Source organism: Paroedura picta, chromosome 7 (assembly GCF_049243985.1).
Source record: "Paroedura picta isolate Pp20150507F chromosome 7, Ppicta_v3.0, whole genome shotgun sequence".
NCBI classification, from domain to species: domain Eukaryota; kingdom Metazoa; phylum Chordata; class Lepidosauria; order Squamata; family Gekkonidae; genus Paroedura; species Paroedura picta.
In genome coordinates, this window is record NC_135375.1 from 43612076 (window position 1) to 43826665 (window position 214590).

Sequence of the window (214590 nt, forward strand, 5' to 3'; positions counted from 1 at the left end):
CCTGCAGTTCTTTCGGCATTCCTTGGGCAGCGGCCAAATGATTGCTGTGCACACAGCACTCCCCGTTTCTTTGCCAGGATACGTTTAATCATTAATTCAAGAAAGCCATAAACCAAACAGCTACAGAAGCTGTTGCAAACACGCATCTGTAAAAATAACAAGCCACTTTGTGCTCCTGGCAACTATACAAAATTAGCACGGCAGCAAGCAGGAACCATAATTCCTACTTTGAATACACCCTGGGATCAGAATCTCAAATAACGTCTAAAACCATGCAGCGCAGGCTGCTTCCTATGGCTTGACCACTGGAGGAAACAGAATGTGAATGAAATAATGGTGAAGCTAACAGCACCAAAACATCGGAAGAAGTGTGTGTGCACATGAAAGCTTATATCCAGAATAAAATGTTGCTGGTCTTAAAGGTGCCACTGGAGTCACACTTTGTTCTGCTGCTTTAGATCGTGGCTACTCACCTGAGTACTAAAACAGTATAGAAAAAGAGGGCTGTTCAAATATTAAATGTTAATTTATGGTTTTATATTTAATACATTGTAAGCTGCACTGAGTCCTCAGGGAAGGGCAGCAACTGAAAAAATAAAAACAAATTCTGGGAAATAGACTGACAACCAATGCTGTGTTATATAGCAGATGGGCAGATATTAAAAAGAAATCTATTGTATTGGATTTAAAGAGTTTGCTGTATAAATTATATTGAATAATTGTGTTATGTCTCTCCCGCCCCCGCCCCCCATTAAAAATGCAGTGCTGCCATTGGGCTTGCAGGCTGATAATAGTATGGAGAGGGAGGGGTTTTGGCATGACCAATAAAGGCCATGGAGCTGGATGAGGAGGTGGGTAAACTATCTTAGAGCTGTAGCCTCAAGATCTTAGGAATAAGGGTAAAACTTCTTTCATTGTTGACTCAGGTACATGGTTTTTGCTTTTTTAGGGCAGGGAATAGGGAATGACCATTCAGGCTCTAAGCTTTCATGTGTTAAGTAAACAAAAGGGTTGTCCCCGCCCTACATTTTTGTGGGTGTTTTATTGTGTTTGCCTGCTATTCTTAAAATGTGTAGGTATGATTTATGAATTATCTTAAGATACAAGGTCAGGTTCTGGGCTTATATAAATTTACTGCCTTCTTAAGCATAAAGTTCTTAAGCTTAAGTAAATCATCTTCACATTAGTCTGGATGCTTTCCTTCCAATCAAAAATGAAAGAAACAAAAGGGTTGGGAGCGAAATACCGACTGGGCCAAATCCAATAGAGTTGGTTGTGCCCACTGAAACCAATTCCAACCACACCATCTTCCATGGTAGACTGTGGTTACTAAGGCCCATTCCACACAGGTTTATTGTAGCAGGAGTGTGGAAAATTGTAATCGCTACTAAAATGAAGTTATGCACAACGTCGTACACAATTTGCCACACTGCTGAAACTGATCAGCAAAAAGCGCTTTGTTGTAGCGCTTCCAGAGAAATCCCCAAAAGTAGATTCACCCTCTGGAAAGCGCTACACTCTTGCAACCAATCTGCAACACTAGTGAAAAAGTTCTGTGTGTTACCACAAAGTTTCAGCAAAGTCCCTCCCCCTGGCTCTCTCCTCTGATATTCCGGTGAAGCGATCACCATTTTTTTTTCTCGGAGTGAGCGGAGAGCAACGAACCGGCGAGCCTTCATTCACCCAGCGAGGCTTCTCCGGCTGCAGTCCCTCCACAGAGCTGCTTTAAAGCTGCTCTGTGGAGGGACTGCTTTAAAGCTTGCCTCTAGTCACCAAGCACAACACAGCCCTGTTTGCAAGTTCCCTTTATTTAAATCACGCCCATGCACAGGGGGGGGATTTTTTTTTCACTCGGGGGAGCATGGCAACGGTGAATCGCCAGCTCATACACCACCTGCCAGCTAGATGGGTCTCTCTGTTGCAACGAATCAACGCAGATTCGTTGGAACGTGTTTTTTTTTAAAACCTGTCTTAAAGGGAAAGGGGCTTTTCAGGAGCATGATAACGGCCGCCCATTGGCTGTTTGTTTGAGTGACAGCCAGGAGCGGGACAAAGCACAGGAAAAATCGCTTCCTGGCTAGCGATTTTTGGCGAGACCGGAAACCTGTGGGAAACGATTGCAACGCTACTGAATTCAACTACAAAGGCAGGTATGCATAACGCCGAATTCCACTATTTTAAATTTTGGAATTGCTTACTGTAAACAATTGGCCACATTGATTCTTGTGCGGAATGGGCCTAAGTATTGTTAAAAACAAACATTTCTTTGACTATAGTTCAGTCTGGTTTCTGTCTTTATAAGGGCTTCTACCCCTATTCTTCATTCCTAATTCTTTTGGTATTGCCCAGCTCATTCCACAAAGACAGCAGGTCTGAATTTACTCAGAAAAATCAGTTGCTCTCTTATATCTATTTACCTTCTTCATGCAGGAGGGCAGTCACAAAGCTATGTACCAATCCACACACTTTTAGGTTCTCGGAAGTAGACAATTCAAGTTAGTTGAAAGAGTATCCATTATTTCTTTCTGGGTCATGGAATTTAAAAGTTGTTTTTAATGTACACTGGGTTGTACCATATGTTATAAGATATCATTTCTTTTCAGTTCACTAAATGTTTGCCTTTATTCTTTTTCATCCTATCATTTCCAATGAGTATTAATCCAAGGATACTCTGGAGTGGAGACAAACTTTGGGGCTTTTTGCACGGCTTCAAAATAGCACAATGGTTGCTAATTGAAAACGCTACTGATTTGGAATAACGCACGACGTCGTAGACAATCTGCAACACTCCTGAAACCGATCAGCAAAAAGCGCTTCGTTGTAGCGCTTTCAGGGGAATCCCAAAAAGTGGATTCACCCTCCGGAAAGCGCTACACTCTTGCAAACAATCTGCAACACTAGCGATAAAGACCTGTGCGTTAACATTGTTGCAGTTTCTTCAAAGTCCCTCCTCCTGAGCCTGTCCTCCAAACTTCCGGCGAAGCGATCGCCATTTTTTTTTCTCCGAGCGAGCGGGGATAAATGCACCAGTGAGCCTCTTTCTGTTTAGAGGCTTCCCTGGCTTCAGTCCTTCACCTTTAGTCACTAAGCACAAACCACATAAAAGCCCGTTTGCTGAAATAAAGTCCCTTTATTTTTTACACATTAATTCAGCCGAAAATCGGGCCCGTGAGAGGGGGGGGGGGTTATCACTCGAGGCGGCGTGGCAACGATCATACAATCAAACGACAGCTCACATTAGGCAGCTGGATGGGTCTCTCCACTGCAACGAATCTACACAGATTCGTTACAATGGGTCTGTTTTTTTTTTAAAAAAACCTTTCTTAAAGGGAAAGGGGCTGTTTGGGAGCATGCTAACGGCTGCCCATTGGCTGCTTGACGGCCAGGGGCGGGACGAGCTTGGCAATAGCGCTTCCTTTCTAGCGATTTCTGCCGAGACCGGAAGCCTGTGGGAAACGCTAAAAAACGCAACTGATTCCACTACAAAGGCAGGTATGCATAACGACAAATTCCACTATTTTAAATGGCGATTTTTCATTCAGTGACCAATTTGCAACAAAGATCCCCGTGCGTAAAGGCCCTTTGATTTCCATGAATGGAAGGTACATCCATGTGGAACTTACTTTTTCAAGTTGTAGCTCATTGAAATGGTCCCTTGTGCCTCAAGAACAGTACTTGTGGGAGCTCCATGAACTACTGCAGGAGAAGCATGCAGAAAGTTCTCTTCTGCTGATGGAACCATTTTCAATGTATGGAAAATGTAGTCTGAATCCAAACTCTTCTGTTTGAATGATCAGATTGTTTCATTTTGGGGTTTTTTGTTTGTTTTGGTTCTAGATATCCAGTCAATACCACCAGTTTTGTATTTTCTTTTCTGTCCATCACAAACTTAACAGATCTAATGATGAATATTTTGATGTCATGTAAACCACTCCTGCCCACTCCTATTATATATGTGACTTTTCTCATGAACTTGAATATTCTATATCTATAACTAGCCTATTTATGACACCCATTAATATCAGGTAATGTATAGAATTGGAAGAGGCATTGTAAAGAGAGCTCATATATTTGTTCAGAAGCACATCACAGAAGACAACTTTTTTGCCTCACAACTTAACCACTTTAAAACAACTGCAACATATATCATCACCATTGAATTGCATCATCCACTAAAATAAGATAGAAACTTAAATGTTAGGAACGGATGGAAAATAACAATCCTGGGCAGAGACAGCAGAAATTGTATTGTTGATATATAATTTAAATAATAGGGGCCAGCATGCACCCCTGATGCTTTCCCTGCTCTAGGGAAATTATGTTGGAAAGTTATCTGTCTACTTAAAACCATAGTAGAATTGTGCTGTGAGATTAGAATGCAGAATCTCAATCAAAGCCAACAGTCTCATGTAAATAGATGTCAGGTTTAGTTTGTTCCACAATTGGGCATGGGGCTTGGTATCAAAAGCCATCTTCAAATCCATGAAGGCAGCAGTAAAGATCCCTGACTTTTGGTTGTCGATTTATTGATTAAGAGCTGTAATATCAGAAAATGATAATCTGTACTGGCCCCTTGCCTAATCTGGCTTGCTCTCTTCCCACAATTTTATTAGTCTCCAGCCAGTTCATGAGTCGGTAATAAAAAGGCAGAATGTAAAGCATTTTCAGCCACCAATAAAAGCCTTTGTCTGTAGTTGGATAGGTCCACTTTATCACCCTTCTTATAAATTGGTATTTTGATAGCATTTCTCCAAGTGAGTGGCGTAACTGCTGTTGCATTTATCTGAGTGAATACAGCTGCCAAATCTGCACCATTCTTCATTTGAGAAATTAGAAAGCTAATTTCAAATGGTTAGGTGAGGGTGTTCACTCTGGTAGTTTAGCTAGGTTCCAATTACTCTGATAATCATAGCAACTACAAGAACAAGCAAAGTGTTTCTCTCCAGGTATGTGAGGAAATATGAGATGAAAATGGGCTTCAAAGTTAACCAGCTTCCAGAATTCACTCAGATTGTTGTTATTTCTGGCAACTTTAATTGGCTTTTAATTAATTAAATAACAATAGCAATAATAAAAAAGGCCTTCCCTAGACAGCTCAGAGTGGGTGACAACAGGTTTTAAAAATAATAAATATAAATTTACATAAAAACAATAATATAGAACATTAGATAAATTTAGGTTTAAAAATGTTTTTTAAAAGCTGCTTTCCCTTTAAGTAAAATAGTTTCTGATTGTTAGACTATGTCAGAAGTTTTTTTTCTTTAGGTGGATACATTTTCAGATAGAGCCTCTTGTGGCGCAGAGTGGTAAGGCAGCGACATGCTGTCTGAATCTGTCTGCCCATGAGGTTGGGAGTTCAATCCCAGCAGCCGGCTCAAGGTTGACTCAGCCTTCCATCCTTCCGAGGTCAGTAAAATGAGTACCCAGCTTGCTGGGGGGTAAACGGTAATGACTGGGGAAGGCACTGGCAAACCACCCCGTATTGAGTCTGCCATGAAAACGCTAGAAGGTGTCACCCCAAGGGTCAGACATGACTCGGTGCTTGCACAGGGGATACCTTTACCTTTACCTTTTTATTTTCAGATAGGAAGGCCAGCAACCTTTTGGTCTTATTTTCTTGCCTGAACCATAGGCTTGGTAGAACAGCTCTGACTTACAGACCCCCCCCCCCAGAACTGTTTAAGGTCCTGGAGGGCTCTGATCTCATCAGGAAGCCTGTTCTACTAGGCTGGGTCCAAGGCCGAAAAAGCCCTGGACCTGGCTGAGACCACTTTTCCTTCTTTCTTTAGAGAGGCAAGCTTCTTCTTTGTCCTTGTATATAGCTTGTTTATAAGCTTTTTCTTCAAAAAAGAAAAGCTTATAATGTAATTGAAGAGCTAGTATGCATAGTAACAAATATTTTTTAGACACACTCAAGTTTAAACCAGCTATTTTTTGCAGGTTTCAGGGCTTAGAGCAGTAGTCCCCAACCCGTGGGCTGCGGCCTGGTGCTGGGCCGCGAAGGCCTTGGCGCCAGGCCGCGGCTCCTTCTTCCCTCCCCCCCGAAGCGAGAAGCTCGCCAGGCCGCAAGCAAAGCGGCTGCCAAAGCGGCCGATTAGCTCGCAGCCCGGCAAGCTTCTCGCTTCGGGAGGGGAGGGAAGAGAAGCTTGCTGAGCCGCAAGCTAATCGGCTGCGTTAGTGGCCAATTTGCTGGCGGCCGGGAGGGGCCGGGAGGGGGAGCTGCGGCCGCCGGCATGGCGGCGGCGCAAACGCGCATGCGCGGACTGCCGTGCAAGCGCGTTTGTGCCCCTGCCGGGCGCAAATGCACATGCGCGGCAGTCCGCGCATGCGTGCTTGTGCTGGGGCTGCCGCGCGTGTGCAGGCCCCCGGGCCGCCCTCTCCCCGGACTCCAGAGCAGCGGTCCGCACCTGGAGAAAGCTTGCGGACCGCTGGCTTAGAATATGTAGGCAACGAGTGGGAGTAAATATGCTGTAGTTTACCGTAGCTATCATGCATACAGGATCCTAGAGTAATTTCTCTCTTAAGAGCAGGATATTTATCTGAGAGCATCAAGGTTATATACAAAATATAGTTTTCAGAACTCCATTTTACTGCTCTCAATTTGTTATGGTCTTGGCAAATGGGTAAAATCAGGCAAACTTATTAATAGAAGTAAGGGTAGCTAGCAATAGTTTCCCCCCTTCAAGATAGTTTGCCAGATCAATCAAATCAGTGAAGATAAGAAAACAGTCTATAACATTTGCTCCAAAATTGTTCAATCAGGTAAACTCCCTATGCTCTCTCCTTAAGACCATATAAAACGAGCCCCCGCCAGCCGCCCTCCGCCCGCCCAAGGGCCCACCAGCAGCAGCGACGGAGGCGAGGGCACCGGCAGCAGTGCCGCCAGCGGAGGCACCGACGGAGCCGCCACTCGTGCCGGAGCTGCGAGCGGCGGCACACGCCATCAGGAAGACCTGCCATCACGGCCACAATCAGCGGTGGCGCCGGTCCAAGCCAGCAGAGCTGCGATCCGCCACGGTAGCGGCGCCGCGATTGCTGGCGGGGGCCGTGAATGGCGGCGGCGGAGGAGCCGAGCTCGGCGGAGGAAGTGGGCCCCTTCTCGGTCGCGGCAGCGCCAGAGCCGCCAGCGCCACCTGCCCCGCACACACACAGACCCGCTCCCACTCTGTGGCATCAGGTAGGCCGCGCCGACCGGGGGGGGCCCGAGCTAACGCCTAGCGCCCGCTGTATTAACACTACAGCGGGCTTATTTTCTAGTCAAACATAAAGAGTCAACCAAAACGGGATCCTAGGTTAAGTAACCCGCTTTCTGTTCTATCTTCGTCAGTGGTTTCTCTTCCAATATACTGTCATAATAGTAATCATAGTATCACATTGGCAAAATGCTCATAATCGTCTGGGGATTTCATAAAGAGCTCTGTGTTCAGCTGTTTATATGTGTGATTGATGATATCCAGTCACTATCAGTTGAATGGGAGTTTGTGACCTCCAGACCACAACCATTTATCCACATAAAAATACATTCTAACCACAGCTGGAATTAGCCATATGAGTCTCCCCCCTCCGTAATTGAGGAGCCATTTTTATAGATGCATGCCCTTTTATAAAATGCATGCACCCAGGATAGCCTTTTTGGTTGTCAAAGGGGACTTCTTCCTACCTTTTTCACCAACTGAAATTTAGACATGTAATCTGGACATAAAGCACTTCTGTGTATTGACTGTGGATGGTGTCAGTTTATACTCAAAGCTACTTTTACATACATTATTCAGTGGGGAAAAAGTAAGCATGGGCCAAACTTTGCATGGAATTTCTGGCAGCAAACGTTTGTGAAAGATAATGGCAAGAAAATTTTCAATACTTCAACGATATTGCAGCCAAATATATTAAGATCAGCTTGCAGCTATTCTGAACCATCAGAAGTGTGTCTGCACTAATGAGGTTATCATGGATCCCTCCCGGCTTCTTATGATTCTTTAGGCATAATGACTACAGAAGAGAATGGGCCTACCTACTTTTTAATCTGTAATCCCCCCAATTATTTAAGAATGCTTCTTTCCAATTATCCATTTTCCCTTTATTGGACACACTGCTGTATAGTACCATAATAGGAAGAGGCAGTAAGTTAAAGACAGAACCCATTAAGTAAATTAAATATAAATGCACCCTAAAGCTGTATAATTTTTATAAAAAGCACAGGCAGATATGGAGGCAGTTTTAGAAATGGGGTATGCCTGAGGATGCACATACATTACATTATCAGAGGTAGTGTAAACACACCTAGCTAGGCTTGGATATAATAACTGAAGATTCATATTAGAGAAAAAGTGAGGCTGTTAATATGTGGATTTCAAATGACACAGCAGGCTTATTCTACAGAGATTTATGGTTGCATCAGACAGAATCAAACTCTGAGTAGGAATTTGTATAAATTCCTTTGTGTGGCTCATCAGTTTCTTCAGCTTGTTATGCAGAAAAATACTATGCTTAGTTGCAGCTAGTGCATGCACCACGTGTACATGCAGGGGAACTGTATATGTGTGGGATTGCCACATGTCCACAGGCAGAATCCCAATACATTCCCATGTGGAAATAATTGCTATGTAGGAATTTACAGTATACACACTAGCTATTTAGAGCAGCTGAAGATACAGAGAATACTAAAGGAACAATGAGGCACTGAACTAAATTAATTAGCTGTGTGGAGAAATATGTACTTGTTCCCCCATTCACTGTGGCCTGACGTTTTTGCAAATGATACTGAGGTAGAGCAGAGGTGTAATCAGAGGAGAGAAGGTTACTCAATGAACATAATCCAGTATGCAATGGTCTGATAAACTCTTGCAAGCTTCTGATAGTTGTACACACCCATTTCTTCAGATGATTATGGAAAGGGAGTAAGTTTATGTGTTATCTGAAGGAAGGTTAGACTAGCTTCTTGGTAAACAGGGATTGAAAGCTGGTTCTTGCATACGTCAGTTCAAATGATGACCAGGTTTGCACCATCACATTTATTCTTCAGCTCATGGCTGCCCTGTATTTATGATGAACAGGCTGAAGAAAAAAAATACAAAAGCAGACCCTGTGTAAATTAGCTGCAGGGCAGCACTAGCTGTCTATTCATTTCTGTGGAATGAAGTGTATTATTATGAATATGAATACATAAAACGTGACTCGTCTGAATGACTGCACTCTACTGAGGGGAAAGGTTAGACTACATGCAGGTCTGGTTCTAGGAAATACATTGTTGACTCTGTGTCAGTGTATAGGGATGATTCAGTTCTAAACCACCCTTTTTGGGAACCACACCCTCACCCACACAGGTGGAAGCAGAAACAGATGAAAGCAAATGGTTGTGTCCCTTCATTTTGTAGATTGTCTGAGGGGGGAGGGAAACCAACACAAGAAATCTCTGAGTCAGAACTTCTCATGTGGGAAAATGTTGAACTGTGGAGAAAAACTGAGAATGCCTTTGCCATGCCACGAAACATTTCTGGTTGGCGTGACTGAACTGTTAAAAATAACAAGGATGAAATGTGATGTGTGCAGTTTTTTTTTTTAATTGTGAAGAACTGCACCACAGGCTCACCTCTCCCTCTTGTTCTTGCTTCTTCTGAAGCTCCTCAGCAGGAAAGCAGCTGTGGCCGTCTTCTTGCTCATTCCTCTATGCCTCACTGAGAATTATTGCCCAGGCTCCGCTAAACATCGATCACATGTTACTCCATCCCCTCTACTGCGAATGTATAATTCTTCTATGAAATACTGTTGTTTCCATGGTGAAGATTCTGTCGTTGCATTCACTGCTGGCGCAAATGCTAGGGATGCCAGCCTCCAGGTAGGGCCTGGAGAGCTCCTGGAATTACAGACTATAGACAGCCATTCCCCTGGAGAAAATTACTGTTCTGGAGGGTAAACTTTATGGTTTTGCATCCCAACCTGGAGCTGACAACCCTACCCCCGCATCGCCTGCTGGTGGCCAGAGGAGACCCGGCAATCCTAGTGAATGCAGAGGCATTCACACACTGACAATGGTGTATTTACATAGGAGTATTATGTGTACTTTCCACCATCAGCTGCCATTTTAAAATTATGTCTGATGAACCATATTGTCCACAGCCATTTTCCTGCAAATATGTTCCTAGCACCCTTCCCTTCCAAAGCACAGCTCAAATAATGAAATAATGGGGACCTTTCCTAAAACACTTATTCCAGAAGCTTGTTCCTGTGCATGGATTCTATGCAGGCCTGTCCTTGTCTTTGACCCAGAAATTGCAACTGGTACAAAACGCAGCTGCTATTGTCCTCACAGGTACATCTTGGAGGGCCCACAGCCATCCTATGCTGAGGCAGCTGCATTGGTTGCCAGTTGTGGCCCAGATCAGATTCAAGGTTTTGGTATTAACCTTTAAGGCCTTCCATGGCTTGGACCCTGTTTTTTTTAGAGTGTTTGTCTCTTTATATCCCCTGCAGGGTTCTTCGCTCTACAGGTGCTAATTTGCTTGTGGTCCCTTGCCCCAGGGAAGCACGCCTGGCCTCAACCTGGGGCAGGGCCTTTTTGGTCCTGGTCCCAACCTGGTTGGAATGAGCTCCTGCAAGAACTGAGGGCCCTATGCCTATGTTCTGCATGGCCTGTGAAACAGAGTTCTGCCAGGTCTTTAGTTGAGGCTGGGGTCAGGAACAACTTGGGCCCCTCCTCCGGCCAACATTGTACTATCACACAAGCCTCCAGCCTGTGGTGATTGGCTGAAGATCAGGGAGAATTGGGGACCATGCTGCTGTCCTTGTTTAAAATATTTAAGGGGTTGATTGGTTTTATTGGGGTATTTACAGTTTATATGTAAGCCACCATGAGTCCCGTCTTGGAAAGTGGCTGGATAGAAATGTAAAGAACAAACAAACACACATCCTATCTATTTTACTGTGAAACTTTTTTTTGTCATAATGGGTAAAAGCTTGCAGCCTCTCATAAGAAGAAAAGACACGGGAGGATCTAATTATTATTTTTTTACAGAGAATATAAAGATTGAATTGGACTGCTTCATTTTCATTCCTTGCTTCCCCCAGAACCTCAGTTGAAAAATCTGTGTCATCTTCTCTCTAAGGTATCAGGATAGCATCTATTTCATCCGCCTTTGTTGGCGTCACAGAAATTGGCCACAGCCTTTTTTGAACCTCTCCTATTGCTTTGTACAGATTGTCTCCCCTTGGTTTGCCTTGCAGCAGCATCTCATGAAAGCTCCACACCCTGAGCACAACTCAGCCACCACCCATGCCGATTTTCATTAAAACATCAATGCACATTTTACTATAGTCAAAAGCGGTGCTAAGGCTGAAGAAGCCATTTCCCCATCTTTTACACTTTGTCATAGCTAGCAAGTCTGTCAGATTTTCTCCCATCATCTTCTTTCAAGATGTTTATATATAGAAGAAAGGGTTCTGCTTCTTCTAAATTACCTCAATTGCCCACCAGTTCCTCACTAGTTAAGATGTTCCAGACTACCATATTTTATTTTTGTATGTACAATTAAGAAGTGATCTTTATTTTAACTGGCCCTGTTGCATGATGTTAAAAAAGGATGTCCGAATTTGAAACATGAATCAACTGTTGAATAGTGCAAGTTTACCAATAACTTTTGTCTTTTTTAAAAATAAGAAGTTGGGGGGGGGAGGGAAGGGCAAATAAAACAGGGGAAAGCAATCATGCAACTTAATGTACATGCAACTTGGTTGTCACATCAACCTGTCTTAGCGAGATGTATGAGTCATAGCAGAAAAAGAATGCAACAAACAACAGTCATTGGTTTCAGCTGATTTGTAAGCATTTGCAACAAAAGGATCCCAGAGCAAGTTATTCTCCACTGCCTTTTACTCACTCACAATGTACGGTTTGTATCTGTCAGCAGAAAGCATTATTGCTCGAACCATGCGAAGGGAAGGAAGAACCTTGTTTAACCAGTTTTTAATAGCTGTAGTTCTACCAGTCAGAAACCTGGCCAATAAGCACTTTTTCTAATGTAGTTAAAGCAGACAGCTTTGTTATCTACTTTAGATTGCAACAAATGGTTTTTGGCTTTGTGTTTTTCCTTCCACCTATGCTGCTGACTTGTTTTGTGAAGCAGACTGATGCGTGCACTGCAACAAAAAGTTCTTCAGACATTTGTATAGACATGAAGCCTTTTGTTCCTAAATTTGTCAGTTTACCCCCATGTTGAATGTACAGACGTTATTAACACTGAATCAGTTGTTTCTTTAAACCAAAAAGGCTTTGCTGTGCTGCAAGGAATGGCACCTTAAACACATCTGTGGTTTATGGTACTGTGTAAAAATTGTCTGCATTGTGTGTTCTCAGCTACCAGCTTGAAATCTTATAGTACACAGTGGCATGGCATGTTTTGACAGTTATGGGAAATCCATTAGGATGCTTGTTGTTTGCTGCCTGTTTGTTTCCCCTTCCCAGCCACTGCTTTCAGGAAGACAATATCTCTTTCGGGGTCCAAATCAAGAATAAACTGATTTATTTTTAACCATTAAATTTGATGTGCATGAAGATTTTTTAAAGCTAAATTAGTCTTGAAAATATCCTTTATCCCAAAGAGAATTCGACTGAGTTGTCTGGACATAACAGTATTTCTCAAACTGTACTTTGGGGAATTCTTGAACACTTCCAAGATTCCTCAGGGAGAAGACAAGTGACAACAGAAATTCTTTCTTTAGATCGCTTGCCCCTCGCTGCTGGAGAAAAAGAGTTGGTTTTTATACCCTGCTTTTCATTGCCCAAAGGAGTATCCAAGTGGCTCCCAATCACCTTCCCTTCCTCTCCCCACAACAGCCACTGGGGTAGGTGGGACTGAGAGAGCTCAAGCAGGACTGCTCTGTGAGAACAGCTCTTAGCAGGACCATGACTAGTCCAAGGTCACCCAGCTGGTTGCATTTGGAGAAGTGAAGAACCAACCTAGCTCTCCAGGTGAGAAGCTGCTGCTCTTAACCACTATACCAAGCTGATCTTTTCTTGCCAGCCACAGCGTCAGGGAAATGCTGGCCAGCACCTCATGTGAGCTGTATGATTTTAGAGTTTATCAAGATAAGACATTCAGAGACCCATTCCCAGATTTCCCCAGACTTTTTCTTTGTATCTAACAACTGTGCAAGAACTTGGAACCTCACTGCCCCAGTTGCCTTATCCAAGGCACAAATCCAGGGAAGATAGGGTTCAGCAGAGAAAATGCTCCCCTGTCCAGGCTCAGGAAGTGGTGGGGCAACCTGCCCTGTTTGAAACACCCGGCCTCAGCCTAGCTTAGCACCACTGGTGCAAAATAGATCCCAGTGTCTCTTCTAGACAGGCTCTTAGTGTGTGCACTTCATAAATACATCCCCACAAAATTTTGTAACTTGTAGGGGCTCTGTAAAATACATGTAGGAATTCCTCAGTGGACAAAATAATGTGGAAAAGTTCCTGGATGACAGTGAGGGGATTTCTGCACCTGTTAAAAATAGTAAAATGCTTACCTTTCATTGTTGTTATATTTCGGCCCCTCCATATGGCGTCACCAACATGCAGCATCTGGGCAGTAAATACCCGGCTACATCCTCCATTTTAAAGCACTAGTTGGTGAATGCAAAAAAGTGGATTCATCAAACTAAGTAGCACTATCTAATGGAGAGCAAGTTATGGAAGCTAAAATGTGCGAAAGGTGCCTCCCTTGTCCTGCCCTTGCTTCCACCCCCCTCTCCCAGGGACGGGAACTTAAAAAACAAAAATCTGAAATCCTGGAGCAGTGAATATGTGGACAAGGATGCAGGCGATGCAGAAAGAATTTTTTTCAAACATTGTAGCACAAAGCATGCCTCTCTAAAGCTCCCCCCCCCAACCGGGAACAAGATTAATTTTTAAAATTAACTTGTGATTCAAGAGTGGGTAGCGTTCAAAAAGTGCTATATATCTATGATTAGATGCATAAGCATAGCAATGGAGAAGTATGCATTAAAAAAATTTAGCAGGCATCAAGCATGAGGAAAGGGAATTGGCTGCCTGGCTTGATTGACATGCAGAAGAGAGTTGTGTATAAACCACATTGCTCTCTTCCGACATGTCAAGCAGGCAATGTGGAGGGTGAGAATCGCGAAAAGGTGGCAGAGAAAAGTAAGACAGGAAAAAGGTGAGAAGGGCTGGAGGGCACGGTTATATTTAATGTTACGCCATTTGGCTGGCCTAACGCTATTTTTACAGATGTGTGGAAATGCCCAGGTTTTGAAAGCAACTGATAATCAAGTGCTTTGATGTATACATGGAAACATATACCCACATAGGATTGTCTTTACTGCTCATGTTGGTTTTATTAGCTGTCTGAAGGTTGTCTTTGTTGTAAGCTGCCTTGGGTCCTTCTTGGTTGCTTGAAAGAAAGTCAGATCACCAACAAACAGTCTCATTAACTGCAGTGGGCGGAGCAGCACAATGTGTATATTCCTTTGCACACAAGAAATAGAGGTGCCTAATCTCCCCTATGAAATTAATACGAAGGCTAATGCAAGAGAAAAAGAGTTGTTATACCTCCTTCTGTACATCTATTTCCTTAAGACAGTTTGAAGTGAATAAAAAGATTGCAATATATATATATATCTGTGCTTTGTCTGTCTCGCAAGCCAAAAGAATTTGCTTCAAGGAAATGCAAATTAAGTATTTTAAAGGTAGCATATAAAATACCGATGTAACCTGAAGGAATTACCTTGTATGAATGACTTGAAATGAATTGAACCATCTCACTACTCTGATGTGTTTTTGACTCTTTAACATACATAGTGTTTGCTGAGGATGTGAGACATAGGAGCTCTTTTGGGAGCAACATCAAAGTATAATAACAATAGCCCATTGATCCCCTCCGGGCTACATCCCCCTGTACATGTGCAATCCAAAACTAGGCTTTTACACCTTATATCTCATCCTCTTATAATACTTCGTATCACTGCTTTAGTAATACCTATTAGGAGGATTAACCTTATCAGTAGCCATAATAGGAAAATAACATATTCATCAGAATACAGCAAAGTCTACTGTGAACAACAAAGAAAGCCAGGATAATTACAGTGAAAAGACCTCGATGAAACATAAAAACAAACGTTACTGTGAAACACTGCAAAATACTTGAGAATTCTCTTTAACATTCTAGGGCAGGGGGAATGAAAGAAATCGGTTAACACACACTCCCCAACTCACAGGAGGTACATTATCACACTTAATATATTCTCCTGTGAAATGTTTCCACCAGTTAATTAGACATCAAGGACACTGCGGGATAAACCTAACAGCAAGCAAATGTAATTGAAAATACAGTCATTGAAGGGCGTAGAGAAAAAAATCTCTTAGTATTTCTACATTTCTTTTATTATGTACTCAAAATGTTTCATATACCTCTCGTCCTTACAACAACTGTATAATTATTTGTCCCATATTATGGATCCATTATTGTGGATGAGAGAGGGCAGCTGGTTTTAGGTTTGCTGAAGCCCCTTTTCCTTGTGTGCTGTATTCGGCTCCACATGCCTGGGACTTGCTCCCAGGTGGGGAACTCTCAAGTGCATGCAAACCATAATATATAATTAGGCCCTTAGTCCATGGCTGGGCTGAGACTTGGGTCAGGATTTCCCAGCTCATTGTCTTGACCAGAATGCAACACTCAAAGCAAATGAAACCAATAGGCAAAAGGTTGTGTCTTTTGTATTACAAGTACAGAATATCACATAGGCAATAGCTCTTCAGTAAAGGGGTCACTTCTTCAATTGTGCCCTTTTGGTGATGTTATATGATCATAGAATCATAGAATCATAGAATCATAGAATCATAGAGTTGGAAGGGGCCATACAGGCCATCTAGTCCAACCCCCTGCTCAATGCAGGATTAGCCCTAAGCATCCTATAGCATCCAAGAAAAGTGTGTATCCAACCTTTGCTTGAAGACTGCCAGTGAGGGGAAGCTCACCACCTCCTTAGGCAGCCTATTCCACTGCTGAACTACTCTGACTGTGAAAAACGTTTTCCTGATATCTAGCCTATATCGTTGTACTTGAAGTTTAAACCCATTACTGCGTGTCCTCTCCTCTGCAGCCAGCAGAAACAGCATCCTGCCCTCCTCCAAGTGACAACCTTTCAAATACTTAAAGAGGGCTATCATATCCCCTCTCAACCTCCTTTTCTCCAGGCTGAACATTCCCAAGTCCCTCAACCTATCTTCATAGGGCTTGGTCCCTTGGCCCCAGATCATCTTCGTCGCTCTCCTCTGTACCCTTTCAATTTTATCGACGTCCTTCTTGAAGTGAGGCCTCCAGAACTGCACACAGTACTCCATGTGTGGTCTGACCAGTGCCGTATACAATGGGACTATGACATCTTGTGATTTTGATGTGATGCCTGTGTTGATACAGCCCAAAATGGCATTTGCCTTTTTTAGCGCTGCATCACACTGCCTGCTCATGTTTAGTTTACAGTCCACAAGTACCCCAAGGTCTCGTTCACACACAGTGCTACCTAGAAGTGTATCCCCCATCCAGTAGGCATGCTTTTCATTTTTCTGACCCAGATGCAGAACTTTACACTTATCTTTATTAAATTGCATCTTGTTCTCATTTGCCCATTTTTCCATTGTGTTCAGATCTCGTTGAACTCTGTCTCTATCTTCCGGAGTATTTGCCAGTCCTCCCAATTTGGTGTCATCTGCAAACTTGATGAGTAGTCCCTCCACCCCCTCATCTAGATCATTAATAAATATGTTAAAAAGTACCAGGCCGAGCACCGAACCCTGAGGTACCCCGCTACTCACCTCTCTCCAGTCTGATGAAACACCATTGACAACAACTCTTTGAGTGCGGTTCTCTAACCAATTTCCTATCCACCTAACGATCTGAAAATCCAGATTGCAGTCCTTCAACTTATCCATCAGAACATCATGGGGAACCTTGTCAAAAGCTTTACTAAAACCCAAGTAAATGACATCAACCGAATTTCCCCGATCCAGCAAACCTGTTACTTGGTCAAAAAAGGAAACTAGGTTGGTCTGGCAGGACCTGTTGGAGACAAATCCATGCTGACTTCCTTGGATCACCAAATTGTCCTCCAGATGTTTGCAGATCGCTCCCTTTAATATCTGCTCCATTATCTTCCCCACAACAGAGGTCAGACTCACTGGTCTGTAGTTTCCCGGGTCACCCTTCCTCCCTTTTTGATGTTATATTTGATGATGTTATATTAAGACTACAATTGCAACCACTGAAGAAGCAATAGAAAGAGGGACTGAATATCTGGGACACCATTCTGGTTGCAAAATTATTTAGGATTTAATAAATCTCAATAAGACACAACCTTTTGCCTATTGGTTTCGTTTGCTTTGGGTGTATTTCTACAAGAAACCAACGGTGTTTCTTCATTCAGAATGCAACACTAGCTATTTAGCAAATGCTTGGGAATCTTTAAGAAAACCAAAGGCTTGGCTTTGGAAGAACTTGGACAAATGCTGCATTTGGACAGGAAAAAGCTTGTCTGTGCCATGCGAGGTCATCTTTGTAAAGATTTATGCAACAGTCTCTCTAAAATATCTTAAGACATTGTTTTCATTTATTTACAACCTGCAGGGACATCCAATTGTCCATTGTATCCTGGTTCCTTTTAATGCTGTTTACACCAGTTTCTCTGGGAAAGAAATTTAACAGCATGTTTCCTCCCAGGTTGCAGACAGAATGAAAGATGGAGGGTCTGGGGTCTCGGTGCATTCTGGTCTTTGCAGCTCAGGCAGACAGATGTGTACATTGGGCATGGCCACGTCTCTGAGATACATGGTTTGCAGAGATATAAGCATTTTTAAAGGCCCAGATTAGGTTATATGTTGTGTATAATGCCAGTTGGTCACTCAAAGCAGCAATATATTTATATGTGACAATTATTTTGCCTGTAACTGAAAAGATAAACTCAAGCATCTCTTGCAATGTTATGAAAGATGCCAGGTCGTAACTCAGATTATAAGCAACAAGCCCATAAATACGTCTCAGAGCCACCATCCAACTGTATACATGATGCAAGGTATCCCAGCATGCTTTGCAGCACTGCAGAAATCCACAAGGCTCACCTCACTCAATTTGTAATGGCTGGCTGCTTAAATGAGAGCATGTCCTGGCTGAAAATACTGAGTATTCTGAAATTACTCTTGGTGTGAATTGTTTTGGCTCATGTGTAAAACTGTGCATAAATTACTTTGAGTCCACTACCAAAATTAGCCCGCCCTGTGTTTATCATAATGGGCTCTGTTTTGACTCAAATAAGTTCTAAAGGTTTGTTGTCCACTTATAGGTTTGAAGTTGGAACTGAATCTGCTGTGAGGTTGTTTAAAGCGGTACCGGTCTGTGGATCAGTCAGTATCGGGCTGCGGCTCCTCCTCATCCTCCTCCCTGGCTGCTGTCTTGGAGGCTGCCCTTCCACTCTGCTGCCGGCTCACTTTTGGTGCTCTCCGGTAGCCACCATGGCTGGGGCTTCTCCTTGGTGTGGCACTGCTCAGCTGCTGCTGGCAGCGCCACCCAGTGAGCGGCAGAAAGTCAGGGGTGCCAGTGGGAAAGTAAGCAGAGCAGGGGCTCAGCAGCGGCTGCGACATCCCTCAGCAAAAGACTCAGTAAAATTGTCAAGCATTGACCGGTCCCCGGTGATAAAAAGGTTGGGGACCACTGGTTTAAAGCACTGAATAAGCCTTTGGCCTTAGTATGGTCCTTTATATTCTCTCCCAAGAGCTGTCTTATATCAAAACAGTGGCCCATTTAGCCAAGTTTTGTATATCCTGACTGCAAGCATTCTCTAGAATCTTAGGCAGAGGTTTGCTATCTTTTGTATGTGAGATCTGTTCAGGTGGAAATACCAGGGATCTGGAATTAACTGAGAATCTTGATACATGCAGCACTTGTACTTTTCTTAGTGAGCCACATCACCCTCATGTTTAGAATATTTTGTGGTCATTTATGATAACTGCACCCTGTTCAGATATAATAACCAAAGTATGGTTTGTTCTTGGTTCAATTATCCTGGTCTTTAGGTCCCAAGATTCTACAAACTATGATTTGTGTTTGCCCTGCAGATTATAGTCAGGAACCAGAGTTTTAAATTCTGTTTTATAGAGTAAGTTCAGTCATTTTGAAGTGCTTGAGAGTCAGAGTGCTGTATAGTTAGGACTAGGGAGACCTGGATTCAAATAGCCAAGCAAGTCACTAAGTGACCTTATGCCAATCACATCATTTCAGTCAAACCTACCTCACAGGACTGTTGTAAAAGTAAAATGGAGGATGGGTGAACTGTATATGCCATTGTATGCTTTTTGTTGGAAAACAAGATAAAAATATGTAAGTTCATTTGCTACCTTGGATGTAACAGCCAACCATGGTTTCCTGCTAAAGAGAGGAAATAAGAACACAATGAGCGAGGGGACCATAGCAAACAAGGGTTTGCAGTTCAGTTTTACTCAGGGAAGCCTTTTCTCAATCTTGTTCTTTTGGTCCTACTGGAAAGTATCTACTTCTTTATATTTTATTATTTATGAAAGATGAATGTCTGATTTAATTATCTTATATGTTTTTATATTCAATTGTTTTATTGTTATAATCTTCCCAGAGCCTTTGGTAAAGGGCAGAATAGAAATCTAATCTGTTCCATTTAATATTTCTGGTAACGGCTTGGAGGAGGAGCTGGTCTCATGGCTTAAGTGCCACTCAGTGCTTAACACCCACTCAGGGTGGCTGTCCCGCCCCTGAGTGCCTACTCCTCCAACTGGCTTGCCTGGCTGTCCAGCAGCCAACCAATCGCCTTCCATCCCCCATCCCTTACCACTTCTTCCTCCTTCCACTTCCCTTCGAAGCTCAGAGGCTGCAGATCCCTGGTGTGTGAGAGCTGTCCGTGCCGGTGAATTCACTGCAGCCTGCTGCCTTTCCAGGTCCTGCGGGGAGGGAGAGGCCATCCACAGAGTTCTTCCACCGTCCCTGCAATCTAGCATCTGCTGTATTCCTGAATGCAATGGGCTTTGCCCCAGTAATAAATAAATAAAATATATATTCCAATATATAGTATTTTATGATAATTTTCATTTACTAAACATGGATACCAGTTCACTGGACAGGTTAAATAGGCTCCTTATTAGACTGTGAAGTCTATCACCAAGCTGAGGGGGTACCTCTTTGATGGACCTGTAGTGAGTGCTAGTCAGCCAGCTGATCAGGAGATCCCAGACACGGCGGGCCTGCTCCGAGCCCCGCACTGAAGCCGGGGACTTGGGGTGGAGGTGGACGGGCGGGGAAGGCTTGGAGTAGGGGTGACTGGGGGCACAGGTGGCTGGGTGGGGGAGGATTCAGCACGAGGATCAGAGCAGGCCCGCCATGTCCCAGATGCAGCAGGCCTGCTCCAAGCCCCGCGCTGAAGACAGGGACTTGGCGGGGAAGGGGGGCAGCCGGAGCAGCCTTCAGCGAGGGCCTCGGACTGGGCCTGGTCTGAGCCCCGCTCTTTATCTTAAAAGCAATGTTAGCGGCCATGTGAAAGTTTCTACTCCGTGCTGTGATCTTATGTGTCTTAATATGCAGTGGGAATGGGAGAGCTGAGGAAATTCTCTTTTGAAGAGAAGCTTTAAATTGGGAAGTGAAGGGTAAGATCGCATGCGTTTTCATATCAACAAAAATCAGATTGGGAACATGACTTTAGGAGAATCAGCAGGGTAGAGTAGAATGGCAGGTGGCTGGGAAGGAAAATGAACAGTCTAAGTCAACTCCAAGAATGAAACATCCCCAGCCATTAAAAGTCCATGGCTGTTATTCACTAGTGGCTGACACCAGCTCCAAAGCTTCCTTCTGCCTCCTATTTGTCTGCTTGTTTTCTTGGAAATAAAAGCTGCTGACAGACATTGAGGGAGTTTATTTATAATGTCTTTCCAGAATGCATTAGGAGGTACAGCACAGAAAGGGAAGAATGTATTCAGTGCTTCAGCACCCTCTATACCCCAAGGCAGGTTAAAAAGCCCCATGCAGATTATAAAAAGAATATATGGCAGAAAGGCATTCTAGGCCTGCACTCCTTAGGAGCTCTTTGGGCCTGAGGCCTGGGAGGGGAAAGCATTGATGATGCTTTGATGTCATCCAGAAGTGATGTCACTTCCCCCACTTGTGACACTCTAGGAATCCCCAAGTGATTTGGTCAGTTTCTAAAGTAGCAATGTCATCTCCAGGTCTCACCCTAAAGTAACATCCATATACCACATACCAACCCCTCTTTTCCTCCTGCTGTTCCCTGGACCAAGGCTGGGCAATGGAGGTTGGGGTGAGAGTTTCTCTACCCTCAGTGGGCATCTGGCACCCCTAAGTGTCAGCACAAGTGTTCTTGTGATACATCTTTAATCAGGTAGTGAGTTGGTTGTTGGTTGCTACCTGTTTGAAGATCAGTGACATGCCGACATCATGTAGGATGCTTCTTCCCTTACAGATTGACATTAAGAGCTGAAATTGAGAGTACAGAAATGTACAGGCAACTTCTTACTCATATTGACGTGACTAAACTCTAGCTTCTGCATTCACTAAACTCTATTTTTTATTTCATTTTAGAGAGCAGGGTTTAAAATTATAGCCTTTTCCATACATAGGCTAATTATTATGAAGTCCAATAATGTTCACTGAAGGAAAACCACATAGGAAAAGAACATGGGGTGGGATGGGAGTGGGGGGTGATGCTGTAACAACAGATGTCTTTCATTGCTAACTCACCATTATAAGGAGTTTGTGGCATAGCAATTTTATAGCTCAAAGACTTTAGACTTTCAGTGCTTCAGGGTGCAGCAGCATCATGACTAGACTAAAGTGTAAGCATTTTCATTTTCATTGACTGGGTTAACATCACAGTGTGATCTAAACACATTGGGGTATAACTGGAAAAATGTACATGAATTTCTGCGGGTGAAGGGGGATTCTGCAGACCTAATTTATGGTATGCAATATGGACAAGAACTTTACATTGGACCATTATGGCATCAGTCCTGCCTTAGGATTGATTTACACAAGAAAGATTTCCCACCCTACACATGGCAAACAGATTGTCTAGATTAATCATGACCACAAACCACAATTTCACACCCACAGACACCCTTAGACCATACTTGGAATGCAAACAAATGGTGGAAGGCAGTCAGGGGTTGCAGTTGTGGCAAAGAATTCAGATAATGAAATACCACATTGATAGTACACAGTGCAATCCTAATAATACTTTCCTCGGAGTAAGCCCCATTGAGCAGAGTTCAGTAGAATTCTGTGTAGACCTGACAATATCAAAATGGTTTAAAATAATGAATTGTTGTAGATGTAATTGTTAATGAATGTCTATGTACACATTTGAACTGTGTTTTGCCTGATTGCTCATGTGTTCTAGGTTCATAACAACTGTCTGTACCTCTAGAAAAGTCTTCATGGAGTTCATTATAATAGTTCAAGAAGCAATAAGTATACTGTCCATTCCTTAAATGCTGATTTAACTGCTATTACTAAAAAGTAGCTTCTAGGAGTCCTTCAGTCAGAAAGTATCATCATCATGTCTAGGAGTACTGTAGGAACAGTGAAAGCAACAGCAGCAAAACAGGCAAGACTTTGATTTTCCCCCACCTCACTCCAAACTTACTCCTCATTTTCTTGGCAGTCAATCCACAAACAATGGAATTGGTTTGGGCATGGGTCTCCCACATCTTCCATGTGCATGTTCCCAGTTGGAGGCAGTTTGTTTTCTTCCTCATGTGCCTTAAATAATGAGGATTTTCAAGGGAGGGTTCTATTGTGGTAATCTCTGGTGGCGTCACAGAAAACACCTTTATTTATTTATTTTAACAAAGAGGCCCTAAAATATCGACATATTGATATGGTGTGCGGTTAGTCAGGCTGGTTTAAGCTGGCCTAGGGTGAAGTCATTATGTTCATGCCAACAAAGAGGTGTCATGGACACAGTTCTGCTTAGGCAGCAGCACCTGTAATTCTCCTTTTCAGCCCCACCATGCTCAGGCCAGCAAGGAGGACCAGGAATATGGCAGCATTTGGCTTCTCCCTGTGCCAGCTGATGCATGGTGGAGGAGAAGAAGAAGAGTTGGTTCTTATATGCAATTGTAAATCATTGTGAGACTCCTTTGGGCAGTGAAAATTGGGGTATAAAACCAACTCCTCCTCCTCCTCCTCCTCCTCAGGCCTGTTCGGCCTCCCAGTCCACTCCTGGATAAGTGACGGCATAATCAGCCCAGTATCCAAACATAGCCACCCTCAGAAAACAAGAAAAACAGAAGACCAAGCAAACCAGGCCAGATGCCCAGATCCAGAGTGTATGAAATATGATCAGGACACTGATCCTCCTCACAATGTTTAAAGTTAGACCCACTTCTAAACTTTCTGCATTTTGAGGGACTGATCAGCATCTAATTTCATTCTAGAACTGTGTGTTAAGGGTGTGTATGCTACTTATGCTGTCCTACCACCGCAACCATTGTAGATCACCAGTATGCTGTTCTTGGGGGTCTGCTGATTCCCCAGAACAATATGAAGGGGGGGGAGTCAATAAGCTGCAGGCAGCTGCAATATATCTCTGCCCCTACTTCTGAAAGTAAGAACACTTAATAGTACTTTCATTTCCTTAATGGTGTGCTTGGATACAGGCCACTGCAAAGTTATTTGGATACAGGAAATGTAGTGTAATTGTGGAGAAATGCTTACAAAGTTACATTTATATTTATATTTATATTTATATTTATATTTATATTTATATTTATATTTATATTTATATTTATATTTATATTTATATTTATATTTATATTTATATTTATATTTATATTTATATTTATATTTATATTTATATTTATATTTATATTTATATTTATATTTATATTTATATTTATATTTATATTTATATTCTGCCGCTCTCAAATGTCTTGCGATGTTTTACACAATCCACAAGTACAATAAATCCCATAAAACCCATTAAAACACAATACACAATATCAAGATGGCGAATACATAAATACATAACCCCCTCCCCAACACATGACAAAAGAACATCACATCAGTGAATAAGGAACAGGCTGCCATTTATATTTCTTGTTTCATGCTTACAAACATATTGTATCACTGAGCACCACCACTGTATGCCGTGGCCATTTTGTAAAAGCGATTTCAAATTTTCCACCCAGCCTCTGAGAGCCTCTTTTCCCTGTTCACCTCCCCCTTTCTCTTCTTGCCTGGTCTTATGGCCTATCTATAAGAGACCCATGACCCTATTTTTGGTCCTGAAAACCAATGAATTAGGGTAAAGGTGGCAACAACGCAGTGACAAATTCTGTGATGCAACAAAGGCAGGCAGACATGGGGTAACTTAGGCCAGTAATTAATGTGCCTGTAAGTTTCATGAAGGACATTGGTTTTCTTTGTTGTGAAAAGGTTCACTTTCCAGTCAGAATGAATAACATAATCATATCTGCCCTTGGAATGTACATGCACAAAGGTAGCCAGCTTGGTGTAGTGGTTAAGAGTAGCGGTTTCTAATTTGGAGAACTGGGTGACTCCTCCACTTGCAGCCAGCTGGGTGACCTTGGGCCAGTCATAGTTCTCTCAGAGCTCTTTCAGCCTTACCCACCATACAGGGTGTCTGTTGAGGGGAGAGGAAGGATAGGCAATTGTTAGCTGCTTTGAGACTCTGGGTAGTAAAAGTACAAAAATAGCTCTCCTTCTTTACATAAAGGAAATATCAATCCATTCAAAGGAATGGAAATTTCTACTCTTTCACATAATGTGTTGGTGCTGATTTCTGAATTGTGGCGAAAATATATATGCACTGGATCCCCTGATTCTTTGGATATGTGAAATGTGAAAATATTCAAGGTTATAATTTTTGACTGCAGCAAATATAGAAATGAGTCCTTGTCAAGTTTCAAAAATGTAAATCTAGGCACCATTAAAGTATTTTTAGAATAGTTTTATTTGTTTTTTAATAAGTTTAATTTATTTTTTTTTGCTTGACAGCTCTAATTGGCATGTATTTTTAGTTCCTATTGCCAAACTAGACATTGGATCACTCCTTTACAATTAAGTGAATGAAATGCTTTGAAGATTAAAAGCACTGCACAAGTATTATGGTAATTATGTGAAATCATTAGATCAGTCATTATGGTCTGCAAAGCAATAAAGCGGCAGAAGAAACTAAGAGGTTATATGTGTAATTCTACCCAGTGTCTGGTGGTATGAAATCTACCACTGCACACTTAACCTTATGACTCACTGTGGCAAACAGTAGAATGGCCCAGAATATAGGGACATAAAATTGAGTACAGTCTCTTTCATGTTAAGCATCTTTCTTTTAAACTTCATATCATTCAAAGTCCCTGTTTGCCTTCCATATGGCTCAACACTGATATTCATCTGTTTGAAGTTCTGTTCATCACCCAAGTGCTTTGTTTCCAAGCCCACTGTGGTATATGAATATATTCTGTTTATTAAATACTTCACATGATACTTGTCTGTGGAACTCTCTTTCCAACGTAGTACACCTGCCTTTATATCTAGGGATTCTGCTGCAATGCAGACACAAAAAAGCAGTGTAGAAGGGGGTATTGAGAAAAGGAAGATGATTACATTCTCTTTTATGTTTAGACAATGATGATACATGGCTGGTTGTTCTGCACTTTTATGCTTGTTGTTTGCTCATAAATGCATCGTGGTAGTCAAATTCTTGGAAGTTCTTCTTCTTCCTTATTCAGGACTGCCCATGATGACACTAAAAAAAGAATAAAAAGAAAATGTAAAAAGAAACCATACCAAAGGGGAAATTAGCTTAAAATGCAAACTATTCTTTTCCTTTTCCTGAGCCAAAAATGATTGCAGCAAACTCAGAATGTTTCTAACCTCCCCAACAGCACTCAATTCAGAATCTGACTAGAAGCCTAAAAAATCATCTTGGGTTATCCATCCTTTGATTGCAAACTGCAAATGTATAATTTCGGGTTGGTAGTTGTGTTAGTCTGTAGTAGCAGGACCAAATTTGAGTCCAGTAGCATCACAGAATTAGTTTGTCAACATAGGTATGCTGAATTTTGGGGCAAAGACAGGGTTCCACATATTATCTTTGATGTGGTATTATTTATTTAGTTAGATTAGAAGAACATTTTTGCACAAGACACTGCAGATGTGAGGAGAAAACTGGAATCAATGGAATTACAAGTGCCTCCAAAAGGACAGAAGTCTTAGTGCAAAGCTGGGGCTGTTATGCATGTAAAGGTTTACACCTAAGTCAGGATGCTGACCCTTATAAATCGTCATTTTAAAAAAATGGTTGTGTTTTTCTGCAAGGATTATGCATTTGAAAGATGGACATATGACTGCAGATATTGTGTGTGTGTGTGTGGGGGGGGATCTCGCTGTTGCACTCATTGGAAGGCCATGGTCAACTGCAGTGTCACATGACACCACTCTGGCATGTGGTACTGGTAGGGCCTTATGGGAATTGTAGTTTATGGACACGGAGACCTCAGCAAGAAATTTCCATGGGGGCACACAGTCTTTTGAAAGCACTCAACCTTTTCCCCTCCGAGGTATGCTGTTGTTTGTAGAGAGTGGATTGAAATGCTTGCAAATGCCTCTGAGGGAATGAATAAATTAATTTCTGCTGGTGTAATGTTGTCATAGCAGAGGTGGGAGGGTCTGCACCAAACAAGGTGTGTCTCAAGCTCCCATTGGTGGATAAGGGACTAGAGGCTGTCTGTTTCCCCCATTGGCATATGGTGACACAGGGGAGGAGATAAAGAAAACGCTAGCGTTTATTCATGCAAAAACAGGTGTTTTCAAGTCTGTTGTAAAAGAAAAGTCATTTTAAAGCTAGTTTTTAATACTGCACTGAAAAGACACAGTGGCTGCTATGAGGACGGAATGCCATGCTGAATCAAAAATATTATGGTGTTTGTTCTGTAGCAAAGCCAGCTCCACATGCAGAAATTAAAAAACGTCTTTTTCTGCAGACTTTTTGTGAGGTCTCCTGCCATGCTTAATACACTCTGGTGGAAAAGGAGACTGAGAAATGAGTTTTCAGTGCTGCCTGAAGAACAGCTTTTCATCTGCTGCATGAGTGCATGGAAACCACTTTGTTTCTCCCTCTCACTAAGCTGTTATTTGCTTTTTACTGTTTTAGGAGGACAGAAGGTTATTTGGGAAATATTAATAAGGAAGGTGAATTGTCTTTACTGAGCTACCAGCAATTAATAGAAATATAGAGCAGAGAGTGTGTGTCCAAATTTTTTTGAACAGAAGGACTTAAGTATAAGAATAGCTGGAAGAGAAAGGTTCACATCCCTTTTGCAACAGGGGCCAAGCAGGAAACAAGCAGAACACGAAGGTTAAAGTGCTCTGCCCTGTTGATTGCCCTCTGCTGATTGGTACTGACTAGTTTAAACCAGAGTAGTAAAAAGTTCCAGCTCTTCAAGACTAGTTTAAAGCCCCATCTGCATTTAGTTATCATGGCATCCAGCTGTCGACAGACTTTTCTTCCTTGAGATGGCATGATAAAGTAATTTAAACCAGTGACTGGGACAAAGTCTTGAGACAGTGGATCCGATAAGTTTAATTGAACTTAAGGTTCTGTCCCCCCTCCATAATCAAGCTCCTCTCCTTGCTCCATGGAATAGCATGAAGAAAAAGGAGGGAGAGCATTGGTGTGACTGTTATGGCATCACTTCTATTCCCATGGCTGGAAGTGACATCACAGCATCTGTGATGTTCCTCCTCCCCAGAGTCTTCCCACGAAGAGCTCCCAGGAATTGCTAGCACAGGGCTGGCAATCCTAATTGCATTCTTTGTAAAGAAATAGAAGACGAAGATGAGTTGGTTTATATACCTCACTTTTCACTGCCTGAAGGAGTCTAAAAGTGGCTTACAATCACCTTCCCTTCCTCTCCCCACAGCAGACACCCTGTGAGGTAGGTGAGGTCAGGAGAGCTCTGACAGGACTGCTCAGTCAGAACAGCACTATCAAAGTCACCCAGCTGGCTGCATGTGGAGGAGCGGGGAGTCAAATCCAGCTCACCAGATTAGCAGCCCCCAGTCTTAATCACTACCTCACACTGGCTCTTTTTTTAGCCCACCCAAGGCTTATAGGGGTGACCCTGAGTTTATCTTTATGTCAAAAAGAGAAAAAATTGAATTCACTTTCTTCACATCAGACATATTTTTACACATCTCTATCATGTCTCTGAGGCGGAATGCTGTGCATAATCAAAAATACAATGATGACTTTTCCATGGCAAAACCAGCTTCACATGCAGAAATAAAAACACTAACATCTTTGGGGGCAGACTTTTTGCTGTATTTTCTGCCAGACATAATCCACTGGGCCACCTTAGAAACTAATTTGTGATTTAGGATTTGTATAACCTAACTTCCCTGCCCTCAGTGAGAACATGGCAACACTAAAAACCATCAATGACTATGGGAATCCAACCTAGATTGGAGACATCACATTGGAAAAGGAGGCAGGTAAAATCAATGTTACTGGGCTCTTTCCCCTGATCAAAAGTAACTTCTTGATCTGCTCTTAGAGCTAGCTATAAAAAAGTATAGTGATCCACATTTCCACCCCCCTACCTGAGGCTAAAAGCATCTAAGGCAGAAATTTTGATGGATATAGGGAAAACAGTTCCCCCCACCCAGTTATTGGGCTTTAGTCCATTGCTCTGGGAGATTTTTTAAAAAGCTTCAATACAGATTGAAGGAATGTGACTATAGGTCCCCAGAACTACATCTCTCCTCCTCCCCAACTCCACAAAGGGTTTAGCCTTTTCTGATAGGAAGAGTGCTCCAAACCTTTGGTCAATTTTTGTTGCCTTTCTCTGGTTGACAGCATCTTTTTTGAGATGAGTTGAGCAACTTTTAATAGCTTTAAGACTAGTTATTCAAATGATTAAGGATACCAGATCTGGGGAGAGTATTAAGAATGAAGGGCCAGAATCAAGAATTTATACAGCATGAAGTTCTAATCATACAGTGGATTGGATCTTGGGGTTCTGTTTCATTGGAAGAGGTGTTATCTTCTGATGGAAGGAACCCTTTCCTGATGTGAAAGGCTCATAGGTCAAGGGAAAGCTCCTTCTGCTGAATGAAAACCACCTATGGCTGCTAGTGGAATGAATTCATGGAATTTAATAACCCTGGAAGGTAGACAGCAAAAATAATGATGACAAATAAGTCACATCTGCACAGCAGCCACTTGCAATGTCAAACCAGAGCTGTGTTGCAGGTGTCACTAGAAGACACCAACGTGCTTCAAAGTGGGAACGGGGCCTTGCAGACTCCATCGCTTGCACTGATCCTGAAATTTCCTCTTTCAGCTACAGGGTCTTGGATCCTTGCTATGTCAAAAGGTCCTACGTAAATTCCTTGTCAGTTTGATACATCCTTGACATGGTCTTAGTTCAGAAAGCAATAACAGTTTATTTCCCAAGAATATGCACCTGGGAAATATTGCATTTATCAAAAACTAACCTGATAGTTCCACTTCTGCCCCTTGTGCCTACTGACATGCCAGCAACTCACCCATTGTGCTTTCATAGCCCACTGCTGAGACCTGACCCACAATCTGCTTTAAGATAAACTTCTATTCTTCATCTCCCATGACTACGGAAGGTTGTGTTCTCTTGGCATGTTTTGCAAGGCAAGGTCTCAGAATAACAAGGTTAAACTGACATAATGTCCAACTAGATAAATACTGGCTGGGCATCATCTGGAACAATGTGTTCAGTTTTGTTTGCCACATTTTAAGAAGGACTGGAGAGAAATCAGGGAAGAGGAGCTCTTTGACATTCACAGAGTACCCAGACTGAGCCTCCAGAAGCCTGATCTTTCCTTGGAGGCTGGCTTTGCAGCAAGCGAGTTCAGCTAGTAGCAAGGGAAGCTGAAGTCTTTATATTTTTAGATGCTTAAATAGATTCTAATTATATTGTAATGATAATCTTCATCTTTAATCCCCCCCCCCCCACTAACAGTGAGCATTTAGGATGGGAGAAAGAGATAAATGCATAAAAAATTAGCAGAAAGTTCTGAAAGTAGGGCAGGGGTGTGTTTTATCATTGAAAGAAAAGAATGAGAACTGGGAACATGATTAGAGTTTTCAAATACTTGCTGGACATCCAAAAAGTAAGTAGAAATATGCAGATGGAACTGCAAGATGTTTGTGTTAACACTGCCATAGACTGGCATAGACCTATTATGCATGCACTGCTTTCCTCCTCAGTCAATTCGCTGACCCATTTAAATCGTCCTTAAAAATGTTTTTAAAACATTCCCATTTATGCATGTGTTCGGATTATTTGTCGTTGTCGTTGTTTTTAGTGATTATGCTTTCTAAGCCATTCTGACTGCAACTGTGGGAGGGGGAACTTCCTCCACTGTGCGGCAAACTTAATCTTATCGCCACACTGGCACATGCTGCTAACGGGGCCTTTTGGGAATTGTAGTTCATGGATATGGACTTTTTTGTGGGGAAACACAGGCTTCTGAATGCCAAAACATCATCTTTCCCTCTCTGAGATATACTGTTCCTCATAGAGTGTGGGCAGGATGGACCACAACAGACCACAGGATCCCATGCGAACTTAAAGCCCCGACCATACCATCCCTTACCCCAGTGAAGGTTTTTTTAAATCACTGGCAAGGCCAAAACTGGAGCCTCTGCCCATAGCCTGAAGCAAGCTTGCTTCCTCATTCTCTTGCAATCCAGAACTGGCATTTCAGACCTCTCCACTTCGCCAACATGATAAAATTTCAAACAAGCCCCCCCCCCATGGTCACTGATCAGAGGTAGAGCTTTGTAGTCTCAGGAGCATTTGCAGAAGGCTGTGGAGAAGCAATGCCATGCATACCACAGGGTAATTTCTACTAATTTACATAGCAATACAGTTGCCAGGCAATTGACATGTTCACGTGATCACTGAGAAACACAAAGTATCAGTGTCAGGTGCTCGAACTCCCATTGGTAGATGAGCAACTGCAAGCAGAAAGGGGAGGAGACCAAAAACATGCTAGGAGTCCATCCTATAGGACAGCGATCCCCAACCTGTGGGCCGTGGACCACATGTGGTCTGTCGACTAATTGGAGGTGGGCCGTGAAGGACGCCTTCTCCCCCCCCCGGCCCTTTACTTCGTCCCCCCCGACCCTTTACAACACACTTCGGGTGTCATTGTCTCCCATCACTCCCAGATGGGACTATCTCGTTGCAGAGAAACAAGCTCAGGGTTCCCATTGATTTGTCATTGTCATGAGTTAAAATTTCCATGAAAATAAAATGTTCCTTATGTTCGTTGTTGTTGCGTGTTTGTATCTTATTTTGAAGGGATGTTTAAACATTACCATAGCGATCAGAGGGCGTTAGAGCAGTGGCTGAGAGTAGAGGAGTAAACTACCCCCCCCCCACTGGGCTTCAGTAAAATTGTCAAACGTTGAGTGGTCCCCGGTGATAAAAAGATCACTGGGGATCACTGCTATAGGATATAATGGAGGGATGGGGGTACCCTATTTGGGAGCCCCTAGATGTGGACCCCTTGGACCAATCGTTATGTAGTTTGGAGGGGAGTCAGGGAAGAGCCTCCTGGCTCTACCTCAAACCCCCACTCCCTCGGGCCCCAGGAAAGGCGGAAATGCCAAAATCCCCATTACAGAATATGGAAGAAGAAGATTGTCTGCCTGGATTGATTGACAGGCAGAAGAGAGTGGCATATAAGGTGCGTTGCTCTCTTCCACCTTTTCCAGCAGCACATGTGGAGTGTAAGAAGTGTGAAACAGCGGCAGGCAAGGCGGGACAGCAGAAAAGTTGAGGAATGGCTGGGAAGTGAGATAACATTTAGCACTTTGCCATTCAGCTGGCAAAACACTATTTTTACTGATGTGTGGAAATGTCCTCAGTTTTCACTTGGGGAATTGCTCATTTAAAAGTGCTCTGTTATGAAAACTTCATCCATATCAGAAAGGCTGTTTGCCTGTGATGGACTTTACCAAGCAATTGCTGGATTTTTTAAATTTATTCCCATTAGAGTTTTCTGATTGTTCAAAAATGGTAGAAGTGGTCTTTTAAAGGTTTACAGGGCAAGGGCATTCTGCAAAAGTAATTTCAGATAACTACAGTCTTTGTATGTATGACCTATATTACAGTTTTGTAAACCAAAATAACACAGTTATTTTGTCTAAGAATTCCCATATGGAGTCTATGAACCCAAGGCTTTATTTTAAGAAATCATTGGGAAGCATTCCAAACAAGCCATAGTTTGACTGTAAAATCCTGGCTAGTGAGAGGACTGATTACATCGTTGCCGACCGTTACTCTGTAATCACCCTATCTTAATAAAGGCCAGTAACTTCTTTCTAACAGATGTCTGTGACACAGACTTCCAATTACTTCTATGGCTAGTCTGCTTCCCTCATTTTATCTCCCCATCAAATCTATTTGTCTGAAACATCATTTTGTTTCACATGGAGCCCTTTAGTTTAGCTGACCTGGCTTTCATCAGTCATGTGTTGCTACTGGTTTTCCTACTGATGACAACCAAAACAATCTAATATGGACTTTTATCTCCTCAGTTTTTAAAAAGTTCTGACAAGGCAGCAGTCAGTCTGAATGGTTTCCTTGAAACAGTGTATTCCTAATGGGCATTTTACAACAGTAAGAAACTTGTAAAAGTGACATGGAGAGATGAGAGCAGTATATTAACAACCCTTTCAGCACTTTTTCATCTTTGTGTTTCTTTGAAGACTAAGAAGGTTGACCCTAGAGACCTATAGAGGGTTTTTGTGTGTGTCATGAGCTTTGATGAACTGTAGTCTATTTCATCAGATGTTAAGTGAATCTTTTATGGACATTAAAATCATATTGCATAATTACACTGCATCACTGAAAACAATAACAAGAATGAGTATTCAGGTTCTTCATGATTTCAGATCACAAGAAGATCCCTACTGGATCGGACCACTGGCTCATCTAGTTTATGCCTCATGGGCAAGATGTTGAAAGACCATGCCTTGACACCAGATTGACAGACAAACAACTGGCTGACTGTATGAGACTCTTGGAATAGGCCCCAGGAGTCTTCTTCCCCAGACCAGGCTGGACCACAGTGACCTCCTACCACACAGAAACACCTCCAGGGAAGGTGGTTCAGACCACATAGTGGCCCATCCCTTGGAAGCAGTGGAAAATGGTCAATCGTGAAATAGCTGACATGTTGCAATTAGAGGTAATAGAACACTTGTAAAGTACCTGGAGGAGCCCTATTGTCCTAGCACCTAAACTGGATGACAGTATGTGATTCTGCATAGATTACTGCAAGGTCAGCAAGACTGTGAAATTTGACACTCCATAACACAGGCAAATGATTGACCTGATAAGGTCTGCCTAGCACCTCAGTATGCTCAACCTCAACCTGACCAAGAAAAAATCACCATCACCACCTCACAAGGTCTATTCCAATTTTGCACACAGCCTTTTGGGCAACATGGACTGGTACCAACTTTCAAATGGCTGGTTGGCCAAGTCGTTGCCCAGTGTTCAGAGTTTTCCATGGTCTACATTACTAACATCATTGTGTGCAGCCTGGACTGGGCCACCCATTTCAAGCATCTGTGACAAGTGTTCCAGCTATGTAGGTTTTCACGAGCTCCAGTACTTAGGCTTCCTGGTAGGGGGGGGGGAGATTAATACTACTGATGCCTGACAAAATAAGTACCTTAGAGCAAAGTCCCTGGCCCATCACCTGGCCCTCTCTTCTCGACCAACTTTCCCATGACCCAGTACTCTAGAACCTGGACTTTGACTGGCCCTTCCAACTCCAAACCAATGAATGATGTACTGGATAGGGGGCAGTCCTGTCCCAGATGGTGAAGGGACAGATATATCCCATCTTATTCAGCAGCCTCAAGAGACAGCCAGTGGAGCAAAAGTAGGCCATCATCAAAAAGGAAGCCTTGGCCATCAAGTGGGTAGCTAATGGCCATATCTTGGGCTTGAGCAAGAGGTGCAGGCCTCTCTAGGGAATAAAGAGGGTGGAAACTGATAGGAAGAGGGAGGCATAAAAGGACACTCCAGTGAGCAGACTGAGGAGGAATGAGATGGAGGTCTAAGTTGTATAGAGCAGGGGTAAACCTGTGGTCCTCCAGATGTTCATGGACTACAATTTCCATGAGTCCCTGCCAGCAAGTGCTGGCAGGGGCTCATGGGAATTGTAGTCCATGAACATCTGGAGGACCACAGGTTGACTACTACTGGTATAGAGGATCATTCTGGCTGGGAGAAAGAGTGAGCCATACCCCTCCCACTGCATTCTGAGGCCTGAGGTGCATCTTTACATGAATTCGCCATGATGGCAGAAGGCGATGTGCCCCAAGGGGGTCAGGTGGGTCTTGTCAATACTGAAAATATTAATAAATATGTCCAGTCATGTATATCCTTACCTGTGTGAAGTATTTGGGAACCACTTTGCAAAACAAACCAAAACAAATCCTTATGATTTCTTTGCTACTGCACTGGTTTCAGGTTCCCAGCTCTACTGAAGGTGTTCTGGACCTTTCTTTATACTGAATGCATCATTGTTAGTTGTTAGTAGACTAAATTATAAATTCTTGGCACATATGTGTACTACAGAAATACCACTCCTTTCTGTGTTATCTAGGTAATGTGAAAAGCCTGGGACAATTCAAGAGGAATCTGGGCTGGTCTTGACAAGCAGAAAACTGTTTAGCAAATAGAAAACTGTTAACATTGAATTAGGGAAGCATCATGATGAAGGCTGCTCTTGTTCTGTGTTCCATTTTCCCTTTGTCCATAGGAAGAGGCTGTGGTCCAGTGGTAGAGCATCTTGGGATGCAGAAAGTCCCAGGTTCAATCCCAGGTAGAAGAGGATATGAAAGAATATAAAAGTTCCTGAAGAGCTGCTCCCAGTATGAGTAGACATTTCTGACTTTGCTGAACCATTGGTCTGATTTAATTTAAGGCAGCTTCATGTGTGTGTGAGGGAGTGCTGCTGCTGCTGCATCTTTTCCTGCTGAGATGATGTGAAAACCAAAGCCTTGCCTTTCATGATGTCACTTTTAGATAGGACACATTGACTGGTTTATACAGAGAGGGGCAAATTTGTCTTTTTAAAAGAGACAAAAAGTCTCTGTCAGAACTCCACAGTGTTAGGACATTAGATGCTAGTCTTCTAATCCTGGGCAGTTATTGAATGCATAGCAATAATACAGCCCAGGTCCAGCAACCCCCCCCCCCTTTAAGCAGATCTTCTCCAACTTGGCTTACAGCATGATTTTGGTGCTGAGGCAGCCTCGCTGTGGCTGACGACAGGCACATAATGGCCTTTGACATAGGACTCATTTTGTATTCTGGTTTGAGAGCAAAAGCCATGCAGAAACACTGCAGAACCTGATACTAGAAGTTTATTTTGTTTCCAGATCAGCATTGGGATGATGAAATTCTGGACCAGACAGAGAGCCATACCCCCATATTGTGACAGCAAAGCTTTTTGTACCTTGTAACACCTAAAATATTCTCATCATTAGTCAAATCATTAGTCCATCAACAATGGAGAATTCAGACAGTAGTCCCCTCCCCCCAGTTTTGCTCCCTAAAATCCCAAGCAGAGATGCTAGAGCTCACACTTGGGAAACTACATATGCTGTGCATTATATGCATCTTAAAAACCTTTAAAACCAAACATACTTAAACCAAGGAAAGCCAAGCGAAACTTCACGTACAGTAGAATAAAATATACATGCATGAAAACAATGGTTAAAAACTGTGGGAAGAGGCCAACAGACTGGGACCATTTCTCCAATCACCTGCACTAAAGCTCTGAAGACTACACTTGATTGTGTACATTTCCCATTTCTAGCCGCAGATCTGAATTTCATGCTAACTTACCCCACAGTATGACTCCTCAGTTACTGCAATTTCATATTTATGATTGAGTTACAATGCTGATTGGAATCAGCCTAAATATTTTCTTTAGGTGAGATTTATTTGCTCATCTCCTTGCTCACTGCTACAGCACCTCCCCAAGGGGTGGCATTGGCCAGAAGGAACCTCCTTCTCCCTGATTCATGGCTGGTTGATCCTGCACATTGAATAATGGACGGGAAGGCCTGTGGCATGTTTTGCAAGGAAAGAACAGCAACAGTCAACATAATCAAACTGAACGCTTCCTTTGCTTGTCAATCAGAACTATATGATACATTTGAAAATACTCTCGAAAGTAACTTAGCAAAGACAAGATTGACAATGTCTCCAATTATGTTTACTGCAAATCTGAACTGTCATTTTACTGAAAGCTATCGTGTGCCCCTTTTTGGCATGAGTTCAGCATGTGGAATAATAGGTATTCGATTAAGGAATTAAATAAATAACAGCAGACAGATCATGCTACTTGGCATGATGTTTTTTGCTTTATAAAACCATGGCATTTTTTTGAAGCTGAAGGATAATAGGACAGGGAGGGGAATTTCTGAGTGATCAGTTTGTAATTGCATTATAATGCAATCTAAGTAAAAAACAAAATAAATTATTTAAAAAGGCGGGCTGCACAGAAGGTTGTGGAGAGGCGAGAGTTATGAATAGGCCCAAAATGGTGGGTAAAGGCTAGGTGCTGTGTTTTTACAATGGCAAAATGGCAAAATTTTCTTGGTAATGCAACAATACAATATGCATGCTAAAAAAAACCCTGGAAAAGCATGCCAGATTGCAGTCTGCTCCAGAGTCACATGTGAAAAGTATGCAGCGTGTTTAGTCAAGAAAAACATCAGGAGAAAATTCATGGTATTCAAAGGGAAACTGACCTACAGAAAAAACAAGGTAAGCATTAAATGCAGAAATATCTGTACAATCCCCCACCTTATATTGGAGTAGGGTTGCCAGGTTCTCCCCCAGCCACTGGCAAGAGGTACACTTGCCAGCTCCAGGTTAGGAAACCCTTGGATATTTGGGGATGAGGCCTGGGGAGAAAAGGGACCTCAGTAGGCGCAAGGCCAAAGAGTCCACCTTCCATAGTTCCGTTGTATACGGCACTGGTCAGACCACACCTCGAGTCCTGTGTGTAGCTCTGGAGGCCTCATTTCAAGAAGGACGTAGATAAAATTGAAAGAGTGCAGAGGAGAGCGACGAGGATGATCTGGGGCCAAGGGGCCAAGCCCTATGAAGATAGGTTGAGGGACTTGGGAATGTTCAGCCTGGAGAAAAGGAGGTTGAGAGGGGACATGATAGCCCTCTTTAAGTATTTGAAAGGTTGTCACTTGGAGGAGGGCAGGATGCTGGCAGGGGCTCATGGGAATTGTAGTCCATGAACATCTGGAGGACCACAGGTTGACTACCCCTGCTCTATTGCACCATGCATTCCTAGCACTGTATTCTCTTAAATATGTGAATTGGTTTCCTGCCAAACTTCCAAATATTGCTTACAATCTGAGCCACTCAGACCTGATCTCTGAGAAAAATCTCTATGTGATGTCTATATAGTTTACAGCTCATCTTTACAGTCATTTCCTTAGTTTATGTTCACTCAATAGAAATCAGTTAAGAACTCAGACCTTTTGCCTGGCAGATCCCAAGGGTATTCCAGTGTTGGGGATCCATGCCAACATAGCAACAGTTTAGAGTGGCATAACTGCAAGGCTGGCATAATGTAATTGCTGAAGGTGCCAAAAATAGGCAGCATCAGACATGATGATGGAGAAGGAGCTCTTAATCAGAATGCTATGCTTGTTCATAAGTCAGACGCACCCATATTGACTGTGTAATGTTACGCCAGCAGATGTGATGGTGTAAGTCACAGCACTCCCAGTGAAGTTTACAGAAAAGCCAAATTGGCAATTTGTCCAATACTTTCATCCACCCCATCTTCACCATTAGAATGGGAGCCCCCCCCCTGCTTTTTCCTGTTCCCTTTTCATAGGGTTCTAACTACAGCCAAAAGGAAACATACTAGAAGATCTGTGATTTAATGGTAATTTATTAAGATATGTATTAAAAATTTTATATACTGCCTTACTCCATGTAGAGGGCCTAAGATGGCTGATAAATATTTACTACAAACATATCTACCCTATATACTCGCGTATAAGCCTAGTTTTTCAGCACCTTTTTTCACACTGAATAAGCCTTCCTTTATAACCTTATACACGGGTATAGACGGTAATTGAAATAAAAGCCTGCTCCAGCCAGCCAATTGTTGATCTGGCAGCTTGTAGGACATCAATGGTTTGACTGAGGGACTCGGATCTTTTTTTTTTCCCTATGGGGCCTTGCCAAGCATGTAAGTTATAATGGGGACAGTTACAACTGTCGCTGCCAGCTCATTTTATAGTACTGGAATAACAACTACCAAGTTCTGGAATTGGCCAGTACCTGGGGCCAGTAACAGACTTTCAGCTTAGTCTACCCCACGGAGTTGTTGTGAGGAGAAAGATGGAATATAAATGAAAAATACATAAAGTAAAAATTGAGGGTGGAGAAAATGGAAAAGTGTGGAGGAGTATTGTAAAAATTTAAATATTTAAATTTTTAAATTTTTAAATTAAAAATTTAAATATAAGGCCCTAATTTAGATTAGGAAAGCTACAGAAGCAGGGATATAGGTGGCCGGGCAAAATTTAAAGGTATATAAGAGACAGGCAATGAACTGAAAGGGGCTGGTGGTCCATTAACTGATGCCTTTTAATGGATAAAGAATAAAAGTACTTGTGTAAAGTACTTGTGTAGTTTGTTCCAGTTTTTTAGTAGGAGACTGCATCAAGATTTGAATTTAAGGACTGTTGTCTATCTGTGTTGCATCATGAATCTCTCTCACAGTGCTAGAGCACCATGAAAAATTCCCTCAATTTTGCATGACTATGAAGTCCAATTGTACTTTTGGTCTTCTCCCTTGTTGAAATCTTGTTCCTTTGTGCAGATACCACTGTGTTGATGATTTGAAACTTTGTGGATGTAGTAGCAGGAATTAGATTCTGGAGGACAGGTACACCAATGGCTACTAGCCATGGTAGTGAAAAGAAATGTGCGGCTCTAGCCGGGCACACTCAGGGGCAGTCCCGATAACTACACTCTTGACCAGTAGGCCAAGCCCAAATCACATACCAAGTAGCAGAGTCAGAGTCCAGTCTAGGTCTTAGCACTAGCTTTGGGAGACAAAGTCCAAGGGGGAGCCAAAACAGGAGTCAAGAAGCATGCCAAGGTCAGGAACCGAAGAGCTGAGTCTGAAACCAAACAATGTCCAAATAACCCAAACAGCCATAGCAGAGGTTATAAAGCTGGAAATCAGTTAGGCAGAGTTTAGCCAGAGCAAAGGCAGGTTGGAACTGAAGTCAAGGTGGGCTTGTGTGCAGGTTGTGCCCATGATGAGGACTGCCTCTGCCTTGTTTAACTGCAGCCTGGGCTAAGGAGAAGTGGCTACACCTGGGAGCTCAATTGTCGTCCATTGAAGCAGCCCCAGCTAGGCCCCATCTGGTTTGACAGTGTGCTCTGAGCTGGGCGCTCCAGTGGCGAACTATCATGTTGCCCCTTCTGCATTGTCTCCTGTTCTCTGGTGAACTGTCTGGGCTGGGGAGGGATGTTGCCTCTGGCTGAGGTGATTCTGGCGCAAAGGGCATGGTGTCCACCTGGCTGGGACATGGCTATACATCCCTGTCTGGGCTTTGCTTGTCACCGCTCTGCCCCAACTCCTCCTTATCCTCGTGCTTCGACAGGAGCGACAGCAGAGCTTCTGCTGCAGGTGCAGATGCAATGTCCGGCAATGGGGGCATGACAGAAAACTTCCATAGTCAGAAGCAACAAACAAGATTATAATTGATAGCATCCCAGATTCCTGGAAAGAGGCACATATTGCGGTTATACCTAAACTGAAGACTGAAGGTGCAAACTTTTAGGCCTATTTCTTTAGTAAATATAGATTATAAAATCTTTACTAATATACTGGCTAATCAGCTGAAAGGGATATTGGTTAAGATAATACATGAAGACCAGGCAGGTTTTCTACCCGGTAGACAAGTTAGACATAATATAAGGATAATACTAAATGTAATTTAATATTACCAACTGAGACCGGATAAACAACTGGCATTATTCTTTATTGATATGGAAAAAGCTTTTGATTCTGTTGATTGGAGTTTTTTATTTAGTTTACTTGAAAGGATAGAATGTGGTGGAACATTTATAAATTGGATAAGGGAGATTTATAAAGAACAGTGGGCAAAGGTAATAGTAAATGGTGTGTTTACAGAGAAATTTAATATTCAGAACACGGCAAGGTTGCCCACTCTCACCTTTACTTTTGATCATGGCTCTAAAAGTCTTTAATCAAGACATAAGAGAAGACAAAAATATTATAGGTCTGAAAATTAAACAACAGATCTTTAAATTGAGGGCCTAGCAGATGATTTAATATTGGTTTTGGAGGATCCTTTAGATTGTATAGATGTGGTATTAGGCAAGCTTAAAGATTTTGAAGAGGTAACTAGTTTAAAAATAAATAAAACCAAATGAAAAATAATTGTGAAAAATATGGATAAGGAGAGTCATAAAGGTTTAGAAGGGAAAACAGGATGTCAAATAGTTAAAACTTATAAATATTTACATATTAATATTGCTAGCACAAACTTGAGTTTATTCCAGGATAATTATGAGAAACTCTGGACAGAGGTCAAAAAAGATTTTAAAAAATGGGAGACTCTCAATCTATCTTTTATGGGTAGAATATCCGCCATAAAGATTAATATCTTGCCAAAAATTTTGTATTTGTTTCAGAATATTCCAATTATTAAATCGGATAAGCCATTCAGAGGTTGGCAGAAGGATTTGGCAAGTTTTGTTTGGAGAGGGAGAAAACCTAGAATAAAAATGAAAATTCTTTGTGATGCTAAAAAGAGGGGAGGACAGGCATTACCAAATTTAAGGATGTATTTTGATGCATGTAGGCTGGTTTGGATAAAGGAATGGATAATTTTAAGAGAACAGAGATTATTTACATTAGAAGGTGCAGGTTTGAGGTTTGGCTGGCATGCATATTTATGGTACGAAAAAGAGAAAGCAAATAAACAATTTTTACATCATGTTATTTGCTTTATTTAAGGTTTGGAATAAGTATAAAAGAAAATTATATTCTAAAATTCCTTTATGGTTGTCACCACAGGAAGCTCTGTTCAGAGGGCAAGCAACAACAGAAACTAAATGGTTAAATTATAAGGATATAATTGAGACTTTTACCCAAGAAGGGATAATGCAATTTAGAATTAAATCTCACGAGAAATTAGTGCAAGAATATAAATATGTAGACTGGTGGATATATAGACAGATTAAGGACAGATATGAAAGGGATAGGAAGCTATGGGAATTTGAAATAGAAAAATCACAATTAGAGTTATATTTATGTAAAGATGATAATCATTTAATCAAGAAGATTTATGAATTACGTTTATTACTGTATACGGAGGATGAGGTAGTCAAAGATTTTATGATTGTTTGGGCAAGGAATCTTGGTCATAACATTCCATTGGAAACCTGGCAAAAAATGTGGAGTAAAGATCTGAAATTTACGAATAGTTATTCGTAACTATTCGTAACGAAACTATTACAGAATGCATTATTGTTGGTACATGACTCCGCATAAATTATCAAAAATGAATAAAAGCCTATCAGACAAATGTTGGAAATGCGGGGAAGTGAGGGGGACAATGTTTCATATGTGGTGGACCTGCAAAAGAGCAAGACACTTTTGGCAGGATATCCACAAAGAAATCTCAAAAATCTTTAAGGACTCCATAGCTCTAAATCCTGAAACTTATCTTTTGGGTTTTCTGGTAAATGAAAAAGATAAAAAATATGGAGAGTTATTTAGATATTTGACAACGGCGGCAAGGATAGTCTGGGCAAAAAAATGGAAGTTAAACGAGACGCCCACCATATTTGATTGGCAGTTGAAAACATTGGAAATTGCTCAGATGGCAAAATTGACAACTTATGTCGAAGATAAACAAATAGTGGACTTTAAGACAAAATGGAAGTTATAGATAGAGTATATTAGAAAAAAGTATAGTTGTGGATTTATGACTATTGGTTATGATTTATAATTTATAAGGGGAAATGAGAATGGATTGAAATTCTGAACAGGAGAATTAATGTTTTTTTTGTATATTCTTCAACACAGTTGGAAATTATTATTTGTAAATGTAATATAACCTATTAACATGTAATTTTGGAGATGGCTAAATGTATTTTTTTGTAATGGATTATAAATAACATTTGAAATTATTAAAAAAAATAAAAGAAGCAACAAACTTCCAAATACTAGGAAGTAAAACCTGGGAAAGGTTTTTGTTTGTTTGACCTGTTGGAAGGTTCTCCATGACCACTTTTTGAAACATGAACTAGAATGACCTCTGTACTGCTCCAGCAGGGCTCTTCTTATGTAATTTTAGGGAGTTCATGAGTTCTCCTTCACCTTCATTGATTCTTCTCTGCTTAAGCCAGGCTTTCTCATAGAATCATAGAGTTGGAAGGTACCTCATGGGTCATCTAGTCCAACCCCCCTGCACTATGCAGGACACCCACAACCCTATTGCTCATCTACTGTAACCTGCCAACCCCCTTGAATCTTAACAGAATCAGCCTCTCCATCAGACGGTTATCCAGCCTCTGTTTAAAAATTTCCAAAGATGGAGAACCCACCACCTCCTGAGGAACCCTTTTCCACTGAGAAACCGTTCTAATTGTCAGGAACTTCTTCCGGATGTTTAGACAGAATTTCTTCTGAATTAACTGGATCTGGTCTGTCCCTCAGGGCAAGAGAGAACAACTCTGGTCCGTCCTCCATATGGCACCCTTTTAAATACTTGAAGATGATTATCAGATCCCCTCTCAGTTGTCTCCTCTCCAGGCTAAACAGACCAAGCTCCCCCAACCTTTCCTCATACATCTTGGTCTCCAAACCTCTCACCATCTTTGTTGCCCTCCTCTGGACACGCTCCAGTTTGTCTACATCCCTCTTCAACTGGGATGCCCAAAACTGAACACAGCACTTCAAGTGAGGCCAAACTAGAGCAGAGTAAAATAGTACCATCACCTCCCATGATCTGGACATGATACTCCATTTGATATAGCACAAATGGCTGGGAATTAATTTTTATACATTTTAAAAATGTGCTAAACATTTATCGGGTGATATGACCAAATATGGTCATTTTGACCTGCTCTCCCCTCCCCTTCCCAAATGGCCAATGGTGGGCCCGGGGGGGTGGGAAGGGGAGGGGCCCCAGGTGGGCATGTATATAGCTATGCTTCCCAACCATATTCCTCACGATCACACCACTTCTATGGTTTCTCGAAGCCTGAAGAATATTTCAAGGGTTTCTCAGTGGTGAAAAAGTAGAGAATGGTTGGCTTAAGTTGTGGAGCTTTCTGCTTCTTTTTGTGTCATTGTGGTCCCAGGCATTCGCCTGTCTGAAGGTTTGTGCTACAAGGGGGTTCAGACTCACATCTTCCGGGGTCTGAATGGCTGTTTCTGGGTTTGCGCTCCTTGGTCACTGGCAAGGTCATGGTGGTAGCTCTGCAGCTGCCAGGTTGAGTGTTGTGCATGCACTATGTAAAGTGACCTCATTGTATCATTATTTCCTAACTGCTTTCCAAGACAGTTTTCATGTGCTAAAAGTAAGAGAATGTGAAGTGGGATTTGGTGTGCAGCACAAGTCCTAAAGCAACATTTTAAAATGTGTTTTTATTTCCAAATGAGCTTTAGAGAGTGAAAGACAGGAGTGCAGCCAAAGAGGCTGCATGGATCAAATTCACATTACACAAAGAGAAAGAACTTGGCAGCAACACCAAAGAGGAAATGCAGTCTGTGTTTGCGTATTCTTTGGCTCCAATTGCTTACAGTTCACTCCTGATATTTGCATTGGCTCTTAATTATGTTAAGCAGTGTCATCTTATTACAGTTTTCAAATGTGACAAGAACCTCAAGTGAACTCGGGCAAATAAATGCATCACTTGAAATTGTGGCTAGCATTTCAGACTCTGCCATCTCTTCTTTTTTGCTAGCTGGACTAAATAGGAGTGTGGGAGTGTGGGAGGGAAAGTATGGGGACAGGAAGGATCCTGAATGAAGACTTTAGTGCTGTAAATGACAACTTTTAAAACCACCATTGTGAATAAGCCTACATAGTCCAAACTAACATCCACTTTCCAGCAAGATATGCCTGCTATTTCTCTCCAAGTCGTTCTGGAATCCAGGGAACAATCAATGAGGGGAGAACCATGCAGGGTCTTAGGCTCCATAGTATAGCCAAGGTCTTGTGGCAAACGGTAGAAGGTCACTCAGCATTCAAATTATTAACTCCAGGTTGGAAAATCCATGAAGACTGGAGGGGTGTGTGTGCCTGGGGAGGACAGAGGTCAGGAAGGAAAGGGATCTCAGTGGGGATGTGATACTACAGAATCGGAAGTTGCCATTTCTTCCAGGGGAATTGATCATTGTAGTTCAAGTGCCAGCTGTAACTCAAAGAATCCCAGGCCCCATCTGCAACCTGCTGCCCCTAGTCAATATTCGCTTTTGTGTGGAGGAGACTCTGATGTGACTCTGCCATCTTGGTAACAAGGGACAGCCCCATCCTAGACCTGCTCCCTGTGCTAGCCAATCACTTTTGTGTTCCCATATAATCTACTGAGGGTATTCACATGGCACAGTAAAACCTGTGACTCATGCTCCAGACTTACTACTATGGTTGGGATTTAAGAACATTAGGATAAGTAGAGGCCTGCAGGATCAGACCATTGGTCTGCCTCAAACAGTGGCCAGACAGTTCCTTTGCAGGTCCAACAACACAGGTCACAGAGGCCTTGTCTTGACAGTAGCATATGCACAAAGGAGCTAGGAGTCTTCGTAGACTACACATTGAACATGAGTCAACAGTGTAACTTGGTGGCTAAAAAGGTTTTGGGCTGTATCAAATGGAGTATCGTGTCCAGATCATGGGAGCACTTTACTCTGCTCTGGTTTGGCCTCACTTGGAGTACTGTGTTCAGTTTTGGGCACCCCAATTGAAGAGGGATGTAGACAAACTGGAGCGTGTCCAGAGGAGGGCAACAAAGATGGTGAGGGGTTTGGAGACCAGGACATATGAAGAAAGGCTGGGGGAGCTTGGTCTGTTTAACCTGGAGAGGAGATGACTGAAAGGGGATAACTATCTACAAGTATTTAAAAGGGTGCCATATGGAGGATGGACCAGAGTTGTTCTCTCTTGCCCTGAGGGACGGACCAGATCCAATGGAATGAAATTAATTCAGAAGAAATTCTGTCTAAACATCTGGAAGAAGTTCCTGACAATTAGAACGGTTTCTCAGTGGAAAAGGGTTCCTCGGGAGGTGGTGGGTTCTCCATCTTTGTAAATTTTTAAACAGAGGCTGTATAGCCATCTGATGGAGAGGCTGATTCTGTGAAGATTCAAGGGGTTGGCAGGTTACAGTAGATGAGCAATAGGGTTGTGGGTGTCCTGCATAGTGCAGTGGGTTGGACTAGATGACCCATGAGGTACCTTTCAACTCTATTATTCTATGATTCTAGGCCAAGGACTTTCCCTGACGTTGCATCCTGGCACTGGTATTCAGAGTTATACTACTTCTGAACATGGAGGTTGCCTTTAGTTACCATGGCTAATAGCCACTGAGAGACCTTTCCTTCATGAATCTGTCTAATCCCCATAGGCTGGAAAAATTAGCTCATTTCCCTCATTGCTTAAAGCTTTTTTCATGAATATGCTCGGTCACACTGTCCCAGGCAGACAGGAATACTGGCATTTATTTAGGAATATAGTAATGATAGTGTCTTGTCTTTTTTGGATAAGGTGCTGTTGGACAGGGAGGACTAATTTTCAATTTTGGGTATATTTCAACAAGATGCTTATGCTAATGTGTTGCAGCAACCCCATCGCCCCAAGTTTTGGGATACTTTACAGTCTAGAAAATCTATTAGGCTCTAAACTTCCATGCCTCCTTAGTTTGATGTAGGAAGGGTTGACGTTCCCTCCTGGTTATTAGCAGGGGAGGGGGTAGGGTTGCAAGATCCAGGTTGGGAAACTCTTAGAGAACTGGGATGGAACATGGGGAGGACAGAGACCTTAGCATGGTACAGTGCCACAGAATGCACCTTTCAAAGTATCAGTTTTCTCCAGGCAAATGGATCTATGTAGTCTTGAGAGATGAGCTGTAATTTCAGGGGATCCCCAGACCCCACCTTTAGGCTGGCAATCCCTAGATGCAGTAATTGTTTCCCTTAGTTCAGGACCTGAACAGATGCTCTGTGTGGATAGATTGAGGTACGTAGGGGAGGGAAAGTAGGATTATCTATGGAAAAATAAGAAGAGCTAGGTTATTTTTTTAACCTTACTTTTCTGTACCCAAAAGAGTCTCAAAGAGGCTTACAATCACCTTCCCTTCTTCTCCTGACAACACCCTGTGAGGTAGGTGAGGCGGGGAGAGCTTGACTGACACAAGGTCGCCTGGTTGGCTGCATGTGGGGGAGCAATGGGGAATCAAACCCAGTTCTTCAGATTAGAGCTCACCACTCTTGACCACTGTACCAAGCTGGCTCTCATAATGTGTGGCCTTAAAGGAGGGAGGGAAGGAAGAAGCTTGCCTGCTTGCCCAGTTGAGCATCACCTTCCCCCAGGCCTGGTTGACTTGGCTAGGTGTCACCCTTCTCAGCACTGGATTGACATGGTCCAAATGTGTTTCTGTGTGTGTGTGTGGGGGGGAGGGAATAGGTCATCACCCTCCAGAAGGATTTCCAGTGGCCATAATGGCCAATCTGCCTCTGGAACTGTTCCTTGGAGGACTTGATTATGGAACCAGTTTGAAGGGGGAAACCCTGGGCTTTGTAATACGTGGAGCTTAGTATCTCTGTAAGGCTATTGCAAAGACTTGGAAGTTTGACAGTGACATCATACATTTATAAGAATCACCTGAAACTCTATTCCAGTGACTAATGTCACTTCTGAATTTTTCCTGGAAGTGATGTACACCCCAAACTGCATAGTTTTTAAAGGTCAACAATAGAACCTTGAACTGGGCCCAGAAGAAATTTGGGAGCCCGTGTAGAAGGAACAAAACTGGAGTTATCTGATATACTGGAGATACTAACTGATGAGGTATTGACTTTCAGATGACTGTTTATATTTTTTGCAGATGGTCATACAAATGGCTGTGGTGTATATTATAGGGCTTAGGGAGTTTGCTGATCCAAGCTTTCAACAATGCTGCATTTACTTTCCTTGTTTGTCCTATAAAACTAGATAATGGGGAAACCAAATGGTGCTTTCCCCAGCCTTAAGTCAATGTTTTAGATTTAGTGTGTGTGTGTGTGGGGGATAGTCAAACAGAAGACTGTTTGTCAAACAAAGGTTAGCACTAAATTGTTGGCAGTGCTTCCACATATATAGTCTTTCATTAAAAATCTTCTGAGTAAATTCAAATAAACAGCAGTAACAACAGAGGCTATTTTTCAGAGTAGTCTTGGCAAGAGGAAGCAGCAATTTGGAGAATTTTTCCCCATTTGGTCAAAGGCAGAGCATGTAAAGTACACATCTCTTCATACCTGAATGGATAACTGTTGGCCTCTTCATTTTGTCTAGCTGTGAGTGCATGTGCTTATACCCCGTCAAAATCCCAGGTAATACAATGTCTTCTGAAAGATGGCAGCCTCACATCTCCTTAGGGCTCCTGTTTAAAAAAGTGAGAATTGTGATGGAGAAGTCACAAGCTCAAGCTCAGGAGACCACAACCATCTTGACCCTGCAGACACCTTTGGAATTTTGACACAGTGTGGTGAGGGCAGCCACAAAATGCCTGCCTCAGACGTAAAGCCAGTCACAAGATGGCTGATGCAGCAAAGAATCTTATGCTGTGGTAGCAGTTGCCTGAGCAACTTTTTAAAACTCTGCAAAACCAGTCATAACTCCAATGGTCAATCAGAAGCCTGGCTAGAAAAAAGCCTCACCCAGTCACCATCACTTTCTGAAGGCACTATCTAAAGTTGTCAGCAGGCACCTTAGTTTCCATGAGCACCACATTGGGGACCCTTTCTCTAACTGGCCAAACAGGTGCTTCAGATATCCCCTACTGCTGGCAGGGGCTCAAGGGAATTATACTCCATGGACATCTGGAGAGCCACTGTTTCACTATTTCTGCACTAGCAACATCATTCAAATTTCCATTTTTAAAAGGCCGAGTTTCCATTCATTTTCGTATTAATATCTGCTTTTCCAGACACATCCCCCAAATGTCCTGTAATTTACCACACATTTTGGAAATACCCAGTTGCAGCGATTTCACCAGTCAAGGCAGAATCTAATTCAAGGCTGCCCAATGGAGAAATGTGTGCATTCAGGTTTTTTCCCACACCCGCCATTTTAAGTTGCTTGTGCACACCCCTTCCATTATCATCCTTCTTCCCTATCCCATCCTGAAACATCAGCATTTTTTAAAGAAAAAAGGGGTTATCGTGTTACAATGCTGTTTCTAGCAATTTAAAAACAGTGGCCATCTTCCACATTGCACTGCAGCAGTATTGTGACATGATAACACACACTTTATAAAACCCAATTTCAGTATATTTGTGGGGGAAGGGGGTGAGGTGATCGAGCATGCAGAATGATAGACTTGAGGGGTGCAATGAAATGAAAGGTATTAGTAGGCACCACTTTGTGAAAAAACATTTTTGGAAAAGGGGAAGGGAGCAAAGCATCATGGGAGGCTGCCTCTGTCTGACTCAGATGTGGAAAGCAGATGGTGAATTTTAGCCTGGGAAATGAGGGGAGGAAAGCCTAAATGCAGAAAGCCTCGAGTAGACTTGCAGCATCCAAAGTGAGGTTAAAATGAGCTATGTCTCCAAATGCAGAAATGGTCTTTGGTTACCCCTGATCTAGCTGAAGCCTGGTGGAGGAAGGGTAGTTATTATTAAGGTATTGACTGCAGGATATCATGAATGGAAGGGGGTTGTGGAAATGTATTTCTCTCACTATCCCTGCAATTCTCTTCAACCTCCACCTGCTTTTGAGGGTTGTTAAATGTGTACTTTTTGCACAATTTGCATCAAAGTCTATATAGGCTCTTTGTGTGCAATTAAGAAGCCTACAAGAACCATGCTTCCTATATGACTTCCTACACAAGTTATATTGAATGCAAACAGATGAAGAGCACAATTGGTAGGTGTAATCCCTCTCCCCATGCATGCATATATAACCTGCAAATATATTGTATGAGAGTACCCAGAGAGAGCAGGTAGTGGTTAATACTCACTGAAGCAGCATTTCTTGATCTCTCAGTTAAAAAAAAATCATTTTTAGGAATCCTATAACATCCTACAACACAGTGACGTTGTTTCGAGTTATGCAGCTGGAAATGAGGTTGCAGCATTCTAGGATGCCACCAGAGTGAGGGGATGCAACAGAGGTGGGGAGAAGCATTTGGCAATTCTGTGTTGTCTGTGTTTATGACTGTAGTCCTTTTTCACTGTCGTTGTTAAATTTATTGAAAACATTTTAGTAGTACAAATGGATAGCACTTAGTTTTGATTTTGAAACTGATGAACCTAACCCCTTTTTTGCCAAAAGAACAAAAAATTGAAAAAAGAAAGGGAGGAAAGAAAGAAAAACCAGTAGTATTTGTGTAATTTTTAAAATTATTGTTCAGAAAGATAATTGGAAATGCTCCTTCTTAGGAGCAGGTCATCAAACAATGAGATGATGTGTTTTATATGCACAAGTAATATTTATAGCCAACTTATCCATTAGTACTATATGTCTGAGAAACCTCCAGGAAATGACTGCATCCAGTTTTATTCTAGTAAGCAGCCTGCCTTGCATTTTATTCCTTTATCTATACTAATCCATATGCTCCAACTGTCCTTGTTTATTAGAGACATTAATAAATTTCTCAATTTCTCAGGGGTCCCTGCCCCTGTTTTGTCATCCCTTGGAGGACTGCTTTGTTAAAATATCACTAGCATCAGATGCAATACATTTCAAGGTTCTAATCCCTGCCCAGGCTCACTAGAATCCAATCCTTGCCAAACTTGGACCATTTCCACATGAAGATAACGTTCCTGGACAGCCTTCTAATGCTGGCAGATTTTAGAGCCTCCTCTCCATGATTTTGCCTGCATCCTGAGGCTCTTTGGTAGCTGTGTTGTGGTTTGGCCATTTTTAACTTGTGGGAATCGCCAAAACTGGATTTACATCCCTAAATCATATGTCCCATTGGTGAGCAGCCAGGGATAAGACCATATGGAGGGGGAAATGCATGATAGTCTGGCCAGCTTTGTGCCACCTTCACACCTCCATCCCTTTCCTGAGTTCCTGGCCACAGCCTTCCTGGCCTTGGGCGGCAGCTCAGGCAAGTACAGTGGTGGCTCGGGCAGCGTGGCTCAGGTGACACAGCGGCAGCACCCCTGCTTAAGAAGTGCTCGGGGAGGGAGAGGGAGGGCAGGAGTCCAAGGTGAGTGTGGAAGGGAAAGGCTGATTGGCAGGCAGGCAAACCAGCAGGGTGAGGGGGGAGAAGAGGAACAGAAGGGATGGGAGTGTGATCCATGAGAAGAGGGAGGGAAGGAGGCACTTGGGTAGTGAGGCGGCTGTGGCTTGGGTGAGGAAGGTTTCTTAGGACTACTAGAGAGAACTTCAATGGCAGTTGAACTGCTGCAGGGGTAGGAACCTGCCTGCCTTGCCGGGCAGGAAATGGAGAGATAAGCAAGCAGCGAGGGCGGGACAATGCTCAAGAGACTACCACATGTTTCCCCCTCCATATGGTCTTTTCTCTGATTTCTCACTGGTGGCTGGTGCGTTTTAGGGTGGTAAATCTACTTTCCTGGATTTATCACATTGCAATTTTAAATTGGTGAAATCTAGAGCTAGTTACTGGACTGCCTTGGGGTGTTGGCAATGTCATGTGCAGGGGCAACATGTGAAGGCTGTCCAGCCACATTTTGCATGCATGGAAATAGCCCTTGTATCACTTGGGTGCTGGCAGGAGCATCCTCCTCCACATCCATAGCATCCCGAATCTCTTCTTGGGGGGAAGATGACATTCCCCCAATGTTCTCTCTCTGTTGCTTGGGGGGTGGCAGTGGATAGCTCTGTCACTCTCTTGGGTGCCATGGTAGCTGAAGAGGACAGGAGAAAGAGGCAGCATGAGACAGAAATCAGGGTCTCGGTGCCCACTGATGCCAAGAAGGGGGAGGATAATTGCCAGAAACTGGAATCTGGTGTGGTTTGGCCTGCAACTAAGGGGGCCACATCAGAAAGAGGCTATGGGGCTGATTGTAAGCCAACCCCCCACCTTTAAAACCTTGGGCAGCAGTTTGATGGCACTGATGTCTTTATTGGCAACATCTGTCCTCCCAAGCGGACAAAGTAAGAAAGGGGGTGGTGGTTATGGCTGTCCCTTGGGTTTGGAGCCGATGTAGTAGAATAGCGCCACCTTGTCCTGGATGAACAGATAAGGACTCTGTGAGACCACTCTGAAGGTGGAACTCCCCTCCCACCCAGAGGTTTTAAGTCCACCCCAATTTAATCTATGCGTAGGTGTGTAGGGGCAATGCCTAGGAGCAATTGCGTAGGAGCAATTACGTAGGAGCAATGCAAGTCTTCCTGTCTGGGAGCTCAGCAGCAGTCTCCCTTAAAGTAGATGTGCTGTAAGATGCAGGATAAAATTGGGGGAGGGGGGAATCTAAACATGGCACAAAGTAGTATAAGTGGCACACTGGGAGGCACTCACATAGATGTCTCTATTGCTCCCATGAAGGGTTTCCCACTGCCTCCCATATTCCCATTATCTTATGATGGAAGGGAGTCCTGCCACTCTCCCTGGGGATGCTCTGAATTACCGCACTTTTTTTTTTTTTGCAAAAAAAAAAATCACAATTAAGGCTGAACTGCAGCCTACACAGAGAATGAGGAGGGGAAAATAAATCCCAGAGCAAATCTCTGCTCATAGAAGTGTGGGCTTTTGGAGTACAGTCACTTTATAACATATCCCAAAATGAAGGCAAAAATAAGTCAAGGGAATGGCAACCAGGAACCAGGTAGTCTTTGAATTGATGCTCTGACCAATCAGTGACAGACTGCTTCACTATGTCAGTGTTGGAGGCACCAGGGAGGAAGTTAATCCTGCAAAATGCAGATGGTTGCATCTGCACTTAATACTGGGGTCTCTGAGGTTTCCTCAAATATACTGACTTATCACAGGGGAAAGGTAGGGTCACCACGGATCAATCACAGATGTTGCAGAAGGAAAATTTAAAGTGCTAAATATCAAAATGGAAATAGAATAATTTGTAGATAACTTTCTTTAATTTGGGGTCACAGGGCTAAAAAGCCCAGTGCAGATTCATTCCTGGTTCATGGAGATTTCTTGGGTTGAATTTCAGAAGGCTGGGGTTTGGAGAGAGGAGGGACTGCAGTGGGGCATAACATCCATATTCTAAAGTAGCGCTTTTTTCCAGGTAAATTGATAGATTATTTGTTTGTTTATTTGTTTATTTTTGAGATTTCTAACCCACCCCTCTCCAAAATAATATTTTACTCATTTCTTGTCCTCTCTCTGGTGACTCAGGGTGGGCTGCAACAATTTAATCTACATAAAAAGGATAAAATTAATATCGCCAGAAGGTTGGTTGAAGAGGTCAAGGGGATGGAACCAGTAGAGACCAGCAGCAGCAGCCAGAGGTCAAGCAATGGAAGCTGTTTTTCAGAGGGCACACTTCTTCCCTTGCCTGGCCAGCCCCGCCACTGAGCAATACTCTGTAGCCTGTAAATCAGTTGTAATTCCAGGAGATCCATTGTTACCATTGAATTCCCAGCTTGCTTGGTCAGAGACTCTCAAATAAGAACAGATGAGTCATACCATCCGAGATCCATCCATGCTGCTGCAACAACATGCCAACCAATAGATGCATGCTAGGGTTCTCTGTGGCACTGATGAAGATGCAAGGGCTGAACTCTTGGGGGCTTTCCGCACCGGGATCCTTGTAGCAAATTGTTTGCTGAACGAAAAATCGCCATTTAAAATAGTGGAATTTGTCGTTATGCATACCTGCTTTTGTAGTGGAATCCAGTTGTGTTTACATCGTTTCCCACAGGCTTCCGGTCTCGGCAAAAATCGCTAGAAAGGAAGCGCTATTGCTGAGCTCGTCCCGCCCCTGGCCGTCAAGCAGCCAATGGGCGGCCGTTAGCATGCTCCCAAACAGCCCCTTTCCCTTTAAGGAAGGTTTAAAAAAAAAAAAACACACACACACACACGTTTCAACAAATATGCGTTGCTTCGTTGCAACGGAGAGACCCATCCAGCTGGCAGGTGTGTTTGAGCTGCCGTTTCATCGTTGCCACGCTCCCCCTGAGTGAAACACCCCCCCCCTCACGGGCGCGATTTTCGGCCGAAAACAGTGTGAAAAATAAAGGGAAAATAAATCAGCAAACGGGCTTCTCTGTTGTTTGTACTTAGTGACTGTAAACAGCTCTGGGGAGGGACTGCAGCTGGGGAAGCCTCACTGGCTAAACGGAGGCTCACCGGTGCGTTGATCTCCGCTCGCTCGGAGAAAAAAGAATGGCGATCGCTTCGCCGGAAGATCAGAGGAGAGAGCTAGGGGGAGGGACTTTGTAGAAACCACAACAATGGTAACGCACAGAACTTTCCCACTAGTGTTGCAGATTGGTTGCAGGAGTGTAGCGCTTTCCGGAGGGTGAATCCACTTTTGGGGATTTCCCTGAAAGCGCTACAAGGAAGCGCTTTTTGCGGATCGGTTTCAGGCGTGTGGCAGATTGTCAATGACGTTGTGCATAATGGCAAATGAGTAGCATTTTCAATTGGCAACCATTGTGCGATTTTGAAGGAGTGCGGAAAGCCCCTTGATTTGTGGACTGGACGGCTGGTCCCATTTCCTGCTCACACTGACAAAGCCCTGCAATCAGTGGGTCCTACAAGAAAGGAGAAAGGTCGGAGGGGAAGAGCAAGGCCTGCCCACAGCAGCATCCTGTTGTTTGGGCAGGCCTAGCACGTGTCCCTGTGCACCTTTCCCAGAAGCTATTTCTAAAGACCTCTGAATAACTTTTTGCAAAAGAGGATTTCAAAATCGAGCCAACAGAATGATTTACAATGACTGGAACTTCTTCAGCTGTGGTTTATAGCATATCTTTTAGCAAGCAACAGGGAACAATTCCTGATTCCAAATGCTGGAATGTAGTGGGAACCGATGGTAAAACTGAAGAATGTTATGGCTGGAACAGCTGAGCAAAGATCCTTTCCAAGCCTGTCAGTTGTATTTATATTAAACTGAAAAATAAAAGCAGAAGGGGGTGGGGGAACAGGATGCCCAGTTCTACTTACAACCAAATGGTACAAACTTGAATAAATGTGCTCGTGCAGTTGGCTGAATGCCTTTGCAAATACGCTTACAATCTTAGGGCCAAATTTGACATTACGGTGGCCTCGAGTAGGACCTGTGGCCACTAATATCATTTTAGAGACAAGTTCAGCCATTTAAAAGTGCTGGCAGTGGGAAAAGGAGATCATGTTCTCCTCTGGGGCACCTTTTAAAGCCCTCCCATGGTAGCATCAGCACTTGAAAAGGAGAGGGAGGGGGATCCTTTGTTGCCACTGTGCCATATGACATTTTTAATTGGCTGAATTTGTCTCTAAAATGACATTGGTGGTCATGAGTAGGACCCAAGGCCACCTTAATGTCTAGTCTGGCCCTCATTTGGAACATAGGAACCATTTTGAAAGCAGTGGTTGAAATGTATACTTTATCCTGCTTCATCCCGCTACATATTTAGCCAAGCGTTGCATACTGCTGTCCTACTGACTTCCCTCTACTTCAACTGAGGAGCCTGAAGCATTACATGAAAGAGCAGTTATCCAGGGATAATAAAAGCTCTTCACTACCAGACTGGGTTTTTTTTCTCTCTGTTGGCAACAAGATAGTAAAGAGAAGGGAAGGGATGCTAGTAGGCTACACATTTGCTAGAATCATTTGCTCCTATTTGTATTACCAACCTCCTGGAGATTACCCAGAATTACAACTGATCTTCAAGTGACAGAGATCAGTTTGCCTGAAGAGAATGGTTGCACTGGGGGGTGGTCTGTCTGGTATTGTGCCTCCTCTCTCAAACTCCACCTTTCCCAGACTGCACCCCTGTTGTATCTGTGGACATTCAGAAACCACAAGCTCAGAGCAAGGACTGTAATCCTGAATTCTTGTTAGGAATTTGCCAAGTCCTGGTTTACAGCCAATCAGCAAGCAGTGTTATGGACCTATCGTTGGCCTCCATGAAGCGCCAATTTGTGGGAGTCCTGGTGGGAGTCTCAAGCATGTATATAAGTTCCCCAGTTATAATTATCTGTGTTCAGTATTTCTAGTAGAGTTGTTGGTTGTTAGAGCTGAGTGTCTGTGTCTGACTGAACCCATTGATTTAATAACCCCTAAATCTCTGGGCATTTCCCAGCTCAGGCTACAGTTTGTTCATTACAGAATCCATATTTCTTTCCCCCCCCACCCTAGACTTTGCACAGATCAGATGTATTATGGGAGTTCCCAGTCAGGAAATTCATTTCCAGACACTCAGGAGTCCAAGTTAAATATTCAGGACTGCAGCGTGTGAGGAGAAAGGGTTTTAAACTTCCCCACCATTTTCATGATGTGAAATGGCCCGGCTGAACTGTCATTTGCCCTTTTGGGAAACTTGTGTGCATTGATGTCTCCTCATATGTTTTTCATATAGGAGAAATAGTGGCTCTCAGTGGTGGTTCTGGGTTGGGAAAAAGGCATGGGAGCAAGGATGGAGGCCATTTTCCTTGCACTTTGTGTTCCCAGTCCAAATTTGGAAATGAGTCCTCAACATGGAATTCCAAGCAGAAGTCTGACCTAAATTCCATTTGATGGTCAGGTTGCTAGCCACAGGTTGGAAAATACCTGAAGATTTTGGTAGTGGAGCTTGAGGAAGGAGCGTGTTGGGGGAAGGGGGTGACTTTAATGAGGTATAATGCCATAAAGTCCACCTTCCAAAGTGGCCATTTTCTCCAGGAGGACTGATTTCTGCCACTGGAGATCAGTTGAACTAGGAGGATAGCTACAGGAACTGACTGGAGGCTGGCAACCCGATCATGGTTGACTTTGAAATCTGTAAATCAACCCTTAGGGCTGTTATGCAGAACCCCTTCCAGTACTCTTCCTGTTTTGCCAAAGAAGGAGGGTGGATATTTCCCTCCAGGTTGCTGCGGCATGTTTTTTTGAAGAAGAAAAAAAGCAAATCACAGCAGCATGCGATAACTAATCCAATGTCCGAGGGACAGCCTATCACTTTATGCTCCCTTCGGGACACTTTGCTCTGTGGGTACAAGTCTGCTGGTGGTTCCCAGCACAAAGGAAATGCAGCTGGCCTCGACCAGGACCAGGGCCTTTTCGGTCCTGGCCCTGACCTGGTGGAATGAGCTCTCAGAAGAGTTGAGGGCCCTGTCAGAGCTTACAGAGTTCTGCACGGCCTGCAAGACAGAGCTCTTCCACCAGGCATTCGGTTGAGGCCAGACGAGAGGGCCCCTCCTCAGAGTTGCCAGAACATTGCGCTAACAGCCCTCCAAGATGTTGGTGGGGGATTCATGGAGGGAGATGAGCAGTGGGGTGTCACAGGGCTCGGTACTGTGACCGGTACTTTTCAAATTTTAATCAATGACCTGGATGAGAGGATGGAGGGACTATTAATTAAATTTGCAGATGACACCATTGGTAGGAGTAGTGAATACCCCAGAAGATAGAGTTGAGAGGGGACATGACTGCTCTATTTAAGTATTTGAAAGGCGGTCAGAGGAGGGCAGGGAGCATTTCATGTTAGTAGCAGAAGATGGGACCTGCAGTAATGCATAGTTTATGTGTAGATATCGGGGGGGGGGGCAGGGGGAATCACAGTGAGAGTAGTTCAGCGGTAGAATTTACTGCCTAAGGAGGTGGTGAGCTCCCCCTCACTGGCAATCTTCAAGCAGTTGTTGGACATATATCAAGGATGCTTTAGGCTGATCCTGCACTGAGCAGGGGGTTGGACTAGATGGCCTGTGTGGCCCCTTCCAATTCTATGATTCTATGATTGTCAGGTCTTCCGTGGCAAGAGCTGGGGGATAGAGGGGTAAGACTGCCAGATTCAAGATCTCAAGTCTTGTAGATTTGGGGATGGAGCCTGGGGAGGACAGACCTCATTGGTTACATTGCCATAAAATCCCACCCCTCCCCTGAAATATCTTTTTTCTCCAAGAGAACTGATCCTTGCAGTCTGGAGATGAGCTGTAATTCCAGGGGATCCCCAGGTCCCACCTGGTGACTGGCATCCCTAATTGTGTCTGTTTCTTGTCAAAAGAGGGAGTCAATCTCTTTCTCCATATCATAGTTGAGGGGGAGGGTTGAGGGAGAACAAGTATGGACTAAAGTAAGAGAAGGGCTGGGTGGATTGTGCCACAGTGCAGATTGCCTCCCTTCAGATGCTTCCACAGCCACTTGAAAGGAAGTCTGACTATCAGTTGCAATTCAGGGAGAACTTCATGGCTCTCATTGAGGTTGATAACCCTAACATTAACCAAAACACTTCCTGAAGGCCCTACAGACAGCCTGTAATTCATTCTCATGGGAACAGTCAACTGTCCGTTGGCTGAGGGAGCAGGCTCTTAGAGCTCTAGCAAAGAAACAAAAGTTCCCCTGGAGATTCTCTTCTCAGGTGAAGAGAAGCATAGAAGAAATAGCAAATCAAGGATGTTGCAAATTTGGTATTGAATAGGTTTGGCAATTGAAAATGTCCGGTTCAGATGTGATGGTTGGTTGGATTAGCTTTTCCTGCAGCCACGGTTGCTGTTATCTTTGCTATGCCACTGGAGGGCTGTTTGATTTTTTAAAAACCCACCTAAATAACTGCTATTGCACTATTGTTGGTGTTTCTAGCCTAGTACTGCAGTCTTCAACAAGAGACTGCAGGAGGCGAGGAGTCTGAGGACCTTCCTATTTGGTGTAATGTGAGCCAGAAGTTTCCTCACAATGTTACACTGGCAGCATGTTATGTCTAGTTCATGTTGGAAGTAACATTGCAGTGTCGGAGTGATGCTGAATTGCTCCTCATTTTCTGATTACCGCCCTATTTAGAGACATCTCCAGCAGTAGAGATTGGAAATAATATTTTATTGTTTCCTATCTTTATAGTCTAATGCAACAAGCTTTAATTACGAAAAGGAAGGGAGGAAATACTTGCCTCACTTCCTGTGTTTCTGCTCAGGTGATAAGCAGGAAAATCAAGGATAGATTTAAAGTTGGACTCTCTGAAGAATATTTATAAAGGTTGCGATTTGGCTATTCTCCCATTTGTAATACATCACATTTACATTATATGGTTAACTTGAAAACACCAAATCTGTTTCATTCATTTAGTTATTCCCACCTGTTCAAGGGAAACATTTCAGCAGAAACCTAATTTGCACATCTAGATACATATATGAACCTTCTGTGAACTTAGATACCTGCCCTTCTATCTACCTTGTCCTTTTGAACCATTTGGCTGCCCAGGGCAAAAGTGCTTCTGCTGGAAGTCTGAAAGAGGGAGGATTGGGTCATTCTGTCAGAGAGCTCTCCCAAAAATGTCTGCAACTCACAGAAAACACAGAAGAGAAAGTTATAGCAGATACAAGCTGTTGGCAGAATTTAAATATGCAAAGATTAAGCTGCTTAAAAGAAAAGAGAAACAAACATTATGGGCCATTCCGCACAATGACCAATGTTGCTAAATGTTTGCAGTATGCAGTAAGTATATTAATAGTGGAATTTCATCATTCCCCATACCTTCAATTCTAGTGGAATATTGAAGTCCCAGTAGCGGTCTATTCATTCCCCACAGGTTTCCGGTCTTGTCGGAATCGCAACAAAGCGATATTTTTCCACGCTTCTTCCCACCTCTGGCTGTCAATCAAACAGAACAGCCAATGAACTGTTGTGTTCGTGCTCCCAAAAAGCCCCTTTTCCTTTAAAAACTGTTTTTTTAAAAGCCGAAAACACCAGTAGCAATGAGTATTTGTTCATTTGATGTCTCAAGACCTTTTTCGCTGGCATAGGAGCTGGTGCTTAATCGTTTAAATGCAATTTCTGGCCGAAATCACAGGCTGTGTCGAACAGGGGGCTGTTTTGTGATGGGAACTTTAAAGAAAATTGCAGAAGGGAGCTTTGTTTCACTGTTAAGAACTTTTGAATTGCTTGTGGAGGGACTTCAGCCAGAGAAGCCTCGCTTATTCGTTGATTTCGCTGGTTTAAAGGGGAAAAAATGGCGATCGCATCTCCGGGAGTTTGGGGGCAAGAGCTAAAGAGGGACATTCTTTCTACCGCTATTTTGAGAATGCACATGTCTTTCGCTGATATGTTGTGGCTTGTGCTCAGAAGTGTAGTGGTTTTTTCAGGGGGAATCCACTTTTCTGGATTTCCTCCTAAGCGCTATAAAATTCTGATTGTTGCTGGAGTTTGGCAAGAGTTTTGTGGTTTGTTTACAATGTCATGTGGAATGTTAAATTAATAGCATTTACAAAAGCTAAGACTTTGGCTACATTTAAGTAGTGCGGAATGGACCTATATATAGGGAGAGCCCTAACAGTAACTGTTCTGTTGTTCATCTTGTCTGTTCTGGAGGCAAGTACAGAAGAAGTGTGATCGAAGGAGCAGGACATAGGATGAGACTCTTTGAAAACTATCAGGAAGTTTCTATTCTAACTATGCTAAATACACACCTCCTCTACTGCCCCCTGTAGGATATGCTTAATCTTTTCTTGTAGTATACTGTCTACCAGTTAACAGCCAGCATGGTATACTAGTTAAGAGAGGCAGGCTCTAATTTGGAGAACTGGGTTTGAGTTCTATGCCAGGGCAGTCTGCATACACTGGGGGATTCCTTCCCCCGTGCATATGCGGGCAGCGGTGGAGCATGCCACCCCAGTGTAGGGACCCGGCAGCAGCCCGGCATGGCTACTGCCATGCATAATTGGTCTAACACATTTTTTCATTCAGCCATTTAATTAGTGTCAGGATCAGTCCCTGCTCTCTGCCATGATTACTGTTCAATGAACCTGTCTGACTCCATCTTGTATGCTGTGTCTGTACTGTGCCTTTGCTGGAACGTTCCCATGTAACCAAAACATCCCCATGTAACCAAAGCCCCTGCTTGTAGTTTTTCCTTTGATTCCCCATAGCTTTGATCCTTGCATTTTCACACTGCATATCCCCCCTAATGTGAAACAATGTTTCCCGGTTCCTGTAAACAGCTTATCAGCTAGCCTGAGGCGCCGGCCTGACCAAGGCCGCGCTAACTTCAACACCTTGGCAGGAAGCCTGGGATGGCACCTGGGTGAGGGGCTCCCCCCTCCCTTGGGAACGCTCAAGTTTTGGGCGGGAGAAAAGTATTGATGTGCCTGCTGTTCTTGCATCGAACAGATTTGACTACGAACGTTATAGTGATCTGATCTACTGCCAATTAAAGCTTTCTTCTTATAGAAGTTTTGTTTGTGAGTTTTGTCAGCGCTTGACAGTTAGGGGGTTGATCTTACCAGATTTTTAATGGTCTTTCTGTTTTGTGCATAGTTTTAATGCTTGTTTTTAATAGCTAGTTTTTATATTGCAACACTCTTTTAATTATAAGATGACTCTGAATAGGTAGCATAATAATATCCTAACTAACTGAATAAACAGCCTAAGTCATGACTACCTAAAATGCTTCAGGCTCAAATACAGTTTTTTTTTAAGCTTTCCATTTCCCTGCAAGGAAGGCTAAAGAAATCCTGAGTGTCTTGGCTTTCCAATGGAGACCATCTGTGGTAGCTATCAAGAGATGCATTGCTTTGTTTGTTTTAGATCCTGCCCAAATTCTGAAAGAACTACTGTGGACCTTTCTGCACAATGGTGGCTGTGCCAGGCTGCTGGCAGTGTGGTGCTGCGGAGCTTTATGCTCCACAGCTTTCTATGTCCCCATGGGGGACACATTTCAGTGCCAGATCTGCTCTGGCGCTGAAATGTGTCCCCACAGGGGACATATTTCAACAGGATACCTGATGCCCCACTAAAATGTGTCCCCCTGAGAAACACAGCAGCGGTGGATAGGTTCCATCATGCAGGAGGGGGGAGAGTTTTTTTTTTATTTTGCGGGATGGTGGGATTGTGTAGAACACAGCCCCACCTTTCTGCAAAGTAAAAGAAAATGCCCTGGTTCACTTTGTGGCACAGCAAAACGCTACGATGCTGACCAGGGCATTTTTGCCCCCTCTAGGCCACTGTAGGATCCACATAGGCATGCTATGCAACAGGCCCCATTACCCCCTGCAGTGAGCTAGGGGAACACAGATTCTTTTGTGGTCCCTTAGCCTCTGGAAAATGAGGGCCAAATCTATGGGAGCCCCGGGAGGGAGCCTGCCGAGTGACTGTATCATATGGAAGTGGGGATTAGCTCTGCTTCCATATGAGCACCCTCTCGGCCTATTTGGCCTGTGTCTCTCATCCAACCCATTCTATTTCTAAAGGCCAGTTTTCCTGAGCCAGGAGTCTAGTTTTAAATCATATTGAATGGGAGGGAGGGTGAGGCAGACAACCAGTAAGGGAACAGATATCTTCTTGACATGCATTTAGAAGAATGCACCCCTATTATACACCACGAATATCTACTTTGGTGCCATTGAGAACTTGGGGGGACTCCACTAATAATGGTCCTGGCCTGGGGAAGTTTCTTTTGCTTACCTCTGTCTGAAGCTTTAGCATATCTGTGGTTTTATTGCATAGGAGTTACATGCTTTTCTGCAACCCTGGATTTCACAAACTGAATCAGATCTCTAATCTATCAAGTCTTATAATGCACTGTTCCCAATAATTGATACTTTATGGGCTGGCAGGTCAAGATGTTTTATGATTTATGTTGCTGGCTGTGCAAATGCATCTGTGAGAGATAACAGGAAAATTCCCCTCTTCAGGTCATCTTTTTTTCTCTGGTTGCTTTTTTTTTTGCACTGCAGCATCAACTCTCAATAGCTTAATCAGTGCAAATAAATGAAACTTCTTTAGCCCCCCCCCCATCAGTTGGATTCCTGTCCTCTGATCATTATTTTAACCCTGCAAGATGCCTTTTACATTTGTTCTTTTTATTTGACTATGCTGTTGAAACGATTCCATGGAAATGGCATCAGGAGTTTTAAAACAGGCAAGCCTCCCCTGGGAACATAGAATCAAGCCTAATCCATCAGGTATGTTCTACAAAGACATTTTCATTACTTTCATTACTTCCACAAGGTAATCAGGCTTGGGCTAAAATGGACCTGGAAGGCAGGGGCACTGAATAACTGCTGAAAAGCACTTCAAGTTTGTGCCTTCATGGTTCTGTATGTACAATTATTTTTCTGTTTCAGAAAGGCTGCCCAAACTCCTCAAATCTACGGATCGCTACCCATTTGTGATGGTCCATGTGGGAACGAATGACATGTCCCTGAATACCATCGCTCCTATTAAAAAAGACTATCAAGATCTGGGGAGGAAGCTCAAGCAAATGGGGGCACAAGTGGTATTCTCTTCAATCTTGCCTGTCAAGGGAAGAGGAATGCGTCGGGAGAGGAAGATAATGGAGGTGAATCACTGGCTGCGTAGTTGGTGCCGGCAGGAGAGATTTGGTTTCTGGGACCATGGGATAGGCTTTCTTGAGGAAGGCCTACTAGCACCTGATGGACTGCACTTATCAAAACTGGGGAAGAATGTGTTTGGCAGGAACCTGGGGAGATTCATCAGGAGAGCTTTAAACTAAAGCCACTAGGGGAAGGAGACGATCAACATAGGGAGTGTATGGAAGGAAAACTATCAGAGGCAGCCCAACCGGCAAGGCCAGCTCATAGGGAACCAAAAGTAAAAGGATTCAGATGTCTTTATACTAATGCCCGAAGCATGGGCAATAAAAAGGAAGAGCTGGAACTTCTCATGCTGATGGAAAGGTATGATCTAGTAGGCATCACAGAAACTTGGTGGAATGATTCTCATGACTGGAATGTAATGGTGGATGGATATGAACTGTTCAGAAAAAACAGAATAGATCGAAGAGGTGGAGGAGTGGCACTGTATGTGAGAAAAGGGCTTACCTGTCAGGAAATTCTAGTGAAGGAGAGCATATCTACAGTGGAAAGCATCTGGGTGAAAATAAGCGAGGGGAAAACAAACAGTGTGGTGGTTGGTGTCTGCTACCGACCGCCTGACCAACGAGAGGATGTGGATGCTGCACTTTGTGAGCAGCTTGAGAAAATATCCAAACGGCAGGACCTTGTCATCATGGGTGACTTCAATTTCCCAGATGTGTGCTGGGAAACAAACTCTGCGAAGCGTCCTCAGTCATGCAAGTTTCTGACCTGCCTGGCTGACAATTTCATTTATCAAATGGTAGATGAACCCACAAGAGGTTCAGCCATACTGGACTTAATACTGACCAACAGGCAAGAGTTGGTGGATGAGGTGAAGGAGGTGGGGACCCTAGGGGGAAGTGACCATGTCCTCATAGAATTCCTTTTGAGATGGGGAGCCAAGGAAGCTTGTAGCCAGACGCGGATGTTGGATTTTCGTAGGGCAAACTTTAATAAACTCAGAGACATGATGAGTGTCATACCATGGACGAGAATGCTGGAAGGGAAGGGAGCATGTGAAGGGTGGGCGCTACTCAAACAAGAGCTATTGCATGCTCAATCAATGACTATTCCAGAAAGACGAAAACACTGCAGGAGCTCTAAGAAGCCTATTTGGATGAACAGAGAACTTCAAGAGGAACTAAGAAAGAAAAGGAAAATGTTCAGGAAATGGAGGGAAGGACAGAGCTCTAAAGAAGAGTACCTACAGGTTACTAGGCACTGTAGATCAATCATCAGAAAGGCCAAAGCTGAGAGTGAGCTAAGATTGGCCAGGGAAGCCCATTGTAACAAGAAAAGATGTTTCAGTTACGTGAGGAGCAAACGTAAAGTAAAGGAGGCAATAGGCCCGCTGTTGGGTGCGGATGGACAAACTCTAACGAAAGATGCAGAGAAAGCAGAAAGGCTTAGTGCCTATTTTACATCTGTTTTTTCCCACAGGTCTAAGTGTTTAGGCACATCTAGAGATGGCTGTAGCCAAAGGATAGTGTCTGGGTGGCAGGTTAACATGGATAGAGAGGTGGTCGAGAGGCATTTAGCTGCACTGGATGAGTTCAAATCCCCTGGTCCAGATGAAATGCACCCGAGAGTACTCAAAGAACTTTCCAGAGAACTTGCACAGCCCTTGTCCATCATCTTCGGAACCTCTTTAAGGACTGGAGATGTCCCGGAGGACTGGAAAAGAGCAAACGTTATTCCGATCTTCAAAAAAGGGAGGAAGGATGACCCGGGAAACTACAGACCAGTGAGTCTGACCTCTGTTGTGGGGAAGATAATGGAGCAGATATTAAAGGGAGCGATCTGCAAACATCTGGAGGACAATTTGGTGATCCAAGGAAGTCAGCATGGATTTGTCTCCAACAGGTCCTGCCAGACCAACCTAGTTTCCTTTTTTGACCAAGTAACAGGTTTGCTGGATCGGGGAAATTCGGTTGATGTCATTTACTTGGATTTTAGTAAAGCTTTTGACAAGGTTCCCCATGATGTTCTGATGGATAAGTTGAAGGACTGCAATCTGGATTTTCAGATCGTTAGGTGGATAGGGAATTGGTTAGAGAACCGCACTCAAAGAGTTGTTGTCAATGGTGTTTCATCAGACTGGAGAGAGGTGAGTAGCGGGGTACCTCAGGGTTCGGTGCTCGGCCCGGTACTTTTTAACATATTTATTAATGATCTAGATGAGGGGGTGGAGGGACTACTCATCAAGTTTGCAGATGACACCAAATTGGGAGGACTGGCAAATACTCCGGAAGATAGAGACAGAGTTCAACGAGATCTGAACACAATGGAAAAATGGGCAAATGAGAACAAGATGCAATTTAATAAAGATAAGTGTAAAGTTCTGCATCTGGGTCAGAAAAATGAAAAGCATGCCTACTGGATGGGGGATACGCTTCTAGGTAGCACTGTGTGTGAACGAGACCTTGGGGTACTTGTGGATTGTAAACTAAACATGAGCAGGCAGTGTGATGCAGCGGTAAAAAAGGCAAATGCCATTTTGGGCTGTATCAACAGAGGCATCACATCAAAATCACAAGATGTCATAGTCCCATTGTATACGGCACTGGTCAGACCACACCTGGAGTACTGTGTGCAGTTCTGGAGGCCTCACTTCAAGAAGGACATCAATAAAATTGAAAGGGTACAGAGGAGAGCGACGAAGATGATCTGGGGCCAAGGGACCAAGCCCTATGAAGATAGGTTGAGGGACTTGGGAATGTTCAGCCTGGAGAAAAGGAGGTTGAGAGGGGACATGATAGCGCTCTTTAAGTATTTGAAAGGTTGTCACTTGGAGGAGGGCAGGATGCTGTTTCTGCTGGCTGCAGAGGAAAGGACACGCAGTAATGGGTTTAAACTTCAAGTACAACGATATAGGCTAGATATCAGGAAAAAGTTTTTCTCAGTCAGAGTCGTTCAGCAGTGGAATAGGCTGCCTAAGGAGGTGGTGAGTGCCCCCTCACTGGAAGTCTTCAAGCAAAGGTTGGATACACACTTTTCTTGGATGCTTTAGGATGCTTAGGGCTAATCCTGCGTTGAGCAGGGGGTTGGACTAGATGGCCTGTATGGCCCCTTCCAACTCTATGATTCTATGATTCTATGATTCTATGAATTATGGGTGAACCCATGAAACTGATGGGTGTCTATGGAAAGCTCTGTGTGTCTGTTAAATGCAAAAGAAATCTCTCCCTCTCCAAATCCCCCTGGTTCAAAGAAGACCAAACCCTTTCTTTGTTTGAAGTTATCATTGGGAGAAAAGATTTGGATTCAGAGTCAGGTGCCCAAAATACATTGTCTCTAGAGCCTACTGCTCCTCTCTCCAAGAGGTTTTGGAGAGGATCAAGGGGCTCAGATTATTCCTTTGCCCCAATGTGTCCACTGAAAAGGATAAGCTGACACATTTAACTCACTTGTCCTTGATATAATTTTAAATCTCTAAATTGCCATTTAATAGATTGCCAGAGCTGGGTTGTGAAAATGGGGGGAAAAGGGCTATTCACTCCCAATAGTTCAGGCAAGATCAGATACCTATCACTAGGGTAGTCCTTTGCCTATTTGGATTGCTTAATCATCTCCCTATAACAGTGGTCTGCAACCTTTTTTAGGCTGCGGACCAGTGGGGGGAGGGTGATCCGGGCACCGCGCATGCGCAGCAGCCCATGCGCAAACATGCATGCGCGACAGATCCTACTGATGGATGGCCACCCTGACTTTCCCCCAGAAGCATTAGCCAGCTGCCTGGAAGCAGTGACGAGATGGCTCAAGCAAAGTCGTCTGAAGCTCAATCCTTCAAAGACAGAGGTCCTGTGGCTGGGTAGGAAGGGCCCATGTGACAAAGCAAGTCTGCCTGCCCTGGATGGTGTGCAGTTCTCTACAGCTCACTCCGTCAGGAATCCAGGCGTGATTCTGGAAACTTCCCTCCCAATGGAAGCCCAGATCACAAAGGTAGCGCGGCTGGCATTCTACCATCTCTGCCAAGCCAAGCTACCAAGCCATCTCCACCACTACCAACCAGCTAAGTATCCCTGGCCCTAAAGAAGTCCACCTGGTCTCGACCAGGGCCAGAACATTCTCTGTTCTGGCCCCCACTTGGTGGAACGAGCTACCGGAGGAGATCAGAGCCCTGACAGAATTTAAACAGTTCCGCAGGGCCTGCAAAAAGGAGCTCTTCCACCAGGCATTTGGTTGAGACCAGACATAACCAACAATGACTGAAGGGCCCCTGCTCCCCCCCACCCCTCCTCAGAACTCTACCAGTATACTCTGGACCTGTTTGCACTATTGCACTTTTGCATTGTTTATATTGTTTATACTGTTATATTGTTATATGGTTACAACTATTAGTTATTATTATTGTACTAGTTTCAAAGCCCATTTATAAAAATGGGCTTTGAAAGGGGAGAATGGGGAAGGGTAAAGGACACGCTCCCACCCCCCCTCCTCTCCCAGATCCCGCCCTCAAAAGCGGGTCCACGCTCCTCCCTCCCAAGGCGAGACAGAACAGCAGGGCCACTCACCGGCTTCGCATTGCTCCTGTCCTTGGAGTGAAGATGCCGCTGGCGAGGCGAGCGTGAGCCGGCCGTGAGACAGAGGCGGCGCTGGCCTGCCTCTCGGTCGCGCATGGGTATTGCGCGCCGGCGGAGGCCCCTCTCGGTGCACCGTGGGTAGTGGAGGAGGAGCGTGACCGAGGATGGCGGGCAGCAGGGAGGAGACGCGGCCCCGTAGAGGCGGCTGCTGGTCAGGCCGTTCCCCGAGGCTTTTTGTGGCTTTTGTTCGTCTGTTGGCTGGCTTGGGGGACGGCGCTGCTGCTGCTGCTGCTGCTGCTTGGGCTCGGGGGTCCGGCTGCGGGAAGGCAGCTCGGACTTCGTCGCGGGCAGCCTCTCTGCGCGCTGCGGGTGGAGGCGGAGGTCCGTGGCCGAGGAGGCCGGGCAGCACGGAGGAGACGCCGGCCAGGCCCTTCCCCAGACGCTGCCCAGCCCCTTCCCCGAGGCTTTTCCGTGGAGTTTTTTTGGCCATAGGCTGCCTTGTGGGACGCGGCGGTGTGTCCTTCGGCGGCGGGGACTCCCTCCCTGTCTTCTCGGCGGCGGCCATCTTCTTGTTGTGGCGGGGGCTCCCTCAGGCTTCGTGCCTCTCGCCGCATCAGGCCGGGAGCAACTGCGAGCCGCACTGCATGCGGCTCGCAGTTGCTGGGGCTGGGAATCAGAGGGAGCAATTGGCAGGCGCTTTGCGCCTGCCGATTAGTCCCTCCGATTGTCTGTCATGAGGAAGGGTCCAATCCGGACCCTTCCTCATCCCGGACACATCCCGCCCCAGAACCCCTTACTGTTTTATTTAGTCCGTGGCATCCGCGGCGCCACGGGTGGTGTACAGATGGTTATTCACATGTTATAGACTGTTTCATGTATTCTTCTTATATTCTTATGTTCTTATGTAAACCGCCCTGAGCCTTCAGGGAGGGCGGTATATAAATATAATAAATAAAATAAATAAAGAAAAATGAATTTTCGAATGATGCGTGGAAGATATCACCAAGACAGTGATGAAACCATTTTAGGCCATTGTCTAAAACTTTGCTTAAAGTATCATTAGACAATTGTTTTGATTTGCATGCACTGATGAGATATGATGCCAGTAGCCTGCAGTTTTCTACATTTTCCATTTCTTCCAGCTTCTAAATGTTTCTAATGTGCATGAGTATAAATTGCATTACTGTCTTGAGGTTCTAAAGGTGGGAAATTTAAAGGAAGTATTGCAATCTTCTCAGCACAAGGCATTGGTAAAATGCATGGGTGGTGGAATCTATGTATGCTAAGCACAACAATAGCTATCAAAGCATCTGAAAACTGCATATATAAGAAAAGGGATTCTTTGGAAGAAAGGCTAATCCTTTTATTTTGTCCTCTACTTCTCCAACGTCATAAAACCTGGTAATCATCCCTACATTCATTTGGATTAATCTTGCAGCTATCTGTCATAACCATATACATGTGATAGATTCATACACTCATTTCAAAAGTGACAGAGTACATTACAGGAGTGTACATGGGTATTTTAAACTGATAATAAGTACTCCTGCATATTGATTTCTGTATATCACCTCTGGTAGGAAGTTTTAGTACTCATTGTTCAAGTATATAGTGAGGTTCCACGCAGACATTCCTGGATAATAACCTATTGAGAAATAAGAGGAAGTTCAGTAATAACGCATCAATTTGAGAATCCCTCTGGCTATTTCTCTCAGTTCCGGTACATTTAATAATTACATTTAGAAGAAAAAAACCAAATAAAGGAGAAGCCCAGGGTATTATGATTGGAAACCTCCGGGTGATGGCTGGACATGTCCCTTGAATCACAACTGGTCTTCAGACAACAGAAAATGGCTTTTTTGGAAGGTAAGCTGTATGGCAGTGGTCCCCAACCTTCGGTCCGCGGCCCGGTGCTGGGCCACGAAGGCCAGAGTGCCGGGCCGCGGTTCCCTCTCCCCGCCCCCTCACAGTAAAAAACTTCTTACTGCGGGAGGGGGGGAGAGGGAATAAGGGCCGCGCCGCACATGCGCGCTGTGCAGCTGAAATCGCGCATGCGCGATTTCGGCCACGCAGCGCGCATGTGCACATGTGTGGCCCGGCCGCGCATGCGCGATGCGCTGGTGTGGCCACACATGTGCAATGCGTGGCCGTGGCCGTCGCCCTGCCGGTCCCCAGCCAAAAAAAGGTTGGGGACCACTGCTGTATGGTATGATAATCCACAGAGATCCCTCCCTAAATCCCACCCTTCCCAGGCTCCCCCCCCTAAAATCTCCAGGTATTTCCCACCTGGTAATTCTACACTATGTCCAGTTTCTTTTAACGGTCACACTATAATAAGCATGCAGTACATATTTATCCTCTTCACTAAAGATAATTTAATTTGGGAACCAAACATTAGGGCTGGCAATGAGCAGTGTTTCCTTAATTGATGGCAGTTTTAAAAACTGTACCAAAATCAAGTAAAGCACATGCCATGATTCAGCAAACATCCTAAACTGAATACTGTGACTCAGCAACTCCACACCCATACAGAATGCTTAGATTAGGTTTGTCCATAATAATTAGTTCCCTTCCCCCATTCCCAGAAGAAACCTCTGTATGGATGCTGTAATTTACAATGAAAATAATTTCACAAGGCCAAAACAAAGAGAAAGAAAAAAGCTTGAAGTGGCAAACACGTTGAGACAAAGTACTTTATCAGGAATGACTACACACAGTTTTAAAGCAAATGCATTTAATGTTTGTCTCTACAAAGCAAATGCAGATGTTCTAAATCTTAATCTACTCTAGGAAAAGGAGAAAATTGGGTTGACGTCCACTGTTAGGTGGTATTTGCCATAGAATGATCCTAACATACAAAGTGTATTTGTGTACTTTTGAGCCTCCACTTATGTGAAAGTCTAATTGCTTTTCATGGAGAAGAGAAAGGGAAGGAGAGGCATTTGTGAGACAAGCATTCAGGCCACTATTGCTTATAGCTGCATTGCAAAACCAACTTCTGCAAGAGCCTTTTAAGGCTTGCGTGTGTTCCTAACAGACAGCCAAATTCTATCCAACATTTAATTGCTGCATTACAAGGATTGCGGATGGACCATTGACAGCTTTAGGATGCAGTCCTAGGGCCACTCTGTTAACAATTTAAAACAGCAAATTAACCCCAGTAGATGAACTGGGTACCTGGCGAGACCCTGGGGTGCTGAGCGTGTACTGCTGTGTTTTTGCTGTCTGTCAATACTGCTTTTAAAGACACAGAGTTCTACCAAGACAGCTGGTAACTTCATTTGCTTCACTTCCTTTCTGGAATCCATTCCTGAGCTCTTCTTTGCTCAGTTCTAGGAACTCCGTGATGTGGCAATAGGAATTAATGCAACCAAGGTAAGCAATCATTTTGTAAAGCACCAGGAAATGTTCAACTGCAGGCACTCCTGGGGCTATGCAGGTGTATTTCAGTGCTCTTTCTCAGACTGAATGAAATATCTTGTGGGCCTTGCAGATTGACTGTTAGGGACAGCGTCTGCTCAAGTTATTCTCTGCCACACCCAGCTGCAGCTATCAGATAAATTCCTTGAAAAAAAGCAAAGCTGTAGGAGAAAATAGCTTCTCGACTGCCCTGTTTTTACAATACATTCTTCATCTAAAAAAAAAGAATAACAAGACACGGAAAAGATGGAAGACAGACTAGACCCCTCATTGTCTGAAACTTGAGCTAATCAGACTGGTATTTAACTTGCCATCTTCACTGTGTCGCTGTTGACTTCAGCTGTTGCTACCGTCAGGCCTTATGTGCGTGTGCTGTTTTGCATGACGGACCAAGGACAAAATATACTGCAGCAAACAGGAGCATAACCCAATGTCAACAACCTTTACGTGAGAGAAGGTATTTGCAGTGCTTGCAGCCCCAGCACAGCCTCCCAGCACACCTGCAGCTGCTGAGCTGATATTGTGCTCATGGCTTCATGTGTACACAGCTGGTTTTGCAATTGCCAGTAGTTTTTCTGGCCAAAGGGGGTTAGGGTCGTTGCATGTGTTAAAACCAGGCTGTGCCTGTTGCTGGGAAATTTTGCATGGAATAAATAGAAAATGTTTTTGGCTGGGGAAGACAACTCTGTACTATACTTTTCAAGGAACATTGTAAGGAAAGAAGTTTCCTTTGTTTATTGAGGGCTCTTCTAATTCAGTATTAGAACTTATACTTTTCCTTGTAACTTCAGGGTGATTTATTCTAAAATGAGGCATAAGAAGAGACCTGGTGGATAAGACCAGTAGTCTATCTAGTCTGGTGCCCTGTTTCACTAGTAGCAAAAACAGTTGCTCTGAAGATTCAGTAAACAAGGTATAGAGGTCAAGGCCTTCGCTATGTGCTGCCCCTTAGCACTGGGGTTCATGGGGTTACTGCCTCTGTATATAGAAGTTCCCTTCACTCACCATGGCTCTTAGCCATCGATGAACACAGAGGCATATCTAGGGAGTGGCAGCTGGGCCACAAACCCTAGGCACCGTATGGCAGGGTATGGGGGGAGCAATCCATGCCCTCCTGCCACTGGTGGGGGCCTGTCACAGGCAGGAGGCCCATCAATGGCTCTGGGTGCCCCCACCTGCACCACAAATGCTAGCCCTGGTGGCAGAGGATGGTGGCACCTGCCACTGTAGACAGACGATGGCAGCAAGCAGTGCCCATCTAGACACTGCCACCCTGAGGTAGGATATGGCCCTTCTCTATGACAGTGTGACCCTAGCCCCTGGTGGCTCCTCTCCTTGGTATGGCTGCAGCCCAGCTCATCACCTTCTCTGCAACTGCCCCGTTTGGGGTGAAAGGTGAGAGCATGGCCTGAGCTGTCCTTTGAACTGCTGCCACCCATGAGGAAGGGAAGATATGGCACCACAGAGATTATTTGAGAGGGGACAGGGATGCAGGTGGCACACAGGACTGTACCAGTTGTCTTTCTGCTACATAATACAATATGCTATTCAAAGACTAAAGGCAATAGAATTCCAGGGATTCTAATCATATATGATGGAGCTCAGTACACGTCAGATAAATATAAAAAGAATGCGGGAAAATATTGGTTTTAACATCATAATAGTAGTACAGTACACACAAAACAATGAGGAAGTAGGAAGGGTGGAACGATCCTTAGCGGCCTCCCAAGAGAGCTGAGAAACATGTATTTAGCACTCCTGAAATACTAGTCCACACTTCTTGCTTCGGGACACTCTCCAGAAAAAAAAGTTCACAGGAAAATTAATAAATTCCATTACCTATTGCACAGACTTAGATTAATTCTAGGGTTGCCCGAACTGAAGGAATCCCAAAACTGAGTTGAAGAGATGAAAAGATTACACAAATTTGAATTCGGTGCTAGATACAGAACAAAACCAAAACTGTATAATATCTACCAATTGAATAGTAACTTAAAATTTTAAAAGTCTGCATTCCAACCAAACTCAGCAGAAGGTTTAAAAAAATTATTCTAGAAGAATAATTAGACCATTACAAAGATTTGACTTATCATTTGATTATTTGTTCAATTTAGCTGAGAAATAACTGGATATCTGGTTCTCAGAGAGGAAGTGGCCAAAGGAAATAAATTAAGGAATTTCCAATGAGGAGGAAATTCATGTTTCTGTGCTGGAGGGCTGCTATCTTTCCTTTTCACTGCAGCACATCTTAGACTGTTTCCGCACTAGCAATATCATTAAGGTTTGCATTTTTAAAGGGTTGACTTTTTTCTGTTTCTGTACTAAAATCTGCTTCTTCAGGCTCAGTCCCGAATTGTCCCTTGAGTTGCCCTGCAGCAAAGGAATCCCCAGAAAACTGGATTTCATCTTTTCAAGCAGGGTCTAATGGAGTCTAATTTGGGGCTGCCCAATCTGGAAATGCATGCAATTAAGTTTTCCCCTGAATCCACCATTTTGAGTCATTTGGGAATGCCCTTTTTCTCATCACCATCCTCCCTCTCCTTTCCTCCCCCTCCCTCCCTTCTGAAAAAGGGGTAATTTAAAGGGGTAATTGCATTACAACACTGCTTTCAAATAAAAAAAACAGTCTTGCAGTCTTACACAGCAGTGTTATAATTCAGGGTTTAAAATATATTCAGGGCACTTGGGGGAAGGGGGGGAGACAATCAAAGGCACAGAATGGTGGGATTAAGGGGCACAATGAAAACAAAGGTGCAAGCAGGCACCATTTTGCAAAAATACCCATAGTTTTTGAAAAAGAGAAGAGAACAGAGCATGATGGGAGGCTCCCTCCATTGGAATCTGTGTGGAAAACATATTGCTCATTTCAGGCTGGGAAATAAGGGGAGGAAAGCCCAAATGTGAAAACACTAGAGTTGACAGGAACCCCAAAGTGAGGCTAAAACAAGGTATGTCTCCTAGACCAGTGATCCCCAACCACCGGGCCATGGCCCGGTGCCGGGCCACGAAGGTCCTGGCAATGGGCTGTGGCTCCCTCTCCCCCTCCCGCAGTAAGAAACTTCCCAGGCCACAAGCAAATCGGCCACAAAAGCAACCGATTAGCTTGCGGACTGGCAAGCTTCTTTTTGTGGGAGAGTGGGAGAGGGAAGCAGGTCTATGCATGCACGTTTGCACCATGCGCAGCCGCAAACGCTCATGCGTGGCAGTTTCAAGCATGCGTGGCCGCGCGATCGCCCTCCCCACCACCACCGGTCTGCAGCCTGAAAAAGGTTGCGGACCACTGTCCTAGACCATTTACGCACTGGAGGTTTCATGCTGGACTGCAGGCTGGAGTTTTAATCATGGCAGGTTGCCCCACTTCTTGCACCCACACGAGGGAGCATTTGGCCTGATGCACCTCATCCACCCCCAATTTGTGTTCCTGCATGGGAGTTGGGGCACTGAAGTTCCCAGTGCGTAAACGGTCCTAATATGGAAACTGTCTTAATGGAATTTATTTATTTTATGTACAAAATTACTGCTCTAACAAGACATGTAATGGCAGCTAACAAATGAAAACCCATATGATACCTCCCACCCTCTCAAGCAGTGGTCCCCAACCACCTGGCCGTGGCCCGGTGCCGGGATGCAAAGGCCTTGGCACTGGGCCGTGGCTCCCCCCCCCCCGCAGTGAGAAACTTCCCAGGCCGCAAGCAAATCGTCCACCAAAGCAGCCAATTAGCTTGCAACCTGACAAGCTTCTTTCTGCAGGAGGGGGGGGTGAGGGAAGCGCGGCCCCACCGGGTGCAAACACGCATGCGCGGACCTGCCGCGCATGTGCGTTTGTGCATGGCTGCCGCGCATTTGCGGCGCCCGGATCGCCCTCTCCCCCCACCGGTCTGCAACCTGAAAAAGGTTGCGGACCACTGAATATTGAAATATTCAAATAGGTAGCCGTATTGGTCTGAAGTAGCACAATAAAATCAGAGTCCAGTAGCACCTTTAAGACCAACAAAGATTTATTCAGGGCGTGAGCTCACACCCTGAATAAATCTTTGTTGGTCTTAAAGGTGCTACTGGACTCTGATTTCAATATTGAAATGAATTTATAAAATAATTAAAATACACACAAACCTATTAAATGAATACAAAAGAGTGAAAATGGGTTAGGAAGGAGGGATCATTGAGAGAATGCCCTCCTCCTGGCTTTTACTGACAGAACCCAAGCTTGTTCTGGTTGCCTAGCAACAGCCATGGAGAGCATCTCTTTCTGAAAGCTCCTGGGCAGTCTGCCACAGTAGGAAGGGGGAAATGATGGCTTTCCTTGCTGGGAAACTCCCTCAGACCAAAGCTTCCATGGAAGAGAGCCTGGGAACCAGCTCCCACCACTCAGGGTTTCCCAAGAATATCTAGACTGTCCCTCTGAGAAGTTAGTCTTTCAGCGCAGTGCTACAGCAATAACAAAATACCTTATAACCAGACTGGTAGCATCCATGCAGTTTAGCTTGTAAGGACAACATAAAGAGAAATATCCTCAAGAAATAAATTGTAATATGTGAAGCAAAAACAACTGTCTTTAAAAAGTTTTATTCTAAAAAGACAGTCCTACTTTACACAGAGAGTAACTAGAATGTGGGGTTTGCTGCAACAGGAAGTAGTTATGGCCACAGGAATAAACTGGTTCAAAATGGCATTACATAGATTCATGGAGGGTGATTCTGTCGATGACAACTAGTCATGGTGACTAAGAGGAACCTTCACATTCAGAGGCACTAAGCCTCTGAATCCCAGAGCCAGGAGGCTACATAAGGGGAAAACCTTGGCCTCTGTGCCCTGTTGTTGACCATCCAGAGGAGTTGGTTGACCACTTTGTGAGACAGAAGAAGAAAAATAAGAGTTGGTTCTTATATGCCGCTTTTCTCTACCAGAAGGATTTTCAAAGTGGCTTACAATTGCCTTCCTTTTCCTCTTCCCACAACAGATACCCTGTGAGGTAGGTGAGCTTGAGACTGGATGGACCATTTCAATGTCAGTTTCAACTGTGGTGGCAGTTAGGCAGTTACTTTCTAAGGATCTCCTAGAAAGTAATGAGCCAAGAGCTGAAGTGATCCCAGGAGGATATTAAGGAGATGTTTAATCCTCTAACGGTCATTAAGGAGACTTTGAAATCCATAAAGATAATGAAGGATTCTATTATTTAAGGAACATCACTAAGGAAGAATTTGAAAGAGTTTAAAATTAGGAACCTTGTTTGGGCATTCAAACTTATATTTGAGTTATCTTACCACATCAATTAAGGAATATTTCAACAACTAGATTTTTTATTATGCAGCAGATGGATGTAAATTTTCCTCCATTTGTTTTACTTGTTAATCATCATCATGCAGCAAAAACTCCCCATCATCTTCCAGCACTATTTTGCTGTATTTGAGCACCCCCCTCAAAGTTCAAAGTCTTTAAAAAAATAATTATCACAATCACATTATAATGCAAAACTATAACATCACAAAAGGAGATACAAAAAGGTTGGCTGAAGCAGCTTAACTCCATGCAGAATGCGGGGGAGGGGGGGGTGACTCACAAAAACAAATGGAAATCATAGCCTAATTGGTCATATGGAAATAGTCAAAATGGAAGCCATCATTGTATAGGCCAGAGTAATAGTAGGGGCTGTTTTTATACATAGCAAAACTTGATGGAAAGCAGACATAGGTTTTCTGAATGGATTCATATTGGGAGAGATGGTCCTTCATGTACGAGTGCCACACACTGGAATGGGCATCATTGGTAAAGTTGCCAACCTCCAGGTGGGGTCTGGAGATCTCCCAGAATTACAACTTCCCTCCAACTCTTTGGCATTATACTGTGATGAGGACCCTCCCTTGTTTAAACTCCCCAGGCTCTACCTCCAACCTAGTGTCGGCAACCTGATGTTGGTAAAAACCTGTACCTTCAGTTGAACTCAGAAACAAGCAGGGAACCCATGCAAACTTCTTGGAATATTTCCTGATATCCTTGTGACAGAGAAGATCCTCCTGTTTTCTCAGTGTATTCTGGCTGCATCATTGACACATGATCTCTGGCAGCAGCAGTGATGCACAATGTGCTGCAAGGATGAGGCAGAGATGACAACTGGCTGCTAAAACCTATCAACAAACAGCTGACTGCTGGAACAGATGTTACCACTGCCCAGAAATTGTTCTGATCTTCCATTTTTAATGAAACCCATTTGCGGGGCAGAGAGGTGGAATTGGGTGAGAGAGAAATCATAGAATAATGGAGGTAACTGAGGACAATACAGACATCATTAAGGACCTTTCATTTACCACACCATCAGCAAAGGGTTGGCTTCTTGTTAGACGTGGAAGGCCCGTTCTTTAACATACTGAGTCACTAATTGTCTTTAAAGTTTCATTAAAGCAGATGCGTCGCTAAAGAGCAAGTATTAGTCACATACTGATCAAGATACAACAAAATATTCTGAGCATGAACAGACCGCCTGTCTAGCATGGTAGAAAACAGTCACTAATGGAGTGACTGTATTCTTAACTGTACATATCTAATTAATACTGATAAAACTAAAAAGGCTGCCGGGAATGTGTTATGGTCATTGGATAAAAGAAACCAAGGCAAGGGCTTTGCAATAAGATAAACACCATGTCTGAGCATGAATTTGGATCTGAGCATCCTTTCTGCCCTTCTAATAGGATGTAATTGTGAACATAATCAGTATAGCAAAGAATATGTATGCATGGGGCAGACAGAGTTAATACACAGTTGTCTTGACAGTTTAAAGTCAATGTGTATGATACATATAAGCTGGCAATGTTATGCCTTGGATGAGAGAGCAACTTGAAACATTTCTCATCTTGTGTGCTATTAGGCTGTGCTGTATTTTGCTTGAGATGATCATTTAAATTGGAAAAGTTTCCTTTTCAAGAATGTGGGAAGAATTCCTGGTGGTTTGTACCCTTTGCTAAGGTTTTGCCTTGCTGTGATTTCATATCAGTAAATGGCCTGATCTTTTTGATTTTATGTTATTTACTTGTTCCAAATTAGGGGCATATTATTAAAAGATCTCAATTCTGAACTCAGTTGTGCTTACTGTGTGGTCATTGCTGGTCCTGATAGACTCCAGATAGGCCCTGCAAGGAAGGAAAGCGGTTGCAATCTTACATTTTTATTTTTGGTTCACTATAAGCAACAAAGGTCAGGACAATATACGGTTCTCCAGAATGCTTTGCGTGACAGAAATAAGTCAACTGGCAGTTGAAATCAAGGTCTCCTGGTTCTCACAGAAGTAATGCAGTCATTTGCCCAGAAGGGCAGGGCAGGATATTTGTTCCCACCTGAGCACCACTGGAACAAAGGATGGGACTGCACCTGGACCACTGGCAGATTGTTTCACCTTAATATCTATCCCTGATGCTTCTAGCAGCTTCCTTCTGTCTTTAATAACTGGCACATCAGAATCCCATTTACAGAGAGTCCTCTACACCTAGACTACTCCTCTCAACCAGAATGCTAATGAAGTCACACCCAAGGATTCACCCAAAGTCTTTCAACCACTTTGGGAGGTACTTCTAATGGCCCATTAGAATTCCTTTATCAGAATCTGGTTCATTCATTAATGAACCTCTGCTTCTTTCCTGATCACATCAAGGATTTGTTTTAGGGCTCTCTTCCCCTAGCCCCAAGGTACAAATTTGCTATAAAAAGAGCAGAGACAAGCATTCTCCATTCTCATCTTGGGCTCTACTCTTTGTGAGACCCAGATTGCTGGACTGGCTGTTTCTTCTAGAACCTTGCGTCAGTGCATCGGATGTAAACTATGCTTTTCATATGATCCAATTCTCCCTCTTTCATACCTGATCATCTCTTTATTTATGAATGATGTAGACTAGATTAAATTGCATGCATGTTGTTAAGGATCACTTTTATTTGTTTTCAATTACATTCATTTATATTATTTTTAAGAACTGTCTCTAAGATTTCTTGCCAGATACGCTGTTCATATACACAGGTGAAATCTTGCTTGTTACCACTTCTCACATTGCTTATTAGTCTCCTAGAATTGGTCAACCTCAGACAAATGCCTAGTGGAAGAGTTCCATTTTGCAGGCCCTGAGGAACTGCGATAGCTTAGGCAAGGCTCCAATCTTTTTGGGGAGCTTATTCCACCAGGTGGGATCATGACAGAGAAGGCTCTAGTCTTGGTTGAGGTCAGATGTGTTTCTTTAGGGCCAGGGACCACCAGCCAGTTGGAAGTGGCTGAGTGTAGAGCTCTTTGGGAAGGGTTCTCTCTGGTGAAGGATTCTCTCTGGGCTCAGACCGCATATGGTCTTAATGGTGATTACCAATGATAATGGTATCCTGGAAGGATACCTCTATCCTGGAGGGGCCCATCTGATCTCCCGTGCTCTGACCTCAACTGAAGACCTGGCAGAAGAGCTCCATCTTGCGTTGGCATCCTTCATAGCTGGCTTCTGATACTCTCTGTGGCTGGTCCCAGTGTGGATGGTGGCATCCTTCTTTGCTACTCTGCCTGACTGCTAGTGCCTTTGACTCTGAGGCCAGGCCCAGAGTGGCTGCTGCAGATTCACCACTGACTTGGGCTGGAGTAGCTACTCATCTGTTAAGAGCATTGTCTGTGTGTTCACAGACAACACAAATCTATTTGGGGGTGATTTAACCTTCACTATATTTTTTTAATGTTGATTTTTATGTAAACCTGGAGAATCTCCTATGTTTGCTGAAAAACTGTTTTGCTTCTCTGTAGTCCCAGTCAGCAGACTTAGGCATCCACAGATGGAAGCCACACATCCCTAAATGTATATAGATGCTCTACAGTGCTGCACCTTTTCATGTGTGCTGGTTGCCTTTAGCATCATGTACACTCTATCTCTTACAGCTGGATTTATTGTAGCTGCTTCAAGGTCAGCTGACCCCATCTGTTGCTGCCAGGAAAAGGATTGTGTATGCAGCCATTATTTTTCATCTCCCGCCACAACAGGGGCACACTGCTGGCTTGAAAAGATATAGCAGTATGGTAATTTGTCATAAAGTACTAATTGAACATAAAGCCTGCAGTTTTACATCACTTCATCTGAACATATTAAAGTATGCTATTTCTACAATGGCAATTAGGGAATACAAAATTGGAAAATAAACTGTTGATTTAGAACTGTTGCTGTCAAGCAGTAGGTTTAAGATATGGCAACAATACTTGCTGGGCTACTACAGATAAGAATTGAGGGTTTACAGTTACATGCATGTATAACAGCTATAGTCTCCCATGAACAGACATCAAAATCCCATTCACACCAAGAGGAATATTAGTGGATTTTAATATGGGGAGTAGATATGCTAAAGGATTTAAAAATATATTATTATCTTATTATGATTTCTTCATACAAAAACAGAACTAAAAAGAAAAAGAACAACTGCAAAGAATTTCCAAACAGAAAACAAAATATTGCTTTTATATTTATATTTATATTTATATTTATATTTATATTTATATTTATATTTATATTTATATTTATATTTATATTTATATTTATATTTATATTTATATTTATATTTATATTTATATTTATATTTATATTTATATTTATATTTATATTTATATTTATATTTATATTTATATTTATATATGTGTGTGTGTGTGTGTATCCCTAAACCATTTTGAAATATTCTAAAAACTAATACTCATCACTGAAAAAAATAAAACTCATACTGTATATGACACAAACATTTCTCTAAATTCATATATGTATGTAGTATGCATAAATTATACCTTTAATTATAGCAAATAGGCAAGAAAAGATCAGACACATTTCAACAACTGCTTTTATCAAAGGTTAAATCTCAAAATACAAATTCACAGGGATCAAAGATTATAGCCAGCACTTAGTGAACATAGAGGCAATTTGGATTGTACATTTTAATGAAGTAATCTTATTGCAATTCAAAAGATGGCTCCATCTATGGCAACTTAAACCTGGAGACTGGGGCCCTGGGCAGACAAGAGAGATTTTCCTACAAACCTGTGATAAAATCCAGGTTTGCAGAAACATCCGAAATCTAATAAAAATAAAAAATACATGGGTACATTAAGCTACACCCCCAAGATAAAAAGAGCACCTATAACTTTAAGAAATGGATGCTATCTGTGGATGTTACTTGGCAACCACATCAGTATTTAGTCTTTGGTTTCTATCAATAAAAGGCACAGTAAGGAGGCAATGACATTTCTAATTTTTTTTTGGGGGGGTGGCTTTGAGGGAAGACACTGAACCCCTACCATGTAACTGAGCAAGGCTCTGCCAGCACTATGCAACTTGGCCAGGGGTCTCCCAGCAGGAGACTGTCAGAAGGAAGGAAGGATAGAAAGCCCAAGACAAGGGGGCAGATAATGGAAGCAGTAAAAGGAGAGAAGCTAGGGAGGCTTACATAAGGCAAAGAGGAAATAGTGAGGGAGGAGGAAATTTAGATGCTCACCACAAGTCCTTGTGAGGCCTTCATTTGTCAGTATAGCTAATTATCAACCACCAAATCTGTGGATACTTAAATCCAGAGCCTTGAACAGACAAGACAGTTCTACAAACCTGAGAAAAACTCTAGTTTTGCATTAAAATAAACTCTAAAGACATACTTATCATACACTGGGATTTAATATCTCCATTAATAGAAGCGGCACCTGTAGCTTTTTAAAAATTAATACTCTCTGTGGCCATTGCTAGGCACCCATACAGTATTGTCAGCCTACATGTCTTGGTGTCTCCTAGCAAAAGGCAGGGATAGAAGACAGGGCCCTTTCCAGGCCCTTCTTGACGGCCAGAATGGCACAGAATGGCATTCTGGACCAGCATCTCCCCACCCTTGCCCATAATACTATGTTGTAAAGAATAAAAGCAATGTCCCAAGACAGCTCTGCCATGCTGCAGAATCACACGTTCTTACAAAAGAAAAAAAGTCCACTTCTCCCTGTAGTGCAACAGAGCCTCAGCACCCTAGCTGCCCCATGTAGGAGCACAAATCCAGGGCAGACAAGGTCCTGAGAGCCAATGCTCCCTCGTGACTCAGGGCAACAAGACCCAAGCCAGAAACCAGGCGGCAGCATTTGTGTGGTGCCTCCTGTGTGGTAATGGTCAGGGAGAGCCTGCCAAGTATATGGAAGAAGAGAAAGCTGAAGACAGGGGAACAGATAATGGTAGGTTTGCTTGTTGGTTGAATGGATAGAAGTAAGTAGGAATAGGGAAAAGGATATAGAGGTTCTCAGGGGAAAGAAACAGGAAATAGACAGGAACAGTGAGATCCTTTTTATGTGTATACGTTTATAATGCCAATTAAAAGTTTTAACCCAGCAGGAAAAAACCCTCCCAGACTATTATGCACGGGCCATAAGGCCCACACTGGCGGTGGCAGTACTTTGGTTAAAATCACCGAGAACGCATGCTGCCACCATGACTGTGGGCGCCTCCCGGCCTAGGGCTCCGGAAGACCCATGTTAAGCGAACACGGGATCTTCTGGAGCTTCCTGGGTAAGCCGGAGCTGCAGGGCCTGGCGCTGTACATAATTGGCGCCGGGCTTGTCGGGCCACCCAGCCTCGACCTGCAGCGTCTCTTAAGGGACACCGCTCACCCCTGCGGTCTCCGTGGTGGCACGGAGCTGGCAGGGGCGACCCCCTGTCGCCTCTGCTCCTCCCGGCCCCTTCCCACCTCTCCTGGCCGAGCCGCTGCACTTACCTTGGTCGGGCCTCCTAGCCCCAGCGTAAAGTGTGCATGCGCTACGCCGGGGCAACCCAGCATGCCCCGCTCCCGTGCGTTCATGGGAAACGGCGGGGCATTGTGCCCCACCGCAACGGCACGGTGCCAGCGCGCGGAATCTGGCACCGTGCATAAAGGGCTCCAGGTGCGAAAAAGACCACATACACAACATGTTGCTCACAAGATCCACAATGGAAAACATCATCTTTGTAATGAAAGAACTGTCAATGGTGTCTGGTTATTCTAGATCTAACTTTCACAAGGTTTACCCATTGTATATGTCAGAGCTATGTCTGACTATGTATGTTACAAAGTTGTTGTTGGTCTTTGACTAGGTTCAAAATTCTTCCTGATGTGCTGAAATAACATCAAAACTGGTTGCTCTTTGATATGTCCTTTCTCCTGCCTTCCATCATCTCAAAAACTGAAAACTAAGAGGCTAATATTTTAAAAATACACAAAACCCAAGATGCTAAAATGCATATTATTGTCTTGATTGTTGAAATAAAAGTGGAACGATGTGGTTCCAAAATTAGATAACACAATAAATAACTCACTCTGATACTGAATCAAATCAGCAAGCAAGGAAAGGAGGCTGTCATTGTCTTGGCTAATCCAATTGTATGTGCTTGAATGGCAGAGCTCCGACCTTCTCCTAAGGGAAGCTGTAACAATAACCTTTTGTTTCAGGAATATGAATGTGGCTTGTGAATATTATTGTCCTTTGTTTTGTTTTTTAAGCATGTTGAGCAGCACGGAATGGTGTACACTCTCTCCCAATTTGCCTTTGGGAAGATTCAGTGGCTAGGAAGTTTGCTTGTTTCTTAAATGTGTGCTAAAGTGCTGTGGTACAGAGAGCTGCAATTGATTTTGCAATATTTTGTTAGCTGTGCTCTGCCCCTAGTTACTGTCTCATTCTGTTGCTATGAAGTGCAGACATTTCTAACAATCCTTCCAAGCAAAGCTACTTCTTGAATCTTTATAGAAATGTATGGTTAGATAGAACATTAAAACAAGTATATAATTTAAATGATCTATGCACATTCTCTTTATTTGAGCACATTTTGCTAGATATTTTTAAAGCAGAGGATGAAAACGATCCACAGAATGGAGTCAGCCACAAATACGCAGGCTACAGCAAACCTGCAGAAACCTCCAGGCTGATTTGTCAAAAAGCCGTAGCCTGTAATTTGGGGCTTTAACTCTCCCCCCCCCCATGTTCATGCCCATTAAGCAACAGCTTCCCTAGGCAGTTTCAAGTTGGGAGAATTGTATATAATCTCTCCTCCTCTCACACAATAGCAACCGAGGCTGGGCCCTTGCATTGCAGATGGAATATCAAGAGTTAATGTCTAAGATAATCAAACAAAACAGGACATTTTCCAGAGAAATTAGACAAAAACAAGACAAAATGTACACACAGCTAGATTGTGCCCTAGACAAAACTTTACCCAGATGGGTTGAGTGGAGCAAAGTAAAGACATTTGAAGAACTGAAGCAATTAATCAGTTTGGAATAGTTTTATAGACAAGTTCCTAGACAGCTGAGATGGTACCTGAAAAATAAAACAATTAAAAATTTAGATGAAGCTTCTTCAGATGAAATAGAAGGAGACTTGGGAGGATTTTTTTTTCAAAAACCCTCATTAAGAAAAATAAACTTCAGGGCACCTCAGAGAAAACTGAGTCGACTAAAACCAACTTTGCGAGGAAGAACACTCCCAAGCCAAATAAAAAGAAAAGGATAGTATATTTTCACTGTCATGAGGAGGGACATATAAAATTCCATAGTCCAAAATTAGAGAAAGGAAAACAACAAACCACAGCCAAGACTGTTAATTTAGGTAAAAGGACTGAATTAGTTAAAGAACTCAAGCTAGAATTACCAGGTGGAATCAGATTAATGGTGGGAGGATCTGGGGGTGTGGCCCATAAGCTTCCCAACATGCTGACATCACACAAAAATGCCATGAACACATTGTGCCAGCTCCGCTCAACTCGCAGAGCCATTCTTTGTGACTCCACCACCCACATATTCCACAAACTGCCACACTTTTCTATATTTTATGGAGCATAATTCAACATGGGCCATTCCTGTGTCTTATGTAACTTGCAGTCATAGCTGTACATAGTGTGTCTGAGAGTAAAGTGGCTAGTGCCCAGGGAGGGAGGGTGGGAGCTGTAAGTGCAGGGCCAATCAGGGTGCGGCCAGCTTTGCTGGCTGCACCCAGATTGGCCCTATTCCACCTCGGACACCCTGGACATGTTCCACCCCCTTGGCTGTTTCACAAATATTAAGAGGAACAATGGATAAGGATGAGAGATTCCAACTAGAGTCTTCCAGATTCTAATCTGACCTTCTAACCGCTACTCAGTGCTAACTCTTACTTTGGTGGATGTCTGTTGTATATTGAAGGCCTGTGTTACTGTTGTTATTAATTGGGTTGGGGTGGGCCCAGTCTGGGATGAGGAAAGGAGCCCATTAGCCCAGGACTGACAATTGGGGGGGCAATAGGGAGGAGCTGTGCATCTCTCGATTGCCCCCCCCATTGTCAGTCCTGGGCTAAGGGCTAATGGGGAGCCGTGCACAGCACGGCTCCCGGTTGGCCCCCTGAGCCCCAGACTGCCCCAGACTGCACGGAAGAGGGCTCCATGGCCGGGGAAGGAGCTGAGGCAGCGCGTCACAGATGTGCCGCTCCAGCTCCTTCCCCTGCCGCGAAGCAAGGAGGCTGGGGGGGAAGGGGGGCGGAGTAGATGGCCCCCCTGCCACAGCCCCCTCTAGCCCGCTCCTAGTGCCCATTGCATTTAAAAGAGCAATGGGCTATATTTCTAGTTATCAACAAAAGAAGACTAGAAACTCATTACAAGCAATTGATCTTGGAAGGAGTACATTAAAATGAAATATATTTCAAACAGATGAGATTTATTTAATAATTTTAATGAAGTTGAACTGTTTTTCTGCTTATATTCAGGTTTATATTTCATACTGACATGAACTTATTTTTTCCTAAAATGGAACTTACCATCTCTCTTCTTGTGCATATCTTCATGGGATGATTAGGTAGTTCTTTATCAGACCTGCTAACTAAAATTAATTGAATCACAGCTATTGGGGTAAATTCTGAGAAAATTATATCCACATTAATTTCATTATATTAATGGGTCTCAAAATTTAATCTGTTTTCTCCAAGTTTTGTTTGAATGGGACTTTAGATCTCCTTTCTCCATTGTACTCACGTTTTTTTTCCAGTACTAAAAGAAATGGACCTTGAGATTAAAACTGGATACTAGTGAACAAGCCATATTAAGCAAATATTAACCAGTGCCTGAAATCCAGGTGTGTGAATTTAGGGAAAGATTTTGCCAGCACAATGCAGACACTATACAAAACTTAATTAATGGCTCTATAATGGTTATCCCAAAATAATGGGGAAGAGGAGGGCTGAAAAAGTTTTGATTATAGGCCTCAAAACATCTTGGAACAACTTTAATTTTTTACATGCAGAAATTTCCTTCCCTCAGGAAACTCAGCCAGAAGAAGTGAACATTGAACGGCAGTTCAATGTTCAGAAGCTGGCAGATAATTCTTTTACAGTTCTGGAGAAAAGCCTTCTGCACTAATGTCTTCATATGAAGATGCTCTTAAAAGCTTAGCTACAGGAGGAGGCTGAAAAGCTGTCAGCCTTACTACTTCCTTAGGCAATATTGCCATAGAATCACAAGTGTAAGGGCAATTACTCTTGAAGTCAGTGGAATTCAGAGTAAACTGATTGTGTCCTATGACAATTTTTTGGGCTAAAATCCAGGATTGATTATCTTCTCATGAATTTCCAATAAGGCGCTGGTCACATTATCTGTGATAATTTGATAACTGCAAGACTTTTATCTCGACATGGTTTTCCAGCTTGCCATCATGTGTTTAGTACCAAGTTGGTATCAGTTGTTTTTCAAACACTACAGATGGCACTATGGAAAATTAGATTCAGAGAGTCTTGTAATGCTACTGAAGAGCCATTGATTCCATTTCCCGGTAGAGATGGATTTATATCTAGTTTCTAACAATAGGAAAGGAGCCATTTCTGTGTCCCAAAGCCTGGGAGACAAGAAGGGCAAACAGGCATGCCATGTGGAAGAATGAAAAATAAAATAATGCTATTCTAATCTAGTTTAACAGGGTTGGGTTGGGTTGGGTTGGGTTTGGTAGTTGATTAAATTCAATACAGACCCAAAGGCAGAGCAACTAATTTACATTAGACTCTTTCCTATCAACAAAGTAACTTCATCTCCACACTCAAAGATGCCTTTTAAAATACATTTCCTTTAATCACTTCAGTTGCCTTCAAGGACAATAGAAGCTTTAAACTAATTGATTTAGGCCAGTGGGTTTACCCAGTAATTGTGTGCAAGGATGGAAGTTCTGGTGTCTACAAACTGTCTATAGTTTTTTGCTGTTTGATATACAAGGACACTTGCATAAGGAGCAGCCAAGACAGTTTTAGGGCCTCATTTTATACTTTGTTCCAATACCAATACCAGTAGTCAACATTTCAACATTGCTGGTGTAAAACAATGAGATATTTTCAGTTTCTCTATTACAAATGATTGAAATCTCTACCTATAGTTACAAGCACACAAAAATGTTTTTCAACATGCATACATCATCATACTTGGTTTTCCATATCTTTTAAAGGCTGCCATTTCTGGCATGTAGATGGGGAAGATCTTGGCATGATGATGTCAGGTCACACATCTTGATCAGCTAATAATTGGAGACATGGGAAAACAGCAGCCATGATTTCTTCAATGTGTGTAGTTTGGGCTGAGTTACTGCAATGCAAAATATATCTATTAACAATGGACATGGACCAGAGTTCCTTACTCAACCATGTACTTTCTTTTGAGTTTAGTTGCTGTATATAAATATCCAAACCAAGTATGTGACTGTATACTTTCAGTGATTTCTATCTATATTTAGACAGAGGTTTATGTTCCACTTATAACTCCCCCCCCAAAAAAAAGGAATGCTGTTGGAATTCGACCAAACTGATATTGCACACTCTGTCAGGTGTCTGGAGCTGATTACTATTTCCGTTTATTTTATTTACTTCATTTATACATGATTCTTTCTTCCTACCCAAACAGCTTACATAGCTCTCTTTTCCTCTGTTTACAGTCTTGTGAGGTAGGCTATGTGCACATGTGATGGCCCATGAATACCCAGCAAGCTTCCATGGCAGAGTAGTAATTTGAATGTGAGCCTCCAAAAGCCTAGCCAGATGTTCCAACAACTACACTTCATGCCCAATGCATATTTATCTGGGAGCAATCCCTATCAAACACAGTGGAATTTAGTTCTGAGTAGATCTGTTTAGGATTGCATTGTGTGATTCCTTCACTTATTGTTTCTGAAAATTGTTGTAATTAGTTTTCAGTGTGAATATTTGGGCTGAGATCATTCTTAAACAAGTTACCCCATGAAATATCTGGAATAATGATGTAGAAAAAAAATCCAGCTGCTTCCTATTATTAGTGTTCAATCACCCCTGAACAAAATGCCAAGTTCTCAGAGTTGAGTCATGCCACTGAAATTAGAATTAAACAAATGGTATGCTTACATAATCATTGAATGTAAAAAGGATATGACATGGAACCTTGAGAATGTGTACCATTCAGGGTTGTCTGCGAAAGCGTGCTGCCTAAGAAATGTAGGAAAATGACATGTTCCCAGGGCTGGAGTTAGAGGCAGCGACCCAAGTGACCACCTGTGGCTCTGGACTTGGGGAGTGCTGGGCTCAGACTTGCCTGAACTGCTTATCCTTGAAGTATCTATGACTCCCCCTAGCTAATTTTATCCCCACAATAAGCTATTAGGTAAGTTATGTTGTTAGGTAGTGACTGGGCAAAGGTCACCCATAAAACCAGAAGAACAGTCGTACTGGATCAAATCCAAGGTTCATCTAATCTAGCGTCCTGTTTCCCACAGTAGCCAGTCAGAAGCCAAAGGAAAGCCTGCTAACTGCATCTGCAGGCAGTAACACTCACCAGCTGACTGGTTCCCACAATATGAGAGACACTCTGCTTCTGATCTCGGAGATCCCACTCAGCTCTAATGGACAACAGAAAATGACCTCTATAAATGCATCCAATCCCTTTTTATATCCAGTAGCCACAGCTGCCTCTCATGGCAGTGACTTTTATAAATCAACTGCCCACTATATGAAATAGTATTTCCTTTCATCTATTAAGAATTTACTTTCAATCTGTTTCATATCTGAACACTTATAAATACCTTTCATGATTTTGTAGATCTTTATTATGTCACCCCTCAGTCACCTTAAAAAAAAAAAACTAAACTGAAAGTGCTTACATCTGAAAACAAGCACTCCAGCCCCATGACCATTTTGGATGTCCTTTTCTATACTGTCTCAAGATCTTTAATTTCTTATTTGAGATGTGGTAAACAGGGGAATTTCCGCACATGCAAAATGAAGCTGGATAGCCTCTGAATGCTGGTGACATATTCAGGCCCCTCCACATGATGTCACCTACATCTAGAGGCTGCCCAGCAGCTGGCTCATGATTTCACCATTTTTAACTCGCGATGCAGTAAACCCAGAAAAGTGTATTTACCACCATAAAATGTGCGAGCCTCTGGTGAGCAACCAGCGATCAATCATGGCAAAGAACATATGGAGGGGAAATGCATGAAAGACTCAGCAGATTTGTCCTGCCCTCGCTCCCACCCACCCCCCTCCATTTCGTGCCCATCGAGGGAGGCAGATTCCCCCCATGTCAGTTCAACCTCTAGTGGGTTGGGGGGGGGAAAAGAGAGGAGAAGAAGGGACAGTAGTCTGACAACTGAGAGGAGGAAGGGAAGGAGGCACTTAGTAAAAAACCACTATAGAGAGACTTAATGGAGGTTGAACTGATGGGGGGGAATCTCATCAGCGTGCCCTCTTCTGGCCAGCCGTGTTAATTTCCTCTTCTTTCCACTTCTTCCCCAGCCATAGGACCTCCATCTTCAAGGAGTTTTCTGCCAGAGCCATCCTGCCAGAGCCTCCAGGCAACTGGCTATTGAATCTAGGGGTGTGCCTGGCTGGCTGCCCATCAACATATAGAGCTGGGTGTCATCAGCATATTGGTGGCAACCCAGCCCATATCTCCTGACCTCCTGACCAGCTATGCTTTAAGGAGTCCTGGAGGCATACCATATGGACTCAGTGATTTGTTGATTTTTAATTTAGACATTAGCTCTGGAAGTTCTTCTTTGGACATCTTTATTTGACACAATTCTTCACACATCTTCTCTTTAAAATTTCTGCACAAAAAAATCTTCTGCATGGCTTCTTTCTTTTCTTTTATTTTCTTTTTCCTATTTTTTTCTATTTTTTCTATTTTTTCTTTTCTTTTCTTACATTTATATACTCCCATCCCCTAAGGCTCATGGCGGTTCACATACATTAGACTGATTATAATATATAAAGATAACAATAGTAATAACAATAAACTTGAGAATAACATTCTAACAGTGAACAATCTAACAGGCCCATGGTTGGTCAGATCTGTCACATAGGTTCAAGGGAGGGAGGATTGGGGGCCCTGTAAGTGTTGTTAGATTTTATTCTTTCATTGTGAGGAAAGATATGAATATTTGTTCAGCTTATTCATATTTTTTTTCTTTTCTCCTTCCTTTGTCCTCTAATGTTCCAACAGCTTTCTTTGATGTTCCTGTGATTTTACATAATGTTTCTGGCAGGGCAATTCTCAAATTCCATTTTTTTTCTTGCCTTACTGGTAAAAAGGTAAAGGTAAAGGTATCCCCTGTGCAAGCACCGGGTCATGTCTGACCCTTGGGGTGACGCCCTCTAGCGTTTTCATGGCAGACTCAATACGGGGTGGTTTGCCAGTGCCTTCCCCAGTCATTACCGTTTACCCCCCAGCAAGCTGGGTACTCATTTCACCGACCTCGGAAGGATGGAAGGCTGAGTCAACCTTGAGCCGGCTGCTGGGATTGAACTCCCAGCCTCACGGGCAAAGCTTTCAGACAGCTGCCTTACCACTCTGCGCCACAAGAGGCTCATATAACCACAAGATATTGTATTTATTTTGCCAGAATTTATGCACCTTCAGATCTTCCCCATTTGGCCTCTGGTTCCATTTTCTAAAGGAGATCTCCTTGCCCTCCCTAATCTCCACTGGTTAACCCTGACAGCATCTTCTTGACTGTAGCGGCCCATAGTAAAAATTATTTCTTCTAGCTGAACTTCTTTTATTATGGTTTTAAAGCATCCTAAAGGGAGCTAACTTTTGATTTTATTTGAACTAAACCTCTCATGGTTGAGAAAGTGCCCCTTTTGAAGTTAAACGTGGCTGTCTTCCAGAATCTTACTACTCACATAACATGTGTTCAGACCAATAGCTCTATGTTTACTGGTCCCAACCGGTGCAATTGCTTTTACTCACTGCACAAGGTCCTGGGTGCCAGTTACAATCAAATCCAGGTTCCCTTCCCTTCTAGTCAGCTACAAACTAACTCCATGACTAAACTGGAAATCAAATACAATTGAAAGGTTAATCTGCCATAGATTATGTCAGGCTTTCTTAGCCAGGGTTTTGTGAAACCCTGGGGTTTCTTGATGGCCCTGGAAGGGTTTCCCAAATGGGTGGAGGTTAATTAATTTAATTTTTTTAAATTTGTTAAAACATTTATTGGGTGATATGACCATATATGATCATGTTGACCCCCCCAATTGGCCAATTATGGGCCCAGAGGGGGGTGGGAAGGGGAGGGGCCCTGGGTGGGCATATACACACATATTCTGCACAATCACTTCTGATGGTTCTCACAGCCTGAAGAATGTTTCAGGTGTTTCTCAATGGTAAAAAAAAGTTGAGAAAGGCTAGATAATGTAGACATGCAATTTTCAGATATTTTGGTATCTATCAGCACAGTGGGGATCTAAATCCAGATCTCCAAAATTCTAGCCCAGGCTTTCTCAACCAGGGGTTTGGAAATCTTGGGGTTTCTTGACAGGCTTATAAGAATTTCCCAAATGTGTGGGAGTTAATTATTTTTATATACTTTTTTAATTTGTTAAACATTTATTGGGTGATAAGACCATATATGGTCATGGCGATCTGCCTCCCCCAAATGGCCAGTGATAGACCTGGAGCAGGTGGGATGCGGAGGGGCCCTGGGTGGGCATGTACACAGCTATGCTTCCCAGCCATATTCTGCAGTCATGTAACGTCTGGAGTTTCTCAAATTCTGAAGAATGTTCCAGGGGTTTATCAACAGGGAAAAAAAAAGAGAAAGCCTGTTCTAGCCCAACATTCTAACTACTATGTCTCTACAGATACTTTTGCCTACTTGTAAAATGCTACCTTTCTTAGACCAATAGGGCTTCCCATAAGTTATTCCTTATGCTCCTTAAGCATAGTTTAATACTGATGGTAATAATAGCTAGGGGGAGGAGTATCATTCCCCATGAGAAACATGATAATGAGTTTGAAAAATTCACCTTGAGTTAGGGGGAATATTGAGTGAGCAGAAATGGGCAATGGATTATCACCTTGAGGTGTTTTCTAATCAGAAATGGTTCTGTTCTCAAAATAAGCACTCTTAGGGAAGTTTTCATCCCACAAATTTTAAAAGCTTCCCCCCCTCAAGAATTCTTAGATAGAGCTAGCCAGTCATTCATGTGGCATAACGTACCCACTGACCCCAGCATGTCCCCAGTCCTGGAGTAAGCTGCAGAGAGCATGTTATTCCAATTTTGGAATGACTGCACTGGCTGCCTATTTGCTTTTGTGTACAATTCAAAGTTTGGGATGTTGACCTTTAAAGTCTTAAATGATCAGGGCAGCATCTATTGAGAGTCTGTGTCCATATGTTCCTTCACAAAATGAGCATATAAAATAATCTTTCCTAAATCAGCCTACTTTGGCCAGAACATGGTGTCCCAGGATAGAAGCCAAACATAGTTGTTTGCTGAATTTGGCAACTAGTATTCGTCATGAACTTGCAAGAAGGAAGAATAGATTTGTGATTACAGCATAGGAAAGGGTATCTGGGTTGCCTTCCTTGATGTCGAACAGATTTTGTGTCTGACTTCAGCCCTCTGTTTACACCACATTCAATTTACGTTCCCACTCAAACAAAACAAAAATAAAACATTGCTTGATTATATTTAATTTCAATGTGTCCATATTAGGGTGCTCAGCATATATAGCCATGCAATACAAAGTACTAACAGCATGGCAAAGGATTGTCCACCAATAACTGTTTCTGTTTGTTTGGAGCAATTGTCTTCTCAGGGCACCAATTTAAAAAAGAGACCTGCTAATTTCCTGAGCATTTCTTTCAGAAGTCTCTACGTCAATAGTAGAGTGAACAAAAGTATTACTTGTGCCATCTAGTGGAACAGGAAATAGATACTATTCATCAATCAGAAATCATTTCAGCCTTTGGGTTCAAACAATTAATGGTGTCTATTACAGTGAATGTTCAACATCATATGAATGTTGACATTTGTCTATGACAATGTTGCAAATCTCTGAATATATTTATATGTACACATATGGTTAGCTTTCACTGCTATGTCTTCCAGTTACTAATTTTGTAAGACTAAACCGTGACAAAGTTTGAAATCTATTGCATAGCATGGTTTGGCAATAGTCCTTTCAAAAGAAATATAGCACCTAAGCTATAAGGTACAATTTTGCCAGGTGAATTTTAAAATTACATATGGTATTTTTATAAACAGAATACATTTAAAAAAACAGGAGTGTCAAACAAGGTCCGGCTCTTATGTGGCCTGCAAGGAACTGGTGCAAGGTAGTGAACAGGAGATTAGTTCAGGAGCCACAGTTCTAGCATGATGGGACACCTTCGCTACAACAGCCAGACAGTGTGGGAGCATCTCCCTTTTGCTGCACCACTGGCTCTTCACCCATGTGGTTTTTTGGCTGCACCCTGTTCCCAGCCCATGCAGCGAGACCAACTCAGAATTTGCCATCTGCTGTCCTTATAGGATAGGACTTTATGGGCAATATTTGTTATTGTTGTTGTTATGTGCGAAGTCGTGTCCGACCCATCGCGACCCCATGGACAATGATCCTCCAGGCCTTCCTGTCCTCTACCATTCCCTGGAGTCCTTTTAAGTTTGCACCTACTGCTTCAGTGACTCCATCCATCCACCTCATTCTCTGTCGTCCCCTTCTTCTTTTGCCCTCGATCACTCCCAGCATTAGGCTCTTCTCCAGGGAGTCCTTCCTTCTCATGAGGTGGCCAAAGTATTTGAGTTTCGTCTTCAGGATCTGGCCTTCTAAAGAGCAGTCAGGGCTGATCTCCTCTAGGACTGACCGGTTTGTTCGCCTTGCAGTCCAAGGGACTCGCAAGAGTCTTCTCCAGCACCAGAGTTCAAAAGCCTCAATTCTTTGACGCTCGGCCTTCCTTATGGTCCAACTTTCGCAGCCATACATTGCAACTGGGAATACCATAGCCTTGACTAAACGCACTTTTGTTGGTAGGGTGATGTCTCTGCTTTTTAGGATGCTGTCTAGATTTGCCATAGCTTTCCTCCCTAGGAGCAAGCGTCTTTTAATTTCTTTGCTGCAGTCCCCATCTGCAGTGATCTTGGAGCCGAGGAAAATAAAATCTGTCACTATCTCCATTTCTTCCCCATCTATTTGCCAGGATGGGCAATATTAGAGTCTAATTTAGTTTGGAATTTTAGCTTAAATTAAGTTTTATATTGTATTATGTAATTTTAAATTAAAATTTAATAAAGGTTATATCTCCAGTACCTGATGTTACATTTTATGGCACACATGACCCAGCCCAACAACCGTTATGTCAAATCCTGCCCTCTTAACACATGTAGTTGACACCTCTGTTCTAAAGGACTGCAGTCTTTTGGCAAGTGGGAGAAAGAAGCACTCACAGGTAACCAGTGGGAAAAAGTGACGGTTGGTTGGCTGAGTCATGAAGCATATGTAAGGCATGTTGGACTTAAAATATTGTTATCTACAACCCTAATTCTACACTTGAGATATAAATGTATAACAATGCAGTCTTTAACTGTTACACCTCTCAAAGTGCATTGATTTGGGACTTCAATGTAAATGCAATATATAAAATATATAATAAAGGTAACTCTTAACTTATAACATACACAGTTCCTAACCTTACAATGTTATAACCCTAATTGTCCAACGAACATCACAATCCAAATCTATAAGAGCCTTTTTTTTTTTAAGAACTAGTTATCTTTTCAACTGGCTGTTGCCCTGAGAGCCCTAACTGGGTACACAGTTGGCTAAGTATTCTTATTTGTTGCCTGTTTCATGTACTCATAATAAGTAAGATGTGTTCCATGAGAAAGTACCTCTAATGGTTTGTGGTAAAACCAACATGTAGCATTCCAAAGTATCAGACAGAGCTTTCAGAATCATTTTGACAAATACTATATGGCCACTTCCAGGATTTTGTTGTTTCGGGCGGTGGGATGAATAAATGAATATTACAAAAAAAAAATCCTTGTTAGCTGCCTTGGTAGTCCTTATGAGAACAGATGAGTACACTATGAATTCTATAAAATAGGTATTATAAACATTCATTTCTGATGCTGCACTGATTGCTATCTTACACAGAAAGATCTGCTTACACGAATAGCATTCTTATATTGACAATGTAATGTCATGAAATGCATAGTCATATGTGATTGTGCCTCCCCCTTTCCCATCTCTCTTTGGTGAAAAGACATAAAGGTTAAAATTCTAAGAATGCAGCGCCCTCTAGAGTTAGTTTTGAATCCAGTTGATAATTTCACCTCAAACCTTTGTATTAATAATACATTTTACACATATAATCTAGCAATTTTTTAAAAATACCAGCTGGTCTGTAGGTTGGATCCAAACAACTTTTTCATTCATCCCATATGACTTTGTACATACAGGTACTATGATTCTCACAGCATGCTTTTTTTGGTGGCCAAAGATGACTCTGTCCTTTTTCATTGAATCCAACCCCACATGTTATTGTGCTGATTAGTTGGTGATTAGCAGCTAGTATTGACAAATTAATAAGATTAATCAATTAATAAGATTAATCGTCCCTGGCCCGAAGGAAGCGCGCCTAGCCTCGACCAGGGCCAGGGATTTTCCAGTCCTGGCCCCTACCTGGTGGAATGAGCTCCCGGGTGATCTGCGGGCCCTGAGGGATTTGTCAGCTTTCCGCAGGACCTGTAAAACGGAGCTCTTCCACCAGGTCTATGGTTGAGGCTGGGCTCAGCGAATCAGGGATATCACTCCCCCCCTAGGAGTTGGAGTGTACGCTACTCCCCTATCCTTTCCTCTTCACCTCTTTAATAATTGGGGGAGGGATGGGATTTTTGGCCGTCATGTTAGTAGATTGATGTTTTAATGGGAATTTTAATGGGGTTAGTTGTTGTGACCCACCTCAAGCCTGTCGGGAGAGGCGGGAAATAAATCTAATAATTATTATAATAATAATAATAATTATTATTATTATTATTGCATACATAAAATAATCATTAGGAAAACAGAACCACCTATATATAAAACATTTTTAAATGAATTAGAAAAACAATTATTTCTGTCAATTTGTGGCTCGGATTAAGCCGAGGCCACCACTGATACTGTGGGCGGGATGGGTGGGGAATACGCGGGAAGGGGAATTGGAGCCCAGGGTGCACATGCTGTAGGGAAGCATGGCACCCTGGGATTGGCTGAAGGGGGCAGGCACAGTCACATGCCTCATGCTCTGCCTGCCCTCTTCTAGTACTTTATGTTCAATAATTATTATTGCAATATTCAAAGAAAAATTTAATGACCTATGCAGTCCTACTCTTGTATAAGAGAGCAAAGCTGCATTGTCAATGTAAAGCTAGACTGGATTATTGAAGTTAGCCAAACAGGGAGAATGAAGGAGCTCATTAAAGAAGGCTGGAAGATTAATATGTAGGTTGAACAAAAATGGGCCCCAAAAGCAGTCCTCTATTAAGATTAAATATCTCAGTAAGCTTGCCACCATAATTGCAGTGGGTCCTGAACTGTGAGGTCTACTTAAAGCTGCTGCATGAGCTACAGCAGCCTTTTGTCAATCATGATGCGTTGCATTTTCCCTAAAATTTTGTCCTAGAGCTGATGTCAAAAGCCCTTTTCAGATAAATACATCCTATGTAAAGGGGGCCATTTGGGGGAATGACTGCATTTTTCTGTCAGGTGATATAAAACTAGCCAATGATCCAAAGTTGAACTCTTCCTCCTGAAGCTTATCTACTCCAGGCCCATAATGTTATCTGATCATTCAGGCCAATCAGTTAATGCATCTAGCAAATATGGTTTGCCCAAAAATGATAATAAGCTAATTGGACAATAGCAATTTGAGTCAAGAGTTGATTCTCCTAAAAGATCAGAACTATTATTGTGTACCTCCAGAATTTTGAATTAGCTCCAACCTTTATTCTACACACAGCTTGCATGACATCATGGCAGGAGCTGTTTTGTGATGTCCCGCACGCTCTGTTCTAGCATTTCATTTACATTTGATGGATCCTGGAATACCCACTGTTTATTCCAGATAGCTGCAATGATCCCAGAAAGTAAAAAAAAAATGGTGTAATTCAAATTTTAAGGGATCCTCTGCTTTAGCACCTCAGGATTCTATCATCTCATGTGTTTGCAGGGCTGCCCTTGAAGTTGCTTTGGAATCTTCAACTGATCTAGAATACCACAATATGACCCTTTATGCACTGGAGGTTTCATGCTGGGCTGCAGGCTGGAGTTTTAGTCATGGCAGGTTGCCCCACCTCTTCCTGCATCCACATGGGAGAGCATTTGGCCGGTGCACCTCATCCACCCCCGATTTGTGTTCTTTCATGGAAGCTGGAGCAATGAAGTTCCCAGTCTGTAAAGGGTCTATGGGTCCTCACTGAGGCCCACTGAAAACACACATATGACCTGTGCTGTCCCAATTGCACTGGTTCCAGACTGTAGACAGGATCAGGTTCAAGGTTTTGGTTCTTGTCTTTAAAGTCCTAAATGGTCTGGGACAGTTGTATCTGTAAGACCACCTCTTCCACTGTGTCCCCCAAAGATAAGGTGACCAGATTGCCCCACTTTTGGAGAGACATCTGAAGAAGAAGAAGAAGAAGAAGAGTTCGTTCTTATATGCCGCTTTTCCCTACCCGAAGGAGGCTCAAAGCGGCTTACAGTCACCTTCTCATTCCTCTCCCCACAACAGACACCCTGTGAGGTGGGTGAGGCTGAGAGAGCCCTGATATTCCTGCTCGGTCAGAACAGTTGTATCAGTGCCGTGGCGAGCCCAAGGTCACCCAGCTGGTTGCATGTGGGGGAGTGCAAAATCGAACCCGGCATGCCAGATTAGAAGTCCGCACTCCTAACCACTACACCAAACTGGCTCTGGGGGCACTTGGCAAATAGTACTTATGTTGAAATTTTAAAATATATATTACAATACTATTTTTGCATTCTATGTGTTCTATGAAACTTTTTGTTGCTCCATATAAACCAATTTTTTAATCAAGAACCCTCCCCCCCAGTCAATGGTATCCCGCTTTACCAATGTTAATGGTCACATTACCCAAAGAACATTAAGATCTAGGCCCATTCTGCACACATTGGATAATGCACTGTCAATGTGCTTTGGCAGCTGGATTTTCCTGTGCGGAACAGGTAAATCTACTTCTAAAGTGCATTGAAGGTGCATTATCCTATGTGTGCGGAATAGGCCCTAGAGAGCAAAACTTGCTCAGGATCCCCAGGCCCAAAGAATTAAATTAAGTTCCTACTATGTACACTTAAACTTTGTTTTTAATCAATATAATCTGCCCTGAGCCCTCAGGGAAAGGAAGAATACGAATATAATAAATAAAGAAGACCAAACCTGAATGTGTGAAGTGACTCAACTGAAAAGCATCTTGAGTGTGCTGCTATGAAAAATATTGTCTGTGATGGCTCATTCACAGTACCGCACGATGCTGCAGTCTATGTCTGAACCAGCCAGTGCAGAGGAAAATCTGAGAGTGATTTTCTTCAGGCTATGCGAGTGGCTGAAGTAACCTTTGATTCCAGGATCTAAGGTGCTCACTACTGGGTCATGCTGAGTCATGCTAGCCATGAAATCTATTGATCCTTCTCTATTTAATGAATAATCTGTAGAAAGTAAAGTGAAGCTACTACTGGTCACTGTTACTTTTGAGAGCGATTATGCAAGGTTTATTAGCTATGAAGTTAGTCTGTTCTCCTTTTCTTCCAAAGGAGTGTTGATTGAGTGCTATCCTGAATTATACAGAATTACGTAGAATTATACTGGTCACCAATCTGCTCTTGAGCCCAATTCAAGGTGTTGGTTTTGATTTCTAAAGCCATATGTGGTTTGGGACCAGGGTAACTGAAGGATCGTCTTTTCCCATATGTTCTGACCCAAGAATTAAGATAATAGGGAGAGGCGGTCCTGACTGTTCCACTAATCAAGATGCTTGCTTGATGGGTATACAAGAGTGCCTTTTCAGTGGCAGTCCCATGATTATGGAATAGCCTCACCTGGGAGGTGCTCCTGACCTCACTTTCAATCCTTCGGAGGCAGTTGAGGATGAATTATTTGATTAAAGCAGTCCTAAATTGTGATCTTAAATGTTTGTTTTCTATTTTTTATGTATTTGCTTTATGTATTTTATCTTTCTTGAACATGCCTTAAGCTCCATAAGGAAGAAAAGGAACTAATAAATGTTTTGAATAAATGAATAATAAATCAGAATGGCACTTAAATTACGTGAGATCTCTGAAGATTATCAATCTCCTGCTCCCGGAGGTCCTACAAGTTTGCTTCACTGCAACGAAGAAATGTCCCTCTTTTCATTCACTAAAAGAAACATTTTTCCCAACTGCTTTACTCACTGCCATCACTAGAGGACAGAAGACACTAACTAAAAATTCACTCATGTGTAGTTACTCTTACAAGCAAAGCAAATGCTAATTTCAGAAATACCAAGTTGGAATACAAAAGTAGCTTGTATTTAGCACAACAAATGTGGACAAATTAATTCCTATGTATAGGAACTGAACAAAAGCATGGAAAAACATATCCATTTAGCCCCAAGTTTAAACATTAACAGACCCTCCCTGAGCTCCCCAAGAAGTTTCAGGGGTGCAACTTACCCCCCCCCCCAGACCCCTGGAGAGGCGGGGGAAGGATTTCCAATGCAAATCAACGGCTCCATTGACTTGCATTGGCCCCGAATCTATTTGGATGCCTCCAAATCGATCCAAATCGAGTCGGATCAATCCAAATCGGTCTGATTCGGATCCAGATCGGTCCGAATCAGGTTCATCCAAACCTGAATTTAACTGAATAGGGACCCCCGTGCACAACCCTAGTCTGGACAGATGTTGATCTGTATGATTGCACTCTAAGTAGGCCTTGATTTGATTATCAAAGCTATCACCCAGCAGCATATTGGAAAAGGTGGCCCTGAAGATGTGCAGGTCTTTCTTTTTTCCGCAGTCCTACTGCAGCTGACATGGCAAACTTGTAGGGTTTTCAAAGAAGTGGTTTGCTGCTGCCTTCTTCCACGTAGCAATTCTGGTATTCCTTGGTCGTCTCCCATCCGAATACTAACCCTGCTTAGCAGCTGAGATCTGACAAGACTGGGCTAGCTTGGGCTATCTAGGTCAGAGGTCAAAAACCATGAAAAATATTATGGCTGGACCAGGGCAGAGTCTGCACTTACTTTCTTTATTCCATTGTCAATCCTGTTTAATTCAGATCGCTTTGAACTCAGATCTTTCTCTCCCCCCCCATTGAAACAGGAAAGTCTTCTGCATGTGGTTAGGGTAGTTCAGAAAGGGGGGGGGAGCCAAGCCTCTTTCTTTCTTTTCTTGAAGTGGGGGGAGAGGAGCCAGGCAGGGAGCCTCTTTCTTTTCTTGGAGGGGTGGGGGAGAGGATCAAAACAGGTAGAGGAGGGAGATAAAATTCAGGACCGACAGAAGTTGAGAGAAATTAGGGGCTTCTCCTTTAAGGCAAGCATGTCACATGACCAGGTGTAGCCTATCAGAGGTTCTCTACGACGGAGCTTTCCTTCCCAATCTGGATATTGATTAAAAGCACTCTAAGATATCGCACAATAAAGGTAGGGTCACTATGGATCAATCCTTCTTGCTGCAGAAGGAAAATTTAAATCGCCCAAAATCCAAATGGAAATCGCATTCTGTGTAGAGGGCAGGGACTGAATCGATCTGGGGTTGGAATAAAAGCTCCGTGCAGTTTACACACAGGAGTTGTGGGTGTCACTGCTTTGGAGTATTGGGGTGAAACAACTTCTTTTCTGGACAGAAGAACTTTCAACTAGAATTTACTTGCTAGAACTAGAGCTACTGTTTCTAGAGCAAACTGATCATCCACCAATTTAAGCAGCTAAATACCCTGGGTAACCTTTTCTAACAATTCATTTCTTTTTGGTGGTTTCTCTGACAAAAGCATTGGCTATCTGAAAAAGCAATTAAGAAGAGTGGATTGACTCGCTGGGTGACCTAGAAAATAATAGGCAGCTCAGGCAGCAAAAGAAAATGGAACAGACAAGCTAACAGCCCTTTTTGCCTCCAATAAGCAATGCAATAATTAACTACCTTTCTGCATCTGAACATCACACCCTCCCACACACTGCAGAGGAAGGTAAATTGGAAAGATCTTTGCCTCTGCAGGCTACTTTTTGCTTTTGTTCCAGCAGAAATTGTGTGCACCCACATTGTACTCTGTGGTAAAAGTAATTACAGGATTACTGCACTATATATTCCTGGCTATGTAACAGTAGATAGATATTTTAGGCAAAGAAGTGATAGTTCAGGCATATGTGACTGAAACACTAAAGATAGTTACACAACTGGTGACTTTTCTTTTATTGGGAAATGTCAGAGATACAACATTTGAAGAGGCACACAGGAACAACATATATGTAAATATTTACAGCCAGAACACCTTGCACATCTTGGGGGCAGTGCTGCATGAATTGTTATCTTACATCCTGTGAAAATCTGGAAATGACATAATGGTTACACTGTGATGTTCTAGGAATGCCCCAGATCTCTATACTAAGCAGATTTGGTGAATTGCCAAATGAGAGTTACAGCTCATGGCCACACTGTCACTTCTGGGTTTTCACAGAAAGTGACATTGTGATGCATGCAACGCTGTGTTTCAAGGCTTCTACTTGCCAAATGTTTCTGCTATTTGCAAGATCCAGGCTGGCAACAGTAAGACAAATCATTAACTCAACTTAAGTCTGTTGGATGATATATTAGGGCATGGGCTTGTACATGTGAAAATGAGATAAGAGGAGGAGGGAAGTGCAATCTTAGGCTGGAGACTGGGACCTTTATGTCCATTTTGGGCCCCAAAATAAACACAGTTTTCCAATAAGATGAAAAGTGTGGTGAATTGATAGAGTATTAGTGATCTGGGTGATCTTGGACACAGTTCCAGTGCTGGCACTGACCCTGAGCAGATCACAATCTCTCAGTATAACCTACTTCAGAGTAGGATAAAATATTGGCCTCAGGTCATTGGAGGAAGGATGAAATAGAAATGTTCATTCCATCCATCCATCCATCCATCCATCCAATCTCTGCTTTTCTTCTCAAAAGGGATCCAAAGTAGGTTAAATTGCAAAAATGCAATGTATACAAAGAATCAGGAGAAGAAAAGGCAGAAAAACTGTGTCTTAATGTAAGAAAGGGCTCCTTTCTCCCTTATAGTAGCAGGTCTGCATCCCAACTCCAGGCTCTGATCCTCAGACAAAGATGGGAATGCCAAGAGCACTTTGGTTTGTGACCTTTGGCTTGTACTTCTCAGCCTTTAAAGCCTTAAAAAAAGTTAACTGGAAGAAATTGACGGGGCACTATCTATCTATCCAGTCTTATGGCAATTAGATAGAGCGGTTTCTCAGTGGAACAGGCTTCCTTGGGAGGTGGTGGGTTCCAAAATCTTTGGAAATTTTTAAACAGAGGCTGGATAACGATCTGACGGAGAAGCTGATTCTGTGAAGACAAAGGGGTGACAGGTTACAGTAGAAGAGTGATAGGGATGTTAGTGTCCTGCATTGCGCAGGGGGTTGGACTAGATGACCCGAGGACCCTTCCAACTCTATTATTCTATGATTCTATGATTCTAATTACCAATTCCCCCCCCTCAACTAATAGATGAGAGTTAGAAACGCCCAATATTCCCACCTGTTACCTTGTATCGCTTTTATGCACCTTTGGCATTGGGCCACACATTATTTGACTTGCCTTTTGAAATTTAGCTATAGAACATTTTCTTCTTTCTTAAGGAGACTATTTGTCATGGGATACATTGCAGCCTACTTGGTCTCCAATGAAAAGTAGTGTTCATTGGGTCAGTGGCTTTAATGGGACTGACATGTTTCATTAACTTTGAGGTGGACTTTATTTCATGATGGAACTTTGAATTTCAAATCTATAGTTCAAGATGTACTTCCTTATCAGGCAGCACAGCCTACATTGCTGCATGTTTAGCCTTCAGAGCATTTTGCTGATAAAAAAGCATTGTTGAGCAAAACACTGAAGATACAATAAAAGCAAACCCAATTATTCTTGGTTACCGGTATCACAACAGGAAAAGGATTCCTTCTCTGCTGTGTATTCACAGATTTCTCAAAACTGAAATAGGGTTATCATTAAGAGCTACTAGCTTGATAACATTTGACTACAGAGTTTCTATTCCTCTTTAATAGAAGGAGTTAAACAGATGAATATATTATTTTGGAGACTGAAGGAAAGCCTAGGGGTCTTCAGTTTTGTAATGCTTCGTACCATCAGTCTTGATACGGTTGATAAACCAAATCCAAAGACCCACGTGTGCATGATTTATGAGATCTCAACTAGAGAAAACACTGGAGATCCACTACTGGATTTCTCATCTTTTAAATTTTCATTAACAGGACCCATGGACATGTGTGGTTCAGATCAAAACAATGGTGCTAAGAAATAGGATTTTTCTTTAAATTACTCTCTCTGTGCCATTTTCTAGATGAGACTGCCTCTACCTCAGAATTCTTGTTTGTTCCACTAGTGAAAACTTACAAGCACCTAACCAAACCAAATTTCTTCCCCCAGACCTAATAGAAGGAATGCATGAAGACATAAAGTCTCTAGATCAGAAGCCAACTCTGGAGACAGACTGTCTTGTCAAGACTCCCATGCAGGAGAATTCACAAAGGATAGATAACTTAATGTATTATCCCTGAGGAAGTAACTCTTCTTTCATCCTGACTCTGCTGACCCCTTCAGAAGTTGGGACCATTCACACTTTTCTACTTCCAGACCAAACCTAATACAAGAAGATGCATTCAAACTCTGCTGGAACACTTGTTTCTTGAGTCAAGTAGAGCTTTTATAGTCAGTGAAGACACGCAGCATGGAGCATGGAGACACCTCCAGGACTATTTAGGTCTTTATTTCTCTTCTGATCAATGATGGACTAAAATTCAAAGCTATTTTGCTGCCTTTTGGTCTTTATCCACCTCAAGTGAGTTAGTGTATTTTGGATCATCTGTGGATTTTGATTTGCTTTGGACACCTGCTTGAAACAAAGACTCATCTAATAATTCCAGAGTGGTAACAAGGTTAGTTCCCCAACTGGTGTGGAAGTTCAGGCTGGGTTGTCACCAATATGCGGGCAACACCCTCATGATGGATGACCACCCTGATTATCCCACAGAAACATTAGCCAGCTGCCTGGAAGCAGTGTCAAGGTGGCTCAAGCAGAGTCGTCCGAAGCTCAATCCTTCAAAGACGGAGGTCCTGTGGCTGGGCAGGGAGGGTCCAAGCGAGGGTGTCTGTTGCAGGGAGAATAAGGGGAGGTGATTGTAAGCTGCTTTGAGACTCCTTTGGGCAGTGAATATCAAGGTATAAAAACCAACTCTTCTTCTTCTTCTTCTTCTTCTTCACTCCAGCTTAGCATGTTTGAATTAGGTGAAAACCCGCTTCCCCTGTGATAAACAGATCTTTGAATGCTTCTTTGACTACAACAAGAAAGAATGAAGCTGGTTGCTGCACCATGACAGGGAGGGGAAAACAGTGCTTTTGCATAACACAGTAACCAGCAAGTATGTGGGTAGGGCACCACACATCTACCAATTCAGTCCTCTTGCCTGATATTAATGTGCCAAGCTGACTCCAGGTGTCATGAGAGAGGGTTGGCATTATTGCACTAGGATCAGCCTCTAATGTACTTAAGAGACTGCGACTGCATATTAACAGCCTTTCCCTTCACCTAGTCAGTGTGTAGATCATTGTGCCTAATGTTTGCAAACTTATTAGTTCCATTTTGTGTCTCAGTGCTGTGTTTGTTTACACACATTGAGACCATACACTCTAGGCTCTGCTAACATATTATGCTGTATTATGAATAATGCTATGATTAAACAAAGGTAAATTTTAACATCACATCACATAAATTTGGCTGTTGTCATTACAACACACCGTCAAAAATATTTTATTGGACGAAAGTGCCTTGCTCAAGAATGTAGTTTGTTATAATTTATTATTTTTTAAGTTTGTTATATTTTTTAAATTGTGTTTCTTAAAATCTTTAATATGTTATAAATACCTGTAAAGAAAATATAATGTTAATTTTCTTTGAGATAAAATGGTTTTATCTTTCATTGTACATTTTCACAAAACACAGGCTGGCACCAAAAAGACTAACAAAAATAATTTAACAGCTGTACAATGCACTCTGGGTTGGAAACATTCAGGCAGCAGGTTTTGGATCTAATTAGTTTCAACATAGCTGTCGTGAAACTTTGGTTACAACATAGGTACTCGCCTGAAAAAGAAAAAGAAAACCACACATTTGAAGGGTTACCCTGAATACAACAATCATGTATTGGCCATTGCTACTGCTGTAATTGAAGATTTGGCATGATAACTTTCACATAAACAACGAAGAATTGCTCTTAGTGATATTTCCTGAAGAAGGCAGCCAGTAAGTACCATGATCTAAGCTAGATATTCATAGAGGCTAGAAGCGTTGTGTTATCTACAATGTGGCTCCAAGATTCCGAGAACATAATAGATGGAAGAAGTTATCATTTGTTTTCCACTTCATATTGTCAACCACTCAACCATTTATTCAGCTGGCACTTTTTATGGTGCTATCACCCATCACTGGTCATTCTAGATCCCTTAATCCCATAGCAATTGGAAGATGTACAAGCCATGTGTTTAGGGCAAGCAAGTGGATAAAGAAAGGAAGATAAAGAAATGATGGAATTTTATGAGAAAAAGATCAGACTAAGATTTTGACTACACAACCCTTCTAAACATTGAAATGAAATTGGTGTAAACTGATGTGCAGCTGAAGAACTCCAGTTATGCTTCATAAATTCATGTTTCCAGTGACAAACAGCTTCAAGACAGGAAGTAGAATAGGAAATATCTACCAGAAAAGAGATGCTAGCATGGAAGTCAGGAATGACTTTTGCTGATTTTGTGGCAGCAGCAATTATTGTTGTACTTTTGTGTTCATCATGCTATGCATCCTGATCCTTTTTAGATGAACAGTGATTTGCATGGATACTCCCATGGAATTTATGACCCAGACACAGACAAACCTCTCGAGCAGGAATCATGCTAAAATGTAATATAGAGACTGTAAGTATTTTCCATAGATCCCACATAAAACTTTTACTTGGAAAGGCACTGGGGGGGAAATGGTCTCGCATAAAAGGTGAAGAAAGGGTAATTTTAAATATGCCTCTGTGGGACTTCAAGTATCATTGAAGGTGATAGATTTAAGGATTATAATCCTCAAACCAAAACTGTCATTAACTGTAGTTTCCACCTGAGTAAGCTGAAGGCAGAGTTTCTTCCAGATTTTCCTCTTACTCTGGGATCCCAAGCCAGTAGAGGGGGGATTAATGTTTCTTTCCTTCCAAAGGCAAGTGCCCCATGGCTTAAGATAATAGGCCATGTGATTAGGATGAAAGTGAATGATTCTGCACTAAGGGCAAAATTTATGAATGCTTCCAAATCACATTGATTGTACCAAATATCAGCATTCATAACTATTGGTTGGTTTTCACATTGCTTCAAAAGTAGGCCTATATTGATTGGATAAGAGACATAAAATTTAGATCTTGTTCTGCTAGCTGTAGACTTTTAGATTTACATTAGTTTAATCTTTACATGTACCTTTGCTTAACATTACTTCATATGATTCAAAAATTCAGTTTCATTTGGTGTATTTAGTCAACAGATTCAATTTTCAAACTGTGCTATTTAAGCAGGGTTAATTTCAGTATACTTAAAAGGCTGCTTAAGATTGCACTGTTAATCGCTACAGAAAATGTGCCCATGTAGAAAATACACAGCTTTAGCTAATGTGCAGGGATTTATATTTATTTTCTACATGACCTTTTCATCAGTGTAAACTGTTATAACTCAGTCTATCAATAGTCCTTGCAGTTCTCTTGCTATTTGCTTTTCTCATCTCTTTCAGACTTTGGTGAGACACAAAGGTGCATTCTCCATAGGCATTCTGGCAAGCCACTCAGGGGGCCTTTTTTAAAAGACCATTCCACAATTATTTTGTTTAAAGTTCTCACATTGTTCCTCTCTGCCTTTTCAACAATCATCATCAACTTGTCAACTCCTAGGGGTAGGCTGGATGTTGATAAATGTGTAATTCACTGAGACAGACATGAAACCAGCTTGGGTTATATTTAGTGTTTTCTGAAGGTATTGAAATATGTGAGCTTAGATTTCATTCACAGCTCAGCAGGACTGGTTCTAAGGCCGGTGAAAGAGGATAACTGGTACCCTCCTGTCTAATTCTGACCCTCCCACTCCCAGCCACTGACACAGTACCAGCCATATCAGCACTGCTTGTGCCAGCATTGACGTCTTTCTTTATCTATTGGAAGTGGGGCTAATGATTGCCCCATATGCAGCATTCTAAGGGCTGTTTGAGTTTCCCAGGATCTGTACAATCAATACAGATCCACTCTTGTTTTTGGTGTAGTAGTTGGTTCTCTTGAAAAGAGGAACAGTTAACTGGTTCTTGAAATATAGCAGATGTATTGAATCTGTTTAGCAGCAGGTAAATGATTTTTTAAAAAGCAATTTTCTAATTGGATCCAGAAGGAAGTAACAAAATTATATCAGTAATCATCAGTATTTTGGAAGAAATAATTTTACAACTACATTATTTCTTCTTCTAGTTTGTTTCCAGGAACAATTCAAAATGCTGGTATTGACCATTAAAGCTCTAAAGAGTTTGGGGGCAAGTATACTTAAGGGCTGTCTTCCCCAGTACAAGGCTGCCCAGTAGAAGAGATTGGAGGCCCTTCTCCAGGCAGAAATAGTTGGGGTACCATGAAGGGGTGGTGCCCTCAGGTCCCTGCACTTATTCTTTCTTGTTGCTTCTCTCTTGCCCTTCAATCTTCAGATGAGATCTGAAGTACAATCTCATCCTTTCTCTCTGTTGAATGCAGGAGCATGCCACATACTCAAGAAGTCTCCTCACACTCTTGGGAGATTTCCTTATGTCAAAAGAGTACAGGTACCAAATTGGCTGCCTCAATGGATGGTCAGGCATTCAACATGCATTTTCCCACATTGACACAGGGCCTTAACAGAAAGATCAGTTCCCCGGGCTGGAAGATCAGGGAATCTCATGTTTGATAAGTTCTACTGGGTGTGCATTGCTTGCTGCCTAGTATTAAAACAGGGATGGGAAGTAGATGAGGAAGATGTACTTTGGCTCTTGTCTGAAGGATGAAGGACAAGAACAGAGAGAAAGAGAGTGATGGGAGAAGGACCTGAGGGAGCATTGTCTACATTGACAAAGTACCATGAAGTGGCCCAGTCTTCAGGTTACCTTGTCTTTTGATGTGAGGTGGGCATCTATGGGATACAATGTCTTTTCTGTGGTTCCAGCTTTTTATGAAACTACCAAGAGATGTTCACCATGTAACCTATCGGTCATCTTTTAGGCACCTGGAATAATTGTCCTGATTGTCAGAGCTTTGGTAGCTCAGTTTTCCCTTTCCCCTTGCTTTTTCTTTTCTTTTTTTTACTTCCCTGAATTCAACAGAAATATTTGGAATTGGAACTGGGCCATTCTTCAATTACCTTGTGTGGTTTTTTTTGTCTGAAGCATTGTGTATGCAATTGCCTGGAAAATTGGTCAGAAACACTACATGAAAGCCTCTGAAAAGCATTAAATTGAAAGTATTTGGGTTGGGGCAGAAATCAGGGCTTATATATTTGTGTGCTGTAGAGAAATGGTAAGGGGTGAGGAAATCCCTGGAGTGAATTGCTGTTCTTTACCATTACTGAAAGCTTTGGCTGAAGTGGCGATTATCTCATGTCTATTAAGCTTTTGTTTCAGTTCTCCCCATGTTTTAAGTAGCTGGTAAATAGAAAGCAATGAAAATTGTGATAAGCCAAATTGTCAAAATAAGAAGGATTTTTTTTAGAAATGAGAAGTGTTATGGAGATGGGAAAGGGATACGAATATTTCCAACCTAGTGCTCTATAGCCTATACCTTTAGTTGTCATCATTCAGAATATCAACCAAGGCTTGCACTAATCTGTCATCTCTATGCTTGTATGGTTTAGAATTGTAAAATAGATCAACATAGTCACTATACAGAGACTCCTCGGAGTCCTTCAGCTGTGGGGGTTGATTTAGTTTCTCAAAAGCCTTATAGAAATGTTCATAGGGAATATTTAGCTTTTCATCCAGAGACTTCTTGGGTAGTTTATTCCTGCCCATCTGACCATTAAAAGCACTTTGCAGAAGACGGAGCATTGCATCCGATCGAGCCAGCTCCTGCCCTTTCTCAGTGCTGTTGGTGGTCCTTTCTGTTGCCTTGGGTTTTTCATTCAGGTTCTCCATTGTGGTGTGGTCCTGAAATGTAGATGAGGAAGCAGAACATTATGGCTAATTAATTACAAGCAAAAAAAAAAGTTGACATGTTTTGGAGAAATATTGAATGGCATGGAGATGCTGATAGCCCAATGAGATAGAGTAATAATAATAATAATAATCATTGTTACTATTATTATTTATTAAATTTATTACCCACCTTTCTCCTAAGACTCAATGAGGTTTACATAAAATATATTTCCAATAGAACCCACCCCTAAAACAACATTAGGTTCCCAAAAATACCAAGATTTATTTGTTTGTTTATTTATTTATTTATATTCACATTTATTAACCACCATTCTCGGACCCTGCCGGCTCATAGTGGTTTACAATTAAATCTCAAAAACCCACATACAATATGTAACAATAAAGTATAAGATCAAAACTGACAACAAAACCCAATTTATAACCCTCCCCTCTCCATGTCCTACAATATCATTAACAACCACCACTGCCCTGGGAGGGGCACTTTCTGGTGATGTCCGGCTTATAGGGCCCATACAGGAAAGGACCTGATCTTCCTAGCCTGGCATCAATCGAATGCTGGTGGGAAAGCTACATCTTGTAGGCCCTGCAGAACTGTGCTAGCCCTTAGCTCAGGGACCTCAGCTCTTCCAGGAGCTCATTCCACCAGGTCGGGGTCAAGACTGAAAAGGCCCTGGTCCTGGTCGAGGCTAGGCATACTGCCCAGGGGCTGGGGACAACCAACCAATTTGAACCCACAGAGTGGAGAGCCCTTTAAAGGTTCTTAAACCTTTAAAAAGTCCCAACACCTTAAACCTGATTCAGAAGCTATCCAGCAACCAATGTAGCTGCCTCAGCACAGGCTGGATATGGGTCCTCCAGGATGACCGCGTAAGGACCAATTGCAATTTCCGGGTCAGAGATAAGGGCAGGCCCACATAGAACAATTCACAGAAGTCTAATCTGGAAGTGACTGTTGCATGGATCACTGTGGCCAAGTGTTCTGGGGACAGGTAAGGCACTAGTAGCTTCACTTGGCACAGATGGTAAAATGCTGCTTGGGCTACCCTTATGATCTGAGCATCCATAGAGAAGAAAGCACCACAGATCACCCACAGATTCCTGGTGGTAGGTACAGCCATATGCTGCACTTCATCCAAGGTGGGAAGTCTCGCTTCTACCCATCCACAGACTTCCATCTTGGAGGGGCTGAGTTTCAGGCAATTTTGCCTGAGCCATCCAGATACTGCTTCCAAACATCTGCCATTCATCCATCAGTAGATCTGGGTGACATCCACATACTGGTGAAACCCCAGCCTGAAGCTCTGGACCAGCTATGCCAGAGGGCACATCTAGATTTTAAAGAGTGTGGGAGAGAGTATCATCCCTTGTGGGGCAACCCACAGGGGATGACAAACTCCCTCCTTCCTCATGTAGTCATGAGGGTGCGCTCAAAGTTATAGAGCAGCCTGAGTGGGGCCCATTGCTCATACTGATCCAACCTCAACCAGAAACCTGGTGAAAGAGCTCCATTTTACAGGCCTTGTGAAACTTTGCCAGCTCCATCATGCAATTCACTGGTTGTTGACCTCAGGCCACCACCCTCTGGCTTTCCCCATGACAAGAGGACAAGAAGATCCTTAAGTGTGACTCATCAACTAAAGCTATTTTATAGTTACTGTCTAGTTTGAGATGAACCTATAAATAATGTGGCTGGCACCAGAGGTTATTGGGCTCAGATTGTTGCTTGACTCCAGACTAAGAACCAGCACTACCACTGGGGCATTTCTTTTGGTGTGGGGGTTAACTGTGTCAATGTGCATGGCTCGAACTTCATTATGCCAGTGCAATGTGGATGTGATCTTTGCATTAGTGCAGGAGACTCTCGGACTGCACCCCTCATCACGACCTCTGTCAGCCCTCCACAGTTAAATTTCAAGGTGCCAAACAGCTCTCTAACAACTAGAGCTGGCCTTGATAAAATAACTGATCCTCTGTTTACAAGCAAGAAATCAGCACACGAAATATTTTCAGACACTCCCCCCAAAATGTCATGTACTTACTGGCTTTGTAAACTGGCCTAAATCCAGAAAGTTGCAAAAGTGATAACAGTTTCACCTGATTTGCTTCAGACTAAAAGGAAAATAATAGTTGAACACAAATGAGTATGGTGATACCTCCACAAAGTCTATCATCTTTTCGACCCCTCTCCTGTCATTTTGCACTGTATTGTATGATGTATAGACACGAGGTTGTTTCATGTGGTCCGGCTGGGATGAAGTGCCATGCAAGATCAATTTCCAGTTCACAATTCTTCCTTCATTTTGCATTCTTCTAGACTGAAGGATAGTAGCATAATAATTAGTCCTCTGTATTGTACAGCCTTAAGGCAGAAGATAGAAATTGGAGGGTTTTAAAGAATCCAAGAGCAACACAAACATTATGTAGACATTTTTTTAAATGTCACTTGAAAAGCTGATGAGCAATAAATCCATAAATTGATCTGCTGCAGTCCTTTTAAAAAAACATTTGCCTGCATGCAACAGAAGCACACAGATGTTCTCTGTATCTACAAATATGGTAACAATTGCTTCCTTCACATAAGATTCTGTGTGAGTCTTTTATTTAAAATATATATTTTTGCCTGATTGCAATTCTTGCAAGCACAGCGCCAGTAATACCCAAACAGAGTGGTAAGTTTTTGTTTAATGAATCCACCTACAAATGTTGTTTAATTTTGTTACTTGTTATGTGCTGCTTTTTAAGTAGTGTTGGTTTGACATCTTGTATGGGGAGACAAATGTGGTATTTTATTAAGCACATTTTCAGTCATATTACTTAATTTTTGTTCCTGCTCTATAGAACACTGATTCAATACACAGCTGCGCTAAGGACCTAATGACAAATTGTTTTCATTAGCAGGGAATCTCTGTGACAATCCCACCAGCAGCTGATGTTTCAGTTAAGGCTTATTTGAAAAATAATAAAATGCCATGAATCAGGCAACCTGAATCCTAGACATGCCAGTTTGTGTCAAAGGTCAGATTCCTTTAGGCATGAGTAGAAAATATCCAATCAGTTCTTGTGGGATTTTAGAAACCGACACTAGTTGGGTGACTCTGAGAATCTGACATTTTATCAGCAGTGTTAATAGTGCTTCCATTAATAATAAAATGTGTTTGTATACTGCTGTGCTTGCATGCTAGGGATGGTTTTTCAAATTTCCTGTTTCTAAAACTACAGCTTTCCATTTCCCTTTATGTCAGCCTTCTAATTAAAAGTGATCACCCAGAAAGAAAGGGAAAGGGAAGGTTCCTTTTCTAGTACTCAAGAATCACATGTCTCTCTGCAACAATATCTTTAACCGCTCCTGCGGAGCAGATTAAATAATCGGTTAAGGGCACCGAGGGAGGGCCCTGTCCATGATGAGGAAGGGTGCCGATAGGCCCCTTCCCCTGGACTGACAATCAGAGGGCCCAATCGGCAGGCGTGAAGTGCCTGCCGATTGGGCCCTCCAATTGTCAGTCAAGCGGCAAGGGACCAATTGCAAGCTGCGTGCAGCGCGGCTCATGATTGGTCCCTTGACGCCGGACTGACGAATCGGGAGGCGTTTTGCGCCCCGTCCAACAACACTCGCCACTGCCATTCCTTCGCTCGCTGGGCACCAGGCAGCTCGCCACTGCCCTCCGACTCCAGGGGCCCCAGCGCCCACACCTGTTGCCCCGCAACCGCCTGCCGCTGCCCCTCACTTACCGATGCCTCCAAGAAGCCAGCCGCGGCCGGGAGTGCCCGCTGCCTCCACCCGCCACAGCTACACGTGACCGCCTCCCCGCTCCTGCCCGCCGCGCCGCAAGAACACTGCGGTACTCACAGCCACGCGCCCAGGACCGGCCACCGCCAACCCGTCCTGGAGCGCCTACAATGCCCACCCCACCCACACACCAGCTGGACCTTGTCTGCCCGCGCCAGAAGACCTGCACAGAGCCCGCAGGCTGCCTCCTGCCCTCCGAGCCCGCAAGCTGCCTACCGCCCGCTGTGCGTTCCTGCCTGACATTCTACCAACAGGTAGGCCGTGGCCCAGGGTGCCCACTCGCCGCGACGTCACGGCCCGCCCACCACCTGGCCTGCGATCCATCCCCGCTGTGCCACGACACTCCAACTCCCCGCTAACGCCTGCTGTCTTAAAATTACAGCAGGCTCTATTTCTAGTTTTCCATAATACTCATGTCAAGTCTTCAAGAGTGCTGTGGTCTTTGTAATTATAATAAGGGTGGGCCAGAGAGAATATATAATTAATTGAGATGAAATATGATTAAGGAGGCAAGCACAAGTTGTTGGTTGAATCTTGAGACTCTGACAGATTTCCCAGGTGAAGCTCAACTATTGGCAAGTTATATATATTTCCTACTTACATATTTACTTCTTTATGTGGTTGTAATCCCTATTGAAATTGGCAGTGATATTATTAGTACTAGTGAGTGTTAACAAGCTAAGAGTATAAAGAAGCAAAATTGACCTAATGCCTAAATTATACACACTCAATTCATTCCAAAAGAACTTCTTGGGTATTATATTCTTTGCCTCTCTTCAGAAGTATCACAAATTGTGAACAAGTCTAAAGCATATTTGTATGCTTCCACTCCCAGCACAGCTGAAGTCTAAACTTACCGTATTTGCCGGCGTATAAGACGGCTTTTTTCCTCTCAAAAACATGCCTCCAAGTGGGGGGGCCGTCTTATACGCCGGGTGCACTTCAGTCTGGATGCGGCGGCGGCGGGCGGCGGGCGGCTCCCCCCCGACACTGAGCTCATGGCGGCGGCGAGCGGCTCCCCCCCACTGGGCGAGCAGCGCCGGCGAGCAGCGCCGGCGGTAGATCCCCCCCCACTGGGCGAGCGGCGGCGGCGAGCAGCGGCGGCGGTAGATCCCCCCCCACTGGGCGAGCGGCGGCGGCGGTACCTCCCCCCCCACTGGGCGAGCGGCGGCGGCGAGCAGCGGCGGCGGTAGATCCCCCCCCCCACTGGGCGAGCGGCGGCGGCGGTAGCTCCCCCCCTCCACTGGGCGAGCGGCGGCGGCGAGCGGCTCCCCCCCACTGGGCTCACTCCATATTTTGAGTGAAAATGTTGGGGGGTCGTCTTATACGCCCGGTCGCCTTATACGCCGGCAAATACGGTATATAAACTTATATATATATATATATTGCATTTTCTTCTTTGTCCCCTTTTGAAGGGGACCGTACTCTTTTTTCACATTATCCAGGTGTCTCCTCATTTTAATTAATTAAAAATTTAATTAATGATTTAATTTAATCCCCTTTTTAATAAAAAGGTATATACTTGTGTAGTGTTAGTTTTTGTTTTTGTTTTGCCTTTATGCTAATATAACCCATGTCATTTTCATTTATGTCTTATTTCTATTAAGCAGTTAGAATTTGGACTTAGGGTTCTAAAGGTCATAGCATTGGTAAACTTGAAGTTGCATGGGCCCCACCCTCTGACTTCTTGTGGCCTGCAGAGAGAGAGACAGAGACAGAGACAGAGAAGGCCAGGACTATAAATTGTTAATTTATTTGCAGGTATGTAATGGGCTTAACAACCATGGAAGAAATTCTGTTTTAGAACCCTGCTTTAAGAAAGGGTTTTTGTAATTAAAGATATGGTTAAAAGCCTTTTCCCCCAGCTGAGTTCTCCTGGCCTACCTTTTGTAGGGGTTCTGTCATTGAAGGATAATAGTAAGCTCAATATTATAACTTTTTATCATTTTATTTTCATGAATATAGGTTATATATTTATTTATTTTGGCATTTATATACCGCCTCTTACCATAGTCTTGCGGCAGTTTAGAGGGACTCGATAAAATATAATACTTCTAAAACCATTAAAAAAATACAACAATAACATTTTACCCCTATCTCATTTTTGCCATCCCATTGTCTGCTATTTGTATCAAGGAAATATGGTCAGCCTACTCTTTCCCTTCTGTGTCACATTGAGATTGAAAAACGTCCTGGTTGGCTGCATGTTGGGGAGCACGGAATCAAACCTGGCTCGCCAGATTAGAAACCATTACACCAAGCTGGCTCTCAATAATATTAAAGCTGAAAACCTCATTTACTGATTTTTTTAAAAAAAACTGCTTCACTGCCATACCTTGGTGTGAACATTCTTAGATGCCATGATGTGTTTTTCACAACACCTCTGTGAGTCAGCCACTGTTCCATGATAGAACTGAAGTTACTCCTGTTTTTACAATGAGGTCAGTCCAGATGTTACTTCAGGCCTATTATTATTAGGATGCTGACCATGACCTGGTTAGCAGCAGAGAAAACACTACAAGATTTGTGACCCCACACGCCAATGCACCACTAGTAAAAATCACTCTGTTCACATTGTCCAGTGGCCAAATTTTTGGGTTACATTTTGGGTAGCAAAAATGATAAATCTAGCCTTAAGCCAAGAGAAACATTTCACCCTGAAGCGTGGTGGAATAAGCAAGATCCATAGTGTGCATAACTAAACAGAATATAAAGAATATCCTACAGTAGGCATGAAAGCAGATGTGTAGCTAGCATATTCAGAAGAAGAACTTCTTGATGTTTATCAGATAATCTCCCCTGTGTCCTGATTGGCTACTTGGAGACTTCCTGTTCCAAAGAGCATAGTTCTTCCCTGTTTGCCTTCAGAGCAACAGAATTAACAGAACAGGGCAGTTAGATGGTTAGGACTTTCTGTCTCCTCTATACTTTCTTTTCCTAAAAAAAGTATTTTATCCTTTTAAGCAACCTGCTGTTCTACCTCTCTTTACATATCTAAACTCTGCCAACCAAGTGAATGATCACCTTCTGCTGCTAGCAAGTATTCATTTTCTTGACATGCTTTATAATTTCTTGTGTAGTCCATGGTCTCTAATTTGGGATCAGCCTGAGGAGATCAGGTAACTGCTCTGTTGGTTTCAAAACACCTAGAATTGAACAGCCATGTGGTACCCATCCTAACATGAATGAGAATCTCCTCTGTTTTCCCCTTTGGCTTTACCTTTTAGATTTTTGACTGTCCAGACTATTGAGACCACTGCTCAGAGCTTGGATTGGTGTGTGGAACCTGCTTAGAGGGGAACCTAGAAGCCCCTGTTATATCCCTTACTGAATGAGTGGAGATTTTGCTCACCAAACATTTGTGAAACTCATCATATATATATATCATTTCTAAATCTGGAGTTATATATCCCTTCATCCTGTCTGCAGTTATGTCCATGAAAGTGTCTGCTTCATTAGCTTTCCTTACTTACCATATCAATAATTTTTAAAGTCCATGTGCCTTTTGGGTTCTCACCCCAAGTGTGAACTGACATGAAATCCCAATTTTTAAAGCCTTTGGGTGATTTATCTCTTTGGCGCTCAGCCAGTAAAACAGTACTGGTCCCTGTATTAGAGAGGAGGAAGAAATATGTCATCACAAAATCATCAAAAGAAAGTGGAAGTGCAGGTCACAAAGGTGGCATTCAGGTCACAATTGGCATTCCTCCATCTTCACCAGGCAAAGCTACTAGTGCCCTACCTGAGCCTGGAATACCAGGCTACAGTGATCCATGCAATGGTCAGTTTCAGGCTAGACTTCTATAACTCACTCAACACTGGCCTACCCTTGACTTTGATCTGCAAATTGCAACTGGTCCAGAATGCAGCAGCTGGAGTCCTCACAAGTACACCATGGAGGGCTCATATCTGGCTCTCTTTGAGACAACTGCACTGGCTCCCAGTTGAGTTCCAGATCCCATTTAAGGTGTTGGTATTAACCTTTAAAGCCATAAATGGTCTCGGTCCAGTATACGTGAGAGACCACTTAACAGACTGTACCCGCAAAGAACATTGCACTCTTGTCAGTTCCAACAGGCTGGTAATGTCTTGCCTCAATCAGGGTCTTTGGTTCTTGCCCCTTCCTGGTGGAATGAGTTCCCGGAAGAGCTGAGGGCCCTGTTGGAGCTGACTCAGTTTTGCAGGGCCTGCAAAATGGAGCTCTTCTGCCAGATATTTGGTTGGGGTCAATGAATTCCTGCATTAATGCCATCTAGATCATCCACAAGGAAACCCCCCCCCCCACACACACACACTAGAAACCACCATCTGGAAAGAAGATCTGAAATTAACTGAATACTGTATGCTATCAGTTGATCTTATTATTAATTTTTGAATGCTTAACATTACTAGGTTTTAATGTTATATTAATTATGAAATGTTGTTTTTATTGTCTTATGTATTGTCTTATGTAGTGTTTATTATTGTAAATTTCCCCCATCCAGCTATGCCTGGAGGGGCGGTGAATAAATCCCATATATAAATAAATAGTGGCCATGGTTGAGGCAGACAATAGTCTAATGTAAGCTATGTATTCAGACAACTTGCAGTTTTTGCACATTACTGCAAAGCTTTAAAATGTGATTATATGTCATTGTGCAGATTTGAAAGTGTGCATGTCATGAATGAATCTGAATATTACCCATGAGCTGAACTATTCGCCATGGCCTTGAGACTATCATGTTGCATCGCTTGGGGTCAGTATGAGGACAAAGCAATAAGGAAATACCTTGTTGTCCTTCCAGAGCCATAACAATATTAGGATATGCTATCGAAGGAGGTAAGGAGCACTTGCAGATCTTAAAACACTGCCAAAGTGATTCAGCACATTAAATATTACCAATCCATGCCTTACATCTGAGTAAATGTTATGACTTCCAGATATCCTTGCAATTTAGAAACCAAGTGCTTTCTGATAGAAACTTTCCCAGCCAACCTGACCCCTCCCCCCAAAAAAAAGGTTATTGCAAAATTTTATGAGTTACGTGTTTCCTGTGGGGTCAGTTGATAAAAGGGGAAAGCTCTAGTGGGCACATGGTAAGCACCTATTGAACTTTATTGATCCAAATACATTTTGCCCATAAATGCAGGTAACTCCTGATGTAAACATGTAATTGTATAAAGTTGTATGTGGTAATTGTATCTGTTCCTCATGAGGTGAAGAAGAGAAAAGAGGCAAGGTAGAGGGATGCAGTAAATGTCCTGAAAACCAGGGCTTTTAAATTGCTTAGACTTCATAAATGAAGGGATAATAATCATTAAACTACACTGCTGGAAGCAGAAACACATTGTCTCCAGGAAAGAGCCTTTGTCTATATTTTCCTTCCCTTGCCTGAATAACTGAAAGACATAGACTGCAAGCGGTATCATGTTTACTTTAGAGTACTTATATTCAAGTCAACATAACTGCTCTGGAGTAAACACATTTTCCAAACTGACCAAAAACATAGCCTGTAAAAATGTTATTTTCTTGGCCACCAATCCAGCCAAAAAACAAGCAAAATACTGAAAGATTCGTTGCTACTTTTGTTGGACACTGGGCATAGCAGCTCTGGAATCTGTTTTGTTTTGTTTTACCATGGACGATACTAGCATGAAAAATGCACAGGAAAAAATGTGCAGCATGGGAGATGTGAGGCAGGAGAGCTTGGTTATAGAAGCATTCTGTTGCCAAGACAACAGTGGCTGGGTGCGTATAGTTCAAGCTCTGCATGCCCTTCATTGGAGAGACCTGCATTTCAACATTAGCAGATCTATTCAGTACATAGTACTGGTGCTAGGAAGGATTTTCATACCCAAGATGGAAACCCAAGAGGAATCTTGCAGCATCTTAAAAAAGACCACACTCCTTGCTGCTACACACTAATACAGCAATCACAGAAGAATTTGTAAGCATTTAAGACTATAAAGCTGCTGTGGTGTGTTAAGTTTTTTAGACAGTAATATATAATGGCAAGTATGTCCCCATGCTGCAGGATTACTTAATATTGGCCTAACATATCATGCTTTTAAATTTAAATTTCCTACTACATTGAGTGTGCAAGTACTCTACCTCCCAGAAGTGCCCTTAATCCTCACATAGACCAAAATATTGAAACAGAATAAAAATGGACAGCGCTTCCAATACCATTATAGACATAGAAATATATAGTGAGTCTCCTGCACCTGATGGAGAGGTTAGGGTCACGTGAAGATCACCTCTACGGGAATATTCAATTGTTGCTTCCAATTGCACATGTTCCAGTGATTTAATGACATTTTCTTGACCTTCACAAGCTGTTGTGGGAATTTCAATGGTCACTTCACCGCCAGCTCTTAATAATCTGGAAGCATTATGGAAAATTGCCTTGTTATTTCCCCCGTTATTTCATGAAGTTTTGGTGCTTTTATTTGACTTCTGGAATATTAATTATCTGACTGAAAGATCTGGACACGTTACCTCCATTACTGTTCACTGAAAACCTATTGGGGCTGGGTTGTGGGTGAATGAACAAGGGAAACAATGTATGGGAGAAATCATGCTTTAGCATTTCTTAGACAATTCTGCTAAAGAATCATATTAGTATAAATGTACTGGTCCCTCAGAACAGTAGTATGGTACAAAATAGTATATAGTGTTCTTTAAGCAGCAGCATCATTCTAGCAGACTTGTAAGATGTACTTTGATGCGACTCACTACCCAGAAGAAAGAAAATATTAACCGTGGCTCACTTAAGACAACATTTCTTGGTTAGTGACCATGTGCAATCAGAGATGCATTGGTTATTTTGTTTTTGCCATCAAGTCATAGCTGACTTATAGTAATCCCATAGGGTTTTCAAGGCAAGGGAAATTCAGCAGTCTGCCATTGACTGGTATCTTCTTGACCCTGGTATTCCTTGGTGATCTCCCATCTCAATACTAGCCAAGAGCCAGGGCCAAGATCTGACAAAGTCAGGCTAGCCAAGTCAGTCTAGTGGACATGAAAATAACACTTCTGTGATATATTTGTGGCTGCTGATCTTTTATTCATTTCTGCTGTAAATACATGGGTGCCGTGCTTAACTTCTATTGAAATAAATGGCTGTGTTGCCCAGTGCAAGGTGTTAATTTCAGTTTCTAACAGCCTTACACTGAGCAGCATGAAGTAAAGGGATCATTGATTTGCTGCTTTCTCCATCCCTGAGACAATGAAATTCACAGAAGTTAAAAGCATGCAGGCTGATGTTTTCAGAACCAAAGCTGCGGATTAATAATACTTTGAAATGAATGATTCTTACTTGGTATTTTGCAATTTAGTATTTTGACTGGACAGAGTAAGCCCTTCCTCTGTCTAGTCAAACCACAAAATAAAAAAAATGCATCTCCCCTTTCTCCCAAAAAAGATGTATAGAAAAAGATAGCTGTGTCAAACAAGGGAGAGAATAATGTTGAAGTGGCCTGCCCATTAATGCTGTTTGATCTTCAACAGCACTTATGGGGCAAAAACAATGCCAGTGGACATTAATCATCAACTGTGAAATAAACACTTACCTTGGCGCAAAGCTGTTGTCCTTAACAATGCACTCTTTCTTTTCCCCCACTCCTTTCCAGGTTCCAGGGGCTGCCAAATCTACTAGGGCTTTTGCATTCAGTAACCCAAATCCAAATCTGCTGTTCACCATCAGCCCAGCTCCATTTTTCTTCCATCCTGGATTGTTGGCCAACGGATCGAATTCAGATGTCCAAACTACCAAATGTTGCATATCCCTCCAGGTTAGATTAGGACTGTTGCAAAGAAAAACCTGGTTAGTTTATATATAGAATCATAGAATCATAGAGTTGGGAACATACAGGCCATCTAGTCCAACCCCCTGCTCAACACAGGATCAGCCCAAAGCATCCTAAAGCAATGTATATGTGTATGTGTGTGTGTGTATGTGTCAACTGTCTTGAACAACAAACTACTGAAAAAATTATCTACACTTATACATTACAAACTGGATCCACCAACGGAGTCTGTGCTGGTAGATCTTCCATGTGTGCATAAGTGAAATCAAATCACTTCTGGTTTATGGTGAGCCTAAGGATTAATGATTTTCCCTACCCCCCCCCTTACCCCAACAGTCCTTTGTGTGCCTTGAAAAGGTCTTACCAGGAGGAAGCTTCTACAAACATTCTATGGTGGGTGAAGACTTCTTTGTTTTGTCTGGCATTTGCTGACTGAGTCCTCCCTGCCCTAAGTTTAAACTAATTTTATCTGTTTCTAGATATTTATTGTAGTTTTGATTTTAATTATTTTAAGAGATTTTTAAAATTGTGGCGTGTTTCAACTGTTTTCAGGCATGGTGGCACTGACTGGGTAGAAAGGTGGCATGTAAATAAGTAAAAAAAAAAACTAAACAATAAATAATATTCAGGTTCCTGTGAGAGAAACAACTTGCATATCTTTTTTGTTAAAGAGAAGAAGAGACTTTATTTCTGATGTAATTTTTATTGTGGAGCTCAGAGAACTTTGTGTAGCAACAAAGTATCTCAATTTATCCATCTATATATCTTCTAAGGAGCACAGAGAGCCTTAATATACTTCTGCTTTCTTCATTTTATCCTCACTGGACATCTTTACACCAGCTCACAATGTAATAACACTGAGCATTCATATAGTGCTTTCAATGTTCAATATGCTTCTGATATATTATCACATTGGCCTTACTCCAGATCCATAATGTAGGCTAATATTAATCTCAAAATTTTGGGGAGAGTGATATCTTAAATTATGGACAAAATAAAATATGAACTACATAAGGGATCTTCTGGGGAGGATGATGCTATCAATCCTATAAACGGAACATGCAAGGCATTCATCTTTCCTGCTTTTGCCTTCCTTCAGCAATCCCTAGTGACCTGTTTAAGCCAAAACTGTGCTGTTAGAAGAGGTAGGTGTGGGCAATTTCATCAAATTTCCCTCCTTGCACTCCACCCAGCACCTTTATGAGGCTCCTCTGTCCACCTGCATCAGCTTTTGGGGAGGAAGGTGGGAATGATCTGCTTCCACAAGAACCCTTGTGCTTATGGTTTGTATGATCCATCCCATTAATTCTACAGTGGTGATGACCAGACCAGGGGAGAGGGTTCCAAGGAAAGCTTAAGAAGACTTACTTGGCTTCAAGAGCTAGAGCAAAAATCCCTGCAGCTAAGGGAGCAGAAGCGGAGGTCCCAGTGTGAGTCTGAGTGCAGTCGTTGTGAAGATCAGCACTGATCTGAAGAAACAAAATCTTCCAGAGTTTACTATCTCTAAAAATAAAACACACTTGTGCCTGTCTTATTGCCACCAGTGCACCTCAGAACACTCCCCTCCCACAGATAAAAATCAAAATATTTCAAGTCATTTCTATTTTAAGTATAGTTTTTGTATAAGAATGGCTTATTTGGAAGGAAAATACTCCCACGTCAAACAAACTGCCTTAACTTGAGATCCCAGTAGTATAAAAATAAGTGTTTCAATGTCACCAGTGAATCATAAAACATATCATTGTGTTGGGCCTAGAACATTTTTAAATGATTGCCTGCTTAAAATTACTCAGAGGCTGAAAATGAATGCTCTCCTCCCCCTTCAACAGAAGCACAGCTGTATAATTTGGAAAATGAAGCAGATGGTTTATGAGAAAATTAAGTAACCCACTTAGATAAAGTACTTAACATGTCTGTCCATATAACTACAATTTTGGGAAGCAGTAAATGGGATTCTGTATGGATGGATGGATTTATGGGATTGTAATTAATGGAAATGTCATAGTTTTCTTTTAAGTTCACTTGGGAGTTTTGGGGGGTGGTTTGCTGACCCTTGTACATCAGTGAGTTTAATGCCATCTCTTGTTCAACTGAGAACCAAATTCTACCTCAAGGAGTTGTGTCATTTCCACCTCCTTGTGGTTGCTCCCAGGCTTTTGAACCCAGGAGAACAAGTGTGATAGGGCATCAAAATGGCTATTTCCAAACCAGTGGCTCTCTGTACCTCAACCAGCCAGTAGGCAAACACAGGCAATGGCATGTTTTTAAATTATTCAAGTCAAGTCAAGAAAACAGCTGTCTGTGTCCCCCAGAGTAGTTAACCCCAAACAAATAAGTCAGTAATTTATCTGGCATTGCCCACCCTGAGCTGAAGATAGATCACAGCCAACACAATTCATCTCTATGGATGCAAAACCTTTTTCTTCAAACACATTTCCCCTGTTTTACTTTAGTACAAAGTACCAATTCATTTCAGAGATAGTAGAGACCTTGTGTAGTCCACCCCCATTGTTTTCACACAGCCTCAGGGGAGGGCAGTATACAAATATAATAAATAAGGAAAGGGTTTGTGTGAAACCGCTTTCATTCAAAAGTCACAGAACTTTGAAAGAAGGGTATGGGAGATTTGGGGGGGGAGCTATTTCAATCAAAACAGCTGGCTGTTTGAAGCAGAGGTTTGAGTCACACAAGAACAATGGGGAATGTTTTCACTGTAAGCTACATGGACTGACGTATTGCAAACTGTTATTTAAAAAAAAACGCTGCACTGGCACAGTGAAAGTCACTGGATCAGTTACAGTGAGTGGCAGTCAATCATTGAATTTAAAGTCCATCATATCAGTGCTGGTTCACATGAATCAGGCTTCAGAGTAAAGGAATATTTCCTATAAGCATTTACGGACAATCATTTTCCATCAATAAAAGAGGCAAGGCATGCTATTCTATACGGCTTTTCTGGTTATCTTATAACATGTTTGTATACTGCTTCCTGTCTGCAACCTAGGGCCAAACTAGACATGTAGGTTTGGGATCAGCAAAAACAGGGAAATTAACTCTTTTAAAAAGTAATTCCCTGCACCTGCTATATGGTTGCTGGGGAACCCGAGTTTGAAAAGTTGCACATCTGGGCTGAATCTGCACTTACTTTGTTTATTCCGTTGTGGATCCTGCTGAATCCAGATCGATTTGAACTCGGGTCTTCCTCTACCCCCACTCCCCATTAAAACAGAAAAGTGTTCTGCACATGGTTAGGGAAGCTCAGAAGGGGAGGGGGGAGCCAAGCACAGCAGGAGCCTCTTTCTTTCTTTTCTTGAAGGGGGTGAGGAGGAGAGGATTTGGAGACAGCAAAGGAGGGAGAAAAAAAACCAAGAAGCAAATCTCCACTGAGAGAAGTTAGGGCTTCTGGAGCCTCTGCTGAGAGAAGTTGGGCTTCCCCTTTAAGGCAAGGTTGCATCCTGGGAACGCGGAACTGAAGCTTAGCTAATCAAGGCTTCTCTTCCACGGAGCTCAGCAGCAAGTTTGGAACAGGCAGAGCTCTGCATGCTTTCTCACACCGATTTTTCAAATATTGAGGATTATATCCACTCTAGGATATTGCAGGGAAAAGGTAGGGTCCCTCCGGATCAATCATGTTTGTTGGAAAGGGAAAATCTGAATCAGACAAAATCAAAATGGAAATTGCATTCAGTGGAGATGGCAGGGACTGAATTGGAATTGGAATAAAAGCTCCGTGCAGATTCAGCCCTAGTTTGTCCCTTAATCTCACAATCAGCTATTTTAGTTGTGCAATACAATTTCTGAAGCTAATTTACAGAATCACCATCATTCTGTTTCTTGATCAAGGATCTCCCTCCTACGGAACACACATTAACAGGGCAGGAAACTTTTTTATGAAGCGGTGCTTCAGTTCTCATATATTCAAATGGGATTTAGTTCTTTGGGGTGACACAATATTAGAATTGAGAAGCCCTTCTCTTGCACATAAGCAATATCCTTTTTCAGGGAGCAATGGGAGCTGGGTGAAACAGCAGTAGATTAATTTAAGGCTTTTGTGTGTGAACAACAGGAGCAGAAAACCCTCTCCCTAGGATTCCATTCCTGAGCTATAAGTCACATTAGAGCATAAAACACTGATCAGGTGAATATTCCCCCCACCCAATTTGTTTTGTGCACGATCCTCAAAAATGCTTGTTAAATCTGGTAAAAACAACCTACGATTTTCTGGTCAGTATAATCCCCACTGCTGTATGCGGTGGCCAGTGATGAAGAGCACTTCTCTGCATACCAGGGAGAAAGGCCTTGCTGAGAAGCACTGCTGATAGAGATGGTGTAAATGCTATCTGTGTAGCCATCACAGTCACAGTTATCTCCTTGGCGGCCGCCATTGCCAGAAGCCCAGACAAAAATGGAGCCTTTTCCTTTCCGGCCCTGTGGAAAATGAAAGAACCCACGGGACTATTGCATAGATGGAAGTGTCATGTTGATTTTTTTTTTAATCCCACTTTTCCTCATGGCTCAACGTGGTTTACTAGTCCAAAAATGCCAATGCTAAAAATGAATAATTTCTGTGAATTTATAGGAGGCAAGGATGTCTGAACATTCCCCTTTTATTGGTGAATAATCAGTTACCCTCCTATATGCAATTGCTTCAAGTGTGACAGTTCATTTGCTGAGGTACCAGGAAGTTGCGGAAAATTCATTTATGTCTAGGACAGGGCCCCCAAATATTTTGAGCCTATAAGTACCTCTTAAATTTTGATAGGGAGTGGAGAATGCTAATGCAAAACAAGTGGCATAGCTATCTTAGTTGGCACTCAGTGGCATAGCTATCTTGGCACTCAGTGGCATAGCTATCTTAGTTGGCACTCAGGGTTGATTATTTTTTTAACACTCCGCCCTTTACTTTTTTCAACATTAAGTTACATCTGATTTATGGTGAGCCTGTAGGGTTTTCAGGGGCAGTTGGCCATTGCCTGCCTCCCCATCAGCCCTACTTAGCTTCTTAAATCAGACTACTCTGGGATTATCCAGGTCAGGGCCCCTCTTCTGCATGATAAATTTATTTTCATTAATAATGAAATAAAATGAATAATAATGATAGCCAGAAAAGAGTTTCAGGTGGGTAGTCTTATTGGTCTGAAGCAGCAGAACCAAGTTTGGTCTTCATGTTCAGTGGCCAGAAAAGAGAAGCAGACAGTGAAACATTTCTTGTATTTAACCTTGTGTATATATAGTGTGTGTGTAAATAGACAGACAGACAGACAGATAGATAGATTCATGCCAATAAAAATAACATTCAAATTCCAACATGCTATTCCATCACAAAAGTCAGTGTGGTGTAGAGCTCAAGCAGTTGAACTAGGAAATGGGAAATCCAGGTTTGAATCCCACTTCAGGCTGTGGAAGCTTGATGGGTGACCTTGGGCACACACACACACGCACACACATATATGTATATATGGTGTATATATGTATATATGGTGAACAAAATTTGTGGCAAGGTATGAGCTTTTGTGAGTCACCTCACTTCTTCAGATATGTGGCATTAGACTCATGCTCTTTTCTATTGCGACAAATGAACATGGCTTGATCTTGATCTATCACCATATATATATGGTTATTTATATATATGGTTATATATAAAAAAGCAGTCAAACCAAGATTTAGAACTAGAGTCAATTTCTAATAACCGTATGATCTATCAGGAGGTTGCAATCATTTTCTTACCCACCAGGCCGTCAGAGTGGCCTGTGTATTTGCTGGTTTGGCTTTTAATCCTATGCATGAGGTACCAGGATCTTTATGGTGTTATTTTCTTTGTTTCAGAATTTCTGATATATATATATATATATATATATATATATATATATATATATATATATATATATATATATATATATATATATATATATATATATATATATATATATAAATAAATAAAATAAATGTTGGGAAACCCTGATCGTGGAGTTCAGGGGAAAAGGTCAGCCATGGAATGCTGGAGAGAAAAAGGGGAAAAGAGTATTCTGAATTGCAGTGGTCCCGCAAACTATTGCATGAAAAATATTTCCCAGCAACCATGGCAATCTGAGTTCTGAGAGCTTCATGAAACACAGGAAGGACTCTTTGGGGAAAGGTATTTGGGTCCCAAGCAACAAATGCACAAGTACACCCTTGCTGGATTATGAACTGATAGGGAAAACTTCCGTGCATGTTTCATGTACCACTATTTCCTCCCATGAGGGATCATTTAAAAAAGATAAGCACCATGCTGTGCAGGGGACATTTCTTTCAAAAAAAAAATATTTCAGCCTTATCCATCATTGCCTTTATAAGCAGCATATAGCCCAATTGCCTTAGCACTGTGGGATTATTATTATTCTGCTGTTTAGCCTTGTTCACCCTACTTTACGTCAATATATTAGTCAATGCAGAAATATATGCAGATAAACAGCCGTGTAATCAATAGAAGCTATTTCTCCAGAGGAACACTAAGGTCTTCTGACACATAAAACACTACTTAAATTCCAGGAATTAATTTCATTTCCATGTACTACATTCACAGCATTGCTGACGTACAACTAGTGTATAATTCAAGGTAAGTGCAGAGGGATTCTGTGTTTGCCATGTTCTTTTCAAGGGGAAGATAGTAATTGGCAAATTCCTGTTGTTTCAAGATCCATAACTCTCTTATAATAAACAGCCGCCACCCCTAGTATCAATCAGTTAGGGCTTAGTGGGAGTTAGGTTAAAAGCAGGTAGAAGGATGCCAGCAGCCATGGGACACTGAAGGAGAAGCATGCAAAATAGTAGGGGAACCCTAGCCTGCTGGCAGCTTTCTAGCAGACAATGTCTACTTAGGTACACACTTTTTAAAAAAGCTTTAATGATATGCACATGTTATAAAGAACAGTGTAGTTCCCTGCTAATCTACCGGGCTACATTTCCAAAGTGATAGTTCATAGTGTTGTGTCTGTGGACATTCGGAGAGCAGGAGCTCAGAGACTGGTTTGCTAGTTCCCTGTGCACAACCTCTCAGTAAATGGACTTAAGGACTAAACATGGGCCTCCGTTAAGGGCCAATCATGCATCTTGGTGGGAGTTGGGAATGTGTATATCAGTTCCCGCAGTTCTGGTGATTGTTGGTCAGTATTTCTGATTCCAGTAAAGCTGTCGGTTGTCAGAGCTGAGTGTCTGTCCTACTGAACCTAAGGATTTAATACATAGGTCAGGAGAAATAAAGTATTAAACATTGTACTAATATTCGTTTAAAAGTGATAGTTATGCCAGTGGGGAAATTGTCATTTCTTCTTGTCGGCAGCTATCTGTGTTTATAATACAGGACTGATTTAAATTGGGTTTTGCAGGATTTATATAAAATTACTCTGCTGGTGATGGCATGACATCATTTTTGAGAAGAACTCAGAACTAATGTCAGGCCTCTCTAGGAATTGCTGGAAACTCTAGGGTAACATCATGCTGAGCCTTCGGGGAGGGCGGTATATAAATCTAAATAAATAAAAATAAATAAATGCTGCAACTGAAAATAAGACTCCCACACCAATCTGCCACATCACTTAAAATTCTATCTTACCAAGAAAAATTCTGCTAACTTCCATAAGAAAAAATTGTCCAGTGTTAAAAATTGCAGATTGAACATATGAAACCACTGATCCATCTAAGACAGGACTCTCTAAGTAGACTGGCAGCAGCTCTCTGGACATATTTCTAGCCCTGAGAGTCTTTAACTGGAAGTTCTGAGAACTGAATCTGGGGACCTTCTGCTTGGAAAACATGCACTGTACTACTAAATTGGGGCCAAGGTAAGTGTGAGTTACATGCATTTTTATAACTCTGTGCATAAATGGCTACCATTAAAGCTCTGTAATCTCTAGCTAGATCTAACAGGCTAACATGAAGGATTTATTCCTCAGCATGCTTTCCCCACTATCTTAATTATAACTGGATTATGTTATGTGCGGGATTAGAATATAATGTACCAAACCTTGGCTCGTGAAGAAAGACAAATGCCATATTCATGAGGCAGGAGATGTGGCATTAATATTTTATGGGAGCTCTTTGCCAAGACTCTCATTAGTATTCAAAGCCAAACAGACAGAAACTTAGAGAAGAACACTGAAAAAAGGAGGAAGAGTGAGATAGACTGAAACATGGACAGAGAGGAAGCTTTTAGAAAGATGATGTGGCCAGTGGCTTCTTAAATGCTGTTGGACCTTAGATCTGAACATGACTCAAGCAATTCCCTCTGTTTAAAACAGGGCCACTGAAATGACAGAGTGCACAAGCAAGCCGACATACGTTGCCCCAGAACTCCCAGAGAACCTTGAGTTTGCTGGCATGTGTGAGCTCTTTTTTCAATGCGGCCAGCATCTCCACTTGCGCCCTCACCTTTCTGATCCCATATTCAAAGGCCTTCTGTGCCAGGCGGCCAGGCCCCTCCACAGTCTTCCCATCATCATTGGGTCCCCAGCTGGCACTATAGATATCCACATGATCTGGACTGAACCCAATAGAACTGGCTTCAATGGCATCGGTGACTATTCCATCCAGCATCCGGATGCCTTTATAGGAGAGGGGAGAGAGAGCAGCAGAAACCAGTCAGTATTTGGGGGGGGGGCAGCTCTTTGTTTTCATAATAAGACATCCCATGTGAGCATGTACATAGAAATGGAGCTGTATCCTTTGTTCTACAGAGCTAGGAAATATAAGGCTTTCTCAGCTGCAGGGATGGAATATTCTAGTATCTCCACTAACATCTTTCTCTTGTCTTGAGAATCAGGTTGCTTGCTGTCTCTCTAGCTGGAGATGGGCAGCCACTTCCCTCAGCAGGGAATGAAGATGTGAAGCAGGCTGTCAAAGTCAGATTGGAAAGTACATGACAGATCGCTTCCCAACCAGCTGAGAAAGAGAGGCTGCTAACACCGAATTCGAATAAGGCAGCAGCCGGCGCCGTCATCTGCTCCGCTGTGCTAGTTCTGTTTTCATTATTTTTTTAAAGCAATATGCCTCTGCCTCTGCTAAACAACATGCCTGTTAATCAAGATATTTTTTTTAGTGGTAGCTTTTTGTGCATGAAAAGAGTGCTGTGTACAACATTAACAACAAGCGAAATATAAGCAGTTGAAGCGATGGCACCAAGATCATTTGGAAACGTGGCTGACATTGCTAGGAGGACTAGGTAGAAAGAAAACTGCTTTCATTTTATAGGCAAGGTTGTTTTCTTGACAAAGCTGCAAGTCTGCTGCTCCTATATTCAAAATATAAACAACCATCCATTGCATGTTATATCCCTGTCTCAAAGTTGTGCTTAGCCATTTAGAAAATCTATTTTTTTCCCGTATTGCCAGATTGGATATTATTCTATATTTCTTATATGCACAGTCAAGTGTTTCTTATTTTTAAAATTAAAAACAGATTAATGCAAATCCAAAATCAGAATATTAGAAAACTAAATTATTAATCAGAAAAAAGAAGGAATAAAAAGGAGATATGCTTGTCCTGTGATGAAGGAAGGGGGGGTGAAAGTCTGCATCTATTCCATAGTGTAAACATAATTTATTTAGACAATTCAACCAGCTCTAGAAAGAAGCCCAGAATTGGGTTCAGTAAATAGAATCTGAAGCTGTGGAGGCCTGTTGAATAGAGTTGTTACAAAGCACCTGGAGGTTTGGGGGGTGGACCCTAGGGAGGATGGGGTTTGGGGAGGAGAGGGACCTCTGCAGAATACAATGCCATAGATCTCACCCTCCCAAGCAGTCCTTTTTCCCAGGGAAACTGATCTCTATTGGCTAAAGATCACTTGTCTTAATGGGAGATCTCCCTGCCCCATCCTGGAGGTGGGCAACCCTTCTGGTGAAGTATTTGAGGCACTGCTTCAGTGCCTGACTCTACATTTTTCAACACAGGATGACATTTTCGCACATCTCTGCACAGGCGTCTGAGAATGGGCCGGAGATACTGTGGCTAAACATCACTCTACAGTGAAAACCTGTGAGAGGCTGAGCAGGGTCTATAGTGTTCCCTCTCCCTTTGCCCTAAAATAAATGCTTGGACAAGAATCCTGTGGACTAAGGTATTTTCTCTTGATACTAAAACATAGCTGACAATAACTGCTGAAGTTTCTGAGGAGGCAATCTTGGTTCACAACAGCCCAGGGGCTGCCTTGTACAAGGGTTAGAAACCCTGAATGTGGTTGTTGGTTTGGTTGATTGGTTGGTTGGTAAGTTAAAGCACTTATTGGCCACCTTTCTGCCTTGTGGAACTCAAGGTAGCTAACAGTATAAATAAAACAATGATTCTAAAATACATAAAAGATGACAGTAGAGGATAGGTCATGATTCTTTTTGTAATGTAGCAAAATAATTTCACATTTCTTCAACTAAATTGCATGAACAAGCAGAGGTATACAACTAGCGGTCTTACAAGTTCTCCACTGAAATGCCTGAGAATGGAATAAGAGGTGTGGGAAAGGGCATAAACTGCTTCAGCATGCGGTTATGATAAGCCCTTTGGCCACATTGCACCACAGAGACAGAAAATATGTTGAAAAACCCTCCCCTCTCTAGGGTTGCCAGCCTCCAGATATGGGCTGGAGATCTTCCAGAATTACAACTGATCTCCTGGCTGCATAAACCACTTCTCTGGTTATTTAAAGCAATTGTTTCACTTCTCTGAGAGAAAATGGCTACTTTGGAAGGTGGACTTACCGAGATCCCTCCCTTGTCCTAACTGCACTCTGCCAGGCTCCACCCTCAAATCCCCAAGTATTTCCAAACGAAGATTTGGCAACCCTACTCCTATTCATATTGCTCAGTTTCTTGCTTAGTACAGCTGAAAGCATTTCAGGCACAGCTTTCTTATTAGCCACAGATGACATCTGGAAGAACACTAACAGCATACTGCTTGAGGGGCTAAGCTACGATCCAATGCATGCTTCAGATCTTGCCTCTGATCTCTGTCAAGAACTTGTTAGGTGGGTTTAAGAAAGCAACATATCTGCAATATGGGGACTATCATACTGACCTGTTTTACTGGGCTGATGTAGGGATTTTAAAAAGATCATTCACATGAAGCACTTTGAATGCTGAAAGTGCTAGATATGTGCTAAGCATTGTTATTAAAATAAAAATATTACTTGTTTTTCTTACCCCCAACTCTGGAATTGTATGCAACTCCAACTCCACATTTTAAGTTGTTGGCTTGCATGGCAATCTCTCCTGCACACCGTGTTCCATGTCTGCAACAAAATCACCAGCCCCATACAGATCATCTACAAATGTCACTGTTTAATGATATTCATTTCAAACGTATTAGATTTGGGTGGACCGTATAGGGATCAGCTTGTAATGCTTACATAGGGCAAACTGGTGTTGTCATTAAACTCAGATTTCTCAAGAGAATGATGAAAACACACCTTCAGAGCAAAGCATGCAATTTTAAATGGCCATGTAAACAGGTGACAGAGTTTAAATAAACAACTTTGTCCTTGTTATTGTGCAAGCTCTTTGCAGGGGAAAGTATTTTCTGCCATATTTGCTTTGATCCTTGCCCTTCAGTTCACAAATGGTAGATTCATTATGAAAAAACTACCTTAGTATGCAGTAGAAGCAATGAACGTTGTTAGTCTGAATTCCATTTACTTATTAATACAGAATAGATGTGTATACAGAGATGGTAGATTTTAAAGATAAGGCCATTTGAATCTGAGGATAATGGTCTCTTGTTGCCAATAACCACTGCAGCTAAACAGAGTGGTCCCCCCCCCCGCAAAAAAAAAGCCTGGAAACATTTATCCTTTGAAACATCCACTCTGATGATATTATTTCAGTTATAACAGCATTCACATTCTGCATTAAACATCATTTTGCCTGATAGGTGCTGGTGAACCATAGCATAAGCTCCTTATTATGTCATTACCAACGGCGACATTCTAATTGGCTCCAAACTGCTACTTGTTCCAGAATACACATTTGAAATGGGCTAATCCTCTTCTCTTTTCACTGGCCTTCTCAAGCTAACACAAAAGGCACATTCTACAAGATAACTATCATCATTTTCAACATGACTGGATAGGCTGGACTTGACTGGCCACGTTGCAGAACGTATAAGGTATCACCCTTTCAAGAAGAAGGAGGTTCAAGATATTGTTGGCATTTTGGACCCACAGAATGAACCACCCATGTTATATCTACATGACCGCCTTAAATTATCTGAATGATCACAATAATCTTCTATGGGAACTATGGCTTTCTGTATGTGCAAAGACTCTCTAAAAGAAAATTCTCCCAAATATCAATTTAGAATTCTCTAGGATTACTATGCACATGACAATTGCAATGGTATGAAACTGCTATGAGTTTGTTAGAGGACAGACAAGGGGCATGGCTGGTGGATAGTGCATCTTGGGAATGTTTCCTAGTAGTAAATGACAGATCCGTAGGGAGAGATGAACCTCAGCAGGAGAATGGAGCACTGCACAGACTCACAGGGAGTTTAGTCAGGAAGACTGCCTTGAGGCAATCGATAATTGACCACATGTTCTAGGCAGCAACATCTGCATTGGAGGCCACTGAGTCTAACAGTGGTGAAGCCTGCACTGGGTATCGTGCTGTATTGTTTCCCAGAAGAGGATATTCAAATGTGACATAAAATATGTAAAAGTCATTTGCCATAACAGCAATAGCCTATTAGAAAGTTAGTCCTGGATTTCTGGATGGGGGTGTGGGCATTTTTCCTGCTAGCCATTGATGAGATAAGCTTCTCCTTTCAGCAGGAGTTCCTGGCAACTTTGTGTCTAGGGCGGGGGGCTGTGCTGCCTGAAGCCATACAGGGCATAAGGGTTACAGTGTTTATACTTTCAGGTAGGTAGCCACGTTGTTCTGAAGCTGCAGGACAAAGTTTGAGTCCAGTGGTGTCTTTCAGACCAATAAATTTTTTTTATCAAGGTATACACTTTTGTATGCAAGCACACTTCTTCAGACATAATGGAAATATTTATATATTTTATAGTGTAGCTATGAGCATGGTGTGATGTTTATTGTGCAAACCAAAGATCATAGAGTTGGAAATAACTGAAAGGCCAGCAGACAATGACTTCTGCCTAACTTAGGACAATATACCTGTCAACTCATACAGATCAACACAGCAAACTAGACCAAAAAGTACCACAAGCAGAGAACAGGTCACATGCCAGGCCTGCTTAGAGATTAATAGTTTCATACGACTCAGACAAGAGAGTCAAGCCATGCCAAACTTATGAGAGCCTCAGGAATCTACAAGAGGACTGAAGGAGGTTGAATGTTATCCCAGTCTTCAAAAATGGAGGAGAGATGACTCAGGAAACTACAGGCCAGTGAGATTGACCTCAGTTGTAGGGAAGATAATAGAGCAGAGTTTAAAGTGGACAACCTGCAAACATCTGAAGGACAATTTGCTGATCTGGACAAGTCAGCACAGATTTGTCTTCAACAGGTCCTGCCAGACCAACCTGGTTTCATTATTTACTCATTCTCTCTACTTTCCATTCTTTTTCAGAAGCAGCAGCAACAGCAGAGGAATAGTAGGTTTTTATACCCTACTTTTCACTACCCGAAGGAGTCTTAGAGCAGCTTGCAATCGCCTTCCCTTCCTCTCCTAACAATGGACTCCCAGTGAGGTAGATGGGGCTGAGAGAGCTTTGACAGGACAGTTCTGTGGGAACAGCTCTATCAGGACTGTGACTAGCCCAAGGTCATCCAGCTGGCTGCATGTGGAGGGCTGGAGCTCACCAGATTAGAAGCCACCACTCTTAACCACTACACGAAGCTGGAATTCTACCGTTGAAAAGTTTTGTCTTCCAAAACCGAATGTAGTTGTTTTGGACTTTCTGGGCAAATCTCTTTTTAGATCCATTCTGAACTTAAATTGGAACAACACATCTTGTACCAGATCCTTAGCACCATTCAGGTCTCAACCTAAGGTTATCTCTTTTCTCTTTGGTGTCACAACAAACAATCCCAAAGCACAGTCCTCTTATGCTATGTAGAAATTTTGTCTCTTTGGCGGGACCTGGACACACATTTATCCAGTCAAAATGAGAGTCCTAGCTGAAGTTGCCTATTGCTACTTAACTGCAAAGCCTCTAAATGTGGCCTTGTGTGGCTCTGTGAGTGATATTTGTATTTGAGTCCATCACGTCATCACATGAGCTGCTCCACATAAGACCAGTTGCAATGAAAATCCTCTCAGACCTTAGCTTGACATGTTACACAGGATATGTGAATGAACTGAACAATAATATATGAGTAAAGGATGGCAAGGTCCATAAGAACCACATTTTGTAGCTGAAAAACCTACAAGCTACGTTAATTATTCTGCTGTTGCTGTAGCTTGTTAGACCCAGTTTATATTCCTAAATATAATCTTTAAAACAAACTTTCCTGAGAGATTGAACAGAAATGATTGATGAGATTGATAGTAAGTAGTTACTCACTTGTTTTCATTTGTTGGATCATATCTGGGAAATGGATCATGATCATTGTCATTGAAATCATAACTTGCCTCAGGATCCTAAATTTAAAAGAAAATAAAAGAGTGGATTAAATGACTGTCCTGAAGCCTGTAACCCAAATTGCTCTGACAATGGGTTAAATAAGTTGCCATTGGTGCTACCAACATATTTGTTATTATTTTTTTGGAGATTTGTTTTTAGATCAGGGGTATCATTTTTTTAAGATGTGGAGAATATGATAATGTCTTACTGAATGGTGATATCTAAATTCCTGCAAAGACTTCCGGGCAGCCTTCATGGAATTATCTCATTTGTAAACACACAGCAGCTGAACAAGGCAAATTACACTGACATATGCTGACTTGAAAGATGACAACAAGCTTCTTGGCTGTGCAGGGACCCCCATCCCAGATCTAACTATTGATCCAATGAGAACAACTTGATTGTTCCTTAGAAATTAAACTTACGTAATTGTTATAAATGTCTGTGTGATTCCACTCCAAACCATCATCGAGGACAGTTATGACAACCCCTTTGCCTGTGAGTCCCTTTTGCCACACAGGAAGGACATGAAGATCCAGTTTAGGCAAAGATGGAGAGATTCTTGTGTCTTGCTAGGAAAAAATAAAATACAATGAGAAATGTCCATATTCATACCACGGTGATCAAGAAAATCAAATTATTTCACATACTCAACAAATGAAGTATTGGCGCTTTCCTTATCATCTGCCTAGCTAGAAACTCAAATGTTACTGTGCCACCAATTTGCAATCTAAGTGGCTGAGCCAAACTTTACGTGGATCCTGTCAGTTCATTGCTTTGGCTATATTGATTGGCATTTTCTTATGGTGCTATTGTGCCATCAAATAAAAGCTAAGGATGGGCCATTTCTACTACTGTTACTGCACAGCAATGCAAGCCATGATCCTATATCATACAACAGACAGACATACTAGTTTATTTGGGGATATTTATATGCAACATATGAGGTGTCGGTCTTCTCACAAGATCTAATTATTTCTGAAAATGTTAAGATGAGTATGGCATGGAATTTATCTTAAGATCAGAACACTTAAAGTATTGGGGATGACCAAATGTCAGTTTGCAAGAATTTGCCTTCCTTCTGTTCCTGAATACTATCCTATTTTTTGAAATTGTGCCTAGTGGGACCCACTGAGTAGCTGTAGGAATAAATCAGTGAGTTGGTTGTAAAAGACTAACACTGAATCATAGTTTTAGCTTTCATTATTGTTCTTTCAGAGCCAATTACTGAAACACAGACTGCCTTAACTTAGGATCTGGGATGTTATCTCTATTAATACTCCCAAACCATCCAGCAGCTTGAATCTAAAGGACAGCAGGTTCAATGATGTGGAATACAAGTTGGTGAGGGCAACAGTGGGGGAGAGGGGAAAAGAAAAGGGGAAACTTAAGACCCTTCCTCTTTCTGAACAGAAAGTCTCTTTTTCTTGAGTAAGGGGCTCTTTGGATCCAAGCCATGATCCTATTCTTGTTTAAGTGCTGAGGCTTACTTTCAAGGGAGAATGTATATAATTAAATCCTAGGTCTTTTTACTGATACTAGTAGTTCAGAGCATTGTTATATGGGCTTTGATGCCAAGTGAACATTTTCTTATTCTGCAACTGAGAGTGGAAAAGGCAGGTGTTGTTAGTTTGACAGAAGAAAAGAACCCTAAGAGTTGTAGAACCCTTCCCATCTCAAATCTAGAAATGCTTTACAAAAGCACTCACATATTACAACCTTCATTTTATAGCCTAGCAGCAGATGTCTAAAGAAAAGAGGTTGCTCTGCCTGGAGACGTATACTGTGCACCAAGTGCTTTTGTTTCTGAGATTAATCTGACTTGGGTCCCTTTTAATTCCTTCAGTGGTATGAGAAGGCAAGATGGATGGGCCCTGGCCAGGATGTACAGCTACTTTAAGAACCCATACCCTATCCTAACTAAGTAATAAAACCAATTCATTCTATTTGCACAGTAGCTTTTTATTATCGTTTTCCCCACAGCTTTGTTTATTACTTGAACACTTTAGAACAAAGAGCTTTGCCTGTTTTCATTGTTGTTTCATCTTCACATTTATTTGCCATTTTACTGATGTGTTGCTCCATGTATTATTTATTTATTTCATTTATATTCCAACTCAATCCTCAAGGGGGCCCCCAAGTGCAGCTTACATCATTCTGTGCTCCATTTTATCATCACAACAACCCTGTGAAGTAGGTTAGGTTGGAAGTGTGACAATGGCCCAAGGTCACCCAGTAAGCTCCCAGAGTCTAACCACTACATACTAGATTGGGTCCAGCAAATGGGGTGAAGACTGTGGAAGATGGCTTCCCCATTCCTGCCTCCCTGACATTGCAGCCAATTAAGTCAAATGGAGCGGGGGGGGGGGTCCAAAGTGCCCTCGCAAAGTGCTTGCTGGGGCTGGGGGCTGATGGGTGAAATAGGCATCTACAGTAAGAGAAAGAAATTGGTAGTCACCCCCTACACCATCAAGGGAAGTGCTGTTCTATTGACCTAAGTGCTGCTATTCTGGTGGAAGAGCACCTTGGATTCAACCCAATTTATAGGTTGGCATGTATTGTTTTGAACAGATGCTATAAATCACCTTGGGAATATTTTATTGAGAGTACAGAGTATAAATATTTTAATAAACAAACAAAAAGCCTAGTGCCCTTCATATTTCTACAGCCTTTGAAAGAACATAGACACGGCAGCATTTCTTAAGATGTGTAATTTGGATCCTCATTGTATAAATTAAAACTCTTACCAGATACCATTGTTTATTCCACATTGGGTCATTAAAAAGATTTTCCGCTGAATCTTTCAATACTGAACGTTTACTTCGTTTCTTTTCGTACTGCTGTTCCACCCAAGATACCTGAAATACATTGACCACATATAAAGACCTGTCCAGTACACACAGGATGGTTTAAGGATTTGAGGGGCACGTAGCACCAGAGCCAGTTTAAGGATTTGTGGGGCCCTAGCAGAGTCGAATTGTGGCAGGAGCAGCCATACTGGGGGCAGAGGTGCCCCCCACAGTGGGAAGGGGTATCACTCCGAGTGTCCTCAAAGAGGGGAAACGGGGGAGGAGAGAGGCTATGGCACTAATCCATGTGTGGAAGGGAAGCATGCACTACCCCTGGTAGTGTGGGGTCCGTAGCATGTGCTACATGCATGACATGGATAAACCAGCCCTGAGTACACAGCACTGCATTTGTATTTGACACTTCCTCTAAGAAACCCATAGCAGCATTGCCAGTTTGACAATGTTTCAGGCAGGCAATTTTGGCTGGGCAAAAGTGAATTGTCCTTGTCTGCCATTGTGGACCCTGTCATGCGTTTTTATGGGTACACACAAAACATTGCACTTGTATTCAGGATTTTCTCTATTCTGTTCCCCATTCTGAGTAGTGGAATTCACTCGTATACATAAAAACACTCTTTGCTATGTGAACCAGAAAACAATTATAGGAATGACGCTCACACTCTTGTCATTCCAGTAGCAGTTGTTGTTCACAGTCCATATGTTCCTCCAAATGGCACCACAAGAAAACTGTTACTATTAGGTAATAACTAATAATAGAAAATTGCCCTAATGACAGTGAGATCACACAGAGATTAATTTAGCATGTCTATTTATGTATCCAACTGAAACATCCAATTTATTAGGGGAGAGGTTTGTTCATATTACTAGTTTCCCCCTCTCAGTGTGGCTTAACATTCAGAGCTTATTTTTAAAAGATGCATGCTACTGCTCAAACCTCCCTGTAAGAGAATGCCTCTGAACCAGCAGCTATGACCAATAATCAATAAGCAAAGGAGCAGATTGTGGAAGAGGAAGGCTGCCAAGAAGATAAGAGCCATGCTAAGGAGCCCTTTCCCTTCCAGCCTGTGGAAAGTGAGGGGGGGGGGAAGTCTCAGAGAGATTTCGGGTTCTTATCAATGTCTCATCTCATTCATTTCAGGACTGGACTAAAATACTTGAAAACAAATTCTGGGAACAAGTACTTGCTCAAATTAAATTCAAATCCACCACATTCTGATAAACTTACTCATTTTCATCAGAGATTTACTTTGTTAATAGTCTTTAAGCTAGTATGTGCTGCTTCAATTTATCACATAGAAACTCCAAATGATGCAGAGGATTCCCACGCCAGTGATCATGCCCCTAGAAACACTGGACGCTGGAGTGAAAGCTCTCCATATGATGAGAGTTATATATATTATATCTCTATCATGGAGAGAGACTGTGCAGAAATAGCTAGGCCATGGATAATGCAATGTCCACATGATTTTGTGACTTATTCCTATTGAGATTCAAGGATGCATGAGTATCCATTATCAGAACATGTCTTACTTTTTATTGTGTGGCAGAAATTTGTTCTGTTGTCTTGTTTACAAGTTCAGCAAGCCAAATTCCTGCAGTATGTTGTTGTCACTTATCAAAACCTTTTAGCAAATTATAGATCTTCCTATTCAGTGACACTTTAGTTATAGCACTAACACTGTAGTCATGAATCCCTTTATTGTTATCATGACACTTTTAAAGCAGTGAATCTCATTTTCATGCTCTGGGTATCTAATAGTGCCATCCTAAGAAGAGAGTGTAACTCTTCTTAGGATGGCACTGCTTAAACCTGATTCCCATTTGATTTTGTACTCCAAAAAATAAGATGTTTCCATTTGTGCACTTAAAATTGTAATTTAATCCAGTTGAAGTAAATTGTCCTTGATCTAATGTGCCTCGTACAATTGGATAGTGCTACAGAAGTACTCTGGATTTCTGGATTTCCTAATTTTGAAATTACAATTCATTCTTTCAAGAACTAATTTGAATCACCAATAGTATACAAATGCAAGTGGGAAATGATCTTTGAAATGTCCCCTGTTACATTTGAAAGTGCTCATTTTTTCTTAAATAAATATGGCTGAACTTTTGTGATTATTCATATACAGGAGCCATGGGAACATCAATAGACTTCTTATTCCAGAAACAGGAGGGTTAGAGTTAAGCTTTATAAGTAGACTGATAGAAAACTCCAAAATGAAAATTTGAAGGCGGAAAAGATAAGGAACATTTTGGATTACCACAGGGATTACCACAAACCAAAACATTAACTAAGTGCCCATAGAAGCATGCCATAACTGATATCACACCACAATCCCATATGGCTGCATCACTTCATATTTTATATGAAGTGGGTTATTTGCTTTAAAGACAGACAAGAAATATTCCAACTCTAGAAATGAATATTAGAAGACTGGCTATGGGAAAGAGTAAATTCAGCACTTACACGGTGATCATCTGCAAGTCTTTTAGTGATGTGAGTAGCACTTCTTCGGGACCTTCTTGCATGGCTTTTGTGTCTAAATAAGTAATGGTTTTCAAGTGATCCAATCTGTAAGACATAAGAATACTTCTGGAGGATTTTCCAGTATGAACACTAAACAACAACTGGCAATCAGAAATGCTGCACATGGAAAGAAAACGGGTTTTGCCTAAAAGCACAATTCCAAGACTTAAGGAAATCAAATTCTGACAATATTTTCAGATCTTTGATGATACTGATTAAAAAGATTTGCATGGAGATGTATGTTTTTCATGCACAATACACTGAAGATGAGAAGATGATGCTACATTGTACAAGAAGAGAGAAAGAGAGAGAAAGATGGAGATTTTGTTCTTTAGTATTTTCATAAAGTCTCATTCTTTGTAAGATCCCTAAGATCGACTGTATAATTTGCATAAAACTTCTACAGTGTTTATTCAGTTCATTAAAATGTTACCTTTAAGTGTCCAGACTTTCTTTGGCTTCTTTGGCATATATGCAGGTCAACAACGGGATGTCCATTTGGACACAACAATTACTGCTTTTCAAATGCCCTGGTATTGTTAGTGCTTCGGTACCAGCATACATATCTGCCTTGTGACTACACCCTCTGACCTGGAAGACTTCCCTTCTAATTCCATAGATGTGATGGTGGTGATGGGGAAGTATTCTGCCTTTCCTCAAAGGCATCTCCTTGAGAACAAGCTTGAAGGAGTGGTTAAGAGGGGTGGCCTCTAATTTAGAGAACTAAGTTGATTCTCCACTTTTCCAGATGCTGCCAGCTGGATGACCTTGGGCCAATCACAATTCTCTCAGAACTTTTTCAGCCCCACCTACCTCACAGGGTGTCTGTTGTGGGGAGAGGAAAGGGAAGGTGAATGTAAGCCGCTTTGAGACTCCTTCAGGTAGTGAAAAGCAGGGTACAAACAACCCAATTAGTAGTCGTAGTCGTAGTCGTAGTACAACACAATGTCCAGGACTTCTGGCTTTGAAAACAAGCCCTCATGTTGGGCTATGATGATGAGTGATCCAATTAAGTCCTATGTCATGGGTGGTGGTGTAGGTAGGTAGGTAGGTAGGTAGGTAGGTAGGTAGGTAGGTAGGTAGGTAGGTAGGTAGGTAGGTAGGTAGGTAGGTAGGTAGATAGATAGGTAGATAGGTAGATAGGTAGATAGGTAGATAGGTAGATAGGTAGATAGGTAGATAGGTAGATAGGTAGATAGATAGATAGATAGATAGATAGATAGATAGATAGATAGATAGATAGATAGATAGATAGATAGATAGATAGAAAACTCATCTTAGATATGTGTACATCTATGATGGTTTGCCAAATGACTTTCCCACACATAGAGCAACTCAGGCAAGTCAGGAGGACTAAACTATCCAATCCACTGCTAAAGCACACTACATTGTATCAGGCTATAGGGCCGTGGGTGGAAAATAAACCCTACAGGATGGCAGTCAGTTACTTGTTGCCTGCATTAGTCTTGCTAGTCTGTATTCATTTCTGCCCTACATAATCTGATACATCCACATCTGATTGCCTTAGCTGTTGCCAGTGCAATATTGCCATTATACATTGCTACGTTGTTATAACATTCCAAGGGCAGGTCATGTTGCCACCCTAGTGACACAGGGCGCAGGAGTGAGTCAGATCCTATGCACTTATTTGCTAGCACATCAGTTCATTGTACCTATCCATTAGTCATAATTGGGGGGGGGGGGATGTTACATTTGCTTTCAGCACTGACAACAGAGCTTGCCCAGCAGCGGCTAATGAGGGTAATAAAAGAGGAGTTAGACTTTGATCTCCACCTTTTCTATTCTCAGCATCAGCACCTGTCTTTGAATATGAACATATCTAGATGTTGCTTTAGAAATCATACCAGGAGAGCTTGGTTTCAACAAAGTGGAAGTCAACAGCTGACATATAGGAGACAGTTAGCAGGATCTCTACAAGATAACAGAAGCAGCAGTGATGCTATTACATAAACGAAGTTACTCATCCCTGACAACACGGACGTCACGACATGCCAAACCAAAAAAAGAGGGTGTAGCAAATGGGGAGAAACTCTCTGCTAAGGAACAGGATGAAGTTCTTGGAGAGGTGTGATTTCTGTCTCCAGATCTAGGTTCGTATGGATGAGTCATGTTGCCTTTCACATGGCACCTTCCCAAATCTATGGAGGCAAAATGCTTCCCTAATATTAGAGGATCTGGGTAGGAACTTCCTTTCAACCAGAAGGATTTGACTAAGGGGCAAATTAATAATTGGCTCTAAATAGAGTCTGAAGTCCATGCCTTCCTGGAAGCTAGCTGGGAATTCTTCCTGCCTAATCCCAGACGTCTCTGGTTAGTACACAGATGAGAAAAAGGCACTCTGGCCACAGACAGCTGATAGCAGCCTTCTCCTCATGACTGATATTCCATATCCCCCAATCCAAGCCGTGGCCAGTCAGAGAGATGCCAAGACAAAGACCAGGCTGTTCAGCAGTGCTACTCCAAGAACTGCAGGGGTTAAGGCCAACCAAAGTGGAATTCCCGGCAGGGTTTCTTAGTAAGCATCTCTCTGTTGCCCACCCTGTAATTCCCAGCATCTGCTCCTTCCACTCCACTGCACTTGGGGTTGCCTCTGAGAAAGCAAACGACAGCAGAACCCATCAGAGAGTGTAGCTCTCTAGCTATTGCCACCAAGCTAGTCCTTCCTTCTCATACTGCCATGGCCCCACGGTGGAAACAAACAGCAAGCCTTTGAAAGGAAGACCAAGGAGGAAAGGATGTGGAAACTCTCTGGAATTTCGCAGAAGACTATGTTGGTTCACAACTTGCCCCTGTGAACTTGGGACACCCACTATATACTTGTAAAGCACAAGGATGAATCATGACCCCCTAAAACGGACTCTTCAGGAAGGGAACCTGTTTCTGTAGGTATGTCTAACTTACAGGGCTGTCTACACAGCTGCCGCCAACTGGGGCCAATTGACAATGACATCTAATCATTAATTGCACCGGGAACTATCAAGCCACTGGTTCCCACCCAGTTGGACTTGGGAAAGCGGGAGAAATGAACTTGGCTGGTTGGGGCAGGACGGGGGGGGGGCGAGGGTCCGTGGGGGGGGAGCGCCTTACCTGCCCCAGTAGATCATACTCCAGTTCATCCGCAATGGCCTTCGCCGCCTGTGGACCGCCCGGGATCTCTGCCGCCCATTCATTGACAAACTGCCTCTCTGCCTTGGCCAGAATAGCTGCACTCCAGGCACAGAGCAGCGCCACAGCGACGCAGTGCTCTGCCCACCGTCTCTCTTCCATGACACCCGGAGAACAAAAAGAGGACGAAAGGGAAGCAATTAATCTGGCTGCTAAAAAGCAACGTCGGGGGAGTCAGGGGTTAAAAAGAAACGCGCTGAAGAAGACGCCTCTTCTTGCTACGTGAGCGAAGGGAATTAAAAAAGCAGCAGCAGCAGCAGCCCAGCCCAGCCCAGCCCAGCACAAAACGGGCAGTTCTCAAGAAAGTGCCTTCGCCGCGCTCGCAGAGCGTCCCTCCAGCGCTGGCTCAGCCTTGAACCAAACCCCAAACCGCCACGGCCAGCATGGAAACGGGTGTCTACACGTCAAGGCGACGAAAGCGATTCCTGACGTCAGATCTCCCGGACTGTGAGCTAGACGGTCGTTCCCAAGGGAGAGGAGGAGCAGGAGGCTCGGCCGCAAGAGTCACATTGCGAAGCCGGGAGCCGAGGCCGGGCGGGAATTCCCCCGCGCCCGCAAGGAGCTGTCCGTGGTGGAAGGAAGAAGCCTGCCCAGGCCGCCCAGGGAGAGAGAGAGAGAGAGAGAGAGAGAGAGAGAGAGAGGCCGCGCAAACGACGGCCGGCCGAGGCTCAGAGCAAGGAGGACATCTGACCGTGGCTTGCCTTCTCCGGGGTCTCCCGTCCCCCTCCTCCCGAAGCCCTTTGGGCTCCGGCGGCCAAAATCGTCGATAAAGACGATCCCGCAGAAGGAGCGGACGGGCGGCTTGGAAACGGGTTCATCCGAGAGGAAGGAACTGGCTTCCCCCAGGAGCCGTCTCCTCTCCGGGTCGCGGCCCTCCTGACCAAATGAAACGGAAGGGTGCACCCCGGGGTGAACGACCCGGAGGGTGCAATCCTATACTGGCTCCAGCTGGCAGTGGAGCGGCTGGCATTTATTGGCCAAGCCTGTTCCTGGGGCCATCCCAGGAGGCAGAGAGAAAGCTGGGAGGGGGGAGATGAAGAGAAAGGGTTTTATATTCCAGGAGTCTTTAATGCAAAGTCAACATTTCTTTCCTGAGCCCAGTCCCAGCTTCAGAAGCCCCCACCCCCAACCCCCCGGACTCCTAAGAGTCAGATCTGGTTTTAGGCATGTTATTGTTTAGGTCGGACAACCATATTCTCAGCTGTCCCTTACCTGTTTCTCAAGGCAAACTCCATGTTAGCTAGCACTCTTGTGGTCTTTTAAGTGGCCAAGGCTTGCAAATGAATAGTGGGACTCCAAGGTCTACGTACACTTAGGGCCTCTAAGTGTTTCCTATATGCCAGATGGGCTTTGCAGAGATTTCTCCCAAAGGTGTTGTGCCAGTCCAAAGATGCCCACATGTGTAGAGATGGAAAAGTCTGCACCAATTTGAGAAGAAGAAGAAAAGGTCAGGAGCAGTTCCTGCTGGGTTTAGGTTGAGGATCAATGTTTCCCCAGTATACTGTTGCCCTAGCCAGAGTCATTTGTGTATTTGTATTTATAGGCCACCCCTATTGACCCAGTCATCTCAGGGGAGCTTATAACAATAACCATATGTAGGATGTCAATACAATAAAAATATTAAATACATGAATACATTAAAAACAATAGAAGCATTGCAGTATGTTACTTAAAACAGATTAAAGCAGTGTTAAATAAGAAAGCAGTGTTATACTCAACTATTCCCTTTAAATTCAGCCTCACAACTTCTAACATTTTTGTCTTCATTCCCCAGCTGCTATTCTGACTAACTGAAATCCATCCCAATAAATATCACATAAAACTGCCAAGTGTTTTCCTTGACACTCATATACAGTGGTTTTACTTTCCATCAGCATTTGTTCTCCTCTGAATCCCTCCTTCCCTTCCAAGCACTTCCAAACTTTATATGCCATCTATGGCCCTATTGCTTGATGCAGTGGAGTGAGCTTTGGTAACTGATAGGTTAATCCTCCTGTCTTGACCAAGATGCTCTTGGGAAAGCAACTTGGTATGCCATCATGGAGATACACATCTCTAAGGCAAGGATTTTTTTTAAAAAATATATCAAAAGAAGTAATTCATATGTTTTGAAATACTGCCACCCATTATAGAAGAAGAAAAAGAAGAAGAGTTGGTTCTCATATGCAGCTTTTCTCTACCCGAAGGAGTCTGGAAAAGCAGCTTACAGCCGCCTTTCCTTTCCTCTCCCCACAACAGACACCCTGTCAGGTGGGTGAGGCTGAGAGAGTCCTGAGATTACTGAAGAAGAGTTAGTTCTTATATGCCGCTTTTCTCTACCCGAAGGAGGCTCAAAGCGGCTTACAGTCGCCTTCCCTTTCCCCTCCCCACAACAGACACCCTGTCAGGTGGGTGAGGCTGAGAGAGCCCTGATAGGACTGCTCTGTGAGAATAGCACTATCAGGACAGTGACCAACCCAAGGTCACCCAGCTGGCTGCATGTGGGGGAGCACAGAATCAAACCCACCAGATTAGAAGTCCACACTCTTAACCACTACACCAAACTGGAAAAGAGTTAATGGCACATAGAACCTCTTAATACTATTTCCATATTTCTTGCAAGTGTACTTGCTGTTAAGGAGGCTAGAGGGTTAAAAGGTAGAGTTTTTTTCCTTTGAGTGCATATCTTTGGGTATACCAGGTTGCCAATCTGCATTTATGCTCATTAGAATATATGTCGGGGGGGGGGGGTTGTTATTTAATGCTAATTAATCTTGTTAAAGAATAAGCAGAAGCAAGGCAGTAACAATTCACTGTGTGGTTCTGAATTAAAGTAAATGTTGCAGAACAGAAGTATGGGAAAGACAAATTCTATGGACCTGCAGGGGGAAAGGCCATTTACAAGAAAAAGAGCATTCAAATGAAGTTAGGAGGACACATTGCATACTTGAAGTATTAACTTAATTTCAGAATCAATGTTAATATAAATGTGAATCTAAATGAGTAAAAGATAAATTACCTTTTCATGGCAATGACATTTTTCACATAGGTTATACAGGAGGTAAGAATATTCTCACAAGGCGCTGTTAATATAGATGAAGGTAAGTATACCTGCAGTCTTAGTGAGAAACGTGCAGGAAAGGTGTGATGGCAAAAGTACTGCAGCTGGATAATGTATTGGGGTCATTTCACATAGATTAATTTTGATATATAAATGCAAAGTCTCCACTTCCTTTTTTTCTGTAATGAATCACAGCTAAACTCCCCAATGAGTTAGTAGATTCCTGGTGTCACTTCTCTGGAGGAACATATGGCCACTGTTATTCTTTAAAACTATTAAATCATAGCCTAAGACAAAAAAATGGACAGTCATATTTTATGACTAATTCAGTTTGATTTATCCATGTATTATTGTTTGGTCTGAATAGGAGTGCTCTTAGAGACAGGGAAGAGCTCAAGGAACATAGCCTTTCCCCCAGAGCTAACAACCCAGTGCTGAAATCATACAAATGCTTAAGTATCATATGATACGTGTTATATAATGCCTGTTGGAAGGAGCTGGTTGAAAGGGACACAACACAGATGGGCAGAAGGTTTCAAGTCCTAGGTCTGACCCTTAAACCTTTCCAATGTCTTGAGTATTTTAAAACCCCTCCTCTTGAATGACATGTGTAAGGCATTGGACAGGATATGGTTTCACTGCTTCTATTCATTTTAGCCCTCAGCAGGGGAACAGAAGTTGGTCTACACTACGATATAAGGCTCAGTGAAGGCATGCCCCATCCCATCCCCATCATCATGGGCTTCTTTCAGCATTCAGTCCAAATGTAATGTCATATTCATTGATGGTTTCTGATGCTTTGACCACCTGGTTTATAATCCCTGTTCAGTGGTACAGAGTCTGGTTTCAGCATACTGCTGCTTAGATTCTTACTTTCATTGTTGATATGAGTAGTCTGAAATTCCTATAGAATTTTTTTTAAGGTTATCTTTTTATTTTTGTATCTACAAGAGGCAGAGCTATTCATCATAGTTTAATGAACTATTACAATGAAGATAGTCATTAAAAAGAAGCAGTTAATCTTGAACTTGTAATACTTGTAATACATAATTAAACAAATGCCTTATACCTTTGGTGCATAAAATATTCTTCTTTCTTTTACAACTGTCAATTTATGGCTAAATCTAAAAATGAAAACCCATTCAGCTGCATCAGGTCAAGATGAGCACAGTGCTTAAAAATTCAGTAAATATCATTCCTGCTGTGTTGATTCTGAGTGACAGAATCATTGATGCTGTGAAATAACCATTAGTATTATGGCTACACCTGTTCTGTCACAGAGGTCTTAATGTTTACGAGAAGGGAAAGCTGTCCACAAAAGGCAGACTATAAATAAATTAAATCTACAAAATATGGGGCATGATAGTACATTATTTAAAATTATTGTCATCTTGTGTAGTCAAGAGATGTGTTCGTCTGCCTTTAGAGCTTGCTTAGGAAATGCTCCAGTCTAGGAAGGGACACACACAAATAGCATAAAGAATCTACTGATAAAGTGAGGATGGCTCCTTTACATCCTTGAAGTGAATGCTGAGAATCTGAACACTGTGAAATCGGGGAAGGGGGGGGGGTGACTGACATAGAGTGTGTGGCTATAACCTCTCTGTTTTCCCTGGCCCCCTTCAGAGTTTCAGGCAGAGAATGAAGTGGGTTCTCAGCCATCCAACTCCTCCTTCTCCTTCCATACTGCTTTCACAGACTCTTGACAGGAATGTCAGCCTGTTGCTCCCTCTTTGACTTCAGGCTGAGTTGGTTGAAATAGTTCTCAGCAGCCTGCATAAGCTTTGCCCATTGACCCCAGCCTCACAAAACATCTAAGCACCAACCTGCTCACATGACCCTGACAACTGGAGCACGTTGGATCCCAATTCCAGCTCCCCTATACCACTCAACCATTCAAATCTCCTGAGGGCCAGATCTCACATGTATCTGCTCCCCTTGGTTTCCTGAACTTTCACATGCCTCCCCAAGGGTGTGCCCCCACTTCTTAGCTGTTTCTGGCACTGGGAAGTGATGTGGACTCCAGACAACGAACAGCTCAAGCAATCACAATAATATGAACCACGTGGCAATAACACCAACCACTACAGTACCACATTAAAGCCAAATATTCTGAAAAACCCCATATTTTGTATAACAAGAGGTATTCCATGAGGAAAAGTCAAGAGACCAAAGAGGCAGAATGAGAAGGCCTTATGGAGAGACCAAATTCCTATGGCAAGAGTTCAAAATTCTATGCAGTCAATAATCCAAAGGGCACATCCAGGAGAAGAGCAATGAAAACCAATCCTTGCTATAGTTGCAAATTAATTGGCTAGTGACACATCATGAGGACCACTCATTCTGTTGCCAGGCACAAGAGTGAAACCACCAGCATAATGGGAAAGAGCTTTGCTGAATCTAAAAGACTTAAGAGTCCAAACAGCAGATTTTCTGTCCAGGTTTCAAAAGGGGGAAAGGAGCAAGGTGAGCTAACCAAAGTAACCACAGAGCAGGTCAAAGTTGAGGAGGAGGCGTTCCAAAGACTTAGGAACATTTCCAAATAAGGAATGGAAGGAGGTATTCAGACCATGTGCTGGAAAGCAATCTTAGTTACCTCACCATGCTGGGGTTTGTGGAAGGAAATTGAACCCAGTCCAAAATGAATCAGTCTGAAGAAAGAAGCTTTCTCTGGGAAATGTTAATGTGGGCATAGTTTTTAACTGGCTGGAATGCTAATGCATCATGAGTCTTCATGTTTAAATGCACACCAATTGTTAGTTTAAATGATCCTGGTTTTAATAATCCGATTGTTCAATTCTGGGAGAAGCTTTTGCTTCATGGTCTCATGTGAATAGTGGGTAGAAGCTGGTCCCATGTCCTCAAAATAAAATGGTAAGGGAAAAGACCAACGACAATGGAAGTTTGGTGGCAACTTGGAACGGCCATAGTTAATCTTTCCTTGTTGCTTTGGATATATACAGGACATACATATAAGATCTTTTAGTTGACACCTTGCAAACCTACTAGAGGGGCAATTTGGTTTAGAAAGGAAAGGTAATGTATATTTCATTCATTTTCTGGTTTATTTTATTGTATGCCCAGATTCAGACAATGGGTCACCCCCAAGAACAGTGACAACATGAGATTGCCTATCATGTACTGGATTGCTCATGAATAATTTTGCTGATAGATAATGGGTGGAAGCCCCTTAATAGTCTTTCCAGAACACAGGAAGAGATACCTGTCTCACCACTCTACATTGGATGAGAAGGAATGAAGTATATGTGACACATGTCAGAGTCACTCGTATTTATTGGTCTCAACAACCGGGTGCACTCTATTATGCTTTTCCATTTACATCAATCAGAGATAATCTTTAAGTTTATGTCAAAGGTTTGGATTCAGAACAATGTCTTCATGAGTGCAAACATTTCCATTAATTGAGGCAGGTTTTCCCCTCTCTTTCCTCTGACAACAGACCAAAATACTTCCTGAAATCCTTCAAGGGCATGTTGGGTTGCTATGGAAAAGGTGAGGTGAGAAAGTTACACTCTACAGATGGAAATGCTTACGCCTACAGAAGCATTGTTCTGTAGGTTCCAAACCAAAGTATTTATATACTTTATCCTACTATGAATACATCAATTTTTTTCTTTTGGTAGATATTACCTCACCTCTGTCCACTTTCTGCCCCAGTACGTTCATTGGACATAGTATGGATTATCTCCTGAGCCATCTCCTCACTCACATTCTCTTCCAGTTAATGATCCGCCACCTGTTCACTCTTGTTCATGGCCCTCCTCACCATGCCTCTGGAACCAGAAAGGAGGGTGCTAATAACACCCCTCTTTGCTTTATGCCAGGACTGTGCAAAATAGAAACCTGCCTTAAGAAATGTGAATGACGTTATAATGGGAATAACCGTGTGTGGTTAAGTCTTAATGTGTTAATTTGTAGTGATGTCAGAATTGTATTAATTGAAGCTATTTTCCATATGGAATACCAATCACCAACAGGAGGTAGAGCTTTTTTTAGACATGCGTTGGCATTTTACTTTAATTTGTGAAATCCAACCAAGGAATACAGTAAATGAAAAGCATAATTTGAAGAATGAACAGTTGCCTGTGGCTCATTTACTTTAATTATTTAAATACCTAATAGAACCATTCTGGCTAGATTTAATTTGGTTGTAGACTCAGTAACTCATTGAAAAGCCTGATCCTTTCACTCGCTGCAGTCTCTCTTTTTTTTTTTCCTGTTGGAGCTCACAAAGAATTGCAAGCTAATATAAAAGAGCCCCTACATGTTAGCAATCACAAAGAATATAGGAAACACCTGTTTTTGCTTCAATTACTGCCTACAAACTAATAGCGTGTGTTTATTTTGAGGCATTACATTTGCTTGTGTAACAGTGCATGACAGATTTTCAGTTTTACTGCAGGCAAACAATGGAAATGGCAAATAGTATCCAAACAGATAAAACACAAACATGTTCCCTCCACCATCCTGGCAATTGAACAGGGGTATAATGACACCACGCATTACCTCCTCTGTCCACTGCGAGCCAGCAGGAAGCAGCTGGTGAACAATCTTAATCTTTCAATTCTTAGCAACCTGTCTGCCTTTGTTTACTTACACTCTCGGGTTACTTCAAGCAAAAGGCAGAGAATATGGACAATATGAGAAATAAGGAAGCACAAACATCATTATTGTAAAGAACGAATTCAAAGGCAGATATATGGGATTTATTTTTCTTGCCTTTTTGCATTTCAATACCTGTCAATCTGGTGTACATACAAGATGGTTCCTTAAAATGGGCAGGTCTCTGTAAGAACTTGAGTTTGTTCTTATGTCATATCAGGGTTGCCTGGAACTATTCAAAGAAGTCAGCAGCTCCTGCAAGTAACAGACCTATTTGCCTCCACTAGCACAGAACCCCCCCCCCCCCCAATATATAGCCAGAATTGGGAGGTCAGTATACAAATCTAATCAATAATAACAAATCCTGGGACTGGTGTTATGGGAGATATATTCAAAAGAAACAGCTCTGTTCATTTAATCTTAGGGTAACTGAGGATTGGCGGTGGCAGGGCGTAAGCCTCTAGGGGACTATCCTTTTTAGGCTCCATTCTTCACCAGAGATGGAGCATGGGAGAGGTTCCTAGGCTAGAAACTTCTAGTCCAACAAGTTATTATTTTTTTAATGTGATTTTTCAAAATGTGTACCCTGTCCAGGGTATTGAAAGGCTTGTTTCTCACTGTTCCTTGGGGGGTCACTCCTTTTTCCTGGCCTATTTACAGCCCACTCAATGACTTCTCACTGATGAACTTGGGTGCTCAGATTCACTCAGAACTTGATACTGAGGAGCCAGGCCTGAGACTTTATAGAAGAAACCACTTTGGTTTCTGACAACTGTTCAGTTGTTAAGCCACAGCATCTTCAACAGGCCACCTGCACTGGTAGCATTCAAATACCGGAGCATCCACAGTGGTACAAATAGTGGTACAAATAGGAAAAGTCATGAATCTCTGTGATGCCTCCAGGACCAGGTGCCACATTCTCCTGTGGAGATACCATCTACTTCCCACAGTGCTAAAAACAAGCAGACATGCCACAAAGGTCGTAGAAGCACATTAATTACTTTGCTCTACAGTGCCAGTTCTTTAAGCTCTGGTCCTAGCCACTACAGTCTTCCTGCAGGGTTAAACTAGTCTGTCTGGTTCGGTTGGGAAAAGTTTCTTCTGGCATTGCTCTGGAACTGCAATGCTACCTGCTGAGCATCTAGGAGGATCTGTACTCTGCAGCCTGTGAAGGCTCCACTCCTGCCTCTCTGGCTAGAGTTCCTTCTTAGTTTCCAGCCATCTGCTCCCTTACCTCCTTCAGCTGGGGCCTTTTATCCCTCTTCCCCACCCACTCCCTACTCCTACTCCTGAGTAATCCATTTCTCTCAAGGAGTTTTTTTTCCCCCTGGAAGATAGCCTTTGGTCCATAAGGAGCCAATGGTGGTTGCTTTCCTCCTATGTGCTCTTCTTTACTCTTGCAGGCCCAACTAGCTGTTTCTTTGGTTTTAGCAGCTGAATTGCTGCCTTCCTTAAAGCTGTGTGCCACCCCTTCTCTCTCAGGAGTAGGACTCCAGGGCTGTGATAGTCATTTCCCCAGTTTCAGACTTTTGATGCCTTACACACATGCATCTCCCATGTGCAATATTTTGGACCACACAAATAAATGTAACTACTAGCATCAAGGATTGCTCAGGTTTCCTGAATGCTACATCTTAAGTGTGTGACTAGAGGCTTTGAATCAATAGAAGATTTGCTGCCTCTTGGATTTTGATGTTGAATTAGTTGGAACCTGTAAAATAAAATGTTTTTTGGGTTCTGATACAAACAGACCTGCTTAAGAATATGAATGCTTAACCTAAAATAAGATGAAAACACACATCAAACATGTTTTAAAATTCAAAACTTTGTGGTGGATCAGTTTTTACAGTGCCCAAACAGATGTAGATACCATTCTGTATAAATTAAAATTTAGAAACTCTTCTTATTGGTCATATTGCTCCAGTTCTTGAAACAATACAAATTAATAATCCTTTTCAGCATGAAAATACCTACAAGACAGTGGCCCATTCCGCACAAGTTAAATGTAGCAAGAATGTGGCAAATTGTAAATGCTACTAATTTGCAGTTATGCACGACGTCGCACACAATCTGCCACACTCCTGAAACAGACCCACGAAAAGCGCTTCGTTGTAGCGCTTCCAGGGAAATCCCAAAAAGTGGATTCACCCTCTGGAAAGCGCTACACTCTTGCAAACAATCTGCAACACTAGCGAAAAAGTTCAGTGCGTTATCATTGTTGCGGTTTCAGCAAAGTCCCTCCCCCTGGCTCTCTCCTCTGAACTTTCGGCAAAGAGGAAGAATCTATTCTCACCTTTCCTCTGATATGTTAATTTTCTGCATGAATGGGCTCAAAAAACATGCAATTTCTGCTACACTCGCAGAGACTAAAGTGCACAAATGTTTTCTAAAGGTATGAGGCAATAATTATTGTAATTTCTTATAGCTAGAAAGACGTGAAAAGCAGATGAACCCTATCTATGGTAGGATGATGAGTACTAACCTGATATCTTCTCTAATTAATATCTTCCAGACTTCAGAGTAAGCCAGGACAACAAGACGCATCCAAAACAATTTCTGATCATTCAGACAACTGAGCCAGATCAAGTAATGCAGGAAAAGACAACAATCCTGGCTTACTTGTTTGTCTGGCCTTCAAGACATTCTTCCTGAGCCATTAGACAATGCTGTCTTAGATGGCCCAGGCTGGCTCCATCTTGTTATATCTCAGAAGCTAAGCTGGGTGAGCTCTAGTTAATATTTGCAGGGGAGACCACCCCTGGTGTGAATTGAGACAACCAGGTGTGAATTGATGTGTTTAGGAGCTTAATTACATAGCTTCACTTAATGGAAATGCTCTAGAGCAGTGGTTCTCAACCTGAGGGTCTGGACACCATGGGGGTCAAACAACCCTTTCACAGGGGTCGTGGCACAGCGAACAGCTTGGCCAGAGGGGGCACCAACACTGTTGCCGCTCCTCCTGCAGGCACCTGCACTCAGCCGCCAACTGCTCCAGCAGTACCCCCAGGAAAGAAAAAAACATTTTATATACAATCATGAACAATGGATCTTCACACCATTGCTCAGCTTTGGTTTAATTTCTGTGAAAGAACACTTGCATACTTTTATGGTTGGGGGTCACCACAACATGAGGGATTGTATTAAAGGGTCGTGGCATTAAGAAGCTTGAGAACCACTGCTATAGAAACACTGGTATCCCCATTTGGAACTGTTGGAACCAGAGACCCAAGTACACTTTAACGAACTGTATAGAAATCAAATCAATCAATCAATCAATCAATAAATAAATCATATATTGTCCTGTCCTGTTTGCTCAGGGCAGTTTATAACAGAGTTATAGTGATTAGTCCTCCTGGTTCCTCACTGTTTCTTTTTAGTCAGACATCATGTAGTGAAGTAAAAATTAGCTTCTACATAAGAAATTATCTCACTCCAGAGTCATATTTGGGTATCTCTGGGACTTGAAATATTAGGTTCACTTTACTCTTCGTAATCTCCAAGTATGATTCCTTCTCACAGTTTCCCACACATCCATACTAGCCTCATTTTCTTGTATACTATTAGTTGGAGGCACTCAATCAGCCAATGAGACTTCACACCCCATGAGATGACCAAGCCAGCCTGGTGTAGTGGTTAGGAATGCAGATTTCTAATCTGGCGAGCTGGGTTTGATTCTGCACTCCCCCACATGCAGCCAGGTGGGTGACCTTGGGCTCTCCACAGCACTAATAAAGCTGACCGAGCAGCAAAAGTGGCAGTGGCAGCGTGAGAGTGGAGCAGGCCAAGCTCAGGAGGCACTCGGGCTCCAGGGCAGGGCTTGCAAGGCACAAGGCCACTGCCCTCCAGGGCCCAGTGGCCGATGCAAGCCGGTGGGAATGGCAGCACCACGCAAGCCCCACCCTGGAGCCCAGGCCTGTGGGGGGGCCTCCTGAGCCCGGTCTGTCTTCCTGGCTGCCTGAGCAGAGGGGAAATTTTTTTTCTTAATTAAAAAAAAAATTAATGGAGAACACCGCGGGACATAGGGAAAATGCCCCCAAAGGTGGGACTGTCCCGCCAAAAGTGAGACATCTGGTCACCTTAACCCAGTGGGAAGCCTTCTCTTTCCCACTTCTCCCTATGCCTCAGATGTATTTACAATTCTGAGGTCCCTGGTCTTCATGCAACTTAAGAAATGTAGTCTTAAGTGGGGCGTACATAAACAAGATGCCCTGAAGGTACCATATTATTACTTTTTGCATCAGAAAGAGCACTTGAGAAGCCTAAGGCGATAGGGGGAGGAAAATATTATTGGCCTACACTGTTCCCCTGCCTGGCTTGGTTGGGTTGAGTTGGCAGCAACTGAAGAAGCAGACCCAGCCCTAGTTCCATTAGCCAGCAGCAGCCTGGACACTCACAGTAAGGAGAGAGGAGGAAGAGATGGAGGAGGAGGAAGAGGAGGAGGAGGAGAGTAGGGATAATGAAAAAAAAACTTGATTCAATAAGAAAAAAAGAAAAAGGAGATGAAAAACTGAGACAGCTCAACAGGATTCTGCTATATATTTCCCTGTCTTTTGTTGCAGGCTTACTTTTGTGTGCATTCATGCACATGAAACATGAACGTCTTAGAAAACCAGGAACCGGCAGGTGATCCTTAACAAACACTTGTCACCTTAGATTTCACCATGGGATGCTGAATACCCTGAAAGCCGAACATTCCTTCCTTGGACTATGAAAGAAATCTCCTTTTTTATTTTAACCACAACCAAAATCCCCAAGACAGGTAGCAGGTGATAGAGTAGAGATATCATAGCAGAGCTTTCTGCAGATTAAGTCAATGATTAATTCATAAAGCCGTATGGCTGAAGCTGCTGTAGAAGCAGCCTGAGCTCTCCATGACTGGAAGTTCCCAAAAGAAAACAAAACATTCTGGAGTGACTAAAGTTATCCCCCCCCAAATGGAAACATCTGGAGTATCAGAGAACATTCATTATCTATTGAATTTGAAGTAGAAATGAAAATTTCCATGCCCAAGAGGCCTCAGAAAACTATATTTCTCTTACTTGAAATCATTTCTAGACAATGTACTCTGTGCCCTGAAACACATCTGTACAGATAACATAATGAAGAAACACTTGAACACATAAAGCTGCCTTACACTGATTCAGATTATTGGTCCATAAAAATGAGACTAGTAGTTGCTCTCCAGGATCTCAGGTAGAAGTCTTTCACATCAGGTCCATTTAACTTGAGATGTTGGGGGCTGAACCTGTGACTTTCTGCATGTTGACCAGATGCTCTGCCACAGAGCCCCTAGCCTTCTATGGCTTCTGGAACACAACTCCATGAATATGATGATTGAAAACTGTTGACTACACATAAACAAATAGGAAGTACTTCCAAGGATCGTGGAAACCACTAAAAAGAAGCTGTAGCTGAATCCATGGACATCACAAGACAGGTTTTGCTAAGAGCAGCCAGTTAGTGGGATAGGGTCAAGGAACAACAATGGAAATATGTGCTACAGTTTCTTTTACAATGTTTCCAATCAGAAGGGTTACACTCTATGTGCAGAAGGTTGTCCACTGGAAATAGGATTCTTGATTCTGAATGTCTGAATGAATCTTAATTTTGGATTAAATTGTAAGCTGTGACTTCTTTCAGTAGTAAAAAGTTCCAGCTCTTCAAAAGATATTGTTTAGGGGGAATAGTTTTAGACTAGCTGCTGCTCTCATGCTTCTTGATGAAAAGTGATATGTAAAGAGAAGCCTAGACTTTCACATATGCAAGATTCAAGAGTATCCTGATACAGAAGAGTCCCAGTAAACTCAGCCAGGTGCCACATGATAATGCCTTAAAGTGGGATTTGACATCATTCTGCAGGGCCTGCAAAACGGAGCTCTTCCGCCAGGTCTATGGTTGAGGCTGGGGTCGGCGAGGTAGATCTATTGCCCCCCCCTGGGGTAGCCGAAGTGTACATCGCTCCTCTCCATTTTTTCCGTTGCCTCGGTAGTGGGTGGGGGGAGTGGGATATTCTTCCACCATGTTGGGTGTTTTTAAGTCTTTTAAAGAGAGCCAGTTTGGTGTAGTGGTTAGGAGTGCAGACTTCTAATCTGGCATGACGGGTTCGATTCTGCGCTCCCCCACATGGTGCCAGCTGGGTGACCTTGGGCTTGCCACGGCACTGATAAAGCTGACCAAGCAGTAATGTCAGGGATCTCTCAGCCTCACTTACCTCACAGGGTGTCTGTGGTGGGGAGAGGAAAGGGAAGGAGATTGTTAGCTCCTTTCAGCCTCCTTTGGGTAGAGAAAAGCAACATATGAGAACCAACTCTTCTTCTAATGTTTGGTGGATGCAGTTCTCCTGGCCTCTTGTTGTTCTGTCAATTCTGCAACCTTTTGTTGAGTTTTTATGCAGTGAGATTATTTGGTTCAAAAACAATGGCACACAGTCCTTCAGAAGAATCACAACCAAGTTTTTGGGAATCTGTATATGATACATCTATTTCATTCTACTAAATTTTGATTTGGGATGGAGCCATGAGTAGAAAGAGTCCAGCAGACATGAAGGTGGCTAATATTTGAAACAGCATCATAAAATGCATCATAAAACCAATTTAAGTACTTAAAACACATTATTACAAACAACAAAAGTACACAATAAAATGAACAAAATATATAATACAATCAATTAAAATGGAGCTAAACTACATGTATAAAACAAAAGGCAGCATTTGGATATTCAGCAATCATATAAAACAAAATCTATGTTTGTTAATAAAATTATTCAGAAAATATTTTGATGTAAAAACTGAATTTATTAATATTAATTCATATTCCTCTCTTTTCATTCTTTTGGCACCTTGATATCTGGATTATAATTCTAGGAAACTAGAAGGAGTGGTATGAAAATAAAGTTTGTTTCCTCCTCTACTATTTTGTGTAGGCCAAGGCAGACCTGAGCCTATTCCACACAAATAGGATAATGCACTTTCAATGTGCTTTGGCAGCTGGATTTTCCTGTGCATTGAAAATGCATTATCAATTGTTTGCAGAATAGGCCCTGGTCCAACCCAGTGTAATGTGACCAGATTTCCAGGGATAAACGGCGGGACGCACTGTAGCGATGGCGGCACTTGGGTCCTCCCCCTTCCCCCCCAGCCTCAGAAGGGTGGCGGTGGGGCAGCGGCAGCAGCAGTGGTGGCAGCGGCAGTGACAGCAGGAGGGCTCTCCCTTCCTCCTCCTCCCTCCCCGACTTACTGCGCCACCAAGATGGAGCGAGAGCAAACTGGTTAGTTGGGCCCTCCCCCTCCCTCATCGCCCCTCCCCTCTCCCCCCTCCCCCGACTGACCTCAGAAGGACAGCGGCGGGGCAGCGGCGGGGCAGCGGCGGGGCAGGGCGGCAACAGCGGCAGCAGGCGGTCTCGCCCACCACAAGAAGGAAGGCAGCAAAAGTGGCAGTGGCAGTGCGAGAGTGGAGCAGGCCAAGCTCAGGAGGCACTTGGGCTCCAGGGCAAGGCTTGCAATGCACAAGGCCACTGCCCTCCAGGGCCCCACGGCCGCCGGAAGCCGGTGGGAATGGCAGCGCCACGCAAGCCCCACCCTGGAGCCCAGGCCTGTGGGGGGGCCTCCTGAGCCCAGTCTGTCTTCCTGGCTGCCTGAGCAGAGGGGAAATTTTTTTTTCTTAATTAAAAAAAATTAATGGAGAACGCCGTGGGACATCTTGAAAACGCCGCGGGACATAGGGAAAATGCCCCCGCCAAAAGTGGAAAATATTCTTGGCCTACACTGGTCCCCTGCCTGGCTTGGTTGGGTTGAGTTGGCAGCAACTGAAGAAGCAGACCCAGCCCTAGTTCCATTAGCCAGCAGCAGCCTGGACACCCACAGTAAGGAGAGACGAGGAAGAGATGGAGGAGGAGGAGGAGGAGAGGGAGAGTAGGGATAATGAAAAAAAACTTGATTCAATAAGAAAAAAAGAAAAAGGAGATGAAAAACTGAGACAGCTCAACAGGATTCTGCTATATATTTCCCTGTCTTTTGATGCAGGCTTACTTTTGTGTGCATTCATGCACGTGAAACATGAACATCTTAGAAAACCAGGAACCGGCAGGTGATCCTTAACAAACACTTGTCACCTTAGATTTCCCCATGGGATGCTGAATACCCTGAAAGCCGAACATTCCTTCCTTGGACTATGAAAGAAATCTCCTTTTTTATTTTAACCACAACCAAAATCCCCAAGACAGGTAGCAGGTGATGGAGTAGAGATATCATAGCAGAGCTTTCTGCAGATTAAGTCAATGATTAATTCATAAAGCCATATGGTTGAAAGCTGCTGGGTGTTTTTAAGTCTTTTACAGAGAGCCAGTTTGGTGTAGTGGTTAGGAGTGCGGACTTCTAATCTGGCATGCCGGGTTTGATTCTGCGCTCCCCCACATGGTGCCAGCTGGATGACCTTGGGCTCGCCACAGCACTGATAAAACTGTTATGACCGAGTAGTGATATCAGGGCTCTCTCAGCCTCACCCACCTCACAGGGTGTCTGTTGTGGGGAGAGGAATGGGAAGGCGATTGTAAGCCGCTCTGAGCCTCCTTCGGGTAGGGAAAAGTGGCATATAAGAACCAACTCTTCTTCTTCTTCTTAATGGAGGTTTTAATGGGATTTTAAAACTGTTATTACTCGCCGCGAGCCTGTCCAGGGAGTGGCGGGATAAATAAATCGAATTATAAATACATAAATAAGTCTCCTTCTGTTAGGGGGGAAATCTTCACTTAGCAAAAGACAGGGACAGTTTTTGCCTAGCTGAGGGGCCCTCCCAAGACCCTCCAGAGTGCTTAATCAACCAAAGGGCAATGGTAGAGGCCCTGCCCCCCACTGCCTAGTTCTTGCTTACTTGCTGCCTGTCCGGCAGCACCAGTGATGGCAATGAACTTGGAGGGAGGGTGCTGGACTGTAGTCTGGTGGCAACATTTGCCCCCCAGTGATTCCGAGATTCTGTCTTCCAGTTTCGGCCTGGGCCCCAGGACCCACAAGTCAGTGGATCTTATCTATTGTCTGCAATATATTGCTTGAGCATGCCATATACAGAGTTTAAGTCACTGGCAATACTACATTTTACAGAAGCACAGAAACATTTTTCTCTCAATGGAAATCTGAGTTGAAAGAAAATCTAAATGGAACACATGGAGACAAACAAGCAGTAGTGGCTTTGCCTCCGCAAGGCCATTTCATTTTTCGTCGGTGGCATTTCTCAGTGCACAAGAAGTCCTACAATTCAGAGAACCCTCATCAGTGACTACTGATGGAGCTTCATTTCTTGGCCAGGATTTCAATCAGATTCTTCCTCTTTGAGCCTAATGCCTGCATCACTGCATTGTGTGGTTTATTGTGTCAAAAAAGAGAAAAAACGTCCTTGTATTTTTGTATCTCAAAATAAAATCAAATTGTGACTGAAGAGTTGTGCACTAGAGTAAAGGCTTTTCATTCACCTTCAGTTATAAAGAAAGAGCTGTTGTATGATTGCTTCAGCAGAATGGAAGTCCAAGCTTTCTACTTAATATTTGCAAGCCTTTTCTTTCTCCATTACTAGTATTTTCTTTTATGGTAGCCAAGAATTTCTTTTGAAAAGAAATGGATGTTTTCCATTCTCTTGTGACCTCAGGGAGAAGCTTAGAGTTCTGTTTGGCATTTTCAATGAAGAGTTCCTTCTGTCCTTGCCATTGCAGTCATAAAAAGGGAATGACTGTTTGTACTCTGCACAGCTTCCTGTTAAACGCTACCCACTCCTTGTCGAGAATCTTAGCTTTTTACCTTCACCAGCTCCAGCCCCCCCCCCCCGCGATCTTTTACTTTTTGAACTTTCTTGAACTTTCTGAACACAACAACAGGAACAAGAACATCGACTGTCTCCTCCTCCTCTCCTTCCTTTTTCTCTTGCTTTCTCTTGCTTCTCTTTTATATTGGATTAAGGCTTTACAGCTGGACATAAGACACAGGACAAATACAGAAGTTATTTATTAGGAATACCTTTCCTCCATGTAATTTACTATCCACCTGTTTCGGAGTTCATATTTATTCTCTCTTTCTGATGCAATTGTGAAACATAATGGAAAATTTAGTGATAAAAGAGTAGATGCTCTCAGCTCATCTCAATAAAGCCTTTCTTTTTATGCTTGCTTAACCCAAGTATATAGATTAATTTTCTGAAAAAGCCAAGGTTTCAGAATTCCTCGTGGACAAGGTTTCTGGTTATCAATGAAGCATGAATTCCTGTGTTCTCAAATTGCAGAATGCAGAAATGAAGGAGCAAAGAAACATAGGTGATTAAAGATTTTTTTCATTTATATTTATTTCCAGGATATTCTTTGTATTGATATTGGGTCTGCTGTTTATTTATACAGTCAAAGCCAGTCAGCTTGAAAACTTCAGCTAGTGCAGGATGCTGCAGCTAGATTATTGATTCATGTGGGTCATCGGAACCATAGCAATCCAGTATTGGCCCATCTGTACTGATGCCCAGTCTGTTTCTGGGCAGGATTCAAGGTGCTGCTGTTTCCTTCTAAGTTTTACATGTGTTGAAACCAGCATACCTGAAGGACCACCCAATCTATTTTTCAGTAATGGTCATCTTCCAATCTTCCACTTTGCTTTGATGCCTCCACCTTCTGAAGTCATGCCATGACCACACAGGAGAGGTCATAGGACCAAAAGTCTGGAACTCTTGCCTCAGAAAGACACACCTGTTCCCTTCTGCTACTGTCTTCTGTCATCAAGTGAAGACTTTGTTTATTTCATCTGGTGTTACCTTGGTGATCCCTTCTTCCGGCTCTGCTTTTGTTTTTATTGATGTGGATTTGACTGTACTGTATGTATATTTTAACTTAATTATAATGGTTTGACTTGTGAGGTATTTTGGTTTTGATACTTTTTAAGGTATGTTTTTATCCTGTATTTAACCTGAGGGCAGGAAGGCAAGAAAAGAAATTGGCTCCTGATGTTCATATATAATAATGGCTCCTGTGGCCCTTTCTTGCATGCCCAGGGAAATGCAAAATGGCACTTCAGGAGGTGAATTTACTCCAGCCCAGACTGGCCATGGATTCTGGCTTTTGCGTTGGCATCATCTGGGCATGGAATTGGGGTCACTGTGGGTAGGCAGGTAGTTGTGAATTTCCTGCATTCTGCAAGGGGTTGAACTAGATTACCCTGAAGGTCCCTTTCAACACTATGATTCTAATCTATCTTCAACCACAATGAGGCAGGATGAAGTAGTTAACAAGGAACAATAAAAGACAGAAAGAGATTGAACCAGAGATGACAAGGAGTATGATCCATAACTCAGCCACTTGAGAACTTGTTCTCACTAGGAAAATCTCATATATTAAGGATTAATATATGTACATTAAACAGATAGTCAAAATCCAAACCAAACATATCCTGTTTGTTCACCTAATCTGCATGTAATTTTCTCCAATTTTAAAAACCTGAACTGATCAGGACAGTTCGGGACAATTTTCTGGCAGAGCCACATCATCTGCTCCTGAACTTGGCTTTCAGTTTCCATCTCCCGCTGTTGAATGCATGAGGGAAAAGAATTCATGTTATGTCCCCCGTGTGCCCACTCTGCATGGGAGAAATATAACAGCCAATAAAACAGCAAGGCTTCTCTTCTCAGCCTGTAATTTGGGACAGAAACTCCCTTGGGAGAAGGGTTCAAGCTCTGATAATTTTATGCCAATTGGATAGGATGCAGGGCTAATGTTACCAAGGGAAATGTGAGCCCCACTGCAACCAACAATTACATCGTTAGTCATGAATGTTGCATTGCAACATTCAAGAACCTGAACAAATTTTGAAATGAATAATGCTTTTTTATGTTTTTAATGCTGCTTCCCCATGACGTCAACAGCAACTCATAGCTCTTCAGTGTTTGATGTAAGTTTTCATCCCCATCGCCCTACAATAAGGGAATGCGGGAGAATCTGCTTCCCCTTTCTTGTTGTGGCACAGAACGAGGCACAAACAGGAGCAAGCCTGTCTGAAAGAAGAAAAACGTGACACTAGCATTTTGCCTGCCCTCGTGCCTTCCCCCTCCATTTCTGGATTGCTTTTTTTTTTTAATTGCACAGTCCGCATTGCTAAGGGACGACAATGCTACATGCCCATGTATCAGTGGAAATACAATTTCTCTACTGGGAGTGGGCAGCAACGCTATCTAAAACACATTCATGTTTTATTTTCTGGTGGTAGGGCATGAACAAGGAAGGGGGGCATGTGATGAAGCAGACCTCTCCCTATTAGCATGGTAGTGTGATCTCCAGCATTAGCATAGTAGTGTGATCTCCATCTCCAGTGCCCGCCATCAAGCACACCTCCCTCTCCCTTCTACCCAGAACACACAATCATCGGGGTCCAATTGCCATGGCCAGCCTATCAGAAATCTATCTGAACATAAATTGAGACCATTATACAAATAATCCCAAAAAGAAATCTTGAAAAATGTTTTGGCATGATCCTGCAGCAATGCAGAAGCATATTTTTAAAAATTAATTTCAGGACTTCTGGGGGAGGAAGTTTGAGTCCCCAAAACCACCACTGTGAGAAGATTGCGGGCTTTCATTGATTGACAACCTGAGGAGTGGAAGGAAACCTGTGGGTTGTCCATGCATTCCGTCTTTTCCACCACCTCATTGGGGAGGAAAAAGCCGCAATGAGACAGTGGGATAATATGGAAAGGTCTCCCATCAGGAAGTGGCCAAATGTGTGGTTTACAATTGCACATTTGCAAGCAGGAGGCAGAGTGCATTGTCCACCTTGCAAACCATAAATATCCCAAGGCTAAGACTTATTCCCAAATCCTAGAGTGAAAGGCTACGATGTATACTTGTACCCTTCATGGATTATCATCCATTTTTGCCACAGACAACCTAATCTCCCATGTTTGCAGAAATATGCCATCTTATTTTAATGATTCTTTGTTTGCTTCACTCATGCCTGAAAAACAGCTGTTGGAGCTTGAGTGCTGAACACTACGAAGCATTTGTGTGGCTCAGTCAATGATGTCACCTCAGCCCACTCTATGCATATTTGGTGGCACTACTCCAGGTAGCAGTGCCCACAGTCTCTATTTATGTATGAGATTCAATAGCCATGATCCTCAGAGAATTTTTTCTTCTCCTTTTGTAATACCCTGGTCAGGCCAGATGTCTTACTGCATAATCTGAAGAAGCCTCTAAAGACAGGACAATTTGCATGAAAAGTACATGGAAGCACTCAAATTTACATATAACTCTAATTGCTAAGTGGAAGTATTCAAAAGAAACCATTTTTACTGACACTTAGTATTCTGAAAGTATTGTTTGAATAACATCAAACTCCTTGTATGTACCAAAGTAGGTTCCTGTTGTCTGCCTTGAAGCATTGTTCATCCGACCGCTGGAAAAAGACATTTTTCTAATGCTTTTGGAATATAAATGTTGCATTTAATGTCAAGAACTATGTATTTAAAAACAGGAATTATACTCAAATTGTGAGGATGACAGTATCCTTCCAGGTACTCTTCTTCAAATTATAGTTCATCTAAACGGATTATAAAATTCAGAGACATGAGCCTTATTTTGCTTTTTTGGGTATTGTGGACAGAAGTCAATATATAACAAGGTTTTAATTCAGCCTTTCAGTGCCTGATCTCTTGTCTCCAGAACCAGAACCAGAGGATGACAGTGGGAGAGAACTCCCACAGCTACCAACTTCCAGGCAGGGTACCACAGGAAACGGTTCTCTCTCCTACTTTCTTTAACATCTATATACACCTTCTGGCCCAGCAGGCCCAGAGTTTGAAACTGGTTTGTCATCAGTGCACTGATGATACCCAGCTCTATCTTCCAGTGGACAGATGCCCCAACTCTCCCCCAGATACATTTGGCAAATGTTTGAAAGCGGTGACAGTCTGACTTAAGCAGAGTCACTTGAAACTCAACCCTTAGAAAACAGAAGTCCTGTGGCTAGGTAGGAAAGGGCTGGGCAAGGAAGTGTGGTTTCCCTGCCTGGATGGCATGCAGTTGGAGATCTCACCTTTGGCCAGGAATTTAGGGGTTGACATTTGTTACTGATTTATCTATGGAGGCTCAGGTCACAAAAGTAGCCCATTTGACATTTTTCCAGCTTGGCCAAGTGAGGCTACTCGAACCCTACCTGGACCAGGAACACCTAGTCATGCAATAGTTACCTCCAGATTAGACTTCTGGAACTTGCTCTGGATGGGCCTCCTCTTGTCCTTGACCTGGAAAATGAAAGTAGGACAAAACGTGGCTGTGAGGGTTCTCACAGGAACATCTTGGAGAGACCATATCCAGCCACTTTTGCAGCAACTGCATTGGTTGCCGATTGTGTTCAGGAACAAGTATAAGGTTTCGGTTTGGACCTTTAAGGCCATTTGCAATCTGGACCCAGTGTACCTAAGGGACCATGTAACTTCTTACGCCCCACACAGAGATTTATGTTCTGTGAGCTTGAATGGGTTAGTGATCCCCATCCCAGAGGAAGTGTGCTTGGTCTAAACCAGGGTGAGGGCCTTTTCAGGCCTGGCCTCGACTTAGTGGAATGAGCTCCCAGAATAGCTAAGGACCCTGCCAGAGCTATCACAGTTCCGCAGGGCCTTAAAGAAGGAGCTCTTCCACTAGGCATTTGGTTGAGGTCGGGATGAAGAGCATCAGCTGGGTCCCTCCTCTGAACATCTGAACACCCTCCCACTAGTTGCCAGCCACTGCTTGGCAACCTTAACCTTAAGTCATATTGTGAAATGGGTCATGCAAAATTACAGAATCATTGTTGATGCAAAAACAGTGTGTAGGGTAACAATCTGTTCATGCCTAGAATGTTACATTGGCAATCCTAAACACACTAAGGACCATTCCTCACCTGATTAAAAAAGTGAAATACTCACCTAATGCAAATGCCATATTTTTGGCATTTTGCGCAACATCTCCAGCATCCAGTGTCCCAGCAGCAATCCGGTAGCTACATCTTCGCCATGTTGCACAAGTGGGAGGAGAGCAACCAGCAAGCCACATGCCAAGGACATGTGCATTACCAAAGTCAGCAAAGTAGCGTGATCTCCATCTCCAGCACCCGACCTCAAGCACCTCCCTCTCCCTTCTACCCAGAACAGGTCTTTTTGTTTGTTTTGTAGCAAACTGCCTGGAGCAACGAATATGCATTGCTTAGTACAGGCAGATAAAAAGGAATCCCCCACCAATTGATGCACAAATTGATGCACAAAATTGATGCACAGACCCACTCCCCCCCCAAAAAAAAACCTTAAGAAAATTACTTTAAAGCAGGGGAAAGGGTGATTGGCTGCCTGCCATGAGTGACAGGCGGGAGGGAGAATTGCAAGTACAGCGTGTTCTTCCCCCCCCCCCCATTTCAGGCAGTCATGCAGAGTGCAGGAAGCACAAAAACACAGCAGAAGAAAGCAGGAGAGCAAGCAGTTGAGAAATAGCGGGGGTACGATTTTTTATAGTGTCACACAATTTTGCTGACGTGATGGTATTTTTTTGATGTGCGGAAAAGCACTAAGTAACAAATTCCACTGAATTCAATGGGATTTTCTTCTGTATATACATGTTTAGGATTGTACTGCAAATGTTCTCCATTACGAATGATGAAAGTTGGATTTGTGTTTTTATTAGAGCCACATCACAAAATGTCTTAATAAACATGAATATATAGTGTTTTCTGGTCTCCAAGTCTCTAGAAAAGGTCATAAACTGCTCTTGGCTTCTTTGGAAGATAAAGATACCCCTTTCAAGTCTTGTGCAAGGGGTAAAAATTGGACTTCTTTGAATTTGGTCCAGAACAGTGCACACCAAATCTGATTTATTTGAATCACCCATGGGTTTTTTGCATTCTCGGACTCTGGGGGGGAAGGAATTTGAGGTAGAAGTAACAAGTCTGTAGTGTAGCTGCAGGAGCCTCTCCTCAAAATAACCCCCAAATTGCAAAAAGATTGGACCAGGCGGTCCCTCCAACCTCCATTATTTCCTATGGTGAGAACAGACCAGAGAATCTAATTATTTTCACCCCATACTGACACTCAGGGCAGATTATAATTTTAATAGTGCCATAAGAAAAGAACCATGCTGTCCCTGTTCCTACAGATAAGCGGGTTACAAATACAAGGTTTGTGAGTGTCCTGCATAGTTCAGGGGGTTGATGACCCAGGAGGTCCCTTCCATCTCTTTTCCTCTATGATTCTACAATGCCCATATATTTTGGTGAAAGTTTTCTCATATAGGAAAGAGAATGAAACTTCAAGTCCAAAACATGAATGGTCATTATACCTTTCCTGCCTGTCCTGTCCTATGGGAGATGGGGATCGGTGGGAAGGAGGCAGCCCATCCCCTATGGTCTTCCTGGAGCAGCTTGGCCCTTGGGAGAGATGGGTATGGGTGGGATAGAGGCAGCCCTTCCCCCCATGGCCTTTCTCACCCAGCCTGGCCTTTGGAAGATGTGGAGGAAGGGGCAGGAAGAAGGCAGGCCTCCTGTGGCTTTCCCTTCCTGGGCCGGCCTTTGGGAAATGTGGGGGGAGAGGAATTTAGCAGCACCCTCCCACAGCCTTTATGGCCTGGTCTTTGGAAGATGTGGGGGGTGGGAAGGTGGCAGCCCGCTACTCTACAGCCTGCCCGGTTGGCCTTTGGAAGATATGGGGTTGGATGGGAAGGTGGGGACAGTGGTAACCAATATAGACACTGTTGTATGGGGTTGGAGGTAGGAAGGCCAATGCTTCTCCAAAGCAGCTGTTTTCTTCAGGAGAACTGATGCCTGCTTTCCCTCCTCCCCCCCTTTCTTTGTCTCCTTCTCTCTCTCCTTTCTCTCTCTTTCATTCTGTTTTTCTTTCATCTTTCTGAAAGTCTCCACAGGCTCCTACCTGAAATTTGGCAACCCAGCTGGCTGCATATGGAGGTAAAGTCAAGAATCAAACCCAGCTCCTGAGATTAGAGTCTGCTATTCTTTATACACTTCACCACACTGGATCTCAAGATTGAGCAGGAGCAGGGGAAGGAGGGTCAGAACCCAGCAAGGTCCTACTGGAGTTATATGTGCTAGTGCCTGTTGTATCCCTGGGTATGATGAGCTTTGCCCCTAGTAGGAATAGAAAGATAAGCCTATTGAAAAGAAACATGTGTACCCTGAGGAGAGAAAAACAAAGAAACACTTTAAAACAGGATGACAATAGCCTAAACATCTAGAAAAAGTCCAAAAATGAACCTATACATCTTGCTGAAATCCTGAAGCCACAATAAGGATCATAATGCATGGATTTAATTCAATATAATCCTGCCTACAAATGGATTTTTATTGCTGCAGAATAATGTTATTTTACTAAATAAGAAAAATAGTGAATAGAAACTCCTTTTTAAACCAAGGGACGGGGACTTGCCCTTATGTCAGGCTTAGGGTAAAGAATTCTGGGCTGTCAAATGACTTGGGAGAGGGAACAACTAAGTATGCTTTAATGAGAATGTCTGCTGAAGATTTGTATAAGCTACTCCAGCCATTTTCCTGGTCACCATCGTGATATAGCCTCTGTTTGCAGCAATATAATTAGTGCTGTGAAAAGACTGACCTTTCTTAAGATCCTATTTTTCATTTTGCTAAAAATATCAGTCTGATCTCTGATGCCCACAGCACACACTGTCACAGCAGAAAAGTAGAGAGCTGGTATAGGAAAGCAATGCAAGATTAACTGGCAAACATATATATTTCCACAGTCCGATAAGGCCGCGTTGTGGTGGGAGAAAGGAAGTAGTAATTTTCTTACGTAAGCATCCACAGTACAAGAAACAGAATCAAGATATTGCCTGTTATCCCAATTTTGCTAGGCCTTTTAATCTCCTTCACCTTTCATTATGCTCTTAGATAAACCACTAGTTTCCTATGGTGCTGTAGCAGTTGTTCCTGTATATGCATACAGCAACTATGATTTTTAAAGGGTGGATCTGTCAGATGCTCCACAGTCACACTACATAGATGTTTTGCATAGGGGGGAGATTAATTCAGATTTTTCTCCTTCTTGAACAGCTGAGTTATTTCTAGTACAGACAGACTGTTCCAGCAGATGAACTGTCTGTGTTATACCCATTCACACTTCTCATTCATCCATGGATGGGTCCCTAGCTGACCTAAGGCACTTATGTATCTCCTATGTATTTCAGAGGGCAGTTATATACTTAATATGTCACAGTTCACCTTCAGTTCTATCTGTCTAGCACATTTCTACCCAATCTTTCCTCCAAGGAATTCTGGATGGCTTTCCCACTTATCCATATAACAGCCATGTGAATAAGAACTTTGAACCTGAAATGTCCATATTCAAATCTGTTCTGTATTATTGTTGTTTTGATTGCCAGGACCATTCGGCACCCATAAAATAAATATCCCCCACAGATGCCATGTTTTTAGTGTTTTAAATGATGTCGTCTGCATCAATCCAGCAGCTACATCCTCCATTTTAACACACTAATTGGAGAATCCACAAAACTGGATTCCCCCAACTATGTTGTGTGTACGGGAGAAGAGCAACCAGCAACCAGTAGCAAAAAAAGTTATGCATAACAAAGTGTCCAGAAGTAGCATGATCTTCATCTGCAGCACCCGCCCTCGTGCCTGCCTCCCTTTCCCTTCTCCATGGACCAGGGCGTTTACAAGCTGTGCAGCTGCCTTCTGACAGAAAAACTGGTTTTGTTGTCTAGTGTGCTGAAGTAGAAAAATGCAAAGTTGTTTATGAGGTTGCTACTGAGATGTCAGATGACTTCCTAGAGGAATCTTTCTATGCAGCTGTACGGAACAAGCAGATTTGGTACCTAACAGATCCAGTATCACTGGCCTGTTCATGTAAAGTTTATACACATGTAAGCTGTATACAGGAGGTTGGTGAACACGCAGACTTGGACGGCAGGGTCAGTGGGAATAATCCTGTCCCTCACAAAGTCATTTGTCATTCTCCCTAAAGTTCCATCTACACAGGATTTGTGAAAATTAGCTTGGAGTATGGACTGCAGATGGGCCATTAGTGCTATGAAATGCTAATTTGTTGTTGCAAGTAGAAAGAAACTGGGCCTCTGAAGAGAGTTTATTTCCATAAAACCAAAATGTACTACATATGTGGTCAATGTTTCCACAAAGGATAACAACTGGTTATTATTTTTATGCCGTTAATGACCAGGGCTGTCTGTAATAGTCTATGTGAGAATAATTTAAGTTACAGGGAAAACAACTTGTGTTAGTGATGGGGGTACAGATAGCTCTTTTGGGCCATGGAGGAATCCTTTTGCAAATAGGTAAAATAGCTAACAGTATCACTGTGGAAGTTGTTAGGGCTTATTAATCCATTCATCTTTCTTCAGTCCTGGATGAGCAACAGGCTACCATGGTTTTGACAGTGGCCCTTTACAGTATTTCTGTTGTCAATGAAGCAGTTAAAATCAATCATCAGTCATGAAGCAGTTAAAATCCATCATCACATAAGGCAACTGGCTCTTAACCACCAGTGGGAGATGCTCAGAACTTACTGGATTCCTGGCAAAGGTGTGTGTGTGCCCCAAGTTAGGGGCAAGGCATGCATCATTGAAGCAAGGTGCATTTTAAGTTCATGCACTGCTGATTCTGCATCTGTGCTGTTGGCAGCACATTTGTACCATCAAAAAGGGGGAAATAGCAGGTATCTCAGCAATACTGTGTGTGCTATTGATTAATTAATCAATTTGTTTATCCGAGGCATTTTCCTAACAAGAATACAAAGCAATTGTCAAGGAAAGCATGTTCTCTGTTCCAGACTCCTCATTGTCCCTAATAAACAAATCATATAGGTGGAACACTTTCTACCAGCTCTGGGAAATTTGTCAGTCGTATCCATTCCTGAAGAAAGCAGGCTAGACTTTGTGGCATCCAGATAATGTCTGGGTGACACAATTGTAATGTTACATAGAACTGCTCTGGAACAGAGTCAAAATTACTGTTACCCGAATTGCTGGGGAATTATGAATATAGCAAGAGGCTGCGTAACGCAGGATCTTTACTACAGGTTTTTACGGGGTCCTTTCCCTGGAAGAAACCCTTCTTAAATGAAGAAGACAATTAAGCTTACACTCAGGGGATTTATTTGGGGAAAATATCAGGGTACATTCAAAACACACACATAAGCAAAACTATACATACACAAAGTTCTACAGGAGGACAAGTTACACTAAGTTCTACAGGGGACAAGTTCAAGATACTGCACCTTTCTTGGATCCAAGCAGCCCAGACATAGGGTTGACGACATCAGGGGGTGGACAGGATGCCGGGGGTGGACAACACAACACACACACACACACAGGGTGTGCACAAGGCTTGATATAGTGTTTGAAATTCCCAGGCCAGCCCCAGAGACTGCCCACTAGGAGGTCCGTGATTGTTGATTGGTCTCTGATATTATGAGTACCTGATAGGTGAGTTTGAACTGTGATGTCACTAGAGTGGGAGGTGTGGAATAATCTCATCAAGTAGAACAATACCTTGGCTAGGTGTAATGTGTCGCTAATGGCCCTGTCTTTGTTTTATCAGGAAGGACTGGGGGAAGACATTTGGGGATAAGAGATGCTGCTAGGCAGAAATTACACTGGACAAGAGAGACAAAAGAAGTTGCAGTTAGTACCTTGAAGGGATATTCCTTTTCTGTAGATAGGCTAATGGTCTTTGGCTGGGGGGGGGGGGGGGAAGGTGATTTAGATAACATAGACCTGGCCTGGCTTCCTAGGTTTGTTGAGGGGCCCTACTGACTCCATAGTCTCTGCCAGGCTGGTTTCTGTGTGTGCCAACCTGCTCAGAGTCCAGTCATGGGCTTCTGTGCATGAAGGTATCTCTGTGTGAGGCACCCTTCCATTATGGGCTACCTCTCGGGTAACAGTACAGCTGGCACAAAATAGGGGAAGGGGGCAGGAGAATTCTGAGGCCTACCACAATCTGTAAACTGCTGGAAGTGGTTAAGGCCTAAGTGAATAATTGGTTAAGGCCTAAGTGAAAGGATATAGGGGCGGGGCCAGTCCAGGATAGCAGAAGGTGCTGATTGGCCCCTTGCCCAGACTGACAAGAATTCCAGCCAGTCCGGTAAAGGGCCAATCGGACAGACCTGCCCACCCAGCCCAGCCAGGGCCAATCTGGAGACATAGCTAGCAGGAGGCTGGTGAGTGTGCTCCCTCCCCCTCCCTTCAGGCCTGCTGCAAAGGAGCCTTTAACAGCCCCTGACTGAGAGGAGGGAGGTGTTTCTGAGAGAAACGCAGGGGAGCCTCAGGGTATGGGGGTGGGCATTCCTTGGGGGAGGGAATTTCTCCTTCTGCCAAATGGCTGATGGGGAGGCCAAAGAAAAGCCCCTTCTCACTTAACATACTGCTCTGGCTGGGGATTAGACACAGCCAAGCCATGTGTATTTCTTCTTTGCAACTCTCTGTAGATTATTGGCCACTGCACAGCATTATTCTGCAGATGAAACTGGATGCTGTTGCAGAGGTTCTTTTGTCTCCTGTTTCATCTGCACAACAACCCTGTGCAGTAAGCCTCAAGTCTTTCAATTCAACAGCAACCTGTGTGGACGCCTTAAATATTTCTTCTCTACCACAATTCTGTCCAAAGTAGCCCTTTCTGCCTGGGGGGGGGGCTGATCTTTATACTATGAAGATGAGCTGTAGTTACAGGAGGTCTCCAGGCCCCTTCTGGAGGTTAGCTACCCCTGCGTCGGAAATATTCCTGGAGTTTTGGAGGTGGGACTTCAAAATCATACAATGCCTCAGAGTCCAGCCTTCGAGGAGGCCGTGAGTGTGCTTCTGGGCTCAGGGGGTGGCAGGGGGGGAAGGAAGCCTTCCCCCTGGCCCCAAAAGCACACCTAGCACCTGTTGTATTTACAAGTACAACGGGCTTGGTCTCTAGTGAGCCTATAAAACCAGTACTATAAGAACTGCCCTGGCTTCCAGTTTGTTCTCAGGTCAATTAAAACCCCAAATTACATGGTTGTTATTATCTCAATGATTGCCTTCACTGGTATGAACTGAGATAAGTCCTGGAAAAATCCTTGCTATGGTAATCCATTAGGCTTGCTGGTTCTTGATTGGGAAATACCTGGAGATTTGGGGGATGGAGCTTGGGGAGGACAGAGACTTCAGCAGGGTACAGTGCCCTAGAGTCCACTCTCCCAAGTTGCCATTTTGTCCAGGGAAATTGATCTCTATTGCCCCTACTAGCCTCCATTGCGAAGCAGAACTCCAGAACTATCTCGCCAATGGTGGACATCCCTAATCCAAACTGCTGCGATACCAGCCTGTAGCAAGTGGAGTTTGTGAGGTACGATATGGCTGCAGCAACCCTCTTCTCCACTGGGATTAGCATGCATATGCAGGTGGGCTGCCACTCCATCCTCTCCCAAAGAATGTTGACAATCTCGTTAAAAGTTCCCCTGGTCATCTTGAAGTTCAGGATCCATTGGTCGTCACTCCAGTTGGCAAGCACAAAATTATCCCACCAGTCCATGGTTCTCTTGTCCACCCACATATCCTTGGGGAAATGCACATCAGATGGAGCGCGCCACCTTTTCCTTGCTGCCATGCGAGCCCTCCTTGAGAGACCCAAGGGCTGGCTTTGCATTGCACAGCTGGGGTTGGATCCGTGATGAAATACCTTCCTCCTGTTCTTCATCATCCTCTCGTGAAAAAGCTCCTTGTCCACCCTCATTTGAAGGAGGGTGGCATAAACTCGTCCAACTAGAATGTACATCTGAGCCAGCAGTGCTAGGAGGAGATTCTCCATTTCGAGTTAGCTCCTACTCTGAGGACACAAAGAGTAATGGTAGCCAGGGGTGCTCACTGTTGCCTTTGTTCAGGTGACCCGTGAGTGTGTCATGTGATGTCATGTGGGCATGGAGGAGTATTAGGAATCACATCTGCCTGTTGGTAGTAGTTCATGGTTTAAAACCTTCTTTCCCCATTAACAAAGACTATTTGAGCATATGAAAATGTGTTTCAACAATTAAGTAGATTTTTTAAAATTATTTCAGCCACCGCTGGAAATTGATCCGGCAAGAAGATATGCAGGGAGGCAACTGGTTGCCTAGGATGATTGACAGACCGAAGTGCTACGAATTTAAAGGATGTTGCTCCTTTTAACGTCATTATGGAAGGCGTATAGCACTAGAAGAAGGCTGAAAAATGTGAGAAGGAAGAAAGGTTTGGAGGGTCAGCCAAGCACGATAATTGCCTAGAATCACAGAAGCAATGCAGTGGCCATAATGTTATTTATCAAAATGTGTAGAAATGCCCAGGATTTTTACTGGAAGGATTTCAGCAGCTTTTTCAAAATTGCAGAACTCCCTGCCCGAAAGAGGTATGATTCATATTCTACTGGCCTTTGAAGAAATATGGTTATGCAATTGATTGATGAGATATTGATACTGCTGTGTGCTTGTACTGATTTTTGTTACTCTAGCTCAGTGGTCCCCAACCTTTTTATCACCGGGGACCGATCAATGCTTGACAATTTTACTGAGCCCCGGGGTGGGGGGGGGTAGTATTTTGCCGAGGGATGTCGCCACCACCTGAGCCCCTGCTCCCCTTGCCTTCCCACTGGCGCCCCTGATTTCCCACTGCCTGCTGGGGGGCGCTGCCAGCAGCAGCTGCACATTGCCACGCCGAGGGGGAGCCCCAGCCATAGCAGCCACCAGAAAGCACCAAAGGTGAGCCGATGGCAGAGTGACAGGGCAGCCCCCGAAGCAGCAGCCGGGGAGGAGGACAAGGAGCAGTTACGGACCGGTACCAACTGATCCATGGACCAGTACCGGTCCCCGGACCAGGGGTTGGGGACCACTGCTCTAGCTCATGTTTTTAAAGAAATTATTATAAACCAAACAAACCACTCTTCATTAGCATGATAAGCTGACGGCTAATAGCCATTGTTGATACTCAGGATCATAGGAGAAGACTACTGCCAGCAACCATTGTTGCCCAGCACAACTCTGAACAGTGGCAGGAGAATAAATATTTTTTAAAGCCAGTGTCATACATGGCGTGACGTCATTTGTGGGGAAAATCTGGAAGTGACATCATGTAGCTCTAGAAATTGTTTGGAAATCTGTGGTTGGACAATAGAGTTTCTGGTGATTCTGAGAACAATATAACATTTTTTGGTTCTGGCCAGAAGGGACATTCTAGCACATGCAACACCATACGCTCCCACATGTCCCCCGCCTCCCCCCAATCTCTGGCAGCTCTAGACAAGACATCATAATGACAACTTACACAGAGTATAGCAACACAATGCCTATTCTTATACATATATCTTAGTCCCCAAATGGAATTTTGAAAATATACATATGTAAAATACTTTTATCCATTTGGGGACACTGAATAAATACAGGGGTTTGAACACAGAAATGGCACACCTAATTTGTAATGAAGTTAAATTTAAGCAAACGTTTAAATATTACTAAAATCAATAGTCACATGACTAGCAATCTTACACATTCTTACAGAATCTTACAGATTCACTATAGTAGGAAAAGAACTATCACTACCTGCTGGGTAAATTAAAAATGAAATCACAGAAATGCTATGCTGGACAACAATATTATGCTAATTTCCTGGGGGGGGCTCTTTGCAACGAGTGTCCAGAGACAAGAAAAGTCCCAAATGAGAGAGAGAGAGAGAGAGAGAGAGAGAGAGAGAGAGAGAGAGAGAGAGAGAGAGAGAGCAAATAAAATGCCCAGCAATTGTTCACACACTTCACATTTTGGCATGGAGAGATTCCCATCTTGCCATGTTCTACCTCTGAAGATGCCAGCCACAGTTACTGGTGAAATATCAGGGACTAAAGCTATCAGACCAAACCCTCAATAGCCATTTGACTCTGGCCATGAAAGCCTTTGACAATTAATTGGCATAAATTAAGTTTGCTTGTTACAGTTGCTTCTGATATTTTAAAATTGGGCCCCGTATTTCCATGCTGGGAGCTAACAATCACTATAAAGTAGTCAGACATCTGGGTATTTAGATATACGGCTGTTTTATCTTGTCTAACAAAACACAGGGACCAAATCAGTGAATTCTGCTTTGGTTTACACTAGTGGCAAATAGGTCTGTAGGATACTAGAATCACAAAAGAAATCTATCAGCCTCCATTATGAAGTCTCTGTTTGAGATAAAGGTAAAGGTAAAGGTATCCCCTGTGCAAGCACCGAGTCATGTCTGACCCTTGGGGTGACGCCCTCCAGCGTTTTCATGGCAGACTCAATACGGGGTGGTTTGCCAGTGCCTTCCCCAGTCATTACCATTTACCCCCCAGCAAGCTGGGTACTCATTGTACCGACCTCGGAAGGATGGAAGGCTGAGTCAACCTTGAGCCGGCTGCTGGGATTGAACTCCCAACCTCATGGGCAAAGCTTTCAGACGGCTGCCTTACCACTCTGCGCCACAAGAGGCTCCCTGTTTGAGATAGTGGAATCATAAAGAAACTATAAATCTGGTTTTTTTAAATATTTATTAGGGAAATTTTGTAGATCAAAGGTTAGGACTTTGGTTGAATAAACCACAGCGTGACCTTCCATCTCCCATATTAAGTAAAACAGTCTCTGCAATTGCCTTGTCATTGTGATCTGGCTCAAAATGACAATAGTTTTGAAGTCCATGGATATGAAAGGCAGTACATACAAGGTTTTTCAAAAGGTTAGCATTGCTAAATGCCACTATAGATCAAAGTTTAACTAGCAATTCTAATTCTGGCCAAATGGGAAAGCAACTTTGGACCCATCTTTTCAGTAAAGGTCTTTTGCTATAAAGAACTCAGCTTGAGATGCTACTAGAACATGAAAGGAAATTGGGTTTGTCTGAAAATGCAGAGGGTATGTACCTAACCATTTTAAATGAAAGACACATATTTTTACAAGCTTACTTCACAAATAGGTGGTACTTTAATATTAGAAGAAGGGTTGTTTTTTATAAACCATTTTTCACTCACAAAGGAGTCTCAAAGCAGCTTACAATTGCCTTCCTTTCCTCTCCCCACAACAGGCATTCTGTGAGGTAATTGGGGCTGAGAGAGCTCTGAGAGAGACTAATCTATAAGAACAGCTCCAACAGGACTGTGACTAGCACAAACTGGCTGCATGTGGAGGAATGGGGAAGCAAACCAAGTTCACCAGATTAGAAGCCACCACTCTTAACCACTACACCAAGCTGGCTCTATGTTGATTAGTATTTATTGTACACAAGACAATTATATATTTCCACATAAATGACAAAAATATTTGAACATGTACTTTATATATATATTTATAGTAGCTTTCTGGTGCCAGTAGAACCATATCAGTATTACCACAGATGTTGGTACCCTACTGCAGTGGTCCCCAACCCCCGGTCCAGAGACTGGTACCGGTCCATGGATCAGTTGGTGCCTGTCTACAAATCCTCCTTGTCCTCCTCCCCGGCTGCTGCCTCGGGGGCTGCCCTGTCACTCTGCCACCGGCTCACCTTTGGTGCTCTCCAGTGGCCGCCATGGGTGGGGCTCCCCCTCGGCGTGGCACTGTGCAGCTGCTGCTGGCAGCGCCCCCCAGAAGGCAGCGGGAAGTCAGGGGTGCCAGTGGGAAGGCAAGTGGAGCAAGGGCTCAGGTGGTGGCAACGTCCCTCGGCAAAAGACTACCCCCCACCCCGGGGCTCAGTAAAATTGTCAAGCATTGACCGGTCCCCGGTGATAAAAAGGTTGGGGACCACTGCCCTACTTGGTTGGGAACTCCTGTGAAGAAGAAGGGTTATTCGCCATGGTTACTACTCTCATGGATTCACTACCTTCCATATTTTTATTAAAGTGGCAAACCTCTATTCCATAACATAGATGATTTAAAGTGAGCACATCACTTGACATGTTTTGTGATCTCCATTTTTCTGTTTGGAGAACTCTTGGGAATTCACACATGTATATTGATTTTGCCTGGCAGTACACATTTTTCATTTAATTACCAACTACATGCTACAAAAGGCCTTAGTAATAAAATCATCTTTCTCCATGTTGATGGGTACTAAATTTACCATATCAGATTATGGGCAAGTAATGTGGAAAGTTAAGCTTTTTTAGTTTATGCTAATTTCTTATACCATATTAAACGATCTCTCATTATCTTCAATGAAATGTCAAAAGTATTTAACTTGAGTTGGATTAGGTTCAGCTTTCCCTCAATTCCAGTGCTTCCTAACATAGACCATTTCCTGACTGAGATCTGGCTTCTGTTTTCCTTGGAATGCTCTTTTCCTTCATCCCCAATATTTTAAGCCAAACAAATGAATCTGCTCCACCATCTTTTCCCCAACCACCATTCCACCATACTGCCCTGCTGTGTAATCTTACACAAGACTGGCCTCATTTTTAATATATAATTCTAGGATAATAGCTTTGATCTCTTTGAGATGAATTAATTGTATTTTAAACTAAATATAATGGAAAACTATGTTGCAAAGTTCAACACACACCAATTCAAATTTCTGTGAATGCTTTCATTCATAGAGTCTAAGAAAGTGTGCATGCACACGAAAGCTCACACCTTGAATAAATCTTTGTTGGTCTTAAAGGTGCGATTGGAGTCAAATTCTGTTACACTACTTCAGACCAACACAGCTAGCCACTTGAAACAATTCATTCATAGAGTGTTATTCAGATGTGCACTGTTGTTATTATTCATGCCATAAAAATGATGTGCTAAGGATGTTTAGCAGGGGCAAATAGCAGAATGATTTGATTTAGTTGCCCAAAGAAAATTGACACATGAATATATGCCAGTTGTATCAGAGTGGTCCCTGTCTTTTGTGATGTGCATTGATGTTGCAACTGGGATGTCAAGGCTATGTCCTGAGGCCAGAAGCTTGTAGGGAAAACAAAGAAATGAGGCCACCATCTCTGAGCAAAAACAAAAGGCTAAATAAGGCATTTGTAGTAAATTATACTGAATCAGTTTTGTACAGATCTCCTATTAATTGGGCATGCCATCATTTCACTGAAAATAATGCCCTTCCAAGCTGTTTCAATTCCCCTGGGGAAGTATTCATATGGAGCTGCTGATCTGAGCAAGAAATCACTTGCTGTGGTCATATATTTGCCTGTTTCTTCTTGTTCCATTTTCCACCTAAATGATCCCTGAAATTACTGCCATCTATGTGGAGGGGGAGAGGAGATGAATATGGATGCTGAACATATGCCCTGCCCACTCTGAACTAATGACATGCTTTGGGAAAGGTGACTAGGACATGCTTGGTTGACCCACCACCAGTGCTGCCTGTTTCAGATCCTGTGCCAGTGGAATTCAACCAGCCTCAGACTTACACTGGCATTTCCTATTTAGATTCATGTTGCCTAGGTACCTGTCATATCTGCTTGTACTGGGGGATTTAGTGGGGTGGACCCTACCTTTCTTATCACACCAATGAAGTAAATCAGGGCCACCAAGGCAGCTTTGGTGTAGAGCCAGTTTTGTGTAGTGGTTAGGAGTGCAGACTTCTAATCTGGCATGCCGGGTTCGATTCTGCACTCCCCCACATGCAGCCAGCTGGGTGACCTTGGGCTCACCGCAGCACTGATAAAGCTGTTCTGACCGAGCAGTGATATCATGGCTCTCTCAGCCTCACCCACCTCACAGGGTGTCTGTTGTGGGGAGAGGAAAGGGAAGCCTCCTTCGGGTAGATAAAAGTGGCATATAAGGACCAACTCTTCTTCTTCTAACCATTTAAAGCCAAACATCGTAAAATGCATCATTAAAACCAAAGCTAAAATGCATCTATAATACACAATACAGCTGTTAAAGCCTTCGCCTGCTGGTGGAAGACAGTGACAGAAGGGGACAAACAAATCTCCCCGGGATGGGAGTGCCTTAATTTTGGTACTGTGACTGAGAAGGCCCTCTCTTGTGTTGCCACCTGTCTAACTTCAGATGGCAAGGACACCAGAAGCAGGGCCTCAGATTGAATATGAGTGTTCTGGTAGGCTTGTGTGAGAGAAGACCATATGGAACTTTAGAGGTCAAGACTAGCACCTTGAATTGGGCCCTGGAAACAATTTGGGAGCCAGTGTAGATGGGACAAGACTGAAGTGATTTTTCAAAACTAGTCCTTATCACCATCTCATCAACACTTGCCATCTCATCAGCACTTGTGACCTACAGTTTTTACTTCCCAGCCAGGACTGCAAATTAGAATTAGAAGCCGGTTTGCAGTCCTGGGTTTCCCAGAGAAGGTCAAATCAAAACTTCTTGATTTGAATACCGAGGCATGACTCTACAATGGAAGCCCCTAATTAAACCACTGTATGCTGGAAGGAGGAGAAGGGGGAGGGTGGGTGTTAGCACACGCTTGTCCTTACTGCATGAAACCTCATGAACCGATCTTTAGAATTGCAAGGAAGAAGGTAGGCAGAGAAAAACTGATGCTCATCAAGAAATGTTATCTACAGGGATTGCATTACACAGAATGAATAGAAAACATAACAGGTAGACTGACCTCTCTACCTTCGTGTCTAACAGATCTGACATTACAAACAGCTTCACCTTAGCCCAAAGGAATACTAAAACTGATAACATAAAGCAGCCTGTATCCTATCTCAGGCATCTCCCATTTTCCTGTAACTCAGTTTCAATCTTCATGCACCATAGTAAGACGGCCTGAATGAAATATATCAAAGTTATTTCTTTCTGAGCCTTGCTTTAATAATACCTGGACCCGGTATAATCATCAACCCATCAACTGTAAATTTAATTAGATCATGGATCATTCACAAGAACTGACATGAAAATCATTTGTGTTATACAGACATGTTATAAGAAATGGCTTAAATACATTATTAGGATTGGTTAAGGAATGTGTAAATTATTTCCTAATTTCTAGTTGCTGGTACTGCTATGTTATAAAGCATGGCAACATGTAACTTCTATCCGTCAAGATGAGAGTAACTGTAGGCAAAACAGTACAGACAAATTACCCACTCCAAGTGCTTCAGTGCATGCACTGCTGCCCTCCAAATGTCCACTTCCATCTGAAGTTCTCCATGGTGCAATGCAGGCAGCTGTCTTACAGCTGGTTCTCTCCACATCTGTTATAGGTTTGAAGTCAATAAGTGGTTGGGAGACTACAAGCCAAATGGGTCCTCACAGCTTCCAGATTCCTGCCAATGACATGTCAGATCAGGTCTCATCTGGTAGGCAAAAGTGTACATGACCTGGATTGCCAAAATAGTTGCACGAACAAAGATCCTAGGCTCAGGGTTAAGTACTTCCCTCTAGGAGAAAGCAGCTTTACACTTTCTTTGTATCTTCTCCAGATTCTGCAAAGAGCTATTGGGGTCTAATCTTACAACAAATCATGTGGGCACCAAATGTGACCCAGCAAGTATGAGCATGACCTACAAGCTAGGTGCTCCTCTTATGCAGGGTCATATTAATAAGACAATCTGGGAGAATTTCTGGTACAGAGCCTGGTGCTGTGTGGGCCATTAAATGCTAGCAGAGACTAGGTTGTGCTAGGGAAGTCAATGGGCTTTCCCTGTTAACTTGGTCTTCTTCAAAGAGCAATCTATTCAAGGGTGCTCTTACTTTGGATTAGGATCTGGCCCATAATCCAGAATTAGGGAGGTCATGTTAGAAGCAGATTTTTGAGGACTGTAAACAGCTGTGGTGGGAAGGGAAAATAATGGAGGACCAATTCCTATGGATTATATTATGCGCAAAGGCCCTTTGGATTGGGTCTCACCAATTTCTCAGTTCTGAGACCCATGGGAGCTCTTATGTATACATGGATTGATATGAAATGAAAAATCCTTATGGGCAGAGAAATTTAATGTATGTATCAAATAAGTAGTTAAAGTTTAATATTTATCAGACTCTAAACAGACCCGAGGTTTGTGTTAGTCAGTGTACAAGTCACAATGCACGTGATGAGTCAGGAAATGAAGCTTAGGATGGATATCAATCAAAACTGGGACTGGATCCATGCATGCATCAAAGTATACAGGTGCGAGGAGAGAAGAATCTGCCATGTCTTCAGAGGGCCTTTGCAGGGTCTCAGGGAAGGCGGTGAGCCCTAGTTTTTGAAAGAAGCGAATAAGTCTCAGTATATGTCATTTCCCCGAGAATAGTTGCTCATAAAGATAAATTCTGATGGTAGTAGCAGTAGTCTGGTTTGACCTTCTGGTTGACTGCCTGTAGCATATCAGAATCATTCAAAATTTGTAGCCGATGACACCTTGTTTCTGTATTTGGTTAAGCAGTGAAATATTGCCTTTACAATCTTTTTTACAAAGATAATCAGCAGATGTGGACGTGATCAAAGATTTATAGCAGTGATTATTTTCTCACTTGCTGACGTAAGTTTGCCTTCTGGGAAACCCAAGCTATGTCTCAATATGTCCTTAATGATCCATGAGTCAGAGGGAGAACAACTGATGATCACTCTTTTTCCACAAGAGCTTCAGAGTAATGGTAGATTTTTAAAAGTTATGGAAACTTCCATTCCAAGAGTAACATAAAATAGGAATTAGAATATGTCCTGATCAAATGCTCCTTTTATAAGATGTTCTGGGTGTTTTCCAGTAAATATATGACTCTTACTAGGGTGTATTTAAGGAGTTTATTTTTCCACTTGCCAAGATAATGTGAGATTGGATGATCATTCAGATCATTAACAGTTACGTTAGAAAATGCTGTTTCTAAACTACCGACAATATAGAGTTCTCGTGGTTAACGGAAGCTCCTTGTGCTTGATAAGTATATGACATCACATCAACAGGATCAACAAGAGATGAAGTGATTCAAAGCTGTTTGTGCTTTGAGGGTGACTCATTCACCTGAAAAAATGATTTTCCATGTTTGGTTTCCATCTAAATGTCATATCACAAAAAATTATTAACCTCATGAGATTTCTTGTCTTTTTTTTTTTTTGTTCGTATAGAGAAAGTAATAAAAGCAAGCTTTGTGTGGCCCTTGAATGTGTTGCCTCGTATGTACTCTTTGTATAACAATGGCCAGTCTTGTTATTTCCATATTGCAGGAGAAAGATAGCCTGGTTGTTCAGGCACCATCTAGTCACTAAACATTACAAAGTCGAAGTTGCATGCAGCCATCTACCTGATTCATCCTGAGATTTGGTGCCAATAGGGAGATGCCACTCGGCTAATAAGGGCCAATCAGTTCAAATTGTACTCTGTCAATGAGGGCCAATATGTTCAAATTATAATCTGCCAATTAAGGCCAAGCAGTGCAAATTGCACCCTGTCAAAGAGGACCAGTCAGTTCAAATTACAATCTGCCAGTGAGGAGCATTCAGTTTAAATTGCATGCAGACAAATCAATCTCTACCAGATTGGCCATCCCTGGGAGCGTACAGCCAATAGGGAGAAAATACTCTGCCAATGAGAGCCAATCAGTTCAAACCTGTTAATGAAAGCCAATTAGTTTAAATTGCATGCAGACAATGCACTTCCTATGTGATTGGCCCTCCCTGGGGTGGTATCACCAATAGGGAGAGAGCACTCTTCCAATGAGGGCCAATCATGGGGCTTATCTGTCATCTTCTTCCTCTTCCTGCCACTTGCTGGGTGGAAGAGATACTTGCTTCTCTGAAATGCCTTGCTGCTAGTAAGTTGCTCCATTCTCAGCCTCTTCCTGCCCTCCAACTCCCCCAGCAAGGGAAGGAAACCAGCTGCTTTCTTGGCCTCCTTTGTTGGTCTCAGGTTTCTGCTCTCTGCTGGAAGGAAGCACAGGTGAGCTGCAAGGCAGGCAGAGTTAATCAGTATTTTTAAAAACAAAATGCCAGGGGACAGACAAAATGCAATGAATGATTTGTTCAGGCAGTCCAATGGCATCAGCAGAAGGAGCAGGTCACAGGTTGTGTCCACAATCCAGGCCTCCCAGCCTCAAGTTAATATAGAGAGTAAGTAGCCTCCCAGTCCTCACTCTTTGATGACTACCAGTCTTCTGGAGATAGCAAATGTCTTGCTAACATGGTGTGGTGCCTTTTAGCCGGGAGTTCTCTTCCAGCACATAGCTGGCATTGCTTAATGGGCTCAGGTCAGCCAGGTGGGTGGACAAGTCTGCAGCTGGAGGATGGGCAGAGTAACGAAGAACTCCTGCAACAACTTTGGAATCTCAGTCCTGGTTTGTCAGCAGCTCCATTTCCACCTGCTGGTCAGAGCTCTCTGCCTATTGAACATCTGGCTGGACTAAGCTCTCATCCAGTTGAGACACAGGTGAAGCTGGGAACTCCTGACTGGGATTTTCCTCGGAGGAGGAACCTGGGCTCACAACACCTCCCCATGGCCCTGCACCTGGCCATCAGAGCACTTTTTGCTTTTGGCTCTTGGGAGAGGTGGGGGTGGGTGGGAAAGAGGCAGCCCCCCGTAGGCCTTGCTCAACCAGCCTGGCCTTTGAGAGATATGGAGCCTTCCCTTCCTGAGCCAGCCTTTGGGAAATGTGGGGGGAGAGGAAGGTGGTAGCCTCCTCCTGCAGCCTTTCTGGGCTGGCCTTTGGAATATGTGGGGGGTGGTATGATGGCAGTCCACACCTCTAGGGCAGCGGTCCGCAAGCTTCTGCTTGCTGCGGACCGCTGCAGCGTAGTGGGGGGTGAGGGCGGCCTGGGGGGCAGGGGCACATACGCTCGTGCGCAGCAGTCCGCACATGCACGTTTGCGCCGCCGCCATACCGGCGGCCACGGCTTCCCCTCCCAGCCCCTCTGGGCCGCGAGCAAATCGGCCACTAAAGCGGCTGATTAGCTTGCGGCTCGGCAAGCTTCTCTTCCCTCCCCTCCCGCCCGCTTTGGCGGCCGATTTGCTCGCGGCCTGGCGAGCTTCTCACTTCGGGGGGGAGGGAAGAAGAACCCGCGGCCCAGCGCCGGGGCCTTCGCGGCCCGGCACCGGGCCACGGCCCACGGGTTGGGGACCACTGCTCTAGGGCTTGCCTGGCTGGCTTTTGGAAGATGTGGAACTGGATGGGAAAGTGGGGACAGTGGGGACCTATATAGACACTGTTGTATGGGAGTGGTGGTAGGAGGGCCAGTGCCCCTCAGAAGCAGCTGTTTTCTTCAGGAGAAGTGATGCCTTCCTTCCTTCCTCCCTTCCCTCCCTCCTCTTTCTTTGTCTCTTTCTCTCTCTTTCATCCTGTCTTTCTTTCATCTTCCTGATGGTTTCCAAACCTCCACCTGGAATTTGGCAACCTAGCTGGCTGCATATGGAAGTGGAATCAGGAATCAAACCCAGCCATTGAGATTACAATCTGCTACTCTTTAACCACTTTGCCATACAGGATCACAAGAAGCAGAGAGAGGAGGGCCAGAACCCAGGAAGGTCCCAGAGCAGGTGTATGTGCTAGCACCCATTGTACTCCTGGGTGCAACAGGCTTTGCCCCTAGTGAGTTCATAATAATGGCAAAGTTTAAAAGCTCTTGGAGACCATCCTGCACTTTCCCTTATAGGACCAATTCAGATTTTGGAATTCGTAAGTGCTCCCTGCAACTGCATGGAGCATTCATGGGTGGATGCATTCATGTAGGTGCATTCATGTAGAGAACAATAACATATCATGTGATATATTTCAGGCATCTTCTCAGCAGCATTTTCTAAAGTGTTTTTGGATGTGGCAGCATGTTTTTGAATGCTGCAGTCACAGAACTGCTTCCAACTACTTGTACAGCTCAAATAATATGCTGCTCTTGTCCAAGTGAATGAACCTTTGGGGACATGAGGGTCAGGTGATGTGATCAAGACTTTTATGTCAGCCACTTGTTTTTTGCTAATTGGCACATTCCAAACAAGAAGACCTGAGAGGATGGTCAGAATATAAGGATATTTCTGGTCCGTGCTATGAGGGACTTGTGATGTGGTAGCTTACTCTGCCCCCTTCAGGCTATTAAGGTTAGTAGCAGTGCTCTCCATAATTAACCATAAATTGCAGTATTGAAACTAACAGATTGCCAGCAGCAAGCAAAGACATAAATCGTGATGCCTCAGCCTTTTGCTGAATTTTCAGACATTTGACTGGCAAAACGTAAGCCTTACTGCTGCTAAATGTAAGTTCACGAAGGCAGACTTTGTTTTGTGTCAATGGTTCTGAATTTTCCAAGAAGACGTTCATTCTACTTCATATTGTGGTGCTAATGGAAAACTTGGTAAAAATACTTTGCTTGCTAAGATTTGGGGGAAATTAAGTCAATTTTCTTCCATGGAATGAGATCAGAGAGAAGGAAAACAGGCCTGGAAAAATTAAAAATGAGACCATAAATGAAATGATTTGGGAGGGTATTACAAGCTGCCATTTTGTAATGGTGCTGCCTTGGATGGAATTCAGGTTTTATTTTATTTTATTTATTTTATATAATATATAAATATAAAACCTATACAACCTATCCCATTTTATATATGGGATAGGTCAAAGTGATAAACATTACTTAGTATTGGGAGAATATCCCAGTTTTTGTCAACAAAAACTTAACTTCTAGAGATAATATGCAAAAACTTTGCAATAGTTGGTTTAGTAGAAATGTTTTATATTAAATATTTTGGGGGTTAGAATTTAGGTTCCCCTCCCAGTTGTTTTATCTTGTACTAGGAGAATAGTAGCTGAATGGAGGGTTGATACAAATTTAAGGAAGCAGAATTGTACATAAGAGCAAAGGACTGGGGTCTGGGACCACATCTGCAACTAAGCATGTTGTTTTGTTCAGTCGAATGCACACAAAGCTCATGGGAGCAGCAGCAGAGGGCCACGCACATAGACTGTAACCATCTGCACTGCAGCTGAGATCAGACATGCATTTGGTATTCTTGGGCAGTTTGGGCTTCAGACTATTTAAATATGTACTCTGCTACTACACCTCCTACTTCAGCTCTGCAGTGCAGACATGGAGAAAGTCAAAATCCTTCCCTCTAACCACCCAAATTCTCATATAGATGCTCTGTTTTCTGAGCCAGCACCAAAAACTTCTAAGAAATAGGGACTGAAATCACTAGAACTTGCTGCAAAGAAAGTTATATTTTGGAACAGGTCCACTCACAGTACTGAACTGCTTGACCTTGGTACTGTGGTAGATGGCAATTTTCTGTGCAGCTGTAAGCACTCATTATTAGATGTACTTGTGGGCATTTCGAAATTGTACCCATCGGCAGCCCAGCAGAGGGGAGCTCTGAATAAATTGATGACATCTTTAAAAACAGTCTCCCACAATCAACAGGAAGCAGCTGCAATCAGGCGTGGGCAAGTGACTGAGTCCACTCTGGGAAATACTGACACTTGAAAGGACATTAGAACCCTGCAGAGTGGAGAAGAGCACACATAGAAAGCATGGCATAAGTGGAACACCGTTTTTTCTCCTGGGCAGGTTGTGTTACTACCCAATAAGGAGGATCATGGGAGATTTGTTCTGTATACCAAATGAAATGATTAGGAGAAGATATCTGGTACTAGCAACAACTGCAAGAGCTAAGAATGCTAGGCACAATAATGCCAGGGGGATAAGTTTCATTCATTTATTGAAAGCATTTTTATCCTGCCTTTCCATTGAAAGTTGTCCATAGTGTACAGCAATGGTTGAAATATCATGTAAGTCTGAAATCTACATAAAGTTCACTGAGCAATAAAACAGATAGAAGACGAAGACGAAGACGACGAATAAGAAGAGACTATACTCCTACCAGCAAAACGAATAACTAGATAGCAATAATATTTCATATACCACAATCCCTCTGGAAAAGTACTGCCTTTGCTTTGTGTTGAAAAGCCGCCAATGAGGGGAAAGGCCACAGCATGCACAAGGCCCCAGGTTTGATGTCCAGCATCTCTGGTTAAAAGGATCAGATTTGTTGCCAATCTGAGTGGACAACAGTGACCTTGATAAACGATTCATCTCATTGAATTTAAAGCAGCTTCATGTGTTCAGGCTTCCCTCGAATAGAGTTCCATAGTCTTTGTGCTGCTGTGGAGAAAGCTCTACTTTGTGCAACCATCAACACACATTTTAGATGCTAAAGATACATGGAGACGGACCTCTGAAATTATCTAAATGTCCACGTGGGTTTGTGTGAGACAATATCATCTCAGTAAAGCACAGTAAGGTTCTGAGAGCTCTAGAATGCGGCTGACACAAACACTCATTCTAGGAAGCATACAAACAGTAGGCACAGAATGTAAAAGAAACATTTCACACCGTGGCTGGCTAATGGCTCAGTTCTATGATGTATGGCAACCCATAAGATTGGATATTTTTATCCTTGTATTTATACATCCCCATATAGGAAAAGCTTCATGTGCATGCATAATCACAAGATTCAAATTTATGAAATAGAAGCTGACATTCACTGGCATTTTGCCATTTTATATCCTTACTTAATTTGGCCTTGGTATTCACAGCGAGACTGGATATATTAATATTGTAAATTGCAACTGCTGGTCTGTGAAGCCCTTTGGATCTGTCTGATTTATTTTCAGACACTTGGCAAGAAACATAATGAGGGAGAAGCAAACACAGCTGTCTCTAGTCCAACAAACAAGCTATTTGCTCATCATCAGACCCAAATTCAAGGGTAGTGCATTAATTCTGAAATAATTGTCTTCTGTGATTTGCATATAAACTGTGAAGTTAATCACAGAACTTTCATGTCAAACTGGCTAACAATTAAAATACCACATTGTTCACAGTGAGGCATCAGATCTGTTGTTTCTTTGGGCAGTTTTGTCAGCATGAAAGCCTGTTACTTGCTAGACTTGTGGACTAGGCCCATCATGTCAGAAATCATAGTGGCTAATCTGACCTCAATGGCAAGGTCTTTGCTTAACAAAGTCATTATGTGGATTTTTATTCTTGTTCTACTTTTTGCATTGACTAGGTACAGTTGTTTACAACTTTTTTCCTACTTGATGGATGCCAGCTTGATGCAGTGGTTAGGAGTGCCGACTTCTAATCTGGGGAGTCTGGTTTGATTCCCCATTCCTCCTCCACATGCGGCCAGCTGGGTGACCTTGGGCTTGTCATAGCACTAATAAAACTGTTCTGACCAAGCAGTAATATCAGGGCTCTCTCAGCCTCACCTACCCCTCATAGGGTGTCTGTTGTGGGGAGAAGAAAGGGAAGGTGATTGTAAGCCACTTTGAGACTCCTTCTGGTGGAGAAAAGCTACATATAAGAACCAACTCTTCTTCTTCAAAAGATACAGAGAGATCTTTCAACAGGAAAAGACAGGATAATAACCCCAAGTTTGACTTCAGTTTTATATACCTTGTGAATCTTTGTATATTTATTTCAGCCATTATTAAAATATCAACCACCAAACATGTGATTCTGTTCCTGGCCTGCAAAGAGAATTGCAACTGGCACATGAGTTTTAGAGTGACATCCAGATCTTGCTGGACTCCATTTTTGCAATTGAGATGCTCCTCCCTTATTTGCTGCTGCTTCTTCCCAGAATGGAAGTGCTGTAACCTGACATCTACAACAACCTGACATCTACCGGGAGCTCCCTGCCCGGCGGCCTGACGCGGCGAGAGGCGCGAAGCGCCTCTCGCCGCGTCAGGCTGCTGCTGCCGCAAACACAGGACTCCAGCCGCTCACCTGACCTCCAAAGCCACAGCCTCCGAGGCCCCGAGGGAGCCCCCGGCAGTCGCCGCAGCACTGGGAGCCCCGGCAGCCGCAACATGGAACCAAGAAGAAGAAAAAAAAACCCCGGAGCAGCCTTTCGCGGATTCAAGCCGGCACGCCACCGAGAAGCCCCAGAAAAAGGGAAAAAAACCCTGGAGCAGCCTTTCGCGGCTTCAAGCCGGCGCGCCGCCGAGAAGCCCCAAAAAAAGAAAAAAAAAACCCCGGAGCAGCCTTTCGCGGCTTCAAGCCGGCGCGCCGCCGAGAAGCCCCAGAAAAAGGGAAAAAAACCCTGGAGCAGCCTTTCGCGGCTTCAAGCCGGCGCGCCGCCGAGAAGCCCCAGAAAAAAAAAAAAAAACCCCGGAGCAGCCTTTCGCGGCTTCAAGCCGGCGCGCCGCCGAGAAGCCCCAGAAAAAGAACCCCCCCCCGGAGCAGCCGTTCGCGGCTTCAAGCCGGTGCGCCGCCGAGGAGCCCCAGAAAAAGAACCCCCTCCCCCGGAGCAGCCGTTCGCGGCTTCAAGCCGGTGCGCCGCCGAGAAGCCCCAGAAAAAGGGGAAAAAAACCCCGGAGCAGCCTTTCGCGGCTTTAAGCCGGCGCGCCGCCGAGAAGCCCCAGAAAAAGACACCCCCCCCCCGGAGCAGCCTTTCGCCGCTTCAAGCCGGTGCGCCACCGAGAAGCCCCAGAAAAAGAAACAAAAACCCCCGGAGCAGCCTTTCGCCGCTTCAAGCCCCCGCCCTGGGAGCCCCGGCAGCCGCGCACAGCGCGGCTGCCCGGGGCTCCCTGCCCTCATGGCCCCAGAACACAATGGAGCCGCCGGGAAAGCCGCAGAAGCACAAAAAAACGCAGAGAAGCCGCCGCAGCCCAGCGCACCACGCCTGGGATTCCCCGACAAAAACCACGAGACGCCGAGGAGACGCCGCCCGCCTCCTCTTTCAGGTAGCCTGTCCCTCACTCTGTCCCTCGCCTGCCCCTCGCTCTGGTCCCCGCCTGCTAGCGCCCATTGTCTTCTTGATACAATGGGCTTTTTTACTAGTTTAATATATTTTAATAGCTTCTAGCCTGGTTCTGATGAGCTTTAAAGCTTGCCCAGTGTTTTGTTAGTCCTGATGAAAGATTTTTCATACATAAAGCTGACCTGCAGAACCCTGCTAACTACCGCCCAGTGTCGCATTTGGCATTCCTGGGCAGGGTGGTGGAGAGGGCTGTGGCTGACCAGCTCCTGGCATTCTTGGAGGAAACTTCAGCACTCGATCCATATCAGTCGGGCTTCCATCCTGGCCACGAGGTGGAGACAGTGTTGGTCGCCCTTTTGGATGATCTCCGTCGCCAGTTGGATAGAGGCGGGTACGCTGTGCTGGTCCTTTGGACCTGTCAGCAACCTTTGACATCGTGGATCACAAGCTGTTGATATACCGCCTCACTAGCACAGGGATACGGAGCACAGCCTTGCGCTGGATATGCTCCTTCCTCCAGAACCTGACCCAGAGGGTTGCGGTGGGGAAGGAGTTCTCATGGCCCTACAGATTCCCTTGTGGGGTCCCCCAGGGTGTGGTCCTCTTCCCCACATTGTTCAACATCTTTATGCACCCTCTGGCCCAACTGGTACAGAGCTTCAGGCTGGGTTGCCACCAGTATGCTGATGACACCCAGTTTTATCTCCTTATGGACGGCCGCCTGGATTCCCCCACAGAACCATTTGCCAGATGTTTGGAAGCAGTGACTGAATGGTTCAAGCAGAGTCGCCTGAAACTCAACCCCTCCAAGATGGAGGTCCTGTGGCTGAGAGGCAGGGGGCAGGACCAGGCAGCGCGCCTACCCACCCTGGCAGGAGCGCAATTTACCATCGCGCCCCAGGCCAGGAATCTGGGTGTGACCATCGATGCCTCCCTAACTATGGAGGCTCAGGTCAAGAGAGTAGCAGGCCAGGCATTTTTCCATCTTCACCCGGCCTGGCTACTAGCGCTCTACCTGTCCCCTGATCACTTGGCCACAGTGATCCATGTTACAGTCACCTCCAGAATAGATTTCTGTAACTCACTCTATGCTGGCCTATCCTTGTCCTTGATCTGGAAACTTCAGCTAGTGCAAAATGCAGCTGCTAGGGTCCTCACTGATACATTTTGGAGGACCCATATCCAGCCTGTGCTGAGGCAGCTGCATTAGTTGCCAATTGGTGCCTGGATCAGGTTCAAGGTTTTCGCGGGTTGGGACCCACGTACCTAAGGGACCACTCGTTGCCCTACGCCCCCCCCACAGGGCCGTATGCTTTGCGGGTGAGAACCTTTTGGTCATTCCCAGCCCTAGGGAAGTGGGCCTAGCCTTGACCAAGACCAGGTCCTTTTTGGTCCTGACCCCTAACTGGTGGAATGAGCTCCCGGGTGAGCTGAGGGCCCTGAGGGATTTACCAGCTTTCCACAGGGCCTGCAAGATGGAGCTCTTCCACCAGGCCTTTAGTTGAGGCTGGGGTCAGCGAATGAGAGCCATCATCCCCCCCCCCCGGGACTAGAAGGTTACACCTTTCCCCCATTCTTCCCTGCCGCTCTGATAGTGGGGGGTGGGAACAAGAGTGTTTTCTGCCATGTTGGAGTTTTTAGTCTTTTAATGGGTATTTTAATGGGGTGAAGACTGCTGTTACTTGCCACGAGCTTATGGGGAGTGGCAGGAAATATAATAATAATAATAATAATAATAATAATAATAATAATAATAATAATAGAACCTCTTGTGGCGCAGAGTCGTAAGGCGACAGACATGCAGTCTGAAAGCTCTGCCCATGAGGCTGGGAATTCGGTCCCAGCAGCCTTCCATACTTCCAAGGTCGGTAAAATGAGTACCCAGCTTGCTGGGGGGTAAAATGGTAATGACTGGGGAAGGCACTGGCAAACCACTCCGTATTGAGTCTGCCATGAAAATGCTAGAGGGCATCACCCTAAAGGTCAGACATGACCCAGTGCTTTACCTAATAATACCTTTACCTAATAACAACAACAACAACAACAACAACAATAATAATTTGGTTTTTGTTCTGGATTTTTGCTTCTTGTTTTTCCTGATTCATCCATCTTCTACATCAAGTAAATAAAAAAGATACATCTTTGGGGGAGGACATGTACAAACATTGGTAAATTAATATATGAAAAAGTATTAAAGCTTGCATGATTCATGGAAATGCTCTCTTTTCTTAAATGAAGTTCAAAATGCAAGTTCAGAATACAATCTAAGAAATTTCAGATACTAATTCTGTCTTAAGCAATAAACATGAATGTTGCCATTACTTTCTGGAGTATATTACATATATTGTTAGTATTCAAATGCTCCAACCATTAAAAAACACCCCTTATTTAGGGAGTAATCCCAAGCAGGTATATTCAAAAGTAAGTCCCATTTTATTCATTGGAGCTCAGGAAAGTGTTCTTAGTGTAGCAGCTTTAGAAAACAAATGACCAAGCCAAATATAATGCTAGCAGCAAGAAGAACTTACCCACTGGACATTTCACATGGCCAGCGTCTTGCATAATCTGGGACTTCAGGCACTACAGGTGCAGCAATAGCATGCCAGGGAACTATAGCCCAAACAGGTATTGGGCTTGTATACCAGTGTTGCATGCCAATAGGGCTGCATGAACAGGAGCCCAGCTTAAATGAAATGGTAAACTTGAGCAACATCCCATGGGTAAGTTGTTCTTGCCCACCAGCATTCTATTTAAATTGGTGCTGGATGGCAAATTATCCTAGCCTAGATTTGTCGCTGACATGTAGGAATCCCATCACATCAGCCCCCCCCCCCCACACACACACACACAACCTGTAGTAATGCAGCACAAACACACGTTGACGGCCTTGGTGAGAATGAGGCCACAATTGACACAATGATATCCCTGATGCAAGTGAGATGTTACCGTAGCAACCAGCTGAATCATTTATGAAAAAAGGAAGGCTAGTCTATTGCTAGGCTGACAGTCTGTGTCATTCTCTTATTTTAGTTGAGTTTATAATGGTATGGTTTCCAGATCAGACTGAAAAGAAGGGGTTTGGCCTAACTATTAAAACATGTAACAGTCCTGAGAGCTTGGTATAATCAAATCAGAATAGGGAAAATATCACTGGGCCTCAGAATTCAAACTAGAGTTCTAGCAATTCTGGGGCCCTGGCCAAAGGTCAAGGATAGGGACCCAGAATCAATGCCCCATACCCCTGAGAGCCCTCTCCGGTGGCCAAGGGTAGCCCTTACCTTGCATGAGGCAGGTAGGAATTGTCACGGGTAGCTACTGCCTGAGCCTTGGACAGGGAAAGCACAAGTGACTGTTGCTAAGAGTGGATGGTGTTAGCAGGAGCCTAATCTTTCCCCCTCTCTGTTGGGGACTGTGAGTGATTGCCCCCCCCCCCAAAGCACGGGGCTCAGGACAGCTATCCTTTTGGCCTGTTGCACTTTTTAAAATATATAAGCCATTATTCTGATGTTCATCCAGGGCAGTAAAAGCTACAGAACATAAACAAATTGTATTTATTATTTATTTATTATTATATTTATTATATTTATATACCACCCTCCCCGGAGGCATCATGTATTGGAATAATTTGTTTGAGGTAAGAGTTTGCAAGTTTTTATGTTTTCAGCCTAATGCACAGTCTCCCTGAATTTTCTTTCATGGGCTGACTCAGGTAAAAGTGCTATTCAATCTGATTGGTGGCCGACACTATCAAGTTACTTAAAAACTGCCGTATTTGATTAAACTGGGGTAAGAGGATTATGAAAAATGGACAGTGAGCGGCAAGGCTTATTTATCTATCTTATCTCATTGGTATCCCACTCGTCTCCCAAGGAACCCGGAGTGGCACACGTGAAGTTATACCTATTCAATCCTCACCACTGCACAGTGAGATTCTTTAAGCTGAGCCATAATGGCCAATGTTACATGTAGCTCTTCAGAAAGAGTGCAGATCATCAGAAAGTGGGCCCATTGGTCAGATGGTCTTAGTTGCCTCTACAAAACCCCACCGATGCAAGAAGAGGCCCTCTTGCCATTAAGCTATGCCAGAAATACCCTTGGTAGACTTCCAGATTTAATTCAGCTACTAACATTTGTTTTCACATAAATACAATGTAGGCTGTAAGGAAGCATGTTTAGAATATGTATTACAAAATATTAGCACATGCATACAGGAAAAAGTTTGGAGTCTAGAAATTATGAAAAAGTTCCTGCCTTAAAACCTGTGGTTCTCTTGTCTTCCCCTGACTGTTCTGATCTCGATCTCTCTCCAAAGATGCATTTTTTTGCTCCAGCAGTCTTACCTTGTATTCCTGACTTCCATGGTAACCAGGCAACACCATCCAGAATCATTTTTGGTTTGCAGAAGAAAAGTCATAATCTGAAACCCACTCTAAAATAATGATAAAAAGTAACTCACCTGTCAGTCGTCCTCATACATCTCACAAGACAAGAGACTAGCAAAGCCAAAGGCCATCAGACACCCATCACCAAATGAACTTCAAGACTGAGTAGGGAGCAAGACTCTTTGGTCCACTGTATCTTCTCTATAACATCACAGAGGTTTTAATTGATCAGAACCCTACAGTGGGGTTCTTTACATAATTTTCAGCAGAGCAATGTCTTCCATTTCATGCTGGACAAAAATGACAAACTACCACAGACCCCTGAGAACCCTTTATAGGGGCCAATCTTTACTTGGAATGAACAGAAATAACAGCAATACTGCTACGCCAGTCATATCTTACCCAGGACAAAATAGATCAGTTTTATATTTAATTAAATCAGCTGAAAATCAATCAAATAAAAACAGGGAATTAGTCTGACTTTGGAGACTTCAACCTCAGAACGGTGAAATAAGATTCTTCTAATAACAGGAAAGCTTCTATTTTATGCATAGAAAGGTTGACTTCAAAAAATAGACATTCCTCGACTCCTTTCCCACCACTTCTTGTTTCATGTGGCTTTGAATGAAGAAAGGTAGTTACAATTGGTAGAGGGATCACTTGGGCATGAAATTGGGGTCACTGGAGGTGGGCAGATAGTTGTGAGTTCCTGTATTGTGCAGGGGTTGGACTAGATGACCCTGGGGGTCCTTTCAACTCTATGATTCTAATTCTTTTGGTGGTAGAGTTGGGGGGGGAGGTTGGGAGGTATGAGGGGGCCAGCCCAGCCAACCACACCTGAGCATGCTGGTCCTAAGCCCGGGTAAATGGGGAGGGTTAAGGAAAGACCTTAAAGATTCCCCATGATGTTCTGATGGATAAGTTGAAGGACTGCAATCTGGATTTTCAGATAGTTAGGTGGATAGGGAATTGGTTGGAGAACCGCACTCAAAGAGTTGTTGTCAATGGTGTTTCATCATACTGGAGAGAGGTGAGTAGCGGAGTACCTCAGGGCTCAGGGCTCAGCCCGGTACTTTTAAACATATTTATTAATGATCTAGATGAGGGGGTGGAGGGAATACTCATCAAGTTTGTAGATGACACCAAATTGGGAGGACTGGCAAATACTCCGGAAGATAGAGACAGAGTTCAACGAGATCTGAACACAATGGAAAAATGGGCAAATGAGAACAAGATGCAATTTAATAAAGGTAAGTGTAAAGTTCTGCATCTGGGTCAGAAAAATGAAAAGCATGCCTACTGGATGGGGGATACACTTCTAGGTAACTCTGTGTGTGAACGAGATCTTGGGATACTTGTGGATTGTAAACTAAACATGAGCAGGCAGTATGATGCAGCGATAAAAAGGCAAATGCCATTTTGGGCTGTATCAACAGGGGCATCACATCAAAATCACAAGATGTCATAGTCCCATTGTATACGGTACTGGTCAGACCACACCTGGAGTACTGTGTGCAGTTCTGGAGGCCTCACTTCAAGAATGACGCAGATAAAATTGAAAGGGTACAGAGGAGAGTGATGAAGATGATCTGGGGCCAAGGGACCAAGCCCTATGAAGATAGGTTGAGGGACTTGGGAATGTTCAGCCTGGAAAAAAGGAGGTTGAGAGGGGGCATGATAGCCCTCTTTAAGTATTTGAAAGGTTGTCACTTGGAGGAGGGCAGGATGCTGTTTCCGTTGGCTGCAGAGGAGAGGACACGCAGTAATGGGTTTAAACTACAAGTACAACGATATAGGCTAGATATCAGGAAAAAAAATTTCACAGTCAGAGTAGTTCAGCAGTGGAATAGGCTGCCTAAGGAGGTGGTGAACTCCCCCTCACTGGCAGTCTTCAAGCAAAGGTTGGATACACACTTTTCTTGGATGCTTTAGGATGCTTAGGGCTGATCCTGCGTTGAGCAGGGTGTTGGACTAGATGGCCTGTATGGCCCCTTCCAACTCTATGATTCTATACCTGGCAACCTACCTTGTAAAATAAATTCCAAGAAAATCCTATGCTACAGCTCTCAAATGATTTCAATATGGTGCCTAATGGTGATCCCTTCAGGCCAAAAGGTACCCAACAAGTGACTGGGGAGAAGCAAGGACCTGCAGCAAGTAGCCCTGGATTTTATAATGTGCCCGGAGCAAATCCAGCAGGAACCCCAGGTGCTGATGTTGCCAACGGTGAAAGCAAGGGTCTGCGCTTTAGGAAGATCCACTGAATAGTAACCTGGAATATCAGAGGACTTACTCAAAGAAACAACCACAACAATGTATCACTAAATAACTGGAGGTCAGAAATTTTGTATTTTAAGAACTGCTTTGTTAGGAAGAATCCTGACATCAAAGATAGACAAGGGACTGGGATAGGGCAAATGACAGCAGAGAAGCAGTTTCTGGTAGCTGTATCAGTTGACTGCAGTTACAGACAGAAGCCATTCCTGAAACACCATCAAAGAAGAAGGGCAGAAAACACCATCACTTGCAGGACTGCGAAAAAATATACTGATGAGCCTACGAATAAACATCATTGCAGAAAAAAGCCACTTGATGCTCAGCTTATTAAATAAATGTGATAAAGAAATCTGTAATGTGAAAATGGAAGTGAAGTACCTTTATTGAAATAGGTACTGATTCAAATATTGATATGGGCTATTTTTAAAACTTGAAGGTAACATTCACATGGCAAAAAAATCTCCATTTCTCTATAACTGTCACTACAAATGCAGTGGAAAATCCATGTGGAAGTCTTCTGCACACTTCCCTTCATTCGTTGCCCATTTTATTGTGTTTTCCCATGGCACATGATGTTTTTCCCCTCTTCTGATTAAGAGCTTCCCTCACATGGACCACAGTGACCTCAGAATAGGCTTTTGGCATGTCATTGAACACAGTCACAAAGCACAGGACAGCTATGTGATGGATATGCATTTTAAATTGTTGAATGGTGAAAGGAAATGGGTCCGGTTTGTACAAACTGCAATAAAGGTTCAATATCCTTTTAAATATCCTTTGCCCATGAGGCTGGGAGTTCGATCCCAGCAGCCGGCTCAAGGTTGACTCAGCCTTCCATCCTTCCGAGGTTGGTAAAATGAGTACCCAGCTTGCTGGGGGGTAAAACGGTAATGACTGGGGAAGGCAATGGCAAACCACCCCGTATTGAGTCTGCCATGAAAATGCTAGAGGGCGTCACCCCAAGGGTCAGACATGACTCGGTGCTTGCACAGGGGATACCTTTACCTTTATCCTTTTAAAAGAAAGAAAAGAGCCACCAGATGGCAGCAGAAACCATTATTTGGCTTTACAGTACAATCCAAAATTTTCAATGGGTTTAGGAGGAGATAACTTTGAAATAGCAGTGTTATCAAGTCCCCTGCTAACTCTTGCAGGATAATTTTGACTCCTGTTCTGAAGATGTTATTATTTTTTCATTCTCTCTTTTTGTAACCTAAATGAACTGCAATCATCACAGAATTAAGCCTTGCTTGGATTTGCAAAAAGTCCTAATGTGTCTATATCAAGCTTTCTCAACCAGGGTTTCATGAAACCCTAGAGTTTCTTGACCACCCCAAAAGGATTTCCCGAATTGGGGGGGGGGGAGTTAATTAATAATAATTTTATCTATATTTCTATATAGATATATAAATTTGTTAGACAGTTATCAGGTGAAATGACCATATATGGTTATGTTGCCCCTCCCAAAATGGCCAGTGATGTGCCTGGAGGGGCCCCATGTGGGCGTGTACACAGCTATGCTTCCCAACCATATTCTACCTGATTGAGCCACTTCTGAGGTTTCCCAAAGCCTGAAGAATATTTCAGGGAGTTCTCAATGGTAAAAAAGAAGTTGAGGAAGGCAGGTATCCTGTATTAAAATCCTGTTGGATTTCAATAGGAAGTTGATTTCTAAATGCACTGTGTTTTCATACAGAGAATCCCAAGGATAGCCAGGTTTCAGACTCCTAACGAAAGACAGGCATTGTGAAATAGTGGTTTCTGAAGCATGTGCTGTTGGTGCATTCAGTATACGAAAGTTTCAAGTTGTCTACTCTGACTGGCACCTGCTCTCAGGGATAAGTCTCTTTCAGATCCCTCATCCTTTTAACCAGGGGAGTCAAACTGCGGCCCTCCTGATGTCCATGGACTACAATTCCAGGGGCTCATGGGAATTGTAGTCCATGGACATCTGGAGGGCCGCAGTTTGACTACCCCTGCTTTTAACTAAAGATTGGGTCTGGGATCCTTGAAATATGGAGCAGATGCTCCACCACTAAGCCAAGCCTTTCCCCAAATATATTTAATACATATGAACCTACATTTTAATTTCCCCAATTATGTTTAGAATCAGTAGTAATTCAGATGTATCTAGACAAAATGATGCAACTTTTGTCCTGGCAAAGGAACAACTCAGACAGCTACCTTATAATAATCTATTGCTATGATATACTCATTCCTTTGCGTTCTCTATATTCATTTTGAATGGGGGGGGGGGGAGGCGGCAAGGAGATATAGAAGAAGAAGAAGAAGAGTTGGTTCTTATATGCCGCTTTTCTCTACCCAAAGGAGGCTCAAAGTGGCTTACAGTTGCCTTCCCATTCCTCTCCCCACAACAGACACCCTGTGGGGTGGGTGAGGCTGAGAGAGCCCTGATATCACTGCCCGGTCAGAACAGTTTTATCAGTGCCGTGTCGAGCCCAAGGTCACCCAGCTGGTTGCATGTGGGGGAGCACAGAATCGAACCTGGCATGCCAGATTAGAAGTCCACACTCCTAACCACTACACCAAACTGGCTGCAAAGGAAAGCTGCAAGCAGTTTTTGTCCAGAGTGCCTGAAAAGGACTGGGGAGGAGAAACAGAATGATGTCTGGAATGAGGCAGGAATCCACTGCTTACCCGACCATGTGGGCATTCCATTGAAAACAACCCAGAGAAACATTGCCTTATGGCTGCAGAAGCCAGGCCTCAGTCATCGGCATTTATAGAAGGCTTACTGGGACTTCATTCTGTAACTTGATTCTTCTGGGCAGAAAAGCTTCAGCATGCTCATCCACAGGGGTAGGGTTGCAGAGGGGCAGAAATCAAATAAACAACATACAAAGCTGCTGTATGTTGAGATCGACTATCATCAGCCCATTTATTACCTGTTTCCTCTGACTGGCAGCAGCTTTCTGGGGTCTCAGGCACACAAGGGGCTTTCTTTCTACATATGATCTCTCGGTCTGAGTTTCCAAGGGTCTACATACAAAGGGATATGCTTTCATACAAGCTGTCTGCTTGTGCACCTGTGGCAACAAAAGAAAGAATGGCCTCAGCCCTCCCTGACAGAACTAGGCTTACCAGAGCCACTGGTGCTCCTTACCACCTCATGTTATAAATTACAGGAAGGCAAACAGTCTTGGGTCAGGCAGCAACTTGCTCCTGTTTTCTGAAACAAATGGCTAGCAACAATCCTGTCCTATCAAGACTGTATGGAAAAAAATCAAAGGCAAATGGCAAATGCATCCATCAGGTAAATGGGAGGAGGAGGTTTGTTGAACATGCAAAGTCAGGCCATTGACCTATCAAGTAGGGCTGCCAATAGCCTGGAGGGGGGAAAAGTCCTTCTGTTTAAAAGTACATTAGTGACTGAATGAGATATTGCATGCCACAAAAAGCTTCTGCTGCCCTTTTTCACACATTTGAAGGGACAGGACACATTCATCCTGGGCTGCTGGCAACACTAATTTTGGGCAAAGAGGGCTTTCATATGACTTGCTGCCTGAACATTGACTGATTGCAAGACATTCTATATGCAAATAGGATGCTCTTTCACTGAATCATTATTCCCTCCCAGTGCATTTGGTCCAAATAGGCTCACTATTACAAGGAGTTTTATCTTAAGAGTTCATCATAAAACACAGTGTCAGAAAAGAATTAGTTACTGGTCAGCTAAAGAAAAACTAATGAGATGATTATCTGATTACAATAATCTAGGGTTCCCAGTTGAAGTAAAAGTTTCCTTTCTTCCACACAGTTTTTCTTTTTTTAAAAAAAAAACAACAAATCATGAAGGTAATAAACCAACCTAATTAAAGAAACTAAATTTGCATTTGTTTTCTTACAAAAAAAGATAGTGTCTAATTTCCACATATATTAAAACAACCTGTCTTTATCTGTCTTTTAAAATCAGACTGTGTGTGGCCTTTGCAGAGGCAAACCAAGGGGATTTTATCAGCCACTTTGACCCTGCTGTTTCAGAGGAGAGGTATGAAATCATCCGTGTTTCTGAAATACATACAAAATCCAGTGCAACAAGCGGGGGGGGGGGGGGGGCGGGGGACTGCTTCTTAACTTCACTAACTGAGATCAACTTCATAAATGAAGTATAGGACCAAGTCTAAACAGGTCTACTCAGAAATAAATCCTTTTATTCAGCAGGACCTACTCCCAGGAAAGAGTGTTTAGGATTACAGCCATTGCCATCTCTGCCCAGGCAATAATCAGATATGTCATCTCTAGCCCTTTTTCTTCCAGTTCATGTGTTCTTTCAGGAAAATTAACTGCTGCTATGACCGAGTGGGACCAAACAGCTAGAAACAGCATAAGGCTTTAAGAACATTGGAGAATATAATGCTATAGAAGCGAGATTTGTGGCTAAATGATCCTTAAAAAAAATAGCAAGAGCCAACAGGCTTTCCTTCCACTGAGATGGAAAAAATAGAGCTGGCACGTCCAAAGCTTTGCCACATGCCTGCTGATTCATCATTTACTGTAGACAGCAGGGATATAATGTACTTTGTGAAGAGAAGTCTGCTACTTTGGGACTATGTCTCTGCAATATATAGAAGCAGTAGCTGATGTCTCCATCACAGCAGTTTATTAACTCACACTCAGAACAACCAACAACAGCAAAACTGAAAGCAGCTCTTATATAGGCTTAGTCCCTGCCCCATGCTATCTCCTGAATGGGAAGTGAAGCCAACAGCTATTTAGCAAGAACTGAAACTCATGAACTATTAGCCTTTCCAACAGCTCATAATTTTATTAGTTTCCATTGAAGAAATGACATACATGCGCAACTGTTTATATATTAGAAAGTGGCTTAAAGTTTGTTCTTCTGATTTTCAACCTTCTTGAGCCAATGGAACCTTACTGATCCTGACATTTTGAGAGGAGGTGATAATACCACCCCACAAGGGCTACTGCAGGAGGTAGAGTCAAACAGGGAAGGAAAGTGTGTCTACAAGAACTGTTTCTTAAAGCCACCAGCACAGCTTCTATGATTTCTAGTGGGAGAGTACCCCTCACCACAAAGTGCTCCTTTTTAGATTTCTTTTCTTTTTGCAATCCTAGGGCTTTTCACAGGTTTCTAGGAAGATCTGTGTTGTCTGCCTACAGCTCCAGTCCCTGGATATGTGTCCACGGACATGGCTAGGTTCAGAATTGCATATAGTGGTATTAAAAAATGCATGAGAATTCAAACAGATTGACTCTATACAAGAAACATAAACATTATTTGGTGTACAACTTATTCATAAAATAAGGAGAAATGTTTTCCTGCCCATTGCTTGTTCTTCTACATAATCTGGTTTGTTTGATGGTTGTACACTTTTAGTCTGCTCTTCCTCCTCAGAAAATCGTTCCTATATTGTTTCAGGTCATTGTCTACTATCTGCCATTGAGTTCATAAAGGCCTTTGCATAAAATTGCACCTTTTGCAGTTTCCCATTTATCAAATTGTGTCAAATAATGTGAAACATGACAGCAACAAAGTTGCTTTTGATGTGCTGCACTGTATTGGGAGGGAAGTATAGGGTTTCTAACTGCCTGGAGAAAAATGTGTTTTGCCCTTTTAATAGATGCTTAATTGGATGTTACATACCAGGCAGTGTTGCCCGGATGCCACTGCCTATTCTCACATATTACTCCTCTTTTAAAGGGACAGGACATTTTTTCTTTAGGCCTGCTGACAACTTTTGGCAGATTGCCCTAGCCATATAGTCTTTATTCCATCATGAATGTATAGCACTGAAGCACAGTTTTCACCTTTCATTGCTTACTAGCGGTCTCAAATATGTGTTTTTGAAAATCGTGTTGTCTATGGCCACTATGGTTTAGAGTAAAACTTCTCTTATAGCCAGAAACAGAAATGTTCATACTACTGCATAATTACCAGTTAGGGTTGCCAACAGCCTGGAGAAAAAAATGGCCATTTAACAAAAGCTTATTATGTGGGAATGGGCAGTTGAAGCTTCTCATGGCACAGATGTAAATAATATCCTCTGGTAGCAAACAACATTATATTAAGCCTTAGTTAATGCGGCTGGATGTTTGTTTTCTCCAGGCTATTGGCCACCTTACTGCCAGGGCTTCTGTCTTCATTTGAATCACTATGGAATATTTTCAGGTGGGTCATTGTGCTGGTCTGCAGTAGAAGAGAAAGATTCAAGTCCAGTGACATTTTAAAGACCACCCCTGTTCTAATCAAGCTGATCCGTTTAGCCTTGTATCTTGCATACTGACTCGCTTCTTTGCAACAACCCTCACATTCTGACTGCAAGATCTCCGTGATCACCGTTCCTACTAGTACCTGACCAAGGGAATTTGACTCTTAAAAGCTTTGACCCTGGAAACCTTGTTGTTTTTTCAGGAGGCACTGGATTCAAATCTTAATATTTGGTTTGCATGCCCCCTGTTCATAACTGCACCATGTCATGTTACATCAAGATGGTTTCATGAACAGCTGGGATTGTATCTCCAGTTACTTCAGCAGATTTATACAAGTGGGTAGCCAGGTTGGTCTGAAGTAGCATAACAAAAATTGAGTCCAGTAGCAACTTTAAGACCAACAAAGATTTATTCAAGGTGTGAGCTTTTGAGTGCCTGCACTCTTCCTCAGACAAAATGGAACAAGGATCATGAGAGTACAAATATAAAGAAAAGGTACATTAGTGACTTAATTTGGATATTATGACACAGTTTACTAATTTATTTCTTTACTAGTAATAAAGCCCGCTGTATGCCGAATACAGCGGGCGCTAGAAACTGACCTTGTCAGGCGGCGGCTCTCTCTTGGGGCAGGCGGCGGCTCTCTTGGGCAGGGAGCCCCGGGCAGCCGCGCTCCGCGCGACTGCCGGGGGTTCCCTCGGGCAGCAGCCTGACGCTATGCTAAGTAGGCAGCCCTGGCTAGCAACTGAAATCATTGGTGCCCTGCCATCCATGGAGGGACCATCCGAAATCACTGGTACCCTGCCATCCGTGGAGGGCCTAACCAAAGGACTGAGATGATGTCCATCAGCGGCCACACTGGAGAATTTGATCTGGCAGTTCCTATCAAGTGGGATTCATACGGCACTCACCTAGGCTGTTTCTAGGAGCAAATAAGATAACTGAGCTCAAAATGAAGTGTGACACCCTGCTCAGCGCATGAACCAATGTCAGAGGAACCCACCACTTCTCAGGATGTCTTGTTTTCCCCAGACTGTTCTAAGGACGATTCCTCTGGCACTGCCACAACTGCTAGCAGAGATGCACTGGTTCCTACTGTCTGGCTCATCAATACAACCTCACTGTTTTCAATGGGTGTGCTTGCAGCCACAGTACCTTCAGTGTGGATAAAGTTTCATTTTTACTTATGAGGGGAAGGATGTTATGTCCATGGGCAGTTTGTTGACTATTCTAAGGAAATGCACGTGAGGCCTAGACCTGGATTCTAAGGCCGCTGTTGTGATTCTCCAGAATGACTAAAGGAACCAATCATTCGAGGGGTATGACCCAATCCCAAACATACATTATAAACAATGGAGTGTTGATTAACCAAGTATTTCAGGTCTAGCACTTCTGCCTATTGTGGTCCAGTTCTTTTGTGTGCAACTGAGCTGCCTTGGGATTTGGAGCTGGAGTGTCCGTGTCTGAACCCAGAGACTTAATGCAAGCAGAATTAGAAATATCTTAACTTGTATTTTAGGAAAGAAGACCTCTCTAGCTTATAGTGCTCAGAGGAAACTTAAAGAGCCGTTCTGTCTCACTTGGGAGAATACTGGGGAAAGTGCAGTCTTCAGCGGGGCATTAGGCTTACCGTAAAACCGACCAGGCTGTCGTCTCTGTGCACTCTGTAATGCAGTGGTCCCCAACCTTTCTGAGTCTGGGGACCGGCAGGGCATCGGGCCGCGCCCACACGGGGCGCAGCCGTGCCTCAGGCCGCACCCAGGGGCTGCGCCCGTGCCTTTCCCACTCCTTGGAGGGTTCTGGATTGTGAAGTCCGCAGCCCAGTTTTGTTTTTCTTTCTGCGACGGTTCGAGCAGGCTCTAGGCGGAGAGGCTGTTTGCCTTTCGCCCCCCTCTTCCCCCCCCCAATTTTAAAATGCTTTAATGCCTTACAGTCGGCAATGTGAGGAATGTTGAGTTGCTGGAAAACACAGAGGACATCGCTTGCATCTCTTTTGGCTCTGTTTAGGGGCAGGCGGTGGCTCTCTCGGGCAGGGAGCCCTGGGCAGCCCCGCTCCGCACGGCTGCCGGGGGTTCCCTCGGGCGGCGGCCTGACGCAGCGAGAGGCGCTTCGCACCTCTCGCCACGTCAGGCCAGGAACAACTCACAGTTGCTGGGGCTGGGAATCAGAGGGACGAATCGGAAGGCGCTACGCGCCTGCCGATTGGTCCCTCCGATTGTCTGTCATGAGAAAGGGTCCAATCCGGACCCTTCCTCATCCCGGACACATCCCGCCCCAGAACGCCTTACTCTTTTATTTAGTCCGTGGTGCCCGCGCCATGGGCGGTGTTCAGATTATATTTATATCCTGCCCTCTCCGAAGGCTCAGGGCCTACATAAAACAGGAACGATACAAATATCACTATATTATTGTTATTACCTGAATTAACAATAAACATTATAGAATTGTAGAACACTGGGGAGGACATTAAATAAACTCGTAATGAAGGTTGGGCAGATTTGCATTGATTGTCATAGGAGGGAGGCTTGGGGGGCCGATGGGAAGCAGTGGTTCAGGTCAACCTCAACCAAATGCCTGGTGGAAGAAGAGCTCCCTTTTGCAGGCCCTGTGGAACTGTTCAAGTCCTGTCAGGGCCTTGGTCTTCTCTGGGAGCTCGTTCTACCATGTGGGGGCCAGGATGGAGAAAGCTCTGGCCCTCATTGAAGTCAAACGGGCTTCCTTGGGGCCAGGGACCACCAGGAGATTGGAGGTGGTAGAGTGCAAGGCTCTTTGAGGGGTGTAGGCAGAGAGGCAATCTCTCAGGCATATTGGGCCCAGCTGCATGTGGCCTTAAAGGTGATAACCAAAACCTTAAGCCTGATCCAGAATTCAACCAGATTTGCCACTAATGTACCTTTTCTTTATATCTGTACTCTCATTATCCATTGTTCCATTTTGTCTGAGGAAAAGCCTATGCACTGAAAAGCTCACGCCTTGAATAAATCTTTGTTGGTCTTAAAGCTGCTTTATTGGTGCCTAAAGATTATGCAGGAAGAATAAAAACTTTAAAATAAATTTGGTAAATTAAAGTACTTCTACATAATGAGTTCTAACTTTTGTTTGCATTCTTTGTCACTGCTAGTACAGTGATGCCATGCTATGAAAAGCTGCCTATTCTCACACATTACTCTTCTTTTAAAGGGATGTTTATTTAATTTGCATTTCTTTATTATTTGAAATTGTCATTTGGATCACTGCTTGCAGTCCAGAAGATGAGTGCAGAACAATCTGCCTGAGGAAGCGGGATTAGACTATATATGATTTGTCATAAGAGTTGGAAGAAGCAGTGCTAAAGTGCTTCATATTCTGAACCCAGTGTACTTTATACACAGCCAGGACTTTGTTGGTTTTTTGTTGTGCTTTTTTTGCTTCACAGTCAAAGCAGAGAAATTCTCTGGGTATAAGCCAGTTACTACAGTTCATTTACAGCTTTCACACATTGTTCTGTTGTTGTAAGCAAAACTAGCTCACATCCAGCAATGAAGTAGTATAGACAGGACTGCAGCAGATTTACTCTGGATTGCTGGAATGCAATACAAAAAACTTCCAGTGGTTTTTTTGGCTCAGAACACCTGGATCAGAATGAGTGCCATTTTCCCTCTGTCATTAATTTCAAAGCATTTGTAAAGTTTGCTTTTAGGTATTCAGCTACTATTTGTCATTCATCACTGGCCTCCTAGTCTTGCAAAGTGCCCCCATCAGTGTACTGAAGGCAGTATGGTATGCAACTACAGTAGGACTAGGAAGGGTCAAATTATCTCTTCTATGAAACATGGGTAACTATAGGCTAGTCAGTCTCCCACTATCACAGATTTATCGTGAGGATAAAAAAGGGAAGTGGAAAACATTTGCTCTTTGGAGAAAGGGTAGCATACAATAACAATAACAACAACAACAATAACAATTCCAAATTATCTTTTAAAGAGATGGGATATGGAGGATTATAATGTGCTCAAAGCAATTTTTAAAAAGTGAAATAGAAAGCATACAAGGTGGTCAGACATGCCCTCACATTTTCAATGTTTGGAATGTTCTAAGTTTACAGAAACGTTTGAATTCTAAATTACAGTCTGGGTGGGGGTGGGGTAAAAATTCCCAGTTAATAGAAGCAGCATCTGAAGTTTAAAGAAATGAATGCTCACTGAGAATATGGGAGACCATGTTCTGAGATTCTGGTGACCCATTTGGGTGTTTCGTGGACAATAGGAATAGGATTGCCAACACTGGGTAGAGAAATTCTTGGCGACTCGAGGATGAAATTTGGGAGTATAGAATTTTGGGAGCTATCTCAGCTGGGATGTTATGCTATTCAGTGTATTCTCTGGCCATTTTCTACAGGGGAATAGATCTCTGCAGGCAGGTTATTATAACAGGAGAATTCTAGGTCCTACCTGGAGGTTGGCAAGCCTGGGATGGATAGAAGGAAGTGAGTGGGAGGAGCTATAGGGCTTCCCAGGGAGAGCTTAAAGAGGAAATTCTGTGGGAAGGGAAAGATCCCACCCCTGCTGAACATCCTTGAGGATTTACCATTTCTTGCTTCCTATTTCCCATAGTACTCTGGGTCTTTGGCTAGCATTCATGTGTGTAATTATACATATGTTTGTAAACTGCCCAGACATTTCTGTAATGTCACCACCACAGTGTTTTTTAATGAAGCATATGTCAACCAGATAGGGCTACCAAGCCCCTGCTCAGGATGAGGAATGCCTCACCCTGAATCCCCATTCCCTGCCATCACTTGAAGCAATGGCAGAGGGAATCTGATATTAAACAAAACTCCCCAGCATCGCCCATGGACTGACACCATTTCTAGGGGATACCCAGAAGTAATGCTGGTAGTTTTCAGCGCTCATAGAGTCTGATAATTCCTAGAGCTACTGCCACTACTTCTGGGTATTCCCTGGAAGTGATATTACAGCACAGGCAATGTCATTCCCACTTTCATGTCCCAGCCTCCCACCCTCCTGCCAGTTGTCATGTTCAGATTGGCAACCTTATAAACAGATTCAGGCAAAAAGCTCACTGAAAGCTGAATACAATGAAGAAGAGAAAGTAAGCAGTGTTTTTTTTTTGTACCCAGCTTTCTTTACTATCCAAATGTTTTTCAAAGCAACTTACAATCACCTAACCTTCCTTTCCCTACAATAGACAGCCTGTAAGGTAGGTAAGGCTCTATGACTGGTCCAAGGCCACCCAGCTAGCTTCATGTGGAGGAGTGAGCAATCAAACTTGGCTCTCCAGATTAGAGGCCACTGCTCTTAACCACTACACCAAGAAAGTGAATGTTTTTTGCTCCACCCTATCTGAGACACTTGAGCCTCTTGTGATGAGCCTCTTGTGGCGCAGAGTGGTAAGGCAGCTGTCTGAAAGCTTTGCCCATGAGGCTGGGAGTTCAATCCCAGCAGCCGGCTCAAGGTTGACTTAGCCTTCCATCCTTCCGAGGTTGGTAAAATGAGTACCCAGCTTGCTGCTGGGGGGTAAAATGGTAATGACTGGGGAAGGCACTGGCAAACCACCCCATATTGAGTCTGCCATGAAAACGCTAGAGGGCGTCACCCCAAGGGTCAGACATGACTCGGTGCTTGCACAGTGGATACCTTTACCTTTACTTTATCTGAGACACTCTTTGAAAATCATTACTCAGGATAGATGTTGTCAGGAATGGGTGTTCATGATAAGCCGTTCCAAGGCTGGAGTGTACATCTGTCCTGTTTGTGGTTTGCTTTTCTACCTCCCTGTGGCAGCTGCCTGATTCATGATCACTGGAGCCTTGCCAGAAAAAAGGGCCAACTCTGAAATACAGAATGAAGGCAAAGTGAAGCCAAGGCCAGAGATTGCTAGAGGCTTTTGGCAAACTCAGCAAGTGAAGTGGTTCATCAGATACATACAGATACATGCAAATTAATTAAAATCAAGTTCTCTGACATCCTCACTAAAATCCTAGTTACACAGATTTTCTCATTTATTATTCATTCAAAACCTGAGAACTTTTCACAAGTTCTCAGGTACTCATGTGACAACCACATCTTCCTCCTAGCAAAATCCTTTGCATTTGTGTTTTGTGATTTTGGTTTGTTCTGGATTAGAATTCCCATCCATTTCTTTATGCTTGTGTTTCCAAAGAGCTTCTTCAGCTCTTGGTGGAAGCCAGCTAAACACAATCTACAGAATACTGCATTTATTCTAAAGCTTTTATTTTGCATTGGGAAAAATGGCTCTAGATAATATATTCTGGGGTCACATTTTGGGATCAGATCCCAGGCTTTTTATGTATGTGATCTTTTCAACCTCACCCTCATGTCAGTAAAGTTACTCAATCATACATACTCATAATCTTCTCTGAGCTTCCAATTACAAGTCTAGAGACGCTGACCTTCAAAGGCATTTTTACGGATGACATATAGAGAAGGGAAAGACATCAACAGATATAGCCTGTTTAAAAAAGAAAACATGAGAATAAACTCTAGCTCTATAATGGAAACTTATTTGCCAGATAACAAAAACAACCCGCAAATTTATTTACCATTGTAAAAGACAAAGTATTCATAAACAGATGAGACAGACAGCATCTTCCCTGGGTGGGTGACAGCTGATCTCCCTCATAGGAAAATAACTCACCTTTTCAAAAGCTCTTTCTTAAAGACTGAGATTTTCTCAGTCAGGTTTAGTGTTATTTGCAAGTTTAGAACCAGCCAATTCTGAAACTACATTCTCAACTGGGAATTTAATTAATGATGAACCGTGAAATAGTAAAGGAATAGCATTTAATAAGAAAGAGGCATCCTTTAGTACTGCTGATTAATAAGACATGTATCAAGTGGGCAAGGTTTGTGCTAGGCTTTAAGAAAGAATGGGAATACATTGTATACAAAGTATACATTGAACAGAGTTCTTTAATTGGAATACCTGAAGTTATTTTGTCCTAAAACGTGTGTGTATGTTTGTTGTAAGACATGGAATCAGTGTTGGGGGAAAGAAGGGTTTCATATCTCTGATTTTACCTTGCCGCCCCCCCCCATTTTCCTGTAAAAGGTAAAGGTAAAGGTATCCCCTGTGCAAGCACTGAGTCATGTCTGACCCTTGGGGTGACGCCCTCCAGCGTTTTCATGGCAGACTCAATACGGGGTGGTTTGCCAGTGCCTTCCCCAGTCATTACCGTTTACCCCCCAGCAAGCTGGGTGCAAATTTTACCGACCTCGGAAGGATGGAAGGCTGAGTCAACCTTGAGCCGGCTGCTGGGATTGAACTCCCAGCCTCATGGGCAAAGCTTTCAGACAGCTGCCTTACCACTCTGCGCCACAAGAGACCATTTTCCTGACTGGTATATAATTGAGTATTGGATGGTGGGGTGCCTTCTTTTATTAGATCCTATGAAGAGTCTAATGTTTTAATAACATTTTATTGTTTGATGTTATAATTTTGAATATTGTTGACATTGCTATGATTATTGTTAGTTGCCTTCAGGCCCTCATATAGGGCCAAACGGCAGCCTATACAAATAATTATAGCTCTGGTAAGGATATAGACAGGTATGACATTGGTATGTTATACAGTTTAAAGCAGCCAGGAGGATTTCTCATTGTGGAAATGGCACAGAGAAGGAGAGCTAACCCTTTCTCAGCAGCATGGTTCTGGGCCCTAAAAGTCTCCTGAAACTGATCTTTAGGACAAACACATTTCAGGTTCCAGTCTTCAACCAATAAGACAAGCAATTAGGCCCAAGACATTTTGGTCACCAATTCAGAATACTACAGGCACATCTCTGGAGATACAGTGAACCTCCTAGCTTCCTAGTCATTATGGAAGATTGGCTGACAGGCAGAATGCACACATCTAGCAGCAGAGATGCCATGCATTGCACTTCCTGCATACTTAGCAATTAGGAAGGTGCTTTATTTCCCCCAAGGTGCAACATCTTGGAGAAACAGGAAGAATAGTGAGAAATTTGCCATTTCAGACCATACTGTAAGTACTGTGCATCTAACCAAAATTATTTATCCCAAAATATAGCCATTTGGATGCTATTGAAATTGTTGGTTTTTCACTGATTTCAATGAACTACTCAGTCCTGATTATCTGTCAATCATCTTTGTGGGCGCTCATCTTTAAAATGGGGAGGGGGGAATAAATATCTTGCATAGGAGAGAATAGGAAATGTTAATAACTCTGTCATTTAAGCAACCAAACCAAAACATTCTTGCCTTTGCTTAAATGTAAAAAATAATATCTTTGTTACCCACATGCTTAACTTTAGATATAATTTATTGGGCATGTTTCACTTTAATACTTGTTAGAATTAATATTAGTTGAAGAATTCTGGAGTTCTTTTCCTGATTTGCCACTAATGTAATTAGTATGTGCGTGCACCCAAGAATTCCTTTTTTCCCCATCAGAACAATGAAAACATGCTTGTTTTCAGCTGTTCTCTTCTCCACCTTTTTTGTAGCACTTGTAGAAGGGAGTAGCACCCTGCATGGTACTGACTCAGGAATGCAGCACAATCTGTTAGACCTGTTTGGGAGGCTTAAAATTAAAATACATGTACATATACACCTGAAGCCACATAAAGATCCTCAGTGTTTCAAGAAAGACACTCCCTAACGTTTGCATCCTCCTTGTCAAGTTCCTTGCTTAGTATGGTTGTTAGGAGCATGAGCTAGGGAGATTCCAAGCTCAAATTTAAACTCATTTGTTAAGTTATCTTAACACTACTGCCACTATCTGTCAGGCCACTGTTTCTTAATTTTATACCCTGCTGAAATCACTGCCTTGCCCAAGCCCCACCCTCCTTGGGCTTTGCCCCCAAATTCCCAGGAGCTCCCCAGCCCACCACTGACAACCCTATGTAGCAAGCAGCTTGGGGCTAAAATTATGCCATGTGTTTTCATCCCTGAGATGCTACTGAGGACACCTTGCCACCCCCACAAGCCTGATGGTTCACAACAGCTTGCAGTTAAAAGCACAATGGTGTACTTTCACTTCAAACCATTGCTGAAACCTGGCAGGCATGATCTGTGGCAGCCAGATGCTCAGTGCTTGCTTGCGGCTGAAAATATGCCCTATCTTTTCCGTGAGCAGACATCAATGGCCCTGTGCTTTTAAATGTCTAGGATTTTGGAGTAGAAAATTCTATTTTAGCACTTTTTGATCTGCATGGTGGGCTATCTGGTTACCGTTAGATATTAATCTATTTGCTGGAGAGCCAGCTTGGTGTAGTGGTTAAGAGCAGCACTTGGTGTAGTGGTTAAGGCTTCTAATTTGGAGAACTGGGTTTGATTCCTCACTTCTTTACATGCAGCCAGCTGGATGACTTTGGGCCAGTCATAGTTCTCTCAGACCTCTCTCAGCCCCACCTACCTCACTGGGCGTCTGTTATGGGAAGAGGAAGGGTAGACTATTGTAAGCTGCTCTGAGACTCCTTCAGGTAGTAAAAAGCACATTACAAAAACAGCTGTTCTTCATTGATAGCAACAATTGTCAGCTCTGGAGAAATACCTGGAGATTTTTGGGGTGGCCCCTGGAGGGGGCAGGTTTGGGGAAGGGAGAGACCTCAACATGGTATAATACTATAAAATTCACCCTGCAAAGCAGCCATTTTCACTGGGGAAACTGATCTTGGTTATCTGGAGATTAACTGTAATCGCAGGAGATCTCCAGGTGCTACCTGGAGGGTGGCAACACTAATTATTGCCTATCTTTCTTGTTGGGACTGAAGGTGGATTACAGATAGATATGATAACAAAATATGCTGTTATGATAGTGTTTCACCTTAGACAACTGTCTTTTATCAGTTATATGCAAGCATCAACTGAGATGGAACAGGCTCTGAGCTTTCTTATTTTGATTGTGCATTAATAATCATACCCGATGTCTCATTTCTGATTGGAAGAGGCTTCAAAGATGAAATATAGCTGTTGCTTGTTGGGGTAAGATATAGCACATGAGGTAAAAGGAAAAGCTTAAAAGTCAAGCTTGAAAATATGACAAGAATACATTATGGGCTGAAATCCCTGTTTTTGTATGTCATTCTGAGAGTAGTACAATTGGATTTGTGTCAGGTTTAGATCTCTCCTAGTGTGTGGTAGAGTTGGTACAGGGTCTATTATAGTCACTACTTCATTCTTCAATATTTGAGGTAGAACTTGTTTGATCTTTGGGCTTTGGCAGTTGGCATTTCTGAAGCTCATGGTTTATGAATGCAACATTGCATTAATGCATGAAGAGTTGCTGTTATTGTATGTGTTCTATTTATTTAAAGATTTATATCCTGCCTTTTTTATGGCTCAAGACAACTTACATATCAATTGAAAATATACTAAATAAACCCCTAGATAACCCCCCTT

General features: G+C 43.0%; 1 protein-coding gene and 2 long non-coding RNA genes across 5 annotated transcripts; 1 reads left to right on the forward strand and 2 right to left on the reverse strand.

Moving 5' to 3' along the window:
* Positions 1 to 24978: 24978 nt before the first annotated feature.
* LOC143841770 (uncharacterized) lies at positions 24979 to 98502 on the reverse strand. 2 transcript variants are annotated; one of them, XR_013232805.1, is made up of 6 exons: positions 98392 to 98502; positions 68862 to 68935; positions 58929 to 59045; positions 47667 to 47791; positions 39167 to 39285; positions 24979 to 25791 (listed from the first exon to the last, which is right to left on the reverse strand). It is a non-coding gene; the product is annotated as an uncharacterized LOC143841770 (long non-coding RNA). The 2 variants fall into 2 exon arrangements; XR_013232806.1 differs by lacking the exon at positions 39167 to 39285.
* Positions 70530 to 77779, forward strand: LOC143841769 (uncharacterized). Its single transcript, XR_013232804.1, has 2 exons — positions 70530 to 70665; positions 76589 to 77779. It is a non-coding gene; the product is annotated as an uncharacterized LOC143841769 (long non-coding RNA).
* Positions 98503 to 103986: 5484 nt separating the features above from the next.
* Positions 103987 to 144720, reverse strand: PCSK1 (proprotein convertase subtilisin/kexin type 1). 2 transcript variants are annotated; one of them, XM_077347665.1, is made up of 14 exons: positions 144021 to 144718; positions 140853 to 140957; positions 138323 to 138433; positions 136001 to 136147; positions 135516 to 135592; positions 132193 to 132281; positions 129434 to 129606; positions 125240 to 125452; positions 122393 to 122493; positions 120788 to 121021; positions 119441 to 119598; positions 116710 to 116843; positions 111603 to 111764; positions 103990 to 109440 (listed from the first exon to the last, which is right to left on the reverse strand). In XM_077347665.1, exons 1-14 carry the CDS (start codon positions 144198 to 144200, stop codon positions 109078 to 109080), a joined length of 2247 nt encoding a protein of 748 aa, XP_077203780.1. In that variant the 5' UTR covers positions 144201 to 144718; the 3' UTR covers positions 103990 to 109077. The 2 variants fall into 2 exon arrangements, with proteins under 2 accessions (XP_077203781.1, XP_077203780.1); XM_077347666.1 differs by lacking the exon at positions 125240 to 125452 and having other exon boundaries at positions 103987 to 109440; positions 144021 to 144720.
* Positions 144721 to 214590: the final 69870 nt, after the last annotated feature.

Bases quoted from the DNA above. Each gene is read 5' to 3' on its own strand.
- PCSK1 (XM_077347665.1), bottom strand. From the start codon at position 144,200: ATGGAAGAGAGACGGTGGGCAGAGCACTGCGTCGCTGTGGCGCTGCTC. The intron at 129,607-132,192 runs GTAAGAAAAACA...TCTCCTATAAAG, and splicing joins ATACAATTCCAGAGTTGGGG to GCATCCGGATGCTGGATGGA. The intron at 116,844-119,440 runs GTGCAGGAGACT...TCTCTAATACAG, and splicing joins GACCCTAACCTCTCCATCAG to GGACCAGTACTGTTTTACTG.